General features: G+C 40.8%; 3 protein-coding genes and 1 non-coding gene across 5 annotated transcripts; 3 read left to right on the top strand and 1 right to left on the bottom strand.

Moving 5' to 3' along the window:
• Positions 1 to 75,996: 75,996 nt before the first annotated feature.
• Positions 75,997 to 192,815, top strand: LDAH (lipid droplet associated hydrolase). Of its 2 annotated transcripts, XM_064650628.1 has the most exons (7): positions 75,997 to 76,103; positions 89,335 to 89,493; positions 107,698 to 107,832; positions 127,570 to 127,739; positions 152,529 to 152,769; positions 176,770 to 176,852; positions 189,642 to 192,815. In XM_064650628.1, the coding sequence occupies exons 2-7, from the start codon at positions 89,340 to 89,342 to the stop codon at positions 189,831 to 189,833; spliced, it is 975 nt and encodes a 324-aa protein (XP_064506698.1). In that variant the 5' UTR covers positions 75,997 to 76,103; positions 89,335 to 89,339; the 3' UTR covers positions 189,834 to 192,815. The 2 variants fall into 2 exon arrangements, with proteins under 2 accessions (XP_064506698.1, XP_064506696.1); XM_064650626.1 differs by lacking the exon at positions 107,698 to 107,832.
• Positions 192,816 to 196,613: 3,798 nt separating this feature from the next.
• On the bottom strand, positions 196,614 to 208,739 carry GDF7 (growth differentiation factor 7). The gene is made up of 2 exons (XM_064650625.1): positions 208,297 to 208,739; positions 196,614 to 205,861 (listed from the first exon to the last, which is right to left on the bottom strand). Exons 1-2 carry the CDS (start codon positions 208,625 to 208,627, stop codon positions 204,939 to 204,941), a joined length of 1,254 nt encoding a protein of 417 aa, XP_064506695.1. The 5' UTR covers positions 208,628 to 208,739; the 3' UTR covers positions 196,614 to 204,938.
• A 19,808-nt stretch (positions 208,740 to 228,547) lies between these two features.
• Positions 228,548 to 279,637, top strand: HS1BP3 (HCLS1 binding protein 3). Its single transcript, XM_064650624.1, has 7 exons — positions 228,548 to 228,828; positions 233,557 to 233,722; positions 242,930 to 243,137; positions 245,291 to 245,513; positions 267,307 to 267,458; positions 267,959 to 268,094; positions 277,884 to 279,637. Exons 1-7 carry the CDS (start codon positions 228,785 to 228,787, stop codon positions 278,104 to 278,106), a joined length of 1,152 nt encoding a protein of 383 aa, XP_064506694.1. The 5' UTR covers positions 228,548 to 228,784; the 3' UTR covers positions 278,107 to 279,637.
• Positions 228,563 to 228,644, top strand: TRNAS-AGA (transfer RNA serine (anticodon AGA)). The gene has a single exon. It is a non-coding gene; the product is annotated as a tRNA-Ser (tRNA).
• Positions 279,638 to 288,358: the final 8,721 nt, after the last annotated feature.

Below are 288,358 nucleotides of genomic sequence, written 5' to 3'. Positions count from 1 at the left end.
ATATGCCTTGCTAGTTCACTGCCCATCTGTATTAACAAGCAGCATATGCTTTGCATTGTTACCAAAAGGAAATGACTTCTTAAGTGGTCCTAGTGAACACTGAAGGGTTAACCCTTCCCCCTCTCATGGGATGAAACTAACAGGTCTCCCCAAAGGGCTGCTATTCCCCAAGTAGTAAATAAGGAGACTGCTCTTGCTCACTTAACCATTCAACTTAACCATTCAACTCAACTTCCTCACTTAAACATTCAGCCAAGAAACTGGGCAAAATATCATATTGATCCAGGAACCTATAAGCCTAAATTATGCCACTCTAACTGCTTTACTGAGCCACCAACACCCAGGGCTCACTCTAGAGTGGGTGGCAAGTCAGAGGCATCTCTGGGCAGCAATTCAAATAGGTAAGGGTGGAATGCCTACAATTCCTCTTTGCATATTTCAGCAACTTTGGCACAAACCCCAATATTTTGAATACTACTCCTATGTATAGCTTTGAAATATCATGACACTGGATACTATGACTCCTTCTGTTTGTGGATCTGGTCCTGAGTATCCAATAGCAAGAAATCAAGTAATGAAATTTTATTACCAAATGGCATGCCTTGATCAGAAGCCCAATCAGAACAACTGACTGACTCCTTTCTCATGAATAGGAGCTAATTGAATTGATCATATAGGAAGTTAGGCCCATGTTCCTACACTCATCCAGTCTCTGAGGGGAAATGCTCAGGAAAGGAAAAGGTGCACATTGCCTTTTCTTCAAGTGTGACATATCATGGCAGACAGGGTGCACTGACTGGTAAAGCCTTAGGAGTTCATGGTTACAGTGTTATCCCTCAACACTTCATTCCTGATGATGTACGAGGCATGACGTAGCCCTCAGTGTGCTGTACTGTGCTGTGTTTCAGTAACGAGGAGAGACTGCATGTTTCAAGCCCTAGAGGTGATTGATACCTGTGTAAGCTTATACTGCTGCCAATAAAGCAAGCAAGTCCTGTGTCTGAAATAGGTTTCATATTAATTTGTACATGGCTACTGAGTCAGGAAACCATATCCAGAAAGGCTGGATAAATATTAAATTTTGAATGTTTCATGTTGTACATTAAAAAAAAAAATTGTCATTACAGAGGAAAAATGGTCTGATCTTCAAGAACTCATGGGGTTCTAAATGGACATAGCCTGTATCATTTATATGACAAATTACAGTGTGTTGAAACAGAAGAGAGACAGGTAAATTGATGCTGCAGGGTTTGCTGCAGGATTTGTTACAACAACCCTAAGGTTCTCATTTTCTCCTAGGAATTATTTCTCCCGTAAATTTGAAAAGATTCACTAAAACCCCAATTCAGAATAAAAACAATCAAAATAGTCAAATGAACTGAAACAAGACGCCTTAGGTTGAAAAAATTACACACTATAGCTTTTAATGCAGATTTCCTGATAACTCTTTAGTTAATTCCATTTCTCATAGTCTTCCACTATTATGTATATCTGAAGGTGTGAGCTTTGTGCAAAAAAAGCAACTCAGTGTTTATCTAATTTAAATCGGCTGTAATTTACCATCAGTATTTAAGAGTCTATATGCCTTGGTCAGGCATGAAATCCAAATTGCACTCACAGGCAGGTCAAAGAAAAATGTGGAGCTCTAAGGACTGATAAATTCCTGGAAGAAAAAAATTGAGCAGAGAAACCAAAGACTAAAGAAGAGGAAGCAGAATGGTTGTGTTTAAACATATAACGGTCATACAATAGGCATGACCCTCATCAGGAATCCTGGTCTTCCTTTTCTTTTTTAACCATCAGACAAGGAAGAACAACGAATACTTAATGAAAAGTTCAGATTCCTTCAGCTTTTGCATGGAAACCTCTCTAAGTCTACTGTTGCTAACAATCATTACATGAGACATCAGACTTTGAAGATGAACAAAATTTCTTTTAGTGTAATCCAAAAATAAATATGGGTATAGCCTCATGACAGCTTCATAATAGTCTACATACAATGAGACTGTTTGATCAGAAAGGGTTATTCAGTGTCTTATGCCTTTAAGATGTCTCAAAACCATCTCCATTAATAAGACTGTTTGCCTGGCAGTCATAACCCTGAGTGACTCAAAATATCATCTGCAGGATACCAGAATGATCTTTGTTCTTAAACATAAATTTTTTTCTGGGTCATCATGTGAAAATGTACAAAATAGACTCCAAGCATGCCTAACCCTGGATATCCTACCTTCTTTTGTTTTATTTTCCCCTTTAAGTAGTGATGCTGTGAGCTGATGCGAGATTTTGCATTTCCATTCACAGCAGAGGACTCCAGGGAGTGCTCTGATTTGTGACCCTTATCCTTGCCACACATCCTTGCTTAGGAGCATGATCACTTTGGACAGCCTGCTGTGCCCCACACTGGGATTTACAGTAGCATAGACTAAATATTATCCATTTAAACTCATACCTAGAGATCCCAAGCAAGCAAAGCTGGAGACATTTCCTTCTCAGCTCCTAATACCAGAATAAACTAACATGAACTTTAAAAAAAAAATAATATATATATATATATACATATATACACATTGTATTGTCGATCCCTCCTTTATGGGCTACACTGGTGGTGGTGTTTTCTGTTTCTAATCGCCATGGTCTTTATGATACTGTACTTAATGAATTATGCTCCTCAGGAGGAGGTCAGTGAAAGAATTAAGCTAAAAACCCCTAACAGTGTTGTTGGCCAGGGGCCAGCCCTTTCGAGGCTGTGTTTCTGCATGAGGTCTACCACAGCTGGAGCGAAACGACTTGCAGGTGGCTCAGTGGGCAACAGATCACACAGTACTGCTCTGTCCGCCCCTCGACAGCAAGGAGGGAGTCACCTATGCCTGCCGTTGGTGGCTGAAAATGAGCAGGAAACGTCTGACAATCTTGATTAAGAACTCCCAAGCATTGAACTTTCCATAAGGGAAAGGTGCACTCAGATTTCCCGGCTTTGACATTCCAACTTCCAATTTAAAAACTGCTTGAGGTCCAGGAGAAAATGCTAATGTTTATCCTTATAATGTTAGGTTATGGGTGCCTTAATAAAGATGATGCCCATGGCCCAGTTGGCAGACCAAAGCCTGGGTAATGAAGCAGGTATACTCCATTCCCCCCCCCCCCCAAGTTTCATTCAGAGAGAATTTATAAGTTTTATTTTAAAAGTAGCTGAAACATAATAAGTAATTTTCTGAAGTGTTTTTAAACTATTAATTTCTAAATTACATGAACAGATGCATATTCACACTGGAAAATAGCATCAAATAGCTTGAGGGAACAGAGGAGCTCAAAGATCTGGCCAAATAAAATTAGGTTCCACTAACAGCCCACTTGGACAACTCCTTTCACATCCCTGGGAACCCCACCACTCGACTGTTCAGCTTTGCTTTCTTGCAGATTAATCATTTGTGGTTTTGAAAATATATAAATCTTTAAGATCTGCAGAAATGAAGGAGCAGAAGGCTTTTCCACACCTCAGTTGACAAAAACTACTGTCCATTTGCTGCAGAACTCCTTTGAGGCTTCTTGGCAAAACAGACACAGTCCTGATGTTGTGGCAGCCGAGGATGAAGGGGTGAAATGCAGACTGGGAGCCAGCTGGGCTGTGGGGAAAAGACTGGGAAGCTTGGGGGTGGTGGTCATAATGAATACAAACATTCTCCATCAGTAGCCACTGAGGGTGTCACCACAGCAGAGCAGCTCTGCCTCTCCTGGGTATCTTGTAAGGCTCTTCATAAGTAAAAGCAGACGGCAAACAGAGCATATATCAGAACTGACTGCATTCTGCAGTGTAAGACCTCAGATTTACATATACTCATCAATTCTGCTGCTGCTGCTGCTGCTTTCAACAACTCAACTCTTTCCAAATTTTCTCAGCTGTCACCAATGAGAATTTTGTGTGGTTCTAGAAACAGTGGAGCTTAGAAGCAGCACCACGAGTGACCAGAAAGCTGGTGTTTTTCTCCAGAAAATACTAAGTCAATCCCGTTCTAGAATTCTGTGAAGGACAATACTGAGTCTTTTGTGTGGGGAGACCTTGGGTTTGGTGGGACAATAAGGCAGACCTCTAAATCTGGGGTCAGCAAAATGTTTTGCTGAGCTTCTATGACCATATTCAGGTTTGTGCTCCAGTTACAGTGATGTGGGTTGGAACTGATGCTGTGATCCAAAAAGAGGAAAGACCTTAGTGATTTCTGCCATATTTTCTAATTCTTAAAATGGCTGCTGCTCTTACTTTGAAAGTAAAAAGTGAATGGCTTGAACTGTGGCCTCCTGTTCTCTACCAGCTGTTCTTACTGATTAAATTTATCAAACCAGTAATAAGAAACAATATCATGTGACTTAGGTGACCATAAAATGATTTAAGAAAAACCAAAAATACACATAAAAAATGAACAGAGACTATAAGTATAAGAGTTGATATTTCATCACTGCGTATAACTACCAAATGAATTAAGAGATAACTAAGTCAGTGTGCAAAGAACTGCCTAAAAGTATATAGAAAATAACATACTTGGCCAAACTTTAATGAGCACCCTATTCAGGCTCCTGATTTCTCCACTAAGTCTCACAACATTTACAGTACAATTTTTTCCATTTCCTTCATGAAAAGCCATGCAAATTCACAGGGACCCAAACCAAAGTATCACACCTCCCAGAATTTTATTATGTTGTAGACATGCCCCCACAATCTGAAGAGAGTCACACAGAGCCAAAAGAAGCTAATGCTGATAGGTGTGTTCTTAATTATCTTCACACTCATCTCATACTGCAGTATTTGTAGTACTAATGGATAGGCCAGGCTATGACTAGAAAGAGTCAGTGGCACAGCGTGTACAGCAAAGCACCCTCAGCTCTTCCAATCTGGTCTCTAATCCTCATTCCTGCACCCTTGATCATTAAGTCTTAATTTACAGAAGTTTAAACAAAACAAAACGAAAAGTATAATGAGTAACATACAAGCTCATGCTCCTGGTAGCTTTCATTCCCTATAAAGTCCCACTATACCTAGGAAACTGTGGTTTGATTTTCTGTATTGCTAATTGGTGAGTGCAGCCAAAGAAATTCCTAGCAGGTTTTCATCTCTTGAATTTATTTACTACCATGGAAGGGAAAGGGGCTGTTCCTCTGGGAAAGAGGGAGAAACTGGAAGGATTACATTATTTTGACCTTACATTTGAGCTGACATCTAGCACGGTACTAAATCAGTGATTTGGCACAGGAGAGGGGATTAGCACGGGTGGGTTACAAGCAGTTTGCTTGTGTGCAGCTGTCTTGTGGCTACCAGTGGATGTCAGTAGAGGCTCCACTTGCAAAGAGCTAAATGGAAGGAGAGAAAGGAAAGAAAACCCCCCAAGTTCTCTTAATACACAGAGCACAATACACGAAGTGGCTTGTCTGTCTCAGTTTATGGTTTAGGACTACCAGTGATCAGTAGTACATTGAAGGATGTAGCAAAATTGATCGGGCTGCTTGTAATTCTTTATGCTTTCACCTTTTAAAAGCAATATTTTTCCAGTTAATTTAAAAACAATGAACAAAGTCTGGAGGCCCACTGTTGGAATAGTAGTGATGCTGGACAGCAGATTAAAAGAAGCAAAAGATATATCATCGGCTCCCTCTCTTCCAGCCGAGCAACCACTGCTCCAAGAACACTTAAATGCAACAATGAAAAGCAAAGCTCTCTAATTGTTACTTTGCAGGGTTTGGATTGCAACAATCCAGTAAACAATCCAGGGTTTTAGCTAAACTCTTAACAATTTTATCTAGAACAAACAAACAAACAAACAGCCAGCACACAAATGGAAAGGATTTCCTTTGTTAAAATATAGCCCATCACCTCTTACAAGCAAAAGCTGACCTCTCATCCCCAGTGTACATTCCTGGCAATGGAGCCACTGATAAGAGTGACTGAACTCCACAGTCAGGGACAGATTTTGATGCCATCACTTATGCAATGAGGTGCTACCAAGTAAGAAAAGAGGCATCTCAGGGGTTCAAAGAGATTTCATCCAAGAAAAGTGGTGGAAAAATCTCATCACTGTAAGACTTTTCGTCAAAGTAAATGTGGATTTTTCAGGGCTTTCTATCTTGAAGTAAGGCAAAATAAGTTCATTTATTGCATAGGAACCTGAAACTGTGTTCTGTTAGTGGATGAAAGCTTTCCTACTCCCAAATGAGCAGTATCCTGTGACATAAAGATTAAGAATCCTCTTAGTTATTCTAGCTTGGGTGGATGTTATTTGGTTTAACATTTTCTGCTCTTCAGTCTGCCCAGTCTGTAAATACAAATTATTACAGCTCATATGATCACTAGAGCTGGTCAAGTGTTTCAAGAAAATATTTTTTCATCGGAAAAATGCCAATCCTAGAAACTGACATGGGAATATGCAAGTTTTAACAAACTTTTGTTGGGAAAATTTTATAAGGTCCAGAATGGAATTTTTGGTCAAAACCATAGAGAGAGAGGAAGACAGATCTATATCACAATAACAAATACCACAGTGATGATCTTTCATCATAAATCAGTCCTTTGAGGCTTCTTACTATTTTTCAGCCTGATTTTCTACACAAATAAAAGTGACCTGATCACAGGATTTGTCTGTTTATCTCTCAGTCCTCTGTTAAAAACATTGGAAGCCATTGGCCAAATTGAGTATTTACAGAGGTTACTCTGCTCTGAACTGTTTAGGAGTTTTAGAGAAATCAGGGGCTGAGTAGAGGAGAGAGATGTGGCTACTCTGCCCACTGTGGAAAAGTCTTCAGCATGAGAAGGGACATGAATCTGTCTTGCTGGTTTGTGAAAAAGTCCAGCAGACGTGACATGGGGAATTGGAGATGCTTCAAAGACACTGAGAGGCGAGGCAGTCAGACACAAAGAAGGAAGAATCTGAGATAATTGCAGTGGATGGGTGATGAGAAGAAGAGGCAGGAAACTTGAACTCTCTATTGGTTTTTCCCAGAACCTTTTTCTGTAGGTTGTCAGCATTTTCCTTACAATACTGTTTTCAGACCTGAGCAGCATAGAGCAGAAAGCACAGAACTGTACAAAGATCTGCTACTTTTCTCTTTTTTGAGGGAAAAACTAATTTGCCGTATCTTTTAGAATTGCTTCTTCACAGGCATCCCTATCTGTCTGAGGCATTTTCCATTTCATTTTTCCCCCATGTCTTTTTGCTTGATTTTATATCATTGGCATTCAAGACTATATCTCAGGTGCCCTGAAAGCATTAGTTTCCGCTTTTCTTGTTCCTTTGATTTCATCTGAGAAGACTCTCATATCTGAACTGTGTTCCTTCTCAATAGTTTCCCTTTTCCCCTTCTGTAGCTGCAGGAATAGACTCACCATGGGTTACAAAGATACATTGGTAAGGGGTATGGCAGTCTTTTAGACAGGGGAAATAGGACTTCAGAGATCAGACAAGTCACACTGGAGGGAAAAAAGCAACAAGCTTTTGATTTACTGAAAATGAAGAAGATTCTGTGGAAAAATACCAGAGAAAGCTATTAAAAGTGAGCAGGTGTATTGCTGTGACTAAAGTTCTTTTGACACCAATTTAGCCACAGAAGAGGGAGATTTAATTTACTCTCTGAGAATTTATAGATTATGAACAGCTTTTGCAAAAGCAGGCTGAGCTTCACACAGCCACAGGATACACTCTCTTCAGAGTCTGAAAGAGCTTATTTAAAAGTATGATTGACATATATTGGCATCTTCAGAGAAACCCAAATAAATATAAAATAGCTCTATAGCCTACACCCTACTGGTTCATCTGAAAATATTTTATGATTGGAACAGGATTTTTTTCTTTTAGTCCCTTAGCACTAGAGCGGGTGCACTGTCTCTCTTAACAAAATTTATCAAAGGGATGTGCAAACCCAAAATAACAAGAAGAGAAAACCAGCATTGTTCATAATGAGTTATTTTATAGGGTGTTTCCCATTTTAGCTTCGGCGTTCTGGTAATTTAACACATGGAATAATACCAGCTAGCAATTTTGGCTTTGAATGTTGTTATTTTATGTCTTATGAGAAGTTAATTGCATCTTAGACACAGTCAGAAAGGAAAAAAAATCCCTGAGATATGGGGCAGGTTTCTTTATATCGCTGCTTTGTATTCATGCAGCACCAGTCCGTGCTAGACCAAGCAGAACCGAAAACGAGGAGGGAAAAAAGTGGACACAGCAGGTGTAACAGAGAGCTCAGACCACAAAAGGGTGCTATCATTTTATAACATGAGCAAGCCTTCCATAGCGACCTGCAAAGAATGTGGCCTTTGAAATAGCTTCACTAGAATTAGTAGCCTTTCAGGAAATATTACTATTGTTCTGAATTCCACTTGAAAATTTAATTTGCCCCCTGTTATTTTCAGGCAAATTCCAGCAGAGCTTTATTCTATGAAATCTGCGTAGGTGCATAAGAAACATCGTCTTGATTAAGGAAATTCATCTGCCTTTGTACGCAGAGCGATCTATTTATCATGAGTGTGCTTATCTGCTCACGAAGAGAGAGCTTGTGCATGTATAATTCACACCTAGGAGTGTGTGTGTGTTCTTTATTGAAATCATATGCATTCTATAACTATATTGTATATTATGAAATGCCTAATTAACTGTATTGAATTGTTAACCAGCAAGTATTAAAATGTTAACTGTTAAATGTTAAGTATTAAAATGTGAAAATTCATAGTTTGGTCTTAAAAACATGCATAACACTACAGTATAGAAAAAAACATGATGTGATGCAGCTTTCATACAAACAATATGCCAGAAAAGCAACTGCCTACTAACTAGATTCAGACTTCAATTCTGAACACTCTTACTTTGAGGAGTGTAGATCAGGTAGCTCTGAGCTGAATCCCTCTGTGGTTATCAAAGGCAGACAGACGTGATACAAAGTGACTCAGTTGTCTTGCCATCATTATGCCAGGGAGGAGGGAGGTCTAGTTGGTTAAGTCAGTGTGACAGTCAGGTATGGTTGGCCTCCAGAGACCTCCTCAAGCTTATTTTAACACATCTAGCAAGGTACCCATGCTGATGGGGCTGCAGTTGCACCAGTGGAGTGCAAGAAGCAGGGGCAGCCAGAGCCCAGTGTCCCCCCTCTGGCAACACAGGCACATCCCTGTGAGGTGGGATCATACCTCCAAGCTGCATTGAAGACAAGGATGAGATCTCAAAGCCAGATGCTGTAATGAATCCAAATGACTGGATTGCACATGCGTTGTTAATTTGAAGAAGCTCCTGTTGCAGATAACACAGCCTTTTACAAATTTTACCCCAGTTTTTAGGGAAAAAACCTCATCTAGATTTGTAAGCCATTAGCAACCATCTCTTAAAAGTATTTATTTAACTTATGAATCTAACCTCTTTTAATAATATGACAAATTTGAGGTGTAGGATAAAATATGGGAAAGAAATTAATAAATTGCCATATTTCTGCATTGAAGGATGCCAAAGTTAGTTAAATATGTCAATGAAAATGACTGTAATTGTCCAGCTCATCTGAGTAATTCTGAAACTTACTACTTTATAAACACAAAACTGATTTTGAATTGGATTTTGCTGAGATAGCTAAGCAGTCAAATTTGTCATTGCAGTTAAACATAAATGTGAACATAACTTTCAGTTATTCTGCTTTGATATAGTATTACTGTACATTACTTTAGAGAAATGTTCAGCAATATCACTTTGGTCAAAGTCATGTGTAATAAGATTACAGGATTTGTATCTTTGTGTCATGCTAACTTTACTTTTTGCTATGAAGCAATCTCCAAATGAAAACGTGGAAGCCTCTTCCTCCCAGTTGTACAGCGTTTCAAGTTATAACTGGCTACTGGCTGTCACACTGTGTTATTTCATACTACCATGTCTGAAAAGATGTAACAAAATGTGGTAGAACACAAGACACATTTGAAATTCAGGAGTTGAAATATACATTTGGGGGGAAAAAAAAAAGAGAGAGAGAGAATAAAATAAAATAAAATATTACCAGCTCTCCGCAAAATCCAACCAAGTAGCAAATATGTGACCAAGTAGCTGACGGCCAATTTGGAAAGGAACCTATACCACTTCCTTCCTTCTATACAATTAGTGGGTGAGAGGAGTCTGTCAGCAGGGCAAGAAAAATATGAAACTAAGGGCAAGAAAGTCCACGAGAGCTGTCTACATGGCCTCCACTTTGTTTTGGGTTTTGGTTTTCTTTATTTTCTTTTTTCTCCACTAAGTAGATAAATTAATAGCTCATGGCATTTTCTTTTTTTTTTTTCCTGTGGAAAATGTGGGTTCAGACAGACCAGACATTTTAAGACTTTTAATCAATTCCAACAAATTGTTCATTAACAGAAAAGAACTGGAAAACACCCTAGAAGTTGAAAGATTTCTGGTTTCCCATTTGAAGTGACTTTTAGCTTTGAAATGTATTTCAAATGTATTTTTTCAAATGTCAAAAAGTAAAATGCTTTAGGAATCAAAATAATTCATTTTAAGTGAAACAAAGCATTTTTTTACTCAAAATATTTTCAATTTTTTCTGTCTGAATGAAAATCAAAATAATTTAAACTGCCTTGACTGACAATTATTTCCCCTCCATGTTTTCTGAACTGCCAAGCTACAACAACATTTATTACTTTCACCGCAATATACTAAAATACGCATAAATCTACCTAGCTTTATGTTGGATGTCAGTCAGGAAAAGCAGGTGGAAATTCAAACTCAATCTGTACATGAGGAAAAAAAATGAGATAGAGGCTAACCAATAATCTGTTATAGATAATGTACGCTAATTTTTGGGAAGTGTAACTTGAAAACAGCTCTTTCTCAAAAGAGCTTGGTAGAATCATTGATAACAACGCTAAAAAAGAGAATACCTAGGAAGTTTCTATGACTTGAATTTAAATGAAAACACAGTGCGATAAAAAGCATCAGATATACATACTTGTATTTTAATTACACTCTAGTTTCAACCTTTGCTATGAAGTTTTGCTGCAGCACAAGCAAAGGGCACATTTCCAGACACCTGGGGAGCCATGCTCAGCCCTGCTCCCTCTCTCCTGTAATGAGGGCATTACTCACTCATCACTCCAATAATGCTCCTATAACTGCAATAAACCTTGGAATAATCAGGGTAGATAAAAAACAAAAGGTAATTTTTAATATCCTAAATCATATTTTCTTTTTCTTCACTGGATACAGAAGACATTTATGAGCTTACCAACGGTTCAATCTCCTGCCTAAAGCGGCCTGCTTTAACCTGGCAAAACTTTGAAGGACTTTTAATAGTGGAACTGCCTCTTTCCAGTTTCTGACATTTGTGTGTCTGGTCAATTTTCATTCTTACGTATGTGGCAGAATATGTGTAGTGTGCACACGTACAGCCTGACTGTAATAACTTTGATGATAAATAGTCCATGTAACAGCTGGGCTTTTAGGATCTGTTTACCACTGACTTTGGGATTCGTGCTAACCTTAGAACACATCTTCCTTGTGCAGTGGAGTGCAAGGCAGAAATCTCCTGATAGGTTCAGAATCAGCACCACCTTAGCAGTGTCAGGACAGGGAGATGGACAAGAAGATAAGCCCAGCTTCTCAGCAGCAGGGACACACACAGCTCTAAGGCAACTGACCTAGCTTCTCACAGGGCCAGGCTGTGCAATGCTTCTATCCTGATGGTGTTGGAGCCAGTTCAGGTGCCTCTGAACATTAATCCAATGCTTTTACACATGTCCTGTGTGAGAACTTCTGTTCCTGTGTCTGAGCTTCCTCTTCTTGTAGGCTTTGCTCATCATCTTAAAGGAGCACCTTTTAACTCAGTAGTGTTTGTTTCTGAGACACAGCAGTTAATGCCAACCCAAAAGGCTTCATGTAGCACTTAGGAGCTCATTGTTAAAAGCAGTTGGGCTGTACCAGCACAGCTCCCTGTGTGAGCTACTAAGGTCTCCCTCTGCACAACATACATTAACTCAGCTGTAGCACCAGAGTGTTGTGACAAGTGCTGCTTTCAAGTTGGACCAACACAAAACTGTGGCAGAGGCCCTCAAACACTTTGCTGGAACAGAGGCAGGATCCAGTTCTCAAAAATATCCCTTGGCACTGACTCGCTTACTAGCATAGGCATAGCCGTGGAATTCTACTTGCTGTAGCCTTGCTGCACTGATACAGCTGATCTTGCCTATCTAATCCTTTAGACAAACGTGAAGTCAATTTGTACATCTGCAGTGGCCATTTGCTCAAGATATCTGAGCACAGGGCAGCTTCACTGGAGCTATTGAGCTTCTCCAACAAGCCTGCCAATTGCCTGGAATTCTTAGACTCGTGGCCAAAAAAGCAGCAGGACAGTAGATGATGTATAAAGATTTGCTGCCAAATATGGTGGAGTTGGCACCTGTGACTTTGGCTCAGCACTGAAGTTCCCACTGTGAAGATCAGTGATTATTGCTTTAATAAGCAGTTCTTAGGTGAGGTACCTGATATCTGTTGTTGCAAGAGAAGGAGTGCCAAAGGCACAAAAGATGGGGAAGTTATAAAAAAACATAATCCTTGGGGCTCACCATTCAACCTACCTTGCATTTCATTATTCTGGAAAAAAAATTCTTTGAGTTATTTCACCAAAAAAAAGTACACACAGAGATTTCTCAGTGGGTTGCTTATTAGTTGAGGTTTTACAAGTTGCCAAGAGTGTCCAGATTTCTGAGTCCTGTTTTACAAGAATCAGAACTGCAGAAAACTTGATACTAACCTGTTTGCAATAGCACAGCATTATTCTCCAATGGAAGACATCACCATGAAGTTGGTTCATAACTCACTGAAGCCAGCAGGACTCTGAAAAGATTCTTGTTCAAAAAACTTCCATTAAACCTTGTGTTTCTTTGAACATCAGAGGTGGACACACATTTATGTAAACATATTATAGGTAGGTCAGTTCTGTCAAGCATATGTTTAGGTTCACTACATTACATTGACATTAAAAGAAAAAGTGAAGGCAAGGTGATTGATGTTCAATAACAGGTTAGTTGCTGTTTTATCTTTAGAATGGAAACATTAAAAGTACAGTCTGAGACTGGGAAATAATTAACCCAGATGTAAAGAAAGAACCTTTATCTTTGAATCTCTGTGTTGTGCTTTTGAATAAATGTACATTATTGAACTATTCTATGTATTAGTCATAGTGTCATAATTGGTCACATATTCTTCAGTTTTATGTCATTAATACATCTGTTCTAGAACAAGTAGCAGTCACAAGTATTGAGGCCATGTTGCTGAGAACACATCTGCATTGGGCAGGAGACATCTCAAGGATGAAGGACCACCACCTCCCTAAGATCCTGCTCTATGGTGAACTTGTCACCGGCTGTCGCAAGAGAGGAGCCCTGAAGAAAAGATACAAGGACTCCCTGAAACAACATCTTAGCCTTGGCCATATTGATCAACATAACTGGTCTACTCTGGCCTCCAATCGGGAGGTCTGGAGACACACCATCTATAACGCTGCCGTTTCCTTTGAGAACGCACGCAGGATCGCTCTCGAGGAGAAAAGACAACCCAGAAAGAATCGTGTCTTGCAGAATTTACCACCTAAGGAGTCTTTCTGCTGTACCTTTTGCAATCGGACATGTCTATCTCGTATTGGTCATTTTAGCCACCAGCGTGCTTGTAACAAACGTGGATAGAGCCTTTCCCAAATTTTCTTTCGCAAACCCTAGCCATGATTCTTCAGTTATTATAGATACAATTAGGACATCACGCTTGGAGAAAAGGGTAAAAGGTCAGTGTTGTAAAAATCCTTGTATTTAAAACCAGAGGTTGGATCTCTTAAGATTACCCCAAATAATGTCTCTCTGAAGCACAGAGGCTCGCTTTCTGTAGTCAAGTAAAATCTCAGAACGACGTGACTTGTGGCGCTTGAAACTATTAATCCCAGAACCTATGCAAAAGTTTCAGAAGATTGTTTCCACCACTAAATGAGGAACAGCAACTTATCAAAGGTAGGTCCGTCCCAGGCTTACCAGCAGGTGGAGTTGGAACCAGTGTCTTGATATACATCATCATTAGCATGAATAAGGTTCTTTTCTGGATAGCACCAGATAGCACAGCTGGTGTAGTAGTGACACCTCAAATTATAACAGAACAAGTGCACAAGATAAAAGTGGAAAGAGATTTTTATTCAAATCCAAGTGAGAAAACACATTTGAGAAGCTTGGAATCTGTGCTGCAATGTCTAACACAATTTGGTAAAGGTAGAGAAAAAGGACAAATATGGCTTTTTCCATTCACAAGCAACTGACTGGGTTATGAAAGTGACATGTGAGGCTTTAAACCCCTTCCAGAAAAAGTAAGATTATGACAAAAAAAGCACTGTGCCAAGGAATACACTGCTACAGATCCTCTTTACATACAGCTAATTACTATGGTGAGTTTCTCTCTGATTTATCTACATTAATAAATCCAATGACAAAAATGTTACTTGGACAGTTTGAGACTGAAAACTTTTAGAAGCTATTAGATGAAATCAAGAAGTTAGGAAGAGATGAATAAAACCCTTGCCTTTCCCCTCATTCCAACTCAGTTGATGTAGGAACAGATGCTTCTCACCTAAAATAATAATGGAACAAAGATGTTAATTGCTTCCACTTCCATGAAACATATGAAACAAGACTCACCCTCTGACTATGGTGTTTTGGTATGAGGACATTCCATGAGTCTTTACATTGGAAGAAGCTGTTCTGATTGCAGACCACGAACTTCTCGTTAAAATTCTTGGACCAGAAACTGATTATCTGGCTGATACATTACAGAAGTGGACATTAAGGCAAAGTTCTTATCATTATGATATCATGGCTAAGTTATCTGAAAAACAAAGTAAAACTGTACTTTTCCTGTTGACTATTAGAGATGAAAAGGTTGCTGCAAGTAATTCTTCCATGTACTACTCCTGCCTTTCTCCCTTTTTGGGGAAGTGGGACCATGTACCTTGAAATGAGTCACAGCAGAAATGGATAAAATCCCTCAATAGGATTTCCTGCTGCCTTTCAGCTTGTGCAGGCTTTAAAACCTGGGCAAAGTAGGTGAGCAGTGTTGCCATCTAGACTGGCAGTTTTTTACATTCACTCTGTACAGGTGCAAACGGCTACAAGGTGTCAGACAGTGAAGGAGCAAGAACATGCAGTTCAGAAAGATTTGGGAATTTGAGTACAAATCAGTCAGCCATCCTGCTTACCAGCAGCCTCTGGATGAACTCTGTCAGAGCCACTGCAGCACTGTCTCCATCCAGATGTTCTGGTAAATTGGTAGGAGCAGAGTCAGGGACAAACACATAAGTCAGCTAATTCTCAGATTTTGATGTCAGGGTGACTGGAACTGCTGCTATGAAGGCAAAAAGTCTTTAATTTGAACACTAAGAGGCTTAACCACACCAAAAAGGAAACCTGTGTGATCACCTAAAAGTTTCCCAAATGCTTTACCTGACCACAGAGAATGTACCCAGGAACACATGGTCACTAGGTGGAATAGGGACCTCTAATAATTTAAAAAATATAAACCTCGTCATTTTCACTTTCTACTTCTAATCTGGTATTCCTCTTTAAGGACAAAGCCTGGAGTGAAAGGTTAGTTTGTCCTTTGTGATCAAACATCACCAATGCACATACACACCTACAACACTTGCTTTGAGCACTGGGGCCTTCTTAGCTGCTCTTTAACCCCAGCAATGCTAAGCAGTGCTCCTTCCAGCTTGCCAATCATCCAGCTCCTTGCCTTGAGGGACAAGAATATAGCTGACTGTCTCACATCTCTGCTCAAATGTGTTTCATAGACTTGATACCTCCCAGGTACATTTACCTGCAGCGTTTATTCTAGGAAGAACCTATTTATGATACTGTATATGTATATTAAAAATAGGTATAAAATGTACATATACTAGTGTATAAATATACTAGTACCATAAGCAGCAGCAGCAGCACACTGGCATATGTTACAGCATTCAATAAACTACTCTGTGAACTTAATAGAGTACTTTCTGGCACACCCATATCCCAGGTCAACTAGCACTCTCCTAAATTTCTGGGCACAGTCAGGAAGTTACTAAAAGCCAAGAAACATTCCCAATAGACTGTTTGGATCTGAATCCCCTGTTCAGTAGGAAGACACGGCCAGACTGCCAGCCCCTGCACTCTTACTTTTACAAGCTGAGGTGTAAGCTCAGAGCTCACCTACAAGAAAGGAACCCAGAAAAAAAGCTACAGACCAAAACCTTTCCTGAAAGAGACAAAGAGGAAGAACTTTTGTTCTACTCGATTGTTCAGTGGCAGAAGCTCTAAATCAGAGAAGGGGAAATGATCCTTGGGTATCCTCACTCACCTATAGTCAACTGTAGGGAACCACTACTCACTCATGGTCCTTAGTATAAGAAAGTGTGAGATCATGTATGCAAAGTGATTTAAATTCAATCATCTCCACTGTAGAATTGCATAGCATCTGATTTTTTTAGGTCACTTCTCAGTGGAGGAGAAAGGACTTGAATTCTTGTACATCTCCAACACTGCAGGGTCCTAATCTGCTGCAGGAAGGAGGGGACTTTACACCACCCCACTTCAAGAGCAGAAAACCCTTCTAACTTATCACTAAAAAAGGAGAGAGCATCATTTTAAAAACAGACAACCAAATAACATATCCTGAGGGATTTATTTTACTAATTTCAGAAATATATCTGAAGTGTTCATCATTTGGCAAAGGTAGCTCAGAGGGTCACATATCAGTGACCCTCATATGCTCACTCCTGAGCATCTCTCTGCAGAGTACCCTGGCACCTTCTCAAGGCTCTGGAGTCCAGTCAAGAGACCAGGCTCCTTCAGGTGCCTTAAGGGCAGCAAGACAGGGACAATTTTCAGTGGATCTTAGGCTTATCTGGGATCCACTGTTTTCTGCAAAGACCTCTTATAAGCTCACTTGGATACCTTGCAGCTCCACATATTTCCATAATACATGCTTTAAAAAATGAAGGTCCTACTTCTTTTCTCATTTATGTGTATGTAAATTCAGTGCAACTCCATTGAAACCAATGACCGAAACCGGTGAAGAAAAAGCGAACATAAGCTATAGGGAAAATCAGACTCTGCATTTCTTAGTTGCAATTCTCATATACGACAAATGATTTTGGGGCCCTATTTTGGATGTATCTAACTTAAAACAGCTTTTCAAACCAGAGTACTTAATACTGTCTAACAATCAGTCTTCTGCAGGGCACCCAAAAGTGAAGTTTCAGTATTGCAAGTCATTCTTAAAAATCTTGGCCATTTTTTCAAAGGATGTGTCAGTATCTCAAATAGATGCAAAAGCAATGACCACTCAAATAGTTTGGTGTTTACAGGTTCATCAATCAAAAGGAAACACTTTGATCACCTGACATGATTCAAACAACATACTTGATATCTGACACCAGACCAAGATCATACAGATCTAATAAACTTTTGGCTCCTGCAAATTTCTTTTAAAAAATATAAAAGAGGATCAGTTATAGAGAAGTTGATTAATATGCACTCTGTTCAAACAGTCTTGAACATCTGTGTATTAAATTCATTTATTAAATTATACCAATCTGTATTTTAATGAGTAAAAGATACTTATTCTGCCATCCATCAAAATAAACTCAGGAAATACTTAACATTATAATCATTTTTCTTGTTTGAACATGAGTTATGAAATATGAATCCCACACTAAGAATGCTGTACTTGCCATTATGATCAAATGTGTTTTTACAGGTGCACCAAATATTCTGTTTTCATTTCATTCTCAAACTGTTGAAAATATAAACCATGTTTTATATTTCTTTGGTAGGTAATATTGCCTTTTTCCCCCCACATGGCACCCATTATTAGTGAATTATTACCATGCCTTTTTTTCAAACACACACTACATATCCTAAAGTTGCTTAGTAATGAAAATACAAATTTACGTAACATCTAGTATCAAATAACACTTAGGGCACACTTTGGCACTGAAAGGTTTGGGGCACTAATAACTTTCAAATGCATGTTAATATTGCCAGATAAGGTGTATACAACCTGTTGGGTCAAGTTCAGCCTTTTACCACTTCGATCTTTTTGCCTGAGGAAAGTTCAATTTTAGGTACAACAGGGTTTAATATATGCATGCATAGAATTTTTGTTTCTTATTGTTCTGATAATTGTGATTTTTATTTCCATTTTCTTGGTCTCCTTTTATTAAAAAAAAAAAAAAAAAAGAAAATTAAAAAAGTCCTGGCAGACAGACAGACAGCCCAGCTGGGACAGCAGGTGAGCTCTAAACTGTAGATTTCTTCCCGGTATCGATTTGACACTATATCAAACACTAAGTATAGTCATTAAAAAAATTCCTTCCCTCTATTTGGACAGTTAAAGACAGAGCTTAGTGCTGGAAACCATATTCTCAAAGAAAATAATATTTGGGAGACCGTAGTGAGGAAAAGCAAGATATGACTCTAAGGCACAAAGCAGCTCAGCTGGTATTGAATCCACACACCTCTGGGACTTGGTGGAGCTACAAGGCCAATACAGAGGTTTGGCACTGGGACTGCAATAAACAGGTAAAACTCACCCAATTAGTAACTGAGGCTACAATACTACTTTCCGTAAAGAAGTGGGAACTTCTCCATTGATTTCAATGGGAGTAGGTTCAAACCATGAAAGATCATATCAACAGTAGAGCCAGCACTCTAGAAAAAGAAACAGTCACATGCCAGAAAGCCATTGTAACCACATGATAATCTGGGGTTTTTTTGTAAAACAAATCAAGAGAGTAAAAAATAATTGGGATTTTATTGGCAAAGGCGGAAACCCTTTCAAGGAAGCCATCACTTCATACAGGTGCAACCACAGCATAAGTTACCACCATGCCAAAATTACAGGCGAGGCAACGTCAGTCCTTTTCACGGGTACCTGGAAAACAGCTGATATGAGGAAGTTCCATGGTGAGTGAAAGAGAGTAGTAATTGTCATAGCTGATTATGTTCAAACATGGCACTAGGAATGGGAAAATTTACCATTTCTAACTTAAACACAGTTTCAAAAAAAATAATTTTCTTAAAAGACATCTCATAATTGTCACTGCATTTATGATTTTTACTCCCTATCTAATTAGTTCATTATCATAGATAACTTTCTAAATAATTTCTTATTGAAAAACCCATCATTTTTGTCCTGTACCAACAGTTCATGTAGGTCTAGAAAGTGAAGAAAAGCCACTGGTCTGAACTCTCAAGGTGTACAGGCCCAATAACTAGTACATTGTATTCTTAACTACTGTCTGCCTTGAACTTCTCTTCCTTAGAAAGCCATTTAGTCTTGACTGAAAGACTTACAATGATGCAAAAAAGCTACCAGATCCTAATCTGCATTATTACAAATATTATTTATGGGTATTGAAGAATTTGTCGCTTTATTTTTAAGCACAATTAACATAGAATTATATCCTATATATCGAATTCCATTGAGCACAGTTATGCACCAGTCTTCAAAGATTAAAAAAAAAGTAAAATACATCTGACAGAAGACCATAACCACTACTTGGTCTACCAGAAGCATCTCGAAATCTAGCAAGTTCCTATCTATTCCACATCTACTTAAAATAAAAAAAAAAAAAAGTTGACAAATCCCTCCAGCTGGCGAAGCTTAATTTTTTTTTTTTATTTTTCAGTACTATACAGAATAAAATATGGGCATATATGCATGTGTAAAAACCCACAAAGAACAGATATTTTAACCAGATAAGCATTTTTACTGACTTCTTGATTTTATTATCTGAAAAGCACCATTTGAAATGCCACATTTATTGTCTATTTGGGATGATTAACAGAGATACATGATTGAATGTAAATAAATTATTGATGGTATTTTCTCTCCATTTTACCATTTCTAATCAATACATCAAGAGGAAAAACTTCAGCTTGAGTTGGTGGAATGATTTCTGCTTCTCGTAAGTCCAATGATTCTAGGAGGAATCCCTATCAATATAGAAATCCACCTTTGTCAGCTACAAACAGGGCTTTAACAGTCATGATTCTTATAAACTCTTCAACAATAAACATCTAAAAAAAGAAATCTGCGTTAAGTGGCAACCCCACACCAGTGTAGATTGGTCACATATCAGAGACAATACTTAGTCCCAAACACTTCAACACATTATCTCTACCCAAGAATAATACTAGCAGTCTTCAGAACAAAAATCCATGTTTTTATATTGGTAAGCCTTTTCCTTTGCACCTTGTGAGGATGAGTATCTGTGAGATATTCTCCATTTTGGTGCCTAGTGGTCGGGAAGAAAATGAGAGTTTTGAGTAGAGACAAAACAAGAGCTAAATCTCTTAAATGAACTGTCTGCTACAGAACTATTACATATATTGGGGTGTGCATTTTTAATATTTTTTCTTTTCAGATTGATGCTCCTAATTCTTTCTTTGTCAAGAGGAGAATTGAACTGTCCTGTGCCCTAACATATATTCCATCAGATTTCCATTCTTCACATACCTGTTTTAAACTGCCATCTGAGACCTTTGGCAGGTGATATATTACCCAACATTTCTAATCTGATACTAAACAATATGTTTTTCAAGACCCTCTGAATACACATAATGAACACAAGTGTTGAAAATCAAAAACATGCTAGCGGATAAAAGAATATTATTTAATCTGAAAAAAACTCAAGTCTCTTAGACCAAACAATGGAGCAGAGCAGAAACACTTAGTTCACATTGTAGAAAATACCCAGCAAGTAGTAATGTTGGAAAAACTTCGGTATAAGATGCAAATGCAAATTCAGTGCAAGTTTAAAAAGTGAAATGGTTGGTTTAGAGGCAAATATATCTCTGAACTACATATACAGGAAAAGGAATGTTCTTTTTTCTTTTACCTCCTGGAGTTTTTCATGGTCCTACTCACCTCAGTGCTTGGAAGTTGTTGACAAATTGGAGGGAATTCACAGGAAAGTGCATAAATTGTCCAAACTTTCATAGCAGTTGATTTAAAATGAATGTGTGAACATCAGAAGGTTAAGTGCTAAAGCAGAGAACATAACAACAGCAGACATACATTTGAAAGTCCTAAACACTGAAGTGTTTAACTATTTTGGCTGGGTAAGTTACAACTTCTTTTGCCAACATTTGGAGACACATATGCTTCACCACAAAAAACTCAGTTCACATGTTCAGTATCTATATGTGTATAGATGTAGAGTTCCCAGACAGCAGTAAAGGTACTGCACATTAGTGAATCAGCTGAACTGCATGTGCGTTGCTTTCACATACCTGAATCCAGAATTCCTGCTGGTCTTGGAACCAGTACACTTACTGTATGAACATCACCTGACATAAGTTGACCCGGAAGTTTCCGGGAGTTTTTAGTTGGCTGCTAAAGATGGTGTCTGAGAACAGGCTCCTTCTGCTGTTAACAGTTGGACAGATTACTCCTGGTTGCCTTTTCCCTCCCAAGGTGATATGGTTTGAAGCTGGCTCTCTGCCAAGTCTCCAAACCTTACCACAAGAAGTCCTCTGTCCCCCCCCCCCAAAAAAAAACCCAGGGAGAAGAGGGAGAAAAACAACCAAGAAAACCCAAAACGAGAGAGAGAGAGCTAAAGCAATATATATATAAATATATTTACACTTATGTTACAGTTATATACAATTGAAATATATATACAATTTCACAAGGGAACGGGAAGGGGGAAGGGGGAAGGGAAAAGGAACAAAACCAAAATAAAATATATCCCAATTAGTAGCCCAATATCTAACAACTAAAAGAGTTAGCAAAGAAATATCTCACTACTCTCCTTGGGACAACCGAAAGTTGCTCTGGAACAATCGCCGGCAACCTCCGCCTCCCAAGGTTGACAAGGCCTAACCAGGCCTCGCTCCCCAACACGGGAGCTCCCAACAGCAGGGAACCTGCACCGCCAAGCTGCCGGAAGGAAAGAGAGCGAAGGCCTTTCCTCCTTTCTTCTTATAGCCTGGCTTACTTAAAAATCGTAGGGAATACTGGGTAAATCTGGACCCTTCCTTGGCCACAAACTGGTCACTAAGGAAGGCCCAGACCAAACTACCACACAAGGCAACTTGGGGGTACATATGCTTTGCAGGTGGTGTCAACTACTTTCTAGCCACCATCGTTCCTCAAGAAAGACCTCCCAGCTCTAATAAGAGAAACATTACCATTGCTGCAGTAGATCAGTTGAAATGTTTATTTTTGTTTGTGATGTCTATAAAATTTACATATCTCTCTCAGAAGCCATATCTTGTTAAATCTGTCTGCTAATGAGACTATTGTTTATTTCCTGTATACTGTCTTTTTTATATACTACACTGAGAAAAGCAATTGGCCAAGAGCAGATGCAACAAAGATAATGCAACTGTAGACAAGATAACCATAATTGAAAGCTATTACTTACCAATTTACCATAAAAAATCTTTTAAGTGAAACACATCAACTGAAATTTTGTCTTGGAGATAGCTGAAAATAGCCCCTTAAGACAAAAGAGTAAGAGATTGTTTATAAGAGCTGGTTCTCAGCAGAGGTTTTGGGAAGGAAATAAGCATTCTTCACCAGTTGCACAGTATATTGCCTTAGGCAGAGTACATTGATACTAAAACAGTTTGCCTTATTATTCATCTCTCTTCATTTCTGCTGTTGGTTTTGGTGTTGACATAAAAATAAATGAATAACAGAGTATCTAAACAAATGTTTTGTCTAATGGAGATCTCATAAATGACATGCCAGTTACATAAAATGTTAGATTCTTTTCTGTCGCCGTGTTTCGCATCAAAACAAAATATGTGATTTATGAGAAAAACAATTAAATACAACCAAAAGTGCATGGAAGGACTCTCTCTAAATTCCACAGAGCTTCAAAATGGATTTTTTAAAGAAGAAATAAAAGTTACTGACAAAAAAAATTTTAACCTCAGAGGGCCCACGGGAATATTAAGAAACTTACACTACTCTGAAAAGAAAGACCAAGTGGAAGCTCCACAAAGCACTTACAAGAAGGGGATGGCAAAGCAACAAAACCTAAAAAAAGACACACAGAGCAGATGGAGATTGGATTACACTAATGTAATCTGTTAATATTTTGTACACAAGACTGCAACTCCCCCAAACACAGAATTACAGATATGAAAAGTTTTAAAAGTGGCCAGTACTTCTATCACCTAACTTGCATATTTATTATGGCATCAACAGAAAGAAAGAAAGAAAGAAAGAGAGAGAGAAAGCCTACCCTAAAGAATGAGTAAAAGCATCTAAGTGAAGCTTCTGCCCTGGAGAGGCACTCCCTGGAGTGGAGTCTAGAGAAATACTTGCAGGAGCATGGATTTGCAATGCCTAGTCCCATGTATCTCTCCTCTTGCTACAGCTGCGAGAGTAAGAATCCATGACTTTTCATTTAGGGTCCTAAACCCTTTGTGGAATGCTTTTATCTTCAAATATCCATCAGACTTGAAATGAAATGGTATAACTCCCTGCACTATTTCTTGTTGACTGCTCTTCCCAGGTCTTCATTTCTGACCGGTCTCCAGCTGCTCTTACCCACTATTGAGTATGAATATTACTGATACTCCCAGAATCCTACTCCATTGTGATAGCCCATGGTGCAAGGTATCCACTGATTAATCACTGCTTCAGAGTGCATTTCTCATTTCTCCTCTCTTCTGGGGACTGATGCTTGCCCATACACTCGAATATGCTGCACACTGCATGTGTTACAAAAACTGTCACAAAATTTGGTGCCTATAGTTAGCTGCCCTGAATTCATGCTGTGAGAACATAAGGGATAAAATTTTGTTGGACAAAATTGTGATGGTACCTACAGATCCATTTGGTTTGTGCCACTTAATGCAAAGCATGCATTTTATTCTGATAAGTTCCTCTCAGATTCTTTAAAGGAAGTGGACAAGTAGACCACTGGACCAAGTCAGGAAAACACTCGGGACCGAGTTGGGAAATGGGGTAAAGAGACTTTTTGGTGTCAGGGCCTTGACTGGCCTCACTTGGGGCTGTGGCCTTTGTCTCCTGTCCATAGGCTCTGCAGCCCCAGCTCAGGCTGATGCCTTCAGTTCCTCCATGAGCTGTATCACAGCTGTACCTGTCTCCACCTCTGACCATGGACCCTGTTGATTTGGACTCAGACCAGTGGACCCAGATCCTGGTTTAATCTTGCACCAGCTGGGGATCACCAGATCAACTGTCTCCAATCCTAGTCATCATTGCCAAACCTGATCCTGACCCTGTCTTTACCTGGCCTCCCTTGTCACCATAGACTAGCATGAGGATCTGGACTCTTGGCCAATCCCAGCTGCCATTCCTAGGCCTACCTTGCTTCCTGCTTGGCAGAAGTGGGATGGGGCTGACAAGGCCCTTGCCCTGCTGGCCATGGCTCCAAGCTACCCAGCCCTTACAGAGCACTTGACCCTTGCTTGTACCGTGTTACCCAACCTTGAAAGAGCGATCCCATCTTCCCAGCATAAATGTCTAAATTCTGCTTGGTTCAACCTCTGCCCAAGGTGCTAAAAGCAAGGCACTCTTTATACAATTAGTCAATGTAGCTGTATCATTCTCCCCTGTGCCTTTACACCTGCTAGCCATACATAGAATTGCCTTCTGGAGGAAAAAAAAATACCCCCATGTTAAACGTGAGGGGGCTTGATGCCTCATCTTGTGTGTTTCAACTCTCCTTAAGCAGATTGTTCAAAATTTTCCATGTCAGCCTTGGAGCTAAGTCAATGTGCAAGGAGGAATGCAAAATCACAAGACCAGAAGGGTAGAGGAGAGGGTGAGCTGTAATCCCTTTGGAAGGGGCACATGTGGGATCTTAGACCCAATTCCATAGAACAAGCTCTGCATAAAGGAATTAAAGAAAGAGAAGTGGTCTGCAGATCCAACATCATTTGTGCTCCCTTTTCCACTCATAGTCTAATATCTAGATGAAGATGAACCTTGCCTTTGCCTTTTCTCTTTCTTTTCCAAGACAGCTGCATTCATAACCACACATCCAACCAGTTTCAAATGAGTTCGACCTCAAGAGGTGAGTTACCCAAGCAGTAGAAGAGTCTGAAGGAGACTCTGGTGACTTGGGTAGAGTTTGAGTGCCTCTGTTCTAGGAAGGGTTCATGTTTGCTTTAAGACAGATGCTATTTGGAAACTGCAGAGATGAATTATAATTAATTTATAGGTAACAGGTTAATGTAATAAACTGAACAACTGGGGGAAAATGAGCACAGGAAATGCCTTACACATTTCAAATGGTGATTTTTTAAACTCCAAACTGTGCTTTCATTCAAAGACATGACAAAAACTGTATCACACAAATACAAGGTAAAGCTCCTCCACACACTTGTAGTCATCCGAACTGCTTCTCGAAGGAAAAAGAATCTTGAAGGGTATGTAAGAGGGGTATGTGTTATAAACCTATGCATTTCAAGCTGTTTTAAAATTTCATCAAATGAAAAAAAAGTTATACCAAATTAAATTTGAGTAAATTGTTATCAGTTTAACCCACTAGTGAGTTAAACCAAAGCCAAATTGACAAGAATTTTTCATCACAAAGTCAAAGAAAGGATTGGCTTACCTGGGGAAATTGAGGTATATTTTAATATAACCACTCAGCAATAATGATATCTATGCAGTTTTTAGAAACATGGTGGGTTTATTAAGTAATTTGTAAGAAGATTCATTTATTCTAGAATCATATTGACCAGAGAGGTTTAATTGAATTTTTACTGAGCAGCTATAAAATACTAAATACAAAATAATTATGCTGTATATACCAACAACTAGATCTTAGAATAACTGTGGTATTTTGTGTTTACTGGAAGAAAACAAAACAAAACATGGCTGTATATTATTACAATGTAAGAATGTATATTTAAGCTGATTTAAGTAGGTTAAATTCCTAATGTTCAATAATAATACTTTACTTTGATGGAACTATTTATGAGATCATTGATCGTCCCATAAATCCTAAGCACAGTAAAGACCTGCTCACAAGCTATATAAAAATCTGGATGTAAGAGGCCAGATTTCAAGTTTCATTTTACTTCAGAATTCTATAGAAACAGAATAATACACTGTTGAGCCCAAATGTTTCAAGCAACTTGATTTACTAAACAATGACATAAAGAATTGCTTTTATTTAACTGAAACTCTGCTTCGAATTCAGAGAGCTCCACATTTCTTAAGTTGCAAAGCAAGTAAAAATTCACTCAATTCATAATAAACGTTATGGGTAATTGCCTAATTAAAATCCCTGAACCAGTATGGGTGTATTTGTATTTGTACCATATTTATCCTAATATTTGCCCATTGTACACGTGTACATCAATCATCTTTTATTTGATTCTACAGTTTCTCTCTTTTTGTTGATTATATATTAAAGAAATAATATTGTTAGTGCTCCTTTATATTATCAGAATATACTGTATTCCCATGATTTGTGCATTTCTCTTCTCTAGCTTGATAAGATTCTTAAAATTTGAGGCCAGCACATGGCATGATGATTGGTGAAGGGTGTTTTCTGAAGGACTGTGCTGGTTAGAACTGAAATTACCATTTGTTTTAAAATGTTCCAAGGAATGATTGCCCACTGAGATAATGTAAGTTAAGTAAAGAAAACATCAAACGGAGCTTAATGATGAAGTTGTATTGTGTATTTAAGGGAAATTCAATGTATTTAATACAGCGTCCTGTTTTGCAGAGTGCAATACTAGACTCTTTAAAAACCTTTCTCCCTTATTTTTCTAACTACCATAAAAAAATCAGCTACGATTCATCATTCAAAACAGTCAAGCCTAGCATTTTATAGAAACACAAGTAATTGTAAGGAAAGGATATGTTATAGAAATAATAAAATCCCAGTATAAAGGTCAAGCTATGTGAAGTAAAAAGCTTTTATTAAAGAACCTCTCGTTCTGACCTAGAGACTCTAGAAATCATTATGATCGCGTCCACCTCTGTTAAAATTAAATGGTTAGGTCAAGAAATATATTTTAATATCTTCAGCATGACTTTTACTTAAAATGCACTCTTGAAAGATCAAATCATAGCAGTATCATGGGGATATTTGTATGGAATATCAGTATTTATGACTAGAAACAGACCCAATCTATCTTTTACATTATTTTACTCTTCCTTGTGCTTCTGGTTCTTTACTTTTAAGAATGATTTGAGGCAATATTTACCTTAGTCTTAGTCTAAAAATTATTGAAATAAATTCATTCTGGAATAATACTTTATATACTGTTAAAGCAGCTATAAGTTCGAACTTTGTCAAACTGAATATTATAAAATCTGGTAAATCCCACAATAACAGTACCAAAGAGCACCCATCTTAGACAGCAGGTGGTCAGTTAATGAGCCTAAAAGGCAGAGAGCATAAAATAATAGTGAGATAATTTGGACAGCAATTGCTCAGTGACCATTCTTGACTGATCTGTGAAACAGCATGTGACCAAAAATAAAAAGGGATATAAATGTGTATTTGAAAAGAACAAAAATTAGAGTTCTCTGACTTCAAAGGACAACTCATTGACAGTTCAGTGTGATATATTCTACGTGATTTTGCTGTCTTCCAATGTCAACTCCCATGTAAAGTATTTTCAGACATTTTTCTCAGCTATTATTTTAGCTTTACTTTTTTCACAGTAGAAGGCAATATAAACTATAAAATCTAAGACACTTGTTACAAAAAAGTGCCATTCAAACATGATGGAAGATGCTGAATGAGATGGCAATGTGGATAAGTGAAGAACTGTGAACTTGTAGTCACTTTTATCTAAGCTCCTGGAAAAACTATATTGTTTGGAAAATCAGCTGGATGTCAATGAAGCACACACTGATCTGTAATGGATGTGGAAAATTCAAAGGCTGGGATTTTTTGAACATTGACTAAAAGGTTCAAAAGTTGATAAAATCAATGGGAAATCCACATCTCATTTTCAGAAGTGAATTTGAAAAGCATTAAGTGCACTTTTCAACTGGAAATACAAAGCATTTATATGATGAAGAAATGAAGTCTTCCTGTGTCTTCCTACACATATCCCAGGCAAAGAGGAGAACATCCTTCCCTATTCTCCCCTTGTCTGCATCCACTTCATTCTTCTTCTCCATTCATAGGCCTTTTTTTCTATTTTTTATCTCTATTGCTTATTGTGTTTGTTAACAGGTGAGCATATATTTTTGTTGAACATGCATGTATACAAATAACATAAAAAAAAAACATTTTAAAGTTATATGCAAAAGTGAGACTGTGGCAGAGATAAGCTTACCCATGAAATCTCAACTGATTTATTTTGAGAATATGCATTTTGATACAGGCTTTAATTACATATTCATTAACTTTTTGCTATAGCACCCCAGCCATTTCAGTGCTCCAAGTGAATGGTGTTTACTTAATGAACAGCTGTTCAATATTTACTTCATTGTTCAATACATGGCCCCATTGTTCAGTGGATGGCCTCATGCCATCTTTGTTGCACGCTGTTCAAACTATTCTCTAAAAAATATTAATTAACCTCCCCGTGAGTTTTCTTTTATGATGCTGATCAGTGTAATTTTGAAACCTTCACAAATATTAATTATATCCACAATATCCATGTGAGTTTTATGCACATCCTACAAATACAGGACTGAAGCAGGGACACTACAGTTACTAGTATCCATGAATTTTGAGTATCCAGTTTGACACACCCTGGGTGTGATTTACAGATCCAACTGATCTAAGCTACACTTGGGAGTCTTCAGCTCTTCTTCCAATATTTGTCCACAATCTGAGTCTGGGTACCAAGAAAATGAAATACATTCTGTTAGCAGCAATCTATTGAAAGTTTGGTTTACGTTACCTCCTCAGTATCACATATCTAGAGTCAAGATGGGAATTCAGTTGTCTAGACTAGCATCCACATCTTCGTAATGAGGCTCTCTCTTTCTCTTGCTGAAATCTCTTGCTACAGCTTTACATTCCTTCCCAGTTCTGCAACAAATGGATGATAGAGGTAACCTTATCTGTGATATGAACTACAGAAAGATCCTTTCCATCCTCTCATGGGGACAGAGTGCCCAGACGTAAAAACATATGGATGTCAAACTAAAAGTTGTACCACAATATATAGACAAACCTTTAAAGTAGAATTCCCTACTTTTTGATACCTAGAATTTTCAATGCTCATAATGTCCCATCTTGCACTTCCAGTTTTCCCTATTACTGACTCTTTGCCCAGGTAATCACCCAGCTGAGAAGGACTTGGGGGTTCTGGTGGGTGAGAGACTGGGCATGAGCCAGCAATGTGAGCCTGCAGTCCAGAAAGCCAATCTGGGCTTCATCCAGAGCAGTGTGGGCAGCAAGTCAAGGGTGGTGATTTTGCCCCTCTGCTCTGTCCTAGTGAGACCCCACCTGCAGTGCTGTCTCCAGCTCTGGGGTCTCCAGCAGAGAAGGACATTGACCTGTTGGAGAGAGTCCAGAGGAGGCCACCAAGTTGATCAGAGGGATGGAGCACCTCTACCATGAGGAAAGGCTGAGAGAATTGGGATTGTTCAGCCTGGAAAACAGAAGGCTCTGGAGTGACCTAATTGTGGCCCTCCAGTGCCTGAGGGGAGCCTACAGGAAAGATGGGGCAAGACTATTTATAGAGCATCTGGTGACAGGACAAGGGGGAATGGGTTCAAACTGAAAGAGAGTAGGTTTAGATTAGATATTAGGAAAAAATTCTTTACTATGAGGGTGGTGAGACACTGGAACAGGTTGTCCAGGGAAGTTGTGGATGCCATCCCTAGAGATGTTCAAGGCCAGGTTGGATGAGGCTTTGGGCAACCTGGTCTAGTGGAAGGTGTCCCTGCCCATGGCAGGGGGTTTGGAACTAGATGATCTTCAAGGTCCCCTTCCAACCCAAATCATCTGTGATCTTAAAATTCTCTAAATTTCCTCTCTAGATTCCTTTGTTTTCTGTTAGTTCTCCCTTACATCTCTGAGGCCTTGTTTCTTAGATTTATTGTTTCATTCCAGCCCTCTTCTTTCTCAAATTTAGCTTTTGTTTCTGTTTTAATAGAGTATGTGATTTCTTCTTTACCTCTTTGTGACAGAAGAAGGGTTATAGCTGAGAAGAGATAATCATCATAAAGAATATCATGCTCTCATTTTAGTGTCCATATAAGCCAGAAAAAAAAAAAAAAAAACTTGACGGTTTTTACCTCCATCTTCATTGAAGTAGCAAAATAATCACTGAGGACATACCTTTTCTTGGCAAACTGGCCCCCTGAACATTTTAATTTTTATTTCTCTGCGTTAAGGGGCACTTCAAAGCCTATATTTCACAGACTTCAGGGACTTGGGAAAAAATACATATTTTTTCCTTGCATCATTCCTAGAAATGGCAGACCTGTTTTGGCTGGAGCTTTTCAGAAGAGTACAGCCTGGGACAGCTACTTGCCATGGAAAACTTTAGTCAAAGCAGTTACAGTTTGGCACTATTTTAAGTAGACAAAATCAAAGTTTCATAATAGGAAGTATTAGGTAATTTTAATAATAGGCAGTTCTATCACCTATAAAACCTTTAAACATAACAAAATATTATGTGTGTAAAAAAATATCAAGAAAAGTCCTTTTAAAAAGTGTCCTGGTTAAATGAAAAGGAGAAAAAACAAACATGCAAAAATGTGAAATAGCACATCCTGGCTCTGAAAAATAAAGACACATATACTTCTCCACCTTAACACAGCATGTGTCTTGAGCTTTCTTCACCTCAGTCCAAAAACAGAAGAACAAAAAATATAACTTTAATCTGCCAGAAAAAAAAGAAAAAAAAAAGTAAATATTAAGTTAGAGTCCTTGAGCTTCCTTGTTTCCCTGTATTAAAGCATGGCTTGTCTAGGGCCTAACCTCTGACACCCTTCTGGCTACTTTAATGCAGCTTAGTGAATCTCCAGATAATGCATTTTCATTTTCTCTGCGTATTGCAATCTGGTGAAGCCTCTTTTTTCATCTCTCTCTCATTTTTCCATTCTATCAATACCCAAAATATCGAAGAGCACCTGATTGCCCTGGATTCCAGTCTTATGGGCCAGGATTTACTTCAAAACTTTAAAACATCTTTCACTGACTTTTGAACAATATTATTACAAAACACTGTCCTGGAATGAAATACGGTAGTGATATTCAAGGAATATCAGTTTGGAGTGCTTAAGACAGTTAAAAATCACATTTATTCAATAGTTCCTATTTCTTAAAGTCAAAGAGTGTTTTATGACTATCTAATCTGTCTTGCATAGCATACTATAAATCTCCCACAAAAATTTCCACATTGTTCACATAATTTTTTTATTTGCTAGAGAACATGTTTCAGATTCATATTCACTGTGGATTTAAAATCTCCATGCAACGGCAAATATGCCTCATCTTTGCAATGGTGTATTTAGTCATGAAAAACAGACAATCCAGCACTAGCCCTACATTGAAAGAAAACCCACGAAGTCTGTTCTGTTGTACTGAGGGCAGCAAAAGATTGACTAGAGTAAAACTGATCACAGGCAATGTTGATAGTTCAGAATTCATATCAACCAGGAGAAAATCCCCAGGATAAAAAGAGTTATCTAAATTAAAGGGTTATATAGATATATATGATATAATATAACTTGTAAATATTGCTTCTATTGTTTACCATAATCCTAGGCAGTAAACCTTGCTGTTTTAAATAAAATGCAAGAAAGAACTGACTGAAGGATACATTTTAATAGCCCTCTGTCAGGGAGAGTGAACACACTTGCACTTCTAACAACAGCATTTTTATTAAATCTTTATTATGTTGTATTAAAAAAAGTCCCCTTAGCCCTCAGGTAGTTGGTCAATGCTGAGTTTTCAAATGAAATATTTATGAAGTTCTTTGTTTAGAAGTTTAATTGTATCTTTAAATGACTTTCATATGTTTATATGCTTTACCCTCCAATATAAATGCCATATGATGCTCTATCATACTGTCCGGAACAGTCATTATGCATTTCACCATCACAACTGTTACATAACAATAAGCAGAAAAAAAGGACAAAAGGATAACTAAGTTAAACCAGATCTTATACATACTTATTTTGTTGGTAACACAGATCATATCTCGAGCAAAACATGTTTCTAATCATGTAACATAGCATAGTGCCATAATACTTTCCATATTTAAACTTTTTGGTCAATGTATAATACTATAAAAGTTACTAAAATGTACTCTGCACTGACCTTTCTATTTCTCTACCATGAGCAGGGGGAAGGAGAAGACTCTTATGGATAAAGAGCAAGGGTGGAATGAGTAGACCTAAGGTAGACTCCTTAAATGAAATTCAGTTTTGCTTTTATAAGGGCTGTGGAGATCTCTCACTCTTGTGGTACAATATTTAAAGGAAAAGCAGGGCTTAGAAGATTTATTATCATTCCAAGTAATGAATGATAATTTTAAAAACACTTTCTTGATTTATGAACTAAAGGGACGTACTAAAATGAAAACACTTCAGAGATCCATGTCACTTCATGTGAAAGCAATGCTGCAATTAAATCTGACCCCACTGTCAGGTGTCTCCTGTAAAGCAGATTTTGGATGCCAGTCTCTATCATTAGTATTCAAGAGGTTTAGGCCAGCTAGATGACACGATGGGAGAGCCCAAATAAAGTTGTCCACAGCTTTACACATGGAAGGCATTCACCCATGCACCCGTGAAGCCCTTTTCTGACCGACAGCTAGAGAGTGAGATCATGAGACCATCTCAACTGATTTGGGAAAACTGACACCCCTCTCCGTGCCCTGGGTAGGCTACAGAGTCAGTACAGGCAGAAAGTAGGGGAAAGAAAAAGATGTGAAACAAATCTGAATGAATAAAGAAAATCATAGATTCACTAGATGAGATGCTTGCTTGTTAGTTGTCAGAAGGGATGGATATGGTAGCTGTGGTTTATAGGTTTATACTAATCGTACATTACTGTTATGCAATTAGTACAGTATATTAGCTCACAGTGCTACTTGAATACACCCTGAAGGTTTCACATTCATTGTTCAAATACTACATTAAAATCCTCTGAGGAGAGTATCAGTTCACAGCTCATGAAAGACTAATTTTGCAACGCTGGCATAAAAAAAACAGAGAACTGTCAGTGTACGACAGAACAACACTTCCCATCTCTCTAAAATAGCAAATACTGTCTTCCTAAATTTGTCCTCTTGATGACAATTTTCATTATAACAAATGGTCCCCAAGATCTCTCTTTCCCATATAAGGAACCTCCTCCAGTTATTATAATAACAGCCAACAACATCTGAGAAATAATCTCACTTATCATTTAAGGTAGAAAACAGTATTTTCCTATATATACATTAGAATATACATTTCCTATGTAATACATTAGAATGAATTCTGTAGGAAACAGGAAAAGCTTTGGAAAGTACCTATAGGGACACTGGTTTCAGAAGCAACGTTAACAAGGGTTAATTCTTTTTTTAAAGCTGCTGCTAGTCTATAGCAAAGTCCACCTGCAAGAACTGACAATTTCGCAAGTTTTTATATAACTGCTCCAGCAATCATGCATGCAGCTTTCAAGTCCTGCATGTTAGTTGCATTAGCTGAAAATTGATGGAACTCTCCTCATTAACATGGCTATCTTGGAAAGACAAAGTTTTAGCAAGACGTAATCAAACATGGTAACCTTTTCTGTCACACCAAAAAAACCTAACTACAAGGTTTTCTTACAGTGTCAACAGCATTTTATGCTATAATTTTACATCCAATTGACAAAAGTATTTCACCGATTTCAGTAACTAGTTAGTTAAACGTACAACACATAAAAGAAATCTTTTTTTCCCCTATTTTGTTCTCATACAAAGGCTGGATTTTATTCTAGTCTCCTTGATATAATTCTATTTACTTCACAGTCATTACTTATTAACACCAATGGGAAGAGAAACAGAGCCATTAAATCAGAGTTTCCTCTTTTTTCCTTGATGCAACCTGATGCTTTTTGGTTTACCATGGAATGGTTGCATGGTGAGAGAGACAGATTTGCTTGTGTTTTTAATAATGTGTTCTCTTCAGAGACAGTCGATATTTCCCCTTCCCAGTTTGGCTGGCTTTGCTTTAAAAATCCTTATTTCTGCTCTAAAAAGGTTGGAGGTGGTAAAGAACACAACCATTAGGACTTGCTGTCATTTAGGACATGTGACTGAGAGGAACATCCATTTTTGTCAGAGGGAATTATATTATGCAATTTCTTTTGTGAACTGAACAATTTCTGCCTGAAAACTAAACAAAGCCCTTTACATCCACTGAAATGTTATCCAAGAACATGATGCTTAAACCCCTTCAATTCTCCATGTCAGACTTCATGACCACTTTACCTCAGTTTGCTCTTGGGCCCGCACTGTGCAAGAGTGGTTCCTTCTGTGTATTCACCCCTCTCTGATACACTGCTTGACTGCAAGTGTGCACCCCCTGCCCTTGTTTCATGTGCTGAACAAGCTTGGTACTCCATCACATCTGATAAGGACTTAATTCCCCTTATTGTGCTGGACATTTCTGCTTTCTTGAAAATGCTTACCAGAACAGTACACACTATTCCAGATAAGGTCTTATCAGAGAGCTGAATCAGGACAAATAGCCTATCTTTATGGAAGAACTGTTTTGGAAGTATTTCAATTGAAATTTAATGGAAATACCATTAAGCTTTGTTTGGCTTTGTAAAAGGTGATACAAAATACTCTGAATCAGTGCAGCTGAAAAAATACAGTCCTCGCTGATGCTCACTGAGAAAGAAATTTTCCCTTTTGAGAGTACTTGGTTAATTATTTTGCTTATTTGTGACCCAAATTGAAAAGCAAAGCAAAAAGCTCTGTCATTACTCATTATGTATGCAATTTATCACAGAACACAGTTCTGTTCCTCTGCTTATTAAGCCTTTCCCAGACATTCTTTTGTGTTCTAGGCTTCTGAAAAAGCCTAAAGTAAAACTGATGCTACCTAACTGAATCACTGCAGTCTTCTGCAAAACTCTAAGCTCACTGCTGCTTTCTCACCAGCACATCAAAGCTGATTTAGGATTTTAAATCTTTCATGATCTGCATGAAACTTGACCATTCATGCATCACATAGGTTACTCTCTTTTTTATGATGAAAAAAAACCAAAACAATTTTACCTTTTTGTTGCATTTCATTGTGCTCAGACAGGAGTCCACCCTGCTGACCCCTCCAGTGCAACTTCTGCTAGTGAGTTAATATACATGGCAGGAAAGGATGAGAAAATGTGTCACACGATAATGTCAAAGATCACTTTGCCTTTTATGTCTTTCTCCTTCTCTGACTGATCTCTCTTTGAGGAGCTCTTGTGGGCATTTGTCAGTGCAGTTGCAGTCCTCTGCTGACCCAATAGGTGTAGGACTGTCAAAAAGATCGTAGTGCATTGTGCTGATATTAGCTCAAGAGACAAAGGCTAATTGCTCAGTGATCCTTGGAAACAATCTGGAGGGAGTCAGCTCCAGCAGTTAGCCAGGAGTGGTGGACAAGAACAGCCTGCAAGTGTTTCTCAAAAGACAGATCAGTCAGAGAAGGAGCCTGCAGCTGTAGAGCAGGGAGGTGCTCTGTTTTTGCTCTTGTTATTTCTCTTTTTCTTTTTTTTGTTTAAATAAAGTAGATTATTATTCCTTTAAGTAAGTCAGGTTCACCCATTTCAGCCTTTGGTTGAGCTTTGAGTGTGCAGTTGGAGCACTGTGTTGAAAATAAGGCTGAGATTTTCAAGAAGCTGAAGGATTTGGGGCAGACAGAACTCAATTAAAGCTGGGATATTTTATATTTGCATCTTTTGAGTGATTTTCACAATGGTGCAGATGTAACCCAATCTGAGTTTCCAGAGAAACATACTCAATAACTGAACCATATTCCTATTCCTCTAGGCTGCTGCTTCTACCAGAGAACAAATAAAAGGGAAGGATCAGGCTGTGCTGTATCAGATAATGTCCTTTACACTCTTCCTTCTCCATCTGTTTCTCCTGTGCCATCGCAAGAGTGAGAGGGAATGTATTCCCAGCACCATGTCCAGGCTGAAACAGTCACAACCCAGTTGTTGCCCATTGCAAACAGGAAATGTTCAGTGATAAATCACGGAGTCACAGGCTGAGATCACTCCTGTGGGCACATTTAAGAGGGCTTATGGGCTTTCCTCCCCCCAGAGTCCCTGGCCATGCCCTACCACCCCAGGCAAGTCTTGATCAACAGCTCAACCCCACCAAGCTGCACTGCTCTGATGCACAACATCTGTTGGACTGTATTTCCTCAGAAAGAGTTTTGCATGAACAGACGCTGCAATCTGAACCTGGACTAGCACCAGACAGTAGTGATATTGGATATTGGTAAACTGCTATCAGTAATAATAAATAAAATGTACATATAGGTAGCGTGACTTTAGTCAGTGCCTCTGCCCGTTGTAAGAACTTCTGAGTATAGGTGTATGGATGGCACCACAGGCTCTCCCATGGGAGGTGGCACTAACAGCCAGCAATAGCTATTCAATTTCTAGTTTTTTAGCAAAAAGGCAACGAACTTTCCTAGCTAAATGTTTCCCATCATTTTGGCAAGCCCCAAAGCCCTTCTCTGCCCCCAAAACCCTAATCTTTTTATCTGGGAGAGAAAAAAAAGAAATAGAGACGAAAAAGTTTTTTCTGATGGGCTTGTACAGCTAAAAATCATAAACAATAAAGAAATCTACATGCTGAGGTTCCAACAGAAACAGAGACTTGGCTGACTTCCGTCATCTGAACTGTGCATTAATTAAGTGTTTTGAATTTGATTAGAATAAACTAGCCATCTCTTCTGGTCCAGCATTTGCCCCTTTCCAGACGTTTTAAAAACCATACCCAAAATAATCCAGGATTCTAACCAGAGGAATGAGAAGGGAAAGAGGAGGATGGGGATTTGAGGGTAGAAAGATAAGCAGGGAACAGACAGAAAAAACAGTTGTCATCTGCCTAGTATTTGCATTTGGATTATGTATCTGACTTACCTTGTGAGACCTGCACTGATGACACTTTTATATTAATCCTGAATTCACATATTTTATACATGTATTTTTTCATTGGAACATAATTATTTTCTGAAACTAAGAAACATGAAATAAACATGGTAACAATTATTGGTGCTTTGTTCTTGCTTTTGTTGGAACTTGGAGAGGCACTTGACAACTCAGACCAGGGCTACTTTGACAATGTTTGAAGAACCAGTTCAGCCATAGGTTGATGTCAACTGCACTAATCAGAATTCTATCAGTGGATAACTGTATTCATATGTTGCAGTACACTACTCAGATATGTGTGGCAAGCTCCACAGGACACACAGGCTACTCGACATGGATTTTCTTTCCTAGAAAATTTATCTTGAAACTATTAATTCAGCTGTGGTGTCACTGATTTTTCCTTTAAATACACATTCACCCATTCCTGAAAACACACATGGAAGCGTGACTATCCAGATGCCTTCTGGATGCCATCCAGAGGGACCTGACAGGGTTGAGAAGGGGCCTGTTCAACCCTCGTATTCATCAAAGCCAAGTGCAAGGTCCTGCATGTGGGTCAAGGCAACTCCAAGCACAAATACTGGCTGGGCAGAGAATGGATTGAAAGCAGCCCTGAGAAGAAGCTCTTCAGGGTGCTGGTGGATGAGAAGCACAACATGACCCAGCAAAGTTCACTTGCAGCCCAAAAAGCCAAACACGTCCTGCGCTGCATCAAAAGAAGCATTGAGGGAGGTGATTCTGCCCCTCTACTCTTCTCTCATGAGACCTCACTTGTAGTACTACATCCAGCTCTGGGGTTGCCAGCACAGGAAGGACATGGACCCAACTGTGCAACTCCAGAGGAGGTGCTCAGAGGGCTGGAGCCCCTCTGCTATGAAGACAGGCTGAAGTTCAGCCTGGGGAAAAGAAGGCTCTGGGGAGACCTTACAGCACCTTCCAGTACCTAAAGGAGAGGGACTTTACACAAGAACACAAAGTGATAGGACAAGGGGGAACAGCTTCAAACTGAAAGAGGGTAGGTTTAGATTAGATGTTAGGAACAAATTCTTCACTCATAAGGTGGTTAGACACTGGAACAGGTTGTACAGAGACGTTGTAGGTGTCCCATCCCTGGAAGTGTTCAAGGCCAGGTTGGATGGGGCTTTGAGCAAGTTGGTCTAGTGGAAGGTGTCCCAGCCCAGGGCAGGGGCTAGAAACTAGATGACCTTTAAGGTCCATTCCAACCCAAACCATTCTATGCCTGCTTCACTCAGTGTGAAACCTTGGAGAAGTGTTCATTGTTACACCACCGCAGCCTTGCAAGGAGAAGAGAAGGAACTGACCTGAAGTTAAATTCTCCATCCTCTCAGGATTCAGCCTGAATCCTCAGCTCCTATTTCCCAGTGCTCTGGACAGCAGGCTGTGCACCACAGTTTGTTTATGCAAACATGTGAGCATGTACACAGAAAAAGGAAGGGGAGAAGGTGTTGAAATCTCTTCTGTGCCACAGCCAAGAATTCAAGATTCATGGGGCCAGACAGACACTTAACTAAGCTGATTGTGTAATCTGCTTGGCGACCCACAGTCCTGGGAAGTAGAAGCAGTAGCTGCTAATTTGAATCCCCCATTTTTTCCCTTGATTTTGTATTTTAAGTGTAGCTGTGACTGTTATGCTCCATGTTGGATTTAACATTGCCTATGCATCAGGCAGCTCAGGCGCCATGTGTTGCTTTCTTGTGTAAACGCTATACAGCCTTCTGAGGACATGGTTTCAAAACATTCAGCTGCCACAAAAGGTGCCTTAAAACACATGCTACAGCCGAACTGTAGAAACTTTAGGCTTTTACCAGAATATTTTAGACCTTATAACAATCCCGGTTATTATTCTTGGATTTAGGCGTTTCACATCACTTGTGTTCTGGGCAACTTTGTATTATTCTGGATCTCATCTTAGACATCCACAACATAACAGACCTTTAGCTCCTGCTGTTAACTCCTACAGCACCCCAGTGCCTCAGGTTTTCTATTAAGTTGAGCAGAGACATGTCTGAACTGAACCCAGTAGTTTCATTACTGTATCACTTAGGACGTACGTGTTCCTGTTCAGGAATTTAAACACTGATAGAAAAATTGGTTATGTTGAAATATTTCCCTGTTCTTTTGATCATCTAGAATATTTTTCCAAGTGCTATATGTAGTTTGAAGAGCAATTTTATGCTAAAAATTGCTGGGTTTTGTCATTATTCAATCTCGGTCGGCAACTAAGCACCATGCAGCTGCTTGCTCACCGCTCCTGCCACATCAAGATGAATTGGAAAAGAGGTGAAACCTGTGGGGTGAGAACAGTTTAATAACTGAAATAAAATATGCTATAACAATAATAAAAGCAACAAATAATAACTGCAATTAAAAGAGAGAGAACAAAAAAGAGGGAGAGAAATAAAACCCACCGACTGATGCCCATCCCATCCCCAAGCAACGATTGGTGCCTCCCGGGCAGCTCCCCACAGTGTATACACTGGGCATGATGTTCTACAGTATGGACTATCCCTCTGGCCAGTTGACACCAGTTTTGGAACAGTTGTCCTGGCCATGGTCCCTCTGACTTCTTGTGCACCTCCTCACTGGCAGAGCATGAGATGCTGAAAAGTTCTTGACTTTGCATATGCACTACTTAGCAACAACTACAACATCAGTCTGTTGTCAACTTTATTCTCATACTAAATCCAAGAAACATAGTACCGTACTGGCTACTAGGAAGAAAATTAACTCTATCCCAGCCAAAACCTGGACACCTTTTTAATGCAGAAGTGAAACAGAGAGCCTGCAAACAATTTCCATTTCAAATAAATGGTGAAAGGGTGTGTTGTCAGGTAAAAATTGCTATTCAGTTGGATTAGGATCTTAGTCACAGAGTTTTCTCAGTTGAAGACTCATCTCATGGTAACTGCAAAACCCATGTAAGCCTGAGAAATAGAGTATGCTGAGCAGAAACCAGTAATAACATTTTTGTTTGTCCAGCAAGTTGCCACCTTGACCCCTTCTATATGGTTGTGAGAGCTGCAGAAGAAGCAAGGTTCCTTCTAGGTTTCTCACTCAGCCATATCTCTTTCCCCTCTGTGTGGTCCTGGATCCTGCAGCCAAAGTTCATGGTCCCAGGCATTTCAAAGAATATATGACGTTTAGTTTCTACAAAATTATAACACCCTGCTTATGACATGCCATGGTCCTAACTACAGATCTTGTCCTGGCCCAAGGCTCACATCAGTAAAGTAAAGCTCTATCTTGCTCAGTAGGCCTTGCTCTGGTATACCTCATTTGGAATTTTTTGTTTGCAAGACAAAGCTCACCACCCCAGTTCTTTACTTACCTCTATTAAGTTACTCATCCTGTTACTACACAATGAGGAAAGTTGGTATCAGTCAATTTTAAATGGATTGCTTTACAATTGTAACAGACCACAGAAAAATTTATGAACACTCTGTTTATAAAAACTAACAGGAGTTTTGTTTCCACCCATTATTTTCCATGATGTCTGCAAAACACTTAACACTAGTGAGAATGCTAGAGTGCTGAGATCACTGTTTGTCATGATGATCAAAATTATTTTACAGTTTCCCCATGCTCCCTGTTCTCCTATAGCTATCTGTTGTCTCTTGTCTTATAACCACACTGTAAATTCCTCTAGGTTTCTTTTCCTTTGTTTTTAGAACACTTAGCACAACAGGATCACAAGGATCTGAATTTCAATAACAATGAAATCTTTGTTTAGTTCAGTGTGGTTTAGTTGCACATCTGTAAGGATAGGGAAAGAAAAGAGTTACCTTTACAGTTCATTTTTTTCACCTCCTTTCAATAATCTTCACACAATTTGTATTACTAGGGTTGGGTTGACTATGTGGTCAGTCCAGCAGTACAGTTCCCCCAGCTAAGTTCTTTGTCTGCTGTACAAAGCTAAGCTCAATGGGCATTGTTATCAAGAAGGACATGGAACATGGTTCTCTACTTACGTTTGTACTTTTTTCTTTTATTTATTTAGTTGAGAATACCCACTCACTAAAAATCAACTCCAAGCCACTCCTAAAGATCCTCTTCAGTACCAGAAGTGTGAGATTACATCCCTCTGACTAAAAAGAAGACATCCCCTAAGCAGAAGCAGATTTCCTCATGGAGTACCCACAAAAGAAGCAAAGTGACTCCCTCTCTTCTACTACAGAGGAAATGTCTCACTTCCAAGACATCAAGTGACCAATGCCTGAGAACTGAGAATCTAGAAAAGTTCTAAGTTACATCTGAGAAGGAATAAAAGGCAGAGACAACATTTGTGCAATATTGCCACACCACTCTCTCTCTCTCACTGCTCATATTAGACAAAAAGTTTATTGGAAAATGTATTTGGAGTGGCTGCTGTGAAGAAAAAGGAGAAGAAATCAGGGATGATGTAATATTTCTGCAATTGGATGAAGAGACAGGAATGGGTTTTGAAGTCATAATGAAGAAAGTAAAGACAATAATCAGAAGAGAATTTAAAAAATAAGAATATGATTCATTGCATGAATACAGACATCAGAGAGCAGGTGCTATCGTGGATGCTGATAGGTGGGAAGGGTTATCATGCTTTGGTTGATCCTGCTGTGAGGATGAAATGATTCACTGCACGTGTGAAAAACCAAAGTGGGCCAAAGAGAGGAGATGGCCAAGGAAGAAGATCTGCGGTGCAACCTGGAGAGCCAGGAGGCAGAACAAGGGAAGGAAGTGAGGAGAGAGGAAGGGGAAATGGAAGGGGAAGGGAAGGGCAAAGGGGAGGAAGAAAGGGAAGAGGAGGGAAAGAGAAAACGAAAATAGAGAGAATAGAGAGAGAGATGAGCAACCAGCACACCAATCAGTAACATCAGTTGTCTAAGGAACTCGCTATTAAAAATCATTCCTACAGATGGAAAGAACTGAAGAAAAAACTCAAAGCACTTCTCATTTTAAGTTTGCTTCCTTATATTTGTCAGACTTTTTTCTTATATTTTTTCCATATGCCCAAAGTGAGCTTCTTAAATTACTCTGTTTAGAAATAAACACATGGAAACAATAAACATCTAGAACATTAGCTTGCATATTTCCTTAATGTATGCATATTTCTCTCCAATTTTCCACATGAAATGAGACTAATTCACTTAAATTTCTTGGGATACACCCTCTGTCAAAGTTTCCATGATTTCAGGGTTAGTGCAGTAGTTGATTAATACCTTTGAGAGTGTGGACTTATAAATTTTAAGTCAGCTGCTCAGTTTGTGCATAGCAGAATATTTACACCAAATTCAAGTGACCTCTGTCAATTTACACAGATGAGAAAATGCCTATTATTTCTTTTTCTTTTCATAAAAAAATAAGCAGAATGTTATGCATATGAAAGTCTCTCCTTCTGAAGGAATACATTCAAGGTTTTTGCAAAGGTTTTTCTACTTAGGGATAGTTTGTGCCACATTTTTTAAAATATTCTTTGAAATTTCAATGTTCTGGCTTATATTCCACAGCTATTTGCAAATGTAAAATTAATTCACTTCCACTCATGTTCACAGTCTTCCCCTGGATTAATACTGAAAGCAGAATTTTGTTCAATAAGAACATTTTCTGGCATTTCTGGAGCAAAGAACTTGTCTCCAGATCATCTAATCTTGCTGTCCCCCATAGTGGCAAAAAGAGAAGCACATGACAGCACATGATTGTGCCTACTTTTTGCAGCACATGCCCTTCATAAACTCCCATACCCCACAGCCATCACATGAGGGATGCCAGGGAATACATACCTGTTTGGTCCTTCTCGTATCAGTCAATGGGCTGTTGTCCATTAATTTGGCTAATTCTGTTTTGAACATGCTGACACTGCCTCCACGACATCCCGTGATAGCACAGTGCAGAGTTTCATTACCCCTTTTATAAAGAATAACATTTTCTCCTTGTCTGTTTTCCCTTTTTTCATTATTATGACCTATGATAGTTCAGATTCTCTATAGGTGTCTCATGCCAAAATCTCACTGTCTACTGTTATGAATTATCTGCTCCAATTCAACCGAGAGATACCATGGCCTGTTTTGCTTTTAATTTTGTAGTGACAACAAATTCCCTGGCTGAAAGGAGAGCATGACCCAATTTGCAAGAAGAGGTAAAAGGGAGAGGATGTAAGAACACCAGAACGCATTCCAGGCACCATGAACTAAGAGGGCAGGTCATGGGCAGGTGAGGAGATATATTCATGTATTAAAATATTCTCAAGGGCTAGTTTAATGTATGGTTGATGTCAAGAAAGACAAAAAAAACTCCTCTGAATTTGAGAGTCCTACCCCTGCCACTTATACTTTCACAGAGTTCTTGATGTTATCACTAAATATTTTATGCTGTTTTAACCCAGTGGTTCCCAACTACTACCAGTTCATATGCTGCAACATTGGTTAGAAACTACCTCTGGGTACAAAATCTTTTGGACTTTGTGTTTGATTCAAAATGACTCAATGACCTGCAAACATGAACAATATTGAAATACAAAGCATCCATCATCTTCCAGTGCATAGTATTAAGATTTTGTCTATTCAATAGCACTAGTCAAATACCTTATGCCAAGTACTACAGAGAACTAGAGCTAATTTATCAAGTCCCGTGGTTTATCAACTGACATGCTAGAGTCTATCTGATAGAAAGACTTGCGTTAGTTATTTATTGTACTTGATGTCAAACCCAATTTTGTCCTCACTGTACAACACTCACTGTGAACTGCACCACTGTGAAAATCAAGCTGCATAATTCTATTCTTTCCTGGTCTTCAGATTCTATGCTATTATATTCTGTCATCTCTTTTCTTTATTACATTGAAAAATGCTGGAATATTAATTGTTTTGTTCTCTGTGCACATGGATGTATTTTAACAAATCTCTTCATTCAGTTTATATGTCACTGAACTCTGTTATGCTTTATTTTCCAAATTGTGAACCATTCTTTTGCTTCTTCTGAGACTTTTTACTTTTATAAAACATGGACACAGGGAACGGACAGAGCTTGCCGGAAGTGGCTGCATTAAGTGAATAACTCATATGAGTGATATAAAAGACATCATAATACTGTCCTCACTTCTGCTCTCTATTTGCCAGTCCCCATGTCACTTAAGGGGGTGCAACTCTGCACTTCGATCGCCCCTGGATAACTTACTGCTTGTTGCTATGGATTCATCATTATGTGTACAACTACTTTAGCAGTGATTTTCATGTAGGAGATTCCCATTGATGTTTATTTTTAGGCATCCAGTTTATTTTCTTCCATTTAAACGAACATTTTCTTTATACGATACCTTCTTTTTCTGTGATCAACTGCCAGTGGTCCTCCCATAGAATCTTATCTCTCCACTCCACCATACCCTTAAAGGTTGTTTCATGTAAAGGCTATAAAAATGTCAACATGGATTAGCTACATTCATATTTTTAATTATCCAATCATTTGTGAAGGACCTGCTTTCAACTGCTTCATTCCCTTCACTCATTGCTTTTATTAAACCCGACACACTGTACGGCCTCTTTGACAGCCACACAGGAATCACACAAACAGGAGACAAAGAGCTGACAGAGTTCCACACAGGTGCTTTGACATCATCCCATCATATGCTCCTCTCTGGAATATAGTTATGACTTTCAGGCCTACTGCAGGATAATCAAGTCTGTCAGATGATGTTGTTTTTCCTGCTGCTGCCTACACTCTCATAAATGGAAAAGAGATTTGCTCTATTTGAGATTTACCAAGTGAATTTTAATTTGGGCAGATAATAACTTTCTATAACTGAGCTAGCTACAGCTGAACTTATGAGAAAGATCCCACTATATGAGTTTTATAACTTTTATAATTTTTATTTTATTAGATATCATTGTCAATGTCTCAAAATTTAATATTTAAAAAGTTGTCAAGTCCAAAGTCTAAAAGTAGCACTCGAAACTTTTAATAGGCAAGCTCTTGTTTGACAACCTGCACATAAGTATAAGCTTAAGACAGAAAATTCAAAGTAGGAAAAAACCCTCATTTCTAAAAGTATTCACTAGAAAAAATACACAGTGATATAATATCTGGTTTTCCTCTTAGTATCTTCAGATCAAGACTCTTTCTGCAACTACAAGTTAACCAACCACAAGGTATCACACACAAGAAGCAGTAATTGTTTGAAATTTACAATATATAGACTCCATAATAAAATTATATGGATTGATATAGCATTATTTTGGCCATGAACTCCATGAACTTCATAGAATGCACTTATTGCAGTCTATGCTGATACCAATTCTTTTATTTTGAAATTCATATATCATTTCGATGCAGTAAAATATTTTAGGAAGTCAAGTCTAGAAAATCTTGATCTTCAAATTATTGGGAAAAAAAATCTTGCACAAAAAGTTGAACATCTTGACACAGTCCGACAATGTTCTGCCAAGATGTTAAGGTAAAAAAATATTCAGCTGGGCAGTGATGCATTAAACATTCTCAGGAGAAAACTTGCTTGTATGACAGTAAAAGGATTAATCAGTTCCACATTTTAAACCTATAAAAATGAAACTTTCCCAATTTTTTTCTAAACTTTTGAAAATCCATTGAATATAGCTTTTATTTTCTTGCCCAACCAGTTTTACCTATCTGCCCATTTTCCAACCAGCATTTGTCTCTGCTCAGATTGCTTAACTGCTCAACTGTACCTCAGGGAAGCTGGAATGGGATACCACAGCCTTCCCCATGGACTCCTGTGGGTTGATGGATAGGATGTAGAATGTAGATGGTTGATAAAGGTAGGTCTGTTTTACTGGATGGTCAGACAGAAAACAGGACTTCTTTTACTCTTGCAGCATTCATGTTTCTCCAGTTTGCAGGAACAGGTCCTGTTTGCAGTCAATAGGTGTGGTTATACGGAAATAGCAATCCCCTCCTGACCCGTGAGTGAAGAAGCGAGTTCCCAACTCTCATCACATTTTAAGCTCTGCAGACTCCAGGCTGCAGTATGGTAAGAGGCTCATTGTAATTGCTCCTCTTAAGAGCTTTGGTTTCTTTTATGAGATGAAACATTTATTTTGTGGATGTCAAGCTGGAGGGGATGGTTTGTTAACAGACTTGCTGTAAGGTATGCAAGTTGAACCTCAGCTGAGGAGAAGCAAAGGCTGGAGGCAATAATGGCTGCATTCTTATGTACATCTCAAGGGAACTGCAAACAATACTTACAAAGGTCTGATAAATCTCAAAGAGCCAGGGAACAGAAAATGAATGATTTTTTACCGCCTTTCACTTAACACAAGTATGTCCTGTTCTACAATCACTGACTTGAAACCAAGCCAGACCAGTGGCTGTGAAGGTACATGCAACAAGACACGGTCAACTCATGCTGTGAGGAAGGTGCACATGATGTGCCATTATCTTTCCCTCTCAATTGTAGCTGGATGTTTCTTTAACCATTAGCACATCAAGTCTTCTTTTGTTTCTCTTTTGACTATTTTTATCGTGAAAACGTGTGGATATTTCCCCTGAAATGGAAGCTGGAAATCAATTTGAGATATGTTGAGGTGAGTGTTTTTTAGCAGTTGATTGCTCCCAGCCCTTTCACATACTCAAAGTAAATGCTGAAGTTGGAGTGGAATACTTCAGTCCCACAGGTTCAATGCAAAACAGATTTTAATCTACAGTTTGTATTTTTGCTGGTAACACACATTAAGATACTTGATATCTTAACGAGTTGCCATATTCAAAGCACTGAATCAGGAGAAATAGATTTCAGATGGAAGCTAAGCCCCCTGTAAGCATCCCAAAGCACAATATCTGTTCAAACTCTGCATTTTCCCTTTCAGAGAGGCACACATGCAAGTGGATCATTTAGGGCCTCCTCTGAGGCAGCACATACCTCAGGAACTTCAGTCGTGCCTCTCTGCAGAAAGCAACTTAATGACCCCATTTACAGCAGTAATGAAAACGAACCAGGACTTATGCTCTGCTCAGCTGACACGGGGCAGCAGTTTCATCCATACAACTGAATTGTCTTACTCCCCAAACCAGTGGTACCTCCAAACTGTTTTCTGGGAACAGCCTCTGGTATGTGCCACCCTTTGGTCTCTGTTCTGTCACCTGGGACACAGCTTTTTGGCACAAACGAAATGCACGCCTGAGACCGTGTGCTAACAAACAATATGGACAACATGTGGCCATGTCTGGACCCACACCAGCAGTGGTTATTTTATTAGAAGAGGTGGAGTCAGTGCATCTAGCTCTAATTTTTTGATGTCAAAGTGCTAAGTAGACATGAGATTCCAGGGTGGGATACCCTCAGGACTGCTTTTGGGTGCCTTATCCTCTGAGCCTCTGAACAGAAACACTGCAACGAACACATATGCAATGTCTAGGACGGTGCTCGTTTATCAGGATGAATGGCCAGGGAAGCTACGCTTCCAGTAGTTTTTGTTGTCATAAGTAAACCCAGTGGAGCTGTATTGGTCAAACTCAGACCATCCATCCACTCTGCTGTAGTAAAAAGAGGCTGAGATCTCTTTTGTCTCTGGCAGTAATTCTTCCATAGTAATACAATGCAGTTGAATGGGTGATTTCCAAACACAGTCTACACTATTCTCACAAGCCTGGAGAACTTTTATTTATCTGTGCACAATGTTTGTTTTTTAATTGAACATTATGGAAACTTTGACAGAAATGTAAAAGATGATTAGCAATAAAACAAAATATAAACCAATGGCTTCTAAATTTAATAATAGGCTAAATGTCTACATTCAGACATGGTTAATCAAAACCAGTTTGTAAACTTCATTTTATTCAGGTCAGCCAGTCAACAGTACATGTAATGCATACTATAAAACTGATTTAGGGCTTTTGGACACCCAAGCATCTACATAAACCAAGCAAGTATTAAGTAGGTCTGTCTACACATAAATTACAGCACATTGTTTTTAAGTGACCAGGATAAAAAGCAACATGCCGTGAAACATCTACATCATGTTTTTTTCTCCTTTGACCAATTTCCCAGTTACTCTCTCAAATTATCACTCCAGTCCCTTCTTTGTTCATCCCTGTATTGTTTCCATATAACTGTCCAAACCCGCCTGCAAGGAAACTAATCAAAAAAGGCTGAAGCACAAGAACATTGACCACTTGATAGTTTGCCCAGCTTATTAAAAATATGAGTTTGACATCCTGCAGCATCTTTTAACAATTGGTTAGCAAATTACAGCATGGCTAAATACAATTAAATTCATTCCATTGTACACAATAACTATTTAACATATGCTGTGAATCTTGTACACAGATCAGGACTCTGCACTGTTTTCCTGCAGCTGTTAGTCAAGTCTTGTTGCCTCGTGCTACAGATCCACTAGTTCTTGTAACATAAACAGGCTTAGGCTGGGTCACAGCTTGGTTGCCATTTTAACAAAACAAAACAAAGCAAAACCTCAAAACCCCACTCAGATGGTTTTTAGAAGCAGTGGTCGTTTTCCATAAGCAAAATTATTCACTTCTCTCTACTCACTGCAAACCAATACTGGGTTTACTCACTGTTGTGCTTATAGAGGTGAACCATATCTAACAACTGGACCAGTACCTTAATTCTTTATCTCAAATACCCAAACACAGACAGAGCTGAAAACACTTACTGCTTATTCCAAAAGCAGGTTTTGCATAAATTTATCCACTTTTCCTCCCTCTTCAGAGGCTGAACCTGCAGAGCATATATTTTATCTAGTACAATATATGCGATAATATATTGGCTCACATGAACTAACATGATACAGTATCTATCCCACAGTATGCACCAGATCCAAGAAGCACATGATATGCAACTCTCAGGGGATATGAAACACATGTGGGTCTGATTCGCCACTTTGTTATTCGAACTGCACACCGTTGCAACTCTAATGAAGTTACACCAGTGTAAAACTGTTGTACTGAAGTGGAGGATTAAACCCATATGTCTTTATATGAGCCAAATTTACAGGACAAAGTTTTTCAAACAAATTCAGTAAACAATCAGACTTCTTCAGAGTTCTATACCTTTTTAGTCCTCAGACAGTAATTTTCCTGCTTCAGGAAAAGCTTTACCTTAATGACAGCAACTGTTATTATTTAAAAGGCTGTCAGTAAGAATTTGAGTTATCAAAAAAAAAAAAAAAAGGCAAAAAGATTGAGAATATTTGTGACCTACAAAACATTTAAAACAAGACTGTATTTCCTCAAACTCACTCACCCATGATTAAAACCCTTTTTGCCTGCTTCGATGCAAAACTTTTTGTAGAATTAAAAGCACAAGCCATCACCATTTGCAAATTCTTATGATTTCACTGTGCAACTTTTCAACTGTTTTTCCTGGCCTCTTTCCAGACAGTACACCTGCATATTAGTTTAGCAACATTTTACTGTGATAGAAAATTAACTAATTTTGTTTGATTTGGATTTGAATTTGTATATAATTCTGAAAACTTATAAGGTATATGCTTATATACTAAGTAGCTACGTTTATCTGCTGCCAGATGAAAAGACATTTATTAAACAAATATCTGACTGATTCTCATAAAGTGTCATTTAGAAGTAGGAATCTGTGCTAGTGCTCTGTGGGTTACTAGTTTAGTTCAATGGATAAGTCAAAAAATTCAGATTAGCTCTATATATATTTCTTCAGAATATTTCACTGTATTCAAAAACTTGAAATTTCCTTCTGGTTGTAGAAAAATGATTGAATCAGGGTAAAGAATCCCAATAGCAGCTTTTGATGCTACACAAAAAATACTGAGGAAATGTAATAATGACCATGATAATACAATAATACAAATAATGATAGAATACAACTAGTAGTAGTAGTAATACCCCTTTCTGTGGAAGACATGATTAAAAGAGTGGTATTTTTTGTGTTTCAAAGTTATTTCTACAATTCACCAAATATACACTTTCAAGAAGTTTCAGTCACTCAAATTCTATATTTGCAGAAAGAAAAGCCTTTTGTGTGAAAATAAATAAATAAATAAATAAATAAATAAATAAAAATCCAGCCCCAGTCCCACTATGTTAATTTCCAGTGCTACTGAACTCAATTTGATTACTTAATGAGTAATTTTTATATCATACACAGTGACTGCAAGATCACTTTTTATACCATCTTCTGGGAAGTTTTACTATTAAAAACATTCAGCAATATTCAAGTGTCAACCAAAATAATTCTAAAATAATATGATAAAAAAATTCCTTATGTATTTTACTTTCAAACAGTTATAGTTTAATTCTGACTATATGATATGAATTCTTTTCTCCCTGGAAGTGTTTTTGATAAAGGCAGTGGTTTATTTGTTTTGTTAAGTGTTTAAAAACTATTTTATACCTCCCTTCTTGTACCTGTAATACAATTAGATATAGCTGGCAACCAATAAATAAGCTCTGTGAACACTTCTATATTTAGTTATGATAGTATTATATACTAATACACTTAATAACATGGTAACCAAGAAACAGTAGTGAGTTCAGTTATTGAATACCATAAATAATATCTCATACAAATATTCTTCATAAAGTAATTATGCTAGAGTCAGAAGGGCATATCTAAATACCAAAAGCTCTGTGATATAAATACCTTTTTGTTTTTAAATAATTATGTCTAGACATTTATTTAGGCTGTGATTCCTCTCACCGAATTCTAATACTAATGAATGTAAGGGAATTGTTCAGTTATCTAAATTTAGGTGTTGTATACTTGGATGAAGGTGCTGAATGCATAAGGTACAGTAAGAGGTCCGATGCATCCACAGAGCTTGAAGCTCTGATGTACCATCACCACTTTTCTGGAGCAGACACTGGAGGTCAGTTGGGAAACAACAATATTCCCACTATAATCTGAATTTCTAGTTTAAGCAGTACAGTCAGTGGCACTGAAACAGCAATTCAACTCACCTGGAACACGAAGGGTGGGATTCAGTTACCTAAACAGAGGTATCTGCTGCTGCTGGGAAGCAGGAAATTCCTCTGGGAGTAACATCCACTCATCCCACTCTAACAGAGATATGTAAAATAGGAGAGAGGAAGTAACCATTCCTCTTCATTGAGAATAAAGAGATTGTCGTAAAGATGAATTACATGGCCACCCCTGGGGTTCCACTCATTTGCCTACATTTAGGTGTCTAGTGTCACATTCCTTGCTGTGTCTGAGATGACCACACGGTGATGGACATTGGGCAGCCTTCTTCAGGCCTACTGCAGCAGCTGCAGCTAAAGACCTTCTGGTGAGATCCAGACACCAGAAGCCCTTTTATATGCCATTTTAGATATCTGAACCTTCTGACAGTTATTAAACAGAACCTACAGAAGAGCCACATCTTTCATCAACTAAAAGTCAGGTGGGATCTCACATATGATGCCTCATGAATCCCATTTATGCAGTTTATTCCCATTGTTCCAGCCCTGCTCTGGAATTTGATCCATAGATCAAAGCTTCTAGCAAGGGAGAAATTCCTGGTCCACTTGTCGGCAGGAGCTCAGCTGTATGGGAATTTACTAAATTGCCTTTTCACCTCCTCCTTAGTCTCGTCTGTGCTCTCTCTGGGATCATTCCTATTTCTAGCACAACTTCCCCCCCAACTTTCTGGAAGATGACTGGTCACTGCTTCCCAGAACATCAGTCTCATTAGATGATATTCTGCAGTATTGTCCTCTCATGGACAAGATTCTTACAAGTAATGCTGCTAGAAATACATTAATTTTGTGTGGTTTCACCTCTAAATTCTATAAACATTGAGACCAGCATTTGGATTTTTGTCTTTTCTCTACATTTTTGAGGCTTCAACATTTGTATATAAGACAATTATGCACCATTCAAAGCCTAAAATGTCACAGAAATGGGTAAAGATGGCAAACTTTTGGGTTTATCCCAGACAGGAAAACAGCAGGAAATACTATAACCCTTCTCTCACATATCTGAATATGTATCTAACATCTGAATCAAAATAATTTATACGTAGAGAAGAATTACATTACAGGTACTTTTAATAATACTGCTTACAACATCAGACATCACAAAATAAAAAAAACCTTCATGATGCTTTGGAAAACCAACTGGAATTTAAATGAGATGCAAACCAGGCATCTTCTAATCCTTCTTCAAATATTCTTCCTTCTTTTCTAGTTGTTCACAACATGACTCCAAGGGGCAGATCCTACCTGATATAAAACAGTCAGTCCAAAGTCAAAGAAGTTACAGTCACACGAAAGGAAAACCTGGCACGGTGCATCTAAACTGCAGATAGAGCATTAACTGTGGCTAATTGTGAATGTTGTAGATGTTTCTTCCTACATAGAGTTATGTCTTTACCTGAACATCTTTCTGCTTTTTATTACTAGGCCCAAATAGGACATCAAAGGTTATTTTTTTTTAAATCCCTGTGGAAAAATGTCTCTCACTTCCATGCAACTCTCTAAACTTCTCCTCCTTACTTTAATTTGCTTCTGAGGACTTCAAAACATCTTATTGTCTGCAGTAGAAGAAACATCTGTTGAAGTCATACATAGTTTATGGATGGAATTGGTGATAAAAGACAGCATAGAGACTTACCAAAACATTTCCTTGCTCTCAATGTAAAACAAAATATTACAAAAACCAAGCTCTTTTTTTTTTTTAACAAGAGAAATGCGGGGAAAATTTTGCAAGCCAAATAGACAAGAAAACTGTGATTTTAATTCATCAAGCCTCACATGACTAGACTTTCGTATCCCAGCCAGCTGAGGCCTAACCACGCTATAAAAGACATTTTTTAATTAGCTAAGAAAGAGAAACAATTTATGAACAATGGTACTTCTCTCCACAGGATTTCCTGTTTGGAGGAATTGCTTTCCACACTAAAATTGATTTTTGCTCTTTCTACCTACTGATCTGTTTTACCACTTGCCCAGAGCAGCCTGATATTAATTACTACTCTTTTTTTTTTTTTTTTTTCTTTTGGCATTAAACACCAACAAGGCCCCAACATCACATTTCAGATCTAAGCCAGCCTCCTAGGAGGTGAAGTGGGAAGTATATGCAATGAAATTAGAACTGCCATATTTTTTCCCTTTTTTAATAGTCTCGTCCAATTCATCAATTCTCTGCATCAGACACAGAGAAATCAAGAAAGAAGACCACCTGGCAAGCTTACAGAAACCTGACTGTCTTACTGGCATGACAGTGCAAAGGCAAATAATGTAGATAAAGCTTCTGGTAATGAGGAGGAAGAATTACAAGGTGGTACATTGCAAACTTCATTTCATAAAGTATACTTCTTTTGAAAGAGCAAGGGAGTCTGCATCATCCAAAAGAACTGATACTTAGCAAGTGTGGTCCCCTTCAGATACTTTGGCAATTTGATACACTTGTCTATTCAGCTTCCATCTACTTGCAAGTCTTTAAGCAGGTTCTACTTCTAGTATTTTTAGTCGATTATTGTTTGCTCCTCTGTATTTTGCTATTCCATTTCCTTTTTGATGGCATCCTATTTACTTTTTGCTTAATGTTTTGAGTTGGTTTTTTTTCTCCCTTACACCCTAGAAAATTAAAATTTGCCCATTTTATCAGTAACTAGGTTCATTTTTTCCTTTTGCAGATTCTCTCTCCTTTCCATCATCTTCCTTACCCTTACACATGTGATTAATCTTCTCTCTCTTCTGATTCTTACTTTTCTTCCTTTCCTATTAGTGTTATCTATTCAATTTTCTGGTTTTTTTCATATTCACTTTCATCTAGTTTCTCTTATTTTCCATTTCCTTTTCTGCCCTTTTTTTTTCAGGTTCTCCCTTGTACCTCACTTTCTGTTGTACACACACACTGGCATTAGAGGGCAGGAAATAAGGCAAAAAATAAAACAAAGGCAGCTGGGGAAACCATCAGCGATGTCACTGTCTCTTACACACTTCTTTTCTGCATTTTCTCCATTTGCCTCCAGCTTGATGACTGTTTTATTCCTCAATGTGCTTCACACTTTTCCAATAACATCAGGTTTTTTTGCTTGAGGTAAGTACTGTTTATTCAACAGAAAGTATTTTGCTTCTGCATATATAATTGCAAAAAAGGCGTAACTATTAACTATGGATGAACAGATAGGTTTTGCCTTTTTTTTGAGCCAGATTTCCTAATTCCAAGGTCTAGAGGTTTATGACTTGTTTCTTGTAGTTCCACATCTGCGGTCAGGATGCCCTAGCATTCAGCTGGAAGCATCTATGGCTTCTTTAAATATTTCTTGTATTTTGTTATTTCAGACAACTCTGTAACTTCTATGTCAAGCATCAATATTTTAATAAACCCATACTATCCATAAAACCTTTTTCCCTACAGCAGGTAAGCATTCTGTCTCCTTTAAGGAAGCTGTAGAGTATCAGAAGGATATTAAATATATTGGGATAAGTCAATGTTAATGATTGAGAGTGGATCATTATAAAATATAGTTTAACAAGGTAAGAAGTAATACTTTATAGATACCTACAAAGTAAAAAGAAGACTGAGTAGTGCAATCAATGCTACTTGTTTCTACTCAGGAAAGTTTGTTTCTGTACTTGGTTGCCTTTAGAGATGCTAGAAGCAGCACAAAGCTGTTTTGTTTCCATACCTGATTTTCCAATCTCTTCCCATAAGTCGTGGAAAAGGAAAAAAAAAGCCTTAGGATACTACAGATTTAAACATAACAAGATTGTGTTCCTCCTCAAAGACACATGCTTTGATGGATCTTGGGGTTTAAGATGCTTATGGATTCTTCTGGACTATATAACGAGCAGAACTACCAAGATTCATGTATTGTAACCCTACACTGAGTTCTTTGAAGACACACTATTGTGTTTTCTTTTCTAAATAAAAGCAGTAAAGCTTGGCATAATAACCAGTCTAACATATTTTCCAGTTCCACTTGTTGAATTTCTGTAGATGTACTACCTAGAGCTGTACTTGCTACACTGAGCAGGCACACAATCTTGTTTCTATGACCTTAGTTCCCAAGAATACAGACCTACTATATTTATGGCTGTTATGGTGATTATCAAGCACACAATGAGTAACAACAGATAGATTGGGTCAGCAGTAAAAAGGTAATCTAAGGCAACCCACCCACTTGCTGCTGCAACAGAGAAATATTTTTGCTGAAGAGATCAAATCCTGAAGGGATGTATAAACATAACAGTAATGGGAGGAGTTATTAAAAAAAAGCCAATATATAATTAAATGCGACATTCTTTTTAAAAAGAAATCCCCGCACAGAATCATTTCACCAGAGCTAAGGATACCTGACAATGTAAACTAACTAATTTTTGGCTGCTAGTTATTACCATTTGACAGTTTTTCTATCACCTGTGTAAAATGGAAAGGTAGTCTTAGCCATCTCCTTATGACTGCAGGCCATAATAACTCCTTTTGTGCTAAATACTCTTTCCATAGGGACTAGAAGTGTGATTTGTCCCACCTAGCTTTATGGCTCCATGGCTCCATGGCAGTTGTCAATACAAATATGCCATTTCATATGTCTTAAAGAATCTTTTCTGGCCTCCAGATAGGTCTGTTGTACATTGCATGCTCCAGATGAACATCTCAGGTACCCCATGTCACAGGCACCAGGAACCTATATTTATGCAACTGAACAGTTGCCTACATCTGCAGTAAGGGAATCTTAGATACCCAGCTCACACGTAGATGCATAAATACAGACAGCCATTTAAGTTTAGACTCTGAATTTGAAATACATTCTGAATTAAAAGCTGAATTCTAACCCTCAAATTACAGAGGATTAATCCTACCCTTCATGTTATCCCCCACTGTTTACATCGCACAGCTGGCTGTCACAAATCAACTCCTTGATTTCCCTTTGCCTTAGCATAGTTTTCAGGAGGATCTGCTCCATGACCTTGCCAGGCACAGAGGTGAGACTGACTGGCCTGTAGTTCCCAGGTCTTCTTTTTTTCCCTTTTTAAAAATGGGAGTTATGTTTCACCTTTTCCAATCAGAGGGAACTTTGCCATAACGCCCTGACTTCTCAAATATGATGGGTCATGGCTTAGCAACTTCATCTGCCAGTTGCTGATGCATTTTATTATGCATTTCATGAGTCCCATGAACCTGTGCACCTCAGGTTCCTTAGATGTTCTTAAATCTGACTGTCTCCTACAGCGGGTGGTTCTTCATTCTCCCAGTCCCTGCCTTTGCCTTCTACAACTTAGGCAGTGTAGATGGAACATTTGTCAGTGAAGACCAAGGCAAAGAAAGCATTGAGTATCAACCTTCTCCATCTCTTCCTTTTATCACTGAGGTACCTATAGAAACTTTGCTTGTTGCCCTCAATGTCCTTGGGCAGGTTTAATTCTATCAGGGCTTTCAGCTTTCCTAATCTGATCCCTGGTTGCTCAGACGATTTCTCTGTATTCCTCCCAGCCTGCCTGTCCTTGCTTCCACTTTCTTGTAGTCTTTCTTTTTGTGTTTCAGTTTTTCCAGGAACTCCTTGTTCATTTTTGCAGGAGTTTTTGCCTGACGTCCACCTTGCTGGAATGCATTGCTCCTGAGCTTGGAGGAGGTGATCCTTGAACATTAACCAGCTTCCTTGTGCCCCTCTTCCCGCCATGGCTATATTCCATGGTGCACTGAGAAGCAGATCCCTGAAGAGGCAAAGTCTGCCCCCCTGAAGTTTAGGGTAGCAAGCTTGCTGTGTGCCCTCCTTGCCACCCTAAGGATCTCCAACTCCTGTGGTAGGGAAGCTGAACCCCTGGCTGTGGCTCCACTCCTCTAACCATTTGTTGACTGGCCAGATTTGACTGGCCCTTCTAGACCCCTTCACTTTGACTGGGAGGATTGACGAAAAAACCAATGGCACTCCAAAGTCCCTCACTGCTGCTCCCAGAGCTCTGTAATCCTTCTTGATCCTCCTCAGACTGCTCCTGGCTGTGTCACTGGTGCCATGAGAAACAACAGCAGCAGATAATGCTCAGTGGACTGTACAAGGCTTGGTAGTCTCTTGGTGACACCTCTGATACCAGCCCCAGTAACTATCACACCTCTCTAGAGAGCACATCAGGCCAGCAAGTGGGTGCTCCTGTGCTTCTCAGAAGAGAGTCTCTTACTACTGTTACCCATTGCCTTTTCTTAGTTGCACCGGTTGTTATACAGGGAACGAATCTATGTTTCATTGCATCACACAATACTTGATCAAAGAATTAATAATGGTGTGTTTGATGCAGAGATGGCAGGTAAAAGGAAGACTTACTTATGTTATGCTCTTAAGCTAAAGTCTCACCAGACTGAAATTTTTAAGTTATTTAAATTGTTTAAATTATTCAAATTGTTTAAAATATTTGGGTTATTTAAATTATTTAAATTAAATTATTTAAATTATCAAATTATTCAAATTAATAAATTATTGGCTCCTCTGGGGTCAGAATTATGTCTCTGCTCATGAAGATTTACTATCAATGTTTCCTTGATTACTGATGGTTGCCTGCAATTACTGAAACATCACAAGTAGAGTAGTTATTTCTGCATTTAAAGAAGTCAACAATTCCAGTGCCTTATCTAATACCATGTAAAAATGTCCTAATATTTGGCTTTTCTAGTAATCACTGAATTCAGGAAAGTCAAAGAATTATATATATTCTTATTATTTTTGGCTTCTCAATGTATATTTACTTCATATAAGGAATACTAATTAAGTGAGTGAGGCTTATCTATCAAGTGTCTCAGTATTCATTAACCTCATAAATAACCACTGCAATATTCAGAGCTGAGTATACAGGATACATATTTAATTCACTGAGTTTACCCCTCTGCTTTGGTCAGTCTGGATCTGCTTTAAAGACTATTCTGAACTGATCAGTCACGTTATCAGTATTACTTGCTCTCTGGAAATGTTGAAGAGATCAATGAGGACTGAAATCCCCCTGCAGCAAGCACTGTGCCTCCTTTCCTTTAACAGCTGATCTCTGCAGCAGTGCTTCCAGACTTCAAAGGCAAGATCAGCTAAGTCATCTTGTAAAATAGGCCAAAGTCTACCCAGAGAGTGCAAAAATGTGTAAAATTGGATACAAACTGACAAGGTCTTCAGATGTACTGTAGGTAGTGAAAGAACTCTGAAAACATGAAATATGTGACTTGAGGCTGGAGCCTATAAAATTGCTGCAGTTTTGCCAACGTAACATTCTCCTACAGACTTGGAAACATATAAGAAATTTAAACATTATAGAAAAAAGATGGATAAAATGAACAAAAAGAAATCAGGATTTTATGCATTTTATGGTGAACTATATTTTTAGGATCAATACAAATGATAAATTTCCTAAATTATACAATGAAGGGGTTCCTACTTAATTCAAGTACTTAATCAGCTTGACAATAGCAAGCAGCCAAACATCCACATTCACTCCTCTTTCCTGTGGGATAAGGAGAAAGTAGAAGGAAGGTGAGAAGACTCACAGACTGAGATGATGACAGTTTAAGAGAAAAACAAAAGTTGCATGTGCAAGAAAAAAAAAAAAAGTAATTAATTCACTATTTCCCATTGGCCAGCAGATGTCCAGACTCTTCCTGGGCAGCAGGGCCTCTGCACACACAATGGTTACTTGGGAAGACAAATGCTGTGGGAGACCAAACATGTGATCAAGCTGGAGAGCCAGAGGCAGTTCCTCAGCGAGAGGCCTCAAAATGCTGTAACATCCCCTCTTCCTTCTTCTTTCCCCCAGCTTTTATTGCTGAGCACAACGACATGCAGTTCAGGATATCCCTCCAGCCAGTGGGGATCAGCTGTCCCAGTGGGTTCTCCCTGCAACCCACCCCAGACTACTCACTGTGGGTAGGGAAGGGGGAGAGAGCTTCAATGCTGAGCAAGCACTGCTCAGCAAGAGCCAAAACACTGATGTGTTATCAACACTGTTTCAGCCACAAATCCAGAGCATAGAAACAGAGGCTGATGTGATGAAAATTAACTCCATCCCAAGCAGAGCCAAAGGGAAATTAGAATTTGTCTGAGTGGCTGGATAGTAAATACATAATAAAGACTAATTCAAGTATAACTGGGTTGACGAATTGTGGTCAGAAGATGCATCTAGAAGAGTCACAAACTAACAGTAAATAGTGACTTAACTGAGGATTCCATTGTCCAAAAACCCACATAGAATCATAGAAAGGCTTGGGTTGGAAGGGATCTTAAAGGTTATCTAGTTCCAACCCTGCCATCGAGCCGTCCACTGGATGAGGTTGCTCAGGGCTCCATCCAACCTGGGCTTGAACAGATTGCAAGAGTTTCAGTGATCCCACAAGAAGGGAGGAGAGGAGAAAGTAAAGTATTTCATGAAGGTGAAGGACCTCATCCTCATGCGATATTACAGAATTGGCAACTACACCCATTCTGTGGTGAGAAAAGGAGGGGTTGTAAGGCAAAAAGGGTAATCAGAAAATTAGAAAAAGTCTTAATAATTTTTTTTCTTGAAAATATTGCAATGTGAACAGTACCTGTAAACTCTTTCTTCTGATGAAGAGGGGTTATCAAGCCAGCAAATCAGGTAAATTATTTAAAGTTCTTACAGCTTTGAGCAGCTTCCATATATCTGAGCACACTCCCTGCACTCTTCTATGAGAGAAGGTGGGGATTTTTTTACATTAGCATTTCCCCCAAACCCAACCACAAGTGAGCTCACTCAGCTGCTTGTGCAAATTGAACTGGGTTTTCAAATCTGATGTTCTATAGAAAAAAAGTTTTGGAACTCTACTTTGGCCTAGAATCCATTCAATGAGGAAAAACACTATTAAAAAAAAAAACAAAAACAAAAATCATTTTTTCTTTGACACTCTGTACTTCAGATCATTCTCTTCAAGAACTTGGCTTATCCTGTTGTCAATGCACATTGTTTGGTCACTGTTTTGGATTTCTTGCTATGCACAAGAAGTTTTCTCACTATTTTTGGTAAACTCTTCCAAGAATTAATCTGGCAGGGTGCTGACCATTCTGGCCTGATCCAGAAAAACACTTAAGGCTGTCTTTAAGCACCCGAGTAGTTCTAACCAGATTGAGCTCATAATACTATTGTTTTACAAGATGGTGAAATATCTGTTTACTCATTAAAGTCTGAATATTAAGATTCAAGATTGCTCGTTCTATCCATTACAGATGTTTTCTCCTCATAAACGACAATCAGAATTTCATTTGTTTGATGTTTAAATCTTTGTTCAGTTTTCTACTCTATTGGATAACTCACAGTGAAAAATTCCAGGCTCTTCTTGAACAATTTATTGTTCTTTTCCTTTTCTTCATTATTATTAATGGGAAATTCCAAACTTTGCAGATAAGATTTATATAGACTTTCAAATAGGTCAGAACAAGAGAATATCAGAAATGTTTAAAAAGCCTGTTTTGCAATTTATGGCTTTATTAAAACAAAAGAATTAAAAAAAAAACAAAACCAAAACAAAAAAAATGCCCAACCAAACAAAAAACCCCAAAAGCTTCAATTGCTTTAAAAAGTACAAAATTGCCAAAACCTCTGAGATTTATGAACCACAAAAGGATCTGTCTTGCAAACATTTATATGCTGAATTAATTTTAAGCACATGAGTAGCACACCACACCGTATACTTTCATTAATGATCTAAATAATGGGAGACAGAACATGACTATTATGCTTTCAGATGACACCATGAGAGGAGAAATAACAATGTCATGTTGCAAAAGAGCTAGGCTTTATATTTGCTACATAATAATAAAGTCATTTCAGTTTTCAAGGGGATTTTTCTTCTTTTAAATTAAATGTAAATAAACCGGCATTCAGAATGATCTTTCAATATGAAAAACCTCAGTTTTAATATTTTTTAAGAGCTCAGCACTGCATTTAGAAAAATCTATTAACCTCAGAAATCTTGCCCAGCTCTAATCTTTGATGACTATCATTTCTTGCAGCAAAGCAGTTACCTCTACATCTTTAATCCTTCTCAGGATCAAAGCCTGTGAGGTCCTGACTGATACAATTGATGATAGCAATAAACTCTTTCTGCCTTTTGAAAGACTTTTCCAATTATTTATCTGAATTCAGGATTATTCATGTTTATTCATAATTTCTCAACTACAAATTAAATTGCTGTTTCTTACTAGAAGAGCACTTTCAAGTTCAAGTCCTATGTCATGAAGTCATCCCACACCTTTTGAGTTTTCAGGGCTAGAAAAACACTTTGACTAACCCCATGCCGTCACTTGCTGACACAGGTTGCATATCACAAATTCCATCTGTAAACTTTTTAAAATCTGTAACAGAAAGTCTACATGCATTCGCAGCCTTGCAGGCTGCTCTCATTTCTTGACTCTTGCAAAGGCCACGGGTCTCTTTGTAATGCCCTACCTAAACTGGTCATGCCTTGTTTACCTTGTCTATACCCAGCTGTGCTTATGCTGTTCTTTAGTTTACTTAGCTCTTTTCCCTCTTTAGTGGTCACTGTTTTGATACAGCCAGAAATAACAATTATGCCCTTTCCCAAACAATCTATTTAGATGCTCCTGCAATTGATCACCTTCTCCTCTTATTACCATGAGTGTGTTCCAGATTGTGCTTAAATCTCTTAAACATACATAACTGCATAGTGTTTCAAGCAAATTAAGCATTTTCTTTCTCGTATGACATTCTGATTCTCCCTCTCCTGGGGATACTTATGAGCTTTGTGTCTGAATATTACTGGAAATGTCCATATATTTCTTCTGTACTTCTGAGTATGTTTTGCCTTGGAGAGTCCATTTAGTCAAGGGAAAACTCTTTCAAGCATTTTTCCTGGGTCCTCAGGTTTATTTTTTTGTCCCTGAAAAGAACTGAAGGTACTGGCTTCTAGATATAAAACCCACTATGACTTTGATCATATAAAATTGATAGATACCATCTCTCTGTATAGTGCATTATAACAGTGCAGCTTACTTGCATAGCCTGACATTAGAGCATAAAGATTAAAGCATGAAATTCTGTTAATGGTGTGGTATCCTCAGTGATGCTTTTTGTCCTAGGATTCTTCATCTTTTTTTACTCACTTTTGGGACAAGGTATGGCTTTTCATCAGATTTTGCTCAAGATTTTTCTCAAGCTTTTGACTGTGCCTTTTTGAAAAGACGAGTGTTTGTATTTGAGCAGAACTACAATACTTTTTAATAAACTTAGTATCTAAGTGTGCTATACAGTCTATAGTACTAAAAGCTTCCTACATTTACTAGCTCAATGAATTCAAATGGGAAGGGATGAAAAAAATGGAGCCAGACTCTTCCTAGTGTCACCCAGTGACAGCATGAGAGGAACTGAAATAAGAAATTTCATTTCAGAAAAAGAATTTTTTCTTTTGTTTTTACTGAGAATGTGATCAAACACTGGAACAGGTGGTCCAGAAAACTTGCAGAGACTTCATCCTTGTGGATGTTCAAAATCCAACTGGACACAAAGCTCTGTGCAAGTGGATCTAATTGACCCTGTTTTGAGCAGGGAGATTGGACTAAGGAACCTCCAGACAGCCTCAGCTGTACTGTGAGTCAGTGATTCTATGAAACCTGACTCTTCATTGCTGATGTTGAAATGCTCATCTAGGGTGTGGACAACTGTCTTTCAAAAACTGCAGCAGTAGAACATCTGGTCATCATAAAAAGTGAAGCCACACTAACAAGAAAGATTGATAAGGAAACCCAAAAGCAAAGAGAAAAGAGCACTCTGCTGGGATGAATAGATGCCGACTCTAGGGCTGTTGTTTATGTTAGACAGTCACTGGACAATGTAAAACCAGTTTCCATATTCCGTAGCAGTGAGAACTGAGTAAACTCCAAAATCAGGGTTCCTGGTGCTTCCTCTCCCTCCAGCCACATTACTTTCTCATTCACAAGTGCACAATGTTTTGGCTTCAACAACAGAGATAAAATATGAACTATTTTACTTCTTCCTTCTCTCTTCAGCTGACAGACATCTTTATGGTTAGCAAACTTCCTTAGACTACCAGATAACTTTCCAGTCCCCATCCTATTTGTTAGGTACATACCTTAACTGTGAAACTGTGAAACTTCTATACAAAAGACATTGCTGCTGCTCCGGGGGTTGATGTATAGAGGCTTAAGATACTAAAATCCAAGTGCATGCTGACTAAGGAAGTCTTTATTCAACCATGACTACATGTTTAATATCATAGCCAAGTGCTCTCAAGCTTTGTTCGGAGTGATAAGCATAAAAGCTTATAAATCAGTTAAGGCTGGGGTTTTTTTAAACTATTCTTTACTAAGTGCACATAATACAGCAAAGAAACTAGGAGTTCAAACACCAGTCATAAGTAAATGAGATATAGGAGATATGCATATATATAATTATAGTTTATGTCTTGTAAAGATAATCTTTCTTATGGAACAGTGAAAACAAACATAGAATCAAACTCACAAAAAATAGGAAAGAAAGGGCAGAGAGGAAAAGATAACAAGTACGATTAATGTAATCTGCAGCATATTAGTCTGCTATCTGATACTCAACCTGAGAGTGAGCTTTGTAACACTGAACTATGACTTGACTGATCTGATTGGAACAAATGAGTCAGCCAGTCAGTCTGTGACCAAAAGTGCAGGTCTCATACATTCAACTCATTTACACTAGGCAGGTCTTCTTTTGTACAAAGATTCTAAGTACTGGTAGAAAATATTAACACCGCACCATTAAAAAGTTCTTAATAATAATAAAGGATATTATTTTGATCATATTTGCATAGTACACTTAATATTGTTTACAAACAGGAAAGTAAAACAAAAAAATATTCAATTTCTCAATTTCTATTCTGCAGGAATCACTAAGATTCTTGTAGCATAACATTTTGGAGAAAATATTGATCTTTTTCAGTTGTCAACTCTGCCTTACTCAAGAATATTTGTCAAAATATGCCTGGCTAAAGTCACAAGACCGTGAGTATCAGTTTTCAGAAGGGCTGTGCTGTACAGGCCTGCCAGCTTTTTTGGAAACTACTCAAGAATCTCTAATAGGGCACTGCATAACAATGACAAAAACCTCAACCTAAAAGCGCTATGTCACCTTTGAAAATAGGACTAAACTCACTTGGCTTGTGCCACTAGAGCCTCTAGTGGATTTTTTTCTACATTGCAAAATTGTAGTGCTGACAGCAAATTCTGTGGTCGATAGACCTGTTATTCTGTTGAAGAAACTGCGACATTTCACAGCTTCCAATACAACTGTCACAGTCTAAATAGTATCATCATGACATGCTCTCCTGAGTACCTCAAATGTATTTCCCTATATGCAGACTCTTCACTACCTACTTAGAAGAAACTTTTCACACTATGCTCAGGTTTTGAAGGAAGACTCTATGTCTTTCTCTGGAAACTAGAAGTGCTTTGATGACAAATATGTATCTTTATTATAAATATAAGGAGCTGTACTTGGCTGCACATGCATAAGCCCCTCATGTCATTTTAGACAGGGGATTTACAGTCTAGCATGTAGTTGCTACTTGAGTAAGGCAGTTTTTCCCTACACTGCCTGTCTCGCCTGCCAGCCAAAGGCAGATGCGACAGATATTGCAAAGCATCTCAAACAGCTATGATACATCTGCAGGCAACTGAATGGAGCCCAAGCAGTGGAATTCAGATTCAGCCATCTGGACTGGGATGTCTACCCTATAAGTGCCTACAGGTGAGCTAGATGTGTGAGCTCCTGTTGTAGCCAGTGGAGATCTGCTCAGTACAATCACTGGACAGTAGACAGACACCTTGGGCAGTTGCTTATGTACAGGCTTCATGTGTGATGCCCAGGGTGTTCCACCTGCCTCCTGCCACTTTCCCAAAAGGTCAAGGAGCTCCCACAGATCCTCCATCACATCTGCCAGTCAGAAGCAGTTGTCTCAAATGCCCAAGGGCATCTCAGGTGGCAGCAGACACTCAAATGCCAACAACTGAATCAATTGTTTACTTATCTAGGTCATACATAGGTGGCTGTACTGTAGGCATCTCAATTTAAATGCCTGCATCTGAATCTGAATCTAAATCCCAAAAGGAGTTTTGACTTGGCATCTAAATATTAAGCATAAATTTCCATAGCTGAAAAGAAAGTATTTTCTAAGCCAGTACATTAACCAGACCTCTATTACAGAAAGCTTAAAGGGAATCAGAGGTAAAATCCCTAGATTTTTAACTATATACATAGAACTAGACATTTAGGAGCTTTGCAAATTCCAGTGCTGCATATCTATGCACTTCAGTATATTAATTGATGACATCAAATGAACTAATATGTGTCTGCAAGCACAGGACTCCAAAAAATCTTCTACATTCTTCTGAGTAAAATGCATTTTACAGTGAAGTAAATACATTAGCCAGAGTAGATGATTTTGGTGAAACACTTCAGAATTTATAAGCAAGAACAGTGACATGATGATTGCACTGTACCATTACAACACTGCAATTACATGCAAAATGGGGTTTGTGCATCTCAGTCACTATATTAAATTGGCACATTTCTCCTTAGATTGATTTAAACTGTTTTTAAAAATTTATTAACTTTCTTATAGCACATCAACTTATCCCAGAAAATGCATATTCACATTTGGAAGCATCGAATTTATTTTGAAAAATTGCTTTCACATTTTAAGAAAATATTTCATTTTTCTTATTGCATTTTAGAGAAATACATTGCAATAAGGAGAAAACTTGGATTTTTCTTCACATGTGAGTGTCTCGCTACATTTTTAGTTTTTAAAGCAGAAAAGCTCTAATTAAGAAACAACTGTGCACTTGAAAATGACAGACAAAAGCTTGCAAGAAAACTGAAAAGGCAGCCCATTGGTTTTCTTGGATTTTTCTTAGCAGATTTCTTTGAGGGTTTTTTATTTTGGAAGTTCATCACTTAAGTGGTTTTTTCATTGTACATACTTTAAAGAAAATCACCATGAATTTCAACAGTCTATTTATTGTGCTACACATCACAATTAATAATTTAGAAAAATTAAGTTTCTCTAGAACACATTATCAAAGAACACATACAACTCTTATTTACCAGAAGGATTTTTTCTCCCACAAAATCCACTGATGCACATCCAAGAAACCCCTGGATAGAGCCTGCTGAAGATCTTTTTCACTTCATGTATAAGACCATTCAATTCAAATAACGTGTGTAACGCTGAACCTAGGAGACATTAATGCCAGAAACAACAACTGCACTATATCAAGCCCAGGAAAAAGTAATGGGACTAGAAAGGGAGATTTTCCAAAAATCAGAGTTTTTATTTCATCTGTAATATCGTTGATAAATGGAAACGCTACCATGCAAAATCTCAGCACTTTTTTGGCTGGAAAGGAACTCATGCTAATATAATGAGTCTGGATTACAGAGGTTTGCCAAGCTTAGATCATGTATAGATTAATAATGATGTCTTTTAATGTCTTAATGATCTCTTAATGAAATACATTTATAATGCTACAATTTGGTGAGGACTCACTAACATTTTTCATATCAGAACACGATGTTCAAAGCTAGGTTCTTAATAATAATTAACACATGTATTGTACTTTTTCTCTTCAAAGTGCTCTAGGAATATTAGTAATTAGTTAAAAACCCATGTGCTGGGTGTATGCTATCTGTTTAGGCTCTAAGAGGCCCACAACAATCAAACTGGAGCTAGCCAGGAAAGTCCAAGCAGAAAATAGTCATTTCTTCTGTGTTCTGAAGAATTTTATATCAAGGCAGGAAAGAGATGTCACAAGATAAATTAAATGCAGGTGGTGGCCACTTCATACAAATACTATTAGACAAATAATATAAACATAGACTACACTTTAAAAAAAAGGTACCCAGAATATTAAAGCTTAATTAAATTTTTCTTAAAAGCAGTGGAAGAAAAGGCAACCTCTGAAACAGAAGACTCCCCTAAACCCATCTAAAAGCTTATTTTTCTGATTTCTGTTCTGTTCTGAAGTGAAGATTTTAGCATAAGCAATCGGAGGCTCATGGTGCTGATTCAAAACTTGCTAATACTCAGTATCTGCCAGCTTTAACAAACCCCATATAAACCCTACCCATTTGCTCCTGCAATTGGTACCTGGCAGCACAGGGGTTAACAGAACAAAGAAGGGACTGGATAAGTTGCTGGGGTTCATCATCTGCCACACGAGTAAAGACAGAAAAAGAAATCAGAGAGAGCTGCAGCCAAGCAAGACTTGGCCTGAGTACCCAGAGAACATGGGAGCTTGGGAAGAGTGGCCTCTCTTCTCAGATTCACAATAATATGTCTCCTAAACCAGGGAAAACTTTATTCTGAGAAATTATCCTCAGTGCTAACAGAAAGGAATTGTTTCATATCATTTTACTGGTTTGGATGGAAGAATTAACTAACTTGTGATAACGTGAATTCAGTTTTGTTTTATATCTGGGAATGTTATAGAATTTTGATTTTCACAAATAATTCAAACACACCTTTGAAAACTCATGCAAGAGGCCAGCTCTATATAAAAATCTGTTGTTCTAGTCAGGCTAAATTTTAAAATTGTTTCAGTATCTAGTGCAACTGATGTGTTTGTTTTCTAAGGAGAAACAACAGCAATTCCTACATTTACAGGGATATTGTGAAGATAAACACATAAAAGATTCATCAGTAATAGCAATCTGTGCTTAAAATAAATCTGTAACTAGACAGTTGAAATTGTGAAAGATTTGGTTGTCTTCTTACGGTCTCAGTTTCAAGGGGGAAAAAATCTCTAAATGTTTATATTCAATTGAATTTAAATTTCAGCAGCCAAAACAAGTGTTAATTTTTATAACTTCTAATTTCCCTTGCCATTTTTTAGCAAAGTAACATTTAAAATAGAGATACTGCAATGTTAATTAGTATGAAGCTGTATGAAAAAAATCTAATATTAAATCTGGTATGTTTTAGCAAATCACACATTTTTTTACTATTTTATTTGAGAAAGGAAGAATTTGTTGATCAAAAGAATGGCATGAGATATTAAAATAATAAAGAATTGGTTGTAACAAACACCTTTAGTAAAGGGCAGAAGCTAAAAATCTGATTATTTACACATTGCACTCACTTGGATTTCTTCCAGCCATATACTGGAATTTCACTTTATCTTATGTTAATTTTTTGGCAAATGGCAGCGTGATGCTTGTGAGGTCTTCGGAAATATGACCTAAAAAAAGCTGATAACAAATTCTTGAACACTCTTGTTCTATTTAAATTATACAGACGGCACAAGAGAAATAGAAAGGGAGGGAGAAGGTTCAAAAATGCCGAGCTCAAGCTGCTGACTTCTGAGTCTGAAGAAAGAACTGACCAATTCCTATTCTTTTTCTTGGAAGCTGCAACGAGGCCAAGTTTCATGAAGCAAGCCTTGCCCTACCATAGCCACCTCCCTCCTGCCTGCTGAAGAGTCAGTCTCTCAGTAAGGCAAGCAATTCCAATAGACCTCTGAAATCTAAGGCAGGAAATTCCTTTCAGCACAGCTTTCAGCAATGAAACGGACTGTCAAAACACCTTCCCAGAGGATTACAGGGCTCCTGCCCAGGAATTAGTGGAGAAAGTTCGGCACTTACATGAGTACAATGCCCCCAGCTCCAGTTCATGTGTAACAAGAGCAGCTTTAATGCACATTTATGCTGAGGCTAGTTAACACTTTCAAACTCAGTGCAAGAATGCCACTTCTGTAACAAAGGCTGTTAACATTCTAAAAATACACCAAATGTAAGAAAATGCTGCTTCTTCTCTAAAACACAATCTAGTGCATGTCCTTCCCAGCTTGCAAATCAGTTTTGTTTTCTTCAGTAAATACACAGACTTCTTTATTTCACACCCGTGTCTTGCGTCCGTGTCTTGCGTGTCTTATTAAAGACCTTTTTATAGTCTTCCCAAGGATCCCAACCCCAGGCATATGCAATCACATTCCACACGTACAGCTGTCAGTATGCATATACGTTTCTTCTGCCCTCTTTCAGACATAGTAACTCAATGAATTTATTGGCAAATTTGAAAATGTTAGTTTTAGAGGCTTTTTAAATTCAATTGATAAGGTGGTGCTGCTCACTGGAATTCAGGATGGCTGAGTGCTGGAATAGGATTCAGTTGCAGAAACATGCAGGAAAGTCCAAGCCAACATGTCCTAGTGTGCGTTGCTGTGTCCTGAGATGTCTGGACACCAGCTGCCAGACCAGAAAGTGCCTTATAGGTCCTGTCTCATCTGTGCCATACCCTTGCAGATGTCTTAGGGGAACAAGGACATCTTAAAAAGCACTGGATTGCTACGTTTAGACACCTGAATCCAGTTTCCAACCACCTTACAAATAGAGTCAACAGCATAACTGGCCACAACAGCAAAACAGCTGAGAGCTCAGTAGCTGTGGTAACAGCCTAACCCAACTTCTGTGCTATTCAAAAATAATTGTACTGGAAATAGCAACTTCTTGAAATTTAACCCCCCCAGAAAAACACAATCCAAAAAGCCCCCTAAAACCAAAACAACAGGTTCTCTAAGACTATAAAGGAAAATACCATAGAACATTATAGAGTATTGCTGAAATGGAATTGTCTGGTTTTATTATTTCCACATACCTTGTAACTTAACAGGAGTTTGTTGTCAGTCATAGAATCATCGAATCATAGAGCAGTTTGGTTGGAAGGGACTTTTAAAAGTCATCTAGTTTGACTCTCATGCAATCAATGGGGACATCTTCAACTATATCAGGTTACTCTGAGCCCTGTCCAGCCTGACCTGAACTGTTTCCAGGGATGGGGCATCCACCACCTCTTTGGGCAACCTGCTCCAGTGTTTTACCAATCTCAATAATTTCCTCCTTAAATGTAATCTACCCTCCTTTTTTGTCATGTGCCAGCAACCCACAGACTAACATTTGTATCATTGCCATATTTTTTATTTTTAAATAGGTAAGTATGGCAATGCAACAAACAAAGACCACAATCCCTGGTGTCCTCCCCTCCCTTTCCCCAAATTACATAGTAACTGCACCTGCCTTGGACCCGAATGATAAAAACAGAAACTTGAGGGATGTGTCTGTCTATAAGCCAAAAGGAAAGTCTGCCATCTTTTAGAAGCTTGCAGGGAAAAAAATAGAGTAATGCTACAGAAATGGAGACTCTCTGCAAAGTCTGTGCCCAGGGAGCATTCTGGAGGGAGGCATACAGGAAAAGCTTCTCCACTATTGCTAACTGACTGAAAATAGAAATTAGCCAGAATGGGCTTCCCGTCTTCTGTACAGGGGAAAAAAAATGTCCTGTGAAGTCAGAAACACAAGTAAGGTAGAAGAATTAATCACAGAATAATGGATGAGCCATCCTAGGCACTTTCATGCAAAATGTGAGAAAATCTGATGGATTCCAAATTGGGAAACTGCCAGAAACCATGGCAAAATATCAACAACTGCTGGGTTCAAAGGCCTGTGATCAGTGGCACCAAGTTCAGTTGAAGGCCACTCTCTAATAGTGCACTCAGGGGTTGATACTGGGACCAGTACAATCCAACCACAGCACTCATGAGCTGGGCAACAGGGCAGACCCTCAGCAAAACTGGGAGGAGTGGGGTGGAGGTGCTGCTATTCAAAGGAACCTTGATGAGTTGCAGAAGTGGGCACAGAGGAATGTTACACAGTTCCACAATGAAAAATATGAATCACTGCACCAGGATAATCCCACGTGTCTGTGCATGTTGGGGACCAATCTGCTGGAAAGCAGCTCTGCAGAGAAGGACCTGGGGGTCCTGGTGGACAACAATTTTACTGTAAGCCAGCAATGCGCCCTTGCAACAAAGAAAGGTCAACAGTGTCCCGAGGCTGTGCTAGGAAAAGCATTGCTAGGAGGTCAACAGCATTGATCCCTGTCTTTGACACAGCAGTGGTAAGGCCACATCTGGAATGCCGTGGGCTCCCATTGCAAGACAGACATGGACTTACATGGGCAAGTCTAGCAAAGGGCCATAGAGAGGACTGAGGGATAGATGCCAGGGAAGGCTGTGAGAGCTGGGATTGTTTAACCTGGAGAAATCTCAGGGAGCTCCTATCAACAGGTATAACTGATGTAGGGGAGTAAAGAAGCTGGAGCCAGTGACATGATAAGAGGAAGTGGGCACAACCAGAAATACAAGAAATAAAATATAAAATTAAAATATCCCGAACCAACTTTTTTACGGTGAGACGGGTCAAACTCTGCAAGAGGTTGCCCAGAAAATCTGTGGAGTCTCTGTTCCTGGAAAGATTCAAACTCAGCTAGTCACAAAGCCCTGAGCAACCTGCTGCAGCTGATCCTGCTTTGAGAAGGGGGATCAGTCTAGACCATCTTCTAGACCTTCCAATGTCATCCTTCCGTGAGTCTCTGAATCTGTAAGTGAAATTTAAAAGTACAGGTGAAAAGCAGAAAAATAAGTATTTTGTTTTTTCTGTCCTATGCTTTACTTCTAGAGTAAAATTATATCTATGTACCTACACTTATCCATGTACTCTATTCCCCATTTGTGCTACACTCAGGAGCAGACAGGTTGACCTCTCTTTCTTTTGATGTCTAAACTTCATGTTTGTTTTGGAACTACATCTCTTTACAAAATTACACAACCAAACAGAAAATCAAAGTCACCTACTCTGCCCTGAAAAGTACTGCACCAATATAATGGTAGCAGGGAGGGGAGAACAAGGGTTTGAAAATGTAAAACTTTTTTTCATGTAATGCTGACATACATTAAGTGAAAGTTATAAGACATTATTAAAACAAATAAGACAAATAAGACAAATTAAAAGTCAGTCACAGATTTTATTTCACCAACAATAGAGTTTTAGAATATGAAGAATATTGTGTTATTATCAAAGATACAGTCACAACATACATGACTTTTTAGGGGATTTAGTGTACCTAAACTTATGCAAAACCTGTTGTAAAGAAGAATAATTAAATATCTTTAAAATGGCTGAAGCAGAAATAATTTTAATTTACTATCTGCATAGGGACTAAAACACAAACATTACCACAACAGGTTTTTGCTGCATATTGACCTCCAGGGTAAAGTAGTTGGTCTCATCAATAACAAGAATGAAAAAGTGTAGAAAAGTGTCTGGAATGTTCAACACTTTCCAGTGGTTTGTATTTCATTGTCTCCCTCTAACTGTGCATATGGTTCTGTGATTGTTTAAACAGAAACCACATATGAGGAACCATAAATAGCAGTTCAGAATAAAATACACTATTCTGCAAAGACTAAGCAAAAATGTGATCCATGGGGTTTAGGCAACAGTTAGGGCTGGAGCTGACTTTTTACAAGAGACTAAATTCTGCACCTGAGCTGAAGCCTGCACCCTCTGAAACATCAGAAAATCTCTGGCCAAACACTGGTGTGACTCACGACTTACAGTTCTCATGGTCAGTTTTAGACAGCAACAGGGGAAGGCAAAGGGAAAAAGAAACAATGAATTATTCGACTAGTTCTCAAATGTACTTATAAACGGAATTTACTTTCATGAAATTCAATGTTTTATTTCATATTACAGTTTGCAGCTATTAAATATGAGGCAGTTGCTGTGTGAGTTGTTCCAGTACACACAGCTGCATTAACAGCTAACTACAAGTACATTTTACACTAGTGGGTACTTTCAAGAACCAAATGCCTCTTCAGGAAGTTTTACCAGCAACTTTTTTTCATGTATTTACGCACTTTCAGCGAACTCTGTATATATATGCACTTTTTTATGTCTCTGCTGCATGAAAACTAATTTCCACTCATCTGTGGGGCAACACTAACAAAGACACTTCCATCTGTTCCTTGACAGGATTTGCTATCCTGTAACTGCTGACATGTAAAGGGCACTTTATATTTTGATTGGACATTAATTGTGCTTTCTTTGGATTAAGTATTTTAAACTGAACTATGAAAATAGCCTTAAATATATAGGTCATAGCAATTATTGCATTATTTACATTACTAAACAAGTCCACAGCAGATGGCCTCCAGGGCCCTGGCCAGAAGAACCTATCTCCTGCAGATTTATTTGGTGCTTGGAGATACTACCAACTAAACTTCTCAAAGCTGTTTGAATGCTGTTGTGCCTCTCATTTGATGCCAGCAAAAATATTCCAGGCTTGTTTGTTTCAACATCAATACTCCTCAAGGCCTGGTACCTGACTATATAAAACATTCCTAGTTGGGCCTTGTCAGAGGCCCTGACCCTGCAGTTAAATGAAACAACACCAGGAACCCTTAACCAGCCAAGGGGCCACAGCCTGGCCACATCTACACTTGTTAGTACTTGGCCCGAGTCTTCTTTTGGACACGGGTGGTACCACTGTGGCCATTAGACAAAATTGTTATATTGTGTAGAGGTATTTTCATTTATAAGTGCCTGAAAAATGTAAAGACTATTGCTAAATCCACTGTGATTTCTCCATTTCACAAAACCTAGACTGTATGCAGTGTGAGAGTATGTGATGGGTGAGAGTGCAAAGGCTGCTAGGACAGCTCTGAAGGACACTCACCGGTCCTGTTTTATGTAGCAGTAAAAACGTAACCAGGGAAGTAATGCAAAATACTCATGAAAATTTGACCTTATAAAGCGTTACCCCAAGCTTCATAACATAAATTCTACTTTTTACCTATCCCTGAATTAAACTAGCACTTAAATGTACTTATTCTATTTCACCCTGATACAGCAAAATTTTTATGTGCGTAAGCCACCTTAAGCTCACTGTTTTCAAGGGTGCTGTTTCTTTAAGCAAAGCTTATGCATGTCCAGAAACTCTGGGACCAGTGCTCGATATTAGACCATTCCCATGCTCAAAGTTTTGTGTTTGCTGGTCTGATTTGATATATTTAAAAAAAAAAAATCACATGAGAGCAATACTATATATATGATACCTAAAATAAACAATCTCCAATCAACTTCCATTTCCAAAAGATTGCAGTTGGCTTTTTCAGTCTTATAATACACACTAAAACACTATTGCTGCCATTTACGCTAGGAACAAACTCAAAGGCATATCACAATATCCACATGTACCGACACAAAAGGGCACAATGAGACAACCAACACTATGTCAAGTTAATTTTTTTCCACAGAGATGTGGAACAATGACCTTTTCCTACTTAAGTTTCCTTTTGCCCACAGACCAGGGTAAAGTACCTCTTCTACAAAGTGAAAAAGAGTATTTTCTGTGACTTCACTATGGGAACTTGTGAACTTCCTATCAAATTAGATACACACAGTCATTATTTTAATTTCACCCATGAGCTTACCTGCTGCTGACAATCAAATTTCATAAAGAGTTTAATAAAATGTTGCAGTCTGATCAACAGTGTCTCAAGCTCCTAGATGATTCTTCGATATATTAAATGTACATTAGACAAACTGAGTTCTGGAATAACAAATGACCTGCAGGGCTTGATGTGAATGTTGTTGCAAATAGGAACATGGAAACTGTATTAGATCAAGCTAACAGTCCATTCCGTCTTTGGCAGCATCCAACAGTTGTGGTAAGGAAAAGGCAAGCACGTTGGGCTACTTCCCTGCTACAATCTCCAGAAGAATGACAGCTCTCAGGGCTTCCTTTAAGCCTACTAAGCAGTATTCTCATGTTTAATAATCCCTGATGGATTTCCTTTTCATAAACCTGCCTTATCTTTTTGCAAATTCCTGTGAAATTTTAGGAATCTGTGACATTTCCAATGAGGTTTAAGACTACATTAAAGTACTTTTTGTTTTGAAACTTCTGCCTATGAGTTTAATTTTTTTTACCACAGTTTTTGCATTAGAAATTGCAATGAGGAATCACTGTCCATTCAACTTGTTTTCACAAACTACTGTCATTATTTCCCCAAGTTCTTTCTCTCATCAGCTTGTCTTCCAACTTCCATTTTATTTAGTGCTCCCTATGTGGAAGAATTTCACATCTGTGAAAAACTTTGGTACACTTTCTAGATCTTTTGTAGTTTTACTGTACCCCTTCTTAGAGGTGAGAATTACCGAAGCTGCAGACTCCAGAAAAGCAGTGAGCACATCACCATCACACAGAGTGACAATCATGGCATTCATTTCCAAATGGCTACTAAGTCTTGATTTTTGACTAAGCCTTGATTTTGACCACACAAGGAACCAACATTTCATAGAGCATCTGTTCTGACTCCAAGGCCTCACAGGTGTGTCCAGTGAAGGGCAACAAGGGTCGAGAAAGGTCTAGAAACCTGTTTCATGAGGAATGGCTGAAGGAGCTGGGTTTAGTCTCAAGAAGGTTCTGGGAGACATTATTGCACTCCACAACTACCTGACAGGAGGTTGTAATGAGGTGGAAGTGGTCTCTCACCACTTTCAAAAAGAGGACAAGAGGAAATGGCCTTTATTTGAGAGAGGGGAGATTTGGATTAGATATTAGAAAAAAAAAATGTTCACTGGTAGTGTGGTCAGGCACTGGAATAGGTTGCCTAGGGAGGTGGTGGAGTCACCACCCCTGGAGGTCTGAGTGATGTGGTTCAGTGTTTCAAGGGTTCCAGTTGTTGGGCTGACGGTTGGCCTGGACGATCTTGGAGGTCTCTCCCAACCTTGATCATTCCATGATTCTGTGATTCTATCCTTCAAACACGTTGAGGGATGAATACGAATGGATGATGCCATTTCTTAGGAAGCCCGGCTTATTCTGCTCTTCCAAAAGCATCTTTTTTTTTTTTTTTCTTTGCCAGAATTCCCAAAGAAAAAGCGAGGTTTGGGCAAGCGTGAACGACAGGCTGAAGGACCCCCACCCCCCCCCGTCAAGACATGCGTCCCGGGGGATCTTCGCTCGTGGTCCCGCCGTTCTCAAGCGGGTGATGGGTGACGGGTAGCACCAGGCCCGGGAAGGGAAGAGCTTCCCCTTCCCTGCCGGGGGTCGCAGCCACCGCCCTCACGGAGCAGCGAGAGGCGGGTCGGACCCGCCCTCGGCGCTCCCGCGCGGCCCCGGCGGAAGGAGCGGCCCCGCCGCCCCCGCCCCTCCTCGCCGGCTGCTTCCGCCCGGCCTCGGCAGAGACAGCGCCGGCCGCCGCCGTGCCGAGTGCCTGCGGACGGGGAAGGTACGTGTCGCAGGGCCCGACCCTGCCGTCCCCTGCCCCTGTGCCGGCTCCCAGAGCTTCCCTGAGCCGGCGGCCGGTCATCCCCCGCCGCTGCACGGGGCTGACCCGGAGCCTCGCCCGGCGGGGAGGTGCCCCCATCCCTCCTGTGTCGGGTGTCAGGTCTGTAGAGCCCTGTTCCGCCAAATAGCGCTGGTGATCTCCAGGCGTGCGGTTGAGGATGGAGTAACGCACCCCGTGCAGTAAGCAGAGCTTCGTACGTGCTTCGTACTTGTTTTGTCATGGATTGGGAGGAGACTTCAGGAAACGAGTCCTTAAGCGGTGTCTCCTTTTCCAGAAAATAACTGAGGTGATGCTGCTGTAGGGTTTTTTTCTATATGTCAGCACGTGTTTCTGTGAAGCATCTGTCGGAGCCTGACTGGTGCTTGTTATCTAAGTGGCAGGTTATAAAACAAGAAATGAAGGAAAAGTCTGTGACCTGAAGGGCCTGTAAGTAGGAAAAGAGGAAAATAAGGTTATAAATTTTTAGGAGTTAGAAGTGAGATGAGATTTTTTAGATGGAAAGAAGCGTCTTTTAGTAGAGGAGCTGTTGGTTTGGAAAAGCAGCAAGGCTGGCAGGCGCGTACGCCCTTCAGGAACCCGCTGTCTGTCAGGGTGGTTCTCAGGACTGGTCCCAGAGCATCACCACTGTTAGCACCTGCCTTCAAGCCCGCGTTTATTACAGAAGAGGAAAAACGCCTGTGCCAGACAGGTGAGCAGCAGGTTCAGGGAAGCAGTGTAAATGCTGGTATGGAAATGTGTTGTTAAGGAAATTAAGCTAATGATCAAGTGCTGTTGAGATGTGACAGTTGTTGGGAGCTTTCTTACCAGTAGGTTTTTTGTTGTGTTGCAAAAATGATGAGACAGCTTCTTTTCCTGCAACTGAAGTATAATGATAAAGCCTTATCATGAGAAGACTTCAATGGCTTGGATGATGCAGATGCTTATTTTTTAGGTGTTGTATACTCCTGGCCCTCTGGGACTTTGTGATGTCCAGTTAAATGTGAGAGTCCGTCTGCATGGGCCTGTGACAGAATCTGGATATGAATCTGTAGTCTTTGTGTCTCAGAGACAATTATTCAATTATTAATTGGGATTATTGCAGTTACCTATTTTCTTGTGGCACTTGCTTATATGATGTCACTGAGGGAAGTGGTCACACGTTTACAGAACTGGGTAAGCAACAGCACTGAGAATATTTTTCATCATGGAATTACTACAAGAATATAAAAGCAATTGAAGTCAGTGATTTTTTTTCAAGGGTCTTTGACAATGTCCTAAGCAGATGCCTGTGAAAAAGGCAAGCATACTTCACCTAGTTCCACTCTGTAAATATCCACTCAGCTTTCAACAAACTGCAGCCCAGGAACTTTCTGGAACAGATGTATTGAGGTCTTTAAGATCCACAGTGAATTTATCCATCAACTCATCCTTGCCTTTGACCCTTGTGGAACTCTAGTTTTCCCAACATCCAGCCTCAAGTGGGTCAAATATCCACTAACTCAGGGGGCACCTCCGTTGGTTTTCAGTATGCTTTCTGCTACTTCTATTTCGTATTTCCTACTTTTTAAATTAGAGTAGACACTGATGGGTCATTACCTATTTATCTGCATCATTTGATTCACCAAAGCAATTACAATAAATTGTGTATGGGTAATGGTAAAACAAAATTACCAATATGACTGCCAAGTCAAAAAACTTACCAGTAAATTTGACAAGATTTGCTCTAAAGCTTCCTAATTGCACTCTTCTCACTATTTTGGGGGTTTTTTTTTTGATAGCTCGAATTTCTTTTAAATTACACTGTTTTTTCTATTATTGTGATTTATTATAATTAAGGCACCTTTTCTGGAAAAAGGGATGATCCCCATTTTGGATAATGTCTAGGTTATTTTTACCAAATATTAGAAGCAGAATTTCAAGGTTTCAGCTTTAGTGGTGCTGTGCATGCATTTGTACACAAAACATATTTACAGGATATAGAGGAGAGGTAGTTTTCTCTTATTTAAATCAGGCATGCTCCTAATAGCAATATAAGTATGTTTTTTCTGCTCTTGACAAACTATAGTGTAACACTTTGAATTTTCAGTGAAATGTTTGACAGAATTGGATTCCCGCTTACACTTAGAGTGACGACATTTAGATGTCTGGTAAGGTTTGTGAGCAGGTTATACTAAGAGAAGTAAATTATTCCGATGAAAGAATATTCATAATAGGAAAAAAAATGTAATATGAAAGGTCTGAGCTTAATGGAGAATTAAGATCGAAACAAATCTGACTTTTCTCATGAATACCAGCCTGAGTACCTAGTCAGTAGTGAAATGAATGAGAGAACTGTTTGTTTATCTAGCTGGAATTGCACAACCACCCACACAGCCGTGCACTGTGTGGTAAGTGCCCTGTTACCATATGTTAGGTAATCCTGATGTGCCAGAACAACTCTAACCAACGATGCTCCAACTTCAAGTTTGGCAAGGTTTCTTTCATCAGTATCCTTGTTTCTTTCCTCAGTGTCCTTGCTTCCTTCTTCAGCTACCAGGAACCATGGTGTTCATTTGGTTCTTTTTCCATCTCATCTCCTGCTTCTGTTTAGATCCCATTCCCACTGTCCTTTGTTTTGACTGATTCTTTACTCAAATTTTTTGAGGGCTTTTTTTTTAAGGAATATACAAACTTTCTGTGGAAGTCTGGCTCCTCAAATTTTACCTCCTGAAAGAAATTGTAGCACCAATTGGGAATAAAATGAGTATCACATTATAACTGGATTCTTGTTTGCACCTGTGGTGAGCACAAGCTTTGTTCGTGTATGTATTCATACGTAGTCATGTGTTGTCAGGCTTTATCTTGATGGGAGGAGCTGGGACCTTGTGCAAAATGCTGTAATAGAGTAATTACCAGAGTTACTGGTGTTGTGAGGAGCACACTGGAGTGTTCCCAAAATGGCTTGGATACTCTTGTGACCAGAACTGTAGGTCTGTATGTCAGAGCACTGGCACGTGCAGGCCTTCCTGCAACACTGGTTCTAAGAGAAACCTTTTGGCTGCAGCACCACTGTGTCCAGCCTGACTGTTCAACTCCCTGTCCTGTCCCGCTGATCAGCAGAATGAGGAACATCACCAGTGCTTCTTACTGGGAAAGACTTAGACTCCAGGCCTCATATTAGTACAGGCAGTTACATTGCTGTAGTGACTCAGAAAGGGATCTAATGCTACCCGTTTTTATTCGTGTCTCCTGTTCACTGGTTCTCCTGTTTGATTTCCTTTGTCCTTTGCACAGAGCTGCCTACAGTCTGTTTCTGTTTGTTCCCATGTCTCTGCTCACAGTGCCTTCCTGACCTGTTTAGGTGGGTAAATTAATATCAGAATGTACAGCTGCTGCAGTAAATGTAAGGAGGAGCTGGTAACACAGGTTGAGAGATTACTGGAGAATGCTGTTGTGACTAGTAAGTTGGTCTACTGTGAGTAGATGAGATTTTGACTAATTCTTTTATGTCCTTGTTAGAAAGCAGGAAAACGGGCAACAGCTGGAGAGCTAAGTTGAAGGTGGGATACACAGTTGATGTAAGAACACATGAAAATATAAAATTATTGAAATGATAAAATGAGAAGAAAAAAGTGTTTTGAATTCAAAGCATGTTTTAGGTTAAAGGAGAATAACTAACATGAAAAAATTGAAGAAACAAAGAAATAAGAGTTAGTTCTATAGAGAGATTTATACTGAACAGTAGAGGAGAGGATGGGGGAAGCCAAATCAAGGGCAGCATGATGCTAATTGTACTGGTGTATGTTTTTTGATTTTTTTATTTGATTCCTGCCTCTTATTAGTATTCATTATGCTCTTTGAACTTTGCATTTCTTAACAAGAAAAAAGAGTGCTCTCCATGGAGCAGTGAATCTTATTCTGATAGGAGGTGGAAAAAGAGTTATTGAACATAAGATGAAATAACAATTGCTTTTCACTGCTTTTGCCTGTTATTGCTGCTGCTGAAAGATGGAAGTTTCTTCAAGTGCTTAACTTCTGGATGCTGTGGTTTAAGTGAATATGTAGGTTGCCATTACCTGAAATTATTGCATTTTTGTTTTCATTGAATGTTGTCCAGATTACCTGTATGACTTAAACAACTGTCCAACAGAAATGTGGGGCTTGTAGTTTTTTTGTAGTAGGAGAAAAAATAAGAATATAGAACATATGGTTGCAAAGCCAAATAATTCTTTGCCTTTTTTTTCTTTAGAAATGTTGCAAAATTCTCATTTTCCCTGGAGATAATAGGAACCAAATGGCAAAGAAGCATCATCTTTGTTTCGTGAGCAAAGATTCTCTTGACATGAGTCTGCTGTGCCTTTGAAATTTGTTGATCAGAAGAGACCTGGCATAGTTTTTCTCTTCGGGAAACCTTTCTTACCACATAGATGTTGTACTTCAGCAGCAGCTTTTTAGGTTCTTTCACATAGATATTTTGTCTTTATTTGACCAAGGTTTTCCTAGCATTGCAGTTTAATCTCAGAACATATATTTAAAGTATATTTATTATACCCACATGTTATTCATACTCACCACCTTCTGTTTATCCCTCTGTGAGGTTTCAGTTTTAAAATCCCCAAGTTTTTTCTCTGCATCCAATACTTTAAAGCAGTATTTGGAGGGAAAGCTGTCCTTGAAAGTTACTTGATTTCTCCAGTAGATCTCAATTCTATGTGCAAATGAACAACTTTTTTTTCCTTTGGCACTAAAAAGTTTCCCAAAATCCCACTTTCTGTTCTGGAAAATACCTCATATTACATCAAATTAAACCATCCTATTTGCTTTCATGCAAATGAAACTGTCATTACTTCCCTGAGTTCATTTTTTTCTTTAAGCAACAACTTGCATGCTATTTCTTTTTTAGGTCATGGACATTCTTCGCTTTATCATCAGGCCTGCATATTGACTGGGAAATTGGGAATTTCCTGGGAGCATACCTACCACTTTCTTGTAATCCATGGGGTTCCCAACCTAATTATGCTTATGAAGTTCCTTGGAGAAAAAACAAACCAAGACAAACTTGAACTCTTGGGGTAATTTTCATGTTGGTAGCTCGAACAGTTCACAACCAGTTTGAGATGCTTTAGCTCTTTTGAGAAAGTAAAAGTGACCATCTGGGTATGATTCAGGACCTTGTGTGTAGGACCTCTTCCACCGTAGCCTGAAATGTGTTTGATAAAATGTATTCTGCTTTTAGAATGTCATGTCTTTGTTCTTTGGATACATTTATAGTTGCTGGTGTTGTATGAAGCCTCAGGGACCGTCAGCCACACCAGGGTGACTTCTCAGGGTTTGCTTATTTTTGCTCTGACTCCAGTGCTCCATGTTTCTAATTGAGTGTCAAATTACAATGGCAAATGGAGGAGCTTTGATCTACCTGGTAACAAAGGGGCATGGACTGTGCTCTTTGAGCACTGGAGAAGCATAACTGGGGTTTTGAGACCTTTGTTAAACTGAGGTCTGTGATTACCAAAGGAGAAAGAGAGACCAGACATCAAACTTAGTGCCTTGTTGCCAGAACTGCAGTGAATGTTGTTGACTGTTGAGTGCTGTAGACCAACAGCTGATGCTTTCAGACTGCTTTCATAGAGGTTGCCATTGCGCCTGATCCCCATGGAAGTCTTTCATTTGCTGTGTCATCCTCTTGAGATTAGTGTGGAAATGGAGACTGAGTGCTGTAATAGTTCTATTATGATAATTTACAAGAGCTCCTTTTTTTTTTGTAGTCATTAGTACATGCTGAACTTCTTAAATCCAAAATGTCAGTGAGATATAAATATTGGTTAAAAGTTATGGTGTACCCTCCTAATCCGTTACCCCAGGGTTTTAATCACCCTCTCTGTTGAATAATTTTGTACCAGGCCAATGTAGACGTGATTAATTGTGTAATCTGAACATATTTTCTGATTTCGTGATTCCTTACCCCCAAAACACCTTTGAAATTGTTCATATCAGACCAAAGCACCATGTTGGAATAAGGTTGGTGGAGGATCCATCTATTCTTGGTTTGAATCCACAAATGGGCCTTCCCAAGCTAATAGTTTTTTGATTTGTGAGTCCTATGCTGCTTTGCTGAAAAGCTGTCTCAATAACTGGTTCCATGTTTGGCACTGACAAGGGACCACTTGTCCTGTACAAAATTGATACCCAGAAATCATTTTCCCTGCTCCCCTTCTATGAGGACAGTATGCACTTCCTTGATCATTGCTACAAGGTTATTAGTGGTAATAAAATGCAAATTTTATGTCTTGCAGGTAGGTGCAGTTCTTAAAACTAGGTTTCTCTCTCCTTAGGTCTGTGCAGAGTCCCCTGTATGTTGTCTCTGAACAAGGTGCAGAAATGAAAACCGTTTCCCGTTTTCATTCTGCGCTTTAGGTTTTTATCACTGCAGCCCAAAGTTTCAGTAAGCTATACCCTATTTCCACATGTTTCACTGATATTTTTGCACAGTCATCAGTGAAATTCCTTCAGCTGTTTTACTGCTTGAGGGAGGGGCGTGTGGATAATGATACAGGAACAAAACAAATGAAGACATTGGATCGCTAGGTATTGAGCGATCCCTAAAAACAAAGCTGTCTAATTACTTCACTTGTTCTAGAGAAAAGCAGTCTGCTGCTTTGAACTGCCCCATGTAGACATGTTTGAGGTTTATTGGGTTCTATTGTATTACTACATTGCTTCATTTAAGATGTTAACTTTTTAGCTTTGCTCATTTTTACAAATAACACCTGGCATAATTCAGAGCTAGTGCAAAAGGAATTAGTATATAACTTTGACAGAGAATTGTACTACAAAGTACAATGAAGAAATGTTTCATTTTTATGTGCTACTGGCTGCTGCTACTGCTTTACTTATACAGAATTAGTCAAGATTTGTGACTAGTGTCACAACAGGTTGCAAAGTCTTTGCCTGTATTTGTTGTGTTCCCTTAGACAATCTGGCATCCATTGTTTGTAGTTTGTCTGAATAAATCCGTGATGAGAGCTAGGCATCCTGTGTCGTGCTGTCCCTCATCTGACACATCATGTCGTCCCCCCCTTCCCTTGTTCCTCTTTGCAGTGTTTTTACCAGGTCAGTCAGTCTGTCGCTTCTGTTTCTAGGTCTCAGCTATAAGCGTCTAAGTTCCAGTCTGCAAATCAAGGAGTGTACATCAGATCTGGAGGGTTCTCTTCTGACGGTATTGTTGCAGAAATTGTCAGAGCCTTAGCATAGCAGGCAGCTGAAGGAATCTCACTATTTTTCCAGCTATTCTTTTCCATTGTGATGTTGAATTCAATCATGTAAGATCATCTGTTAGGGCAGGGTTTCTTTTTTTATTTAAGTGGTACAGCTAATCCTCAGAGTACATCTACTTCAGTTTCCTATGTTTTTGGAGGACTAGGCTAGTTTAGATTCCTTTTCTCTGACCTATATACTTAATTATTGTCATGTACTGTATGCATGATACTCTGCATTTACTCAGGTACTAGAATTGGCTGAGATCCTTGTTGTACCTCACACGCTTTATTCTTTCTGATGTTTTAGGGCCACAAGGTTTGTACACTGTTGATTTCTAGAAAACTCTGTAGAAAATTTAGTCCATCCTTCAGATGAAAATTACTGTTTTGTCCAGCTGAGTCTTAACAACCTCCAGCAAGAGAGGTTCTGCCACCTTCCTAGCAATCTTCCATTGTCTCCTTAGCAACTCATTTTTTTATGGTGCATTGAACTGTCAAGACACAACTTGTGGCTGTTGCCTCTTGTTTTACAATCTGCCATTGCAAGGCAAAGTTGGACTGTGCTGCTTTTCCAGGTCTCTTTCAAATGGCTCTAGGTTGCTATTTGATTAGATGTTGGCAGACTGAAAAAGCACAATTCATAAAGCTTTTCCTTAAACCTCTGGCCTGGAAATTTACTTGACCCTCCAAAGTTTCCCTGTGTTCTTAACCTGGTGGGGTGAACACAGGTGAGCTCAGCGTTGCGGGTATGTCCTCATTACCTGTTGAATAGAAGGGAAGAGTAACTTCCATGCAACTACTGGCCTTGCTTTTGAAATTTCAATCTGATACATAGTTTGCCTTGCTGTGTGCATTGTTGCCTTTGTTTGTCATCCATCATGACAAACATCTTTCCCAGCAAGGCTGTTGCTCAGCCAGTTACTTCTGAGCTCCTTCTGAAGCATGGCTGCTCCAAGTGCAGATCTCTGTGCTTTCTGCTGTTGAGCTTCATAAGGGATCTGTTACCCCAGTCCTTAAGGTTCTCAAGGAAACAACCCTCTGAACTGAAGCTCTACTCCAGCTGTCTCCACCATTTCAGATGATTTAGCACTGTTTGCTCTTTATGTCTCACCATCCAGGTTCCTGATGAAAATGTTGGGCTTTGTAGGCTCCAGTACTGACCCAAGATTACTTGACATTCAGCTGACTGTCTTTTCAGCTTATTTGGTTAGTTTTCAAACTATGTAAGTCAGTTTATTGAGCCTGCATTTCCTAGGCCTAGAAAGGAGAATGCAGTGGGAGATGGTGCCAAAATTCTTACTAGACAATGTGCATTACATCTACATATTTTCTTTCATTCTTGTAGCCAACTATTTTATCACTGAAGCAATTGTGTTGCTTGATCACGATTTGCCATTGGCAAATTGGTCTCTTATTCAAGAATAACCTTTTTATATGATTAGAAGAACATACAGAATACATACTCCTGTGATTTTTCTGTGGTCTCAGCTGAGCCAGATCAGCCTACAGTGCCTTGGGTGCTCCTTCTTACTTTTTTTGATGGCAAATGGTTATAATTTTAGATACTTTTTTTCCCTCGCCTTTTTTTTTTCTTCCTAGCAATAAGATCTCCCCTGATTTACAGTGGTTTTTGATAAGCAGCAGCCTTGCAATTGGATCAACCAATTATTTTGGCAATTTAAGGTGTACCTAAGTTCATTCTCAGGAATTTTCATACATCCAACTTCTGTACATTATCCCTAAGCTGTAGTCCAGCTCCTTTCTTGAAAAGGGCAAAGTAGGTCAGGTTGCTGAAAGCATTTTCCAGCTGGAGATTCCACAGCCTCTCTGTGCAATTTCTTTCATTATTTAATAATCCTCAGTGTGTATGTGGGGAAACCTTTGTAATTGAAATTACCTTCATTGCAACTTTTGACTGTTTTTCCTTGTCCTTTGGATGTACATCACATGCTTCAGGTCCATATCATCTAGTTGAGTCTCTCCAGTATATTGATGTTGTGCTTGTATGAGGAGTCCAAAAGTGGACACAGTACTCCAGTCTTTCCAATGCCAAACAGGAGAAGATAATCACATCCCAAAACTTGCTGGTTACTCCTTTTTATGCAGTCTTGTATACACATGGTTGCAAGGGCACCCTACTGACTCATTTCCAGCTTGTTAATCACTAGTGTGTTTTTTGGAAAGCCGCTTCTTAGCCTTTGAGCCCCCAGCGCATCTTGCTACATGGGGTTACTGAGCTCTGGGTGCAAGAACTTTCCATTTGTCTTGGGCTTTCATGTAGTTCCCGTTTTTCCAGCTGCCTATTTGGATAGCAGCCCTACCCTCCAGCGTCTTCCTCCCTTGATATTACTCACAAACCTGCTGAGAGGGCCTCCTGTCCCATTGTGTAGGTGTTCAATGAAGACACTGAACATTGTTGCCCAACACTTATCCTTGAAAGACATTGCTGGCAAGTTAATGGCTGTTTCATGTGCTTGAGTACAACTTTGGGAGTGATTTTGTTTGATAACTTTCTGTGAACTGAGGCTGACTAGCCCAGAACTCCCTGCACACTCCAACATGGGCATGGTGGTTGCCTTCTTTGCAGTTTTCAGGCATGTCTCACAATCATAGAATCATTAAGGTTGGAAAAGAGCTCTAAGTCAGACTCAAGTATAACTGTTAACTGCCGTGTTCACCACTAAACCATGTCCCCAGGTGCCACATCCAGACACTTTTGAATGCTTCCAGAAGTAGTGATTCCACCGTTTTCCTGCGTACCTTGTTCCAATGTTATTGTGACTTACCAGAAAGCATAGAGAGTGGTCTCAGAGTAATCCTGGCCATGGAAACCCTGGGATGTATTTCTTATGCTTTTTTGTAATCACATATGTTAAATCTGCGTCAATAGTCCTTTCTCCTTTGTTTTGGTTTCATCATTGATTTATGCAGCTCTACCCTTGTGGTTACCATTCTGTCTCTTGCTTCAGGTACACCAGCCTGCTTGTCTTGTCTTGTTATTGGATAGTTTATATGCCAACTATCAACTGACTCTAATTACATTGGGTGCTGCTAGTCTCAGTTTATGACAATTCTGTCACTAAACATTCTTTTGAATGCAAATCACAAATTTTGTTATTTCCAAGCTATCTTTTAAATAAAATGCCAAGTCCAAGTAATAATGTATGATGGAGCAGTTAAAACATGCTATCAGGAGAGTTGCATAAATAATTAGCACAATGTGTGCAAAGGAAACTTTGTTTTGCAATCAGCATTTTACTTTGGGGTCAGTTGAACCAAAGATGAAGAGACTTAGTCATATGGCAGAAGTAATGTGCTGTTTGTGGATAACTCCGTTTTCAAATATTCCTATCTGAAAAAAATGACTGTAGGTGGCATCCAGATCAGTAGTAAAACACCTAAATATATGTGTTGGTTTGCAAGTGCAAGTGTGTGTCTCAGTTTTCGTTATAGTCTTTGCAAACCAGGGGAGGATTTGTGTCATCCTGAGATGAAAACCAAGAGGATAATTGTTTCCTGATCAGGCCATACACTGACACCTAAATCTTTGTATCCTGTAATAGGAGTTTGCATTCAGGTAGACACCTACATTAAGGGTGTGTTAATCTAGTGCTAAAGCCCTGTCAGTCAAAGCCCATATTTCTGTATTCTAACCAAAGTTTTGTAACAAGAGTAAGTACTGTTGATAGAAGCTGCATTTCTTGTAATACTTTTCCCACATATGTTTAGAGAATTCATGAAGAGGGGTTGAAGAGAAGGAAAAAAAAACTGCATGGGACGTAAAAAGGCCTGATTTCCTAAGTGGTTGCATCTCTTTGACTCTGTGATGATTCATATGAAACTCCTACTGGTCAAGTTTGTGGTTCTGTTTTCTCCTCAGCATTCTTGAAATTGCTACTGGGGCACAAACTGTGCCCAGTCTACCACCTGACGGAGCTGATAGGAACCTCATCTCTTGAGACTTCTGCCTGTTACATCTGTTTGGAAATTGATAGGCCATCTTAAGATATTTCTAGGGGAAATGCAGGCAATTCATGCCAAAGATAGATGCCTGTAATGGAAAAACTGTTCTTCAAAGCTTCATTTAAGAAGAGGGAAGGAAATCCAGAGGCATTTTTGGGTATTACTCATTTGATCTTAAAACAGGCCTGAGCAGTATGCTAGGAGCACATCCACTATCTTTTCTCTGTTTTTGTCTTCTGTCCATCTCTATTACCAAAGGCCATAGAGTCACAAATTAAAAACCCAACAGTAAGTAAATAAATAAAAAATCCCTCGGATATTACATAGAGTTAGTACTAGGAAACTGTTTGGGATTGTCTCAGATGGGCAGTTTTTTAGAGAACCATTTCTTCTCCAGTGTGCAGTCTTCCTTTCAGGTACTGCAACACTGTGTGTATTTAAAATTAGAAGTTAAAAACTTGACCAAAGCTAGTACAAGAAGTCTGTGTGAACCTGAAAATGCTGCCACTCCAGTCCAGAATACATTGCTGAGTTTTCTTCATTGCTTAACTTCTGACTTACGTTGCAAATACTTCTTGTGAATGAAGAGTTGTCAGTGGGATTTCCATTTGGAGTTGTTCCATGAAATCAAGTCAAAATGAAACTTTGCAACAGATTTCATGATCAGAAACTTTGTATGGAACCTACTTTATTGGGTAAGGACTGGTTACTTTTGCTTCTTGAATTGTAAACACCTCAGAAAAGGAGTGAGAAGCTTAACGTTTACTGTGGTTGTTGGAGTAACTGGGTTTCTCTGTCAGAACTGGTTTTAGCTTCTTTCAGCTTCAAATAATAAAGAAATAAAAGCAGGAATAATGCATTAAGAATACACCTTTTTATAGTTTGACAAAATTCACTTTACTTGCGTTTTAGTTGCTCAAAGACAACAACATGGCAAATAATGAAGTAGTAAAAATGTCTCCTTTGTCATTAAAAAACCTTCTTTTTGGGGGGGAGTGGGGTGAAATAAGGAGGTAGGGGGAAAAGTTTAATCCAGAGAGCTGTACTGTAATTGAAAGTATCAAAGAACTCTTCTCCCTTCTCTCTAGAAGTGTTTTTTGTTTGTACTAAATTTTTTTCAAGGTAGTACTTGCTAATTCAAACCAACATTGTCTTTTCTGCATTGGGTATTCTTTACCTTAAATAATTCAAAACTTCAGATTAAAACTGGAGGAAGTGAAGAAATGTTATTTCTTCAAGTATACTTTTTTAATGTTGTCGAGTGTCATTACTTAAAATTTCACTTAGATCTGTTCCTGTCCTGGTGTGTAGTACAGGGAATTTTCCAGTGACTGTTTATGAAGGTAGTGCCTAAATAGACTTGCAAACTTTATATATCTTTTTAGGCTTTGGTTTACATGCCTAAAACTTCACAAACTGACTAGGAAATAGAATTTGTATTGTTGTGCTGAAAAATGAATGGTCCTTTTTCACTAAACAAAAATAGTTGAAAGACCTAAGATTATCCTTAATTAGATGCTTTTGATGGTTTAAAGGTCATGGTGGTATGCAACAATATCCAGATTTATTATGAGGCACACAGAACTTGTAAAGACAGTCATGCAGTAGTTCAGTGTGTTTGGTGTTTTTTCTTTTGTTTGCCTTTGGGTGGGTTTCAGATAAATCTTTTCACTGGATGGCATAAATTAAGAAATTTAAAATTATTTGCTTTTAAGGTAGAATAGATCTTATTGTCCAGTTCATTGCCATGTATTCCTGTGACAAAACTGAAAGGTGCCTTCATACAGTAGTAGTATGTATCCCCTTCTACACTCTCTTCAAACATCAGATACTGAATTGGACCTCAGTTTACTGGATATGAGAGCTGTTCAGGGGAGGGGGGGTGGTTTGGGTGGGGTTTTTTGCAATTATTCTGTGGGAAGGTACAATAGCAAAGAGCCAACCATGTAAATGTTTGTTGACCTGTTATAACAGTACCTTGTTCTGCCTCACAGCAAACATGAGGTCGCCATCAGAAGAGTCAGTCCCATTACATGAAGAATTTATCTACTGTTGTGGAGCTGCTACCCATGTCTTAAAGTGTGGGCCCTGGAAAGACCTCTCAAAAGATGAAAGTAAAAATCTACCCCGGCTCTTATTCATGATTATTCCCGGTAAGGGTCTTTTTGTGTTTAAGTCCAGAAGTATGTTGATGTTCAGGTTCAGTATGAAATATCTCACTATTTTAAGTGGTAAATTTTGGCTCATGTGTATCACTAAGATTGCAATGGTGACTTTTTTTGTTACATTCAATTACTACTGTTACTACTGGTACTTGTAACTGTGCCATAAGGTAGTACTGAGAAATTAGGATGTCTCACTCATTTTCTCAGTGGTGGTGGTTGGCTGGGAGCATTGCAGTTTTTAGTTTGTTTCTTTCCATTGCTCTTCTTCCATTTATATCTTGCATGTTGAAGCGTTACTGCAATGTCAGCTGTGTGCCAACTGAAAAAGGAAAGTTACAGTATTAGAGGAAAAATTCTGGATCCAGTAGTTTTTTATAAGTTGGGTTTTTTTAATAGTGAATGGTTTTTAACTTAGATTTTTGCACTTGAATTTTTATGCTGAGCCACATGAACTCAATGAGCATTGTACAGTTCTATTTAAATGTGGCCATCCTAAAGTGAGAGGTCTAAACTTTTATTTAACATATGGTAAAATTAATGGAGAAGTCCTAAATTCATTGAGGTCTGCCAGTGAACTGTATGAATTCTGCCTTTAGCAAAAGTAGAGCTCAAGCCTACTCAAGCTCAGATATTGTGACTCCTTCACTGCCTTAGAGTTTGCAGATTTCTAATACTTCCTATGATTTATTTGAATGTATTGGATACTCTGGTTACTTCCCACAGAATGAGTGATGCCAATAATGACTTTGTTTGATTGTCCACAACATTGACTCACTGTTGTGGACCCTGTTGCTTTTTATGGGACAGTGTATGGCTTGATCTTTACTTAGTGGTGAAAGTGAGCACGGGTTCAATTTTTCAGGGTTTTTTTTGCAAGGCTTTGGAAGGCCCATGGAATATTTTATGTTAGTTTCTTTGGGCACAATGATTTTATGCACCCTGCCTTCTGAGTTGAATAATAGTGTAACTTCTAACCCAGTGACAGTGAAATTTAAATTCTCTCCTTAACTGAAAAGAAGAAATAAGCCTCCTATGATTACCTCTTGTTCCTGTTTTGTTGGAATAACCTTTTAAACCACATACTGCATAGTGTAATTCTTTGGTAAAAGACTATTTGTAAAAATCCAAATCACCAAACAGTTTTCTGGAGGTACAAGCCTAATTTAATGCTTTTGAATTGCTGCTTTCTTACACTTAGGGCATTTCTGGAAGGCTTAGTTGAACAGCTAAGTTCCTTTTTCCCCCAGGTTCTGGACCTTTCACCTGTCTTCAGGTTGTGGTACTCTTGTGTTTAGGTTGGTATTAGAGGATGTAACAAGGATAAATCTGTAAAGCTAACTTACATCAGTAGAAAGATATGTGGGTGAAGAGCATCCAAGACAAGGTAGCTCTACAGGGCATGTAAATTATTCTGCTCAAAATATACCAATACACACACACTGTATGGTCTCCATATTCATAATAGGAAACTTTTCATGCGAGAAAATGTAGTGGCAGGGCTACATGGAGCTTATTTCCTGCAGAACAGTTCTGTGAAGACTGCTTAATAACATCCTATATTAACGACGTAGGTATCCAGAAACAGACGTCAGTGAAATATTCAGTGTGCTTTTGTCATGGTCTGCAAGCTTTTGCAAGCAGCTGATTTATGGTTTTGCTCTTATTTCAGAATTATCTTGGTAACAAACTGGAAGTTCTGTCACAATTTAAAACCACAGCAACCACAATAATGCTATCTTCACTTCAGATGCCCAAATTCAGTAGTGAATCAAGTTACTTGAGCTTCTTGCTGTGGTTGGCAGGGAGCTGACTAGAACCTGGCATTACAAAGTCCAGTTTTGCTTCGCATAAATCAAATGTTTGGGTTTTTTCTCTGCCGGTATATGCCTCATTTTTAGCCTTCAAGGAAAGGCTTATCTGCCAACACAAAAAACACAGCCTTAGGAGAACTCCTGACATTGGGTCATCTGGCAACGTGTTTGTGTACCTAAACAGTTAGGGTTCGATAGCATTCCCCTTCGTAGCTTCCCAAATATGCATTGTGGAGCCCTTCTGGAGTCCAGCAATTTTCACACTCGAAAGGCGTGTATCCCTGGTTGAGACTCTCTATGGAATGAAGGAAAGAGGGGCAAAGGGACAGCTTGGGACAAGTCAAGGGAAGAAACATCCAGACAGGGGCAACTCTGACTCAGAAAAGGAGAGTATGCACAGCCAAGCGTTGAGTGATCTGAACTGAAGGTGGTTAGTTCTGCTGCATGTGTTATCCTGTTCTGCATATTAAACTGCTCTGGTACAGACTTTTCCAGTCTTAACGAAATTCATGCATATGATTTTGTTAATATGTAGTCAAACAAAACTGGGTTGTTTGGGGGCTACTGAAAAGAAAGATGATAAAATTCTCGGCTTCTGCTGGAATCGAATTGTTGCCAGACATTTTAGAATAAATGCTGTATATTTATTTTCTTTCTGTGTTTTAGTCATGTTCGTTGGAACGGGGAGGATTTCTCTCTGGTTTGACTTACTTTTTTAAAAAAGAGGGGAGAGAGAGAAAGCTAACTCCAAACATTTTTCTACTCAGAAATCAATGGCAAAATTCCCATTGACTTTAATGAGGCAGGATTCTGTCTCCTGAGGACTGACAGCTTGCTGTGCTTGAAGGGGTTGGAATACAGAACATGCAGCAGAGTTCAATCTCATTTAACTGCAACAAGCTAATGTTGTTTTATTAATGGCAGTCTGTGTGAACTTAAAATTTAAATAAAGTTTTACTTTATTAATTGAAACGTTTAATATGCCCTTTTTTGTTCTATCACATTTTTTCCTTATGTAAGCAAAACCTCTGTATAGGAGTAATAATGTGTCCACTAAAGTAATTACTGTGTGTAAGGTCCAAATTTTCCTCAGTCCAGAATATGTGTACACTTGTTTGCCTTTCTTATTATGAATTCTTCTCTATTAAAATTGATGAGATTTATTCATGAGAGTAACATTAAATGTAACATTTAATGAGCGTAACATTAAAGGATCAGGTCCATCGTTTTCTGGAAATGTAGGCGTTATGGAAAGGACAGAAATTAACTGTTTTTCCTCTTGTGTCCTAAAGGTCTGTTTTCCCCCTTGCAGTGTTTGTTTAGTGTAAAATTAGCAGTGAAGTACAAAATCTACTACAGCAATATTTAACATTGCTTGTGTTTATTGAAAACCAGAATCCACAAAGTGTAATGGAATATTTTGTTACTGTTTTAAGAGTATCTGTCTATTTATGTCTGTATATTTATGAAACATTTAACCTTGTAAATAAATACTGTACAAATTTTAAAACCACTGTGCTGTTTAGTTCATGATGTTTTGCTTTTCATCAAAGTTTTTCTTGCATTTCATTGCAGGAGTGCATTGGAATACCTTCATTCCAGACTTCCTAATTTGTGTTACCATTGCTGTAAAAACAAAGCAATTTTGCTATTTTCACTCTTGTGCTTGGGAAGCTTAGTTCACAGTTGATAATGTATAATGTAAATAACATTCTTTGTGGTAAAGCATGTGACACAAGTTTCATTCATTAATATACAGAAATAATTTCAGAATCTGGTTCTTTGGCCTGCATGCAGGGTATTCCCTATGCTTGCCAAGTCTCTTGATCTGCCTGCTTTCAGTTGGATTGCTGCTGGGTTATTGGATCATCTTATTGTTTTATCAATTCATGTGGTGACTTAGTGACGTTTAAGGGCTATGAGGACTTAACCCAACATTTTTGTTAAAATATAAAAATTTTATCTCCTGAGTCAAGAATTGCTTATACACAACAGAAGGTGAGGACTTGGATGCTCATCTTTTCATCTTCTCCTAGGAGTAGTTACATCAACTTACATCAACAACACTGTTTCACTTGAGGACTACTTAGCTATTTTTCAGCAGTGAAAACAGTGCAAACAATTTGCTTGGATTATGACAAGCCTTTAATGTGTTCTCCCTTGAGATGAGACATCCTGATAGATTTAAAGTCTTTGAAGTTCTATTTTTGACTGTAATACAGGGACTCTGAAAAGCTTTCAGTACATTATCTGGCTTTGTCTTCACCTGCTGTTTTGTTATTTAACAGTCATCACCCTCAATATTTGCATAAGAAAAGTTAGAATCACTATATAATAATACTTTACAATAAAACTAATTGTATATAGCCCTAAAGCTTAGTTCCTTTGTGTTTTGTTTTTTTGGCTCCCACTAAACCAGCTTTTTGAAAGTTATTAATCATTTACTCTGCTCAGCAGTTACTAGAATGAATGGTTCTTCAGAGGTCTTCTGTCACCACTGAGACCAAGGGGTTTGCTTAATATTAAAAGAATCTGTTTCCTCTTTCTACAAACTGTGTAAAGTATGTTTACTCCAATTTCTCTTCAGTTTTGTTTTACAATGGGCTTCGATTTATACAAAATTCATGTGATTAAATGGGCTTGTTGGTATGTAATCTGTGTGTTATAACTGTTTGTCTGCAACTGAGTTGGACTTTCGATATCAGCAGATGAGTTTGCAGTGTGTAGCTTCTGGCAACCTTAGCCAGGATGTAATCCAGAATCCTATATGGAATCTTGGCTTTTACCGTGGATGGATCAGAACTGTTTATGTGAAGCAAAATCTGGTTTTGGAGTCAAGACCACTGAGTTACTCAAGGAAGATACTTTATCTTCTCAGACACTGCTTTCTAAGTTGGCAGCCAGGGTCTCCTCTGTCAGGACACAGCAGTGTTCAGAATTTGCCTTTGAAACTGGAGGAAAGGGGAATGTTGCTGGCAATGGACAGCCAGGTTAAGAGGAAAGATGACTTCTCACCTCCTGGGCAAGGGGACTTCTTAGTTCTGGGTCATGTATGCTTTGTGTTTACAGTCATTGAACGAGCTCCAGCGACAACTCTGTGAACAAAGTTGAGAACCTGTTCTGTCTGAATGCATTAGGCAGTAAAAGTTGCTTTTTTCCTCCTTTGGTTTTGTGATTTGAGTTTTTCTTGAATGAATAGTACCAGAGCATCAACAGTAGGAAAAAATGTCTGTCCTCATCTGTTACCTCTGCAGTTTTGTCACTGTCATCATGATTATGAGAGCTTTCATGTGGTTTGGGTTTTTTGGGGGTTTTTTTGGGTTTTTTGTTTGTTTGTTTGCTTGCTTTTTTGCTTGGTGTTTCATTGGTGTGGTTTTTTTGGGGGGTCAGGCTGAACCCTTGTCACTTGGTGCAGAAAGGGACTCTAAGGCCTGATTTTACCCAGCCTAATAGTGAACACCTAATTAAGATGATAAAGTGAGTAGTATAAATTTCTGGGTAGTTTGTAGAAACAGTAGGTAGGGATGGGTACAGCCATGAGCATTTCTGCCTGCTGAGGGTTTGAGTTGCCCTGGGATGTTGTGAAGTCTCCAGCTCTGGAGATAATCAAAACTTGACTGTGTGCAAACCTGGGCAACCTGCTTTGACTCTGTGTGAGCAGGGGTTGGGCTACAAGATCTTGGGTGATCCCTTCCAAATGCAGTGATCCTGCAAACGTGACCCGTGGAGTCGCCATCCAAGCTCCTTGTCCATGTGTTGGATCTGATCTGGATTGATTTGGGGTACCTTCAAAAGGCAGTAAAGATAGGTCTATGGATAATCTTATATAAGTACTTGATTAGAATTAGCTGCCCTTTCAAAAGCTGTAGATTGCCTTCACAGCCACACTGCACAGTGAGGGTCTTAATGCTGAAATTGGGTTTGTTAAGTGCTAAGAATCAAATTAAAAATTGTAAGGAACAAAGTATGGTACTTAAACACAGTATGGACAGAGTATGCCAGAAGAGGGAGCTGTTTTAAAGATTAGAAAAATAGTGGGTTTTGGCAAGCTTATTTCCATAATAGCCGGTTATACCATGTAAGTACAGGTTTCAGGCTCTCATCTCAATGCACAAGTAAGCACTGACTGTTTCTCTACTTTGTGTATCAGAAAAAAAATTAGTACTTTAATTAGACTGTGTGACAGTGATTAATCAGTTATGTTGGTTGTTGAGGATCATAAAAATGCCTTTTACTTGCATTAGGAGGAGTGAGATAAAGGAAGTCCAATTTGAGCGGAGAATATAAGAACTGGGAGTGCTGGGGCTTCTGTTCCCAGCTTTTTCACTGGATTGCTTTTCAGTGGATAGTCATCCTCACAAATTGTGTCCCAAACGACCAAACAAATCTTCATTCACGTTTGCAACATTTGTAATTATACAGTTGCCCAAGGTAGCATTCACTTACAATCAGCTAACACTAAGTAAATAAATTAATAGTAAAGCACAGCTACATAGAGTGAGGCAACAAATACTTCCTCTCTTGAAATGTTTAAATCATTGGCCAGCTCCATGGGCAGCTCCACTCTTACTTACTGTGAGAAATTCTTGTGCCAGGGCATATATCACCTTCTAGTGTACAGCACTAAATACCCAAAGGACATTAAGGAAAATAACTCATCACATAAAAATACTTCTTGTTTTAAAGGAATCATTCATTTAACTTTGGATTTTGGAGGTTTGAATGCTTCTAAGTGAAAGTCATAAAGTGTAACTGCTTTAGTTACAGTAAGTGTAGTACTAATGTTGAAATGAGCTATATAAGACCCCTTTTTTCACACTGACTTACACTTTATTTTGCTTAATCCTGTATCACATAGTTCTGATGACCTAAAGCTGAGGCTGAAAAGCTTTTTCCTATGTGGGTGTATATTTTCCATCATATTAACATTGTGCAATGTGTGTTTATCTTCACATACCTCTACTAGTGTGAGATACAAGAAGTTTCATGAGTTCTACTATGTTTGCATACTTTGACCATATCATCCCAAGGGGAGCAGTGCTACTATTGTCCATCCTCAGCTGAAGCAATGGAGCAGAGAAAAAGGGAAATTTGGGTGCTCAAAAGTAGAGATGGTGTTATTTAACACACTTGGTCCAGGGAATCAACTTATAAATCTTGTTTGATTGGAGTCTTGGCTCTTTTGACAAGGCATGTGGAGGATTATGGAGCTCAGAATGGCATCTAGTCCAGCTGGCACACTTGAGTCACATGTGGCTAATCAGCAGGAACCAAAAAAAGTCTAAATTTTGCACCTAAAATTCTGTCCTGGTTATATGCTGTTCATATCCAAACAGCTAAGCAGAATTCCTTCTGTGTGCACAGATACTCACTCTATTTATTTAAGAAAGATTTCTCTTTTACGTATTGGATTAGCAGCAGCATTCATCTGTTCTGTGGGACTTCCAGTGCTTGAAATTAAACTGATGATACTATACTTGAGCAGAGTATTCACTGTAAAACATCCTACCTGACTTCATGGAGAGGATGGCAGTGAATCTGCAGCCTTTTCCTTGAGAGAGGAAGAGAAATGCTGTGCTCTTTATCATGGCCTCACCTGCAGCACAGGAATTGAAGCAACCTGGGGCTTTGAATGTATTACTTGCCTGCTGGGCTGCTCAGGAAAGCTAGCTGCTGTTCCTAAAACTTTCAAGGGTGTATTTCACTGTATCCCACCTGTCTGTGTTACGACTGTATGGGATCAGCATCACGTAATAGCAGTTTTCCTGGAAAGTCTCTACCATTCCCTGTTTTTTTATTTACTTAAGTAGTTGAACCTCTGTTTGGGTGTGGGCAAAGGGACTGGGTAGCAGGATTGGGCCATTCATAGAGCTCTTGCCTTCAGACAGCTCTTAGAACCGTGAAGTTGGGTATAAAGCAGATGGTCCGGAGTCTGAAGTAGTGTGGAAGTTAGAAACTGTTTCTAGAGTGTATATTAAGAGTGACTAGATATTGAAAATCTAAGAGATTAGTGCTTGAAGCACTTAAAAAACTTCCTAAGGCCATTATTTCACAATCCAAACTGTTTGTCAACAATGCTGGCATAAGGTATTCCTGTTCCCAGCACACTGTGCCATTCCACCCCTCAGTTATGCCAGAACAATAGCTTGAGAGATCATGCTGTGAATTAAATAAATACATAAATTTATTTCTGGGGTCTTTCTACAGCTGGAACAGTTTCCTGGAGCAGGGCCCCACAGAGTTGTGCCAGAGTAATTCAGGGGCTGGTGAGCCGTGGTGGGAGGGTGGGAACGACAGTCAAGGGAGAAGGTGGGAGTTCCTTCAGCTGGACTTGCCACAGAACTTTCTGTTGATAAATTATGGTGTCAGTCCACAACATGAAGCGTGTACACGTGGGTTCACATGCTCTGTTTGAAGACTGCTCTGAAAGGAGCTGGTACCCCACCAGCCTCACCAGGTGGTAGTGATTCGCTGAGAATGCCTCTCCCTCGGGGCTTCTGCTTTTGTTTACACTGCAGCTCCAGATGAAGCTGCCAACTCTTGCATTTGACCCCGACTTCTCAGATTCTGACATGGAGAATTTGTATTTTACATTTCTTTGTTTTTATTTTTTTCCTGAATAAAAAAGATTTGGCAATGGGAAAGGAGCTTTCCTACTCTCCAGTAACTGGTATATGTTATACAAAAGCAATCAATGAGAACGGACTGTGCTGTAGAGTTAAAAGTTTGTGTAGCATAGCAAAGCAGGTAGAAAGGTTTATGTAGAGTAAAATAACATGTTTTCCCCTTTCCCTATACAGGTAGTCTTACCAGCAGATAAGGAAGTAAGAGCACAGTTTTGATTTCAGTGAGACAAACACAGCAGAACATTTTATTCTTATGCTTGCATGGGATGTGTATCACCATATTTTGTATATTCACACTTTGAACAGGAGCAAAAGCATATATACACACACAAAAAAATACCCCAAACACAAAAACTACCCAACTCTATCTTCCTGATATTCCCAAATAGTCATCAGCTATATTTCTGCTTCTGTCAGCTTTTCTAGCCATTTCTTTAGTACCAATATTCATAACTTGATTATGAGATCAGTCTTGTGTTCAGCTGACCATATATTTTCTGAGATGGCAATGTGTATAAGGCACTGTAAGCTGGTGGAGCTCAGTGACTAGCAATACTTTAACTTTCATGCATAGATTACTTGGTCTATTTCTTATTTATAAAATGGGAATAAATACAAAATGGCCCTCCCCTTTATTTACTGAGCTAAATAGTTTGACTTCCTGAGAACATTATTTGCAGATAAAACTAATTTGTCTGTACCTATTTGATTTCTACTTTTAACCCCCTTAAAACTTGGAATACCTCAGTCAATTTTCTCCAATTTTTTTTCTGAGACACATGGGACTCAAAACGATACCAAAATGCGTTTGACTGGAAAACATATATGCTGGTAAAGTACCCCCTGAAGGAAAGGTGTGTGTCATACCCCCTATTATATATTAAAAAATTCAATTCTTAGGACACTGTTCTCCATTATTTTTGTTGCTTATGGACTACTTGTTTGTGGCTAATATTTTAAAATATGCTGACAGTTGAGCTTTGTTTACTGGGTCAGCCCACCAGCTTCCATTGTCTTTAGAGAAGAAAAAAACATAATCTTTCATTAAAAATAAAAACTTCCTCATGCAAAGAGGGGCCTGTTTGTCAGATCTAGGCTTGAAATGTGCCACTTTTGTTAATTTCCCAGCGCTCCAGAAGTACCTCTGATGGGGGCTTGGCACAGTTGAGCTTGTTAAGCTTGAGAAGGCAGAGTAATGACAGGATGGTTGAACATCCAGCTGTGCTTGACAGTGTTTCCCTCCACTAAATCTGGGTGGCAGATGTGACTTACTGAAGTGACTTACTGAAATTTCTCAATCCACAGTCTTCTCCCAGTGTCCTCTCCCTGCTAATGAGGCGTTTTCAGCATGGATCCTTCCTGCCTGGCTGGAAGCAACATCAGAGGAGGAAGTGATCCTTCTCCTGCAGCATGCAGTGGCTTGAGTTGGCCAGAGTTATGGGAAAGTTGTGTTCTAGGGTATTTTGCTTGATTTGACAATTTAAAAAAGGATCTGTTTCTCTTCATGGGGTGTCTGAGGCAGAAGGGAAGAAGAAATTACTTACTGAGGACCTACCTATGAAGGAAATCCTGTGTTTCCATGTGCATCATGTACAAATAATGCAGTTAAAATGTTTAAAGCTATAGCAGCAGTGTATACTGTGCTTCCTTTCTGGGAGCTGCTACCATAAATACCTGAGCTGATATGGATTTGCCTTGATATTAAACATTTTGACTTAGTTATATCTGATAATAATGAAAAATAAAAATTCTCTTCAAGTTAACAGAAGGCCTCATTTCTGTCCTGCTGGTAAATCTTATCGATCACTGAATCTGTATTAGAAATAAATATGACCCATTATGTTCAATATCTGGATTACAGAAAACAGTAGAACCAAAAATTAAGTCGTAGCTCTTGCTCTTGTTTTCCTGTTATGGGCATGATGGAAAAATTTTGATCATTGTCCTGATTTCCATTTTTGAAAACAATTCTTGGTTATTCATGATGGATTTAAAATCTCCCATAGGAATAAGTAAATGTATAGTGATACATACATACTGCCCTTCACCTTTAAATTTTAGATATTTTTTATCTCGTTTCACAGCTTTCTCTTAAGAGGCAGAAACTCTTCATAATAGACCTCAAATGACTAAACAAATATGCTTGGGAAGTGACTTGTGTTTTGTGCTTTCCTGAATAAAGTGTTTCAGTTGAAGTTTCCATGGAGCATCTACTTGGGACTAGTACTAATACCCCAACTACAAGGCTTTTTTCTTCAATCAGAAATGCAGTGGTGTCAGTGCAAAGAATTTTTTCCTAAGGATGTGGATTGGTAAATGTTAGTTTATCCATCTGCAGAACAGTCTGTTCTTTTATCTTGCATTTCTGAAGACTGACAAAAATGCAAATGCAAAATTAATTTGCAAAATCACCTTAGACTGTTGTATTTAAGTGTGATGTTCTCTTCACTTTTGATACACAAAAAACGCAGAAACACATTTTCAGTCTTCTTTTCTAAAATTAGCTGTCTTGGTGTTCTGTGTTGATATTTGTTTCCTATCTGTTGCTATCTTTATAAAACAAACCAAACAAACCCCAAAGCCCTCAAACCTATGCTTTTTTTTTTGTAATTATTATCAGTGGTACAGCATAGGAAAATCTCTGATATATATTTGAAAATATTCTTTCTGTTGCCTTTTGAGTGTATTGTTTGCTTCCTCCTTGCATATTATTCAAAAGTGATCAAATCTGCAGAGCTGTGTATCGACACAAAACAAATAATTTGTGGTTATCTTGGGTTTGAATTATTTATTTTTCTTTCCTTTGTCTTTTTCCTGCCGCTGTTGTCTCATCAGGGTTGTGTTATTCAGATGTTTCATAGGCGTTCCTGTGAACCCATTTGACATCAAGTCTCGTGTTCCTCTTTGTGCACTTCCTTTGTGCTCCCTCTTTCTTTCAGAAGGAGGTTTGCTTTCTACTGGTCCTGTTCTGCTTCAGTCCATGAAGCTGGCTGAAAAATTCCCACTGGGAATTCTAGACCCAGTGTAGAACTTGCAGTAGCCTCTCTGCCAGCATCAGTTGGTTCTAGGATGGATTGGATCAGACCAGCCATCTCTGGGGTGTTAAAAGTACTTATATCTGTCTTCATCTGCCTACGGAGATGTTTAAGAGACTGTGTATGTGTAGGTGTGTACTAGGAGGTCTAATTAAATGTTTTAATTTTTCTTTTGCTGGGGACAAAGTAGAACAAAAATTATTTAGTTGTAAGCACTAGAAAATCGTGGATTCTACCTTTGAATAATGTGAAAAAATGGCTATTGTATTAGGAACTCAATTATTTTAGTTTTGTATCTTGATCTTAACTTCCTTCCAAGAAATATTAGTTTACAAACATATAAAAAAATAAAATCTAGGCTTTTTTTTTTTTTTTGTATTTATGTACCTACTTTGCTTGAGGCATTAGAGGTAACTATTGAAATACATCTGTGAACTTTATAGCCTGTGCAATATTGCTTAATCACAAAGTCCAGTAGGTTTGCAGTGGGTGAAATCAATATTTTGGACTTCATGTTTTGTCTGCCTGGATACATGCTGTTAATCATTCCTGTGAGAAAACAAGCATGTACTGTCACAGTTTTTAGCTGGGAATTCTTATTCTCAGGCTTCAGGCACAATTGTCACTTGGGCAAAACCAGCTGTGTTAGGTTAATTCAGGTTTATCAGACTGTCTGTGGGATTTCTTTAGAGGTAAATGAACCCACATTTATCCTAAAGGTGGAACAGCATTAGAGAACAGCAGGAAAGCTTATTGGCTTTGCAAAATGTGTATAAAGAATGTGTATTATAAAATCCTATATGTAATATAGGATTTATAGCTATATGAAACTAATAAAAGTATGTGTTATATATGTATATATAGGGAAAAAATGTGAAATGTTCTTGAAAAACCTTTCTAATAAGCTGTGTTACAAACAGCTGGCTGAATCCTTCTGAGATTCCCTATTTTCATAATCCAAGCAAATATATTAAGGTGCTTTCCAGCCACATTCACAATTCCAGAGTTAAGAGAGGATCAAACAGAGCTTTCACATGTGTTTCTGTACAACATCCTTGCAATTGTTTGCTCCTTGGCTGATGCTGCTCCTCTAGTGTAGGGACTATTAGTGGATGCAGGACCAAGAATGCCAGTCCCCTAGACGTGCAAACAGGTGAAAGCTTAATTGCTGTGAGTTTATGATGGTCATTCAGATGTTATTTGACAGGTTTTATTTGGAATCCCTTGACCCTGCATGTCAGGGAAACCTGTGTGTTGCCTTTTAAGGGCTGATCATCAGCCACGGTGTCAGATTCTGCTGTTTTCTCCCAAGTGTGAGAACATCATTGTGTTTTTTACATGCTCCATTTAAATCCTTCTGACATCTGTATGGGCTGCTTTCCATTCATTAACATAGGGGAGTTGCATCTTCTTCCATGGTGGCTGGTCAGACGCCAAAGGCAGATTAAGTTTCCTTGAGCAAGGAACTTGTCATTTAGGCTCTTCGAGCTGGAGCTGGGAGCTTTGGCAGCTCTGAGAAGAGGCAGTGAGAATCATTGCCACAAAAATGATTTTTGTGTGGTCCTGCTGTGCACCCCTGGATTTCAAGTTTGATTTATGGCTGCTCTTTTTTTTTCTTTTTAAAAGTCTGCATTCATTTTTTCTTGCAGGACATTATAATGTAAATACTGCATCATACACATTTAACTCTGAAACTGTGCATTATTTCTAAAATTAAACACATGGTAATTGCTGGCATATTTTCCAATTCCTCAGAGTTCTCTGTAAACCCACTGCTGGCTGTGTATTTCCCTTCTTGTATTCATGTAGCTGCCTTTATTCTTTATGGTCCTGTTGAGGTCCCAGAGCAGGCAGAAAGCAACTGCTGGAAAGCATATAAAGCACCACGGCTGAATGCCAGCTAGTGCTCCCACAGGTGGCCAGGCTTCTGGAGACACAACTGGAAACACTGGGGAACATCTCACAGGACAGTGCATGGAACCCAATAGCTTGTTTCCAAACAAGGTTTGAGATGGCTTAGCTACACGTAAATTTCTTCTCCTTCACTCCCCTCCACTCTTGCCTTTTACTGTACACTACTCAAATAAATCTTTTTCAATTCAGCTATCCCTTCCAGAACTGCTAAGAATTATTTTAACTTTATGTTTTAGTCTAAATTTCTTTTCAGTAAGCTGTATATATTTTTGACCTATGCCTTTCTGGACAGAAGACTTTTCTGTCATGTTTTGGTGTATATCGGAAACATTTTTGCATGTAGTGTTCTCTTAATTATAATTTTCCTTTTACATGAATATTTTCTGTTGCTGAAGAATTAAAAATGCTTGAAAATTTGTAAGCTGTCATAAACAGTCATTGCTTATGAGCAGTAGCTGTAGTCTGTGACTTTTTAAATGGACATGTTTGCCATTCAGAATTAAGCTGATTGAATTGCAGTGATGGCATACCATATATAACTTTGAACTTACCAAGTCTGAGTAACTTCTTTTTTGGAAGTGCAGCATCTCAAATATTAGTATGTATTTCATTTAAAACAGGCCAAGTTTGACTTTATGATGTGTTATATAGGAAATCCTGTGAAATCAGGATAAAGGTTATTCTTTTGCAGTGATACCCTGGGGTAGATACTCAGTTTGTACAAGTTGTTCTTTCTCTGCTTCTAGCTGTCTTCATAAGAAGGAAGCAGATGGCATTTAAAATCCTGATTTGATGGAAAAAGTATTAACAAGAATGTGTGTGAAAGTGAAGGGTAGGAAAATGCATATTTATAAGTAATATTCATATTTTTAATTACATGGATAATTAAAGAATAGTAGTTCCAGTTTTTGAAAGCTTATATCTGCAGTATATAAAAGTGGACAATATTTACCTTTTACTATAGCTCAAGGTTAAACCTCTGCACTCAGTTGTTCTGTGTTAGCTTGGGTGAAACAGATTGGAAAAGGAACAAATAGATTCCTGTCTTCAAATTAAAAATGGAAAGACTGAGCTTAGTGTAGAATAACTGGGTGACATGTTGTGTGCTACAGAGAGAAACAGGCAGGAGTTCCTTGGCTATTGCACCTTTTGAGTACACCAAATAAAGTGCCCCCACTGTTCTGATTCACTGTATAAATTGTCCATTTGACGTACTCTTCCCATGAAATGCTTATAAATATTCTGCAAATTAAGCAAATGCTCAGTGTATTGTAGTTTTGTGTCTTCTGTTAGGGTCGCCATTTACAGCTGTTGTTTAAAAGACTCCTGAAACAACATAAATGCAGTTGAAAATTAAGCACAGTTGAGAGTAACTGCTTACAATGTGCTTCTTGGTTCAGATGACTGCAACTTGAGATCTGCTGGCGTGCATGAATGATTCAGCTGCCCTGAGGTGCCTAGGGATTGATGTGGTATTCAAATAACTGGAGTAACCTTCAAATCATGGAGGTTAACACTGAATTTACTTATGGTTTCCATTTTTTGACACTTGGTTGCTGAGTGATAGAGCATAGGCAGTTTTGGTTTGATGTACTGGGAAATACGTAAAATGCTCAAATGAGCACTGTGTTGCCTGGGCACCTTTGTGATTAACCTTGTCTATAAAATAAAATAATTTAATTGAGCACATTTCAGTCGCAGTAGATGAGCCCAAAATATTATTGATCACAGACTGTTGTGCATATGGAACCCCAGTTATTTCCATGAGCTCTTACTATTACTCCGTTGTATGAAAAGAATCTTTATCTGTTCAGGGGTTTTTTGTTTGTTCCCCTTTAAAGTATTTTGACAGATAGCAGCTCAAGTAAAAACATATAAAATTACTTTACAGAAATGTGAGATAAACATTCTCCACTTACAAATATTGTAGATGCCAGCTTTCAAAAGCAAGGGCTGTTGATCTGCATTTACTTAAGTTAGTGCAAGTCTGCAATAACTCCACTGGAATTGCAACTTCAATAAAGAATAAATTTATAGCTGCTTTACATGTGGTGATTTCTCTATAGAAATCTTTGCTGTTAAAATTCATGTTGATTTTCCTTTCTGCTTATGCCAGCAGCTCTCATTCATACCTCTTCAAGGCATTTTAAAGTGCCAGTAGCAATTCTAACATCTCAGACCTCTCAGAATGTCTTTTACCATGAGCAGATGATCATGAGGAGTGCAGAAATGGCATTTCTTTTGCATTTATGGATTTTTGTTTTTACCTGCCTAAAATACACATTATATTTATCACAGGATAAAAATCCCCTTTCCCTCAAAGAAATATTAGTGTCTTGAGCTTTGTATAGTATTTGGTGCAGAGCCTCACTGTCCTTAAGCAGTTCTTACTTGATTGCTCCTCAGTTGGTGGCCAAATCCTGAGATTTTATGCATTAGGTTCTCCTGGCTGATGATGGGAAAGAGCAACAAAATGTCTAAGACAGCTGCTGTTGTTTCTTCTCCTTTCCTTGTTCTGCATTATTAAAGGAGAGAAAAATGTAAAGGAAAAAGGCTGTGATAGAGAATAATGTTGTGACTCCTTGATCTCAAAATTCCTAATTGCATTATATTTCAGGACAAAGCATAGTGCCAAAATATTGTGATCATTTGTACTACAAAAGACACAATTTATTTTGGAGTGTTGCTACTTTTATCTTCAGCCTTGCTGAAAGACGTATGTCCTCTGTGTAACATCAATCCAAGGAACTTGACAGATGATGTCTAGATTTTATTTTACTCTCTCTGGAGCCCTCTATGTTATATATTTTTACGTATGAAAACGTGATACAGTTGTATGGATGTGTGACCCTTGTGGATTTTAAGTTGTTTTTCTGGAAATCAGATTACAAAAATTAGATCATGCATTCTGGAGTTTATATAATACAACAATTATTTTTTTTTAATTCTCCTTTAATGTCAAGCTTGCAAATAGATGCTTAGAAATATGTAGTAACTGATACTGGGGTTTGGGTGTTTCTTTTCTCCCTCCAAAGCTGTGTACGCCAGTAAAAACAACGTTGTTGTAAGATGGGTAGTTTTACTAAGGTTTAAAAACCATCAGAGACACTTTTTACATGTAAGTGAGGGGTGAAGCATGTGAGATACACGACCTAGAGTGGAAGGCTTCCCTCCTGTGCCCATCCATGATCCCCGATCATGGCATCACTTCCTACACATGTCTGTGCTGCAAGTGGCTGTGGGTTCCTGGGACACTCCTGCTCAGTGGTGAACAGGCTGCTCTGGAAGGCCTGGGCTGAGGGAATGCCTCTTGGGAGAGCGATGAACTCACTGTGTCCTGCCTGAAGAACAAAAGGGTGGAAGTGAAAGAAGAAAATATGAAAATACCCACTACAGAAAGAGAAGAATTGGAATAAACCCCATTTTTATCTCCACGCACCTTTTCCGCAAGTACTAATTTGATTGTGTCTTTGTTTCTTCTTCTCTGTCATATCAATACTTAGACAGCTCAGCCTCTGTTATTGCAATCAGACTGATATAAAGGGGTTGACAAAATTTTAATGAAGGATTTTTTGTTTTGCAATACATTGGTGTTATTTTGGAATGTCTTCGTCTTAAAAAATGGCAGCCTTTTTATACACAATAGTGCTCTTGTTGCATTTTGCTGTTGATGATATCCAAACTAAGAATTGCCTGACGTGGGAGTGAAAGAAATGTAAATGAAAAATCCTAACTATGATGGTGGGCTTGCCCAATGTCTAAATGATAACAAGAAATCAGTGGAACTCCTCTGGAAAATCAGTAAATATATAGCAATTGTATGTTTTTATGTCTATGTGGAATTTTTATGGCTAATTAGGAAACCTCTGCTTCATCTTCATATGGCTTTACTCTCCAACTTATGTCACTACTGATAACCAAAAAAGAAAGAAAGAAAGGAGGAACAGATATTAGAGTTTTGTTTGGCAGTCCTGAAATCCCTCCCAGATACATATTTTTGTCTTTGAGACAGTATTTCAGTTTCCACTTCAGCAATGGTACCTGACTGTTGATATTGGCACTGTTAAACTGGATTTTAGAGCAAGGTGGTCTGCTCTCCTGGGGCAAGCCATGTTCGTTCAGACACCAGCATCTTCAAAGAAGTCCTCTGTAAAGCTGATGGGGTACAGGAGAGAGCACAGCTTCTCCTGTGGTTCTAGAGCATGAAGGTTGAAAAGGAAAGAGCTTCTCCAGTGGAAGAGGACAGAGAGAATATGAAGTTGCAAGCAGGGCGAAATAAGTTTATTCCAATGAGTTTAAAGTAAAATCAACCTTTCTTTCAGGGTCAGGGCAGCCCTTTGTATAGTCAGAATGACTAGTGGTAACACTGAGATATTTGGAAGTGGTAACACTGAGGTATTTGAAGGGCAGACATCTGGATCAAGTGACATATGCAGTAGTCTTTGTGATATTTTCACTTTGTGTTTCTGTAGCTTGATGGGATGGATAGATAGATGGATAGACAGATAGAGCAAGCTGTTAGACCTCTGATGGAAAAAGAGATTTTCTCTTGTGTTGGACTTCAGTTTTAGGTTTTACCATTTCAGTGTAATCTGTAAAATGCTTCCCATGAATGCCATTGATCAATGGAATTAAACCAGTTGAATAGCATAGCCTCTGACTTTGGTAAAACAAAAATTGGAAATGCACTAGAGAAAATAAATTAACAAATTGCTGTATAATCCTGTTTAGTTTGCTTTGAAGCAGAATGCTTGCTGTAGGAAGGTTAATATTGACTGTGCTTGTATGTTTTTTGTTTTTTGGCAGGTAACCCTGGACTGGCAGGTTATTACAGGACCTTTATACAGGCCTTATATTGTGGACTGAACCAGCAGTATCCCGTGTGGGTTGTGAGCCATGCCGGACATTGTAAACCTCCCAGTGGGATGGAAATGATAGAAGGTACAATATTGCAACTTGTGCATACAAATGTTTGTACCCCTCCCATTTCACTACCAGAACATGGCCTGTTAGAAGGATGTGAGTTTTAAGTGTCTCCATTGTATTTCCACAGAACAGTTGTATGAGGATTTACTGAGGGATAAAAAAGTATTTTTAGGTAAATTAGATTTGCCAGACAAATAAGTGCTATTAAGAGAATAAGAATTTGCTGTTGGCAGTCGTTCGAGACAAGTTACAGTGAAGAGGTTCTAGAATGTGTCTGTGTTGAGAAGAGTAGATTAGAAAAGTACGTTTTTAAATTAAATGTCCAATTCAAAGATTGAGTACGTTAGGAGAGATTTAATTATCTCTGAATTTAATAATAGCTGTACTAAATTACTGAATTTCCTAGAAGCAATTACATCTTTCTGAGTCTGGGGTGTGGGGTGTTTGGAGGGGAGAGATTGTTTGTGTATCTCTTACAAGTTTTTTGACATGCAGATCTCCAGCAAGATGTAGTAGCCAACTTGAACAGACACTGTTAATGTAGAACATTGTAAAACGGGGGGAGCCAGCAGCAAATCCTGTCCTAAAAGCTGCTTATTGTCAGAATACCTCTGGACTTGGTCAGGCTGCAGTGATGTAGCAGTAAATCAGTATGATTCCTTAGGTCCAAAAGGTTCAGCAATGTAAATTAACCTGAAAATTTTGAAGAAACCATTTTAGCTGTTTAGCATAACTTTCCCTCACTAACCTTTGCACCTGAGCTTCTAAGCCTTTTTATTGGTTTATTTAATCTCAGGTTTGAAAGTTAAATATGAAACTTGTATTTCTTTGGTAAAATTCCTGCCAGTCATTATGTTCAAGCATCAAGCTACTGGCTACTAGCATTTTTTCCTGACAGGTGAGAAATCTTTAGCTTTATAATTTCTGGAACAGCAGTAGCCACAGGGAACAGGTAGAAGTTTGGCAACAGAGTGGAGCTGAGTTTATTGCAGGGAACATTTGAAGGTCTGCACTGGGATCATGTCTATAAGTGTGTAGTTAGTAAAAAGAACCTTTGATAGTGAGAGATGTGTTTGGTGACTTGAAATGGCTGAGCAAATTGAAAGGGGGGAAGGATTTTAGATTGAGTCAGTAGGGGCATTGTCCCATTTCCACTTGTGACAGTCCCTGTACTACTAAAGAGTGTAAATCTGGGTGGAGGACAGCATCCAGTAGGTAAAAGCAGCTGATAGATCTAAGTTGAAAGCTGACTTCACTGTATCCTTTTGCACTGACAATGCTTCTCTGAGAGGGGGAATTTTCAAGAATGTGGTAGCTTTTTAAGATGGACAGGTCAGAACTGAAGTACCATGATGGTGTTGTGTCAGTTGTGTTATTCAATATATTCACCCATGACCTGCAGAATGAGAGTAAACAAAGAAATTTCTCAGTTTGTGAATGGCACTTCATAGCATTTAATTACTGAGAAGACATTAGATGTGAGGGAACTGTGTAAACATCTCACAAAATTTAATGGTTGGGCAAAAAGATGGTAGAGAAGTTTCAGGATAGATAAATATGAATTAATGCATCTGACAAAAAAGATCTTCTTTAACTCTGCCTAGGCAATCTTGAACTTTGAGTACATTTATAAAACTCAGGAAAGATACTAGTGTCATCACTGACCGTTCTGTAATATTAATCATCTCTCATTGCACAGTGGCAGACAAAAATTTAAGACAACAAAGCACTGGCCATGAGGAGTGTTACATACAAGGCAGGAGGCATTGGTTTGTTAGTGTATGTGACCATAGTGGACCCACACCTTGATTATTAGAGTGCAGTTCTGATGGGCATCTCAGTGACAGCTTTTCAAGAGTGAAGTTGGTGAGTGAATGCAGAAAGACAACTAAAACAACACGCAGAAAGACAACTAAAACAACACACAGAAAGCAGCTTTCTTGTTATGAGACATTACATGACTCTTTGATTTGGGGAGCATAATGCTTCTCAGGAGCATGACTGAGTGTCTGGACATGAGCCAGCAGTGTGCCCACATGGACAAAGAAGGCCAGTGGCATCCTGGCCTGGATCAGGAACAGTGTGGCCAGCAGGACCAGGAGAGTGATTCTTCCTGTGTACTCAGCACTGGTGAGGCCACACCTGGAGTGCTGTGTCCAGTTCTGGGCCCCTCAGTTCAGGAAGGATATTGAGGTGCTGGAGCAGGTCCAGAGGAGGGCAACGAGGCTGGTGAAGGGACTTGAGCACAAGTCCTATGAGGAGAGGCTGAGGGAGCTGGGGTTGTTCAGCCTGGAGAAGAGGAGGCTCAGGGGAGACCTCATCACTCTCTACAACTCCCGGAAAGGAGGTTGTAGCCAGGTGGGGGTTGGTCTCTTCTCCCAAGCAGCTATCATCAAGACAAGAGGGCATGGTCTCAAGTTGTGCCAGGGGAGGTTTAGGTTAGATATTAGAAAGAAATTCTTTACAGAAAGGGTAATCAGGCATTGGAATGGGCTGCCCAGGGAAATGGTGGATTCTCTGTCCCTGGAGGTTTTTAAGATGAGACTGGATGTGGTACTTAGTGCCATAATCTAGTAACCGTGGTGGTAGTGGATCAAGAGCTGGACTTGATGATCTCAGAGGTCTGTTCCAACCTGTCTGATTCTATGATTCTATGCAAAATCATGACAGTAAATAAGGTAAATGCAGGATGAAATATACCAGATTCAATAGTGGAACTAACCATCACTTAACAAGCTGATTTAAAACAGGTGAGAGAAAGTATTTATTTATTTATGCATCAGGTAAAAAGTTTAGGGAATTAGCAGCCAAAGCACTATATTGTGGGCAAATTGTATGAGCAGACCTAAAAGGATAAAACAACCTGATGGACAGGTGGTTCATAAACAGCTGCTGAAAGAGTGAAGTTCTCTAATGTGCAGGTGCACTCCTGTCCTTGCGTTGGACACCGACCTTCACACTTCTGTGCTGCTCCTGGTCCCAGTGCCATCCTGTGGCAGGGTTGTGAGCCTGAAAGAATCACCACAAGGGGAAGGGAGGCAGAAAGTGTCCAGGCTTGGTGATGCCTGAATAGCATCTTCTCTTGCCACTGCTGACCTTGGGGGATTGACATGCTTGACCCAGTAAAGTATTTTTTAAAAATTAAGGTGTACTGTAAAAATTCCATGTGTTCCTATGTCCTTCCTATAGACATTTCATAAAGCTTGATCTAAAATAGCCGCATGCAGATCCTCTGAGAAAGTTCAGTATTTCTTGATAACAAAGGTGAGGGCATAAATTTATGCAGAAAACGTTTGAATCTCTGACACCATTGATTATTGAGATTTTTCAGATTGTAATCTAGCAAATAAAAGTGGGGGAAGAGGGGGAGCTAGCAGAAAAGAACAAATCATACTGATGCATTTACAACAGTGGTCTACAAAGTTTTTTGCTCCTGCACTGCTGTCAGTAAAAAGAATTTGGGGCACACACCCTCAACATATCATTTTTAAAAATTTTAATTACATACATGTTCCTCTACATTTCTGGTACTTCTTTCCTATACCCCTCTGTGCATACACCTCATTTCAGAGACTACTGATTTAAAGTGTGCATGCCTTTAAATAGTGCACTTAACTTGTAAATGATGATGCTGTAAAGGGGTCTAAAATTAAGCCAACTGTGTGGAAGTATTATGTCTGGTTATATGTAGATCAGGTAAATTTTGAAAGTCTCAGAAAGACTAAAACAAGTTTTCCAACAGCAGACATCAATCATAGACTACTCCCTATTTGACTGGAGACACTTAGCAGTTTGGAAACCAAACAAAGCTACACCCTTCATTTTTACTTCTCTATGATATCCTTCTATTTAGAGAGTTCTTGCAGGCTCTGCTCCGCAGAGACACACACCATTAATTGAACATTTCATTGCTGTAATTCTGTTTCCAGCAATCAGTCCACTGTGAAAAATAATTTGAAACTTATTTTTACTCAGTGAACACAATGAAAAATTATACCTCAATTTCAACGTCCTTATCCTCCTCCTCAGCTTTTAAAAAAACAGTTGTTTTGAACACTGCTGTGGCTCCAAACAGGCCCACATCAATCCTTAGGTGTAGGCAAAATTACAAAAAGGAGAACAGTTTTCTAACTTTTTCTTATTCTGTTTTAAATTGGCACTAAAAATGCATAGACAGCCTGTGTACATACATAGCCATGTCTTAAAGTGGTCTAATTCTGTGGACATCTGCTGTGGCTTGACAAGAAATAGGAAATAAGAGATCTCAGATGAAAGTAAGAGTAGAATCATAGACTCATTAAGGTTGGGAAGGATCATCAAGTGCAACCTTTGACTGAATGCTGCCATGCCCACTAAACCAAATCACAAAATGCCACCTCCACTCGTTTTTTGGACACTTCCAGGGATGGTGACTCCACCACTTCCCTGGGGAACCTGTTCCAATGTTTAACCACTGTTTCAGTGAAGAAATTTTTCTATATATCCAACCTGAACCTCCCTTGGCACAATTGAGGCCGTTTCCCCTTGTCCTATTGCTTGTTACCTGGGAGAGGCCGACCACCACCTTGTGTAGCCACCTGGCTACACCCTCCTTTCAGGGAGTTGTAGAGAGCAAGAACATCCCCCCTGAGCCTCCTTTTCTGTGGGCTGAGCCCCCCTAGATCCCTCAGCAGCTTCTCATAAGACTTATGCTCCAGCGCTACAGGCTGGGGACAGAGTGACTGGAGAGCAACCAGGCAGAAAGGGACCTGGGAGTTTGGATTGACAAGAAGCTGAACAGGAGCCAGCAGTGTGCCCAGGGGGACAAGAAGGTCATTGGCATCCTGGACTGTATCAGGAACAGTGTGGCCAACAGGTCCAAGGAAGTGATTCTTCCCCTGTACTCAGCGCTGGTGAGGCCACACCTGAAGTGCTGTGTCCAGTTCTGGGCCCCTCAGTTCAGGAAGGATATTGAGGTGCTGGAGCAGGTCCAGAGGAGGGCAACGAGGCTGGTGAAGGGACTTGAGCACAAGTCCTATGAGGAGAGGCTGAGGGAGCTGGGGTTGTTTAGTCTGGAGAAGAGGAGGCTCAGGGGAGACCTCATCACTCTCTACAACTCCCGGAAAGGAGGTTGTAGCCAGGTGGGGGTTGGTCTCTTCTCCCAGGCAACTATCATCAAGACAAGAGGGCATGGTCTCAAGTTGTGCCAGGAGAAGTTTAGGTTAGATATTAGAAATAATTTCTTTAAAGAGAGGGTGGTCAGACATTGGAATGGGTTGCTCAGGGAAGTAGTGGATTCTTCGTCCCTGGAGATTTTTAAAAAGAGACTGGATGTGGCACTTAGTGCCATGGTCTAGTAACCGCAGCGGTAGTGGATCAAGGGTTGGACTTGATGATCTTGGAGGTCCCTTCCAACCCGGCTGATTCTATGATTCTATGACCCGTTGTTGCCTTTCTCTGGACACACTCCAGCACCTCAGTGTCCTTCAAGAAAAAGGACACAGGTTTGGTTTGGTTTGGTTTGGTTTGTCCTTAGGACTGCCAAGATACTATTTTTGGTAGTGAAGTAAGATTGAGAGTAAAGAAAAATTAAATCAAAGTCAATTTGTTTATTTATTTGTTATAATAGTCTTTGTATGCCAAGCACTACAGAAATATGGAATCGTGTGATTCTTAATTGATTAGAGACACAACTGATGCATTAAAATATATACCTAACAAATAGCTAGTCATCAGTCATCTCTTAATGATACAGTATTGGATATATCTGTCTCGTATTGGCCTCATAAGTCACCAACATGCCTGTAACAAATGTGGATAGAGCCTTCCCAAATCTTTGTTCGCGAAGCCCAGCCATGATGGAGTCATCTCTTAATGATACAATATTTGGTCAAGTAATAAATTATATTAAAGATAAATCTCTTGAACTTTCTAAACTGTACGGATGAGTATTGGGCTATACAAAGTCAAATTACAAACACTTTTTATAGTGTCAGCAAGGCATATTTTCTCTTTGGTATACAGATTGTCTACTGAATGTTGCTTTGCATCTGAATCACTATTAACTTCCTTTTGAATGAAATGCCATTCTTAATAGTCAAGTTAAAAGATAAAATTGTAGTTTGATCTTTTATGTTCTATGGACTGTAGAAGATAATAGTATGTCCTTAAAATCTGTTAAGCTAGCCTTAGTTCATAGTTCTTGACAAAAAGAGGTAGGTAATGATTGATTTCTAGTCCATCAAAAGAATATTTCCATTGCTTTCTCTTTACACATGGAGTGTAGGGCCTTTAGGCCATTTTGAAACTGCATTACATCCTTAAGAAAGAATATGGAAAAAGCACAAAAGTGGTGAAGGGATAATAAATTATCTGTGAAGACATTGATTATGTGATCCCAGAATGTTAATGTACCATCAGTGTGAAGTTTTGAAGTGAAATTAAGTTGTGTATAAAAAAAAAAAATAAATTCTAGTGTTACATGAAAATTTGGAAGCCGTGTGGAGCTTGAATTTATTTGATATATTGCTTCTTGGCTGTTGTTACAATTCATCTGAATGGAGTTTGCTTTTGCAGCCCTCCGGCTTCTAATGAAACTGCAGAATTGACTATGAGTGAGAGTCTGCCTCTAGCTCAAGTGATATAAATCTACAAAAAATGACTGAAATTATTTGGGTCAAACTGAATTTTTACTTTAGCAAATTAATAATCTTGTTAATTGCTAGGTAGTTGTCCACCAAATGTCAGATATAAGTGTGGGCATGGTTAGCAGATTTGAACCATAAGTTTCTACCATCATGATATGCTGTACTGGCAGGAAAAAGTCTAAAATAGTAGCCTGAGCAAGACAAGGAGCATGGTGTTCTATAATAAGAGGGTTATGAGTTATTTGAGACAGTGATTCCCAAGCTGTGATCTGTGGGACACTGGTGGTTCCCAGGACACTTGCTTGTGGTTCATGAAGAGCTGGCTGATCAGATGAAGTTGGCATTCTGGCCCCTTTCCACTTGCTAAGCAGAATGAATAGTAACTAAGAATACTTTTCCAATAACACTTCTTTTGTGTAAGCATTTGCTGCGGTGCCCTTAGAGATGTTGTGCCACCACAGATGTGTGGTGAGGGTGAGCAGTGGGATTGTGGTCTGTACTGCTGCAAACAGGAGAGGAGGAGGTCATGAAAGTTGGGTGTTCCAAGAACTGGGCTCCTAAAAATAGGGACTCATCCTTGTTGTTGTGTATCATAGAATCATAGAATAGCCTGGGTTGGAAGGGACCTTTAAGACCATTTAGTTCCAACCCCCTTACCATGGACACAGACACCTTTCACTAGAGTGGGTTGCTCAGAGCTCCATCCAACCTGGTCTTAAACGTTTCCAGGGAGAGAAGTTACACAGGCGCAGGGATTCCATATGTATTTGGTAGTTTTCACTGGCTTGTGAATCATGTATTTTAAGTAGAATAGATATTTTTAGTGATTGCTGATGGTGGAGAATACCTACACTGCTGAATCAGGTGAATCAGAGCTACTGGCAATCTGTTCGGTCAGTACAAAAACACCTCAGAATTAGTCTCTGTAGTACTTAGAAATTTTTTTGACCAGCAAATCATTATCTATGCTTCAGCACTGTTTGGTCAGTAATAACAGCAGAGATGTGGCCACGCTGAGGTACACAGTGATAGCTGGGTTTAAAAGGCATTTGTGTCTTGCATATTTATATGTACATATATATAGGGAGACAAGCAGTAGGTAGGCAGCTGGGCTGGCATCTCACATGCATACTTTAAGCTTATGCATACACACATTTAATTCACATTACACACATTTAATTCACATTAATTTCTATTTCAGTAACATTTTCTGCTTCCTAGGCATATAAATTAAAATACCTGAGAATCAATGAAAGATGGATTATCTCTAATGTAAGTTCTTTTGAGGTTTAGTCAGTTATGTGTATATATTACAGACCCAGAGAACTCTGTAGTCATGTTTATGTCCCAGACCACATTCAAATTCTGCTTAATTTTAATGCAGAATTATTTCTCCCAGCCTAGGGGTATCGCAGTGTAGATGCATTAAAACCCCCAAGTATCAGACATGCCATTCGGGTAGAATTTTTCTAGTTTCATAACTATTTCATAGCCAAGAGTAATTTTTTTAATGTATAGAGAGGAGAAGCTTCCTGTTTACGGAGCTGGCCTTGGCGCTGATTAATCACATTGAGCTCCTCACATGGTGTTCGTCAACAGCAAGGGATCCCACATCGGGGTGTGCACAGAGGAACTGGTTGTTTTTACAGGATGGGACAGGAACTGTCAGCTCAGTGCAGTGCAGTGCTCCTGCCCCTCCTGATCCAGCAACTGCTGTTGCCCAGAAACCCTATTCCTTCCTTGTCTTGGAAAAGGCAGCCGAAGGAAGGAAGTGTGTGTGCACATGTAAAAGTTATTATGAGGCATTTAAATGTTGAGGTTTTTGTCTTTGCCTGGTAAGATCTGAATTTTACTGTATGGTTTTAGTGCTAGGTGTCTATTTTAAGGAAACAAACGGTCATTTCATGTTATGAACCCACTGGAATGTTTGAAATCTAAATGTGTGAAAAGTAAGCAGCCCTAGGGATGCTGCAGTACTCCATTTACTTCTTTCCTTTTAGCCACATTCAGTTAATTATTCATGGAGGTCCCATAATCATGTCCATAATTATGCAAATACATCCTTAGAGTGAAATCTTGGCATTTGGCATTGACTTTATCAGTCTTGCTTAATTTTCAGCATGTGTTTAAAGGTCCTGTTCTGTTTAAAATCAAAACTAAGAAAATGAAATTTTGCCATATGTGAAGTATTTCTAAGTTGCTCTGTTGTTTTCTTTTCTGGCCATCCAAAATGATAACAATTTTAACTGCTCATACCTTAGCAGCCATGTATTTATTTGTAATGATCACTTAAACACTATTAAGCTCATTTTAGTACCACTTAATGCATAGCTCTATGTTCCATTGACTTCAATGAAGTCGTGACTAATTTTTGTTGACATTACTAAGAATAGAACTTTGTCTTTACATTTCTTATGGTTGCATGAAAAATAGGTTCTCTGTATTCTCTGATTCTTTCAAGGTTTTCCCCTCAGTCTGTCAGCAGAATACCTGTTGGCATATTTTTTGAAAAATGTCCATAAGAGCTTTCTAATCCAATTCTAGTACTTTATTCAACTAATTCCTCAGTTAAAAGAAGCAGAAATTTTCATCCATATCTACAAATAAGAGTAATATAATTCTGTTTCTGAAGATGGGTTTGACTTGATGATCATTGTGAGTCCCTTCCAAATTGGCATATTCTGTGATTCTGTAATGGCTTTTGAAACCTGATGCAATCTTCTGGATCTTTATCCAGAAAACAAGATGTTAAAAAAAAAAAAAAAGACATCAAGACATCCATCCGTTGGAGAGTACAATGTCTTTACTGCATTCCAGGAAACTTTGGATGTAGGTTTTGAAATTGTTTATGGGTCATATTCTGCCTTTCACCCCATGACACAGATATGTTCTCCAACTGGTACCATCATTTCTGATTACATACAGATGGCTGTTGGGGGGTGGGGAAAGTGTTCAGGAATGTGAACCCTATGAAGAGGTAACAGTTGTATCTTCTGGTGTCCTGCTTTGCAAGAGAGGACCAGCACTGTCATGTTTCAGAGTAACTTATTTAAATGTATACCATACTATTATAGGGAAAGTAAAACCCTAACATCATTCAATAAACACAATATTGAGATGATTCAGATTATTTTCCCTGGGGGGTATACTTAAGAATCTTTTAACCCAACTCACTTTGAAAGATATATTTATGGCTGCTAACAGAATGAAAACAAAGTATCCCCATAGCAGAGAATAATTCCTTGTATCTGAAGGTGTAACAGGTCTGGATTTTTTTTTTATACTTGAGTCAAAAAAGTTTATTTTCTTCATAGGTTAGCTGTAGGAAGAAAGCTGATCAATACTTTTATTTACTAATAAGAGTTTCTACTTTATGATAGAGATCTTTGATTTAATTTGATATCCACAAAGCTTGCAACAAATGGTGCAGATCTTGATGGGATCCAATGTTTGGTGGCATTTTTATTTTTAATTGACAGTGATCTTCAACTGTAAGACTGAGGAATCGGCACAACATAATTCCAGATTCTAAAATCAATCAGGTTTGGAACATGGGCCCCTTCTTGTTTTGTTTTGGTTTTAGGAGTTTCCTTTTCTTTAAGGAGCAATGAAGGCATTTCAGGGAAATACAGGAAACTGTAAGGCAGAGTGTGCAGGAAGAAGTAACTGCAAATGGTCTCATTCTGAAATAATCAGTAGTGAATTACTCATACCTCCCATGTATCTACCTAAATCTCTCAGTAAGATCTGAGTAGAGGATGAGTGCTTAGAGAAATTATAAAGAAAATTATATGGTACTGTGGACTCAGGTTGAATGAGGGGGTCCCAAAGCTGCTTGCTGGGTGAAGGAGTTTTTGTTTTTTCCTAGTTTTGATACCACGTGGCACTGCTCTCTTTCTTTAAGCCAGACATTCGTACCTTCCTAAAGGCTGGATTAGTGGATTCATACATCTATTAAAATTATCTAATTTAGCTATCAAATTACTGGTGTGGTCAGGTGACTACTTAGTTTTCAAATTATTCCCCATTGGTTAAATGTTATAGCAGATAATTAAAATTCTCAGGGGTTGCCATTGTAGTGTCATTTTTTTCCGAACAGTATTATGTTTTCAAACATATTACTAATGAGTCTTTGCTGTCAGACACTCCACTGACTTCTGTACTGGTGTTTACATGATTTAGAGGCAGAACTTTTATTCTTCAATTAATCATGAAGAGAACAATTTCAGTATTTCTGAATTCACTTTATTATAAAACTCTACTTGATCATATTTGGATCTGTTTATATCTAGAGTGCAGGTCAAACTCAGTTGCTGTCTTTTTATATAAATTATACTGCAAAGCTGCAGGCAGTTTCAAAGCATTTGTATTTAGCTGTTACTTTAGTATCTGCTAATGTAAATGAGTGAGAAAACCAAACTTTGTCCAACTGTGACTCTAGAACTGCTTGTGGTTAATTGGTTTACTTTCCATGTAGGACCTCTCACCTGTGCAAAATGAAGACCAAAAAATCTCTTATTCATCTGTAGTGACAGATCTTGGAATAGTTTGGGTTGGAAGGGATCATCTAGTTCCAACTTCCCTGCCATAGAAGCAAGTTGCTCAAAGCCCCATCTAACCTGATCTTGAACACTTCCAGGGATGAGGCATCTACAGCTTCTCTGAGGAATGTGTTCCAGCGCCTCACCACTCTCATAGTGAAGAATTTCTTCCTTTAGTCTAATCTAAACCTGCCCTCTTCCAGTTTAAAGCCATTCCCCTTTGTCCTATCACTCCATGCCCTTGTAGAAGTTCCTATCCAGCTTTCTTGTTAGGACTCAGTTTTGTAGTGGTGTCACTTAAGTCTCCATTTCAGCTGTCAGGTAAAATGAAGCCATCACATTACCTTGGGCATGTTGCCATAGTTGCCATGCTGGGCAGTTCAGGCCAGTGACTAAGAATGAAACCTTCAGCATTTTCTTCAGGAAGGTTAAAAAGGAAATTGCTATCTTGGTAATAGAGAATTAATTTTTAAACAATGTAACAGAACACTGGAGAAGAAGAGATATAAATCAGAATTTGAAGTGGTCATTTGGCAAAACTGTGTTTCCTCCTGAAACATACAAAACTTGCACTGCACAGCACGTGCAAGTGCTAATTTAAAGCATCAGCAACTGATAAAGAAACTTGCTAAATTTATATAAAGTAGAAAGTGAAATGATTTTCATAAATTCAGGCTTTTACATATACTGTTTTGTCCATTTCTCTTTTGCCAGCAGGGATCAGTGCTGGTAGTCACTGAGCCGTGGCGGGTTCCCTTTGCTGTCAGCTCACACTCCTTGTGCAAAGAGGAGCCCACACAGAGATTACAGGGCTTTTCAAGCCAGGTAGCAGTTTAGGAGCATGGATTGAGTGCTGTGAGGTAGCACTGCATGGCAGAATATTTTGCATATGTGCTGTGCTACAGCCCTCGGCACTGGTAGCAGGGGGTCGGTCGTGTTCTCTGCTGGAATAAACTGACGTAGTTCTTTTCAGTCAGCACTGTGGCACCAGTTTACAGCATCAGGGAATATGAGATAACAATTTTGAAAGCCTCTTATAATCTATAAATAAATTTTGAAGGATGAAAGATGGAAAAATGTTATATTTGCCTAAGTGGATCATTTACTGCTTAAAACAGATGCAGATGGTATTGTTACATAATTTGAACTTGAATATTAAATTTAATGTTTCCATGGACAAATGAACATAGAAACCTACACTTTGCTTTATATTTCTGTTGAAATAGTATCATCCAAGATGAATACACACAAAAGTAAAGAAAAAGGACTAAGTTTACTCAATGCCATCCTATAGGAGCTAGTGAGGCAGGAAGTGCATTAGTGTTATTTTAGTGTTATTCTCAAGATAAGTTTTATTTTGGTATTATTTTGAAGAGTCATAATTAGTTGAATGTTTCAGTCTTGGTCTCTATTGCAGTTCTGAATAAAATTTTGAGAGGGATTTTCAAGAAAAATTGGGATTAGCCTAACAAAAGTTATAGGTTGAATTCAGTAGAAGGATCAAACACTTCATAAAATGTCACCCATCAATGTGTATGGTCACTGTGAGGTAAAAATTCTTATTGTTAATCCATAACGGCCCCTCTCAGCTCCTTGCTTTTTCCCTTTTCCTTCTCTTGACATTGTAGTGTGCTCCTTCTCATTTTCTCTTACTTTGGAAATAATTCTTTTTATTTCCTGTCTGTGAAATAACATGGGTTGTCTTCCTTGGCCAGCTGTCTTACTCTGCTCCAAACTTCGGCTCTCCCTTGTTTGCTCTCAGTACTTCTTTCTCTATTTGTATCTGTTTAAACTTCCCAAAGTTTTGAAGTGCTGTTTTCAATAGGTGTGACTGTTGGACTTGCCTACTGCAGCACAGCACCTCATTTGTCATACACCAGAGGAATCAATGCCTGTGAAGTGATATTCATCTATTTTTGTTTCCTTCAAGACTCACAGAATTTCCGCTGTCCTTTCTTTGCCATCTATGCTATATCTACCCAATCTTGGTGATGTGCAGAACATCGTTATTCTTGTTTTCTTTCATTGTTAAACTGTATAAAAGCAAGTTTTGTTGAAGTGTGAAGTTCTGTTTGTGTGGGCAAGTGGAAGGCATTCACAGAGCCTTGCACTTGGCTTCAGTGTGTCCAGAAAACAAGAAAACGTAACATGGACAATCAGTTTTCCATGGGCTCAGACCTCTTTGTTTTTGCTCCTTGACATCACTTCATGTTGGAAATTCAGATCTCCTCCTATGGAGTGGTGGTTCTCTAACCTCTCCCTTGCTAATGGGTTGTTTTTTAATTTTTGTTTTACTATTTGTTTTCTCTCTTTATAGTATGATGCTGAAAATTCTAACAGATTGTACTTTCTGCAGTTGTTCAGCTTAGTGAATGACTGCAAAATGCAGTCATTCAAATACAGAAAACTTTTCCATCTATGTTATGTAAAACACCTATGTTATATTTGCTTCATGCATGTTAGAGTGGTTGGAATGGAGACATTGATTGGTGTAAAACTGTGTAATAAAACACTCTTTAATGGTGTTTCCCTTGCCAAAATTGGAGACAAAGTTTGTGCTGTTACCTCATCATACCTTGGTAATAGTTACCCTAATCAGAGGGAAGCAAGACTGTGAATGCAAAATAAAATAAGTTTCTAACAGATTTCTAAATTTAATAAGTTCAATATGCTCCTGTATGCTTTTAATAAAAATTTGTGGTTTAGTGTTTGTCATGTTTATTAGTTCATTCTGTCACACTGTGCTTGTACTAATTTAATTATAATACAACTTCCTTTGAAAAACAGATTAGGTGTTAAACAAGTGTCCCAGCAATACGTATGCAGATAGCAAAGGAAATCAGTAGTTTAGTTTGTAAAATAAGGTCTTGTTATTTTTCTAGTAAAGAAAATAATACATACGACCACTTCAGTATCTTAAGTAAATGGTAATTTATTTGTGGAGGATACCTTTACAAAAAGTAATTGCTCCAATAAACACTAATGAGTGGTGTGTTTATCTTAAAAGTTGCATGAACAGTTCCTGAGGGTGCTAGGGACAGCCTAAGGTCTAAAGGTTAATCTAAAACACAATGCTTTAAGACCTGGTTCCTGGTGTCAGGAGAAGTTCTTCAGTATTTATTGAACATTCTTTCACGGTTTCCATCCCATTTCTTTGGCATTTTATTGCTTGCTCATACAAATTATCCAGGGTTCACTAATCAAATGAAAGATTGGGTGAAACATTCAGGTTTTAAGCAATATGTCTTTAGGGGATGCCCGTAGTAGACTCACCTTAAGTCTCAATTTTTAACCTTACAGTTCTATCTAAACAGTTTCAAGTGGCATCATTCAGTTGTAAGAAATTATTGTCTTTTGCTATAAGAACAAAAGCAGTCAAATTATTTATTTAATTTCCAGAATTAGACTCCTGATTATGCACACCATTTTAACAGCTAATCCTTCTGAGTAATTAAGTTGTGGGGTTGCTCTCTCCCTGTCATAAGATAAAACTTCCCAGGGGTTGCTTCATCTGAACAGAAGTTACTCAGTCACAACTGCTCCTCCTCCCACCAGGCAGTGTGTATGTTTGCAGTGGAAAAAGGATGTGATGTGTACAGTGTAAAACACTTGGCCCAATATCCTGATTGTACTTAGGGTATTTGGTGGAGATGCAGTGGACTTAACATGACCCTGAGCTAACTCTCCTGAACCATGTGGTTGGCTGTACTTGATGCTTTGTGCCTTTTCATAAGCTTTGATGTCATCACTGACCTGTCAGTATTTTCTCCCGCTTTGCTTTGCTTCCTCTTGATACTTTCTTGTTACTGCATTTTCATGTGTTTAAAAACTTGTTGTTTCTCCTTACTGCTAACATTAAGCTGCATGATGATGTGTCACACAGCTGAAATGAGCACCATCTTCAGAGGAAGAGGTGAATTTTTTTCTAGCCCCCTGGTTCAGTCTCCAGATACTTACTTGTCCTTATCCTGCAAAAGGTCCAGTTCTGAAAATTCTTGACCAGAAGATTTTAGACAAGGGGTTCATTAGAGATTTTTCTTAGATATCCTGCTACCACCTCCTAGAGTAAATGGTCCAGGGAAGAAGACACAGTGCAGGTAGACCAGTGGTTTTTACCTCCCATTCCTTCATGACATATAATCACAAGTTACCTTTTCACATAGTTCCTTGCTTGTTCATGAGTAATTTGGAGGCCTTCTGTATGAGCAGATCTTGGGACAAACTTCAAAGTCACTCCCTGACAAGTGAACAAGTGTATGTACTGAGCTCAAATACTCAGTCACCTGTTGTGACCAGAGCAGTTTGGAGTTTGGACATGTAAGCCTTTGCTTTTGAAATTCGGAAAGTACAAAAGCATGCAGACATTTGAGGGTACTGTTGGAAAATCTGTCCTCTAGTATCTTTTTGAATCATCCAGTAAAAAGAAGTCTATGATTTTTGGAGACTCTTTAATGATGGGCTACATTTTGTGAATTGCCAGCCTAAAGTCTGCTTGTATAACTGCTGTGCTTTTTTTTTCTGCTTAAGAATTTCCCTTGTATACACAGCAGAAAAAACAAGCAAACACAATTCTCTGTTATTTCCCTGAAAACCAAAGTCCTCTTTCCTAGCAAGATTAACTTGTCGACTAATCTTAGAGCAAACACTTTATTTTAATCTGTCATTGTTTTCTGCCTGTGGTTTTAGCAGAGGTCAGAAAAAGAGATTCATTAAAGTGATGGTGCATTTGTTTTTCCAAAAGCACATCAGAAGATTAATGCTTTGCCAAAGAAAATAAAGAAATACAGTATTTCTTTTAATACACTTCAGCTAAATAAAGTCTTAAAATCACATGTCTTGGCGCAGATGGGGTGTTTGCAGCGTAAGGTACAAGTTTTATAATTTCTACTATCTGAAAACTGCTTAAATGATCTGTCCTTCAGCCATGGCATGTATTCCACACCTGAGGTGAAGTCACTCTGGTCCCTTCTCTGATGTAGAGCCATTGGAGAGCTGACTGCCAGTGTGTTTGTGCAAGTCTGTTTGCTTATACAAAGAACCCATTTAAGCTTCTCCACCCAAGAAATTCATGTTGATTTTGGATGGGTGATTTTATTCTGTAAAATAAAGAAATAAATCTTCCAAACTTGTGATGCAACCCGGCTCTCACATATTTTGGACTATGAGAAGTGTAGCATTTGTGTTGGGGAAACCTGAAGTGACATGAGGCGTGGGCAACTTTATATTTGTCCAGATGCAAAATAGGATACGTATTTCAATATAGGGTTACTGGAGTTTCACCTGACGAGAGCGGGGTCAGTCCGTGATGAGAGCTTTGCATGCGGATCACCAAACCCCACACTGCACACTCATCCTCCAGTGTGGCTCTCCAGGAATAGTGCCAAGGTGATTGGGTTTGGCAACAAACCAGTATTTTGGAAGGAAAGGAAAGGTTATATTAAACAGCTGAAATATTTCTCTCGGGTCAGCCTTGGCTGTCAGGACTCGCAGCCTCAGAGGGATTGTATGTGTGTGTGACACAGACCAGTAGCCGTGGGAATTGGAGCATCTTTGCTCTGAGTGGTGTGAAATGCGCTGTGCTGAGGATGATTCAGCCCAGTGCAGTAGAACGGGTGTCCATGGTCATCATCGATCACAACTAACCCATCCAGTTAAAAATTGCTTCTTCAGTCTCTGCTTTCCCCAGCTCCCATAAGGAAACACTAGTGCACAGGCTTGAGCTGAGTATGCTCAAGTCCTAAACTGAAGTGTGGGCAAATGCAAGGAGGAAAAGCCCTTCTTTTTACTGTACTCTTAATCCCAACCATATCCTTCCTCTTCGGCAACGCAACTGGTTCTGAACAGGCACATCTCTGCTGAAGTCAGTAATAGCTATGAATATGTTGGCCAGAATCTCTACACTGCTCTTTATTAGATAACTAAATAATAAATTAGATATCCAATGTCTTCATAAATAATAATACAATAAATAATAAAATAAGTAACTGTATTCATCTGACATAGTTATCTAAACTTGGAAAATGTTGAGATGGGGCTAGACTGTCTCTGCTGTACATGGCAGCAATGTTCAGCAACTGTTTTAGCAGATACAGAATTCATATAGTGAAAAGAAGCCATTAACCTCATGAGACTGAATAATGCAAATAAAAATTTGTTTTCTTTCCTAGTTGGTTTCTGGGTTCTTGTGAACCATGAGAATTCTCTAGAAGATTTATATGTCTACTTTACCTCCTTTTCCCTTGTTCTAACTGGCAAATAAGCTGAAATTCTTGTAAAAAACCTTATCTTCAAGAATTGAAATGAAATGTCAAACATTATAAGATGTGCTGATAAGTTACTGAGTTGACAGTGCCTGACTAAAACAGTATGGAAATGATAGCAAAATGACCTGCACAACCCAACACATGGTTATATGCATATACTCAATAGAACTTATTCTGTCACTTGTTTCTGTATCCAGTGGCCTCTTGTATTTCAAGTATTCTGGGGGTTTTGTGTTATGTATACCTGTAATTAGACTTGTGATATAGACAACCTGTTCCTTCATGAGACTGAGCTGCTGTGTAATTAAATATATATAAAAATTTAAATAAAATGTAGGCCTAATAAACAAAATATTACTTCTCATCTAATTTTACATTCCTTGAGTGTGTTTTAGTAAACCTTTTTTTCTTTTTGAAAGTTATGCTGGGATATGACCATCAGTAGTTTTAGTAGAAATATTAGTTTAACTGAAGAACTTCTTTGTTGTCATCTTTGAGCTAATACTTTAAACTCAGAAAAGAGCCATCAGAACATGTTCTCGAGCAATTATTTTGCTTCTAAAGGTTATGTTTCATGCAGATAATCAAAAAGGTGTTATAGTGCCAGCCCACTTGGGCTACTAATTTGTACTGTCACTGTCAGCCTTCTAATAGCTTCAGTAGGGTAACATTGGTAATTTTTGGTATTTGAGGTTACTGTCCAATTGCCATCAAACTTACTACATACGTATTAAAGTCCCGTCAGCCTTTGTGATTTGATAAACGCTGTTCACAGTCCTAGGCAGTTCACCCATAGTTGTCGCTTTCTCCAAGCAGATGCAAAACCAACTCCCATCTGAAATGGATCTGTGATACTATCTGACTTTCTCTTACAGTAGTTTTTCAGTGCATTTCAGTCTTTTTAATGTATTTATAGTATCGATGGATGCTTTCTTCCGCATTTATTTTTCACACAGCAAACTGTTGCAGAGCACATCAAAAGAAACCAAGTGGGAAGTCACACCTAATACTTGGTTAGGACTGTGGGTGCACTATCTCTGTCAGCTACTCCTGAAAAGGTGTGTGACATTTGCCAGGAACCTAGATGCCATCTCTAGGACCATGGATCAGTGATGAGCCAGTCCCCATCATGTGTCTGAACCATGCTGCCAGGAGATTTAGCTTATTTCAGACTAAAGCTGCATCCAAAGTCAGCCTGCAAGGAGTATAAAAATCAGAGTTTTAAATTGGAGTATGAAATTGAATCCTGAGATAATAGTATGGATTTAAGACATTAAATGATATTAATGCCACTACATCTCCTTTAGGTAAGGTAGAGGCATACATTCCTTCATGCTTTCTGCCTCTTTTCTTTCATTCTTATTTTAGTATTTTTTCTTACAGTCTTTTCAGTGGAGTAGTCCAGCTTAGAGTGGTATATCCTCAACGTAGCATTTAGTTTAGTGAGTAGAGCACTTTTCTAGCAGATGAAGGAGCTGTGAACCCCTTTAGATTGTGGAACTTGAGATCCATGTCACCCACCTCATGAGCAAGAGTTAAAGATGCCGGAATTGCTGTATATTCTTACTGACACTGGTTCAACTTTGTCTTGTTGACTGGCCAGGAAGCAATGATCCAAATTCTCATAAGGGATTGCTCAAGCTCCCTTAAGAGGTCCCTGGCAAAGCAGTGATCAAATTGCACAGTAATCTAGAAGCATGAAGCTCTAACTTGATCTTCTTTGTGGCTGAATTGACAGTGATAAGAACCTGCATAAATAGGGGTAGTTTGTGTAGGTGCTAGTGCTCCGTGTTGACACATAGGCATTTCTGTTTTTCCTCATGACATGGGATATTTTTGTGCATCTTTGTTTAAAGACAGGAGATTCTGAATATCTGAAAGTTTTAGTGCATGATGACATACATGATAGTTTGTCTTCTGTGAGGAGGGACTCTTATTCCTGGGCAGTATTGCTGTTGTAGGTCCTGATTGCTCACTGTGAAGTTGGATTGATTTAAGCTGATCCAATGCTCTGAGTTTGGTCTTGTCCTTAATGAAGGAGACCACAATACTGGATGCTGTGCCATGAAGCTCCATGTTTTCTTATCCTTCACTGGTTCCCAAGCTACACATAAGGCTTCATATCCTGTGAATGTGATTCATCAGTCTATATTTGCCAGTGGTGGTGACTTTAAATTATTATGTCTGGTGGTTTGAGTTGGTTTTTTTTTTAAATTAATATGTGTATTTATTTCAGTGTTTTATGAAGAAGTGAGGTGGGGGGCGAGAGATACTTGAGATTTCTATCATTGAACCAAAGGACTTCTTTTTTTTATGTTTCAGACACAGATATTAAGGAGCTAGAGGATGTTTTTGGACTTAACGGCCAAGTAGAGCATAAGCTGAACTTCCTCAAAAAGAATGTATCAAAAGATATAAAGCTGGTACTGATTGCTCATTCTATTGGTTGCTACATCACCCTGGAGATGATGAAGCGAGCATCAGAACTTCAGGTACCTCAACCTTCTCAAATAAGTGTTACATTTTTAGCAAAGCAGGGCATGTGCTTAGCCTGTGGGTAATGCCAAGGATTTCCCGTGGAAGCTCTGTTCTGCTATACACAAACTTTCAATTAACGTGAAACAAAAAGTTAATGGCTAATCCTACTAACATATAATATAGTAGTTTGATGTAAAAATAAGTTCTGAGTCTGAATTTGGGCCTTTAATGCCCTCGGAATATAAAGAATTAATAACAGTGATAAATATATTTAAGACTTTCTTGTTCTCATCTTTAAGTAATTTTTAAGTAGATCACTAGATATTTGACAATTACATTATGTATTAGACCAAAAATTAAGACTGGTTATGGTTTTAATAGTGATTTCTTATCTCAAGGCGACCAGATTGCTGGCTGGACATGGGGAAATGTGTGGAAATAACTAGTAATATAAATTGTGATGAGTACTATGAAAGATGTTTTTAAAATTTAATACATATGCAAATATCATTGCTTATGCAACTCAGTCTTGGTTTGTGTAACTCAATGAGAGCTGTTACTGCATGTTCTGTGTATCTGAACATTTCCCTTTGTCACTGTGAAGCAATAAGAAGGCTGAGGCAGGACCATGTCCTTGCCCCTCTGGAGATGGTAAACTGTTAGTGCTCAGTAATAACTCACTCTAGAAGTGGATGATGAATGAAGAATGCAGAATTTTTATTCTTAAATATTCACTCTTACTAAATCATTTTCTCTTTCTTTACATTATAAAATCCTCAGTGGAAGGAAGTGCCGTGTTAGCATAAAGTCTGTGGTTAATATATGCATGTGGTTAATATATGCATATCCACTTCTTCATAACCATTTCCACTGCACATCTAGCTCTTTTTTTCCTTTAAAGGAAAGAGCAACTAAAAATGTTAAACATGAGGATATATTTCCACAGGCATATTTCACTTTACGATTATAAACAAGGGCATTTTTTGAGAGAACTTTTATTACTGTTTTATCTTTTCTGGAAGGAGTATCCTAGAAAATACCGTATGCAGTAATTTGTCCAAAAATACCAACTTTGGTCAAAATGTGTACAGTATTTATTGCTCAAATGATTTTATCTGGTTTCAGTTAAACTATAAATTGTTGAGTAACTGTTTTACACCTGGTTCATTGGACTCTGGCAGCTTACTATTCATCAGTGTTTTGAAACGTAGGGATCTTTGGGACACTCTTAGGCTGCATGGTGCACTGTGTGCATAAAGTTAATATATGACAAGCTACATTTAAGATGCATTTAACAATAGAAAATATTTGTGTAAGCCGGAGTATTGTGCAACCTTTGTCCCTTTGCCAAAAATAAGTTAACTCTTAGGTTTTGTAACATATGAAGTGTGATAATAAGAAACTTGTGTTTCCATCTCTCCCTTTATTTTTACTGGAATATTTGATTCCCACAAGATTTTGAGCACATATGTGTATTTTAGTAGCTAGATCATTTGATTTTATTTTTGTGTAGTTCTTATGTGATATTCTTTCATTACATGAATTTTCGTTTAGGTCTTAAATTCACTGCTTTAAGAGTCTTTCATAGCTTACAGTTTATTATTCTGAGCTAGAGGTTAATGTGTTGTATTTATTGTTCAAATAATCCAGTAAACATTTATATTTAGTATGTATGTTTAGCAGATTTGATTTTTAGAATCATAGAGTCATACAATCGTTAACTTTGGGAAAGACCTCTGAGGTCATTGGATCCAACTGTTGACCCAGCACTGCCATGTTCACCACTAAACCCTGTCCCCACAGTACCGTATCCACATGTTTTTTGAGCACTTCCAGGGGTTAGTGATTCCAGCAGTTCCCTGGGCAGTCTGCTCCAATGCCTGACCCCCTTTCTGTAAAGAAATTTTATTGAACAATTTAAAGCTCTGCCATGGTCTAGCCAAATACAGACTAGATTGCTCCTCTCACTAGATTGTTCAGCTGTTGGTTGGAATCATCAAGGTTGGAAGAGACCTTCCAAGATCACTGAGTCCAGTCATCAACCCAGCACCACCATAAACACCCCTAAACCATATCCCCAGGTGCTGCATCCAGATCCAGAGACCGTGACTCCCCCGTCTCCCTGGGCAACTTATTCTAATGCTTAATCACTGTTTCAATGAAAAAGGTTTTTTAATATCTAATCTGAAACTCCCTTCAGGCCATTTCCTCTCATGCTTTGACTTGAGACAAGGCAGAAGAGACCGACCTCCACCTCCCTGCCGCCTCCTTTAAGGCAGCAGAGAGCAATGAGGTCCCCTTTGAACCTCCTCTCCTCTCCTCCAAACTGAAAAACCCAACTCTCTCAGCTGCTCCTCGTCAGGCTTGTTTTCTGGCTTTTCTAGCTTGTTTACCAGCTTCATTGCCCTTTGGACACGAATGCTGCTGGCTTCTTGGGCCTCTGTGCTCTGCAGGTTAATGGGGTACTGCATTGTTTCTCTAAAACTTCTGTGAAATTATGCTTTCTTATTTCATTACGAGAAATTAAACAGGAATTGCCAGTTTACTCCAGCATAAATTCAGTTTTGGACCCCATCCATATTTTCCTATTGACTCTCAGGGAGTTCTGTTAAGAACTCTTTCAGAAGACCCATTAGCACAAACTTAGTCTTAGCTTGATGCCTTTGAGTAAGTCTGATTAGTAGAGAAAGGGCACACAGGTTACATCCACACTTGTAATTATGTGGGGCTACTGCACACATTTGAGTACTGGTCTAGTGATGTTTTTAAAGTTGTCTTTAAGTGACTTTTCAGCCCAAAGGAGCCAGCAACTCCCAGAAACAACCTGGAATGGTTCTGGGCTTGGCAGAGGCCCAGGACCATTCTCAGGAGTTAGTTTGGATGAAGACATCCTGTTTGGAGGCAGGAGTTGATTCAGCCCTGCGGGCACAGACCATCCCATGCCCTCCTGTTTAGTGACAGGGCCAGGGAATGGTTCCTGGCCAATCTGTTTTCTGGTTCACATGCAACCACAAACACTTTTTAGATGCCATGGTGGGTTTTGAATCTTGACAATATTCAATTTTGTGGCATCCAGATTTTGCCGAACTGCTAAAAAATTTTGACACTGGGAAGGAAAAAGATCAGCCTCACTTTGTCAAGATGGAAAACTGCAATAATGTACAGCTTTCTTGATACTTGCTCTTAACCTCATAATCTTTGCTCTTCATTCAGATAGTAGAACTGAAAAATGAGACTGAGTGACAAAATGATTTTATCAGTTGTTGGAACATGAGCCTGACTCATAAATATGCTCCAAGCTCTGGGCATTCTCTTCTAAAATGCAGATCCTTACTTGGAGGATTTCCTTGTGCTTTGCTGGCAGCACTACTGAGCATTTCCTAAAACACCTCTTTTGATCATTAATTTAGTCAAAGATTGACATGTTTCCTTGTTAATGAAATTCGATCTGTTACAGCATTAGTCTTTCATTTGCAGTGATGCTTTTGAAATGGCAGCACCTTTGTGGTAATAAATTAACACTTATTAATGGGTACAAAGTAAGTATTGCTCTTCCTGTGAAACTCATTAGTGAGAAAGAGCTTGAAACCTCCGAGTATGTATTAGTTTAAGCAAATAAAATTTCTGTGATATGTAATTCAAACCCATGCATTGCTACTATGTCTCAGTGAAGTGAAAGAATATTGGGTATTGCTAGAACTTGGTTGATTTCACAAATAATAGCTAAAACCCCATAACTTGGAATAGTTGTGTATAAAACAAATTCATAGGTCACATCATTTCTGTATACAAGTTAATTGTTTAGTTCAACACTTGATTATGAGTTTGGGAAGCACTTTCGTAATGTTAGGAAAGAGAAACCTCACCATGTTTTTAAATATGGGTATTTCTACAGGAAAACAAGTGTCTTTACTATGGAATTACTGGAGATCCACAGGATCTGTGAGACTGGATTTGTGAGGGAGATTTTTTTAACAGTACAGGAACTAGTAAGCATTTCTGACGTTTGAGATAATAGGGAATCTTTTCAGCTGCGTGAATGGAAGAGGGAAGGAACATATGAAGGAAATTACATTTGTTCAGTTTCTATTTTGCTGAGTTTAGAACCTGTTTATGTGATCCAAGACTAGTGGTGTTACCATTACAGAAAACATCTTCTGAAAGGATGGTAATGTAGCAGGCTCTGATGTTCTAGTGCATTTTGGAAGTAGAAAGAAGATGAAAAAGTAAAAAAGAATATAAATTTCTGTTGCATTTTTGAAAGTTTTATTTAATATACTGGTATCTAATTCCGGTGTTGATCACCTAACGTAGATGTCGCAGTACTTTTAAACAAAGTCAGTTTACATAGCTGTTGTCTCGGTAAATAAATTTCTGGTGATCTCACTGATTATAAAGTTTAAAATATACTTAGCAAAGAAATATATTTTTTACCACCTTGAATGCTCTCTTACAAAAGTAAGCTTATCTCAGATATTTTGAAGAGTACAGTGAGACTGCATAAAATAGAAAAATATTATAGAAATATATGTTTCTATAGAGAGAGAGTAATAAATATATATTTTTATATATTCTTTTCTTATATAGAGAAATACAGAAAAACAGCCAGAAGATTTCTGAAGAGAGAAGATATCTTCTCTCTATACTTTGTGTACCTGTGTGCCAGGGTGCAATGTAACCAACAGCATGGTAGAAGCATAAATAAATATCCTTGGTTTGTGCAGCTTGTTTGGATTTGTCCTTGCTGAGAACTGTTTGCTCTTGGTTCCTGAAGGGGTTGGAGTGATAGGTGGCATATGGATATGTGGTTATGTCTAGCAGTAGGGATCATGATCGGGAGAAACAATATGGAGAAACACTATTTTTATATGAATTTCTTGTTTGTAGCAGGCTTAAATGAAAAGTGCAAAAAATCACCATAAAAAGTGGTTAAAAGACTTACAGTAACACCAACCCAATGACAACATTTTCAAAATTATTATGCAGGAGAAAAGCAGATGGCTCTGCTTAGCAGACCTCGCAAGGGAATTGGTGCACATTTTAGATAAATGCATATATTGTGAAGAGAGCTATGAATTTCTAGGCCATGATATAAAACTAAACCAAGTCTGGTATATTTTTCTTCTTCTTCAGTCCATCCATCCAGATAAATGGACTACATATTAAAAACCGAAGCAAACAGCATTGGGCTTATATAAACCCACCCTTCATCTCCCTTTAAGTGTTGAGGAAGCAAAAAAAGACAGACTAACACAATTTTGCACAGATTTAAACATGAACCTAAGTTCAGCTGTCTTCAGTGAGGTGCGTGTGTGTTAATTTAACTTTATTAACTTTATGGATGTTTTAAGTTGGTCACTGAGTTGGACTATTTCTATTATATATATATAATTTTTTTTGGCAATTCTCTCTATCAGTTCTTGATATATCAAGTCTTTGGGAGTATGTACAATGAAGCCCAGGTGGTCCAAGGCAACAATTAGGCAAAAATTTGCTTTAGTTGACAGCATGCACATTGCAGAGTCTGAAAAATCCACCTTGCAACTCTCAATGACGCTTCAGGCAATATCAGTAAGTCTGATACTGTCTGGAACAGCCAGCAAAGCAACAATATGAACTTGGGGCACATGCAAACATTCACAACTCACTTACTTGGAAAAAGAGAGAAGTAATGCAGGTGATTTATTAAATCTAACCAAATAAAATAAATAAAATACTGTGTCTTTGAAGCATCGAAGTTTCTGTGAAGATTTGTGGAGAGGTTTGTTGGTTTTTTTAAAAAAGGAAAAAATCGAAAGCAATTTTCATATGAAAACCTAAGACAAACATAAAACGTTCTCTCTTTAGGGTGGGAGGCTGCAAAGCGAAGAGCAACAGTTGGTGAGTTCGTGGCAAAGACCTGTTAGAGAGATCCTGGCTTTTTTACTGAGACACCTATAAAAAGCCACCAGCCTGAATTTAAAAGCTCAACAAACCTTGGGAACACCATTGGTGAAAGGCTGATAACTGCAGAATGGGGTTGAGAGTGTCAGCTCACCCAAGAGACTGCCAGCAACCATTATTTTCACTGGCTTGATGACAGACCCTAATCCTTAGGGCCCCAGTCATATTCTCTTCTACCTCTCCTCACCACTGCTGAGAGGAATATAGAAACAATATGAAAAGTGAGATTTTAGTCAGTGTAATTCGAAGTAGGAAAACATAAGAACAATAATTTTCAAGAGGCTTGGGGTTTTTTAGTAACATTGTGTTTCACTACTAATGACACATCTGATTGCAGATGTATGTAGTCAAAATTCAGATAAACCTATAAAAATTATTTTTTTCTAGGAAGTAAAAAGACATTGAGGTCGCCAAATGTACAAACATAAAAGGAAGAAAAATAAACTGAAAAGCAGAATCTGTGATCATTCATCAAGAATCCAAAGGAAAACATCAGAATGAAGAGGAAATTAAGGAGTAAAAATAAAAAGATGACTAAAATAGTAAATGGCAGAATAACAGGATTTGTTAAGTGCTGGGAATTTTTACAGGTTTGTTCATAAAATTTTGTTTTTTGAATCTCCAGAAATTTAGGTTTGTATTGTAATAACTGATTTGATAGAAATGAGAGAATCATAAACATACAACAAGAAATGAGTTTCAAAAACAATGAGGATTTATGGCATATGTTTTAAAAAGAGCTCAACACCATTTCAAAAGCCACACTTCTCAAAGAACTTTTAATGCTGGGTGGTGAGATCTTTCGAAATCCTGTCTACAGATGTGTGTGCATAGCACTTGAAAATGAGAGTCTCATCTCTTCAGAGAGTTGGACCAAACGATTGGAATTCAGTATATGTTGCACATAGCTTGAATTTTTTGTTTGGGTTTTTTTTTAGTGTAGTTAATGCGCTTTTACAGAAGAAAACAGAGCCAGAAATCTGCAGTTTTCATGCTGTTTTAATATTAAGTAGAGGAAAGGAGAAAGGAGTCAGTTAGGACATTGAATACTTGTTCATGAAGGGAGCAGCTGAAGGGATATTGTGGAGCTTTTGAACATAGACTTTGCAAAGATGTAGTTAAACTTTAAGCATGGCTTTAATAAACAATATCTGTTCCTAGAAGCTCTATATTAAAATAGATGGGTTTTGTCAATCTTGAGTCCTCAGCAAAGAAGTTGAGCTGCTTTGTCAGCTCCTGCCTGTGTTGTATGTGATAGTTACTCAGGAAGCGGGGAAGGACTTGTCTTGGATCTTTTAGTTAGAAGAGGTTACTTAGAAAAGAACAGTCTTTTAATTGCAATATTCCTACTCTGCCATATTATTAATTTGTTCGTTCCCCATGATTTATATTGAAGTCTAGGGCTGCTTCTGCTGCACTGCCTTCTATCCCGAGAATGGTGTGTCCTGTTTGAAGAGTTCATTGGAGGAGTGAAAGGAATCGGAAAAAGACACAAACTTTATAGAAAACAGTTATGATATCTCAGAGCTTGGACAGTGCAGTCACTGCATTTAGGGCATTTCTAATACACCATAAAATTAAGTTCAGGCAAATACTGGAGAACTTTTTCCTGTATCTTTTTATTATTTCTGTGATTGCTGATTATTTAGGGAGTTTTTGCCAATGCCACTGTGGATCTTTTCAGATACCTGAGGATGTGTTCAGTGACTGTAAGTCTGTATTTAGGGAACTAAATCAAGCCCTAGATTTCTTCTTAAGAATCCCCCTCTGTACTCTTATGACCGAGATTATCTTCAAAATTAAATGTAATAGAAGTCTGCTTCCTTTTCTATTTATTTCAATGTGTAAATATTTTAAATAGTTGATTTCTACTGTTTGGATGTAAGTGTATATAACTGTGGCATTTTGTAAAAAAAAATCATTGGAGTTTGCTCTTTCATGTGGAATTCAGTGTTAAGTATACATATGAGCACAAGTCCAGGAACAAAAATGTATTTAATAAACTTATTAACTTTGGAGTCCTGTAAGAAATTTCAATTGATGTTAATGAAAACATGCTTCTAATAACTTTGTTACAACATTTCTAGTCACTGGAAAATTTTAAGAACATTCCGCTCCATTTAAAATTCCAAAACAAAGCATAGTTCTGTTTAAGGAGCAGAATTCACTGAGTCCTGATTGTTCTTGAAAATATTGAATTTCTGCTTCTCTATTTTAGAACAGTAGTATGACTACTGTAAGTATATTTTACTGAGATGAAAGGTACAAACCCCCAGTTCTCAATAAATATAATTTAAATTGTGACCTTTAATGGCAGCTGGCAGAGTTTAGACTTTTTACCTGGCATGGGCAATTGAAAGATATTCTACAAATTCTTGTTCTCAGTTAAACTAAAGCCCTTACTACCTGATGACCAGTTTTATTTGTGTAATAAATTAGATATGATAATTTCGCTCTCTTAGCAGATTCCTGCCTATATTCCATTTGTCATAGTAATTAAAGCTAGCAGCACTCTGTAGTATTGTTGAAGGAAGGAATTTTTTATTTTCCCCTTCTTATTTAAAATACTTACAGTTCTGGAAAGGTCAAAGCAAGGATGGAAAAATGAGCTGACTGAGAGAACTCCCCACTCCCTCCTCTCTCTTATTCTCTTCTTCTGATATCCTGACAAGACTTTGGGATATAAGTTCTATCTTGAACCTCAAATACTCCTGATTTCCTTCCTTTCTTTGACAAAAATGCAAAGTTCTGCTCAGTGTATACTTCCTGACAGTCATTCTGTTCTTCACTGATACCACAAGGCAGAACCTGACTTTCTTCTTCCTCCAGAGCACATCATTAACTAAGCGACTTTAGTTGGTTAAAATGGTAGTGGAATGAACTCCTTCCAATATTCAATGCCCACTCAGCTTTCCTTGTCTGACTACTAACCCTTTGAGCCAAGAAGGGTTATGGACTTGGGTTCACTGGATGCCTTTTTGAGGCAGTGAGTGCTAAAATACATCTCTTCCAAATGTCTTGAGTGGAGCACTAAAAAAATAGAAGTCCAAGGATCTCAAGGCACTGATGGAAAATTATGGCCTTTCCTTTTCATCGGCAAAATGAGATTATAATTGTAAGGCTGGTTTCTCATTTACCTTGTTCAGCCACACTTCCTTAAACTGAGTGGATTGTCATTGAGATTTATTAGTAGTTATGACTGTACATTGATGACTGTGAAGGCAGTTGATTCAAGGCAACACAAAATCTGATTCTTAATGCTTTGTGTAGGTTGAGCCACCTCTCCAGTTTAAAGACATATTGCTGGTTCATCCTAAGTGGTGAATGTCCCAGAACATGTCTACAAGGATCACATTTACCGGTCCGTGTGCTGTAAGGGTACCTGCAGATGCAATGCAGTGATCTCATGGGAGTGCTACACTGAAAAAAAAACAACTCCCTGTACTTCCAAAATGAAAAAGGAAAGAATTTCTCCTGGAAAGTGGCAGCTGTGTTCTGACATTCATGTAATGGGAGCAACTGAAAGCTTTATGGTGTGTAACTGTGACACTGCATTCCAACATAAGCTTCTCCCAGCCCTTCTTCCAACCAATAAACTATTCTTCCTCTCTTTTCACTCTCACCCCTCCTAATCTTCTTCTGTTTATATGCTTTAATCATAATAGCAACAAATCCATCCCTGCTGGTATTATCACACCGTTGCAAATTTTGGCCGTCTCCTTTGGCACTTCCCTTGTAGATGGAATGACATTGCCCACTTTGATGGGGCTTAATTCTCTATGTAAAATACTGCCCTGTCAATGAATATTTTCTCTATTAAACTATTTTCAGTCCAACAATAAGATACAGATTTTTGGGAGAACAGTTTTCTCATTATTACCTTAACCCATAAAAAGGCTTTTTCTTTTTTTTTTTTAATTCAAATATTTTGGGCAAGTTTTCAGTTACCCAAATATTTGTAGTACAGAGTAATTTGCATTTCAACCCTGTGAGACTTGTAAATGTAATGAACAGTCTGTGTGTTTAATATTTTTTATATTTTTAATAATTTGCAAATAGTTCAGTATGTAGAGCTGACCTGTTGAAAAATAGTTTGCAGTGTCTGTAGAGAACACTTCTGAGTCTTTTGTGTATTTAGCAGAATTCTGGGCTTCAGCTGGAAAAATTCTAGGAGTATTTCTTACTGGAAAATATTTCAAGTAATGTGAAACAGCAGATAATTTTTTCCTGTGCTGTGACCCACTTGTAAGGTGAGGTATGGAAGGTCCCTCTCCCATTACTATCAAACAGATTTCAGCATTGGAAGTCAGGTACAGGGAAAATACTGACAGCTTTTGAAAGGTGTGATTGAAAGCATATTGATTTCAAAGGGAATTGTGAAAAGTATCCATCTACTTGTCATTCCGAGAGGTTAATCCCTAACTATCATGATCAGTGTTTTATGGCAACCATGGTCTTCATCTGGCTGTCCAAGAATAGATAAGAGTCCTGGTTTATAGAGCTGGGAAAATTTGGTGAGATCTACAATGACTGTAGACTGTCACATTTAATAACTGAAAAATAAATCCTTAAATCAGAATTTATTCATGGGGCAGAAGTAAGATGTATTAAATTGATGAAAATTTTGCCACTGGTTTCAACAGGAGCAAGATTACACCCCCACCGTGCAGTAGGTGGAATCACAGAGGACCAGAAGTATTCAGTAGGGTACTGGACACGGTGAAGTCTCATTAGGGGTCTGCCTTTTTGATTACTCTGCTTGTGACCACTGTTGAAAAAGCTGATTTCTTACTGTTAGCAGCTGAAGTTGGATACTACCAAGATTTCCATGCTTCTCACTTTCTTGCTATGGAAAGATATGTCCTCGATTGGTTTCGTCCCATTTTAGTTCTTTTGTAATTAAACTCTGAAGGGCAACTTCTAGTATTCTCCTAATAATACAGCACAAAAGTTAATACTGTAGAAGCCTGATTGTGATTCATGTTTTAACAGGACTCTTCATATGGCTGGTCCAATGAGTTTGGATGGAGGACTGCAACCTATAAGGCAGAGAATCAAATTTATGCTAAGTCAGTGGAAAGTGGCCTTAAAGTAGACATAAATTTAGTCACACCTCACCTTGGTGCAAATGACACTCAGGTCTATATACCTAAGGATGTAATCACTGTATTTGTCGTTACACTGGAGATTACAGTTTGAAATACAAATACATTAGCAAAAATGCTGGTCCTTGAATTTTGTTTCCATCCAAGTGGAACTGCCAGGAAGCACTGGAGGCTTGGGGTCTTAAAGATGTACTTCAAATAAAATTGGATCATATATGTTAAATAAAGAAGGTGCCAGGACGTGGAAAAACCATGTGATCACTGTAGAGTATTTTAAACAGATGAGAATATTGCCTGCTATTTATATCATCAGGTAGACACTGAAAGAAAATAGTAAAAAAATAAGCTGAGGTTTTAATCTATTTGAAGAGTGTGGGGTTTATATGTATTTGAACATAGTGGGTCAAATTCAGATGTTGAAGGAAGTGTCATTTATATAATAATACTGGATATATTGAATGGAAGTAACTATAAGTTAAATAACTTATAAGATTAAAATTCAGTTTGTTGTGATTCATTGTATTACAATTGACAACTTCAAAAGGGTTATACAAGAAAACTGATGGTTGAGAAATACAAACCAGCTTACACAAAAAGGGAGTTTTCCCTTAGATTTCATTACCTGTTGCTTGGCTTACATATATTTATGTTCCATTTTCAAATAGTGACTTTTTCTGATATCACTGAGGACAGCATTGTCCATACAACTTTAATATTCCCTTAAAAAAAATAAATCTTAGTATGACCTTACATTTTGCAACAGTTGGTACCACGGTAGAACACTGAAGTTGTGAAGATTGTGCACAACTTTACAAGATGAGTCTCAGTGTGCCCTGTATCTTTCATTACCCTGTATCTTGAATGAAGTTAATACTGTTGAAATGTTTGGAAACAATCCATTTCTGAGGTGTTCAGGAAGATTTGTATGTATGTTGTTTCTTAGAGAAACCTTCCAGGAAGTATATATTTAGGTACACTGTTTCCTGAAGAACTGATACAGCTGATGCTTTCTGTATAATTCCATATAGGAATAGCTAAAAACGTGGGATACGTGGTTGTTTGAATTTATGTTACCCTGCAGCCAGCCTGTTGGAGGCTCTGAAGTTCTCTCTTTTGTAATTCAGAGTGATGGAGACCTATCTAAGTTGACCAGCTCCCCTAAGGTCAGTGAATAGTGAAGTTTTTTGGAGGTGAGAAAGGGCTGTGTGGGTTGTCCCTGTGGTCACAGAGAAAGGAGAGTGGTCTCTTCCTCACACTGAATTGAATGTCCCAGTCTAATAGAGTATGCTATAAGTAATTTTATCTGTAAAAACATAAAGTTAAGTATGAACAAAGAAGAATACACCAGATACCAAGAGGCAGAGACATCCCTGACATCAAAGATAAACGGAAAACAGCATTCAGACAGGAGACAGGCCTTGTCACACAGCCAAGCTGAGCTTAGGATCTGATGCAGCACAATAGTAAGGCAACAGTGTTTTGTTAAAAGTATGTTATGAATTTCTAGCTGCTTTACAGATCTCTAGAGGAGACATTGATTAGAGGTTGGCTACCACTTCTCCCATGCCTCAGCTGTTGCTGACTGTGGTCTAGTTTGACCTTTGAGTGACAATCAGGCCAAGGAGCACGAGTGAGAGTGTTGAGAAGACATCTGCATCAGCAAAGCACTTCAAGGAGACAGCCTTGTCTGCTGTACACATATTGTAAGAATTACACACCCAAGTCTGGGTGTGAAGGAATGGGACTAAAAAGTGTTTTCTTCATATACTCTCCACTTACTGTTTCTTATACATCTCATAAGTCGTATTTGTACAGGTAAGGTTTAAGAGGAGCCGGTTTTTCCCACTGCCTGTGTGGAGTAATAAATAAAGGACTAGGGGTCTCCATCAGTGCTCTTGGGAAGATGAATGATACATGTCACATTTTAGTCCAGTGTAATATAGTTTATAGGACAGAAAAGCGTAAATAGTGTCATACAAGGTCATTTCCAGCCAGCTGTATTGAAGAACAAGGAATTCAGGCTGAAATAAGTAGAGGGAAACAAGGAAAGCCTAGGAAGATAATAAGGAACCTAAATTATGGGAGGAGCTCAGGGTATCTTGGCTTGTTTTACCTCATTATGTGTATATGAGTGCCTTCTATAAACACTGATAGGAATAAATACAGAGAAAAATAAAATCGTTATGTGATTATCTATTGTGTTATATTACAGTACAATATATATAGAGGATCACAGATATAAATAAATTCAGAAATTTGAAATGGATTTCTGGACATGAAAATATTAAATCTGAAGTAACCATCCAAATAAGTAACAGATAAGGAAACTATATTGTTTTTAGTGAATGTGAGTAGTTAATGGAGTATAAAAAAAGCTAAGAGAGTACATTTGTTGTGGTGGCTGTCGTTTTTGCACATATATTGTAAATGTTATTCATATATATATATGTGTATGAAATTCAATCATTAGTATAAAGTATGCATAATATTTCAGTACCTAAACTCCTGTTTATGGACTTTCCCATAGTTGTCCAGCAAATATTTTTTGCCCTGACTTGAGGTATAGCTTCTGTGCCCTCATTCGCCTTCCTCGGAAGTGGTAAAGATTGACCACAGGTAGACAGTATATACAGTGTTCCCCATAACACTGAAAACCTTGTTTACATGCTCACAGTAAAATTCATCAAAGATTTGAAATCACAAAAGTATTCTCCATTTTAATTTCATGAGTTCCATATCAGAAAAGGGGGCCCAAGACGTGGTAGTGCTGTGAGTCTGCTGTCTTATCATCCTGTGCTGGATCATCAGTTTGGGGGATTTGGATCTTTTTCCAAAGCATCATAAAATTTAGCATTGGGTGCTGGAAGATTTCTTACAGCTTGATGGAAAGGAAATGCAGAACAGTTTTGGACTGGGTTTAATGATCAGTCTTGTGCTTGAGTGTTGAAAAGCTCATCTTATTAACAGAATTCTTTGAATTAGAGAGAAATATTTTTTCCATAGAGTTCTCTACTTCAGTTTTTTTTCTGATTTTTTTTTTTCGGAGGAGTGGTAAAACCGTCAACATAATGTTTGATTGGTTTTCTCCTCCCTAAAGGATATATTTCTTTCCTGGACATAGCCACTCTGCAAATATTCTGCCAGCTTGCTATATAGCTGAAACATGCTTTAAATTATTAATTTTTGAATGTGGTTAACATTCACACAAAACAAAGGATAGAAGGAACCCACGTTTTGAGTCAATGCATTTGTTTTTCATTCTTCCTGGGTCATTGGTTTAGTCAGTGTATGTAATATGCCATAGTAGCAGGACAACATAGTTGCATGAGAGAAGTTGAATATATAAATAAGATTATCAGGCCTTATGTTGATTATTTTTTTACATCTCCTGACACAATATTGCAGTTTGGGAAATCAAGGCTGTCTGTCACATCCATGTAAGGTGGCATTGCTCTCTCTTGCACCATCCCTGTTGGTAATGGTTCTACAGCTGGGACCCGATAGCTTGGTGCAGCATAAAAATTTGTGTCAATACAGACTTCTGATACCTGCTTTAGCATTTCAATTTTTTCATTTCTTTCTGTCACAATCTACTTATGTCACTCGTTCCACCCAAAATATTATTTCACATCCTTTGCATTTATAGCCCTTAAAAATTTGCGTAGTTACAATTTTCCACGTCATTACCTTTTTGCTCCCATTTTGCCAAGCTATTCATAGTTTTTCTCTATAAATATTTCCTTCAAAGATTTTATCATCCAATCCCCTTGTTAATTTTAGGCTGTATTTGCGACTGGCTTTTGGCTGAAATCTTTCCCTTTAACATGTAGAGCACAAAATGCAATCTCCATTGTCTCCCAGAGGCAGAGCTTCCTCTGGCATTTGTGTTGTGTTTCCTCACTGTGTGTAACAAACATGAAGTTGCAGAACTTCTCTCTCATTTGCTTTCTGCACCATATCATGTTGCACACTTGCATATCACCATCTCCCACATGTCCTTGCAGCTGAATTACTTGCCAGGTTTTTTCCTACTCATTCATGCTTTAGATTATTTTTCCTGGGCATATTTAAAGATAGTAGTAGGTTCCGAGTTGGTTCAGTGAGATGAATTTTTAAAATGCCAAATTTAACTTAACAGAACCTCATCATTATACCATCTCTTTCCAGTTCGAGGTGTGGGGTGAAGGTGGGTGTTGTTTTGGGCGTTTTGTTTGTAAGTGGGATTTTTTCTGTACTTCTGCTTGGAAAAATTGCCTTAAGCATCATACAGCAGATACCCAAGTTGGATCTCAGAAAGGTAGTTTGGTATGTACTGTAGCACTATGTCCAAGGAAACTGCAGTCTAGCTACAAAAGAGGTCGTGACAATCAGTATGAAATACCTCTAGCTTCTTCTCTTACACTGCCTGTCTGTAATTTGAAAATCAGATCTTGAGACATTGACCAGATATTGGAATTACTGCATATCTTCTGCTTTTACAGAACTAAATACTAAATTCTGGTCTTTTTACATTGCCATGTTAAGGGGTACCAATATATTTACATAGTGGTTTTGGTGCTGGAGCTAATACACTGCTATGAATGGACCTCTTTAGAGAACACTTGCTCAGATACTGCTTAATAGTAGTGTTTGTTTCCCTCAAAGTATTTATTTGAAAGTGTGCTCTGCTACTTCTCCCATGGAGGAAGAGTCTCATTTTGTTCTATATTATGAAGCTCCTAAGTAGAAGTCTTAGGTCCTCTGTAGTTAGTGGGAAGCAGAAGATTCTATTAGAAAGTGGTTTTAATTCATTTGCCATCTGAGGATCTGTCCATGACTAACTTCAGTTGGGAACCTTGGGGTGATTTAATTCCTAACTCGGGCGCCTCAGCTAAGAACCAGTAGTGAACTTGGATAACAGTAAGCCAAAATGAACTCTGAAAAATACAAAGGTTTATTCTCAGTTATTTTCCCACCGTTTCATGGTGCAATTTCAGCAGATGCCATTAACACCTCTGTATGTAAAGACATATGGAGTTAGTGACTGGCTGTTGTTTCCTTGCTGAGCATCTGATGAATGATCTCTTGATAACAGAGGGAGGATCTGTATGTAGTTGCCAAGGATGACACACAGTGTATTTAGAATGTCATGTAGGCAAATTTGATTATTAAATCTCTCTGAACAATTCAAGGTATTTCTGATTGAATGAGGTAGATGTGCTAAAGCTAGTGTTTAAATTATTTTTCTGTATAAAACAAACCAGGGCCCATCCTGTAGCTCTTGACAGCAAGTGGCAAAGTACAGCTTAGATTCCAACAGTGAAACTTTCTCCTTTTCTCCTAGCTCCAAACATGATCACTTCATTCACATTCTGTATTTGGGAGAGTCCTTGGTCTGTGCTATTTTCTAACCTGTGCCCAGATGTCAATCTCAGGACATCTGGCTTTGGTCAAAATCATGGCAGAGAACATACTAAAAGGTTTTGGTCCTGGAGCTTAGTCCTAGCCCAGTTCCACTTACCAGTACTGAGGCTACAATGCGAATTGGTAGACACAATTTTTATCACATTTTAGGTGATAAAAATTTTCTGCTAGTTTCACCTTTTTCTATTTACAGAAGGCATACAAGGGGGAAAAAAAAACCATGCAGGATTATCAAAAATCAGTGCCTTTAATGTGATAAAGCTTAGATTATTGCTGCACTGACAAAGAGAACTGTTTGCCGTACTGCTGTTCTGGCGTAGCTCAGCTCTGTGCATATATGCATACTTTACTCTATTTATGAATTTGCTCTTTTAGTGTAAGATGTCATTAATATTCATGTAGCCAGAGTGCTGGATGGAGATCCCTAGGTATTGCTGTATTTATTCAGTGAAGAATTATAAGCATGTACCTGGTCGTTATGTGCACGTGTGCGTGTGCATGTGTGCATATGTTGGACTTGGCACGTGCCCAAGGCAGAACCGAGGCCCAGCACCTTAAAGGGAATGGCATTGATGTTGTCAAGCAAAATTCAGTCCAAGGTTTATTTGGTAAATGGATCTATGGACTGCTTGCACATTTTCTTGCTCAGTCTTTAAAAGTGCATTCAGTGTTTATATACTTGTGTTTCGTGTCTTCGGTGCTACTGTTTGGATGCATTTGTGCCTATATAAAAGGAAAACCATGTCCTGGCTGTAAATCGTGATCATCTTTAAGCACATTGCTCTCTGGTTTTGTCCTGTTGCATTTACACTACTGTGCTCTCACCTACATGAGAAAGCTGACTGGGTCATTGCATGTTTAAAGATGGCATTAAGTAGTTCTGCTCAACTGAACCATAATTTCTTCAGATACTGTGAGAGCAATTCTGCCTTCACAGCCCTGCATGTGTTGATTCCCCTAGAGAACTTGATCCCTAGCTAGATCCTCAGTATGCCTGTGAAAATTCTACCAAAAGGTCCTGTGATCACTCCTTGATCCTAGATCCAATCTGTTCTCCAACTGAAAATTCAAATACCCCTTAGTGAATCTGAGCTGACAAACATCACCACGATGCTGTTAGTGGCACTCAAAAAGTTTGCTTTTCTTAGGGAGCAAGAATTCATTCAGCCCGTCAGAGAAAATTTAAGTGTATTAGAGTTTTAACAGCAGGTTCACAGAGTTGCATACACTAACTGTGCTTTTGTTTGTAAAACAAACTCAGCTCTGCAGGGAGCAAATTACGCTCTTCATATACAAAGGCTTTTCATAGAAAATTAAAAAATCCTTCCTTCTGTCACATACTCTCGCAGATTATACATAATAAAATGAGAAGTCTGGAATGAAAGTAATAGAAAAAATTAAATTCATCTGATGCCAAAGGGAAAATTTGGGAACTAAGAAATAGGAAATGTAGAAATATTAGGTTGAAAGTGTGAAATCAGATGTACATGCCCCTGCCCTGTTCTATAGCACCCTGTATGTTGAGAGCAGGCTACAGAAGATGATAACAGAATATTCGCTTTCACTAAAGCAGCTACTAAGGAACTAAACCACCATGACACTTGTTGTAATAAAAAAATACAACATTTTCTGCAAAATGTTGCTTATTTGCATATTTTACTGCTTTGTTTTATGGAAACAGTTTGATTACCCAGAAGAGTAAGCTTTGGTTAGAGCAGAGTATTGTGAATTACCACAAAGTCGTTTTAAATATTCCTGCTTTTACAGTTTATATTTTTATGTGGAGTCATCTAACTCCAGTTTATTTGTCAATAAAAAGCTTAGTTCTTATAAAGCACTTTGAAATCATTGGTTATAAGGTTCTCTATTAACTGTGTTTGAGATACTTGTTACCTATTTAATATGTCCAAATATTTGTTTAGAATCACAGGAGATCCATAAAGTAGAATAGAAGAAAGTGCACACAGTATGGTCTGACTTCACACCAGGAGAAAAACAATTTTTTGTCACTTGTGATCATTCTTTGGTTCTTTTGGTGTCATGAAATCCTGTGGGTTTGTTGATATCGAGCTGTGACATGGCATCTTGAACAGCTGAAGAAGAAATTATTCAAGATTTTAAAATAGAACTCTGTATTATATATATTTTATTGTATTATATTATATTTATATACTACATAATATTCTACTATATTATATATAGTAGAATATTTATTATATTATATTGCATATAATTCATGACTGACCACAGTGAAGGGGCAAGCCCAGCAAGTCCTGCTCTAGTGAGAGGACAGCCGAAGCCAACACTGTCTGGTTTGTCCTGTGTGTTTTCTTGGAAATCTGCTCGGCACAGCTGTGGCAATAAAGCAGGGAGTACTTCCCTGATCCTCGTTGTTTTGCCTGCAGATTTCTGCATACTGAGTAGAAGAAATTGTGATTAATGTGGCATTCCGTGTCAAGGGTAGACTGTAGATTACCACTAAGTGCATCATTATGTTATCTTTGAAAAATTTACTAGGTTTCACCTGACAGATAATAGCTTTTCCTCTGCCAACACAGCAGAGGAATAACAAACTAATACATTTGATGAACTAATATATATCAAAAGAAGTGCTGCTTTCGACAGAGAAGCAGCTTTTGCTTTTCTCAGGGTTTTGAAGGAATTTTAAATAAAACTTCCCAGCCCTGTGATTTGAAGCCATGCACACAGTGGTGCTGTGGCTGTGGGGCTGCGGGTGAGCCGCAGAGCTGTGCTTGAGTGCTTTGTTACTGAGCATCGGGCCGTGCGATGGGTCCGTCCCCGCGCAAATCCAGTGTGAGCCCCCAGCCACTGCTGCTTCTGCCATTAAAACAAAGTGAATCAGTGGGTTATTTCTGAGAAAGTTTCACTTTCTGGTATTTTGTTCGGTGTGTCAGGGTCTTGTTATTTTACAACTCTGGTAGAGATATCTGAGCATACCTGTGGGCTGTCATGGGCAGGGGTGGTCTCTCCGTTGAGAGCCAAAGGACTGAGAAAGCCTGGCTGTTAATTAATGAATTCATTGTCTGCCTTCTCACATTCTCCCTGCTTTTCTCTCCCATTTTACTTCTCTTATCAAAACGTCTCTCTGTATTAAGAGCAGGTGGCACAGGCTATGTGAGCTCAGGAAGGCACACACCTTGGGTGCCTGAGTCTCTAACCAGCATTTCTTGTGTAATCAAAACTGACTGATTTCAAAAGTACCAAGCTCCTCTTGTGGTCGTCAAAGGACTTAGCTGATCTGAAAATCGAGTCACTTTTTTGGTATACTGGTTGTGAATGGCATCTAGTTTTTAAGTATGGTTTTGCTTCCTCAGCACTCTCATTTACCAGGCCCTGTACAATTAATATTACCCACTCAAACTTTAAATTGTAGCTGATTAATATATTTCAACCCTTTCAGTAGAGGGCACTTATGAAAAATATTACTGTGTGGGGTTTTTTTAGCTTTATATGATTTGCATACTTTTAGTGTTCTTGTAAGGAAACCATTTAAACACTTCACAGAAATCCTTTGATGGTGTAATGGAGACTATTAAATTGTGCAGTGATAAACATCAACTTACTGTAAATTTAGTTGTTAGGCTTTTTGTACTATGTTCTCATTTTAATCAAAACAAAAAAACTTCCAACTATTTCTGTAAATCCAAAACCATGTTGACATAACTATTATCCAGTGAAGTCTGAAGGTACTTAGTTGTCATCTTGTCATCTTGTTTTAGATAGGTTAAAAGCTGAATACAAAGCCCAGATGTACAGGAACGTATGTGTTCTTTACTTAGGTAGTTTTGAGGAAGCCTTTGTTCTATTTTTAATATTTATATGAAGGAGTAATCACATGGAAGTGAATCACATTCATTTAGGGATCCTTCCTAAACAAAGCACCTTGCCATGCTTTCAGGGGATGGATATTTAATAATCTTTGCTTTGAAAGCTCACTTTTCCCATAAATAAATAGTTTCTCTTCCCTCTGTGTTCTAAAATTTACTGTGCAGGTCATACATTCTTGAAGTTGATGGACTGATTGCTCTAAATACTGAAGTATATAAACAGTGACAGGAGGGAAATTCTTGAAGTCCATACACCTTCTACTGTGGTATGTGTTGAAGAAATAAAGGGCAGAACATTCTATTCTAGGCTGTTAGGGCAGTTTGTTCTCTGGACACATGCTCAGGCCATGCACCACTTCGTTTTCGCAGTTTCATATATATATATATATATATATATATATATATATATATACATTGCTTGACTAGGGACTAGGAGCTGCCATGGCAGCCACAGGAATTATGTGAAGAGTTTGCAGGTTAGCTTTTGGTTCTTAACAAGATGTAGAACTTCTGAGACACTGAATCGTATTATAGATGCTTGAACCATTCAGGTCTTGAGCCCTGTGAAATTTAGAGTTAAAAATTAATGATGAAATAGAAGCAGCTGTTTAGTGACTAACCCAAAGAGCATCTATGCTTGAACATTGAACTTTGATATATGCGTCATCCTGAGTGTTGAAATCTTGCAGCTTAATAGCATGATAAATAAATAACTAGTAAATAAATTGAGTGACAGATTTACAAATACTGTTTATTGTCACAACAATCAACAGTGGCAATTCCAGTATAACTTCATAGTACATGTACTATTTTTAGTGGGTAGACCAAAGCACAGCAGAGGTAGGTGATACAACCCACAGCTCTCAGCAACTCCTGGACAGAGGGTGTTTGCCTTCAGTAGATTCCCCAGCCAACTTTCTGTGGTCCCAAGATCCACTTGAATCTCTGTGACCTGTGTTTCTGTTCACCCAGCTCTCTGCTTTTCCATGTGATTAACACATAAAAATCACTGGACATTGAATTGAGGGTAGTTTAAACGAGGTGAATCTGGATTTCTCTCTCTAATTATATTTTCACTGGTCTTATAATAATTCTGAAAGTTTTAACTTGAATATAATTCTGTGCCATCTACTTGATTTCAGCTGGTGTTAATTCATATAGATAAGATCCAGCCATTTGAAAAATAAAAAAAACTATTAACTGATGTTGACCATTTGCATCTTAATAATTTCCCTCATTTTACCTGAATATTTCTGCTTCACTTATTTCAAGAAACAAATATGACATTTTTTTTATGGTCACATGCATCATTATAATGAAATGGGTTAAATCTGTTGTATCTGCAGTTCTTTTGCAGAGAAGTCGAACTACATCTTTAAGCAATTCTACAGTGAAATGCACATTTCAAAATCCTGGCTTGAGAATGTAGCAGGAAAGTAAGAAATAGTTGATAAGTGTTTGAAAAATACAAATTTTACATTTCTCTATTAAGAGAAAAATATTTTAAAAAAAAAATTAAATTATCCTCCATCTTACCACCATCTTTTAAATAAGTGTGCAATTACAAAATGCAGGAATGCATAGGACATTGGAACAACTTTCTTGGTTTGTCCTTTTCCTGCAAGGTTTAGCAGCTTCCCCAGTGGTTAGTGCAGCCCTCCAAGCAACTAATCCTATATCTATAAACTGCAATGTTAAAGGATTAAAGTGTGCCTGGGAACGCAGGTCAAATCTGCTTTAGATCACAACAGTTTGAGTTCAGCTCCTAGCTGAAGTATCACAAAACTACCATATAATTTAGTACAAGTTTTGCATTCCTATACTTCAGCTGCTGGTTGCCTTTAATAAAAAGAGGCCTGGGATTGATTTCCCTGAGAAGGTATTTTTCTTTGTCTCAAACCAAAGTAGGATCAACTGGAAAGTAGAAGGATTTCTTAAAATAATTCTTTATTTTATATAAATAGATCTTTAAAAGTCTGCTTTTAAAATAGTGTAAAAAGTACAGCATGGCAAGTTTCCAATGATGGATGCATGACATGGAGAATTCCCTGCCCTCTCTCTGCCTGGCTGAACACAGTGACTTAAGGGACAGGGCAATGGCAGCAAGTTCCTGCCTGGCACAGCTGGTGTGTCTCCTCTGAGACTGCCCCACCTCTCCAGGTGCTGTAGAACAACAGATGTGAGGCTCTGCAAGTACAGTAATCAGGATAATGGTTCACCTGGCTTGGAGGTGTCGCTGAGGTTGTCATCCTGCACCCCTCATCAAAACTGCTTCTGTAAGAAAAAAGATGGTTCATTTTCATAGGAGACTCCTCCTGAAGGGAACAGAACGACCCACTTCTTACAGAAACCTGCTGCCTCCCTGGGTCCCAGGTTAAAGATGTGAAGAGAAAGCTTTCCACCCTGGTATGGCTCTTGGATTATTATCCGCTATTGATTTTTCACCTAGGCAGCAATGAAGTTGCAACAAGCAGTCTGAGGGAAACCAAGAGAGACTTCAGGGCCATGGGACAACTGGTTAGGGAATCAGGAGCACAAGTAGTGTTCTCCTCTGTCTTCCAGCTGCAGGGAATCATGAGGGAAGAAACAGGAAGAGCCAGCAGATCAATACCTTGCTCTGACCAGTTGTTCTCCAGGTATCCAGGCCCCTGAGCTGGAAGACAGGGAGGGTAAGCAGACTGAAGCTGCAGTAATCTGAGAGGAATTGGTTGGTGATCTGCTACACAACTTAGACACACAGATGTGTGTAGACAGCAGGACGAGGGCAGTGATTGTCCCCTGTACTTGGCACTGATGAGGCCACACCTGGAATCCTGTGTTCAGTTTTGGGCCTCTTACTACAAGAAAGACATTGAGGTACTGGAGGATGTCCAAGGAAGGGCAACGGAGCTGGTGAAGGGTCTGGAGTGCAAGTCTGATAAGAAGCAGCTGAGGGAGCTGAGTGGAGAAAAGGAGGTTCAGGGGGACCTTATTGCTCTCTAAAAATATCTAAAAGGAGATTGTAACCAGGTGGGAGTCAGTCTCTTTTCCCAAGGAACAAGTTATAGGACAAGAGGAAATGGCTTGAAGTTGTGCCAGGGAAGGTTTAGATTGGATATTGGGAAAAATTCCTTCATGGAAAGGGTTATCAAGCACTGGAACAGGCTGCCCCAGGAAGTGGTTGATTCACCATCCCTGGAGGTATTTAAATGATGTGTAGATGAGGCACTTGATTTAGGTGGATGTGGCAGTGCCAGGTTAACAGTTGGACTTGATGATCTTAAGGGCCTTCTCCAACCCAAAGGATGCTGTGATTTTATCATATTTCCTGAATGTTTGCTATGTTACAATGCCCAGATCTTGTAAGCATCTCTTAGTGACATGCCCTCTCTTCCATTGGAGAGCCACTGAGACCAGGGGTGCTGCACACAGGTGTAGTGGCATACATTAGCTGTCTCATCTGAAAGTAAAGACAATTATTTTTAAATATTTTTTATAAAAATATTAATCTAATTTGCACAATGTATAGAATGACATGTGCAGTAGAGCAGGCATATGTAACTACATCAGTTTTATTTATCTTGAGTCACCAAGAAAGCCCAGCTGTTTATACCTAATTATCTGCAAATGCAATATCCAGAATATCTCTTACTTTACTTTGTTGATATTTCTGTTAGGTACTGTGTGTGTCTTTGATGGTTATTCCTCTGTGAATTATTACAATATATTTTTACTTCCGGAAAAACGTTGCAGTTATCCTTTTAGAATATTTGCTTGATCTTAACATTGCAATATAGCTGAGAGTAGGTATATTAATTCATTTTTTATTAGTGTGGACGGGTTTTTAATTGATTTCTTTGTATTTTAAGGCTACAGTGTATTCTATTATCACCATATAAGCCGATTACCAGCTATAGAATATGTCTATTTCATTATAACATACAAAAAGCAACATTATGTGTCAGTGTATGCACCACAGTGAAAGGGCTGTGCGCTTTTATGCTTGTACTGACCGAGTTTACCTATATTGAACTGCAAATTGAAAACCCTGTGTGTTGTCAAACTGTAACACAGCCATCACAGTGGCTGACGCATTTTAATTTGGTTGGTTTACTTGGAGAAAATAGTTTACCAGAAATAAAAAGCAATGTACTTTTCCTGGCATGTAAAGCCCGCCGGGACTGAGCGGAGGGCTCCTGCCTGCTGCCCTCTGCTGGGGTTACTCCTGCTGGAACCAGCATTGCTGGTGCTTCCAGGTACATCATGATCCCCAAAGGACTCACCTCTGAAGTTCTTTGCCGTCTTATCATAAAACTGAGCATTTCATAACCATATACTTGTTTGCTTCATCTTTTAAAAAATTTAACATGGACACTCCACAAATCCTGGCTGCGTGTCTGAGGTGCAACGTGCCTGGAAACCCCATTTCATTTCAAGTGGGGGACTCGTTTCCAAATTCATCCTCCCGGGCTGGGCTGTGGTGCTGCAGGACTCCTCTGACAGTGGTTTTCTCGTGTCCTGGCAGGTTCTTCGCTCCGTGCTGCTGTTCCCGACGATCGAGCGCATGGCTCAGTCCCCGCAGGGGAAGCTCATGACCCCGCTGCTGTGCAAGCTCCGCTATGCTCTGTACATGCCTGTCTACCTGCTGTCCTTCCTGCCTGAGGGCGTCAAGGCCTCCCTGGTGCGGTTCGCACTGCGAGGAATGAAGACCTGTGATGAATCTTCCATAACAACCTCCATAAATCTCTTCAGCGTCGACTGCATCGGTGAGCACCTTTTCTGTGTTAAAACTATCTTTTGTACTTTTCCTTGTTTAGCAAATGTTGATTTAGTTTTATGGACCAAAAGCTTAATATTAAAGCACAAGTTTTTTAAGAATAACAGGTCTGATCTTTTCTGAAATTAAGACCGTGGGTACAGGAAAATCTCAAATGAGTCAATTAAAAAAAAATCATAGGGGGAAATTAACAAAATATTTTCCCAAAGGATATATATTTCTTAAGAAAACTGACCTGTGCTACTAACGTGATTTCTCATGTGATTGAAACACTCTTTTTACAATCTAGTTAATGTGACTTATGTCTGCCTACTTTCTGCATTTCATTCGTACTGGATGGCGAATATAAATCAGTAATCAGTTTCACAAAGGGTTCTTTGCATCTGTTTTTTTAAAGCTATGATTTAGCCAGCCGAATTGGAATATTGGTAAATTCAGAAAAGAGTCTTCAGCCTACAACGACATATAGAAGTTACTTTATGCAAAGAATTTCAGCACTTTTTTGGGCATAAAGAGAAAGATTAATGTTCCACTAGTGCATATTGTATGCGTATTTTGCACATTCTAGAAAGAGAAACAAATTTAAGAAGGGGAGTAATTTCAGTTAAATTATGTTAAGTTTAGAATGAAAACCAGAACGTGAATTGTGCTATACTCCAGGTATTTTGGTAAGTTAGCAGTTCAAAACAATTTGGAATAGAAGTGACATGCTAACGCAGTAATAATAGCAAGAAGGAAGTTTTGATTGCATTAATAGTAATAAAAACACATTCCTACATTTCCAGTTGGGCTCTGTCTTCTATCAGTTAAACTTTACTTACTAATTGTCTGAACAGATGTGCCAAAGTAACTGGGTTTGCAGCGAGGTCCTGTACCTTTTGTGGATCTCTGGATGTGTTGGTCTGTGTGGGAGGCTCTCTGTAGGACGGTACAGAGCCTGGAAGAAGGATGGGAAGGGAGGGTTCTTAGTGCCAACCCAGACAGTCCCATTTATGTTGTACAAACTGAACATAATGACAGTCACTCCAGTGCAGTACCCCGTGCCTGACACAATCAATCTCCTGATTGATAATGTGGATTTCTGATAGAAGTCCTATAGTTTGTTGCTTGAGTTCCTATTAATTTATGTCAGTTTCCTGGTGGCAAAGGAGAAAGCAAGCACACAGTTATACCTACACTAGATGTTCAAGCATCTTCCTTTGGTAATTGTGTCTCAGAGAAAAGGTATGTGGCGGACTGTGGGGTCACATTTCCACAAGCCAGGAATCCTTCTCTGGTCCTCACAGATAAACTTTTACCTCTAAAAAGCAGGTTATACACAGCCAGGGTTGTATTGGAAATGGTCCTTGGCCTGCATTAACCTCCAAAAAGGCATGGCCAGCCATTGTTTGTATGTGTTGTTTGGCCCAGACCACAGCCAGTGGCAGGAATAATTGAACAGAACAGATTTTGGATGCTGCTGTTGGAGCCTGACTCCCTGAGCCCTTCAGTCCCCAGGTGAATGAGCCCAGTTGATGTGTGCCTGTCAGCCTGTTGTAATTTCCTGTGTGCACAAGTGTCTGACCTGTGTCTGAGCTGTAAGGTAAATTGAGGCAAGAAACAAGGCTGAAGGTCCTTCACTCCTAGGATGTGATCTCTCCCTATGGTCAGTTTGTTGGCTGCATTAATTATACCAGAATGAAAACCCCTGGGAGCCAATGTCTTGTAAAACTTGCATAAATAGGCCTTATTGATGCAAGTAGTTCCTTTGGGCTTGTGATATCATCTCTCTCAAGCAGAATTCCGCTTTGGTTTCATCTTTGGAAACTGATGATGTTTTATAGCCCAGTGACTCAGGACCACATGTGTGGATTAATAATCTTTGGGCTTTCCGGATATTGCCTGTTAACCTTCTCTTTCATTGTTTGAGGACAATAGAAAATGTTACCATTCAGCAAAAATTTGCTAAAACCTAGCACAACAACTGAGTCTGTCTTATGGGACTGCTCATCTCTGAGTTGCTGAAGCCTCTGAATTTATGGTGGATGCTTTTTTGAACATTTCCTTGTCCCTTAATAAATAATTCTGAACCCTTAATGGTTCAGAAATGAAGTTGTTTCTCCTCTGCAGGAAGTTTGCATGTCAACTCATTAAAAATACCCATATTGCCTTTGGCCTGTACCTCTGTTGCATTACTGTAATTGTAATAAAAGCTGTGATTAAGAGCAGAAAAGATGGTAAAAGTTTCCTTAAAACTAGTACGTCCGTTAAAACAAACCAACCTGCCAGGGATTTGTTACTACATCCAAAGCTTAGTCACAACAATGTTTTCTCTGCTCTGAAAGGAAATGAGATTTGAAAAGTTAATTAGAGCGAAACTCTGAGACCAAGTGCTTCTCTCGTTGACACCGAGAGTGAAAAGCTCCATTCAGTGGCAGCAGGATCAGGCCCTTGGTTGAAAGAGTCTGTGAAGGAAGAATTGTTTTACCTATTTGTCCCACTGTTCCAAATTATGTTTGCTCCTGCTTCTTATCCAGGAATCTCTTTCTGTTGTCCTAACTTCATAGTTGATGGCACGTAGAAGCCCCAGTCACACAGCAGGAGGAATTGCGATGACAACTGCAGACAGGGAACATAATATAATGTCTTGTCCCAAAGGGGAAACAGTACAGAAAGAGGAGAGACAGCAGCAACTGTAAAGAAAATGGATTGTAAGGAAGGATGGGTGTATAAATAATAAAGGACCTATAAGAAATAAGCAAAAGGGGCTGAAGGGGCTTTGCTTACCTGGGTAGTAAAGATACCTTAGGGTAGAAAAAGCATTACAATGAATAAACAAGCATTTGGGTACTTGTGTTCCTGAACCTAGGAGATGAATAGACAGAAAAATTGAACATTAGTGACCCTGAGTTATCTGAAACATTGCCACTCTGTTTATTCAGGCTAGCAAAACAAGGCTACCCATATCTAGCACAGTGGTGTTGGTTCTACAAATCATGTACAGTCCTGCTGTGCTGGAATACTTTGGCACTCTGGTGCCCTGAAATTTGTAAACATTTCTTTGGTGACAGATGCCAGTAGCAGACTTACAGTGACAGTAAACCATTCTATCTACAGGGGACAGGATTTATTGTCCAGCCATTTGACTGGCAAACTTCCTCCGTTTGTTTCTGTAGAATTTCCACAGAAGCACAGACATTACATAATGGGTAAACACCGCGCGGCTTTTTCGAGAAGCGGGCTCATGGGTCAGGGGTTAACGTCTGGATGACAGGGAAGATACAGATAAGCACAATAGCAAGAAAAAGCTCCAACTGGCCCAAACGAGGTGGGTCCTTTGTGATCTTGAACCTGTGACTTCCCTGGAGGAATCTGCCTGTTTGTTTAACCTGGTCGGGGAACAGGGCAGCACCACAGGCTGGGGCAGGGGGAGGTCTGGTTTCTGCTGTTGGGGCAGGTTGGGGAGGAGGGGACTCAGAAACCTGAAATGAGGCTTTCAGATGAGTTTAGGCTGTCACATGAGTGAGGACTGGAAACAGTAGATTCCTAGTTTAATTGAAGCACCCAAGAGATGTTGTAAGGCAAAGAACTAAGATTAAACTCCGGAGTTTGGATTCAGATCTTATCTCAAGTGTGAAGACATTCAGATTTCATGTGGAGTGTTTACATTTCCCTCATTTTACAGAGGAAAATGGGTAAGACAGTTTCAGGCACTCCACTTCTACGCCCACGGGACTGTATAGGAAGTGAAAATCCCAACTGAGGTATTGAGGCTTGTCTCCCAGCAGTAGCTGCTTCTCTCTGTTGGATGTACAGGATGGCAAAATTACATCCCTGAAGTGCCATAGAGTAAAAGTTTTCTTATAGGATAAATTTTACAGATCTATCAAATAGCATCTGGGAGATAAATTTACATCAAAAACCAGTGAAACATAAGCTTCCAGATGCCATGAAAATGGAATAGGAAGTTTTTATAATGATTAAGTTATTTTAAAATTGTATCTCCAGGGACCCAACTGGAAAATTGCATTGTGGATTTGAATTCTCCCAACCTTGGGAGTTATCGTGGCTTGAGGTTTCTATTCTGGTTCTTTCTTATTTAGCAGAGAGAGATTTTAAATTCAACATTATGAGTGGTCTTCTTCTGACCACTATGGACATTATGCTGTCCAAATAGTTGGCATCTAAAGCAGGACAGGGGAATCACACCTTGTAATTGACTGCTGCACTTTACTGACCACAAAAGGGACTCTCTCTTCACTAGAAATCTAAAAGTAGAGGAGATAAATCCCATTCAGTGTCTACCGACTGTTCATTTTGCTTCAGCTATCAGAAAACAGTGTGATCTGAATTGTCCACGCAGCCTTTACCGCTGCTGCCAGGGCAGTCAGATATCTCATGCTTTGGCTGCGTTACAATTTACAGCTGCCGGTTTCTAGTGAGAGTCCTGTTGTTTGTTTCCTGCCTTCTTTGAAAACTGATTTTACATTTCCACCTCCATTTCCTAACAAGCAAGATGGGAGTTTTTTGGAGAGTTCTTTTTTTGGGTCTAAAATGCTATGGAAATGCCCATCTAACCAAAATACTTGGGTAAAGACAGTGCATGGTGTTGTGCTTGTGGAACTCAATAGCACCTCCACCTATCCTGCTTATATTTTTCAGAGTTAAAAAACTGGTGTTTAAAGTATTAGGTAAGCTCTTGAGAAATGAATTCACTTGAAATGGTGAAATAAGTTTTTGCCCTCAAAAGAGTATTTTTAAAAACTGTATAATTACATAGCTAAAATTTAGTTTACTTTCCTTTCTTTGCTTTGAAATGAAAGGGATGTTCTTTTCTTGCATTGAAACTAAAACTGAACTCGTAAAAGTGACAAAATTTGTGATAAGCAAGACTAAATTCAGCACAGAAGGCATAGTTCTTTTGATTTTTATTATGTTTTATAAAACGAAATCAAAAGAGCTTTGCCTTCCATGCTGAATGGAATGAAACCTGTCCGCTGAGGCCTGCATGGCCAAGGGGGAGATGTCTATTATATTCTCATCTAGGTTTTATTATTTCAAATGCTGTACCAGTATGTTGAAAACGAAACCCAATGTTCAAGACGGGCCATGAGCTATTGGCCAGCATCAGATAGCTGGTCAGCAGCAGAACTGTATCTAGACCTACATCCCAGGACAACAATTGATGTACTGAACCTTCCTAGCCATTAGTTTAACTTTATAAATATATATTGCAACCAGACTTGTCTATCTCGCGTTGGCCTCTTTAGCCACCAGCGCGCTTGTAGCGAACGCGGGTAGAGTCCTTCCCAAATCTGCTCACGAAGCCCAGCCATGATGATGATAAATATATATATGTATGTTACTCATGAGCAGCTTTCCCAAACCACACTGGCTAGACAGGCTGGTGTGCATGCAGTGCATTTGGAAATAGAGACAGAAACTGATACTACCAGATTTCAGGTAGCACCTTGCAATCTCACACCTACATTTTTCATAGTGCGCAGGAGAATAAGAGCTTTCCCTACCCCCTCACCACTGGGCAACTGTGCAGATCTTTGAACCCAAACCAGGACATTTTGAAGTTGGTTTTCCAGGCTGACTGAAATCAAAGCCCTGGTAGTAAAAAGTGATTTCTTTGTTTCTTCTGATGAATGTAAGTTTTAGATAACTTCTGGCTATAATGCAGAAATAATTTCAAGGATATTTTCCTACTTTTATATTTAAATATGTATAGAATTTCAGACATGATGGATAGCTAGACAAAATTTCGTGGCATACAGAAATTACCGACATGGTACGTAAATTACATCCACATAACCTAAATAATGGTACATCTGTGCAGCGCAGGGCAGTATATCACTGGTGAGCTAAAAGGATGGAGCTCAGCACGTCGCCTCTCTTCTTCCTATGTGCATTCTTTGATGCCTAGTGAGATAGAAGGAGGACAAAAATGATCCAGTAGATAATGTCCCTTCCTCTCATTATCATCTAACTGATTAGGATTCAAGAGAAGTCTGTCCTGAAATCAGGTAACTCTACAGCTGTCTCCAGCAAGTTGTTTTTTGCCTCTCTCTGAATTTGCTGCTGCCAGGAGACTGCTTTAGGTAGCCCAGCAGCCTGGCCTGGTGTGCTAAATCCTCTGCTCCTGCAGAGTTTCTCGGCAGGCTCCTGTGTGCTGTCACAGTTGAGTCCTATCCACTTCTGACATTTTAAGTGATGATCGTAATATGTATTTCTGCAAAGTGTTTAAGAGCGTGTTTCCTTACCTGTGGAAACACAGTAATATTTTATCACCTGCTTCGCAGGAAAAGGGGCCAAAGAATAACAGTCTTTAATATTTTCATGTTTCCTCTGCTACTGTTTATTTTCCTGTGTGATGCCTGACTAAAATGTTTGTTTAATGTAGTCGGACAACTCACCTTACCAAGACGGCACTTAAGCTGACGGAAAAACCTCACATCTGCTTTATTCTCTCTGTGAGTGAACTAAGCTTTTCCTTATTTTAGAGTAGGATGCTCATATTAAATTACTGGAGGAAGGCAATGACTTTTATGTATTTATAGTCCTATTTATTTTTTAAAGTCAATCTGCTTCATAATTTACCCCATTTCCAAAAGAAAGAAAGAAAGATGTTTAATGAGGACTTTTATTACTTGAAAAAGCTTTTACTTTCCTGTGAAAGCCTTATGAAAATAATAGTAATAATGTGGAAATTTCTCATTGGGTTTATTTCTGTTAATTATTCCTCTTTTTCTTCTTGGGGGGAAAACCCAACATAGAAAGCTCCCATCATAAATATTACTCATAAGGCGTGAATGTTTTGATAGCAGAACTGCTGATCATTTCCATGAAATGTGAGGCACAGTTGGGATTTGGTTGGGGAAGGGGAGATTGTTTATTCACCCCTGGTGAGGTTTCATCCCCAGGGACATGATTTACTCCCACAAATTCACAGCAAGTCTAATGATGTGTTGCAAATGGCATAAAAATGGAAGAGGTAACATCAACAAAGAGAAAGGATGTTAAAAATAAGTATATGCCAGTTAAGTGCTACCAGCTATAGTTGCTTTGTGTTAGCCTGTGCCAAGCAGTCATCTGCAAATTGGCACTTTATTTTCCCTGAGCCCAAGACAAAGCCCCCTGAATTCAGGGGAAGGACTCCCTCCTGCAGTAGGCTCATGCCTTTTGTCTCAGAGTTATCTATCTAAATTCCCCCAGGAAATATCTGGAGTAGAGCTCCTGACTCTTTCATGACTTGTGTTTACTGCTTGGGAATCTAGCTTGATTCATCGAAGTCCTTCATCGAAGTCCTTCATCGTGCAATACCAGCAAAGCACTTAAACATATGCCAAAACCATACCCATGGGTAAACTCTAGACATTTGTGTCTTGGAATAAGGTTTTTTTTTGGAAAGTGACATTTACAAACCTGCTAACTAATGCAGCCCCTGCCATTCCATGTGCCTGAAGGGGACACTGGTTTGCGTGTAATTGTTACAGTAGCTGCTGCTTCTTGTCATGAGAATGTCCACCAGCACTCACTAATTCTTTAATGTGACAATATTGACAAGGAGAAAATGCCTACAGCAAACCCAGTGGCTCAGGAGATGGCTTGCTGATTAGTGTAGTGGTTAGGTGTATTTAAAATGAGCTTTACAAACAGTGGTTTATGTTTAATGAAGTATAAAGTTCACCTTTCATACCGATCAAAGCCATTCCAGTTGAGAGGAAGTTCACCTTGTTCAAAAGATGGGTGAGGTTGCTGAATTTCCTGAGGCTTCCTCAAGATAGAGTCAGTGTCAGGTCCCACTCCAGAAGAGCACTTAAACTGACCTACATGTAGCTACTCACCTGCATAAACCCTTGTCTAGTAGAGCAAAGTGATCCCAGTGGAGCTTAGGCAGGAACCACAGTGTGGAGGTGCTGAATTGCTACAATGCCCACCATGACCATCCCCTGTGGACTGAGCTCCACCTACACCAGGCCCTTCTGTGCCCCTCCTGCAGTGTGAAAGCAGACATTTTCCATGACCAGAAGTCCCTGCCCTGGTAGAAATCCTATCAGCACAGCCATCTGCCACAGTTTGTGAGAGCTTAAATTGGAGATGAATTTTTCTACCTAAGGGATAGTTCTGTCATTTGAAGATGATGGGAGTTGTTCCAAAGTAACTTAGATCAGGATTAAGTCCACAGACATTTCAGTTTCCATCACACACCCCACTTCACCTGCACATGCTTCATCACACAAAGTAAATGAGTGTTTTTCACACTCCTCAACAAAGCATCTATTGTTTGTAAAGCACCTGGATGTAATTGTTGGATAACTTTTTATTTTTGCCTTTAGCCTCCACTGTGTTTTCTCAAGCACAGCTGACTGATTTTCGTCTATAGTTCTATCTTCCAGCAACTGTAGTACCAAGCAGATTGGAGAACCCCATCTGTAACAATTGCAGCTATTTCTGCCTGTTGCTGTTGATCATGGTTATACATTAACTGGTATGTTTTCATTCTAAATTCAAGTATAAACTTAAACAGACCCCAAAGTCAATGTTTGCATCTCGTAAACCTCTAAACATCAACATTTTATCTAATGTGTGTGTGCATGTGTGGAAGCACATGTTCCTGCATTAGTCATCCTTGGTACAAAGCAGTTCCTTCTGTTTGATGTTTTAAACAATAAGTTATACGATATTTCCAAGATTGCTGTTGGCAATAATTACCGGTAGAAAATATGTTTTCCCCATAGGAAATTACAGTGCTGTTTGGTATTATTAGTTCTTGCCACTGTTTTCTGACTCTTTCTGAGGAATGACAGAGATTGCTTCCTCAAGAGCAAAGGATAAACTAGAAAGAAAACTAATGTTATACTCCACTGAAGAACTTCAAAATAAGACAGGGCAACTTACCAGGAAAAAAGCGACCAGATAGTAGTACATTTCCTGATGGAAACTTATTTTCAAAAGTTCAATCTACTTTTTGTAGGGCGTTTCAATTCAAATGAAGAATTTATTCTTCACTTTGCAATTTAAGCAACTTTGCTTTAGAGCTTAGAGGAATTTTGAGAGAGTTGTATTGGAGCATGTCAAAGTACAGATGAGCTCTGCTACACACGGAAATCATGGAGTCACAGAATGGTTTGGGTTGGAAAGGACCTTAAAGATTATCTTATTACAACCCCCTCCCATGGGCAGGGACACCTTCCACTAGACCAGGGTGCTCAAAGCCCTATCCAACCTGGCCTTCAACCCTTCCAGGGATAGGACATCCACCACTTCTCTTGGCAACCTGTTCCAGTGTCTCACCACCCTCACAGTAAAGAATTTTTTCCTAATATACAACCTAATCCTGCCCTCATTTAGTTTAAAGCTATTCCCCCTTATCCTATCACTACATGCCCTTGTAAGATGTCCCTCTCCAGCTCTCTTGTAGCCTCTTTAGCCACTGGAAAGTGCTATAAGGTCTCCCTGGAGCCTTCTCTTCTCCAGGCTGAACAGCTCCAACACTCTCAGCCTGTCTTCATAGGAGAGTCTTTGGAAATTATCATCCTATTGTAGTCCCTCAGAAGGATAAGCAAAACTCTGTGTTCATATCTGCAACTCAATGTTGAGCAGTCATGGATTTAGAAATAAACTGTAAAATCAGTGGAATAGAAATTATGTTTTTTCTGGTGGCCTGAATAGCCTCTGAAGCCAACTCTTGACTGGGACCTTTAGCACTCCCACACAGCATAACTCATTCTTAGAGGCAAAAAAATCCAATCTGTCACTCAGTTAGGACTCTTCCCTATGGCTGCAATTACCAGCAAACAATTAACTTAAATTGTATATTGTCCAGTTTACCTTTACAGAGGCCAGGAATGGGGCTTTAGATTTGACAATGTTTTGCATATTTTAAAATACTTCTCAAGCATTTTGTAATAACAGGTTATTGTGAAATTATCCTGCTGCCAGGATTTACTAAGGGAGGCATAAGTGAAGTGTTCTGGAAGAAGGAGACTAAGAATTTGTGGAGGCTCTGTGGGATACCCTTGTGTGACAGAAGAAAGGATCACTTCAGGCTTTTCTGTGTGCAGTACTGCTGGTACCTCACAAAATGTGTCCCCAGTCTCTACTGCAGTCCTTAGCCAACACAAGCAAGAGTCTAAAGTAATAGCAGTAATAGCAATTAAATGGCAAATGGTGAAAAAGCAGAGGAGTTCTGTGAAAAATTTGACAGTAAATTATAGTTTTTAAGGCAGAGCATCAGAACTGTCCTGGGAAGCTGCAGTGTCAACACAGGAAAGAAAGATGTATGGAAATAGAGAGAGTGAGAAACTAATGACAGGGTAATGAGGCTGCTTGTTTTTCACAGAACATAAGACATGGCTGTTAAAACCACTGTTTTAGGTTCCTCAAAAGAATATTTGCAAGTAAGCACAGGTGTACAGAAGTTGGAGCACTTTCAATCAAGACCAATGTCATGGGAGCTTGGGCTTCCTTAACCATGAAAAAGTGATTAACATTGAAACATTTGGTAAAGAAGGCTTGATGATGAGTTTAAGGGGACAGATAAAAAAGTCCTCTATATCACTGTGGCCAAATTTGCACTCATGAAGGGTCTAAAATTAAAGTAGAGAAAGAAATTCATTAGAGACCAAGGACTACTGGCAGGAAGATGGTAGATGAGGTAGGTGATGTGCAGATAATATAAATTTCAAAAGTATGGAAAATAAAGTTCTGTTACAAGCCTTTAAAAATCATCACAATTATAAGTTAATTGTCTTAACAGACACAGGTGAAAGAACTGAGAAAAAACGGAATATGTATATGAATATGAAGGGACATAACAAGCTTGGGAAAGAAGAGCAGGGAGACCTATTGAATATTATGTCCATCAAAAATTCTGAGCTATCCAAAGTGCAGTATGTAGTGTACTTGATGCTTGTAGAGGAAGGAATCCAGCAACATACAGACTGTTCAGCTAGTTCTCAGAATGTATTGAATAAAGCAGAGAATTGGCAGAGAGCATGTGGCAGTTTGATACAAAGAATTTGAAGATGGAAGGCATATTGGCTGCATATTTTCACAAAAGGGTGACACCTGTGCTAGAACAGAAATACTTAACATGTTTACAGCATAGAGCTCTATTCATTCACTAATCCCCTTAAAATCCTGTCATAGTCAGTGGAGAAATATATAGGTAACAGTTATCTAATCTGTCTAGGTCAATACTTTAGGATGAGATGAACTGTGTACTTTTTACTGACTGTGAAGGAAGAAGAATTAAGCTTTAGATATCCACATTTAATCAGGTGAATCCTATGACAGATATGAAGAAATTATGAACTTCAAGGCAAAAAAATAAATAAAATACAGTTATTTAGACTGAACAAGGGACAACTGGAGGACATGGTAAAAATTTTCAAGTAAAGGACAATAATTTAATCCATGTGTCCATGGTAGATAAGGTAAGGTGTAATGGAGTACATTGCAACAAAAATGATTCAGATTAAATTTTAGTTAATGTTGCAAGTGGAACTCTAGATGGCATTCCCTATGAAGAAAATGAACCTTTCATCATCTGTGCTTCCCAATGACAGGCTGCATAAGTATATGCTGAAAATAACATGGTATCATTGATTGTCCTTAAGACAAAAAGACCAATGGAGATCCCTTCCAGCCCTGTAATTTCGTACACACTAATTAAAGATACCCTGAATTTCAGAACTCTAATGAGGGACACTTTACTGTAGAAGAACCAAAGAAAACAGATAAACAGGAGCAACACAGAATGATTGAGGAATCCAAAATATAGGCAAAAAATGTCAGACATTAGTTAAAAGCAAATCTGAAAATGTGGTCTGACTGAATGTCTGAATGAACCTGAATTCTGCAAGTTGAATGCAGGATATAGAAATGTTATAGTAGGACCTGCAAAGAATGATAGGTTACCTCTAGAAATCAACTGAATGAATATAGGACTTGTGGTAGCACTGAAGTATGATATCCACACTGTTTAATCATTAATGAATTTTCTGGTATGGTTTTAGCCTTCTCCACTTAGCACTCTCCTAGTATTCAGGCATGGTTCAGGAGTTGGCACTGCCATGCATCTTCCCCATAAGCACTTTGAGTAGAGGAAAAATCTAATTTTGTGAAAACAAGTCATTGTATTCCAGTTGGCCTTGGGGCCACAGAAGAGTTCCTGTTTTCATTTCCTACAATGGTGCAGATATAACCTGTATTTATACCTGCAAAAGCAGCAACAGTTTGATTGTTGGAGAGCAATTGTGAGGAAACAAGATGGTGGAAATTTGACTTCACAGTTGTCAAAGCAGAAGCTGAGAAACTGATAAGTCAAAGCAAAAGATGGTGCATTTAATGTTGGAAAGGGTGTAAGATAGACTGGGAAATACCTTTTTACAAAGGTATTGATCAGTGAAGAGACGAAAGGCCTTCAAAAGCAGGCCAGTGTGGAAACGTGTGTGGCAGTTATGGAACAAGAGCAGATTGTTCCATAACCAATGAATACTTGATGATGATACAGTGAAAGGCACCATCATTTTCCAAACCATCAAGCAAACCATCAAGGCAATCATTTGCCAAACCGTCAGTCCATGTCAGGAAAAGCTATACTATGCCCTGGCTTTGAAAGCAAACCTTTAAGTCTCTAATGTCAGAGAAGGAAAACTAATAAAGAGCTTTGCTCAGACTTTTATGTAAGAAATGTGGAATAAATAAGCAAGTTGTAGCCACTCTTCAGGTTTTTTTACCTGAGTCTAGTAGAACTTGTGACTCTTAATACAGTCCTAATCAAGCAGGTTATTTTCTTAGAGATGGTGGCAAATATTGCTGAAAAATTACTTCAAAAGTGGATGAATGTGATCATTATCATACTGAGAAATACTATTGACTCACACAGGGGCTAATATCTGGAAATGAGATCCAAAGTCAATCTTGTCCAATCTCTCTTTTCCAACAATAGTCAGAACAAAATGCTTCCAAGAAATAGGCAAAAACACTGCAATAGAAAAGTCTACCAGTTAGTAAAAAGACATGGTTCTTAGAGGTAAAGGTTTAAAGGCCTGAGGTTTTTACAGTGCTGTGTAGCTCTAAATTGCAGTTGTAGTTTGTTAAGAGAATTTTAAATGTTTCTTGACTTCCAGTGTCTTTGTCTGCACTTGCTAATTTCTTGACCCTGAGAGACCCTTACTATCATGGGCTGTATCCTATGTGGTGTAAAATTAAACTCCTTTTACAAGTTGTGATTAGTTCTACCTCTTAATATTCCTCTGTATTACAAATTATTTGCAAAAAATTTTAAATACTAAAGGGATCTCTTCTGGGCCTGGTTGCATTTCAGATTTTTGTTTTTTAATCATAGTGAGCTGTGTTTTATTAAAAGCCTCAAACACAAGGGAGGACAGAGACCAGATGGAAAATGTTGTTTGAAAAATAGATGAATTAACTAAGTAACATTAAACCTGTAAAAATAAAGCTGATGGAATACATAAGAATTTTAAAAAAAGGTATCTAAAGCAGAGGTTCTGTACAGGTGGGGAAGAGAATCAAGGGAGCCAGAAGAAGCAGATGAGTGAGGGTGGCCAGGAGGGGTGATAAAATTTACCCTGCTGCAGGGTCTCAGAATACCCTAGAGAAGTACAGAGAATGCCCACAGCCTGCACCACAGTCACCAGGGGATCACTGCTCTCTTACAAACCCCCTCCAGTTTTAGCTAAAGAAAGTTTATTCATTTCTTGGAAAAAAGGACAATACCTTAGTACGTGTGACCTTTGTCAAACAGCTGAGAAGTTTCTCCACCCTCTATTCGTCTGCCCAAGGGGTTGGTTGGTATGACTGGCAGCAACAGCCTTGCATTTGGGAAACATGATGAAGTCAGGGCCGTGGTCGTCTTCTTTTCCTCTGAATTTGTTCACTCTAGTAACTCTTATAGTATGTTCTTCCAAGGCTGATGCTGCTGAAACTGTATTATCTGGACCTTGAAGTAAAAATTTGGCTTTGTGTTTCTCCCTGTACCCATTCCAGAGCATAGCTCCTACTAACTTACAAGATAGAACAATATTTTGATGCGTGGGACTCAATAAATTTACACCTACAGCCACAATCTTGTTGACAGAGTCAACATAATCTGACGCCAACAGCAGTGGGGAAATGAAGTGAGTTCGGGTAACCCTTTGTAGCCTTATGTTTATTTTAGTCTGGTGAACAAGCTATTAAAGAATGTGCTTGTGCATCCATTAACGTGTCTAGATTGTGGCTATCTTCACAACCACTCATTTTTGTTGGAAAAGGAACTATTCTGATGATTTCCTGAAATTCATTAGCCAATGAAGTCGAAAAGGTTTTTTTTTCCTTTGTTATTGTCTCTTGTTTCATTAGTATGGCATCTCTTTCTGTCTATTCTTTCTATCACAGTAACTTCATCTCCTTAGGCCAGCAAAGAACACAGTATCATTTTTATGTAATTAAGATACAGACTGCAGAGGAAACCCACACAGAATGAGCTTCAGTCATGGCACCACAACACAGAGCTGATTTTCAAATTGATCAAGGGCATGTATATCTCTCAAAGTTTATCAGGGTTAAGTCAGAAATACATAACTTTCTTTTATATTTTACAGATATATGCACCATATGTAAGTAATTTTTTTCAAGATTTCATTACATACAGACAAAATTCCAACTCATTTTGGCTTTTCACAGACAACATAATGTGATCCTTCAGTTTTTAGTGTGAGTTTACAATTAATCTAGCCCTAATCTAATCTTTTTCTTGAAAATAAGAAACAAGTCATCTTTGGATATTCAAGCAAGAAATTTAAAGACTTGAAGAAAAACACATATTTAAGTCCAAGTACAGGAAACCTCTTTATTGCTTCAAGCATCAAGTATAAAGTTTATCTGTCCTGAGTTAGAAATATGTTTCTTCCCTGAAATCTGCACAGCTTTCCAAGTTCCATCATAGATCTGTTGATGTCCATGGAATAAAATGACAACATTCTGGTTTAGAATATAGTTCTAAAATCTTTAGAAAAATAATAATTATAACGCTAGACGTGTATTTCTTCAAAATCAGGAAATTTTCTGTTTCACACATTATTTGCTTGGCTGCATTGTGGCTGTATCACTGTGTTTGAAGTTCAGCTCAATAGATACAGGTATTCATCTAACAACTGGCTGCTTGAATTGGTGGTTAAATAACCCTAAGCACTGAAAAGCTTGATTGATTTCAGTCATTATTGTTTGTGAAAACTAATAATTTAGCTGAAGGATATTAAGTCCTTGCTGTGACACTTTGGGTTAAAGAGCTACCAATGATATAAAGCAGCCTTTTCTTTTCTGGATCCTTGATTTGAGCCCAATCGGGGTTCCTCTATCACAAAACCCCCACAAATAAATCTATCACATTTTGGCACAGTTTGTCGTCTCTGCTTAGCAAATATATGAGACTAAACTGACACTGATCCTTAATCACCTTTAATCCATGGAAAGGGAATGATCCTACCGGGGCAGGAAAAAGGTCATTGCCAGGATCATGGGGAGAAGCTAAGTTGGCAGTAAATTTCATAAGCCTGACCTGGGAATAAATGAGGGGCTTCTATATTCAAGGTAACCTGTATGTGAAAGATCTGCATATAAAAAGTTATGATATTTTATGAAGATATTTATATGTTTAAGGCACAATAAGCATAGAATTTGTCTTTTTAAACTTTGATTTCACTTTTAAGCTCTAAGGCCTAATTGTTTATGATACTTATATAATTAACTATAGATTTTTTTTGTTATTAAACTGTGATGACCTGGTTATGAATTACAAAGGGTATCAGCAAAACTTGAGATGGAATAGGACGTAATAAAAACGCTTTGGGGTTTTACAGCTGTCACGAGGTACATTGACCAGTTTCTGTAGGTTTGCAACCACTTTTTTTTGTTCCCTTGTTTTTTGAGAAATGCTTTTCCTTTCCTAGTTGTTGTGTGAAAAACCTACATGAAGGAATAGTTACAAAGGCCATGACACTGGAAAGATTCGTGTTATAAGCTTCATTTTCTGTACTTTGGATTATCCCACTGACTCAGGCTGACTCATAATGCATCAGTCCAGCATATGCATAAATACAGATTTGAAGAAATGGATTTACACCATGAAAATTAACAGTCTAAAGCCAGTTTCAGTGGTCTTTGTTCTTAAACCAGATAAACAAATTGAATAAGTGAATATATGTTTACAGGGAAAGCTGAAGAGCTTCTGTGTGTTCCTTTCCTAGAAATTCTAGGCTGGTTCAAGACCAGATCTTTAGGAGCCTGTTTCCTAGATGGGAATTGAGTGCACAGATGTACTGGGCTTTTGCATTACAAGGAAAGGATGAGAAAAAAAAATAAACTTTCTTCCTTTCTTCCACAGTCTTTTCAGGAGATAACTGCATTTTATATACCTTCAGTGGGTAGAGATGGCTTCATTATTCAAATCTCGGTGAGGCAGGATTTAGGATTCAGCTCCAGACTTGATATTGCAAACTGTCCTTGCTAAGTAAAGTGCTCTCAAGCCACTGTGGGTCTCCAGCTGGAGTTCTGAAGCACTCACATTCATGTCCATGAGAACTCCTTTCTCATTTTGGGGTCTGAACATCCAAGTTACCTAAAGTATGTGGTGTTCATCTCATTCACACATCCCATTATAACTGTGCTGTGGTGGGGTTCTTCAGACACTGAATGTCGTCATGATTTCTCGCTGGTTAAGTCCCTCCTTTGGCAAACAGGTAGAACTGACTTGGTTTCAGTAGGAAGCTGTACCAAGTGCACAACTTTTTATAAAGCTCATGCAACCTATGGCAGGAGCAACTCATTTCAGTTGAACCAATTACCACTTAGGGACTGATGGAAGACACACCTATTTCAAACTACAGGACAGTTCTGATCCTTCAAATATTTAACACTGTCACTTCAAGCATTCCTGCTGAAAGCAAAGAGGCAGCACATCATATAAGGGGGTGTGTGCGCAGTATTGTGTCCTCCAAGCATTTTGTGTTGGCTTCACTAAGCCAGTTCAGAGAAAAATTTTAAATTCAACAAGCACAGTATTCTCACAGTCATGTCTTGATTTTAGGTACTTACAGGTACTTACAGTCTACAAAACACACTTTTTTGACAAAGCAGCCTGAAGCATGTTTTTAAAATGAGGAAACTGAGACAGAGATTTTGTAATTTACACAGGGTCTCAGAGGATTTCAGTGATAGTTCAGAAAAATTCCAGACCTCCTGACCCTTCATCCCACAGTCTTACCTTTCACATGTAATGATTTTCCAGAATACTAATTTCAGTCTCCTTTTGCCTTTACTAAACCCCAGATATTTCTCTCTTCAATGAGTAGTGAGATACACTGGTGAATGCCAAACAGATTAAAGCTACATCTCACCCTAAGTCAGTGTGGACACTGAGGTCACAACTCTAATACAGCTTCCACACAGCCTATTGTTTGCATTCCCAATGTTTGCATTTTGAGCCAGGGTCCTGCAGATTTCTGGATGTGCTTTATTTTGTGCAGTGACTAGTTCTGCAGATTTCGGTGAGACAACTTCATTACTCAGGAAGTTCAGCACGTGGACTCTAAGTTGCATTTTATATTCTACTTGAAATCATGACAACACCACCTAATAAATATTTTTCCAGGACTCTTGATAATGATTCTCAGAATCTTTAGAGATTTTCAGCTAAACCAGGCATTGGCATGGGTTGGAAATCTTTCCAGAGATTGTAACACCAGGTAGCAAGCACTGAGAAGGTGATCTCACAGGACAAAGCCTAGGGAAAGATCTCAGAGGTCATTCATTATCTAAGTCTTAGCTTCTGGTTGTACCCAGTTCACAGCCTGATTTTCAGAGCTGCTGAAATGCTCAAAGTAACAGTCCCTGAGAGCCTTTGAGATGACTTTCTAATTGCGCACAGAAAAAGTAAGTAAATTCTTCTGAGTTATTTCCTTAGAAAAAGCAGCTTGGTATTCATGAAATAGGGAAACAGAACAAGGTTTTTTGAAAAGGAAAGAACTAAATATTCAAAAAATGCCAAGGTTAGCAGAGTATAGCATTAGGAAATAGCAGAGAGATTTCTCCCTGAACTTGTGACTTAGCTTTTGAGAAAAATAGCTTTTCTGAAGAAGCCCAGATTGGCATTCCACAGCAGCAAGAGAGAAGGTTACTGTTCCTGCTTTATAATGGTATCTCTTTCAATATAGCTTTCCATAGACATTAAACTTCTTACAGTATAATGTGGATTAGAGGGAAGCAGTGGATTTAGGCTATTTTGACCTTAATAAAGATTTTTACAGTGTCTCTCCCTATTATGTTCTTATAACAAAGTTTGGGAAATATGACATACCTGCAACAACTACTAGACAGATGTGTGACTGCAGAAAATGGGATTCAGGAGGATTTTTGAAATTTGAAAGATGTAGCTAGAAGAGTTTTGTAACAGTTTTATCTTCAGTTCTTTAGTATTCAGCAGTTGTGTTAGGGATGTGACTGGTGGAACACAGCATGTGTTTGCGGAGGTTACAGATGGCACTGTGCTAGAAGGTGCTGCAGATATGCTGGAGAGGAACAGGATCAAAGTGACCTTCACAAGCTAAGAGAAGTGTTTGGGGGGCAAGGAGAGGAGAATGCTGTCATTCCTTAAAGAGACAAGTTGTTCTGTACATAAATTACGTACAAGAATGGTAAATTACTGGTTAAGCAATAGTTCTGCAGGAAAAAGTCCTGGGAATATCATGGCTCACAAGTTGATATGGGTTAACCTGTCATGCTGTAAAGTGAGATGATTTTCATACCTATGAAGAGGTCCTAACATTAATTATAGTAACTGCATTTGCAATTAGAGGAGCTCAAGGCAACATGCTTAATGTGAATGCATCAAATACATATGTGCATCAGTTTCCTGTGGCAGCAAGGTTCGTAGTTAATTGCATATGACATTAAAAAGTACTTCCTTTTATTGTTTCGTATTTAAATATATTGTGCTGTAAGAGAGGGAAAACCAGTGCATCCTGAAGTATCACAAACGTGATGACAACGACACATCTTTAATTGTACTTCTTTGATTGTTTTCACCACCATTCTCGGTTTTGCAGTGTCCTACAGAGGTTGTGACTCTCAGCACACAGCATATATAGCTCTTCAGGTGTGGGCATGTTGTGTGATTTCTATACTGGTACTACAGAATTCTCCTTCTACTATATATGAATATAATAAATGCTTTGATTCGAATATTGAGTTAATGTGGACAGTGAACAGAAGTCATCTTAAGGGTCTCTGGTTTCTGATTCCATTCTTTACGTTAAGCTTGTAATGGAAAAAAATGCTCTGATTTTTTTTTTCTGCCTGTATCTTGCTTACCTTTTCTATAATTTAAATTTCTTTTACTAGTGCATTGATTTTTTTCTCTCTCCTCTTGGGGTCTCTCACATTCTCCCTGCTGGTTCCTCACAAACTGACTAGTATTGTGTCCTGTGCAAATGCTATCAATAAAACACTTATCCATTGACAAGATCATTAAGAAAAAAGTTACCAATTATTTAATTATGAAGCTGGACTAGAATTTTAAGCCAGGATTTATTCCACCTGCATTTTTAGGCACTTAAGTTTAAGTCTAAAGGTCTTATCACTAAAAAGAGAGTTTTCTTGAGAGGTGATTTAATCCATCCCAAAAATGATCAGTTTGCCAGGTGTGTTCAATAATTATTAGATATTTTAAAATAAAAATTTAAATGTTATTATTTTATTATTATTTATTTATCTTTTATTACTATAAATTGGGAGGGGTATAAAATTGTGATGAATCTAGACCTTATTCTTTGCTGTTATAAAAACCAGATTATCTATTCTAATCCTAATCTTTTTTCTTTGCTTCCAGACTCCTTCTTAACACATTGCAACCTTTCATTTTACAGCTGTTTAGTTCCAGCCAAAGTTTATTGTGTGATGTGTAAGAGAGAGCTTTTAGATGACCTGTAATTTTTGTCATCTGGTTGTGCTTACTGAAGAACTTATAGATCATTAAAATGTTATTTTCCTTTATAAAATCAGTAGCAATTAGACAGGACAGTATTTTCTACTCCCCAAGCCACAGGACAGGGTGATTCTTGCATAGCAAGATAGTTACCAACTCAGTAATTCTCTATTTAAGGTTCTTAATACTCCTAAATATACCCTGATATGTTCTATATTCTCCACTGATGCTGCTTCTTGATACCTCACTATTCAAATAGAAATTGTTATTGCCAGAAAAAGAATATAGAGAGCAGAAATCTCCTGAATGTATTGAATAAGAAAGTTGGGTGCCATAGAGGAAAGTAATTTACCTTCCAAACAGCGTAATTATCTTCTTTGGCTTCTTCTTTAGCTGTACAAATTCTGTTGTAGGGCTCTTGTTTCTGATATACCTAAGGAATATTTTATTGTTTATTTTTAAATCTTTTAATGTTTGTTCTTGGAAACCTACTTTTGCTCTTTGCAATTTCCTCTTACTTAACGCCTGCTGAAGTTTAAGTTCTTGTTTATTGGTTTCCCTAGGATCACGTTTCCAAAATTTGAAGGATTTTTTTTTTGGTTGAAATAGACTCTTGAACCTTCCCATTCATCTGGTTTAGCTTAATCCTGTCTTCCTGGTTCCCTCTCTTGCACAGTACCCAAGCCTTCAAAGTACTGCCCTTATTGCCTTTGCTGTCTTATTCGTTTACTATTAGGATCTCTGTGACTAATCTAAGTTTACTAAGTGTGTGAATTCCACTTCATTTCTTATTGTTTACTGAAAAAAAGCACAAGCACCTCAGAAATATGAGCAAACCCCACCAAGAACAGGAGATAGGACAGAGGAACCAGTAAGATGGGAGAAAGGGAGCAGGGGAGTACTTACTATTCCCACTGTATGACTGAACTGGGAGTGGAGAGCTGCCTGCAGAATTCCAGTGGTGTTGAATGAACTGGTATGTGTCAGGTTCTCCACTGATGACCACCAGTATTTTCATCCCTGCCAACCATCCACTGTTGGTGCTGCAAGATAATGCAGAATTTCTGACTGCAGGTGCAGTAAAAAATAGTGACCTACTAACAACAACCTTATTCTGGACTGGAAAGTAAAAAACTTGACATACTAAAATCCCCATATAAGGGGTTTTGTACAAGTCCTATTGCCAAATCCAGGCTTGTGCACTTAGTGCTTTGTGAAATCTTGTAAATCCATAGTGAGCCACATGCACCTGAAGGATCAGCACCTCAGGTAAAAAGGGCTGCTCTCCATGTCCTGCCTTCTGATACAGAGCAGGGCTTTTGATAGACAGATCAGACAGATTCAGTTATAAGTAGGACTTTTGAGCACTAAAGTCATGTTTATAACATTAGAAACAGGAATCAATCTGAAATCAATTAAATACCTATGGACTTTCTTGTAGAATTACAGAGTGATTTGGATTGGAAGGGATCTTAAAGATCATCCAGCTCCAGCCTCCCTGCCATGAGCAGGGACACCTTCCACTAGACCAAGTTGCTCAAAGCCCCATCCAACTTGGCCTGGAACACTTCCAGGGTTTGGGCATCTACGGCTTCTCTGTGCAACCTGTGCCAGTGCCTTACCACCTTCACAGTAAAGAATTACTTCCTTCCTTATATCTAGTATAAACCTGCCCTCTTTCAGCCTAAGGCCATTCCCCTGTGTCCTATCCCTCCATGCACTTTTGAAAAGTCCCTCTGCAGCTTTCTTGTAGCCCCTTTAGGTACTGAAAGGTTCTGTAAGGTCTCCCTGAATCCTTCTCTTCTCCAGGCTGAACAGCCTCAACTCTCTCAGCCTGTCTTCATAGAAGTGCTCCAACCCTTTGATCAGTTTAGTGACTCTCCTGTGGACTTGTGCCAGTTGCCTTTCATCTCTCTCAATTAAGGTTTTCCTAGACAATTTTTGAAGGTGCATTCTAAAATGTGTGTATAATGCACCAGTGTTTGGGACTGAATTAAGAAGACAACCACCAATCAGGGTATGAACTCAACAATGCTGTAGATGCAGACTTTTGCCAGCTCCACCAAGGGATTAGATGATCAGGTTGCTAGACACAAAACTGCACAGAGAACCCTTTGCCCAGCAGAGTAGGATAGGACCAGTAAATTTTCTGGATTGTCTATGTGATGTCACATCTGCATCCCTTTCATCTTGCCTAGGAAAGGAAAAACTTGAATTAGCTGTGTTCAATGTTTAATTGAAGAAGACAGAGCTCTGCAGGTATAGAACTGAATTACATCTTCTTTGGCTGGCTCAGAAGTAGATACTACTTTCTAGGAATTTTTTTTTTACTTGAGAGCACTGGCTTTGTCTGTTAACATTCGATCTCCAGTGCCATCACTCATCTCTCCGGTGGCATTCTGCTTCCTTAGAGTAGTGCTGGAATTCAGCCAACTCCATGTTTTGGTCGTGACCAAAGACCTGTGTGATTACCATTTCCTCCCCTATCTCACAGTGTGAGAATGTATTACTCCTGTCTCAAAGCAGCATCGGATCCAACACTGTCATTAACTACTTGTGCACAAAACTCCTTTGCTTCAGATTTTAAAAACAGCCAGTCTTTCCATTTTCTCTTGTATTTCAAGACAAGATTTAGTGTTTTAAAATACTTTCAGTCATTCTAGGACCTGGAAATTGAAATACTTTAAGGTAATTTAGCCACTCAGTGTCTTCCATTGGTTTTGCAAACTGCTGAGAAAGAAGGTTATTGTAATTCATTTTCATTTCACATACAGGTTATGTCTCTGTGATCCATAAGCACAGAGGCTTCATATTGTGAGGTCAGGAGAGGCTTGGCTATATTATTAGCCCTGTAAGCTCACTGAGCAGAAAAAAAGGGTAAATGAATTGTTAATTCTTTGACTAGCTTCACATTTCTTCAGTACAGCACTGATGTCAGAAATGGATAGCCCTTATTAAAACACCCTTTGGAGATGCAACACTGATGGTCGTGTAGCAGCTCGGGGTTCTGCAGTTGAATACATGAGGTTTGTTCTACAGCAGAACTCATAATCTAACAGTGCTTGTTCAAAGCCAGGTCTTGCAGTGTACATTCAGCTTCTGCAGGTTCTGTTGTAACAGAAGCCAGGCAAGGTGGACACGGGGTGATCCTTCTGTGTCAAAATGTTTAAATTTCTGAATATTTAGGCATCCAGACAAACCAACCCACTTTTCAGAGGTGCTAAGTTCCTATTGCTGTCTAATGTACATGAGACATGCCAGAACTCAACACCTCATAAAATGAATTAGGTGTCCAAATGTTAGACTTAATTATTTATGTCTCTGAGATAGTATCTTGCAGACCAACTCACAATAAATTGCACTGAGCCATTTTTAATACTTTACATTCCAGAAAGGTAAGACTTAGACATTTGGTGTCCAGTCTTACCTCAGTAGGTACCTTCAGTATTATGCAGGACTGCAGTTTCCAATGATATTTGTAGTTGCCATTGTTTTTATTATATGTTACGTTGAATATTTGAATGACTTGCATGTTGAGATGTCAATAATGTAATCATCTATTGATTAGTAATGCCTTTTATTGTATGCTTTGTATTTAAAAGCCCACTTTTGTAAACACTTCATGGATGATTTATCATGCTTACCTTTACCTTTCTAGAAGCATGTAGGGAAAGCTAGTCATCAGAGATCCTTCTGTGGTTAGGAGAGAGAGTCATCACCATTGGCTGATTCATAAGTCTGTAAGGGTAGAGTTATATTCCAAAGATGTCTCCCTTTCCATTAATTATGGAATTAATTAATAAGAGGTGACTTAATTTAGTCTGTATGGCTTTTTACTTACTTGGTTAGGTGAAATAATTCTGCTCTTTCTGTCAGGGGGATTCTTTTCCATGGGATTGTAGAAACAGTGACTGCTCTGGTTGCTCTGCCTTTTTTCAGGGTTGGGCCCATCTTGTTTTTCCTAAAAGATTTGCAGTATACTTACACTATTGCATGTTTCTTTTTCTACAGCCAACATCTTGTACATGGCAAGCCAAGAAATGATGAAGGTGGTGGAGAGAGACAGTACAACCATAAAGCAAAATTTAAAGAAGGTAACTATTTAATCCTCAGAGTTTTCACAGGAAGCCCACAGGCATGAGGAGATGATACATCCAGTTATATTTGTGCAAAGCCAGAATTTCTGGAGGCTTGATTCTGCCTTTTTGGGAGTATCATTCCATTTACTTTGGAGAAGGGGTCACTGGTCCTTAAAATGTCTTGATCCACACCTTTGTAATTGTAGCCTTCACCACTATCAGATGTTCCAAACCATCTGGTATGTTTGCCTTTGTGGAGGACAAACAGCCTGTGTTCTGGTTGAGCCTGAGATGTGGTTCCCAGTGAGGCCTGGGTTCTGATCAGACAGGCAGATGGCCAGCCAGGAAATGAGTGCAGGCTGATGGACCAAATCCCTTGACTTTGCTGCTGAACAGGTCAAGAAGAACATCTCTGTTGTGGGGTGTCAGTTAATACCACAGGGTTCTGCAGGCTCAGTTTTTCCATGGCATCAAAAGATAATAGAGTGGAGTCAGCAAAATTATGGCTCCACAGTTTCAGCCATTGAACTGCAGAGTAAGAGGAATTCCTCAGAGGCCGGAGCTACTGCTCTACAGGTAAATTAATTCATTTCAGGGACCTGTCTCCTGCACTGAACTTTCTTGTCTGTATCAATTTATTGTTGAAAGAGATTTTGTAAAGTTTTTGTCTGGACTAACAGTATTTTCCCAGGCACTTCCCAGGCATGGTTCAGGAGTTGGCACAGGCCAGGAACTGTTCCTAATTGGAGTTCTGATGTGGTCACCCTGTTTTGGAGGCTGAGATAATTTAATAGTCTGGCCATGGTCAGACAATTCCAGATGGCTCATGAGCCAGAAAACTGTCACATTTAATAAACTTCTATTGGGGTAGCCTCTGTGTGAGTAGATAATCAGTATAACATATTATTCTACTGTGTCCCCTTCCTTCCCTCCATTTTTTTGTATCATCCCTGCCTTTTTACTGGAAGAATGATTCCACCACGTTGCACTGGCAGAGATTTTCGTCAGAGAATGGAATTTTCTGGGACAGAGGTCTTCTGTAAAATTACTTTGTGCCTTTTAAGTAGATATGGTACAAAGTTCATTTCATAAATCAGTCTTTCTTTTTTTGGCTAAAAATAGATTTATTTTTTTTTATTTAGCCCATTTGCCTTCTCTGCACTTTGAAAGGTATGTTCATATTTTAGAGGACTTGAAATAGCACACATGAACAAGGATCCCTACACTGCACCTGGAGTGTCTGGGCTTTCACATTTTTGCTGCAGAACACTCACAAAGTTCTCCTTTGAGTGAATAGGGAATCTCTGTGAAGAGACTGAGAGGCTAATCTTGCAGACTGCAAATATTCCCACTGTTTTAAACAGAACTCTTCGTGGCTTGATCCAAAGCCCAGTGAATTTAAGGAAAGTGATTGATTTTACTGACTGAATCACTGAGTGCCAGGGAGCTGGAGGGTCTGCCTGTTCCCTAAGGGAAGGGGAGCCACGGGTGACCCCACACAGGCAGGGCCCTCCCTCACCAAGCACGATCCAGTCCCACAGCACCTGAGGAGAGTACAGAAACAGGGTCCTTTGACTGTCCCAGACAAGGCAAAATAATGAACCAGGTCCAGTGTCTGTTCAGAGAATCCAGTCAGGATCAAAAGGGTACGGGGCCAGAGACAGGAGTGGAGACAAGACTACAACATGGGTCCAAAGTCCACCCAGGAGGGATTACCAAAGACATGAGGTAAGGCAAGGTGCAAGGTGGGAGCCATCTAGGCAACAAACTGTATAAGGTGGATCCACTGTCAGTCTATGACTCAGGGCGAGGGCTGGAGGCAGATACTCTACAGTGTAGCCTGAGAGACAGAGATTAAAGGTGAAGGACAGAGCTGGAGACCCCGGAGCCGTAGGCAGGGAGAATGGGTCAGGTGCCAGGCGAGGCTGGTAGGGTTGTTAGTGCCCTGAAGCTGAGGGTGAGACTGCAGGTCACCCTGTTAGCCAGGATGCAAAAGCAGAGTGTGCAGAAGCAGGACTTCAGGTGCTCGTGAAAATGTTAAATCACAAGCACACTTGTGATTGTTGTGCTTGAAGTTAAGCATAAAAGTTTCATTGGGTGGGGATGGCGGTGGTGGTGACAGTCAGCTGCAGCTCCAGTGACTTCAGGTAGTCTATCAGATGCCTCACATTACAAAAAATACTGATTTTGTGTGCTGAATGAAGGCCCATAGCCAACAGTAAGAGTTTGCAGGTGTCCAAGTCTGCTCCATCTGTGCTTTTGTTGACTCTGTCAATCTAAGCATGGCCTTGGCAGGCTGGAACTGTTTTAAACCTGTGTTAACTTTCTTTTATTGATTCTTCTATGTCCTCATACTTTTAAAGTGGCAAACATACTCAAGAAAACAAAAAGCTGAAGCGCGCTTATAAGAGTTGGCAAACTGAAGAAAAAGTAGGTCTAAAAATGCTTCTCTTTTTTCATCTCCTAGTAATTTCTGGGAATGTAAGAATTAAGGGAAAAATTTTGAATTGGCATCACGTTAAACTTGAAGAGTATTGACAATAAAAATGGGCTTAACTTATAAAGGTTGGAAGTTTATGAAAACAGGAACTATAGTCCAAGTTGCTATAGAACTGGCAAGCTGTTACTTCAAAAAAATTTATACTGTTTAGTAGTCACTGTGATCATATGGTAAAAGCCAATCTTAACACCTGACTTTGCCAGCTGCTGTGGAATAGAACAGTTATTTCTGGATCTTGTTTGCATTCTGTGATCTGAAGAAGGAGGAAGAAGAGACACAAAATTATTCCAATCTTTCCATACCAGGTTTAACTATAATTGTTACTAGTTAGGGACCAGGAGAAATTTTATCACCAGACCCCAGATTCTTAGTCTAACAATGCTAATTGCTTGGATTTATATTGAAAGAATGGGAGCTGGAATATTGTTTGGATAATGAAGTGAGGTTTTTCTCTTATAATCTTCTAAAGTCAGAAGTCGTGCACATTAAATAGCAGTGGAACTGTATGAGGAGGATGGAGACCTGTCTTCTAACAAAGTAATATATGATAGAGCCTTTAAAACCACTTGTCTGGATCAAGCAGTATGTGAATATACAGGAATTTGAGCTTCATATTTCAGTGACATGGGGGTTGTGATAAACCACAAAATCCAAACAAATAAGGTAGGGGATACTGATATAAGATTTGCTTGGCTTTGGTGGTTAATTATTAGCTATTAGATCGTGTCTAAGGCAGCTGAGCTATGTTCTTTCATTGTAATAACACCAACTCCCTTTCCTAACAGAAACTGGAGGCAAAGATACTACTGAACTAGAGGAAGTTTATTGTAATTCCTGCACAAAAGGAAGTGGGTGTAATTCTGTATTCTTAAAAGATGGATCAGCACTGAGCATCATGGAGCTCTTACAAATAGAATTAAAAAAAAAAAAACTTAAAAGGAACAGGAAAATGGATATGTTGGGCATTCACTAGTGTGCCTGGAATGGACAATATTTTCATATAGAGGCTCTCTATAGCACTTAACTTGTTATTGTCTGCATCGTGCCCCATTCATTGCTCTATTTTATGACAGCCTTATTGACTTTTTTTCTGTCAAATAAGCTTATAAACCTGTTATAATAAGTAAATCCTTGTATAAATCAGGAAGATATTGCATGAAGGGGTAAAACTAGGGTGCTTACAGAGGAAAGTCACTAAAAAATTACCCCTCAGAGTTTATATTTATTGAGATAATATCTGGTCCTTTACTCCATATGTAATACACAGTAGTCCTATTTTGAAGTGTAGAATCTGCTCCAAAGTCCACCTAAATCAATAGAAGAACTTCCACAGACTTCAGGAATTCTTAAATCAGTGAATTTTCTGCAGTGGATCATAATTTCTTAAGACAATAAACCATCTCCTCCAATTGAAAATCATGATTCTTTTGGTTAGCATCTTAAACCAAAAAAGGTTTATATGCTCCTTGAGTTTAGTTTTGCCAATGGTTTGGTGTAGAAGTTATATTGATTGGATAAGGAAAAAGACAGGAAACATCTGAAGGAGAGATACAAAGATCAAAAAAGAAAACCTTTTATCTCAGAAGAAATGTATAAACTGGAAGTTTATGGACACATTAACCTATTTTCACTAAGTTTGGGGAAGTCTGTATAGTGAGTGGCTTATAACCACCCATATATAGATGGTTAGATGGGGAAGAAATTCAGGTTTGTAAAAATTAAATGAACGAAATACATGTTTACTATTTCATGCTTATTTCAGTGATGTATTTAGAATTTGAAGTCATGCAAGTTTATATCACACCAGTAATTCCAAAGAAAATGTCTTCTCCAAGAGTATCAACTAAACACTGGCATGCAGAAATTTAGAATAAAAGCTGAAGAATTAAGTATTTCCTTTCCACAGAGAAGAGCTAGGTTTTTCTTTTGAAAAATTGTCTTTGCTAGAGAAATTTTTTAAAACTGAGCAACCAAGAACTATTTTGACCCCTAAGGCAGCTGTTTTGATGTTGCCCAGTTTTTGGGCAACAGTGTTTTTGTTTGAGTCTCTGTAGACATCCACGGGGGTTTAGTAATTATTCCCAGTGAGAGGAGCATGATCTGAAGATATGTGCTTAAAAGAATACTACAAATACTCTGCCTGCCCACAGTCTGAGTGAGGTGCTTGCCTACATTTGTGAAAAACTTTCCAAACGCTCTTTCTGAATAGGTACAAAGTGCTCTCTCAAGCCAAGAACACCTCTTTTTTTGTCTGATCTCACATCCAGTTTGGTTTGCGCTCCCTGGAGGTGCAGAGTTGAAGCCAGGGAAGCTGCACATGTGCTTGGGGATTTTGGTGCCCCTGTCATTTAATCACAAGAACAGCCTTCTCCTTGAAGTGCCCAAAATGCCTAATCAGGGACTGTCAGCTTCTCTCCTTGATGGAAAAGAATCCCAGTGAGCATTTAAAAGTCCAGTATACCACAGTGTACTTACCTGTGATATTTCACTTGTTCTGTAACTGATCTCCTGTTACCATCGTTCATGCTGTGTGGTGTTCTAGTAAAGAAGCAATGACATTTTTGAGGTGAGTATAAGGTGTGTGCTGCACACAGTAAGCACTGACAGCAATATTTCCCCAGCCTTCTGTAGAATATTTAAAAGTAGAATATTTACTACCCCATACTTACCTCCTACTGTGCACAGCAATGCACAGCATTGCGCTTGACAGCCAGATGCTGATGCTGCTGTTGCAAGAGAGATCTGACTGATTCACCTTAGATAAAGTCCCACTGAATGTAGATGGTGTCGGGCTGATACTCAGAGGGAAATACTGTTTGCAGTAAATATGGTTGGAAGAATCTAGCCCAGTAATAGTATTGCTTAAATAGTGGTTTCAGGTCTGTTTGTTTTTATTTTGGTATTTATACAGACTTGACTTCTGAAATATTCATGTCCCTGACACATCTAAATATATACCCTCGAAATGCTTTTAAGTCTTTAAAGTGACATAGATAATATAAATAAGTTAATCACCCTGATTTGTTGATAAATCCTGTGCATCCTTTTTTAAAAGCACAGTTTTACTTTGCATTGAGTTTGACCCATCATTGTCTGTGAGAAAGTGGAAATAAAAGTGGCCTCACATGATCTCATGGTTCTACATGCAGAGCAGCTGGTAGCATTGCTAACAAACTGCAGCAGAGTTAAAGAGAAACCCTTTTCCCTTTGCCAATTTACCAAGTTTCAACACTGACAAAGGCATGGAAACAGTACGTAGGACACCATGCCTGACACCAGGGAGAGGAGTAACACACCTTAAATCATATGTGAAGTACCCACTGCATCAGGCCATGTCTCAAGGTTTGCATCTTAATTTCTCCAATAGCAAAATGTTTCTCCACCCCATTTCTAGACAGGAAAGTGAGTTTTGTTTATTATTTGTGTTGGTTTAACAAAACTGACCACCATCCTTATGTTAAATAAAATCACCACAAATACTTGGACTACCCATTACACCTTTACTGCAAGCCCTACAGGGCAGTATTTAAAAAGAGCATTGTGTACCCCAGATTGTCAACTGCCTCTTCTCAGAACAGTCCAACTGAAAATGTTTGGTTTTGCACAGCCCTTGGAAAGTTATGAAAAACCAGTTCTGGTAAAACAAGCTGAGAAGCAAGTTCCCAAGACCTTGCCATCAAACTGGCTGATCTAAACCAGGATAGTGAGGGGAGAGAGATGGTGTCTTGAAGAGCAGATCCTAAAGCATTTAGGGCTTCCTAGGGCAATGCCAGCTCTTTGAATTCCCATTAGTAAAGCCAAAGTACAACTAAAGCAAATAATAAAAAAAAAAAGCGTGTCCCAAACCAGTGTGTTCCCATGTCGTTTATCCTATTCTTTTAGCAGGATAAGGTGGAGACACTTTCATAATTCCAGAGAAGCTAGGTCATTTTCTATAAACCCTGATTGAAACTAAAATTAATTCTGGGCTAATGCCTTTTAAACTAGTTTTCATCCAAGAACAAATGAATCTATTTGCTGGTTACTGTTGATAGATGTCACCCAGAGAGAAGCTGCTGTGGCAACCAGTGAATGCCTGTGGGAGTAATGCTGATAAAATGTCAGTGTATCAGAGACAAGGATTTCAGCAAGGACACTGGTGCAGTCCTGCTATTGCACCCGTGCTGCTCGTTTATATCCACAGAGATCAGACCTTCGCTCTTTGCCATCAGCTGGAGTGGTGCCTGGCCATGTAATAAGATCCTAAAGTTGTTGTAACATGTAACGAATTCCAGAGAGATAGAAGAAACTCAATATTTTTTAACTTTTTTGATTTCTTTTTCAGTGCTGCTCTATGACAGTTACAGAAGAGGCATAAAAGAAATCTCTCTGTAATTTATACTTTTGTGAACTGTCATACACACTATAACAAGTGCCAATGGAGTCAACTGCAGGAAATCTTTATTATTTTCTTAGAAACTCTTTAAAATGTAAACATCCTGTTGATACAAATCTCAGATTCTTCTGATGTTTACTTAGCAGCTGCCATCATTGTGCAGTGTCAGAGTACACACACCATATTACAGGGTACGAGGCTGAGCCCTACTCAGACGTGTTTTTTACAGAAGCTAAGGCTGAACATACTTCTGAGCCATTTAATGGAAATCAACTTACAACAATACTACTGTTATTTTAAAACTATTTGAAATTTAGAAATTGCACAACTATTTCAAACATGGTATTGAAATGACCAGCAAAGACAGCCCACATCCCCTTTACTCTGCTCTCATCAGATCCTGAAAGAGGACATGTTTCAGTCACTCACAGCAAGCAGGATATTGCATCAGGAATCATAAAGTCTTTCTCATGTCCAGTGGAAGCTGCCATTTCCCTTCTGAGTCAGGAATACCTGGAAGTCTCAGCATTCAATATTGCAAAAGAATAAAAATAATCCTCTCGCCCTCATGGCAGAAAAGTTAAAAAAATGCAAATATTGAGAAGTTTAAGCCCGTAAGAAAATAGAAAGAATCTTTTATTTATTGTTTTGCAAATCTGTTTATTTTTAAGCTAGTCTCATTATTTTGGGGGCCTGACTCACCATTTCTGAATGCTTAGATTGGCAGCAGCTTTCCATGGCTGGTGCATTGGTTGTGCTGACTCAGAATGTCTTTACAGCCATGCACCGTCCACAGGAAAATATGCACTTTATAGATCCATGCAAACCATACAGCGCATGCCAGTGTTCCCTACAATTGATAGAGATCCCATGTGCCTCTGGTTACACATGGTTCATTAATTATACCTGCCTGCCTGCTGCAATAGCAAAGCTCCTGATGTGCAAATGAAGATGAGAAGATTTAGATTCTGGAAACTTTTGTTTAAATATGTCTGAAATTATTCTGTCTTAATATATTAGGAAAGTTGGTGATATTCTAAAGTCTGTGTATTTCATGTCTGTGTCTGACACAGGCAAAGAGCAGACACATTTTGTCATTCAAAGGGAGACCCTCAACTCCACGAATGGCAGTCAAGTAGCTGTCAGGTTTCATAGGCCAACATCTGGATCACTGAAAATTTGAACCTTGATTGCAGTCCTGCTCTTTTGCATAAACCATTAATAAGGAAGCATTTTGAAAACTGTTCTGAATTCTATTGGCAGTTAAGAAGCACATTAAAGTTTTGGATGTGCAGGCATAGGCACACAGACAATGCCTGCACACCAACATCTGCACATGAAATGAACAGACAAAATGACTGTAACGTCAAATCAAGGCCCCCAGGTCTCCTGTTTTAAAACTGTTCTTACTTAGTTGGTCATAACATACCCAAACTTTAGTTGCATATATGACACAAGTGTCTATCCTACTTTGTCTGTTTTTATTTCAGTGGAAAGGATTCTACAATATCTACAAATAAGGCTCAGGGGAAAATGCATTCTTTTCTCATGTTAACAATTCCTGGCTTGGAGAAGGAGTCCAAGCATTAACTAACATGGCTAGATATTTATGTATGGGCACCTGAACTGTGCTTTATGAGTACACTTGTAGGAACCTAAAGGTGCAGCAAGCATTAGAGATGCAGGTGACCCCAGTAGAGTCAACAGAAATCCATTGAAGAAATCAAGGTGGAATGTGGTCCTTAAATGTAGACCTCTGGTTCAGTTTTGGGCACTGTGAAATATCCCCACCTGGCCTCCAGCTGTTTTGCCAAAAAGTTGTGAGTCTCTTATAAATTAACCTGTCATACCTGCCAGTCTCATGCAGGTGCCTCAGATATCTAGAGCACCTCACATGGCAGTAGGTACCCACACTTGGGCAATTGAGTTCTTAGTGGAGCCTGAGGTGCAGCTTCACTCACAATAAACACTTGCTGTGTCAGCTGAATAGCTTTCTAAGCACTGATGCCTTTATTGAGCCCATCTTTCCTGACTCTGTGATGGAAGTTTGGATGCCTGGTACACATGTGAACACCACAATACAGGTACTGTATTTAGATGTTTGAGGAGCAGCACTGGGAATAGAGGTTCTAGAAAAAGCAGCTAGGGTTGGAATTCAGACTCAGAATGGGATGGAGAAACCAGAAGACTAAAATTTGGACTTTGCATGGCAAGTGTGTGGGACTCGAATAAAAAGCAGAGTAGAAACTGGAAATGATGAGGTAAAGAGAATTGAGCTGGAATAATGAGCCAAAGGGGGTTTAGAGCAGTCTTGAGACCAGAAAAGGACAAGACAGAAGAAGTCAATTTGGAGAGAGTGGACAAACGACTGGACAGCAAGGCCAGTAGTTGGTAAATATTCTGCCCTTTTTTGCTGCTAATGGAACCTAAATTTCCAAAATCTTATTGCTTCTGTTCTCATCAAGTGCCATTGGCATTGTTTGCCCTAAGAATAGGAACAGCACAATAGAAGAGAACTGTAGAGATAAATAGTAACTAGTGATGACCCGATGTTCCCAGTGTAGGCATCTCAGAGCGTTATTACTTTACCCAGCATTTGTCTGGTCCCATGGACTGAATGTCCATTGGTGACTTGAGCTCATTAAGTTTGATCCTGCAGAGCATTTTTGCTTTAGTTTCAGTTGAAAGGAGTTCATACACTCTGAGACCCTCCACGATGTGAACCACAGTACTGTAAATCTGGAAAATCTTGGCATTTGCTTCAAAAACACATTACATATTCAAACTAGATGACTGATTTCTGTGCTGGACACCTCCAGTGTGACACCCAGCAGGAAAGTGTCCCATGTTCCTCTGGCCAGAAAGTGACAGTGCTATTTCTTTTAATTACACCATGACCTTAAGGGACAGAGGCCTAAAGCAGCAAATCTAGAGGTGCTGACACTGTTGACAAGACATGTAGGTGCCACATGGTAAATGCCTGGGTTTTGGTTTACCTCCTCGAAGCCTGGTAGTCTGTGTACACAAGCTTTGCTAAAACCAGTTGACATTGCATTACCAAGCATTTCACAGTTAGGGAGCACCAGTCTCATTTCAGATGCCTTCTCTGTATCCTTTCAGAGCTGCTTTCATTTTCCTTTTTCCTCTTTCATTAACCAAAGGAGCTGTGTAATGAAGAAGACAGGATGAAGAACTCCTACCTTATCTGTGGTGGAAGGGGTAAAATGCCTGTTGAAAAAAAAGAGGGAATTGTATGAAATGAAAGGGAATAACTTCATGGTAAAGGCATGTAAATTTCACATCCAAGAATGGGCTCTTGGTGAAGTCATTAATATTTTTCATAGATGGCCACAGTTTGTTCTCACTTTTCTGAGTATCTCATTTAAGACCTTGAAATGTGTATTGCAGACAGATAGACAGTGTTTCAGAGCACCTGCAAGTGCAGTCCAGGAGTGCTGTCCTTTGAGTATAGTCAATTCTGTGTAATGCTGCACACACTGGAAAACCAGCTTGAGGTGTTTCAGACTACACTACATGCTTTCAAATTAATATATGTAGTTTTACATTAATTTCTGTGCTCCTCACCTGCAAAATGGAGATAAAAATGGCCACTAAGGTGTTGCAAAACTAAATTAATAAATGTGAGCATGCAGATCCTGTAGTGAAGTGTGCCAGAGGAATGCAGAGCATAAAGAAAATAAATTCTGTCTGTAAACCATGAAATATGTAGTAAATAAATCCTCAGACCACACACAGAATTTAAAACGAAAAATACTATCAAATAGCAGCTCATCAGCTGAACATCATCCTGTCAGTGGATTGAACGAGTCAAGGATCCTTTGGATCATGTAGTGAAAGATTAAACTGTAATGCAAATATACCAGAGGCAAGCTAAGAATGCACATAAATCTTCTATTTAGCATTTCCAAATCTGTGAGTTCTCAAGTTTACAACCTTACCTGGAGAACAGCCCGTTTCACAGTCCATGCAGACTAAGCCAAGTATTTTATCCACCTTTGTAACTGTAAATAGCTTTTCATCTTTTTGTTAATGATCATTATGTAATGAGACTCTGCAACTGGCCTTTCAGAAAACCTAATGAATTCAAGAACTACTCAAACTGGAGTTGCTCCATTGCTTTTTTTCCCTCCGTTTCATAATCTTTATTTTTGTATCTGTTGGTAACAGAGCCCAGGGTTAAATGTAATTCAGTCAGATGGTTGGCTTCCAAAAGGCCTGAAAGCAGCTGGCCATTTTACATTGGCTTTTTTGAAGAGCTTTTGCTAGTGTGACATCCTGTGATGGATGAATGAAAGGCAAGATCAAAAGAAATTTTCTGCTAAAGCAAATGACACACCTTGTTTCCAGCAATTAGTGAGTGACAAAGGAAACCAATAATGTTTGCTGACATGGGATATGTAGAAGTTTAACTTGGGTTGGTGTCTGTGCAACTGAGATCTTTTGGATACAGCCCATAGTCAGTAATGTACAAGATTTGGGTAAGCTTCAACAAGAGAAAAGTAAGTTAGACAAAAACCTGTAATATTTTGTGAAATGCAGTCTGGGCTCTTAGCCTGCCTCTACCCCAGTGGGTCCCTTTATTTGTATTCCCCATACAAAAATTATGGAATTGAAGATTTTTGTGATGAAAGGAAAACCCCTAATTTATGTTAGTAATGCTCAATTTTTCACTGAAGTACAGAAATGAAATATGAAACAAATGAGAGTAATGGAATTGGGCCAAGCTGTGTGTGTGATGTGTTGAGCAATCAGCATCCTTCTGGTACCTGCATTCAAACATTTTAATATGAGGACTGCTTGTCATTAATCTTGTTCTTGTATAGTCTTAAATCCATAGTTTTTTACTCTCTCCCAGACAACCACTTTCCCCTCATATACTTTATGGAAATTGAAAAACATAGCTATAGCATGCAAAGTTGAGATGAAAATGGGGGGAAGTGGTGACTTGGGAAAATGTGACATTTAGTGTTTCTAACAGAGAGAAAAGACATTTCACTGAATATGATATTTGCCTGGAATTTATGAGTTTTGCATTTAGGTGGACCCTGTAGCCCCTGCTTCATGTATGTCATCCACCAAGGTTATTTGGGCAAGATGAAAACAAAATGGACTTTGGCAGAATTTTATTCACATTAGAACCCAAACTAAAGTTGCCCATCAATCTCTGGGAGCTGCCTTCACTCCACACAAGCAGCATTTCACAAAGACGGGACAGAAAGCTGGGGTTTTCAGCCTGGAAAAGAAACCTTAGAGCACTTTCCAGTACCTAAAGGGGGGCTGTAAGAAAAAGAGGACAAACTTTAGCAGGGCCTGTTGTGATAGGACAAGGGGCGATGATTTTAAACTGAAAGAGGATCAATTCAGACTAGACACAGGGAAGAAGTTTTTTACAATGAGGGTGATGAGACACTGGCACAGGTTGCCCAGAGAAGTTGAGGATACCCCATCCCTGGAAACAGTCAGGGTCAGGTTGCATGGGGCTTTGAGCAACGTGATAGAGGTGAAGATGTCCCTGGTCATTGCTTTTGGTTAAATAGTTAGAAAGCTAACACAGAAAGGAGCTAACAGCTTGGGAAAAACAGCAACTGGGCTGGTTAGGGGTGGACTCCATGGACAACTACATGTTTTGATCCATAATAAGAAATTTCTTAAGGCAGCCAGGCTTCCCTCAGCAGATCTCTGTTTTCAGAATTAAGTCTGTTCCATGTTCCCCAGTTTCACAGATGAGGAAACTGAGTCACAGGGCATTTAATTGTCTTCATTATAACTGCAGACTTGGAAGCAACCAAGAACTACCAATTTGCTATCCCTCATGGTATATCTTGGGACTTGAAGTATCACTTATTATCTGTTGGTTGCTCCACCAGTAACTTTGCAAATTAATTATTTGCTATGCTTTGATTTCTAGCTGATTTTTTACTATGGAACTGGAGACAGCTGGTGTCCACAGCACTACTACGATGAGATCAAAATGGATTTTCCAGATGGGGACATTCGGCTTTGTGAGAAGGGGCTCCGCCATGCCTTTGTGCTGGATGCCAGCAAGGAGATGGCTGCCATGATCACAGACTGGCTACAGGATGATCTGACCAAATTATAAGCATGGATTCAGTGATTAACAAGAAAACGATGTAATTATTTTGTGAACGTGTAATTTTTTTTGTGAGAGAGTCTGTCCTATTTTTTTTCAGTTTATTATAGATTATGGCTTGTTTTCTATTGAGATATTTTAGAGAAAGTTAAAGAGAAACTGGCTGGTCCAAAGTATAGTTTTATTGATTCGGTGCGGGTGTAGTTTTGTCCTGTGTCTTCAGGACTCTGCAGGACTTGGCAAAAGGTGGAATTTTTATTGTCTGCTAGGGCTCTAGACAACACTGGTACAATTGTACCTGAGTTACTACCACCTCATTCACCTGCTGGAGAACTGTCAGGGATGTGGAGGATTCTGACAATGGATCCTGGTATGCTGTGAAAGACCTGGCCCTCTCTATGTGTCTCATCCATCCGTGTAAACCAAGTAAGTGCATGACAGGCAGAACAGCCCAAGGTCCCTGGGCAACCCTGACATTGTCTCCTCAGGGTCAGATGGTGTTGGTGGTCAGTCCAAGGTCATGCTGAGTTCAGGATGAGTACAAAGGAGATGTGTAGAGGAGATGTGCAGTTTCTCCTATTTTCACAAGGGGTTTAGGTGCCTCCAGGACTCCACAGGGTATTAAAAATGCCATAAGGTAACTGTGGCTGCTCAGCCAGTGAATACACGAGGAGCTCTTGTCTGGAACATGGCCAAATGTTTCATTTTTCAATTGACTGTAGAGACTGGAAAGGACACTGATCAAAAGTGCCAGTATTAAAAGGTTAAAATGGATTGCAGAATCCATGTATAACAACTTCTAGGTGGCCTAGCTCTCCTAATGAAGTCCATGAGAACAGTGCTTGCTCAGCAACTTTAAAGAATTAAACCAGTTTTGCTGCATGTCTAAATTTCATTTTTTTGCTCTAAGGACTGAAGTATGAAATTTTCTGCCAAGCCACAAATTAGATAAATTCACCATCAGAAAATATCTGTTAGTGTGCCACGGCTGCACCCGTGACATGACATGAAATGTTAATGTTGAGAGCCAGACCCTTGCACATTGCTGACAAGTTCACTGTTCCTCACAGTTGTTCATCCCTCTCCTTTACAAATGGCAAAAAAATAGAAAAAAACATCGTACCAGTTGTGATAACAGAAGAAGTTACAGGCAACAGCTAGAAATTAAAACAATGCAAGTAAGGGGATCAGAGCCAAGTGTAATCAGGAAAAGCTTTCTAGCCATGAACCTGTGAAATAGTCTCCCTGCGGAGTTCACAGAGACATTTATAAATAAGCAAAACACTACAGAGTATAGTCAGGGGAGATCCTGCCCTTGCAAACAGATGAATTTAAATGATGCACTGGGTATCTACCTTACATGAGTTATTAACAGTTTTGATGTGGTACCGGTGAGAATGATTCTGGAGAATGTTCTCTGTGATGCAGAAAGATTGATTAGTCACTTACTTTTCTTACACAATTATGCACACACCTTACACTGCTCTCTAAACCCCCCCTGAACCTTTCACTGATATTTAGAGCAACCTATGATAGAGCTCAGTTTCTGGATATTTTGGACGAGTTTTCAAACCTGCAGACTGACAGTGGATTTAAGTGACCTTCTTTGTATCAGAAACTGGTTTAGCTTTTGGGACTAGCCACTGGATTTTCTGATTACACTGACACGTGATGAAATGGTACAGATAAGTGAGGCAGAAATGTTGAGACCACAGTTGCAGCAGCGTGAGGAAGAACTGGGCAGATTCAAAGTGAAGGGACTGTGCCCATGCAACTAGTTCTGTTTATTGGAGAGTCATGGACTTTCCTTCTTTCTACAGGTCCATTTTCAGTCATAATCCTTGTTCTCACTTTAGAAATCCATAGTTGTCTGTGTCTGTGTGTGTTTGAATAGCCCCCAGATGTTGGCATCATTCCTGTTGGACGGCCTTGGGGCAGATGCTCCATGCTTCTGTTGGCCAAGGTGCTCCCTGGGACAGAGCCAGGGGACACGTTCACATACGTGGAGATATATAAATGTACACACACACACATATATATACATGTGCACGTTTGTATGTCAGCAACATAGAAAACTACAGTTCACTTGGTTGTTTTGGTTTACACGTTGAGCTGGTTGAATAAAACGTGTTCTTCAAAGTGTATGGAATCAAGGAATCGAGCAAGGACTCGGTGGAAGTTCAGCTGTTGTAGTGGATCTCCTGAGACCAGACGAAATCTTGTATTAACCAAAGATGATAAGCAACTATTAAAGCCTGGGGACTGAAGCACCTACAAGAAGCAGTTGTTTACAGTGCATTATTCGTATACTTTGTATGAGGAATTAATTTAGCAATACTTGACTTGTGTATGCCTTTTATACAATTGTTAATCCATTATAATAAATCCTACTGACTGCATTAAGACCTAAACTGGGACTAGGTCTGGTCAATGATGACCAGATCTACTGCAGGAGAATGCCTTACAATTTTCTTAAATGAATTTTCTCTAATATTATCAAAACCATATTGATTCAATTGCTACCTTCCTCTTAGGAGCTGTTACTGTAAGGCTAAGATCTGAAAATTTGCTGCTCTATTCATTGCAAAAATGCATGGGTCTAGTTTCCACAGCTGTATTTCGTAAGAGAAGCAGATCCCACACAATGAGAATCCATCTTCTCTGAAGCCTGTGGTGTTCACCGTCACCCCAGGCAAAGAGTGTCAAAAGTGCTTGTGGTCCAAATGTGCCAACTTACCATGAAAACACAGTGTGGTCTTGCCTATTTTAGACTACTTAAGAGTTCTTGAGAAACCTATCACAAATATATTGACTGTATGCTGTAGCACCTAATCTCTGTCTTTCACATCTGTGCTTAATTCTCACCACACAAGTAACCCTTGCTAGTTCAATGACTTTGACTCATGTGCAAGTGTTTTGCTAGATCGATACCTTTTATTAAAAGTACACAACTCCAATAACAAAAATAAAGACATTTATGGTAAAATGTAACTTGATTCTTTGTTTTGATAACTTGTTTAGTCCTAGTTCACCTTCTCTATTACTTCATGCATACAAAATTTACAAAAATACTTTCCAAACCCCAGATTTCACATGCGATGCTGACATCTGCCAAGTGCACAGAAAATCCGTGGGTGGTAGGCACCTGACTCGCTTAAGCATTTTTATCCAGAGCCCCTCCAAAATAATCAACCAGTGTTTCCCCTTGCTTCCTCCAGCTCTGTGTTTGCTGCTTTGAATGAGCTATAGAGTGCATGGATCAGTGAGGTTTGTCCCTTCAGGAAGCTGGATGAGTGCTTGCCCAGTGTTTATGGTGAAGAATTTGGAGTTGGACTCCAAGCTAAACACCAGATTCTTGACTCATGGAGACAGATTGCATACATGAGCCACAGCAGATAATCTCTTCTCTGCAGTTGAGGTCATTTATGTATTTATTTTACAGAAAATGGGTTTATATGTACATCCACTCCCCATCCCTTTCTTTGGTCTAGCTAATTGCCAGCAAAGACTTTAAACAAGATGTTCAGTGTTATCATTAATAAAGTCACTCAAACTATTACTGAGTTTGGATAAACTTACTAGACCCAAGAGACTTGTTTTACTCTGTGTCACAGGTCATGCTCAGACTCCCAACTACAATAAGTTTCTAAGGCTCTTCACTTACAGGCAAATGTTCTCTCTCCTGGCACATTTACAAAATAAGAATCCAGAGAGCGTTTGTGAGTGACCAGGAATATTAAAACAGCATATATTTCTGGAACAGCTGATGGGGGTTGAGTACAAGCAGCAGATACAGCAGTAACAGCACAAGGCAGCTGCCAGGAGCAAGCACAGCTCTCAGTAGCGTCATGCAGAACTTATGGAACAGGCTCACGTGTGCTCAGATGGACCAGCAGGGAGAGGTTTGATTAAAAACTGTTTCAGAGTGCTTAAGCTGACAGTCAGTGGCCTAGGTCTTGCCTGTTGCAGGAACGTGCTTGCAGGAAAATAGCTGTGTTGTGGAAAGTAGTTTGCAGCAGCTGATAAAACACAGGATTTTGTTTAAAACATCTGACTGACTGTACCTGACTGCAGGGTTTGCCAGTCAGACACTTGAAGGAGATCTTTTGCCATCCTATTTAATGCAATTCACACTGAAAGAGGCAGTGGGGGGTGCCCCCAGACCTCTCAGTTTGTGAACATCTTCAACAAACTCATCTCAAAGCCCCCAAGCTCTGAAATACACTGTGCTTCATGCATTGGGACAAATCCATGAAGGTGAGGTGGCTTGGAATTGGAAAAAATTAGGCTTTCCCAGTGTCAGGACTCAGCTACTCCTTTTCCCTAACAGGCACCCTTGATAAGGATCCAGCTATTCCAATCTAACTCGCAGGATACAGGAATACCATTTACAGAATATAAATGCTTTGAATTGCTAACATCATCTGCTCTCATCATGCAGGGGGTACTGCAACTCATCTGTGTTTATTAGGAAATAACAGTATTCTCACCCACAAATAAACCCACAGGATGTTAATCATCCAGAGTGACCCAGCCCCAGTACTGCCTCAATAAAGTCAACAGGATTGCACATAGGCTTAGGGAGACCCAAGTGATTGATTGACTGAGACTCAGGCAACAGAGGGGCCATGACATGAACAAATTGCTTCAGTACAAAAATACTACGTGCAAGACATGAGTTTCCTTTTATCCTCGTATCCTTACTAGTTTGCACCAAAATAGGACAGTCCAGTGCAGATGGATTCCTATGGATTTGTTTTCATAGCAATGAAAACATGCCTGCCTAGTATCGGTTATTGAAAACAAGATGAAGTTCTCCTATTAGAATACTTTGGGACTGCACTTGAGCCTCACACCAGCACATGTCCCAGTGATCTCCCCAAGCACCTCTGGATTGGGCTGTGTTATGGAGAACAGTGTGGGATGGTACATGAGAGGCCTCAGTTAAGCCTGGTCCAAAACCTACTGAGGTTATTACAGACATTAAAACCAATTTCACTGGGCTTTGGATTAGTTGCTAAGAGGAAAACTGGTGCTCCAAGCAAAATTGAGCTTGGCAGTTCATAAAGCAGTGCTCCCAAACTGGATGTCTAAATTTCCTGTCTGGTCTAACTTAGATATCCAAATGTAGGGGGTACCAGATCTCTGTCTTGAGGTCCTGGAAGGCACCAACTTGTTTTTTTACTACCTGAGGGACTTAGGCATTTGCTTTAGGGTTAAAGTCACCAGGTGTCCAAGTCAGGCCATGTCCTGTTTTAACAATTGTCTGCATTTTCTTCCATTGTACCCTTTTGTGACCTTGAACATCTCCCTTGTCTTTGCTGTGCCTTTGATTTCTCTTCAGATATAAACTGACTAGTTTATGTTGTCAATTACATGAGTAGTCTGAAGTGCTGTGGACTAAAAACCTGTCTCCACTGAACGCAAACCCACCACTCCCACTGGTTTCAGTGAAGACATGGTGGGAAGTCTGTGAATAACCATTTGCTCTCATCCCTCAGTGTTCTGTTGAAAATAACTTGTTAAGATAACACATTCCTGTAAAACTGCTCATAGAGTGGACAGGGGCACATGGAGGCAAATGCCATCCTGCTTCCCTCTGCGTGCCTACTGGAGAACTTGTACTGAAAGATCCCCTCAGCCAGTGGGACCATAAATGGGCATGTGAGGATGCAGAAAACTGCCTAAAAATTGACTCATGCATGGTCTGTCATTCCACATGCCACTGGGAATAGAAATGACCATGCCTCACCCCAACTGAGCCATATATTTGTGGGTGTGCTTAAGAGGAAGGGACAGCCTAGAAAATATCAGTCTTGTAAGAATTAAGTCCTTCAGGCAAATGTCTCTTTTCAGTTCTCCATGTGTTTCCCTTGGGTCTTGAAAGCTGAGGTTGGCTCTGCTATGTCTAAAACACATAACCTGATGCCTTGAAGACTTCTTCCATTCTTCCAAATGTGCCTTGCTCCACACCTGCATCTTCTCAGTATCGTGTGCATAGGGATGTAGCAGAGGCAGTCACAACCCTATTTATTACCTTCACTCATTGTCTCCAAGGCATTTTGGTATGTCCACTGCAGGAGAATGTACTAAAGCAACTCTCCCTCAAACTTCTGGGTTTGCCACTGTAATGTCCCAGTGAAAGCAGGTGAGAAAAAGACCATGTCACTATGTGACAGCCCATTTCTCAACGTGCATGACACACTTATCTAATGTGATGGATTAAACTCATCTTGCAGATTCCCTGCTTTTTTGATAAAAGCAGAGAACTTCTGAAGTTCAACTACTATAAATGCAAAAGGATTTCATGTCACAGGGTGCTTTACAAAGCTATTAAAAAAATACTTTGAAACCAGGAATAATGGACTAATAAAAACCAATATTCAACGAAAAGCAAACTTTGATAAAGCATTTTCTGCCATGGTAATTAGCAGCCTAATCTCTCAGGTACATCAAGTGATGTATCGTGTACCAGTGATACCTAACAGGAAACTACCAGACCCACGGCAGTCAAGGCAATTGAACTGAATTCATGAACACAAGGAAGAAAGGGATGCACATTTTGATGATAAATACATCACAAACACTCACTGTGCTGTGAGTTTATTTATTGGAAAATAACTGTGGCTGCATAGGAAGACAGTTTAAAATGAATGGGTATTTCATTTTTGGTTTTAACACCTTAGATAGACCAGGGAGTAAAGATGACTTATGAAGGCTGTTCTGGTATCTGGTTTCAGGACACAGGCACAAGTCTCCAAAAGAAAAAAAAAACCTTGCAGAGGTCTATTTATCAATAAAATATTTAATAAACTTATCTGTACAAAATATTAAAAAGGTTATTGAAGAGTATACAAGAATACTTATTTAACAAATATATACTGCTATATAATATATTCAAGAAAATATAGATTGCTGTTTACAGTTCATTTACAATCCCATATGTACAATCTATTTAAACTTTAGATACATACAAACAATGCATTTACACCATCACGTACAGAGCTATCTTCTTTAGAGATATTTCACACACTCAGACCTGAAAAAGCTGAACAAATAAATGGATAGTTCAGAGGCACACACAGGGATATGAGTATTGCTTCAAAATTCATAACTACTAGAGATACAGCTATTGGAAACTCGAGTCCTTTTTCATTTTTTGATATTTTCCTTTCTAATCAAAGAAAAGAACATATAAATAAAACCATGACTGACCAGCAGAGAGGCTCGTTTTGTCAAAGGAACTCCAGATAGTGTTGACTTGGCTTGAGAAACAGAGCACATGGTGATGGGATATGGAGGGACTGAGCAAACTGGATCAACATTGCTCCTGCTGCATCCAAAACAGGGAGGACCAGGAGCAGAGCAGGTCTGTCCTGCACAGACATATGCCCAGTTCTTGTGAGCAGCATCTCCACCAGCTTTCCCAGTGGAGAGCCACAGTGCAAGACGGAGCTGGTGACTCCAGTTGGGCACAGCCCCCAACTGCTCCTCAGGCTGTCAGAGCTTGATCTGCAAAGGCACTGCACAAACATGGCTTCGTCTGAAGCACGTGCGAGCACTGGATGTTCAACACCTCAGGAACTCAGACTCTTCTTTAAAAGGTTCATTACTCACAGAGCGTGGGATGAATGCAACCAGAATGATCCCTCCCCTCCTTGAGCAAGGAGGGGATGAGCTGCCCCTACAAAGTGGCTCTTCCCCAGCTGATGACCACCTACACACCCACTTAACTCCAGCACCTCTTCAAGGACTACAGCCCAGTCCCTCCATGTCTGACCATCCCTTTTCCTGGCCTGTGGATGCTGCTTCATACTCTGCTACTAATGGCTGAGCTTCTGTGAGCCCCTTGGTACTCAGCAGTTCCCAGCACACAGCTGGCACACAGCTCCCTAGGATGACCAGCTTGGGACCAAAGCAGCCCCAACATTTGCCTCTTGTTTTTTCCCTACTGCTCCCCTCCTCTCTCTCCACCAAGGCATGATGGAGGAGATTCATGAAACACCACAGGGAACATTACGATCTCCCCAAAACCTGGGACCAACTGGATGCCACAGTTCCCAGGGAGGCCAGGCTTGGTCCAGTCTCTGCATCTCATTCCTGATGATGGAGACCAGGGTGGCACCAGCATAGGTTGACACTGTGGCAAAGAGCAAGGGAGGGGAGACCCAAACTCTCCCATGTACCATCAGCAAAGTACATGAGTGTGGGACCCATCATGAGCAAGTCCCCTCCTCCCACCGTTTTCAACCCTGCCAGACCCATCTTCTCACTGTCCCCTACTCGAGGGCACAGACTGACCCCCATCCTCCTGCTGCTGAGGCTCAGTCTTCCCTTCCCCCCCATCCCACCCTCACCAAACACCACAGCAAGTCTGCACTCCCCATCCTGAAAACCCAAAGCATGAACACCAGTACCAAAGCAGAAAAACGAGCTTACAAAATGTATGAATGCACTATTAAGTGGTGATGACAGAAAAACGAAGAGTAAAACTTGCTGAAAAAGCACTGAAAATGGGCAGGTTTTGTTTTCAGCCATTTCTGGGAATGAATCAAGTTTTGGTTTAAGATGTTTCAATACCAGCTCCATGAAAATGCTCTGCTGCCCAAGTTTCCTACCCTAGCCCATTCAGCCAGAGTTAAACAATGCATCTGCCAGCCTGCCCATGTGCTCCTTTCCATCACCACTGACATCAGGCTCCTCTCCAACATGGAAAATTCAGGGGCCGTTTGGGTACTGCTGCCAGGAAAAGGAAAAAGCAGCCACCTGGGCTACTTGTGTCTTGAGGTGCAAGGATGTAAAATATCCTTTCAGATGTAGAGTGGGCTCTGGCTCCTTGGTCAGTGGGTTACACCAGCAGGAGTTCCAAATTTTGGTCATTTTTCAAAGGCCCAGAACACTGACTGATAGGGTAAAAGTGATTTTCAGAGACATCTTTGCACCTCTGTGTATCTCACAACACTCTGTACTAGGAATAAGGAGCTTCAAAAAGCTGAATGCAGCTGGTTTTACCTTGGAAGACATAAACCAGTTTATGACAAAATTGAAAGGTGTCACACACACCAGCCTGGTGGAACACCTTGCTCTCTTACCAGTCATTAATTCAAAGATAAAACTCTCCCACCACCACACAAGGTCACAAGCTCCTGACCATCACCAACAACCCGTCCATGAACAGTTAGCCCCCAACTTGTTATGTTTTCAGGGAGGATGCACTCCCACAGTGAGCATACTGCTATACTCTGCTCCTGCCACTCAGCATCTCCATTCAGGCCCCACATAGCCATAAAGGGATCCCTGATGCCAGAGGAGCTGCTCTCATTCCAGTGAGACACACATAGTCTCTCCATCTGCTGGTCATGGTGACTTAAAAGAAGAACCACACTGCTCTCAAAGACCAGTGCTTGGTTTTGCCCACACAGGTTTTCCCACCCACTCACCTCCCAGAGTGTGATGTGAAGAGAGAAAAATTCACACCATAACTGCAGTTGCACACAGGACAGGGGACACAGCAAGCAACGTGGTGGGACCATCCAGCCAAGGTTCATGTGACAGCCTTTCAGTCTGACCATCTTTCAAACCCATTGGTACCACCCCATTTCAGGTGACAACCTCTGAAATACTCAGACTCTCATTGCCATTGCCCCACTTAGGTTTTTTTCTCCCTGGCACATGGCCCTGCTGTTCCAGCACAGACAAAAGAGAAGGCACTTGGATTTCAGAGCTCGCTACATGCTTGGCAGGAAACCTTGACATTTCCCACCAGGTTTGTTCCAATAAGAGTATGAGCTGGATTGGTATTTATGACGTATCTGTCACATTAACATAGGTCATGGGGGTTTTGATGTAACTGCAAATGCTGCTATCAAGACAAGCACAAAAAAATGAAGCTCATGGCAAAACTCCTGTTAAGTCTGGAGAGCAAAGCTGTGGCATCCCATCAGCACTCCAAGGTGCTCTGCTCCATTTGCCCTGCTGTGGCCCCCTAGGACCCACATCCCCCAGGGGTCCTAAGTGATGCCCCAGCCTCTCTGTCTCTCCCTGGAGAGGCAGTGCTGCCAACAGCAGAGCATGTGCCTGCTGTTACGTGGGGGCCAGCACAGGTGACTGTCCCTAAATACCACTTTTGGGTTTGTGGCATAAGGCTTAAAACTGTAAAAGGAGCTGCTTGTTTTGCAACAGGAGTGTGACCAATAAATCAATGCAGCATCGCCCAGTGACAGCTGTGTAACCACAACCTGAGTTAAAACCCACACGGTGCAAAAACACCCAGGAGTCACTGGCACTCGAACTTGAGCAGAGGGCTCAAGGCTTGGGCTTCACTTTTAATATCTTTGCAGTCTTTTCCTTATGAGTATGCCAAGCATCAGCCAACAGGCGAAGAAAACGTGGCTCTGTCTACCAGTGCTGACCAGATTCAACACAAATATGCCAGGGAGAAGATGCTACAAGCCTGAATCAAGCCCTTTTCCATATGAACACCCTTCCTTCTTCCAGAGGATAGTAATTTCCCTTCTATCATTGGATTTGAAATATGTTAAAAAAAATGGGGTGTGTGGTTAGACAAAAGCCCTGTTTTAAGAGAATTAAAAATTAATTATTCCTTAGAAGAAAAAAGGATGAAATCTGTGATTTTGGGGAATTATTTCTAGGCCAGAAGCACCCCTGGTCACTAGGCAGTTAAACTAGGCATAAAGCCATTTTGCTTTTGACTATTCCTGCAATGGAGCTCCACTGGACAGGGAGCTTCAGGACATAGCGCAGGCAATGGCTTAAGCACAGGCTTTAGTTTTACAGAGCTCAAGGCACACACACCAGTTCTGTCCCAACCAGGTGTGCTTCCCTGAATCACAGCCCCAGCACTTCCAAGTTAAATGGGATTGGTCCATGTTTCCCTGCTCCTCGCATGTCTGAGGGGAAGGAGCCAGTTAAGCATAGATACATAGTCTTTTTCAAATGCTTAATATTTCTAGTTTCACTGTAATTATATCCTGCAGATAAAAATGGTGCTCAAGGTCAAACAAATCCTCCAGGAGAATATACACTGCATGGAAACTGGTTTTTTTTAACTGGAAAGGTTGTATAAATACTGCAGAATAAGAACCTATAATTATCCATTAAAATCACTCTGAGCCTACTGAATTCATATTTGTCCACGTTCAACCTCTAGTCTCATAAAGTTTACATGTGGCCAAAATCAGCTCAGGCAAGAGGCAACTGATCAGAAATACATTTTTCCTGGACCGTTTCTATGGCCTTAGAGGGTGATGCTCAGCTGAGGACCAGCTTCAGAGATGAGGGCTGGGCTGGGTTGCCACCATCCTGCAGCCAGTGCCCCACTTACCTGCCTCCACAGGCAGGATTTACTGCTTCATGCCCTTTGTTGACATGTCCCTGTGTTGCTCCCCAACATGGCAGGGCTGCAACAACTCAGCTCAGGGAATCTCCCTGTCTGGAAAAGGCTTTCACACCCACCACTTCCATTGAGAGTCATAGAATCATTAAGGCTGGAAAAGACCATCAAGTCCTACTGTCAGCCCAGCACCACCACCATGTTCACCATGAAACTGTCTCCTCAAGTGCCTTATCCACACATTTTTCGAACACTTCAAGGGATGGCAACTCTGCTACCTCCCTGGGCAGTCTGTTCCAATGCTTTACAATCCTTTCCATGAAATTTTTTTCCTAATATCTAATCTAAACCTCTAAACATTTGCAATGGCTCTGATGGTTGTTGCCCAAGCCTCATTCCAGTGTTTGGGTGCAATCTCCAAATCTACCTGGGGATAGAGAGGCAGCCCTTACAGCTGGCATGCAGGGATCCCTAAAGGGAGAAGTAGTGCTTTTGCTCTGGAAACACTCCTCTAGGAGCAATAAGCAATGCAACAGCTGAGCACTGCAGCTGATACACTTCCCCGGGGGAGCAACACAGTTACTCACCAAGAGCCCCAGCCCCGCTCCCCTCCAGCCTTGCCCCACCCATACACATCACCTTGGAGCAGCCCCTGGCTGCCTTCCATCTCGTGAGGCAAACAGAAAGAGGGTCTGACTCCATCCTTTTCCCTCCTGTTGTCCTCCAGAGGTTGTCTGCCCAGGAAAGGAACAGGTGCTCCTTTAAAAGAGCAGCTGGCACAGCAGTGTCACCAGGGGTGCGAGCACAAAGGGCCCCACTGCTGCTGGGCTCACCTCAGGGGGCTGAAGTTTGCTGTCCCATCAAACATGCCCGTTCTGGAAGAGGTACCTGCAGCCAGGAGAGCCAGGACTGATTCCCACATGGGCAAAACCATGGATGGCATCACTGCCAGCAGCAGCCTCTGCGCTCTCACCAAATCCTTTCATTTACTGTAGCGATCCACGCTACAAAACTGCAGCAACTGAGCCACTGCTTTTCCCCCCAGGACCAGCAAAGCCACGGTGGGGTTCAGGACAGAGCCTCAGCAGAGCACAGCACACAGCACTGGGGTCGAGGTGAAGCACTGCAAGATCCAACCCATCGCCCTGCTCCCCGTCAGCCACCTCCAGGCCTGAGGTGCGTGACATCTGTTCCCTGCAGCTGTGGCTGAACAAAAGCCACAAGAACTGAGGGTCACTGGTATTAACACCCCCTTGGAATCGGTCCCACAGGAGCAGGTCTCAGGCCAACCTTTTGGCTGAGGCTCACAAGAGCCACCAGCCAGCAGGGGCTGCCAGGAGCTATATATATCTTGCCTGGATTTGAACTGCCCACAAACCTCCACCACAAATATTTGGAGGAAGGGGAGGGGGTAAAAGAAACAAAAACATTAAAAAATATTGTCTCAGCAGTGAGAAAAGCTATCAAACAACCCATGACAACTGAAAAATTAGGCACTTCAAAAGCTTGGTTACTTTATAAATGGTGCGGTGTTTCCAGAGCAAGCAACTCAGGCACTGCTGTGCCACTCTCCTTCCCAAACCATCTGTGCTAAAGCCAAAGGGCAGAGGAAAGACACCAGCCCTCCTTACGACCCCTCCTCACCCACTAGTTGCACCTCAGCCTCCCCAGACACCAGCAAGGAGAATACCCACCTGCATGGACCTGATTCTTCCTCTCCCCTACCAACCTCCATCTCTGAGCATCCCCCTGGGGACAGTTACATCATTAATATATATTTACATCTATGCTGAGGTAGGGAGATGGGTTTTCCTCTTGGTTACATGGATGTAAAGTCAGAGGAGCTCCACGGGAGTCAAGGGGGTTACACGAGATTCATGGGTACCACATTTGCTCTCCTGAGTTGCCACCAGCCACAGCCTGAGGATGCACAGCAAGCCTCTATGGATGAGGACAGAGGGAAGCTGAGGGGTGTTAGTCCAGTGGATCTATCACCATTATCAGTGTGCACAATTTACTCCCTGCTGATGCACTATTTTCTTGTGGGGAAGCGGCTGTTGGACCTCACCAAGGCTTTTCTGATCCTTGAAATCATTTGGATCTCAGTAGAGTTCTTTGAGGTGACCCCCTATCTGCCCCAGCCAGGCTCAGCCTTCCCAGAAGAACACCCCTACCATGGAGAACAACTCATTTTATATAGGGAAAACGCCACGTTTTCCAGCAGGGATTTATCTCCTCCAAAAGCAAACTACTGTCACTAATAAGCACTGATGTTTACACACCAACACTCTGACCATCAGTAAAAAAACAAACCATCAAAACACAAAGTCTGTGCAAATACATCTGTGGACTATGCCAACTCAGCCACGAAGCTGGAGTGTGGTTCTAAAAGCCACTGAGGTGCAGCAGAAACACTTCCCAGCATCCAAAACACACCCTGTCATGGATACGAGGTTTCTCTGATTTAAAGGCATAATTTATACTCAGCTCCTGAGTTACTAAAATCCTGCAGCCCTTTCAGCACAGGTCAAAGCACCCCATTTTATGTAGCAGTCCCCAAGGGTGACATTCAGCCCACAGCATGGGAAAGGTCTGTTCCTGGCGGATCCGGGCTCCCTTAATGGAGCAGGGAGAGGCCGGCGCACCAGGGAGGGATGGAGCTCACTGGGAAATCGATGCCAAAGGAAGACAGGGTGGAGCTTAGTGCTTTTATGGAGATTATTCGGAAAAAGAAGAACCCGAGCAAAATGGCTCTTCCCTGGGGAACTCAGGACCTTTGTTTCTCTCCAGACACACTGAGGACATCTGTGTGACTTGTGGGCCTGATGCCGGGTTCCCAGTATGCCTTGGAAATGGGGTTTTGTGCAGGAAAGGGAGGGGGACCCACCAGCCAATACCCCCTGCAGGACATCAACAACAGGGCCAGCACTTAGGACTACATGGAGCCAGGGTATCCCCAGCTAACACCTCCCAGGACCATTCCCATCTTTCTGACAGCACGAGCTCTCGAGCTCTACTTCAGACCTGACTATTGCTTTAGCCTCCAGTTACAAGGACCTTCTTTCCTGTCTCCACCAGCAGACTCACAAATCTCTCCCCACTACAAGCAGGCCTGGACCAAATGATTTCAACCCCCAGCAGCCACAGGTTCTCCACCCTCTGCCTTCCCCCAGGGATCCCTCGTTTTTCCACCAGAAAACCTGGGGTGGTGATTTGAAGGCAGACAAAAAAACTCCTTTAACTCAAATAAATGAGCATTCCCATCTCACCTCCATCCCACTGCCCCAGCCAGAAGGTGATGCTGACAAGATTCCTCTCCCACAGCCACCACTCTGTCTGCCCCCCAACCCCAGGTCATCATTCCCACCAAGACAATTTTGGCCAGACATTTTCCAAAACCTTTGGGAAAAAAAGTGTCAGCTCCACCTGGGAAAACCAAGCCTAGCAGGCAGAGCTCAGAGGCAGAACAGGCATTTCCTGGGGGCTCTGCCAGTCTGTGTACCCCCCCCTTCCTGCGGGAAGCAGGCAAGGCACAGAGATGGCATCAGCCTCACAGCCTCAGGGGGGCTCATGGCCAGGGTGGCCCAGGGAAGGCAAGGGACACCTGCTCTGAGCTTGGCTTTTGGAAAGGCACACACCAAAATGTGTATGTGTATATATATATATATTTTATATATATATCTATATTTATATATATAAAATGGGGCAAGGCTGCTGGGCAGGGCAGGGAGGGGTGGGGAGGAGGAGAGCTGCAGAAATTGCTACCTGCAGCCACATGTCTCCACGACCATGTCCTCATACTGTTTGTAAACCACATTGTTCCCAGAGTCTATGTAGAGGATGCTGATGGGGCTGAGCTTGGAGGGCACACAGCAGCTCGGGGGGGTGGACTCCGGGTCCATGGAGTTCATCAGGGTCTGAATAATGGCATGGTTGGTGGGCTCCAGGTGGGAGCGCAGGGGGAAGTCGCAGACCCCCTCACAGTGATACGCCTCGTAATCCAGGGGGGCGATTATCCAGTCATCCCAGCCCAGCTCCTTGAAGTTCACGTGCAGAGGCTTCCTGCTGCAGCGGGTCTTCGCCTTCTTCCCATGGCCTCTGCCCCCAGACCGGGCAGCAATCGTGGTCCTTCTCTTCCTCCGCTTGGGATACACCTCCTGGCCAGGATCAGGGGGCTCCAGGAATGGGGGGCTGCCCAGGGCCTTGATCTTATCCCGGATCTCTTTGAAGAGATTCTCCTTCCTCTGGGTGCGGGAGAAGGCCACGAGCAGGGCTCGCTCGTGGGGCTGGGGCTGGGGCTTGTTGAACCCCAGTTGTCGGGGGGGCAGGAGCTGCCCCGACTGATCCGAGACGATCCTCAGCAGGAAGCACAGCAGCTTGCCCGAGAGAGATCTCTCCCTCCGATCTCGCAAGGCTCCCCAGACATCAAAAACCTCCCATCTGGAGGAGCCTGCGTCCAAAATGTCTGCAGCCCTGGAGTCCAGCAGCCGGGGCTCCTGACCATCCTGGTTTGGGCAGGTGGAAAGGAGGAGGTGGTGGAAGGTGCCCTCGGGGGACAGGGCCAAGCTCCGGTTTTCAGGGAGGGCACGCAGGATCCGCAGCTCTGCGCCCGTCACCTCCTCTGCCTCAGGCAGGCTGGAGATGTCGAAGAGGTATCGCTGCTCGGAGGCGGATAGGGAGGCATCTGGAAGAGATAACACAGAAGGGAAAAAAAAAAGGAAAAAAAAATTAAAATCCCAGCAAGCTGAAGCCAAGCTCTCATTATGGAGGTGCAAGAGACACAGAACTAACAGGAAAGATCCTGCCGTGCAGCAAGGCTCGCCGAGCATCCCAGCAGGACACAGCCTGTGTGTCCTGCATCCAGGAGTGTCACTCTGGCTGGAGGCACCAAAAACTAACAAGGAGAAAGTACAGAGCGAGACAGGCATCAATTGAATCAAGTGGCTTCTCATCAGCACTCTTCCCCATGTCCCAAGGAGGCTTCTCTGCCTCCTCATAGGTGTTCCACTGACCCCAGTTGCATCATTATTCTGTTTTGGCATGGAAGCTCCATCTGAACCTGTGCCGCAGTCCCATCCCCAGTCAGGAGGTGGTCACCGATTTCTTCTGCCCTAAGTGTCACACACACACACATAGCCTCATCCATTCCAAGTAAAAAGCTGTGAAAAATTCCATTTTCCCCTCGCAGACACACGTCTGATAGAGGCACCACTAGAGGCTGAAAGCGAGCCCAGCTTCACTTTGTCACTATTTTTGGTGGATCCAAAGACCAAACACAGACTTGTGCAGTTTCTAGCACTGATTAAATATACTCAATGTGAATTAAAAAAAAAAAAAAAAAAAAAAACAAAACACCAAAGGAGGTGACACTGGGGAGAAGACATGACTGACTTCTGCGAGGGTTGTTTTTTATTTTCTCCCTCGTTAACGAGAGACCTGACCTGAGCATGCTGCAAACATCGCTGCTGTGCCCGAGCCTCTTGACCCGCTGCCGGCAGAGCCCTGCCCGACATCCCCACACCGCAGCCCCCGCCCCGCGCCAGCAGCGCCGCTGGGTGCAGTCTGCACCCCCCGCCAGGGGGGAAACAATCTTCTCCCTGTCATCTGCTGCTGCTGCTACTATTATTGTTATTATTATCCTTATTATTATTATTCATTATAGTCATTATTATAATTATTATTTTAAAAGCAGATCTAGCGTTCCTATGAGGAGCAGATAAGAGCAGATAAGGAGATCCCTTTGAAGAGTTCATCTGGTTTCGTTTTGCTCTGAAACTTCCCAGGACCTATGTGCAGTTTTCCCCCGGCTCTCCCAAGCCGGGCACTGCCCACCCTCCCACGGGATCATCTTCCCCGCGTCCCACCTCGCTCCCCTGACCTTGCCCCATCAGCTTTTAGCACCCCTTCCCCCCAAAGGCTGCCGGCAGGATACAGCCCGTTCTGGGTGTGAGGATGGGGCTTGGGGAGCTCCACACCACCAGCCGCCGCTCTCCCACCCCGGGGCAGCCGGTGATAGGCACCGCAGGGAGGCTGGAGGCTGCTTTTCAGTTTGTCTTTTAATTTTATTCGATCGGAAATTTATTATTTTTTTTTCCCCAGCCGAGCGAACTTCGGCGGCAGTGCGCGATGTACGCGTTAAAAACGTATCGTTAAATGCGTTTATGTGTTGTCATCATTAGATCCGCGGATATGAAGAGGGCAAAAGAGGAGGAAAAGAGAGAAGGGGAGCGCGATGCCGAGCTCAGCCGGCGGGTCGGCGGGAGCCGCTCTGGAGCGCTCCCCGGAGCACCGCGGCTGCGCTCCCTCCCCAGCCTCGCCCGGCCCGGCCCGGCCCGAGGCCCTGCGGAGTTTTTCGGGCTGCAAAGGCTCTGTCGGGTCTTCTCGCTCCCGGTCCCGGGGATGCCGCGCAGACAAGCTGCCTCAAAACTGCGCCGCAGCCGCCGGCCCCGCATCAGGTGGCGAGAGGTTCCGAGAGCCGCCGGCAGCCCTGCCTGTCCCGGCCCGGCTGGCTGCACCTCACACCCCGTCCCCAACCCCAGCCCCAGCCCCGAGCGTCATCTTTGACCGCGCAACCCCATCGCCACCCCCGACCTCACGCTCATCTCCATCGGCAATCCCTTTTTCCAGCTCCAGACACAAACCCTTTGCTGTCACTATCGTCGCCTCAGCTCACGCACAGCCCCACTCCCAGCACTGTCCTCGTCCCCATTCCCACGCTCGGTCTCGCGCACGGCTCCATTTCCGTTAAACAACCGGGATGCGCAGCCCCTATCCCGCGAAGCTCTATCCCGTGAGCTACCCCCAGCCCCTGCAACCACCCCGTGCTCAAACCAACGCACAACCTCGTTCCCCAACCAACGCACAACCCCATCCCAGGCATAGCCTCGCGTTTGGACCAACGCGCGAGGTCCCTCTCCGCGTTGCCACCACGTCCCCAAACTCACGCTCAAAGTGATGCGCAACCCCGCGTCCATCCCTGCTCCCACGCAGGAGCCCGATCCTCGCATCCACGCACAGCCCCGTCTCCGTTCCCAAACCCCATCCTCATCCTAAAGCCCGTTCCCAAGCCCAAGCATCCCCGACGGTGGGGTCCCGGGGGGACGCGCTCCCCGCACTCACCGCTGCGCGCCCGCTCCGCGAAGCCCGTGACGGTGTCGGCGCGGCCACCGGGGCCACGGCGGGCGGCCAGGCGCTGGTACAGGGCCACCATGTAGTGGTGCGGCACCACCGTGCCGTTGCGGAGAGCCCCGTCCCTCCGCGGCGGGGAGGAGAAGGGGGAGGCGGCGGCGGCGGCGGAGGAGGAGGAGGCGGAGGAAGGCGCGGCTGCCGAGGGTCGCTGGGGAGCGGCCGCCGACGGGCCGCGCACGGCGGCGGCCTCCAGCCCGCGGCGGAGGCGGCAGGCGCCCAGCAGGCAGAGGCAGAGGGCGGCGGCGGCGGCGCGGAGGCGCATGGCGGCGGCCCGGGGCTCGGCGCGGAGCTGCTGCCGCCGCCGCTCCCCGCCCGCTTTTGAACATCGTCTTCGCCGCCGCCGTCGCCGCCGCCGCCGCCGCTCCTCGTTCGCCCGCCGCCGCCGGGGCTCCCCCTGCCGGCCGCTCGCCCCTCCCCGCCCGAGCACCGCCCGCGCCCCGGGACCCGCCCCGCCTTCCCCGGCAGGTGGGACCCCCTCGGACACCTCCCTGGATCCCGCCCCTCCTCCCCCGGCAGACGGGACCCCCCCGGACACCCTCCTGGATGCCGCCCCGCCTTCCCTGGCAGGTGGGACACCCCGGATCCCTCCCGACCCCGCCCCGCCTCTACCTGCAGGTGGGAACCCCCGGACCGTCCCCTCGGACACCGCTCTGCCTCCCCCGGCAGGTGAGAGAAACCCCGTCCACGCTCCGCCTCCGCCTGCAGGTGAGACCCCACCCCGGACACTCCCTCCCCGGCCCCCTCCCCGCCTTCCCAGGCAGGTGAGACCCCCGCAGGCTCCGGCCCCGTCTAGTGGGAGGCACCTGCGCCCCCCGTGGGGGCACCCGTACCCCTCATTTGTCGGGGAGAGCTGCGTCCCACAGCCCCGTGCCGCGGCGTCACTCCAGCCTAATTAAGGGGGATGCGGATGGGAGGCGACCCTGTATTGGAGGGGGTCACCCGCCACCCCGTACTGGGGCGGGGGTCCCGGTCCCACACTGGACGTGGGGTAGACCCCGGCTCTGTTTCGGACTGAGGAACCGTCACCCCACATTTCGGGCTGACTTCTCACCCCCAGACTGGCCTGCGGGGGTGATGCTGGCTGCGGGGCCGGGCCGGGAGCGTCGAGGGAGCCGGAGCGACTGTCCCGGGCTGCCCCGCACCTCCATCGGCCCCGGCAATTCCGCCTCGGGAGCCCGACACCGGAGCAAAACAAAGCCCCGGCCGGGCTGCGGGCTGATGTTTTCCCTCGCACGGAGGGTTTCCTTGGTAAAATTCAGATGTTTCCTTGGGTCTCGATTAAAATAACAAAGTGGGGTATTTACTAGGATGTTATTTCAAGTCTCTTAAGTCCCTGGTTATGTCTGTTGCGATTTCTCCACAAATACAAAAACAAGGGCTGCGATGATTTATTTGAAGGAATGTAGGTGTTTTGCCAAAACAAACATGGCTTTTTTTTTTTCCCTTTCCCCCCCCAAACAATTGCTTCTCACGAGCATTTGTCACTGCAACCTCTCGGATTTCTTTCTGCTGTGATTTTACAGGTGCTTTGTCACAGTATCACGAGCGGGTTTCTAATGCCAACCAGCGGATTTGCTCGGTATGAACGCACACACTGTGCAGAGACACAGACACAGCTCCCATGACACCATCCCAAGAAATCCGCATCCCGAGAAATCCCTGTCTCTCGCAGTGCTGGATGGCCAGGCCCAAAGCCATTTGCACACTTTGCACACTTTGCCCAGCCTTTGCCCAGCCTTTGCCCAGCATTTGCACAGGGCTTGCACAGCCTTTACATAGAGTTTGTGTGGCTTGCACAGCATTTGCACACTCTGCACAGACCACAGGGCCTTGCACGCTGCCACTGGCACCACCCACCCAGCAGTTAGTGACCACCAGGAACCCTAACCCAGCTGGGGCAGGAGGCAGAGGAAGGGAAGGCAGAGGAAGGCTTTAGTAATTGTTATTCTTTTGTCAGTCCCTTATTAAATCCAGCCTGATGCTCTTCAGACACTAAAGGCCACCTTTAAAAGCACCTGACAAGACCTTCCAGCCCCTGAGGCCTCACTCCCCCTGGCCAGGGTGCTGAGATCCCACTTGAGTGCCCTCACAGAATGAGAGCAGGCGGTAGCAGGGCTGAATGTTGAGGGCAGTTCTTCCCAAAGATGGGAAGGCTGAAAAACACTGTCTAGCCCTGCCCCACTCAATCCCACCTCAACCAGCAGCTCCAGGGTCACAGACTGTGCTCCTGATGTTCCCACTGAAAGGTATGGCAGCGATCCCTTCCCAGTGCTGCCCAGAGAAGGGATCAAAGGGATCAGCAGAAGGATGGAAGGATGATGGGACAGGAAGGACTGTTGAATTCTAGAAAATGGGCAGACAAATCTATCCATAAACCTCTGGGCTTCTCGCAATGGTTTCTGGAGCCTGCTGCCTGGAATTGTTTTCACACAGTCAGTTTTATGTGAAACACTGAAAGATACAAAAATGGTGAATGTGGTCCATGCCCTGGGTCCCCTGAGACGTTACATCCTCCTGCATGTTGGGGTGCATGTACCTGCCAAACATGTGGAACCCCAGGCTTCACCCTGGGACTGGAAATGTCACTGCATTTTTTCTGTGTGTTTTTCAAAAATTAAAGTTACACTGATGCAACAGACAGCCAGGCTGTGCCTTCTGGTTTTTTTTTTTTATCACAGTTTTTTTTTTCCCTACAGACCAGTCCTCTTCTCAGCCCCCAGTGTGGGCAGCAGGGCCAAATCCCTGCCTGGTGCAAGTCAACAGAGCTGAGCAGTGGGTTCCTCTGCATCAGTTTGCACCACACCATCCTTGTTCCTGTGCACAGTTGTCCCCGTGACAGAGCTTTGTGCTGCTGGGTGATGAGAGCCAGATCCCTGTCCTCACCATCTGTATGGAGACCCAACACAGGCACACACATACCCACACCACCCCGAGCGACATGGACACACGTCTGCACACACCAGGCACACATGCCCACACCAAAGGCACACTCACACACACACACACACGCCACACACACATGGGTACACAGACCCAAGAGGCAAATCCTGCCCAGCCATGCCAGAGGGTAGATGTGAAATCCCACAGCTCATCCTCTCAACCCCATAGCATCTACTGAGGTGCACAGGCGCTAACTTTCCCATCTGTAATCCATTGCAACTTCACTTAAACCCTTCTGGGCTTTCTTGAATTTCCATCAGCCCAGCCCAGCCCAGCTGCAGGACCTTCCCAAGCCGCTCTAGCCCTGCTCAGCAGCTCCTGCCCCCAGTCCTTCCCTGCGCCGAGGACAGGCTCCCTCCTCTCCCACTGCAAACCTTTGCGCATAATTTCACACTGGCAAAGAGCCACCTTCTACCAGCCCCCTTCCAAAACCAAATTAGCACGCTGCTGCAGCAGCAGAAATTGGAGAGGAAGGACTGCAGTTTTATTTTACAACTCAATTAGCAAGTTTATACAGAAAAAAACACCCATATAACTGAGGGAGATTTTATGTCCGTTCGGCTTCACCAGTAAATAGACTTGTTCCTCTTGAGGGCACTCCCCACTGCTGTGGGTACAGCAATGTGCTCCTGCCCTTGGGGGCCCTTAACCAATGTGGTGATCCTGGCTCCAGACCTGCTCACTTGCTCCATCTCTCTTTGCTTTTACACTTACAAATCCTCTGGGTACCTCCATCACGGGTTGAAAAACAGTTCTGAGACTGTCCTGTCACCCTGTTCACCAAGTATTAAATCAGAAGTGTGCCAGAACCTCAGATGAAGATAAAGGGCCCCATTTGCCTCTAATTTTTCCCTAAGAACTAGTCCCAGACAACATGAAGCCAGTGGCTGTATGCCCAGGATGGATCCTGACTCCCATAACAGCTTGCACCTTGTCCCACTATGGTCTCTTTCTCCCTTCACCAATAGGTCAGGTTTTTGGAAAGAAGGGGGCAGTCAACTCACTAAGCCTGTTTTCTTATTGGAAACATTTTTTGGATGCTGATTCCTTCAGGATCAGGAAGGAATCATTTCTGCCTGGCTGATACTTAGACTAGTCCCTCTGCTCCCTCTCTTGGTCCCCAGCACTGCCCTGCTTGTCCTCCTGCATTGTCCATGGTGGTTGGGGACCTTTGTGTGTGGAGCACCGATTCATTTCCATGAGTCCTGGGCAGGGTGAACTCCCCTACCACATCTGCATCCTCTTGTGCAACTGTGGGCAAGGTCCCAGCCTGGCAGAGGGGCTGCCCTACAGATGCTCTTTGGCACAGGAAAGAACGGGGTATTCAATTTAACAGGAACCCACTAGTCACGGAAGACCACTTCTCAAAGGAGGAAACTGAGGCAGAAGGGAAATCCTCAAGGAATAATAACCACGTACCTCACATCACAGCCACATTCCCACAGCTCTGCACCTCCACCTCACGTTCCCTATCATCAGCCCTTTTTGATGGAATAAAACCAAACTGCAGTGACAAGCCCCCTCCACTCTTCAAAGCTGGAGTGGCTGTTTCTTTTAGCTAAGTCAGTGGGGCTCCATCAACTTTTCAAGTCTCGAGCAAGTTCAGAGCGATCAGAATGTTGATGCCAGTGGCTATTTGGAAGAGTGTGTTTTCATGCAGTGACCACACAAGAAGCCTCTTGAGGCTTCACTTAACAAATGTCTTCTAGTGAGATGGCTACAAGTGACAGCAAGGCCAGCTCAGCAAGTAACCAAGCAACGGCATCATTTTCTTTCCAAATCTCCCAGCAACTCCTTCCAAAACGTACTTAAACTCAAGCCAAGCTGAATTCTTTCTGGTTGTCTGCACGGGGATAGCCAGAGAAGATAAGACAAATCAAGGTACAAACTCCATGCATGAAACATCAGACAGATTCAAGGACCCCATGGGCTGCTTTGCTTCAGGCCCAGAGACCTGACATCACCACAGTCTGGATGCCTAAAGCTGTGCTTGTCTCACATCACTTTCTATTTGAACACTGTGCTCTAGCTAGAGGACAGGAGACTTATGGAAATGCTTTACTGAAAATTCAATCCTTCTGGAAACATAAAAGCTTCTTGAAACAGGCTTTCCAATCCCCTCAGGGAAAATTGTCCTATTCAGCATCTGGTTGACAGGATTGGGCATAAGCCACCTGAAAGTAGCGAGTCAAAGCACAGTTGAGCACTCAGTCGTGCTCAAAAAAAGAAAAAAAAAAAGCCCATTTGCTTTTTGAAGGGTGCAGAGTCAGCAGGTAATTTGTCTATGCACCAAGCCCAGATGCTGGACCATGGTGGCGACTCACTCAAGTGTCCTTATGGTGGTAGTCTAGGCTAGCATCTAGTTGGAAGGGGTGGGATTCACTTTACTTCATTCTGGTTTCTTCTCAGTCACCTTCCTCCCATCACTAGTTACTGCAGGGTGAGCTGTACCTCCAGAAAGCAGTTTTTACAGCATTAACACAGCTGGGACAGCTATTACAGAGGTGCAGAAAGCCCTCAGCTGCCTCCTACCCACCCCTGGCTGTCCATGTGAGAGGTCACCAGGGGAAGTGCTCTCCTACAGCCTTCCTCAAGCTCTGCTCCATGATTCTTTATTTTTACATATTTAATCCTTTGATCTCCACTCAGTCCTTTTTTCTCTCATCTGTTTTCCACATTATTGTGTTTCTCCCCAACTTCTTGTCCTCCAGCTCCCAGCCCCTTTGCAAAGGCCCCTCAGATGTGGGGGTATCAGGACCTGAAGGTGAGACCCGGCTGGAAGAGTAGAGTGGAGACCCAAGGGAGCACCAGAAAAGGAACACTGCTCACAGTAGCTCACCCACATCTTTCCAGTTCCCAATTATTCCTAGGAGAGTCCTCTGCCCTCTTCCTATCCCTCTCCAACAAGTGCTGCTCACCACTGTTGTCACTCTCATTTCTCTGCCACTTGAGACAGAATTTCTCCATATGAAGTCTTATGCTTTCTATCCCAACACAAAGTCTTACCCATAACTCCAGTTCTGTCTCACTCATAACTTTCTGCATGCAGATCTTCACCACTATGAACATGGAAGGAAGAATGGGGGGGTTTTCCCCTTTAAGTTATCTTCTCATCCTTTGGTATTGTTTGTTCCTTGTCAGGCACTCTTTTCTCTCTCATTTACTTCGGTGCTCTAATCCCATGGTTTTGTTTTCCTCTATAGACCAGACAAATGGAGATAAACTCTGAAGTTTTTAGGTCAGCCCAATAGTTCTCCACCAGTGATAGGGATCTGGCAAAGAAGGGCCTTTCCCCAAGAACTGATTTCCCTCCTTTTTGGGGATATCATCCTGATTAGGAATCAACAGGGGGATGGATCCTACCAAAGTACTGCTGGCAATGCAAGATATCTAGTTGGAGGTATCAACTTTGGTTTCCTGGACAGTTGCTCTGGGGACACCAACAAGCCATGGGTGTCAGCTGAGGTGTGCAGAGAGCCAGAGCAGACCTGCCAGTCCTCAACTGCAGCCCAGTCCTCCTCCCTTCACTCCTCTGTGCCAGCTGCTGTGCTGGGCTGTGAGAAGGAGGAGGAGGAGGAATGGAGGAAGGTGGGTGCCTGAGTGCGGAAAGGGATGTGGTCCAAAGTCCTGTTTGATTGCAACTTCTCATGGTCTGGATCACTTCTGTTGAAGATTCTGTCTGTCTGACCTTCCTGCCAGGGCAGCATGTCCTTTCATGATGAATGTAGGTGGTTTGGGCCAGGCACTCAGGAGAGATGCCCCTCACCCAAAAGGCCCCACAGAAACCAGCACAGACCATAATGCAAACTGAGCAGCTCATGAACTACTTACCACTTGTACCTTCTGGTCTCCTGTGCAGTTCTGCATTTTAACCCAACAATTTCTGCTTGCTTTTTCCATCTTGCCTTTTCCAACTTTTATTGGAAAACATTTCACGCCCTAGATCTCTTTCTCCTTCAGCTGCTGAGCAGCAAGAGAAGCTCAGAGGATAAGAACCATCGCGTCCCAGCCCAGCAGAAGGGTCGGGTGGCTGCGGTGGGATCGAGCATCATCCGGAAGCGCGCGGGCAGGGATCTCTCCCAGGGCTGGAGCACCATCTCCTGGAGAAGGGATTTATAGCACTGAGACTCTGCGTAAGGTGTTTCCTGTCGCACTTATGAAATGTGGAAGGCACTAGCAGTTTCGAAGGCACTCACTCTTGTTTCTCTCCCCTTAGGCTGTGAAACACATGCAAATCAACCCACTATGAGTGTGCCCTGTATACAAGAAAGAGAGATGGAAAACAGGAATATGTTATGTGAGCACATACCTTTTCCTTTGCGCTGTGCATTAGATGGACTTGAGTGTGAGGTGCAGGATCAGCTGTTACAGAGTTTTACTATGGGTGTATCAGGTGAAGATCCATCTTATTTTGTATTTCTCTTCTCAAAGCACCCTTGAGTTAATACAAAGAGCAAATCACACCTCACTTAAGGGTCCTTTGCATAGTATTACTATATAAGTCAGAACAAGCTTTCTGCCCACATATCTTTTCCTTAGTAGATGCATTTGAAGGAGATAAAAGCAATGTACTAAATCTTGCAGTCCTTGTACATTTATTTAGTGCTTTCACTAAAGTTAAAGCCATGCCTCTGGGCAGTGACAGCTGAACGGACAGAGTCACTGACACACATCACTGGGTGGGATGTCAAATACCCTATTAGCAATGAACTTGATTTCCTAATGCATTATAGTGGTGTGTCTTCACAACTTCCTAACTCAGCTCTTTTGCTCAACTCAACTCTCTTGCTCAACACTGCAAGTTGGTGTGGGCCGTGCTGACATCAGTATTTAGGTAACATCCATTTCTTCCTTAATGAGAAAGACACAGACCTGTTATCCAGAGCAGGTTACAGAGATGACCACAAGGGTGGGGCACCTCTCCTGTGGAGACAGGCAGTAGGGGTTTGTTAAGCCTGGAGAAGAAAAGGCTCCAGGAAGACCTCATTGCAGCCTTGCAGTACTCTAAAAGGGGCTTATAAGAGAGAGTCAAAGCAATTTTTTTACACGAGCAGATAGTGATAGGATGAGGGAGAAAATTTTTAAACTAAAAGAGGAGAGATTGAGATCAGATATTAAGAACAAATTCTTTACTGTGAGAGTGTCGAGGCACTGGAAGAGGTTGCCCAGAGAAGTTGTAGATGCCTCACACCTGGAAGTGTTCAAGTGTTCAGGAACAACCAGGTCTAGTGGGTGGCATCTTTGCCCATGGTGGGGAGGTTGGAACTAGATGATCTTTAAGGTCCCTTCCAACCCAACCCTTTCCATGGTTCTATAATTTATATTTGATGCAAGGAACATGTTTGCTTTGCTTTGCCAGCTTGTGTGTTCTTATACACCAAAACGCTCATGCACAGGTTCAGGCACCTGAGACCATCTCACATGCTTAAATGTGAGCATATGGTGCCACCTGAGACATCCAGACCTCCAGCTGCTGCCTCAGAAAAGGAGGCGATCCTACCCCTTCAGCCTCATTGACCAGCACCATGCCTACAGATCTTTTCAAATCTAAAAGATCCTATGACTCCATGTTAACATCTTGGGTGCCCTGCAATCTGAAGAGAGCCCCCAGGTGCCTCTTTTAGCACCCAAGCACCTGCTCTTCTGAGAAGATCATCAGAATTTAGTAGGAAAAAAATAAATGAGATGGGACTTTCTGATACTGAAGAAATCCTTGATGAGCACAGCACTGTGTGTGGGTCACTTCAGCAGTGTACAGGGAGCTCTGCCTATTTCTTTGGTTCACATACTGATCTCACGAGGTTCATAAGTCAAAATATGCCATTTTGGGCTCCTTGTTCTGTGTACAGAAGAAAAGTGCAGCTGAAAATTATTTAATATGACTGACTCCTGCATGAAAAAAAATGATGGTCCAGTGGTCACCTGTTGGTTTTCTAACAAGCACTTTGCACTTGGAACAAGGAGATGTTAAATTCTACCTCTGCAGGGGCTCATCCTGCAGTGCAGATTCTGTCTGGGCTGACAGTTTTTATAAGAACCAAAGGCACAAGGACTGTGAAAGATTGTCCTGGTCCTTGATGATTTAGCAATGTGGAAACTGCAAGTGAACCCAGTTCTGAATCTTCTCCATAGTTTTTTTCTCTAAATCTTCTCCATGTTTTTTTCCTCTGTACAGTGATGGCTTGCGGATACAGTATGTGTAAGACAGGTTGTGAATGTAAATACTCAATAATGATTGAATAACCATAGAATATCCAGAGTTGGAAGGGACCCACATGGATCATTGAGTCCAGCTCCTAATAACAACCACAATTATGGTCACCTTGTACCATAGTCTCTGAATTTAGGTATTTATTCCTCCACTATTCCAAGTTTTGCAGTTCCTCTGGCTTTTTCATGAAAAGCCACAATCCCAGGAGCAGAAATAGGGCTTGTGCTGGTAGTTCAGAGAAAAGAGTTGTGGTAGCTGAACAGTTTAAATTTTGGGGAAAATGTAGCACAGTGATCAGCCAGCTTCATCCCAGCGGGATCCCAAGCCCATGCCAGCCCCTGGCTGAGCCTCTCTGTCCTTCCCTCCCTCAGGCTGGAGCTATGCTCGGGATGCCAGCTTCTCGCAGAACCAAGTTCAGCTTTGATAAAAGCGAGTATTCCTTGTTTCTCCTCCTTCATTTCCAGTTCCTTCCCTTCCTTTCCCATTGCTGTTGGCTTGCTGGGTGCCCACAATCCATTTTCCATCAGCATTAAATATAGGAGGAAGGAGACCAGGGGGACACACAGGACAACAGAGCATGGCAGGGCTTTAGGCTCATCTTTTCACCTAAGGATGTTGCCAAGCCCCACAGCACAGGGGGGAAAAGTGCCATCTCCTCCCCTTCCCCAAATCATGTCCTACCTGTGCCATGGTGCTCCAGACTGGTTGGCATCTCTTGTGTGATGGGCTCATCCCAGAGCAGGCAGCTCATCCTCAGCTGACAGCAGGTGGCCTGGAAGCCACTGGTCACCCAGTGATCCTCACAGGGGCTGGCAGCTCCTTGTTTCATCACTCCAGGCTGAGCCCTATGAGCTCTCCAGGTAGATATAATTGTGCAACTAGAGCTAGATTCTTAGGCTGCATCTACACAGGTAAATTAAATGTTTGTAGGAACACTCAGTGGCTCCCTGGCATTATTTAATTTACTTGTGTAAATGGAACGCTGGAGACCCTGAAGACCAGGGCAAGTTACCTGATGGGCTTGTGTGTAGGAAACCTAGCTCATGGTCAAGATTGTCTGCAGCCTTGCCTTCTTTACTTCAAAAGCTTATTCCAGCATGTTTGGGGTGAACCTTAGCTAGCCAAGAAACAGTGGCTTTTCTTGAAGAAAGAAAGGTCCAGCCCTTTGGTATTTGGTGGGGAGCTGAGAATTTGGCAGCAAGAGCAATAAAGAGTGCTATCCTGGGGATAGACCTAAGCCAGCACTGGGTGGGAGTTTGGGACAGCCACAGTCCTTCACATCTTAGTTTTCCCCTCTCTGTAATAACAGGTCCCTGCCTGCTCTTGAGGGCAGTTTGGGAAAAGGATTAAGGAAATAGTAGAGGTGTATTTCCAACCTTGCACACGGATGTTCTTGATGGAGTCTCAGGAAGGAAAAGCACCTTCCCTGCAATTAGTTTTTCCACAAGTCCTGCATTTCCCATTCCCCTCCCCAGCTCATCACAGCCCAGACCAACTCCCCTGACTGCGTAATGTTTGGGTAGAAATTACCATTCTGGTTTTGTAATTGTAGATTTGAACGCCCGAGTGACTGATTTCAGCAGAGGCACCAGTCATATGAAGTGGGAATGGATACAGCTGGTTGTAGGACCAGACAGAAAAATGTGGTCTCCCAAGGAGATTTCATTTCCATTCTCCTCAGGCTGATTGTTTTTCTCACCAGGTGGTGGTTGCTTCTTCCTGCATTTTGGAAAGCCGAGAACTTGACTCATGAGAAAAATATCCAAAGTGTTGCTACACCATTGTACCATAAATGGCTACATCTGTCTCTAGGGATGTATTTTCCTCTGTCTTTCTGAAGGACAATCACTCATTTCTATAAAACCTCCAACACCCTTATAGTGCTATTTTAGTAGTTACTGTTTTGGAGGAGTGTGATAAGGAAGCATTTAGGGTGGATTCATTTCACTTGATCTAGAATGTGAAATTTGTTAGACATGCATCAGCTGTACCACTCTTTGGACTCCAAAGATTGCACTGAATTGATTTTCTGTTACTACAATATATATATATTTAATGCACATGACAGCACGAACACCTGCTTCTAAGGTCATGAATTTCAACCATTTAGGCCTCATTCTGTTTTCTACACATAGACACTGCAAACTGGGATGTAACAGAGATCCAAGACACCTCCCTGGACATGTAGAAATAGCACAAGACCAGCACAAGACCTGAAACCCTCTAGGGCAGCAGTTGGAGGCCATGCAGGATACACCAAGGTCTCTTCAAGGGCACTAAACCACAGCTGAACAGTTGCATTGAGACCTGAGCACCTAAGCTGGTTGTTACCATTCCCCTATAGCCACTGGAGAAAAAGTAAGCCCTTTTAGGGCACAAATCTTTAAGTGAGCACCTGAAGCAGATCCCAGTGCTCCCCGAAATTTTCCTCTTCTCCATTGACTACAAAGCCAGTCTACCAGACCGGCACAGAGCAAGACTTTGAGGAGGCCAAAAATCTAATTTTAAGCAAGAATGATATCTCTCTGTGAAGCTGGGTAGGCAAATTGTTACTGCTTTATAACATCTTTACAACTGCAATACTAATATCTTCATTAAAAAATATGGATGTAGAAACCTGTGTTCATGGCCTGGTGAAACCCAGAGTCTGACTGTCAGCCACTTTCTAAGTAAGAATCAGAGCATTTGACTTAAAATGCTTGTTGTAAAACGCCTGTGAGCAAAACTCTGCTACTGGAAGAAACAGCATTGACCTGGAAAGATATTCATCTTCCTACTACAGCTGTGTATGAATGATTGGTCGACGAGATGGGTTGTACTGGTTGTGCTATGAGACAGATGCACACTTACAGATCTCCCTGCACAACTGGGCAACTCTATCCTGGCTTGCTGTCACCAAGAAATGGTTGGGCGATTGCAATCTCTCTCATGGCACCTGCCAAATCAGTTATCTTGGACTGAAAAGAGTGCAGCAGAACTAATGCAACTCAGTTTACCAAAACCCCTGCATTTTACTTCCCTTTTATTTCCATCACACACTGGAGGTACACCAGAAGTGACTGGCTTACTGGTGAGCCAAATCAAACAGGTATCTGCTTAAGTCTATGCCTCAGCCTTTCCCTTAGAGGGACACAAATCCAGGCCTCTCACCTATTGAGCTGCCAGGTTTTTACAATAATTGGAGGAGCTGAAAGTTGTCCAACCATCTTCTTTTCTGTTGTATTTGATTAAAATTGGTCATTGGGTTGTTGCAACGTTATTAAGTGGGGAGCAGACAGCTAGACTGGCAGATACATGGAGCAACAGACAGAGCAATTGCATACACTTTCTATTTAGGAAGAGATGATGAAGAAAAACACCATCCCTCCTCCCAGTCCCTTCTGAGTTTTTTGCTAATTCAGAGAGTTGAAATTTTTCCATTTGAGAGAATTTCAGTCAGGTCCAGCATCACTCATAAAAATGGAAGAATTGTTCCAACAGTGTCCCAGAAAGGTTTCCTAATTTTATAAAGAAATCCAGGAAAAAAAATCTGGCCAGCTCTAACCTGACTGGCTCGCACTGTGCTGTGGTGGGTAGTTCAGCAGAGAAGTCTGGGTCTCCATGAGTCTCAGCCTTTACTCCTGCAGGCAGGAGGCTTCATAAAAGGAGTCATCTCTATGCTTCATGCATCTAATGAGGAACCAGGAGCCAGCACCAAAGCCAGGCAGGCCTTGGGCTCTTGCTCATCTCCAACCAAATAACTTAGTATGGACATGAACACCTCCAGAACTTATTTGGTGGGAGTGAGGGAAATCAAGGCAAAGTACTTGGACAACAGCTTTGGTCAGGCGTGTGGTGAAGATGGACTTGAAAAACTTGGCAGCATATTTGGGAGTCTACCTGGAAATTTGTTGACTGTTCCTTCACCTTTTCTGGATCTGGGGAAACACTTTTCATTGAACCTATGTAAAGAGTCAACTACCCAAAAACTATGTTTCCTTTGGGGGAAAAAAAGATTCTACTCTACCTATTTACTGTAGATGTGATTTTTGAATAATATAGACAATTTTCTGTACTTTAAGGCTTGGTTTTATTAAACTGGGGCAAACCAGGAAATCTCATCTTTTCTTCCTCACTGGCTACGATGAAATTCATCCACGATTTACCTAGGGTCCCCAAACTTAAGAGAGGTGGAATTTGAATTCCAGGGCTGCAGCAGGTCAAGAGCCAGGTTTATCTTTCAGCAGGGATTACCTATGGTTTCTACTAGATTATTCCTGACATGTGGCTCATCATATTACAGGTTAAATGTTTAAAGGGGGGAGGAAAGCATGAGGCATAATGAATAACAGCTATATAACTCTCCTTCCTTCTCCCCAGAATAAATCCATACTGAGTTTAGGAGGTGCGTAGATTAAAAGACTGTCCTGACAAGCTATCAACAAACTTACCACATCATATAACAAGAGTGAACTTTAAATCTACCATTTTGGCTACCTTTGAAACTCACTGAGAAGCCCAGTCCTAATATAAAATCTCCTAGTGGTTCACATCTGGGTTTTGTAATTGTCATCTGAAAAGAGTGTTAGGAGTGATAAGTGAGTGGTCATCTCCCTGGAATCCTAGTGCAGCCTTTTTCAGTAATGAAATGATATTGTATTTCTCCCCATATGAATCAAGGCTGAAAAAAGTTTCATGTTCAGCTTTTAAACTGTGTTTCCATAGCTGATTTATTTTGTTTTTAAATATGTTCCTCTGCCCTTGCTTTTCCCTTCTCATTTTATTTACTATACTCTAAGCAGGGCTCTGATTTCCCCTCATCCTGTCATGATTACAGGCAGAGTCCTCTGCCAGGGATTCAAAAATTGGTGGACAATACCCCCTGGGCTTATAAACTCACTGTTGTTCTCCTTCTGCTTTGGGGGAGATGAAAAGCGAATCCACGAGCTGCCAAGAATCACACCCAGGTAGGGACACAGTGCTGCAAGAGCTGGTCCCTGCTCAGTGTACAGGAGACAGACGTGACCCTGGGATGAGTTCATGGGGTCACACCTTGACCCTGATGGAGACCCCTCGTCCCCCCGTGCCCCTGTGAGGAACAGGGAGGGATTAAACTGCAGGGCTGCAGTCCGTTTGCATGGACGGAATGAACAGACCCCAGTCACAAATCACTCCATATTTTAACAGGCTTTGAGAGGTTCTCCTTCTTCACTTTAACCCTTTGTGGGACCTCAGTGCCTGCAGAAAATGGATGGTGGGCAGTCCTCCAGTACAGGTGGTGAAAGGCTACCTGGTGTAAACCTACTTTTTCCATGTCCCAGTCGGGGCTGAAGGAGAGGGAGGACCATCCCCTTTACCTCTCAGGTCTGGGATCTCCACTACAACTGCCTTCCAACACACTCCTCACTGACAGTGCTTCCCTTTGCCCGCTCACCAAACAGTTCCCCAATTTGACATCAAGCTGTTCCCTAAGGAGGCCAGGACCTGGTTGTCAGCTATTTCACAGGCATCAGAGCATAAGCCCTGCAGAGGACCTAGATACACAACAGCTGTCAGATCACAAGCTCTGCAGTCACCTGCCAGCCCCCAGACCTTCAGGCCTTGCCCCAGTCCTTGCAAAATCCTTTCACATGCTTTTTAGGTTGCCATAAGGAGGGCCAAGGGGAGAGCTTTTGAGCCACATCTGGTCTAGGAGAGCAAATGTGTTTGTGCCCCTTTCTGAGGAGGGGGTGGTTGCTGCATCTCCATCATGTCTATCTGTATTTTCTTGTCTGTCCTGCCACAGGCTGGTGGATGGAGAATTATCTACTCTCTGGCAGAAAAGTGCTGTGTTGATGCTGAGAGAGCTCACAGACAATAGGAGCTGTAGGCTGCTGACTTCCAATCTTTTTCATTTCTTTCTTCTCCCCCTTTTTCATTCTACTCCCACTTGGTCCCCTACAACCCTCTTCATGCTGAGGAAGGTGGTTGAGAAAACTTCTCTGAGCTATGTGTCAGTGAAAGTTTAGCTATTGGGCGTAAAACTGTATCAAAAATAAATACAAACATCAGTCTTGACTGAAAATGTGGTCATATCACTGACTGACTTCAGCTCTGTAGCAAATCCCAGCATATCTGGTCCCAGAGTCAGGTTTTGAGCATGAGCTGAGGGTTAGAATGGAATTAGTGGGATTGGGTGTGCAAGTGAACGGTGCCAGACAGGAGATGGGCATTGACTCCCAAAAGGTGAGTGTCATGGTTTTCTAGCTACTAGGAAGAAAATTAACTTTACCCCCGCCAAAACCAGCAGAGTGAGACACAGATGAGGACTGCAGTCAGCACCAGCAGCCCATCCCGGGTCTATAGGTTGTACTTGAGTGCTCTCTAGTGGACAGAAAAGCAAGTCCAGAGGTGAACACAGCTGATGAGGCTCTCTCTGAGCTTCAGTCACCCTCACCTGGGTGTCAGGCATTGGGTCTGTAATATCCGCACACCACAGGCCTGTGCTGAGTGTCTGGTGCAGGGTTTGGGAGGGCAGTTCAAAGCTGAGTCTTCCTGATCCGTGAGGCTGCAGGGCAGAGGTTTGATGCAGGAGCAGTGCAGGGTGGCAGAGGATACACACCTTGTCTGGTAAGAGCTGACTCACAGGTAACATCCCAGTCCCTTCCCATTTACGCAGCTTTTCAGTGCTTCTCCTTGTGTTGAAGGAAACACCTGAAGGACCTGTTCCTGCATGTGCAGTCAGTGGGTAGAAGAGCACAGAGATACTGTGGAAGGACAGTAGAAACACTGGTCGTGGGATTTTATAAGGAAGTGAGGGAAAATTATATCAACTCATTTACCAGCCACTGATGAGCCTCCAGGAGTCCTCTGCTCTGAGAGCCCTGCTAGTGCTGAACATAAACACTCTGAGGGAAAATAGCTCTTGTTTCATAGCACAAAGTGATAACCCACTGGATATAGCAGAAGCAAACTACTTCAGTGTGACAAGAAGGTCATTATGGAAGTCAGCTCAGGGGACAGACCATAAAGTGGTTATGTAGTGGGTGCTCCCAGATAAGCAGAACTATACTACTGAACCCAAATGTTCAAAAGGTGCTCGAAAATCATGAGATCTAAGTTTTGAATTCTGAGACTAACTCATCGCATTTTCCTTTTATTTCTGTGAAGTGACAGCTAAAAGATTTTTATGATGGTCATATTAAAACCAGAAACAGCCACTTGACTCATGAAATAGTTACGCCAGCTACAAAGGTTATATGCATCTCTCCTTAAACTCTTTAAAGTCTGACTTCTCCATTACCTCTGTGTTGTGGGAGCTATTATCTTAAGTTGCCAGGATGTCAGAAACTGAAATGGTTAATGCATTCTAGAGTTGCCAAGGGACTTTTGAGGCTTCTGCAGGACTTCTGCATTATACCTCTGATGGCCCATCAAAGCCCATCCCCCCCTCTGCCAGTCTTGAAAGGCGGGAACCAGGCCAGACACAGAAACTCTGCACAGGCCCAGGGAGAGGCTGGACGCTCGAGGTACAGCCCATGACAATAACCATGGGTATAATAACTCATAACTTCTTGGAGTGTGGGGGCTTCCCTCCTTCACCCCCAGCAGATCAAGGCCACCACTTCAACTGACAGACATGGAAGCTGCAACTACCAAGTGTCATCGCTGGACCCCGTGGGCGGTGACTATAGACATCTTTCCACTCTCAGCTTTTCTCTCTCTTACTCTCCCTTACCCTTATCCTGTCTTTCCTTTCTCTCCCTTATGAATTTTCCCCCCCAGAGGTTATCCCTATGCCATATTGCTATAGATGATATAGATGATAACACCCAAAATGCTAACATACCTGTTGAAACAAAATTGTTAAAATGAACCCTACCTATATATGTTTAAAATAAACCCTACCTATATATGTTTAAAATAAACCCTACCTATATATGTTTTCAAACACCGATTATTCAGTGTCATTTCACTGTAATCCACCCCAAGGGAATTATTGATAAGAACCTGGGTTACCCCCCTCCCCTTTTTCTGGGGCGGGTCATAACACAGGATGACACCGCCTTTCATCAAGAGCTCCTCTTATATGGACACTTCCCAATGCTCAGACATCCTGAACACAAATAAAATTCCTTCAACCTTTTATTAAGCTTAATTACTTGTCTCCTATTCATGCTTTCCCTTTACTTCCTAGAGGCCTTTGACTGAAAACCGACTGCCTCCTTTTCTTTGAGCATCTTCTTTCACTTGGAGCAGTCATCTTTGACCTTGCCTCATCTAGTCAGAAACCACTGAGGTTCTACCACAGTACCATACATACCTGCAGCAAAAGAACATGGGTTTGTATGTGGGCAGTTATTCCGTGCAAATTCATTAACAGTTTTGTTACAGAGCTGCTGCAGCTATGCATGTTAGGCTGCTGAATACTGACTGCACAAGTATGTTGATTCAGTTTGTTGAGGGTCCAGAAAGAAAGGGGGTGGGGAGGAGGGGGGAGAAAAAAAAAAAAGGAAAACGAATAAATAAAAATAAATGAAGCAACCTACCAAACCAGTCAGCACTGGAGAGTTAAGAGGAAGGAAAAAAGCAAAAAAATCCCAAAGAAAATAGCCCTGAAACTTCAGAGAGTTTATTCATCTTTCCTTCACTCATACACAACTAAACTGAGGCAAAGGAGACCCACGAAGGTGAGAGGAGCAGCTGATTTCCTACCAAGTATTGGTAGGAAATCATAACTCTATTAGTGATGACTTTCAGTGGTATTGCTTCTTAGATTCTCTGCACATTCTCCCATAAGCCTTCCCCTGCAGGTTTCCAGTTGACAACCAGCTACACTAAACAAGTCCCAGTGCCACCGTGACTGATGGCCAAGGTGTAGGGTCTGGCCAACGCTCATCGATGGGCTCATTTCTGCAACAAAAAAAAAAAGAAAAAATAGGGTTCAGTGGAAGAACTTTTGTCTGTTGCATCCAAAGTAACATGAGAATCAAACTGCAAGTATTCTGGGAAGTTGTTTCTGAAAAAAGGAAAGATTGTTGCTCAGCTCCAGCAGGCAGCTCTATCAGCTCATTACAGTCTTCTCCTGTCAGGTTTGATTTACGTGCACCTTTTATGCTGAGATTTACTCTTCACAGTCACCATCTGATGAGAGACCCTGCCCTAACCTCACAGGAAAGTCAGCTGATTATTTCCACAACCTCAGAGTTTAGCACCACTGAAGCATTTGTTTTATTCATTTATTACGATGATATGGGCTGTGGAGTTATAAAAATCCCATATAGGATAAGACTTCTTAGGAAATCAGATAAACAGGCAGCCCTTGGACTTCTTCATGAGTATACTGATATAGTGCACACAACCTCTCCAGAACAAAGAGGGGCAGCATACAGGGGCCAGGCAAACACTTCTGTTTAGGGAGAAAAGCCTCAGGTTTTGAAGCATCTTCACAGGCACTTGGCAATATTTGGAAGGACAGTGCTCAGTGAGCATGACAAGCCTCAGTGGGAACTCATGGCTCAGGTCCTGCTCTATTTTTGCTGTCTCAGGCAGCTAACTGCCAGCTGCTTACTCCTTGTTACTATCTGAATAAATTGGATTATCCAGGAAGCCAAATGGGGATAAAAATGCCATTAGAGAAGCAATTCATTTAGACATAAAACTATTCATGATATACCAGTGCTTTCAGGAGCTCCGGCCCAGAGCTGTTTAACCCATCAGAGGCCACATGAGAACAATTCACTTTCCAAAAACACTTTCTGGTGGCTTGTAGCACTTCTGGCAACCAAGTCTCCTGTGCCAGAAAGGCTGCAGCTGGGGGATGGTGTTTACACTCTGCTTAACAAAAGGTTTTTAGTGGCAGGGAGAGACAACAACTGGGATTTAAAAAAGAAGCTCACCTTTTTGTTTTGAGTTCCATGCTCCAGATTTTTTGTTTCACGACAAGCATCAAAAAAGACTGTTCTGTGTATGCCACTTTGGACCTCTCTTTATTTTTACAGATTTCCATCCCATCCTAAACTCCTCTAGCTGTTCCTTTCAGGGGTGAAAAGTCCTAATCCACTCACTCGGTCTTCTTTCAGATGCTGCTCCTCTCTGGGGACACCCCTGGACCATGTTGCACTGGTGTGCAGACCTCGTTTGGCTGCATCGATGCAGTCTCAGAGTCTGGTTTCTGTTGCTTTTCTAATAATCCCTTGCATATTAGTGGGAATCTTCTGTCCAGAGAAGGCAACGGAGCTGGTGAAGGGTCTGGAACACAGTGTGATGAGGAGCAGCGGGAGGTGTTTAGACCGGAGGTGGCTCAGGGGGAACCTTATCGACATTTGCAGGTCGGTCGCTTGTCCCAAGTGAAGGGAGAGGAAATGGCCTCGGATTGCACCAAGGGAGGTTTAGATTGAGTATTTTAAAAAATTTATTCACTAAAAGGGTAGTCAGGCATTGGAACAGGCTGCCCGGGAAGTGGTGGAATTGCTGTCCCTGAGGTGCTCAAAAAACCCGTGGATGTGGCACTTGGGGACACCGTGTAGTGGTGAGCATGGTGGCTGGGTCAAGGGTTGAATTCGATGATCTTAGAGGTCCGATCCAACCATAACGACTCTATAACTCATAACTGCAGAAAGCAGCCCCCGATGAGAAGCTTCCCCCCCTCCCCCCCCTCCTTCCCCGCTGCTTCCCTGCAGAAGCCCTGGGCACCAGTGCAGAGAAAGTGCTGGGATAACCGAGAGCTCAGAAACCTGCAAACCAACCGGGTCTGCCCAGACTGGCCGCGGGTGCCGTGAGGGGCAGCAGCGGGACCAGCTGCCTCTTTCTTCCTTCCCAAAATAAATTTCGGAGCACACAGCCGAGGTGTGTGGCCGTGTCCTGCTCCCGGCTGGCGCTGCCTCGGGATGGGGCTGGGTAAGGCCAGGGCTCTGGAGCAGTGCCGTGCCCATTGTTTTAAGGCAGAGACGCGCGCGAGCTGTTTCCAGTGAGGAGGAGGAGGAAGAGGAGAGCGCGTAGGTGCACCGAAGCTCGGGGGATGTTTTGGTCCCGTGGGGAAGAGGATGAGTTAGTGGGGTTTCCGTGGAAAACTTTCCGCCCGTCGGTGTAGTCGTGGCCGAGTGGTTAAGGCGATGGACTAGAAATCCATTGGGGTCTCCCCGCGCAGGTTCGAATCCTGCCGACTACGCACCAAGGCCGCTATTTTTTTCTCCGCGTTCCGGACATTTTCCTCCCTCCCCCCGCTCGATTTGCACCGGAGCCGCCGCCGCCGCCCGATATCCGGCAGGGCCGGCCCCGGGAAGGGAGGCGGGACCTCCTCCCGCGGCCATGGAGCAGCGCGGCCCGGCACCCGCCGTGCTGGTCACCACCAGGTACCGGGGACACCGGGCCCGCCACCCGGATCGGCCCCGGCGGGGCTGGGGATGCCCCTCCCGGGCCAGCTGTGCCTCGGCTGCGCTGGTGGCGGGAGCCGTCCCGGGAAAGCGAAGGGAGGGAGGGAAGGAAGGCAAGGAGCGCGGGGTGGCGGAGCTGAGGGGAAGCCGGGTGGCTGCTGCGTGGGTTTGCCCCGGGACGTTTGGGATACGTGCGGATCCTCGAGTTTTCTGGCGTTTCACAGCCGGGAGAGATCCCTCCCTGGCCCTTTCCTCCTGGGATAACTTGGGGTCGCTTCCCTTCCACGCTGACGCAGGCTGTGCTCCCGCCCTGCGGAAACGCCTTTTCCTTGTCGTGATTCTGAGGTGGGTCAGAAGGAATTAGAATTTATCCCGAAGCTTTGGCTTCATCAGTGGTTTGGCTGATGTCCATTCCCCGCTGCCGTGCCCTGCATCCCGATCCCCGTGCCCACCGGGAGCCCCTCTGGCTGGAAGCCCAGTGATGGGCTAAATGGATTTTTTCTCTTTTCCCACCTTCTTGTAAACCTGCCCCAGGTGGGTGCAGAGGCGCTGTTTTCCGTTGCATTAAACTTTTAAAACCTGGGTTTTCCTAGATGTGATAAAGGAACCCTCGCGAGAAATGCCTCAAGAAGAAAATGCTTCTGGCAATCTTTATAGAAAAATGATGGAGATCTCTCTCTTTTTTTTTCTTTTATCCCCACAAAATATTTGAAACCACATGAAAGCAGTTTCCTGTCAGATAAGTCATGAGAAGAAGTGTTGATTCAGCAAAGTCCTTATCTCTTAGGACATAAATAACAGTTATTTCAGTCTCATTAACTTCAAAGCTGTTATATTAATCCCTTAATATCTGGCTTCCTTTGGAGCAGTGGCCTTGAACCTTCAAATGTATCTGACTTGACTAATAGATATTTTGTAGGACTGACTTGATATTAGGTTTAGCCTTGGAAATGGAAATCTGAACACCTGGACTCGTTTTACAGTCTGTAGACTCATTGATTGAGTCTGTAGTCTCATTGATACTGGAATACTTTCAGTGATAAAATGAGATATATATGTATGTGTGGGATTAAGACTTTAGCAAATAAACATATTTTTTATCTTGTGAGGTAAAATAGGTCTACAGTTGTGACCTTTTCCACTCTTTATACATACTGGTTTTGAGAATGGGACTCCTAGTTGCTGTGGTAATAAAAATCATAGAATCTTAGAATATGCTGAGTTGGAAGAGACCCATCAGGATCATTGAATCCAACTCCTGGCTCTGTGCAGGACACCTCAAGAATCACACCATGTGCCTGAAAATGTCCAAACACTTCTTGAACTCAGACAGGCTTGGTGAACACTGCCTTGGGGAGCCTGTAATCTATATACTTGTACTTAGACTATACAGAGGAATAAAATGTTTGGGGGTAATTTGTGTCAGATATTTTGCCTTCACTTAATGAATGGACTAGCTGTACAAGTTTTTTTCCTTTTGTTATGACCTGGAACACCATGTTTTGGCCCCCTTAAGGCAGAGGTTGTTGGAGCTGGGTGCTGCTGGCAAGGCTGACTGTATCGAGGCAGCAGAGTCCACTCTCCTGGGTGCACAGACGTTGGAATAAAGTTTCTTTGGTCTTGACACTTTATCTTTTACTTTGCTTTCTTGCCTGCAGTGGGTATTCCCCACTCCCCATCTTAGCCTTTCAGCACAGAAAGGAGATTAATTAAAGTACAATTTAATTATTACATGCAAATCAAAAGACAGGAATGAAAAACTGTCTCTTCCATGAGCTGTGGAAGCTGCTCTGTTCAGCTGACCCTTACATAAGTTCCACTTCCTCTGTCCCTTGCCAGCCCCTCATGATCTGATTGTGCAAGCACAGTGTTACTGGTATGAATGGTCTCCTTGTATTCAGGTGAAGTGATTTCATCTTAGGAAGGTTAGCCATGTGCCCAGGTCTCCCCTGAACCATCCGTATTGTAGACAAAAGTGTAACTTGGGGATAAACAAGCTAGATTTAAATAAGGAGTAGAAGCAATAAACCTGTGTGTCCAATTTAAACAACCAGCTTTCTCCTTTTGTTGCTTTTTTTTAAAGGAACAAGTGTAAAAATAATTGTGTTTGATGTGAAAAATGCAATGAAACTATGTTCTCTGTTGGGATTTGCAGGTGCTGCTTCTGTTTGAACAATAATAGCACTATTTAATGAATTAAAACACTGAGGCTGCTTATTTTGAAATGAAGGCATTACAAAAACCAGTGAGCACTTTGGAGAGTACACTCTGTCACAGCCTCCCTGTTGATTTCTGTTTAGAATCATTTTTATATTTAAAAAAAATCCTGTTGCTGTTGAAGAGGTAATAGGGGTGGGTTTCCTGTAAGAGATGGTAATGAAAGTGATCATAAGGCCTAAAGCAAACAAACAAAAATGTAGCTATTGCCCCTCCCTCTAATTGCTTCCCATTACAGTCACTTTATGTCAGACTTTTAACAACTTTAAAAGAAAACCCCCAGGGTATAGATAAAGTACTTATTAGGTTTGTGACATTTTTAGGGCTCTCTGAGGCAACACCTCCTAAGGTGAAGTTGTTGTGTCATCTCAGAATATCTGTATGTTTTCAGCTGAGTGAGAACCACTCAGGGAGGATGGTTCACTGCTGTTTGTTTTATTTACATAAGGAGAAAAGCAGGTTAATTTGCTATTTTATACTCAGTGTTAACAGAAGTAGAATCACAGTCATTTAGTTTGGAAAAGACCTTTAGGATCAAGTCCATCCATTAACCCAGCACTGCCTCGTCCACTACTAAACCATGTCCCCAAGTGCCACATCTACATGACCTTTAAATATCTCCAGGACTGGTGACTCAAGCTCTTCCCTATGTTATTCCTGAGTACCAGCCGACAAACCCTTTTGCTGTCTAAGCTGCAGGCACAACTTCTGAGTGACTACACATCTGGAGAGCATTTCCTCTGCTGCAGGTCTATTCTAAAAAACTCCATATCCAGCTGATTTTACTGGCAGGTGCCCTTTGAGTCAGCATTTTGGCAGAAAATGAGAACAGAATCAGAGCAGACAGAATAGCATTGAGGTAAATACTATAAAATGTTGGCAATGGTAGACCTGTTGTTAAAGCCCTAATGTTTTAAACATGTCTTGCAGAGAGGATTGGGTACAAAATTTGGGACTGTACCCTTGTTGGTTGTTGTCCTATTTATCAAGAACTCTCAAGATACTCTCTTTAAAGTGCTTTTTATTAAAGTTTTGCATTGGAGATTCAGAGGTTGTCTTCTTGGGAAAGCTCAAGTTTCAAAAGAACTGGTCAAGTTTTAACATGATGAGAGGAGTTTTTTGAAACTTTATTTGAAACTAGATTGTTTTAACCTCTTGAAACTATATTTTAAGTTCTATGCATCATGCATCCTTAGGTGAAAGGTGCTTGTGTTAGGGAATCTAAACTTGCTAAAGAAAGAAGTAAATTCCATAAGACACCTCTGCAATCAGCAGAAGTCCATGGAAGATTTGACTTGATATTCCCCATGTAGTTAAGGTTAAAAAAGGCAGAAAAAATGTTTAATGATTCTAGTTTGTTTTTTTTTTAAATGATCCCTTCTGATTTCACTAAAAAGCATTCACACATGGGAAGCACTGTTTTGTGCCCCAACAGCAACTGCTTGGTCTTACTCCTGATGAGTGAGAAATATAATACAGTTCTGGCATTCCTCTTACAAAAATACCATAAATAATTCCTCAGATGGGCATCTAGGGAAAGGTGACACCCTGGTTCCGTGGGTCTGAAGCTGGCAGGAGAAGAAAATGCATTGAGTAAACTGCTGCAGCAGCTCCCCTGTTGCATTTTCCTCCCAAAAGGAGACGTTCTAACTTTCTGGGTGGTTCTGACTGTTGGCAACATTCAGAGGTTAATGCTATTTAACTGGGTATGAAAGGACAGGTAGTTTTGTTTCCAGTAAGATTTTCTGTGGGAAAGCTGAGATGTTTTAGCTGGTGCACCCTTAGGTGTTTGGCAGCTCCAAGGGATCATGTCCTCCTTTAATTTGATCAGTCCTGATAGATGTTTGTCTAATTTTCCTCAATGACCTTCGCAGATGGAAACTATGCTTGGCCCATCAGTCTGCTCCAGCAGCTTCCTTTGTGTTCCAGGCTTTTATCTAGTTCCCTTGTTGCCTCTTCACAAACCTCAAGTTGTTCCTGTGCTCCAGCAAGCTCCTTCTTCCTTTTGTGGCCCCTTTTAGCTTATTGTTGTTGCCATTCCTGGGAATGTCCTTAGACAGAGGAGAGTTGGATAGGGCTTGGCATGAGTTGTGATGAAGAGACCTTTGCCTCAAAACAAACTGTGATGAGAGATCATGGGATCTTCTTACCTGCTCTGCTGAGTAAGAGCATTTTCTACTCCTGTGAGTGAAGTCCTGTTCTGAAGAAATCCACATCTTCTCTTTGCAGAAATGCTGTGCTTCTGACATTTTGCCTGCAGTGGCCAGTGGCAGGTGCTTTGGGATGGAAAGTCATGGATAGGAAGCAAGCCATGTCTAAATTTGTCCTGATGCAGAGTAGGAGCAGTGTTGGGGCAGGGTCTGTCTGATGTCCTGTTGCAGTGGGAGTCTTTGCACTGACTTTCTTGTGCTTTGAACTGGATCCTTGGAGAGGGTCAGTTAAAAGTCTCTGTGCCAATGCCTGAACTCTGCATGTATTTTTTTCCCTTAGGCAAATTCAGAATACGCACACGGGGCTGGATTTGTCAGTGCCAGAATACCAGGAAATCCGTGGGAAGATGATGTCTGGCCATGTGGAGTATCACATCGTCGTCGTCACACGACTGGCTGCCTTCAAATCAGCAAAGCACAAGCCTGAAGATGTAGTTCAGTTTATGGTAAGTATTTAATCAGAGCTGTGTTGGTGACCACTTTCTTAATCAGCTTTGATTATTTTTGTCCTGATGTAGCAGATACTTTATCATCAATCACAGTCTCTCTGGGTCAAGGTCCTTGGTAGCACAACACAGTCTGTATTATTTCTGCAATAGGAGTATTCTACATGTATTAGTTGAACTCTTTATTCCAGGAGCTCAAAGCAATAATGACTGTTGTTGCCTTAAAGGCATTTGGCATTATGGGTCAACAAATAGAAACCAATTAAGCTTTTTATAAGTCCTGCTACAAAATTGTCTTCTTCCAAGCTCTTGGACTTGGTACATAAACTTGAAATAAATATATAATAGCTTATTTGAATGGATATATTAACCTTGGCATGGCTTTTAAAATCCTTAGTAAGAGAGTTTTACAAGGAAGCGTCCATATAAAACGTTATTGAGTTGGATTGTCTTTGTCATTATACCTGCAGAGTAGAGGTTTGAAAACACAGCACATGACTTAAATCAGGTGAAATTAATCTCATCTATAACATATGCACATCCACTTAAGCTGTTTCACCTGGGACTGTCTATTAAGTTGATGGAAAAAGGTGCATTTAGGGTATGTTTTATTTGATCTTCTTTAGCGGCCTGCTGAACCACTCCCAAGAAGTGCATTTCTCTGTCCATTAACTATAAAGGGACCCATTCTGCTGCATGCTGTGAACATGTGCTCTTTTCAGATGTTTTGGCAGTAACTGTAATGTCACAGTGATGTGAGTGTGTGGTTACCTGGTGGACCATTACCTGTAGTGTAACTCACACTCCATAGAAGATAGTTGATAAATGGTTATTTACACAGTATGATTTGCAGATAAACATCTGTCAGTGTTGTAAAGAGATGCATGATACGGAGAGTTCATTCATTTATTCCACACCTTATGCTATATATAACTTTATGGTAAGAGCAGCAGTGCTGGCGTAAGAGTCTGTTCTGTTCTCCCTCCTGGTCCCTGACTGCTTGTTCTCACTCCCTCAGTGTTTCCTTTTGTGTGCCAGTGTCATGTGGCTGTTTCATAACGTCAGCTGAGGAACTAGTCCTGGCTAAAAATGGGTGTTTGGGGGGTTGTTATTCAGTACAGAGTTACACATATTTCTTGAGCCTGTGAGTTGCACAGCCCCATTAAAGTTTGTTTTAAGACAGGGGAAGGGCCAGACATGGGCAGATGGGAGAAGGGGATGTGCAGTTGCTTTTTTTTATGCAGCAATACCTGTTTATGCTATGTAATATTCCCACACAGCTCTGTGCAAAAAAGGATCTGACTAATCCAGAGGTGTTAAACTGCGCTATTGTCATCTAAATTCATTTTGCTTAACTTAAGAATAAGTTGATAAAATCAGATTGTCTATAAAGAGGATAAACAAACTTTCTACTGTGGCCCCCCTGCTTGCTGGAATTGTCTGTTCCCATATCTGCTCTCTCTAGGAGGATTTTTAGCACTCAAGTGAAATGAACCTTCCTGATTTTTCCTCTGGTTAGACCTCCTGATATTTCATTCTTCGTGAAGAAGAAAACTGGTGGAACCTGGCAGGAATAACATTTATCTCACCAGTTACATTTTTTTCAGCTGACTGAATCTGATATATTATACAGTTTGTTTTGTGAGAGTAATTTAAAACCATGAGCTGGGAGGTTGGAGGATGGATGCTTTGCATCAATTCATTCCAATGAGTTTTGTCTGTATGTATTACTGGAAGGAACAGGGGGATTCACCTGTCCTAACTTATCTCTCTAAGTTGGATATTTTAATCTGAGACTGTCCTTGCTTCTATGGTCAGTGGGGAGAAGGGGAATGAGGTGACTCATCCTCTGGAAATGTCTCTCTTCTTTGACCATAAAGGGAAAGCATCTACATTTTAGACAGCTGCAGCAGGGGGCTTCAACTCCAGGCTGAAATGCTTAAGGGTCAGTAGAGTTGCACACAAATCATGTGTGCAGTCAAAGCTGCCCTGGGATTTTCCACCTGGACTTCAGAAGGTTGTGGGTCTCCCATAGATCTTGTGTGTTATTTGCCTGCCCCACACAAGCCCCTTGGATGCCATGGGATGCCTGTCTCTAGGCAGAAAAGTCTGCTCTCTGTGGTTAGGTGTCTGCATTTGGTGGATTTCTAAACTGCCATCCCAGTCAGGGCAGTGCTATTGGGAAGAATGTAACTGAGCATCTGTGGTGTGGAGGAACCCACTTTGCATAACATACACGGCTGGTACCATTTGAGAAACTCCAAATTATCTGAGGTATGTGCACAGGGCTGGCAGGTGTGACAGGGGGAATAAAGGCATTAGCACTGCCCTGGAACAGAGTGAGGTGAGATACAGGGCATCATCCAAGGTAACACTAGCTGCCTGTAATCAGGTGAGTTGAATTTCAGTGACATATTGCCAAAATGTAGGGACTCTATCTGTCTGTCATGAGGGCTGGGGCACCTCCTGCATGTAGGCAGTTTGCTTAAGCTGGAGACAAGTCTCAACCCTGTGCTTCCAGGAGAGGTGAGTTGCACCCACATTGTCTGCAGTGATTATCTGCTCTGCTGGATGCTGTACCGGGACAAACAAGAACCACCACCCTTTCCCAGGGACTTGCAGGTGAAGTGTAAGAGAACCAGGGGGCTGGAGAACAGTAGATAAGAATGAGGGTACACTGGGCAGCAGATCTAACATATCAAATTTATATCAGAAAGCAGAGTGAGATGAGACACCTGAAGGAGCAAAAAGAAACTACTGTGTGTGTGCTCTGGAGCAGGATGGGAGAGGTGACTTTTTTTTTTTTTGCTTTTGTTGAAGCTGCTAGATATGAAAGGTTAGAGGAAGGAGCCTCACAGTGCTGAGGTGGCAGGTAGGTTAGAGACGACAGGCAGGCGTGGTAGGATTTTCACTGGCTCTGCATACGTTAGTCCAATTTTGGTCACCTCGGGAGCCAGGTCTGTGTTTTGAGAGCTCCTCCTCCCCTTCTGCCTCCCCCTGAAGCATCAGGTGAGTGGATTTTCCCTGTCCGACCGTTCTCCCTTCCCTGTGGCAGTGCCGGCCTCGCTCCCTGTCCGGCACCAGGTGGCAGCAGCGAGGGGCGGACCCGCGTTTGCTGCTCCAAGAGCGCTTCTGTTTTCCCTGGAAAATGATGGTGAGCAAGGCACAAGCGCCCTCTAAGCTAGCTGTGGTCTGTGGTATGCTGTTTGGGCCACACTGGATCGAATCGCAGAATCATTTAGGCTGGAAAAGACCTCTAAGGTCATCGAGTCCAACCTTTGATAGTCACCACTTGGTCAGTAAGTGCCTCATCCAGTCATTTCTTGAACACCTCCAGGGATGGTGACTCCACCACCTCCCTGTGGACAGTCTATTCCAATGTTTAACAACCCTTTTCATAAAGAAATTCCTTCTGATGTGCAACCTGGACCTCCTCTGGTGCAGCTTGAAGCTATGTCCTCTCATCCTGTCAAGATCGAGATATATTAAGGGCCTGTGACTAAAACCAGATGAACATCAAATAGATATTCCAGATTTGACCTGTGGAGCCTTTACTAGACTTGTGGGTCTAAGCAATTCAGAGTTCCCTGTTCTCTAGCCTTTATGTGACTATGCAAAATCAGTACCATAGCATTTCTAATGGAAACGTTTGTGAAACATTAACAGAAGAAGAAATTAGCTTTTGTGATGACTTTACGATCTAAATTCTTAGAAACTGGAGAGATCTTTTAATTTTAAAGAATGCTAATTGTAAAATAGGGCAAATGAGTTGTAGAACTGCTTAACCTTGAGGTTATAATTGGTAATTGAAGGAAAAATCAGCTGCATTTCTTTCAAAGGTCAGAATACTCTTGCCCCATCAAAAGAGGGAAATTTGTTTTCTCTTTGGTACTGCTGCCAGGGTGATATTTAATTACTGCCTATGGATCTGCAGTTTTCTGTGAGAAGAAGAAAAGGTTTTGTTTTTCTTGCATACATTTCTTCTAGCCACATCTTACCTTTTTTAGCAATTAACTTCTGTTTTCCCAGCCTTATTAAATATCCACCCAGCCTTCAGTGCCTTCTCTTTCTATCTGCACCCAGTTTAATTGATGCTTTTTTACAAGTTATATTTGTTAGTCAAGTTCTTTCTTTTTCAAAGCTGAACAAATAACTACTGGTGTTTGACAGGCACAGCATAATTTAGGAAGGCATTTACTATAGAACTGTCTTTTTCTCATAAAATGAGGGAGTATAAGTATGTGGGTGTGTATTCATTTATGTTTTCATCATTGCCTGTTTGCATATGTTGGCCTTCTCTTTGTGGGCCTCAAAATCTGTGCATTGGAGTTGCTCTTTCCTGACCATACAGGTGTGTTGTGAAGATAAATTCCTTCACTTTATAATCTCTGTGATGTGAGAGGGGTTAAAAAAAAAAAATCAATGCTCAGCGTAGTGATGGGTTCAGGAGCCATTAAGAATTCATGTTGATTAAAAAGAAATATTTGAGTGCTTGCTCTTCTGCTGGGCAAAACAGATGGGGAGAACAGCATGTGGTCATGTAATTAAAATCTACCATAATGCATACCCATGGGGTCACCAAGCAACATTAATTCTGGTATGGCTTGAATTGGGAGTGTCCAAGTGAAAGCTTGGGTTGTGCTGTCTGGGAGAAGGGACGCTTTTGATTACTGTACCCAAAGCTAGTGGTTGTTTTAAAGGATAGTGTTGCTGGATCTCCATTTTCTGACAGTGTTAAGAAGTGGGCTTTGTAAAAAGAATGTCACAATAGTCATGTTTTTCATGAAATACCGTAAAATCAAGAGTGCTCTTGGCTGGGCTGCATTGGCTGGCAAAGGGTTCAAGTTAGCTCTGAAATCTCCGTTTTGTTGAAACTTTTGCAGTAGATACAAAGCATATGAAGAAAAGCTTGAGGTCAGAAATGGGGCATTAAAAGGAGCTTTGAAGGGAAAGGGCACATAAAATCCCATTAATACTGAGTGGGATCAAATTCTAGGCACAGCTGAGAGTCCTGGGCTCGTATCCTACAGGCGTTCCGGTGTGTGTACTTTCATGCATGAGGTTCTTGTGAAGAAGGGGGACAAGGCACATGCATGAGATTTGAGGGATTAGCAGCAAAATTCAGGCTTTCACTTTGAACTTCTTGGTGGTTTTCTTAACCTTCCAGCTATATTTGATCACATTCAACTTTATTTGTTCCTGGTAAAAAAAAAAAAAATTCAGCCCATCGCTGTCTCTCTTTAAGTTCCGTGTTGGGTGTTAATTGTTACAGGCAAATAGGGTCTTGACCTGGCAAATAGGCACATGCTTTGCTGTATTTGCATGATTAACTCTTTTGAAGTGAAGTAGATTGAGCCTTTGATACTGTGACTTGACAGAACTCCTTGAAGTGTATACATTCAGGCTGACTTACAGGTGGTGGAGGTTTAGCTCCACAGTGTTCACAGAGTTCAGTTAGAGGCATGGAGGGGGGGAGGATAACTGCAGGATCATAACCTGGAGGATTTACAGGCAACAGAAGGAAAATATTTTAATATTAATCAAATGGGACTTTGTTTACTTAATTGGATTGATAAAATGGGGTTTAGAGCAATGTTTATTTTTATCCTGACATTTTGGGCCATATGATCCATCAACTATTTTCAAAGGGTTGTGAGTGATAACCAGAAAAAGCAAGATTTGATTTTGTTTACGTGCTGATATGCCTTTCTCCTGTAACATTGGCAGAGGATGTCACATTCAAAGGGTACAAAATTGTCACGGCAGAGCAGTGGTGCCTGACTGGAAAGGTGTGAGAATGCTCTGGGTGATGTGTGGGACTTGACCTGAGAAAATACACCCCATGGAACTTGGCCAGCACTTCAGAAGGCCCCTGCATTGCCTCTGTGCTGCTGCATCTGGGCCTGGGGTCCTGAGGACAGCAAAGACCTGTTGGATCAGATCCAGAGGATGGTACGAAAGTGGTTGTAGGGCTGGGACACCTCTCTTGTGGACAGAGGCTGAGAGAGCTGGAATTGTTCAGCCTGGAGAAGGTTCTGGGGACACCTTAGAGCCCCTTCCAGTACCTAAGGGGGCTACAAGAGAGCTGGAGAGGGACTTCTGCAAGGGCTTGGAGTGATAGGACAAGGGGGAATGAACTTAAGCTGAAGGAGGGAAGGTTTAGATTAGATAAAAGGAAAAAAATCTTTACTGTGAAGGTGGTGAGGCACTGGGACAGGTTGCCCAGAGAAGCTGTGAATGCCCCATTTTTGGAAGTGTTCAAGGCCAGGCTGAATGGAGCTCTGAGCAACCTGGTCTAGTGGAAGGTGTCCCTGCCCATGGAACTAGATGATCTTTAGGACCCAAATTATTCTGTGATTCTAAATGCATCAGTCTGAGGTTGTTGGGCTCAGCCAGCCTTACTGCTGCATTTCCAGCACCAAACCCAAGGAAAAGCTGACAGCAGTGTTGAGCAAAGGTGTTGAGGAGCCAGTGGCTGCCGCAGTTTGAGGCACAGGAGCAGCGGGCAAGGAGCCTCAGTTGGCAGGGTTTGCAGGGGCCAGCACTGGCCTTAGGTAAGTGGGGAATGGTTTCGGCTGGAGTTTTGACATCTCACTGGTACTGTGGGTTATTCCAGCAGAGGGCATCCCGGCACTGCCGGATATTGGCCTGCATGGTGTGGTGCAGGCTTTGGGGAAGCACATTAGTATGCTTTGGATATAGTGCTGTCACACTTGGTATGCTGTGTCGTGTGTATGGTTGCTGGTGTTGTTCAAAGCCCACGCAGACCCACAAAGGCTCAATTAGGGTGTGCATTTGCTTTAGGTTCAGTGGTGTAATTAGACATAAATTGAGATTTATGAATAATTTACAGAGTTTAATAGAGAAGGAATGAAAATTAAGTGGGGAAAGAAATAAGTTTGTGTATCTCAGCTTAGTGCTAAGAGTATTTTAAAACTTTTGGCATAATCTTGATTGGCTGCTGTCTTGTAATACTTTCAGACATTAATTTGGTATTTATTATTGAAATTAATTAGACGTTAAATGTTTTTCACAAATCTGACTCAATTTTTTTTCCTGGGTGGAGGGTAATAGTGTTTATTCTTCTGAAAAAGTACTAGTAAATTCCTCACTGCCCTTACATTTGTGCTTATGTGGTATTGTTGGGAGAGGCTCTGCTGTCATACCCTCTTCAGAGTGCTACTGGGACCTAGCAAACTACAGCAGTTTAGAACTCTGGAATTGCTTTCCTCACTCTTTTTGGGGTATCTTTTGAAGGGAGGATTGCTGTATTCTGGAACATCCTCTACTGCCCTCGCTTTAGTGCTTGGCTGGTGAATTGTGTTTCAGATCCTGCATGTGGACCACAGTGGTACTGACACCTTCACTACTTTCAGGAGACAAGTCTAAAATACTTGTTTTTCATTCTCCTGAGGGCTCGAGTTGGGTTTTCTCCTTCAAGTCTTTGTTACAGGGCTGCCTGCCTTTGGTGGCTGGAGACTGAACCCACAGTGAACATTGTACAGCTGAAACACAAACGCTTTTCAAATCAGCCAGCTTGGTTGATAATTACTGTGAAAGGCAGGGAAGTGTGAAAGCTGAGGTGGTTATTGCTCTTTATGCCTAAATCTGATTTAGTAAACTAGTCGAGGTGTGTCTGGTAATGTCAGGGCCTGTTCTCTGGCCTGGAGGGCAGCTCTCACAGTCTGGCTCATCTGTGGTATGAAACTCTGACCCATCTGCAGGGGTTGTCAGTACCCAAACTGGCTCCTGTGGAGTCCCTGCACCAGGCCAAACCTCGGGCTGACAAGTTATCTGGGGGAGTGCTACCTTTAAACTATTCCAGGCGTTGTCAGGTTCCCGTAGGCACTATTAAGGTTTCTAGTAGACACTCTCAGGTTCCAGTGCCTGAGAATATGCCTGCTATTTAGTTTGCTGGCATAGATGCAGTTTAGGGATTCTGCATTAATCTATAATTAATTTCCCTTCTACTTTTGTGCTTTTTGTTAAGTTGACTTTCTTTTATCACTTTCTTTTATCATCTGGTGGAAGAACTCTGCCTTCTGCCATCCCAAAATGTGGTGCTTGAGTCTCTCTATATCCATCTCAGTATATGCAATACTGCACACATAGCAGTATTAATGAGGATTCACTTCACTAGAGTTCACCAATGTGTTACAGGAGAGTAAGAGCTGGGCCCTAGTAGAGGACCTGGGCTGTATGCACTCTACTAGCACTAGGTTTTTGGATTGTTTATTTTCATCTCTGTATTCATTAAAACACATTCATAGATTATGGGAGCATAGAAGGCCTTGATGAATATATTATTTGTGTAATACCACACAGCATGAGAGTCAGTCTCCTTTGCATCTGTAACATCACTTAAAGATAGTGTTTTGTTTGTGTGTGAGTTTTGTGTATTGTTTTTTTTAAGGTACTGAATTTAAAACCTAATGTGACATAGTAGCCACACCTTTTCTAACCCAACATTCCCATAGTTGTTGCTTTCCCTGTAGTATCTTGAGCCTTATTTCTCCTCAGGCTTCCTGTCTTTGTGTGCAGGAGGAATGACTCCATTCACTGTTGGCATCTTCTCCTTGTATGAGAACCTGTAGGCCGTGGCCAAGTTGTTGGGTTTTATTTTCTCATGGATAAACTGAATAGTCAGGGATCAGCTGAGGTCTTTGCCCTTAGGTTTCTGTGTTATGCACTCTGCAGGGCAGCAAATATGCCAGTTTTTTAGGCCTAAACAGCCAAAGGGCACTGTAGCCACAGGGAATGAGAAATGGGATGTCTGGCTTAATGGTGGAAAGGTTCAGGTAGCTTTCTCCATCACATACTTACCTGGCAGGGCTTTTCTTCCTATCTCTCAGGACTGAGCATCACTTTTAGTGGACAAGGATTTCTGATGGTAGAAAAGTATCTGGAGCAGTGACCCCTCCAGTATTTCATTGATGAGTCAGACAAATGGATGCTAGGTATCTGGCAATGAACTCCCATTCCATTAGGCAGTCGATTTTAATAACAGAACTAGAAGACCAGTAACAATGCTTGGGGATTCACTGGATACATAACAGGCTTTGACTGGGCTGTATGGAAAGCTCCTTGCTAATACATGTTTTTCCACTTCAGTTTCCATGGTTAATGTTTCACAGCACTCAAACTGCTGCTTTGCTGCTCCTGTCTCCCCTGTAAAGAAACATACCCAGGCAGCACATTTCATTGCAGGTTTCCAAGAAGTACAGCGAGATAGAGGAGCTCTACCAGAGGCTGACAGCACGATATCCACAGGCTTCTCTTCCACTCTTGCCTAGAAAAGTTCTCTTCGTGGGGGAATCTGACATCTGTGAACGAAGAGCTATGTTCAATGATATCATGAAATCCATCTCGAAAGACGCGGATCTAGCAACGAGTCCTGAGTTACTGGAATTTTTAGGTAACTAAAAGATGTGAGTGTCCCCTCTCCCATGAATGTGCTTGATGAAGGCATTTGTCTCAGGTAGTCAAAAACTAGAGAGTGCCAGAATAGAGACTGTCATGGAAAATATCCTCATGTGCATCATTTACAGTGCTGCATAGTTGTCTTTACCAGTGTTTTCCCCTCCTCTGTTTGGACACATGCCTCATTCTGAGGTGTTGATAGATACCTTCAAAGCAAGCACTGTGCTGTCCTGTCTCTGATTTCCTGCTGTGAATCAGAACATATAACTCTAGAAGGCTAAATAATCATATATTGTCAGTGGAGAGATGGACACTAAAGGGACAGGTCTCCCTTAGTGAGCAACTCTTTCATGTTTTTTCTGTTTTTCATGCAAATTATTGACTCTGAGAAAGATTTAAATAAAAGACAGATTCTTTATTAGCTAAACACGTTCTCTGGCCCTCCGTTGTTTTGGGGTTTTTTGTCTTGTTACCTTTTCCAGTCATTCATATAGTTTCTTTCTTATGTCCCTTGGGGACAGAAGGGAGTCACAGAATGAATGGAACATATGGGCTCTCTGCTTCTAATTCAGCTGAAAGCTGCTGAGCAGGGAATACTCCAGCCCAGTGCTGTGCAGGATTCTTTAAGGAAGTGAAATTGCAAGGTGCTAACAAGTGTGAACAACCCATTTTGCAAAAGTGTCAGGTGTGGCCTCATTAGAAGTTCTGTGAAACTGGCAGCTTCCTAAAGTCAAGGGGGGCAAAGCTGTGTAATACTGGGTAAAATCCTTTTACTAATAAGGTTTTGGTGTGGTTTTTGTTTGGGTTTGGTTATTTTCCTCTGGCAGTGTTCTTTTGAAAGTAGATCCCTTGCACAGAGAATTCGGAATTCATGTCGATTGATCTTGGCACGCTGATAACCTAACTGTGGTGCACATGTCTACAGGTAAACTGGGCTGGACTGTCTTTATATCTGGAGAGATTGGGTGCAGGTAATGTGACCCATTCATCGAACTCTGCCTTAGAATAGTCTAAGTGCCACCCTACCAAAGCAGGTGGAATTCAGTACGTACACTGCAGATCCTCAGGCTACTTGTGTACGCTTTTCTGGAGACTTGGTTGATATAGTCAGGGATATTTAGGGAAAATCAACATGGTAAAACACATAACTGTGGGGATAAGATAAGCAGCATCCTAACATTCACTGCCTACCCTGCCCAGTACTCTCTTGCCTATAAGGGGAGCATAAGGCCACATGATGAGCATGGACACCCACACTGAGTCAGTGAAGTCTGCCCTGGGTGATTTGGCAGATGCAGACATGAAAAGCTGGGTGAGATGAATTTCCCATGCCATGTTAGTTGAAAAGTCAAAAGGATGAAACCATTAACTTTATCCATCATAGTTTTCACTAGCCTTTTTTTTAACCTAGTTTCATTATTTTAAATTACTTCCTGGACATCCAGAGACTTGACAGCAAGGAACAGTTTTCTCCTCATTCTCCTGGGCTCTGCATATGACAAGTATGGTGAGAAGACTTAGTTTCATGTTTCAGTTGCATGAATTTGCTCAGTTGGATGGATCTTGCATTCTGAAGGGTGTTAGAACTTCAGGCGTCATTTTTGAGTGTAAATTGAAGAGCTGCTGTGGAAACTTTTTCATGCTGTCCACTACTCTAATTTTAGCCCAAATGAATTAAATAAATGTCAAAAAGTGGATTTCATCTCAACTAGCTATGTGGAAGTTGGTTATCTACATCTAAGCAGAGTATTTACAGCCCCTGTGTAGCCAGTGGAGAGAAAAAGGCACTTTAGAGAGAAACTTCTCGTAAGACTTTATTTGGATGGGATGAATAACCACATGGAAAATCTATTGTTTGTGTGGGATATAGAGGGAACATAAATAAGCAGATTTGACATGCACTGCTGTGTCTCAGATAAAGGTTCGTTTCCTCTGTCTTTATCTACTTAACTACTTTAAATCAGTAAACAGATCGGACACATGACACACAGTGGATAAAGGGAACAGTGGGAATGTTGAAAGAGTTTCACAAAAGCTGATCATGTCCTTCATTCCTCAAACAAAACCATCAAGAGCAGGTGCAAGGTATTAAATAAGCTAGTTGTTATCCTGTGTACTCAGTTTTACATCTGTTATTATGTCTTGCAGGAACAAAATCTTCCAGTGCCATTGACTTCAAGGGTAAAAACGTGCCTGATGACAAGGATAAAGAAGATGAAGAAAATGAGGTGATGGATTTTTTCAAAGAGGAGAAGACACCTGACTTAATCTCGCAGCTTTTATCAGTGCGGAATGTCAAAAAGGGGGAAGAAAAGGAAGAGGAAGAGGAAGAGGAGGAAGAAGAAGTTCTAGACCCGCTTGGTATAATCAGGTATGGCTGCTAGTGCCTTTTTTATTTAGATTTTAGCCTAGTTTTCTAAGTATGGCTGTTCTGTGTCACTGTCCCCTGATCCCAACATTTTATCACATTGACCACTTTCAGCTGAATTTCACAGAGGAGGAGAGGCCTCTGCAGTTTGCAAAGGAAGTGCCTTGGTAGAGGGAAGAGACTTTGTAATTGTTCTTCAGTGCATTCTTCAGGAAATCCCAGTGACTGGGACATTCTGAATGCCTTGATTACAATCTCAACTACAGGAGACACTTTACTGGGCACTGCAGGGCTCTACCACAAAGCATCAGTGCATCAGCATCCAGTGGATGTGCTGTTTTGGAGTACACTGGTGTTTACAGTGTCTGAAACTGCTTTTGAGCTCAGTTGTGTCTACAAGGAGGTAAAGTTAGAGCATCTTAAAGACCAAAAGACCTAACATTTCAGTAATAATATTCACAAATAGGCATTTCTTTCTTTATTCCCTTGTCTGAAGGTGTCACACTCTTAATGCCACTAAGGCATAAGCAATAACAGCTTAAGAAACAGTAATTGAATCAAAGCTTCCTGATATTAGTATCCGGGTTGGTTTACCTGTCCAGTAATTTTCAGACAGTTATTTTCTTCACTTCAAGATGGATTTTCTCACTGAATTCCTAAACCATTTCTACTGAAGCCTGGAAGCAAATTTAGTTTCTCAGCAGCTGGGATCATGAGTACTGACAACTTTTTTTAGGGTGCCTCAGGCTTTAGATGTCCAAGTAGAGAAGGCTTAGCTGTTCTTGATCTTCAGTAAGCACTGACTGACTCAACTGAACTGTTTCAGCCACGAGCCACTACTGAATGTTCTTTGTCTTGGATCCAGACAGTGCTGTCAAAGCGCTTCTTCATAGCAATAGGCAGTAATGATAATAACAAGCCAGAGCCCACTCTTGGTGTTTCCCAATTACATTGAATCATTTCCAGGGGATCATTCACTCTAGGCTCTAAGCCTTTTTACTTGAAGTATTTAGTAATTTACATATCACCAGAAAACTTCTAATATTATTCTTTTGACAAAATGTGCTTAATTACTCAGCATCAAAATCATTCTTTTGTTGAAGAAGAATTTAAAAATTTAAATAACTATTTACAGGGAGAAGTTAGATAAAGCAGTACTTCCCATAAAATGGTCCTTAGTTGGTAAGTTTACAAAAGAAGCTGTCCTTTTTTGGATAGGAAAATGATCTATTGGTTTAACAAATGCAATGTTGTATTTTCCAACTTAAAACAAGTAGAAGCTATAAAGAACTTGCTATGCCAAAACAAGCAAGAAGTTTGCTTTTCTGCTCTGAACAGTTTGACATACTATTTGAAAATCTTGATTATTTTGGTCTTTTAATGCATTGAAGGATGACAAGATCTGGTATTTAATCCTCATTTAGTTTATTGCTTCCATTCCTTTTGAGAACAGAATTCTTACTGAATCAAAATAACTTAATTTGTATAAGAAGTATGATCTTCACTGGGACAGAGCTGTAGCATGACATGTTCTGCAGTGAGATGTTTTTTACTCTGAACCACTGGTTGGCTATCTAGAAAAGAAATCTGCATATGTATTTATTATTATTTTTGTAAATCTCACATGTACAGTGTTGAGGCAGAAACGTGAAAGTGGAAATGAGAATCTTGGATCTGATCTTACATTGTCTCTGTTCTCATGTAGCTCACCCTGCTTCCATGGAAGTTATTTTCAGCTGACATCAATGGAGATCAGACTGTACATAAGCACTGTGTCCCAGCTCTGTGCCATCTAGCAGTAGGTGTCTAGGTAAGAGGCCAAAGGCAGGAGCTTAGTTGTCAGGGGATGGGCAGTTCTTGGAGGACCATTTTAGGCTGTGTTCTATGCCTGTTAAAGTGTTATGTGCTTACATGCTTTGAAGAGGGAGCTGCAGGCCTCACAGCTTGAGTGCTTCAGATGTGCTTGAAGTTACTTTGGGATGGAAATGAATAAAACAGGAGATGACACAGATTAATCTGTTTAGTAGTAAACTGCTCTCTAATGCCTATTAAATTCAGGATAAAAAGGAAAAAAAATCCATGGGCCTTTTCTCTCTGAAAACCTTTGAAAAGATGTAGAGTCAGCACTGAAACAAGCCAGTCCATCCCATACAGTATTGGTGGCCAGAGTGCTGTGAGCAGCAGAGCTCAGACCTAAATTGAATCATGTGTTTGGCATAATCTTATAGGTTTTTTGCTTTCTGGATGAGGATGAAACTGCTCCAGTAGCACAGGCTTCCATATGTTGTCAGCACGCTTCATTTGATAACAACTTCTCCTCCTGGGCCAGAAGGCTGTGACTTGGATTTAGCCCAGCGCTGCTGCTGTGCTGCTGAACCACCTGATATCCAGTTAAATATACTGGCCTTAGGGGTAAAATTCTAAGCTAGGGCCTTTATTTTCTGTTTTTGTATTGCTGGTGATCATCCAGGTGGAAGCTCATAATGGCCTGGTTCCTTTTGCCTGGAGGAGACATCCCAGTTGTGCTGATGCTCTGCCTTGCATTCAAGGCTGTCTGAGTTGCTCTTTGATGTCAGGTGGGCAACTCACTTGCCAGTTCAGCTGTTCAGCTTTTGTGGGTATTAATGATGATCTACAAACTTTGTATTTCTTTGCTCTATGATTCTCATTCCTCAAAGTTTTCTTTCTGTGTTAGCAAGGGGATCTTGGGATTCTTCACAACAGAAAGACTGGATTTTTTCTTGTCCAAATCAGGAACATATCAAAAACCATAATACATGCTTGTGGTTAAGTTTTCAGCTTTTAACACCCCTTCTCCTTAATATTTTTTATCCCGGGCCTAGTTCTTCTTAGAATAAAGGTTGCTCAAAATTATGTTACATTTGTGGGGTTCAGTGTTGAAAATCATTTGAAATATGTTTTCTCTTCTTCATCCTCTGACTTTCTTGATAGTTTGGAGTATTATCATTCCAATGTATTGTTGCCAGTTACTCTGCAAGTTCTCCTGGACCTTTGTAGAAAAGATCAGCTCTCATAGCAAACTTTTTTTTTTAAAGTGAGCATCTTTTTTTTTTCATTTTATTTTCTGGTAAATCACAAACATTATAATATTTCTGTTAAAATGTTCTAATTCTTTTTACAAGTAGGAAATCATATATATATTTAACTCCATATTGTAGGGACAATGTTAGGTATAGTGACTTAACTTTTTCACCACTCTTTATCACTCTTCTTTAAATCCATCTATCTCAACATTTGCATATACATATTTTTAAGTCCTTGGTAGGCTACCATGCTGCTTTGGCAATACATCTGGATTTTTAGAGGTGCACTGTCTTTTAACACTGCTGTGTTTTAAAAGATTTTCCTCATAAATTGCAAAGTAGTACTGCGAGTCTAGTCACAACTGCAGGGGGTTCTCCAACTGGAATGCCTTTAGGGATGAATGAAGCAAGAGCACTAGATCTAAAAGAGGCTAATGCTCTGAAGGGTAAGGCAAGGAAGACAGCCACAAGTTGGATGAGCTATTCACCTGCAGCCAGTGTGGTCCTGATGGTACTGCTGAAAATTCTGCAGTGGGAATAGGCGTAATTTGCCAGTGGTTTGAGGGGAGATTGGCAGGGAGTGAGGATTGCTGTGTGAAGCAGGAATCCAGAGCAGCACCAATGCTAAGTCAGCTCAGCTGTGCCAGGGTGCCCTGGCTGAGCCTGACTGAGCAGTGTCTGGCTGTGTCTATACCATTACATTCTCCTGTCCTCCAAATGTGGATTGCAGCATCCAGAATGCCCCACTGGAAATGGCTGCTGGCCTGTGCTGCCTCCTGGGCTGTGATTAGGATAGCTTAGGAGAAGACAGGTTGTCCCATACCAGGGTGGGTACCAAGAACTGAACAGCTGAACTCTTGAACTGAGCTCCCTATGCTCAGGCCCGGGGTGTGAAGGAATTACTAGAAAAGACTGTATGGCCTTGAGCTCCTCTGCCCACAGAGCTTTCTGCCTGCCACTGTGTTTGCCCCAGTCTGCCCTCAAGGTTCCCTAAAGTTTTGCTTTATGTAGGGCATTCAGGCATCCAGTTGTGGATTTTTTTACTTGATCCAAGCAGGATCAAGTTAGCATTTCTGGTCTGAATCTTAAAGCAATTTAAAAAACACGTCACAGCAGCTGAATTTGGTTTTGTCTTCTTCCACTGTGGATGAAATACAGAGTTTTATTGTTTATAGGTTGAAGCCAAGAGCTTTAGCTTTATCTCTCTTCTCTCACTATGTAGTTAAAACAACTCAACTTAGTATTTGTATTCAGTTTACTCCAATAAACCTCAGACAGCAGCTGATTAAAATGGCTGTGAACCAGCTCCTCTGGACAAAGCAGCAACAATTTTGCAGAAGGACTGTGACTACCTCATGGGTTAAAACGTGCAGCAGCCCTTTCAGTGCATGCATTTCTTCAGCTGCAATTAACTTCTGAGGTAATATTTGTTCACCATTTTGGGAGAATCCACCTTTTCCGGTGCTTTCCTTTCTTGTCTTCTTCAGCCCTCCAGAGCCCTTGCAGGAACCTCTCCTCCCCACATGGTTCCTCCCTTCCGTCCTTTTTCCTTTGCCTCTCTAAATCTTCCAGTGACAGCATATATTTCCTGAGCCTTAGGTTTTTCCTGGCAGACTGCACAGGGTCCAAAGGTGGGTATTCCCCAGGCAAGAGTTTTTCTGTCTCCTCATGAGTCTTGGGGAGTTTCTGTCTCGACTCTCTGCCTTTGCTATTGTTCAGAGGATTTCCCCTCATGGCTTCTCCCATCCAAATTTGTGCCTTTCCTGAGGAATACAGACAGACACGTGGGTGGGTTGAAGCTTTGCATCTGTTGTGTTTAAATGCAGATACAGCTAAGTCCTGACAATAGTTAGGAAAGGATGGGGCTGGTGAGGGCTGACCTTTTGGGGGCCTTCTGCCAAAGGTTTTTAAAAGCCTTGTAGCTGGTTGTAGCTGGGGTCAAGCTCAAGCACCTCCAGTGCCAGAGGTTTCCCGTTGCTGGGTTTAGTTGGTAAGGAGATTATTAAAGGACTCAGGGCCTTTTCTGGCTGCAGATGAAATTGGTGATGGCTTTGAGCAGCAGATTGGCAGGGAGTGAGCAGCCAGGAGCCAGCCCTGGCCTTGCCAGAGCCCTGCAGAGCCAGGCAAGCTGCAGGAGGAGGTGAGTTGGCACACAAGCCAGCAGTTGTTCCTGGTTGTATCCTATACCTTCGTGTTTCCCAGCCCCTTAATGGTAACCAGGCTATAGTTTGACCATTCATCCCAGTACTTCCTTCCCTTGCCTTTTCTTCCCTGTCATGGCAAAAGAGCCAAGATGGCCTCAGCCTTTTGTCTTTGGGGAAGAAACGAATGACAACATTTGATCTTGCTTCCTCTGCCAGAAGCCTTGGGCCACTGAGAGTGGCTGATGAAGAGGCAGAAATCAGCTTAAGGGGAGTCCTATGTTTAGCGTCTTTCCAAGGGGTTTTGTTGATGCAGTGCCCAAAGCTGTAATAGGTGAGGGCAATGTACTTGCTGGTGGATTTTCACCTCCAAGGCAGAGAATTTCTGCAGGCTGGAGTGGTGTCATGGCACAGCTGCTGTCTGCTGGACAGATGGTCTGGAGGAAACTTGTAAAAATGTGTGTTCAGCTGCTGTGCCTTCTGGTCCTTGGTTGGCAGGATTGTAGTTCTGCCACTCCTCAGGCATCCTCCTAGTCCTCAGCCACTCACAAATTCACAGCTGCCTTTTGGTCTAGCCAGGTATGTGTGTGACTTCCCCTCTGAATCCAGTAGGATTCATACACAGCAGTGGAAACGCTAGTCTGTCTAGATCAGCTGAGAGAGTGTGAAGGTGTCAAAACATCAGAGAAGAGAAAAGATACAGGTTATTTTTCTTTAATTCAGATCATTTAAACAACGAACGAGAGAATAAAGAGCTTTGTTTTCCTAGCAGTGTGTGTATGCGCGCTCACAGCTGTGAAGCCTTCAGAGATTTGAACAGGCAGATCTTTATTTTCTGTTGGTTGTTGGGTCACAAGCTTAGGTTGCAAGGCATGCTCAACCATCACTTTGCCAAGTGACACAAGTATTTGTCGCAATTCCAATCCAGCTGCTGTCAGATTGGCAACTCACAAAATCCCAGTAAACAACTCCGCTGGTCCTCTACTGCCATTTGAAATTCTTCTGAAAACCAAGGACATAGTCTAGTATGGTGTTCTTCCCTGTCAAAGTGAGGAGAAAGAAGAAAAGACAGCAAAGAAGTCTTTATTACTCTCCCAGTTAAAGGATAAGCCTCACTTATTTTTCATAAATTGCCTGCTCTCAACCCTTTTCAGGGGCAACCTTGTAGCCTCTTCTTGAAGGTGTTTTAACTGAGTGGCTAGAGAGTAAAGCAGGATGGCAGAGATGCGCTCCTTGCAGGAGTTCAGTCCCTCCAGTTTCTCTCTCCTGAACTTTTTTATGTTTATAGGTGCTTTGTGAGTGGTGTTTTCCCATGCAGTGGGTTTTCCTTTCTCTTGTGCTGCTAATCCCATCTCCTAAGCACAGCTTCCAGTGTGTTTCTTTAATGGAAATCTTGCTGTCACCTCACAGATGAAAGGTTGAGGGTGATTGAAAGAAAACATTGGAAAATGAAAGCATGTTTAGCTGCTGGATCTCACAGAATAATCCATATTCATACTGTGTTGTCTTCTGACTAGAATAAACCTGTTCTCTAGGAAGAACTTTACTAAGGCCTGTGTAACTGCAAGGGGTGGAACTGAGAACCTTTCCTAGCTGCACTTTCCAGCCATGTGAATCAAGTTGGATGTGTGAAGGACTTGATCCTCTTCTCTCATTGCTGTTCTTTGGGAGAACCAACTGAATGGAAGTGCAGTCAGGAAAACTGAGGTGTTCCTGGGTACTCCTGGGCTTGTAGTTGCCATGTGTTATATCCATAACCACTCCTTCAAGAGAGCGTATTGGACAGGTGATTGCTGTTATGTCTGCTTCTGGCTATCAGAAAGAACTGTACCTTGGATCAGAGCTAGGCAACTCACACTGTGGGAGAGGTTTGGAGAGGAGTGGATACATAAGTTAGAGATCTAAAGTTGTCTGCTCTGTGTTTTCTTGTATTCTGGAAATAGTATTTCCCTGACCTAAGGAAAACTTGTGAGAGTCCTTCCCTGTGCCAGCATTGTCCTTATCTACTTTCATATTTTCCTGTCTTGTGTTGGATTTTTGGTCCCATGAGATTATGCAGTCATTATTTCCCCAGGTTTTTAAGCAATTACCTGGCTTATACTTCAGTGGTAAGTTTCTGTCATGACTGGCTTGAGCGATTCCAGTACATACACAGCTGGAACACAAGGATCCTTTGGGAAGGAGTTTAAGTAATTATTTTAATGTGCTTCATTTTCTTTCTGATTAGAACACAGAATATACTTTAATGGGTTTTATAAATAGTTAATTTGTGTTTATGCCATCATCCTAAACCCAAAGGGCCGAAAATAGCTCTCCAATCTGTGTAGTGTTACAGCTGTGTATACCATCCGCTGGTGTTTTCAAGCAGAACACAAATGTAACTACACCTGGGGTAAAATGCAGCAAGGACCTAAAACTTAGTGCAACACTTCATTGCAGCATCAGACTGTGAGTGAAGAACACTTAATTCAACTGGGAACATAGAGGGAATTGCATCAACATAAATACCCAGTCTGGAATTTGACTAGATTGCTAAAGTAGATAGTCTGCTTTTAAGGAAGATTTCACAGAATTTTTAACAGACCTGGTTCATTGTTTACAATGTACTAAAGCAATAAAACCACACACTTTTATGTATATAGAAGAACTGTAGAGTGAAGTAATATCAGGGAACTGGAATGAAATACCATTGCCGCTAGCTGGCACCAGCTTTCAAATAATTCCCATAGTCCTCTGAGTGAACTCTCAGCTTTTGGTTTCCCCATCCTGTTTGACAGCGATGTGCAGGCATTTGTAGCAGAACTAAGCAGCACTGAAGGCACGCAGGAGCCGTTCTCCAGGCATATTCAGCAAGTCCTTACTTAACTGAGACAGGTTCGTAGGAGGCAGGAGATCCTTTAGAAGGGCCATAAGATAAATTTATGATTACACAGAATCAGAAGTGTGTCTTTTTTTACCTCTTTGGAAGAGGATTGTACATGATGTAATTGGGCAGATTTAAACATGTTTTGTTTCATGGACTTTACAATAATAGGATGACTCAAATCCTTAATTAGCATAGAAAAGCATTACCTCATCGATGAGCCTGCTCCTTTCACCAAGGCACCGAGGGGGAATCTTTAATCGACAGATGCAGGGAACTGCTCCTAGATGATGCAGACTGCTAATGAGGGATGGATTCAGAGCTGCCCTATTGCTTTTCTGTTCACCAAGTATAACAGAATTGTTTGCCATAGAAGAAGCTGTCTGTAGGGTGAATGTGTGCTCAGTTTAAATTGAGATGGGAGACTTGCTTTTCCTTTCATCTGATGCTGTCAGGTTCCTAATTCAGCAGACTTAATAAAATCATTGTTCCCCTTTCCCCATGGGTCTGCTGCAGACACTTCTGTCTTTGTTTCAAAGGATCAAAGAATCGGCTTTTGGAAAACCATTTTTGGAAGCAATCTGTAAAACTTTGCCAAAAATGCATGAATTAGCCATTGTAACTATAGACCAGTACTAATTGACACACCTGGGGATCACATTTCTTCCTACTGCCCTTGCAGCAGTTGGCCAGGTCTGTAGTCATCTGAAGTGCCAGTTAAAGGAGGAATGTCCCTAAGGACAGACACACATCTGGGACTCAGCAGCTCTTCATTTTGCACTTGAATTTCTTGGGTCATATCACAGTACTAAAAGGTTGGATCTCTCCATTATCCCTTTGGTAAAAGGAATAAAACTAATTTTGTAGATCTGCCTGGGGAAAAGAAATTCTTCATTTCTTTGCACAAAAATGTGGCATTCGGATAGCTGTTAATGACCATTGTCATTGAAGTGAAAGAAATGCTTTTCAGTACCTTCTATAAATTTTGGAAAGACTTGAAACCTTTCTTTCCATATTGCCTGAGATGCCCAGTTATGTCCAGATCATAAGGGGGCTAAGATTGTCATCACAGTAAAATACACAGCTGTGGTAGGTGATTTGACTGTGGCTAAACTAGTAAATAAAAGCACACAGGAACTGCAGTGTTGCTTTTGCCAACTAGAATAAAGTAGCTTCTGTCCAACAGCTAAATCCTTCTGCTCCTCAGAGTGAGTTGGCCATGTCCAAAACAGGAAAGGCCCTAAGCTTATAATGATCCCTAAACTATGTCCAGGCATCATTTGGGAAAGCAGTTATTAGCCTGGGCCAAGTTCATGCCAGGAAGCATGCTAGAAACTCACAGGGCAGTTACTGTGTGCCATCATCTCAGCACAACCTCTGACTAAATTTGTTTGCTGGTATACTTGTTGGCTTTTCGTTGCCAACAGGGCAGCCTGAAGAAAGTGCATGTTTAGGGGTCAGGATTGAAGCCACTGGGATCCTGTAATGAGGCTTTTCTTGGTGCAGGCAGTGATGAGTGTATGCCTGGCACTTGAGGATGCTCTGTGATCATAAACCACCAAGGGCATTTTGCAGCAAGAGTGGAGCTGGCTGCTGTGGTTCCTCTCAGCTGGCACTCTTTTGGATGATGGCACAGCTCAGGAGCTCACCCAGGACTGGATGGGTGCAGCCTGCCTCTTTTGAACTGTAACAGAGTTCAGCCATGAGGGTGTGAGCTGTGGTGGCTTGGAAAAGGTCTTGAGTTGGGTTTTTGCTAGTATAGGCTGTTTTCTGAGGTCTGCTCTCTGAACCACAATTTTCTGTAATAACTGCTACTTATTGGCACAAGGCACAGATGGATTGGAGTGGCTTGGATGGAAGACTTCCAAGCTTTCTTCTTCCTTTATTGCTTTTTGTCTGTGATAGTATCTGAGGCATACTTCAAGGTTTCATTAAACACAAAACATAGTGTCATGCTCTCAAAACCAACTTATAACATTATCTAGACCCATTTGCAACAGACATCTCATTTTTCATCTATGTGATGTGTTATCTGCCAGCATAGGCTGTTGTTGTGTATAATACTCTTGTCCTGGAAGCTTGTTCCCAAGTCATCCATCTTACTTTTCCCGGCTATGAATGACAGAGCCGTGGCCCCTACTGTCCTGTAATATGAAAAAATCCAAGTGCATTTTCAGGAGGCTCCTGAGGGCTAACCCTCTCTTCCTCCCTCAGGGGCTATTACTGCAAACCCTGACCTCACTTTTTGTTTATTCGTTTTTATTTGTTCAGTGGTGCTGCCAAGAGACAAGGGCAGTGCCACACAATGTGGGATGCTGAAATGGGAAGGAGAAGCATGTGGTCCAGAACTGCTGGCCAAGGCCTCAGAAGAATTAGTTTTCAATTCTTCATTTCAAAGACATCCTGCTTAGGCTGCAGATAGCTCACTTCTGGTTTTCAGGACCTCATTTTATTCCTGATCTGTAAAAGAACAGTACTGGCATGCCCTGACATGCAGAGGTGCAGAGAGAATGAATTCTGAAGGATTGTGAGGTGGTTAGGGTCTGCTGGCAAACATAGTGGTTTGTTGGCAATAAGCATTGTTTTAGTTGCCCTTGGGAGGTGGTGAGAGATGTTACCCAGCCTGTTGTATCCCTTACTCTCATGGAGGAACATCCTTGGTCTGCCAGGCATTTCCCAGCTGTTGGCAGCACAGCACCATTGCTCACAGGAGGGATGCAGTCATGGTGCTGTTCTGTGCTACTGATGAATACTGAAGGATGCCAAGGTGTCCTTAAACCCTGCAGCCAAATGGACAACATGGCAAAGGACAGTCTCCTTTCAGCTCTTTGCTTATCAGTTCTTCCTTGGAGGGGCCTCTCTCAAGGACCACTTCCAGAAGGTGACATAGAGAAGACTGCATCAAACTTGCCTCCATATACAGTCCTCTGGCAATATCTCACCAACCTTTGCTTCTTCAAACCACCCCCATGTGCCTTTGTTCTGTGCCCAAAGCATGTCATAAGCACTGTTTCGGGCTGTGACTTTGAAGAGCTCTAGCACAACCCTCATGTCATTCCAAGCACTTGAACTGAAAATCGGATACAGAATAAATAATAATTCGAGAACATCACATAGAGGAAGGGAAGACCAAGGCCAAGTGTTTTATAGTATGGATACAGTCCTGCCCCAGCTCTCTTGTTCAGCAGGAGGGGGGCTGTGCTACCTCCTGTGCTCATGGCACCTCTGCTGTGGAATTCTGCCAGTCGTGGGAAGGTGAGCAGCCTCAAAACCCTTCCCTTCCTTGGAGAGACCACAGGCAGGTGTAGTGGGTTAACCCTGGCTGGACACCAGCTGCCCACCAAAGCTGCTCTCTCACTGCCCTCCTCAGCTAGGCAGGGAAGAGAAATTATAATGAAAGACTCATGGGTCAAGATAAGGGCAGAGAGAGATCACTCACCAGTGACTGTCATGGGCAAAACAGACTCCACTTGGGGAAATGAATTGAATTTATTACCAATCAAATTAGAGTAGGATAATAAGAAATAAAATTGAATTATAAAACACCTTCCCCCCACCATTCCCTTCTTCCTGGGCTCAACTTCACTCTCCATTTTCTCTACCTCCTTCCCCTCAGCAGCACAGGGGGACATTATGACCACATTGACCCTGTAGTGTTGGTTCTCTGTCCTAGCTATGTGGCACGTGAAAGGTTGCTGTAGCATTCTGCCTTATGGATCCAAATCCTGAAGTGCCTGGGTCTGTTTTCTGTCTGAACTCATCATTCTTTCTCCAACGCTGCCATACCCACTGTAACACCAGGGAGTAAAAGCTTAAAACATCGTGCAGTTATTTGTAATTGTTACTCCCCTGCTGTCATCAGCATCATTTCAGCACTTTTCCACAAGTCCCTCTCCTGACGCAGATCAGTGATATGGTTTCTGCTCCCCCTTCTGTGTATTCAACCAAAGATCCCCCTTATCAAACCTCAGGTAATTTCTCGCGTGCCTCCAACTTACTAGATGGCACAAGACTCTTCACTGTTGTAAAATGGCATAACTTTAATGTTCTTTGAGTGCATTTAGGATTTTTGAGTCAGCAAACTGACCGAAAGGATCAAATTACTGGCTGAGGCTCACACTGTGAGTCAACAGCAGCTAAACCTGGAAGGAGCTCAAAGAGCACTGAACGCTTGGTGCTTTTTGCTGCCATGCAAGCCTGACTTCTCATGTCATCTGGTGTGCGATAACCTGAGATGTATACCAGCATTTCTACCACAGGCTATGTTCCCTGATCCATTTTCCCTGCAGCATCCCTTGCAGCACAGGAATTATCAGTATTTTTAATGGAGCCAGCCCCAAGGGGCCAGTGGGCAGTAGCAGATCATCAGGTGGCTGAGCAGGAGTGAGGAGGAGGGTCTGCAGTGAATCAGATGTGTGGATCTACAGGCTTGTGTCACTTATGTCTAGTCATAATTCTCTGGGGATATGAGATGCTAGTTGGAGGCCTTGCTGAGATCATCCATCTACCATCTCTTTAGAGTACTGTGGGAATAGCAAGTGTCACTCTGACTGAGCTGAGCTCTGAGGGGTTTTTTGCCAATAGGAGGGGTATGATTTTGGTTATGATTTTAGAATATTATCATGTCTGCCAAATAACACCTGCACTGCACTGGACCTCATGCACAAGGCAGAATACTTGTGTACTTGTGCACACTACTTATTTCTTCTTCTTTTAATCACGTGTTGTGGTTTGCTTGCATTTAGCAGGTTTCTGTAATTCAGTACCTGGCCCCACTGTGCTTCACAAAGGGCTCCTGGTGCTTCCCCAGCAGGACCTTCCCTTCATCCTGACAACCAGCTGTTGGACACCCTGAGCTCAGTGCTCAGCCCCTGAAATTACTTATGTTGCAGAAGCTTCTGAGCTGTGAAGTCAGGCCAGTTAGTGATAAAAACATAAACAGGAGTCCAAGTTAAAAAATGCAGAATTACGTCATCTGTTTTTCTGCTTGCAGCAGAAAAGCTGCCACTGCAGAGCCTCAGTGTCTTGCTTAGGAGGGAGAGTTTGTTGTCTGTGGTGCTCCCTGGTGTGGCTGTTCCTACAGTCTGACCTCCAGCAATGTCTGCAACATCACAAGTGGAGTTGCTTCGTGCAGTAGGTATATCCATGGCCTGGGGAATATTTCACCCAGAGCAATTTTATCTTACCTCTGTTTAAAAAACAAAATCAGCACATGAAACCTCTAGGCAGGAAAGCTGTGTTCTCTTTTTATGGAAGAGGATTTGATCTCATGATCATCAGGAGAGGCAGCAGCGGGAGCAGGGCGCTACGTCTGCAACAGCGGTGTCATTTAGCTCTGACAATGTCTCACTGTGTCCTTCTCTATTGTAGTTCCTGTAGAGCCATCTCTGAGTTGTGGTGGTAGGTTTGTTTTACCCATGACATAGTCAAGAGGAAAAAGTGACCTCTGTGAACAGCAAGATGTGAGTGAGGGAGCCAGGCTCAGCCCTATGGTCCCTCCTCAGGCAGTCAAGACCCTGTGCTTTGGAAGCAATCTGCCCCTACTTCCAAATCCTGCTTGGCTACTGCTGGAATCTGCTCACTGCCCTGGTAACCAGCCCTTCTCAGGCTTTTCATAAGCTCTCTAGATGTGGTGTGACAGGTATGTCAGGCAGAATTTTAGACTGGAACATCATGTGCAAGTTGCTAGGGGTTTTCTGTAGGTTGAGGGTCAATCTGTGCAGGTACCAGGCAAAAAAAAGGAAAGGCACCCTTCAGACTGAGTTTTATACAGAGTATCTGGCCAGACTATTTTGATGCAAGCATCCTTTCTTGTTCTGTTATCTCTTTGAGGCTTTTCTGTTCACAGACAGATGAAAATTAGAGTTGTGCCTGGGCTCCTGTACCCATTCTACTTTAGGATGCAGTGAGGAGGGAATTCAGGTGAGGCAGCACTGCAGGGGAAATGGTCTCCTCCTGAGGAGCACAACGTGAGGCCAAGGGGCTGTCAAACATAGGTGGCAGGAGATGCCACTGGCTATGATGGCATTCTGTTGTGAGGAGCTGAAGATTAGGTAACACAAAGTTAAAACTGTGTGAAGTAGATGTGGAACAGTCAGGCTGCCTGTCCTTGGGAGGAGGCACCAAACACTTGCAGGTCCTGCTGACTTGACTTTACCAAGGCCTGTAGTGAGAGGACAACTTTAAAACTTTCAATTCTAGTCTGAAAGAGGGTGGATTTAGATGAGATGTAAGTACAATAAGGGTGGTGAGACACTGGCACCGGTTGTCCAGAGAGGTTGTGGCTGCCCCATCCCTTGAAGTGTTCAAAGACAGGTTGGATGGGGCTCTGAGCGACCTGGTCTAGTGAAAAGTGTCGCTGCCCACAGCAGAGGGGTTGGACTAGGTGATCTTTAAGGCTTCTTCCAACCCAAGCCATTTTGTGACACTAGAGTTCTGTGACTCAGAGGTGCACCCAACACTTCTGAAAATGAGTCATCAGGTATTCTCATGTTCAGTAACAAGAAGGTGGTATGTTCACACGTATGTGTGGTTCAGTGTTGAACAAACCAATTGCTTCTCCAAAATGGTTGCTGTTTTTTGCTTTTACTTGGTTAGTTGTAAGAATTCTTACTACAACAGTGGATACTTTCAGTACCTTCGATTCCTTCTTTGTGAGGCCTTCTTTTTTTGAGTTTGGTCCTGAATCTGTTGTGCATGTGACAGTTAACATGCTCACTAGCCAGTTTTTTCACACCCTCTTTGTTTCAGCTTGGTTGACTTGGGTTGTGAAGCTGCTCAGGATGTTTTGTGAAGAATGTCTCATAAAGGCACGATGTTGGCAGGTTGATTTCATTACATTTAAATTCTTGTCATGTGGCACATTTTATTGCTGAATTATACTGCGTGTAGGCATCACTTTACAGGCATGAAACAGAGTACTCGCTATAGACGTTGTTGGTTTTGGAGCTACAGACCTGTAACAGTCAGTAATTAGTGTAAGAGAATGGATTTTCTTTCTTAGACTGTAATTTTTATAGGGTTAGAACATAAAGCTAGGGCCTATTCTTGAAAGTAACTCCATTAGTTTGAATAATGAGATTAAAGGAAATAAATTAAGGAATAATTTCTTGCAGAATTTTTTAGGTTCAAACTGTTCAGCATCATTTTTTTCGATAAAGCTTCCTTTCTCCAGAAAGATTTTGCATTTATTTAAGATTTGACATGAATTTTGTCTTTTTTTTTTTTTTTGAAAACTGACTAGTAAATGTTGTTTATTTTCAGTGGTTGGCGGTTATAGCTGGTTATTTTTTTTTATCAGTTTCAACCTCTTCCCTTTCTCTTGCTTTGCTAACTTGCCTACTGTTACCTCTGCTGATTTTATACTTTTTTTTTTTAACTTACCCTCCCATCTGCATTTTCCCACTTTCCCTTTGAAGCTTCTTGTTTCTCCTTCAGTTACTGCCTGTGGTCTTTTTCAAAAGCATAGTTTGACCATGATAGTAATCTTTAAGGTTAAAGCAGAAAGAGTCCAGAACAGAGGTCTAGAAGGTAAGAGGTGCATAATGTGAAGAAGAGCACTGAAGATGACAAGGAGGCCCAATTAGCAGTCTAGAGGATAAGGCAGCACTGCAGATTCTGGAGGTGGAGCAAGAAAATATCTGATGCTGGCCAGAAATTTGGGAAAATTATTGAGGAAGCATGAAAAGGAGAAATAGAGTGGAATTGGGCAGAATTGTAGCTCTTCTACTAATTCATAGACTGAACAGAAAGACAATATTTTCTCTTCCTTGTCCTACCAAATACATGACGAAAACCAAAAAAAGTGTTCTGGTTTCATCCCTTCTTCCTTGAGGCATGTGTGTGTCCAAGTTAATGCAGAGGTAGCTCAAGATCTCTCTGTAGAGAAGCAGATCCCTGCAATGCTGCAGTGAGATCCCTGCCTGCAGTACCTGGAGGATAGGAGCTTCCATCGTCCTGCTTCTGCTTTGGAAGAAAACAGTGGGAACTTCATGATTGCTGTGTCAGTCCTTGGGTAAGATGCCATTACTGTAGGCTCATGAAAAGAAAATAGCAGCATGATTCCAGCCAGATTTTAATAATGAATGCTCTTTTAATTACTTGCTGATTACATCTGATTATCTGACTTTCTATAATCTTACCACGCACCAAGGCAATGCTCACCAGCCTGTGCTTCTTTATTTTTCTGATTTTCTAACTTTTCTGATTTCTGAAATGGCTTCATTTTTATTCCTCTCTAACCTTCCTGGAGTTCTCAAATGTGTTGAGTTGTTATATCTAGGGTGGTCCAAGATACCTGACCAATTTTTTCTAAACACCTTAGTATGTGCTATCTGGTATTGCATATTTGAAAATGTGCATCATTACCATGAGTATTAGGATAAGAAAAAATTCACTGTTGCAGAAACCCTGAAAGTACCATTCTGCTGCTTTACAGATGAAACCCCAAATTCTAGTGAGCATTTTTGGCTCTTTCACATCATTATTGGCAACTTTATTATGCCTGTCTTGTTCTGGACCATTGTGGTTTCATTCAGACATGATTGTGTTTTGAAACTTGTCCTTTGTTGTCCTTATTTCAGCAAGTCTCATGTTCTGGTTTAGTCTAGAAAATCAGAGGAAAATTATAAATTTCCTTTATGTTAATTTTCTTTCTTTGCAATCTACTCTGTAACCCTAGTTCCCTTGCCAGCCATACGAGTGCCTGTGTGCTTTATTAGTTATTTAGTTGAAAACATTTTAGGAAATGTTTCTGTATTATGATTATTGCTAATGAGCTGTGTACTAAACAAAAGTCCATCTGTGGTCTTCTCATCTGTTTTCAAATTAAATTGAAAATTAATGTAATCAGAAAGCTTAAGGACAGATTACAAAACCAGCTTGGCTTCATTTAGGAAGGAGAGGTACTCTTCAGTGCTGAGCCCTTCAGAAAAATCTCTCTGCAAAAGCAGGTCCCTAGATGGGGCCTGAACTCTTGAAAATCTGTTCCTTCAGGCTTTCTTTCCATCTGTTGCTCTGCTGGAACAGTAGTCCAAGACTGACCTAATCTTGGGGCTGCAGCAGAGAAACTTTGCCTGCAACTGAATGCTTTTCTTCCAGATGATTTCTAATAGGAGATTTATCCCATCTATTATGCATTATCTTATTTTAGAATATGCCAGAGGCATTTAAAATACTGTATGTTACTGTGATGTCCACAAGAAAAGGATTACTGTGTGAGGTAAAGTATCCCTGTGGCCAACACTTGTCATGGTTGCTTAATGCTCAGCAGTCAGGCTGTGCTGAGCTGACGGGCTTAGAATTTCTATTGGGCATCCCTTGCCCAAAGTGGATGAGAATGACCCCTTTTGTCCTGTCTGTTATTATCAAGCAGCTTTGGAAAATGAGCACTGTTGAATGAAAAGAAAGCAGCAGATGACATTTTGTTTTCTGCAGGAACTAGTGTATAGGTTCTTTGTTTTTCAGACATGATTTTCAATAAGATGTGCTAGTACTGCTGCTATTTTAGCTGTAGTTCTTTTGTTCTTTTGTTCTGTAGATTTGTAGGAGTTGGGGTGTCCATTTATATTAGAGATCTCTTCCCGTGTAAAATCCCATGGATACTTAAAATAGGAGTATGTATGTTCTGAATAAGTCTTTTTTTTTATATATATATATATATTACTGTAACATTTCTTTCCTGGAGCATAATTTTATTTCTACAAAAAAGAGATGGTCACATTTTCAGAACAATAAATTCTGTAAATTTTTGTCAGTGTGCTGAGATTACACATACTCTGACAACAACACTCACTGTTTTAACCCAGCAGTGATCATAGGTTAGGGACTCCTCTGTAGAGAGCACAATACTCTGTGATTTAAGCCACGTGTCACCACGTGTTAGATCTGGAGATCCAATGTTTCATAATACAACCATCATACATACAGTTCTGGGAATCTTCTGACTTTGGAGTGTCTTAGTCATCCTCGTTGCTGTTTTCTGCAGCTGACCAGAAAGCATATTTGCATGATTGCAGTGCCAGTGAGACCTAGAGGCTGCCAAATGAGTGACCTACATTGTGTTTGGTAAACAATAACGAGAGAATTGTGCTCACAAAACAGGTTAGGTTTGAAAGTGTCTTTGCATGCAGGGTTTTGTTGGCATTTTCTTGGGTGATTTGAGAATCATTTGGGAGCCAGGAGTCTCAACTGGACTTTCAAGTGTGCCAGCAGACTGACTAGTTGGATTCATATACTCTAATTTTTGACCATCCAGTTTTGGTCCATGTCAGTTAGGAAGCCAGTGGAAGAGTCAGAGCAGGAGACAGCAGTGTTATTCCTGTGATTCTCACAGTTCTTTCAATTGGCTCAACTGGGTAAGTAGTTTCACTGAATAAAGGATACGTCTTCTTTAGGGCTGGTTTGGTGTTTGTTGATATTTTTAATAATTCACTAGAGTGATGTTCCAAAGGTTCACTTGTTTCAGCAACAAAAAAATAGCAGTGACACGAGTCATCTTCCACCAGCTGGATGCTGGTAGTTTCAAAATGTCAGATCCCAAGGTTGTGAGCGTGATGTATGAGGGAAGTTCTACTGAAGTGCAGGGCTTGAGTACAGTAATACTTTGGAAAACCAAATGTTACTTCATTTTTGTCATCCCAAAAGCCTCTGCATCCCTGCACAAGTTTACTGCAGCCTGGCACATCATGATCATCAAATTAAATGTCCTTGCAGGTTCTCCTCTGAAGGGCCACCAGCGTGTGGCTTCACAATCAGCTCAGCTCCAGCTAAGTCCCTGCTTATGGGGAGGTAGCAGGAATATGTAGAGGGGGGAATGAGAGGGCAGGCAGATGCACACTCAAGCCAGCTGCAGCTGATTCTGAAACCAGAACTCAGACAGGCTCTGAAACTTCTTAACACACCCATTCTCATCCACTGACCTCTGCTCAGCAGTGCACAGTCTGGACTGGCACAGCTAAATACAGAACCGTGGGAATCCTGTTTCCCAGTTAGAGCCTGACCTCAACAGAGTCCCTGTATGGATATGCTGGAATTACTTGGCAGTCCAGCTGTGACTTCCTTAGGAGGGTAGTGAGGGGAAACAACTTGAAGGCACAAAAACAACTTCCTTATGTTCCTACCAGTAGCAGGTCAAGCCCTGGGGTTTTGGCCCTGTGCCATTACTGCCGGTGGAGTCTCCTGGCAAAACAGAAAGTTAGCCCATGTCAGTGGGCTGGTTTGGTGGTTGGACTAAACAGAGGGTTGTTACTAGGACGTTTCAGTTCAATTATTTTTGTTTTACATGCTGTTCTTTATGACAGTCTTTATGGTTCTCTTCCCTTTCTTTGGTATTTCCCACCACACTGGTAAACTTTACTGCAAATACTTCAGCTGACTGCTAGTAAACTCCTTCTTAACTTCACTGGGGTGGAGTTGCTTGGAAATGTACTGCTCATGGATATAAGTATCTGTGGTGTAACAGGTTCTTATGCATCAAGGGAGCTATTGTAACCCTCTGAATGGACAAGGGATCTTGTCAAAGACTTTTGGCATTCTGTAGGTTGGCAAATCCACATTTATTTTGTCATTCACCTCTCAAAGACTACTCTATGAGGCTTGAATTATGCAAATAAAGGTTGCTTCTTCCCCGGTAGGTTGGATTTATTTGTTTCTAATAATTCTATTTTTAGTCAGTTTGTCAGCTCTGAAAGACTCAGTCTTACTGTTCTTCTGATTTTGTGGTTAAATATAATGGCTCTCATTTTTTACCTTTTACTTTAATACTAAGATTCATTTGAGTGATAGATTCCTTACCACAGTTAATAAAGCAAAGAATTTGAGTGCGTGTAGAAATCCTGGGTGAAAGCTGTCTGATTTGTACATATTATACCTTTAGATTTTGACAGGTTTTGGAAGAAGGGTCTTTTTCAAATGCTTCAGTCTGAAGCAGTTCCTTGGAGCTGAGCTTTCAAAAGTAGCTCAAATTCAGAAGTCTCTCAAGGCATATCCATAATGAATATGAATGCAAAATAAAAAGAAAAAACATGGAAGTTTCTTCTGCTTTAAAGTGAAGGTTTATGTCATAAATAGTACAGCAAACTAGTTGCTGACAACTGCAGATACCTTTACTATATCAAATAGGGTATATTTCCAAATAAAGCCATGTTTAAGTTCTCCATGGGGCCTGTTCTTGGGCCTCCAAAGTGCTGCATTTGCCATTGTTGAGACAAAGTGGTGGCAGCAAGGTAGTATCATCCATGAGTTCTTGTTGATAATAAACTTTTGAAAATAACTGAAAGTAACTGGACTCCACTCTTTTGTGTGCAGCTGTAATCGGAAGAGGATTTTACAAGATTCTTTAATGTAATTGGAATGTATGTGTAATCTTTTGACCTTGTTCTTAGTTTTTGATGACTGTGGCATGATAAGTGCTGATAATTGGATTTGCTTTAGGCTGAAACCTGACCTGCTCTACGCAAAGCAGAAGATCAGATCTTCTATTGTAAGAGGCCTCAAAGGGTCTACCTGAGAAATTGCAAGGCCAAGACTGCTGAGAGTAAGGTTCTGAGGGTCTCTGAAATGTGGCACTTAGGAAGGACATGCTGTCCTAAGGAATGCTTCTCTTTCAGCTTAGTTTGAATTGGACTTTTCACCCAAAGGTTTTGTCCCATTCTCTAAATTTTCTTTTTTACACCCTTGAGCATAAGGAGGGTGGGGGCTTAGGAACAGATTGTGGTTTGCTCATAGCTCAAGTTGCTTTCTTGTGAGAGTGGCCTTGTAGTTTCAGCCAGTGGAACATGAGTCCTGGGTGTGGAAGTAAGCAGCACGAACTTTTCACTCAGCTCTTGGAAGGGCATTCAACTCTCCTTGTTTAAGCCATGTGCAAATGAGGCCTTTTATCCAAACTAGGTTTTAGCTTCTTTCTCCAGAGTGTGGGGAGAGGAGGAGATCTTCAGAGATTTATTGTATCCAGATATCCAGTGTTAAAAATAGGTGGGATTCATTGCCCTATGGAGATGTGTGTCCACTGAGTAGAGAAGAAGCCTAAAAATTAACTTTGTCTCACTGTCAGATTTTTAGAGGACTAAATTTAGAGGAAGTTAATCCTGTCTTTGGTTCAAGAAAGTATGGGTGACATTTGTAAATTCTGCTAATAGCAGCCTGTCCACCAAGTCTCTTCCAGTTCCTGCTTGCTTTAGCTTAAAGGTGGTGTAGTCTGATAGTACATCTCCTGAGGGGATGAGGGGAGTGTCTAACACCTTTATGAAGGAAGTATGCAGCAATCAGAAACAGCAGCAGGAACTGGTGGGGAAATGGAGCCAAAATCCTGTCTAAAGGGATCATGCAATGGACCAACCTGCACTTTGTTTTTCAAGCCATCCCTTTCTGTCCATCTAGGACAGTGTTGCTGAAACTGGCCTTCTTTCTTATTTTAAGCTTTCTGTGTGGGAGGAGTATAACTGCTTAAAATAAATGGTTTTGAGTGGCAGTTTGCACAGTACAGCATTGTTAGCCCTGCTCTTCCCATTCCCACTGGGCTCCTTGACAGTTCTTAGGAATACACAACATAGGCATATGTACAGTACATCAGACAACAGTCCCTCCAGCTCAGTATCCCATTCCTGCCAGTGACTAAGAGATGTCTGTGCACCCTTCTATAGACCTTTCGTAGCCTCCTGCCATGTATTTTCAGCGGAGACTTTCTAAACATAAATCTTCCTTGTTAAATGAAGAATTGGAGCTGACTTCCTTTTCCTCTTGTGTTTTAGAACTAAAAAAGCAAAAAAGGCACCTGCTCCTCCAACCAAGGAAGAGAAACCCAAATTAACCCTTTTTGAAGAGGAAGTGGATCCAGATGAAGGACTTTTTGGTCCAGAAGAAGATTTCTCATCAGTTGGTCCCAGAAAGAAGATGAAAGAGAGTAAATCTGTTCTATATTTGTAAATACACAGATTATTTTATCTAAAAAATGTGCGTAATAGAGCTTTTAAATTATGGTGGTACAGAATATACAAGCTGAATAATGACTTGGGAATGTTAAGGTAAATCTTCAGCTGAGCAGAATCATTTAGAATCATTCAGATAGAATAAGACCTATACAGGTCCCATAGATGTTTACTGTAAACATTTTGAACTGGGATATTAAGGTCTGTGTAGGAGCTGTCTGTCCCACAGTCACTCATGCCACACTAACAAGAGTAATGTGACCTACTGCTGAGTGCAAGGAAAAAGCAGATTTACTACGTCCTGAGAGTGCAGAGTATCACTGCACTTTGTGGATTGGAAGTCTTTGTTAAAAACATAATTGTCTACATGATCTGTTTTTTTAGCCCAGTAGGCACATTTACTAGCTAGTGTTAGTGCAAGCATTGTGTTACATTGTGTGATCTAACTACAGCATTTTCTGGTTCCCCTTTCTAGATCTGAAATTATTTGAAGATCCAGACCTTGGTGGGGTGGTGAGACTGGGTGACTCACTGCTGCTGCCAGATGCCTGTGAGAACAGCAAGTATGTGCTGAGCAGGGGTCCCGAGGAGGACACTGAGGAACTGCTGAGGTACTCATCTTAAATCTGTCATGTGGGGTGAATGAGGGAAAAGCTTAAATACTTCAAATGCAAACTGTGAATCAATACTTGTACTGACAAGTGAAAGACGTGTGTCATGGAGTTTGGAAATCAAACACATTAAAAAGGAAAGTAGGAAGACTCTCTGAGAAAGGTAAGGTGCAAGGTATTATTCTCTGACTCCAAAGGAAATGACTTGAAGGCCCCAGGCATGCTATCTAGTTCTTGTTTTCTAACATGGCACTTCTGCTTTCTGCAAATGATCCACAGGGAACCTGACCTCCATTTTGAGAAGTGAGGAACAAAGCCCAGAGACAGAACAGTTCAGCTTCAGGGAGGTGAAATCAGGGGCTCTTGCCACAGGAGGAAGGGTTTTCTGCTGATGGTTCACAAACCTCTGTGCATGTTTCCAGGAGGAATCCTATTCATACCTCCACAGCAGTAAAGGACTCTCATTAAAATCTTTATCACCCTGCATTTAATTTTTAATCTAGTGGAAAGGACTGGAGCTCAGAATTATAGGAGGGAATAATGTATTGCTTCCCCCTTGATAGTGTAGCACTGGAACAGCACATAATGTGTTTTATCCCTGACATCTCTCTCACAAGACTAGTTTGCCTGCATTGATAATCCTCAAGAGATCAAGCAGGGAACGAATGCTTGGAGAGACCAGCATCACCAGGGAATCTGTGCTGCAGTAATGAGTCAAATTCATGCCTTCTGGATCTTAGGCTGGCATCTGAATGATGAGGCCAGCCTGCTTCCAGTGCTAATTCGTGCCAGCCAGCTCCTGTTAGGATGTATTACTTCCACAGCAGGTACTAAGCCCAGGAGAGAGAAGCTGTGTGTGGTTTCCAACCACTCCTGAAGCAGGTAATTTTGCAGCTGTTGCTTTCTGTGCATGCAGAAGTGCTGTCTGCCTTAACAGCAATACCTGGCTGACTTTAAACAAAGGTTAAATTGGGTTGAGTGCCATCTTGCATTACATTCTGACAGCCCACCTGATGTTTATAGAAGCTGATGGGGCAGGACATGACCTGATTTGGTGCAGTGGTATGTTGGGAGCAGACACATATGTGCTTGCTATATTTTCATGTTTGCTTTAGCAATCTCAGCACACAGCACTTGATCCAGAGTGTTCATACAGCTAGAAGTGCCTGTTCCAATGCGCTCCTTGCATTTTCATCCTCTAGAGAGAGCCTTTCCTTCTGTCATGTTAATGTGTTTTGGATTATGTATGTTCTTTTTCTCTGTGGCAGAGAAGGGTCTCTGAAGTCTGCTCTGAGACCAACAGACCATGGTTTTAAATCATTTTGGGTCATCAGTGACAGCAGCACACCCAGATGGGTATGGAAACCCATGGGAAAAGATTATATTTCTTTTAAATTCCAGTAGTTTTCTTTATCCTTGATTTGTCCCAGTGCTTTCAATAGTTGACAAGTCATCAAGATCCAATTGGAAATGAATGCACGTAATGAAGCAGAAAATCATGGCAGTGGTCCAATGGGAAAGTTGCTATGGGAATCCAGAGGCAACTCCTGGCTGCGCAAGAGGTACAGGCAGATAGGTCAGGATCTGTTTACCTGTTCAGGTGCCTAACACCCTCTGAAATTCCCCTAGTAACCCCAGTTCATGGTGTTATCTGCACATTATAGAGAGCTAGTGGTCTTAATGCAGGGCAGTTGGGGCTCAAGGAGAAACTACTGTTGATGGGGCGGGAGGAGTGGCAGTGCTCTTTTCACCTAACCAACACTTCACCTCGCCTCTATGTCAATTCTTTGCAGTCACCTGAAACCCCACATCTAAACTTTCTCAAGTGGTTGAGCACATTGCATTTTTTTTCTCTTCAGCCTCAGCAGAACTGTCAGGTCTCATAAATTTAGGGGAAGCATTTGAATTATCTCCCACATTCCCTTACCACTGGACTGGCGTTTACATATTCTTGCAGGGCAGTGCCACAGTCTCTTTTCCAGGCAGTGACCCTTTGTGGTGAAAGGAAATGTTCAACTTGAGCTGAACCCTGCAATCTCCCCAGCATGGGGGTTTGAGCATATTTTGAAGCCTAAGTCTTGCCTTTGCCCTGAAGGTCTTGACAAGTACTCTCCCAAAGAGGACTGAAGAAATGTCTCCCCAGCCCTCAGATCAAATTAGGAGCTGTGACAACCCATTCCTTCAGTGGGCTCGAGCTGTATGAGCTGCTAGAGGAAAACAGAAACGTCTGGGTCTGTTGGACATACTCTGTTATACCACACAGAAAGTTTGCCTGGACACATTTTGTTAAGATCCAAGACCATCCTGAGCTATGGTGCTCCAACAGGTCTGTCCAGGTCAGAAACCTGGACGTGTTCACCAGTGGATTAGCTGAATGATGCAGATGTGGGAGCTCCTCACTCATGTAGTGAACATTCACATGTACTACAGAGTCTGTTCATGTGCATGTGGTAGATCTGAGAAGTGTCTGACTCACTGTGAATCATGGGCAGAGTTAGGAGAGCACTGCCCAAGGCAGAGGAACGCAGAACCTTCTTCTTCCAAAGGGGAGATGGGAAAAAGATACAGAACACAGGAGCTGCCAAATCTTTCGTGATCTTTATGGTACCTGGGTGGTTGTAGCAGCAATAGCACCACAGCACTGTCAACGCAGCAGTGAATCCTCAGCAGTGACTGTAAATCTTGAGGCAGAGACTGTTAGGGAGACAAACGAGTCTGCAAAATGTACGTGGGCTGTACTTGTCACAACATGAGGGAGAAGAGAATATGATAAATATTCTCATTGCAAACTGAAGACTCTGCTCTCTCTAAATACCTGCTCATATGAAATGAGAACTACTGTTTTAAATAGAATCACCTAATTTACATTAACAAGCATAGAGAAGAACCAATTTCTCTGTAAATGTAATGGAGGGTTTCTTTTTATGGAAAAATACCCATGTCCGTTCAAACAAATATCTTCCCTCTTCCTGTCCATTGACCAGCCTTTTACTGGTTACTAATTTCTTGGCCTACTGACAGATATTAAGTGATGGTGATGGGAAATCTTGCTGAGCTACCTCACCCTAACCACTGGCTTAGTAGATGCAGGCACGGTTTCCTACCACTAGGTCTGCCATAATATATCAGTAAGGTGTCTGTCTATACTTCATGTCCTTCCAGAACCTGTGGAAAAGAGATAATTGCTGTGGTAGGAACCAGCAAGGTCAAGTCCCCTTGCGCTGCCTTCAGAAAAACAGGATCATGTCTTACTCTTCCTTCATAGGATGTGCTTTGAGAAAGAGAGGGGTAGGCAACCAGATGTTTTTGCCTGATTTCTCTTTGTTGGAGTGTGTTGCTCTGAGCTTGGAGAAGGTTATCCTTGAATATTAACCAGCTTTCTTGGGCCCCTCTTCCCTCCAGGGCTTTATCCCATGGTACTCTACTAAGCAGGTCCCTGAAGAGGCCTAAGACTGCTTTCCTGAAATCCAGGGTACTGAGCTTGCTGTGCACCCTCTTCACTGCCCTAAGAGACTTCACCATTTCATGGTCACTGCAGCCAAGGCTGCCCTTGAGCGTCATATTCTCCACCAGCCCCTCCTTGCTGGTGAGAATAAAGTCCAGCATAGCACCTCTCCTTGTTGGCTTCTCTATCACTTGGAGAAGTAATTTGGCCTCAACACATTCCAGGAACCTTCTAGATTGCTTATGGCCTGCTGGTTGTCCTTCCAACAAATATTGGGGTGGTTGAAGTCCTCTTTGAGGACCAAGGTTTGTGAACATGAGTCTGATGCTGTCTATAGAGGACCTTACCCCCTCAGTCTTCCTGACCAGGTGGCCTGTAGCAGACTCCCACTATAATGTCACCCGTCCCTGCCCTTGCTTTAATCCTGCCCCATAAGTTCCTAGATGGCTTCTCATCCATCCCCAGGCTGAGCTCCATGCACTCCAGGTAGTCATTGACATAGGGGATGACAGTCCCTCCTTGTGTCCCCTGCCTGTCCTTCTTAAAGAGCCTATATCCTTCCAATCCAACACTCCAGTCACAGGAGCCTTCCCACCATGTCTCCATTATGCCAGTGAGATCATAGCCCTGCAGGCATGCGCTCTTCTACCTCATTAATCTGAATCATGCCTGTCTGGTGTGATGGATCAGGTTTTTTTGGAAAACCAATGCTAGAATTGATCCTGTGAATGTTGCAGCAGCTCTGTGGGCCCACAGAATTACATAAATTATCGCACATCCTAGCCTGAAGTAATTATCGCAGTTGTCTGAGCAGCTTTTTAGGAGAGATTTAATTAGCTTCACCTTTGATAATGAATAGGGAGCTGAGATGGAAGGAAGCAGCTGTCAGCACAACATTTGTCTTTTTCCAGTGCTTAAAAACGTGTTAGCAGCAGGATCCCAGTTTTGCTGCCCTGAGATGGCAGGCCTGGTGTGTTCTTTCTTAAGACTAAACTGATGACCCTTTCAGGAGCATTGCAGTGTTAGAGGCTGAAGCTGTTTGTGAAACCACATCCTAACACTGCCTATTTCTAACCATTCCGTCCATACAAACCCTGAAGTTATCTCTGTTGATTAGAGCATAGTGTTAATAATGCCAAGGTCATGGGCTTGATTTCCATGTGGGCTGTTGACTGAAGATTTGGACTGGTGGTCCTTGTGGGTCCCTTCCAACTCAGAAGATTCTGTGATTGTGTGACTAGAGGTTTGTCAGCTTCTGGTTTAACAAGGAGCCATTGCCACCTCTGAGGCAGAAAAAAGTTTGTGTGATCATCTTTGAGCAGGCATTAGCAGATACTGAATTCAGAGAACAATACTTACATCTTCAGACTAGCCAGAAGTCATGTGGGGCACCATCTCCAGCACTTTTGCCTCGTTCTGGGGGTATGAGAACAGCACCATAGTTGGAAAAAGAGCTTTCAGAAACTCCAGAGGGTTTTAATATAGATCCTTTGGGCAGAGGGTTGTTTGGGCAATGGGCAGGTGGTAGAGGAGATTGCAGTAACTGAGTCAGAAAGCTCCTGACCACTCCAGGGCAGTTCTCTCGCTTGCTGTGACCTAACTGTGGGGAAAGGTCTTTGATTTAGGTTACAATAAACAAATACATTCTTCTGTGATGGTTTTCAAGCATTTACTTTCTTCATTTAATTCTTCATGTGATGTTTAGGGTTGCTATTTACAAACACTGGAACAGCTATAAAATAAACTTGGCTAACAGAATAAAAAGGCTTTTGCCAGATAGGAAACATTAATCCTTGCCCTACCCTTAGGAACATGTATAGGTTGTGCAGAATAATGCAGAGAGGTGGCCTGAAGTCCTGACCTCTCCTAGTGTAGCAAGAAATGTTTTTGCTGGACTTGAGACTCACCACATTTCAAGGATCTTGCCCCAGGCCGTTTGCATTTTTGACAGACGTCAGCTCAGGGGGCAAAAGCTGCCTGCTTTCCCATGCCCCAGCTGCACCTTTATCTGGTGATTAGGGAACTTTCTAGAGAAGCAGGAGACAGAGGTTTGAACTTCTTCAGACTGGAAAAATTGACTTGTCTCATTTCCTGGGTGAGTGATGTAACCAGCAGGCTGTTTTCCTCAGAGGGCTTGTGAGCATATATGTGTAGGACTTACCTGTGCTAATGAGCCCGTTCTCTGGCTCTTGGCCGGGCAGGGTCTGCATCCATGCTGTTGGGACTCTCTCCAGCTTCAGAACAAGGTGAGTGTATACAACTGCCTCCTGGGAATGGTCCCTGTCCTGCACCAGCTCCGAGTTGTGCTGGAGAGTTTTTTGGAGGAAGGCTGATCTGTCCCAGACTAAAGCTGTGCCAGTGGTTCTTGTAGCATTTCAGCAGTACAAATTCACACGTTCTAGTATCCAGACATATTTCCTGGTCCTGGTTAAAATACCACTATGAATTTACCTATAGTGGATTGCAGGGGAAAGCTGAAACAGAAAGGGAGATACCTCCTACATGGCCCCCAGTGCTTGGCATTCCTGTGGGTTTTCCTGTGTGTTCCTCCAGCCTGTGTGTTTCCCTGGGCCCTGCTAGAGACCACACTGTCTCCAGTGACCATGGTAGCAGTGATGGTTCAGAGATACTTTGAAGCCTCCTGCCTATTTTTGGGCCCAAATCTTTTCTAAAGTTATAGATGTGATATTACACCACTCCCCAAGGCTTCACTAAGGTATCTCTTGTGCGTGTAATTAACACCAGACAAAATAAAGATAATAAGATAGGGAAAGATAGAAGTCTGTTCTGCAAGAACTGCTATTAGTTGCACAACAGAGCTTCGAGCATGAGCCTTTTTGGATACTTTAGGAAATTATGGGAGTCTTTGTCTCTCGCTTTCATTACTGATTCTTCTCATTAGAGCATTCCCAGCAAGCAGAGTACACTGTTCCCATCATGCTGTACATGCACATAGTCATTCTTGTCCCAAAGATTTTGTCCAAAGAGACAGGACAGAGTTCAGAGAAGTGGCATCTAAAATGTTGATGTTTGGATGGCGACTGTGTCGTCTCCAAGTCAGAACTCGTTTGCTCTCCTGCAGACCACATACCATCAGTCATTTTGTAGGGCTTTGTGGCAGCCTTTCTTCAGTAAGGGTTTTGATTGCTTTCTGTGTCTGGAAACAAAGAGAATTTGCACCAATAGAGTCTGTGAATCAACACAACAGTATGGCAGGAATTTTAAACAATGTGGCACTGCTTTTCCATTACAGAAAATGAGAGAGACTAATTAAAGAATGATTAATTACACGGATTGTGTGCCTGGTGGTCTATAAAAAGATGGGAATGGGAAGGTTCTTCCTTTAATCTTGTTTCAGAATAGTTGCTTGATTTTTTTCTTCCTCCTCCTGGCCTGGAGTTAAATATGGTAGTAGTTATGCACTGTAACAACTCATTTGCTTCTCAAGAAATAGTAGTCCTTGTTTCTATCTCTGCCTGAGGCATTTTGCATTTTACCTCTTTAGTTTTGCAAAGACAGTTGTGTCTCACATGATCAAACAGCAGTGGATCAAACAGTTTGCCTGCCACTGCAGCACTGAAAAGCAGGTTTTGAGACAAAGACCACATATTATCTGTATTGTCTGTGAGAGACTTCTGTCTAACCCAAGTCTTGAAAAAATCCCGGACAAAGGAAATTACATGAACAGATTCCAGACTTTGAAAAATCATCCCCTGCAGAATCTTTGGCTTCAAAGCACTGTACCAACCCCCCCACTTCCCAAAAAACCCAACAACCTACTGGACTGGAGCTTTTGAGGGTACTTTTGGCTTGCTGAGTAGTTTTGTTGCTGTGGTTAGCACAGAAATTAGTATAGAGCCACACAGGAGTAGAGAATTCAGGAATCTGTACCATCTGATCAGGTAATGAGCTGGATTTACTGCTGCTCCTTCTGGGCAGTGCACCTACTTCAAAATCATGCTTCCTCCACAGGGTCTGTATGTATATTGTGTGTTGTTCTCTGGTTATTATGGTTTCTGTTATTTATGACCGGAACTTTGTGACATGGACACTGATTCATTCAGTATTTGTTTGTGCCAGGAAAGGAGGCATCAGATCAGTTAGTGAGACTGCAGAAATACCAGCCCTAACATGTTTTGTTTATTACAGACCAAAGAGAACAAGAACATGTCTTGGCAATGTGATCACAGGTATGATATCTCTGGGATATCAGAGTTTGCAGCAAACAGAAAGGCCTAGTCTTAAATGAAATTAATTTCTTCTACGTAGATGAGAAATTCAGAAATACATAGAGTGTGTTTTGTAAGTTAAGTGGGATGTATCACCCACAGGGAATCATGAAAACTAAAAGACATCAGAAATCTTATCTAAATAAAGGAAAATATAATCTCTAGAGTTATTTGGAGGATGAAATTTGAGGAGCTGCCTGCTGGAATATCACAGGTAGAGTTCAAGGTGCGGAGCTCTGGGGCAGTGGACTGCTCTGTCCATCAGTTGATCTGTTTAGATATTTCCCAGTTTTAGATATCAGTGTTCAGGCAATTAATTTTAAAAGAGTAGCCTTGGTTAAAACTGATTCTTTTTAGATTCCTTTTGGGAGTCACAGAAAGACCTGTCTGACTTCAGGAATGGCTTTTCCTTAAAAGGTTCTGAATGTCTGTACAGCAGAAAATTTGGGCTGAACTATGTTGACTTTATGGCCAATTCATGGTGAGTGTAGTTTGTCTCAGCCTGGGCAGAACAGTTGTAAGTTCCTCACAGCTTTTAATGAGAGTCAACACAAAAAAGAAACCCTTGAAATCATGCAGTTTGTCTTAGTAATAATTGGGTCTGGAGCTCTTGAAGTACCTGTGGTTTTTACATTCAAACAATATTCACTGGAGATGGAGGATAAAGTGTCTCTGTGAGGTTGCTTCTTCTGTTGATCATGTTCCTCATGGTCCTGGACAGTTGCCCTCATCAGTTGCTTCCCAAATTATGGAAAAGCTCAGCTTTGCTTTAATTGTCTGCAGAACACCCTACCAGTTGTTCTGCCATGTGGTAGAGGCATTTACAGTATTTCTCCTAAGACTACTGGCAAATAAAGAGAGAAAGGGAGGAATCAGTGTCCCATTTAATCAACAGAAGTTATCCCAGTGGTTTCACCGGGATATAGGTAATACCTCCCCTAAGATGACCTCATTGCCCGGTAGTGAGGAAGATATTAACTGGATATCAGGAAAAGGTTCTTCCCCTAGAGGGTGACTGAGCACTGGAACAGGCTCCCCAGGGCAGCTCCAAGCCTCATAGAGTTCAAGATGCGTTTTGGACAATGCTCTCAGGTACATGGTGTGACTATTGGGGTGTCCTGTGCAGGGCCAGGACTTGGACTCAGTGATCGTTGTGAGTCTCTTCTAACTCAGGATATTCTATGGTTCTATGATTCTAATTACAAAAGGCAAAGAGTGGAAGAACCAAAAAATACCTGACGTGAAATGACTCATTCATGCTCCAGGGACTGCCTACCTATGGGGCATGTGGAAGGGGAAATTAAAAGGCGTCTTCCTGAGACTCCTATATGTTATCCTGTTCCAGTGAGTGGAGCTGCTGGAGAGCAACCTTCTTTTCTTTTCCTCCACATATTCACTTTTCAAAGGCAGACAGCCCTTGGAGTAACAAGACAGTCTATTATAGGGGCTCTCTCAAAATCTTGAACAGCTCATGTGGGAACAGAGTTTGGCACACACAGCCTGCTGCATCTCTGATAAGGTCAAACAATGCAGGTAGAAAATATCCTGAACTGTTTGAAGTGCTCTGGGTTATTTCACTAGGAAATAGAGGGAAATTGTCACAAAAAAAGAGTTGTTGTATATGGTCACAGATTGCAAAACTTCTTCAGTTTCCCGGAAGCAAATGTGAACACGATATTTTTAAATCCATTAGCATTTCCAGTTTCTCATGATTGAGCACAGTCTCAGTTTTGGGTGATGGGAATGAAGAGGAATCAGAGCTGAATGTGAAAAATTTTAGTTTCCCATGAAAATGTATGGGAAGCAAATCATCCTGTCACAAATTAAAAACGTTTGTTTCCCAAACTAAAATAAAGTTCTTTTTCATTTGATAATTGCAAATTGCTTTTAATTTAGACATTTGAAAACATACTGTAAAATTAATTAACTTGTACAATGAACTGAGAAGCCACAGTATAAAAGACAGTTCTTATGGAAAGTTCTGTGGAAAGAGAAATTCATCAAAGTAGATTCTTTCCTGCAGAAAGTTATATTTTGAAAGATTACATTTTCTTACAAAACAAAAAGCAATTCAAAAATTCCCAAGATTTTAGTAATATTTTCTTTTCATTCCAGAGTTGCAGATGATTTTGAGAAACTCTTGGAAGTTACCTCTAAACCAAAACCCAAGGTACCACCAAAACCACCACTGTCTCAGAAGCCAGCAGTTGCCCCCAGGAACACCAATTCATCTTCACTGGCAAAGCCAAATGAAAGCAGGATTCAGACAATGAATGAAGTGGACATTCTCCAGTATATCCAGGAAAATATGAACAACGAAGATACCAGTCTTTTTTGAACATAGGTATTTTTAAAATGTAATGATGCCTTCTTGGCCCTAACTCATGGTGAGCTCTAGTGACAGAAGGAAAAGCTGACCAGGTGTTTTTACTGTCGCAGTGCTTACTTGTGTCCCAGGACATAGAGAGCAGCAAGTTTGAGTAGAAGAACCTCAACATGAGATTTTCAAAACAGTGCAGCTGTGGTATAATGTTGCCTTAGTTTTTCAAGGGTTTGCAGGGAATGTGGACAAGGAAGTAGCACTACAGATTGTCTACTGCTGTTTTAGTTTCAACATATTACAGTTTTGGCTGGTTGATTGAAAATGGTAAGAATGTTGTACATATGGCAGCTGTGAATAACGTCCAACAAATGGTCTGAAGCAGGATAGGATGCTGTTCCTGTAATTTTTAGACAGTGTATTTCAGCTCACTGGAAAGGCCATTTTTCTTTTCTCCAGTGCATTTTTGTAGCAGCCTTTTCTTGCCTGACTGGTATCTCAGTAATTTATAACAGGAACTGTTGAGTATAGGTAACAGTTCCTCAGTATTTCAGAGAAGCACTGAAATTCCAGCTAAGCCTGACTACCTGCTGCCTTAGTTGCTGCACAAATGCCAACTTGTAAGAGAACTTTAGGCCTGTGAACACCAGACTGTGCATCTCTGACTCCTGGGTAGAACTGCAAATGACTGAAGGTGGGTAAGAGCACAGCTCCAGACATATACAGAGTTTGCAGTACGTGGGGTGTTTGGATGCTGTAGGACTCCTGTGAACTCCAGATTCACAAGGGCTAATTTTTTCCAGCCAAGTCTTCCTGGGCTTACACTGTAGTTAGCGGAGAGACAGAGATTTCTCCAGGAAGTGATTCAGTGCAGGTGTCTTAATGGAAGAACTCTGAATTGCTCTCTGGAGTCACTGTTTCTCTCCTATTCCTTCAATTTACCCAGAACTTAAAGAACCAGCCCTGGTGCTTGATTCTACTAAGGTAAAATGAGTTTTTGTGATAAAACAGCAGTCCATTCCTTACTATGCAATGGATAAAAAGAGGGAGGACAAACTTGGGATTATCCAGAGGAAAAATAATGAAAAGAAAATATACTGAAGAACTTCTAATATGCAGGAAAAGAAAACCATGGTAGAATAGGCATCACAGACTACCCCTCTTCTTGTCTGGCTCAGCTGCTCTGGTTGAACATATTGAATTTGCATCTAATGTGGGTTGATATCTGCCATCATGCAGAAAGAGATTCCTGAACTTGCTCCATGTGTGGTCTAGCCAGAGGTGAAGACCAGCTTCCCAGAGGGAAAATTTTAATATGTTTAAGCCATATCACTATCCCAATATTTGCCTTTCTAATACAGAGCAGAATAAATAGAATTAATAATTATATATATTTTTAATAATGAAATTATTTCTATTAGTATTTCCTTTTTAAGCCAATGGAAAATATTATGAAGGTATTTTGGTTTGATGGGACAGATAAAATGTAACCATTGGCTTTTGTCTATGTCTATTATGTTTTACTATAATAAAGCATTTTGGTAACCCACAGGTGTTATTGTTGTTGTTCTCTCAGTTGTACATTAGCAACAAATCACAGTTAAAGGATGGATTGCATTTAACCCATGAGGAGTGTTACATGGTATTAAAGTGTAAATAGGTATGAAACCAAGAGTGTAGCTGCACTCACATTTCCTTTGAGAGCAGTTAAAAGTAGAACTATGTATGGGCAAAGGTAGTACCTGATCCTGTCTGTTCCCACAGTGTCCTGGTGCAATTAGGAATCCTATTTATCCTAGCCTGCAAAAGGGGAACAGAAGCAGTGGGAAGAAAATAAATGACTTGCCAGAGAGCAGGCAGGAAGCAGCAGGCAGGATAAATTAATTCAGGGCAGCCTTCCTGTTGCAGTACCTGCTGTCATGAACAGCCACTGTATATTTAACTGAGGGCTGAGGAATCATCATCTCCCTTTTATGGGGGGACACTGCTTGCATTCCTGTATTTTTGGCCTACAGCCCATCACACAGCCTGAACACTGCTAAAACCACCACACTGCAGGCCATTAATGATCAGTGACCTTGAGTGCAGATCTTCAGCCTCTGTGGGGGATCAACAAGGGAAAAGGATTAAGATTTCTTAACGTGCATTTGAGAAATCAATGAAGAACAGACCTGGCAGCACCCTGGGAGACGAGTTTGTCCACTATCCTGTCCTGAGTGGGAACATCTGTCCTGTGTCCTGCTGGTAGCAGGTCTTACTGGCTGGGATAATGTGTTTCTGATGTGAGGCCACAACTGGAAGAATAGGTAGGTGCCAGAGCAGGACATGGTGGCTGAGCACAGTTATGCTGGAGATATACCTGAACATGGGCACCAAATTATTCCTGCAGTGGCAGTAATTATGCTGGTACTATCTCTCATAGACATTTTTTTAACCTGCTCTTAAAAGTTTGCCTGTCTAGAGAGCAGCACTGGAGATGTCATAGCCTCCCTGGGTGTGCCATTACAGTTCTTTGCCATCCTATTAGAAATGGTTTGCTACTGTTTGACGTAATTGTTCCTTCCTGCAGCTAATCTTGTTACCTCTAATTCTCATCACCACAGAAAGAGAGAAAAGTATATTCCTTTCAGTCTCTTTTCCAGACTGAACAACTCTGTCCAGTGAGGGTGGCAGCAAGAGGGGTCAGGACATCACTGTGGTATCAGCTTCTCACGACCTGATGTGTCCTGGATGAATATTGTCCTCTTGCACTGGATTTCTCCTCTGTTTTTTGAAGAATTATTACATATCCACATACCAGTATACCAGGGGCAGTAAAGGATGCCGATATCCCACACACTGTCATTGAAACCGCTCAGTGCAGTGACACAAGGCACAGCCTTTGTTCCAGCTGGGACTGTTTTTCTTTCACTGTTTCACTCAGAGCAATGTCCTCTGTCTGCCTTCCACCACCTCTAAAGCTCCACTCTGAAATGGCTCATGCTTCTGCAGAGCAGTGGGAGGGTGTGTATTTTATATTACCCTCATAATCGTAGGAACATTCCTGGTAGTACTGATGTAACAGCCTTACAGTTGTATCCATTTTATATGGCCAAGGAATACTTTGCCACCAGGGCCTTCCTAAAATTTTCAAATTACCTAAACAGAGGGAAGGAAGAGCTGTTAATTGCTTCCTGTGCTAAATTTTTAAGATTATTTTAAGGTCAATGTTTTGCTTCCAAAAATCTATCATTCCTGTCAGGGAACTAATATAAAAGGATCCTTCATAAACCCTGGTGTTATGCATTTGTTTTACAATACAAATATCTAGCTGCAGTAATATTTGTGAGCACTTAGAGGTGAGTTACAATCCTTGAATAAATTATATATAATGAATCATTATTATACAAGAGAAGAATGTCAGACAAATGTAGCCCAGAGAAATTGAACATGTTATTTGAAATGCCATAGGGAAGCCATACAACATACTTTGCGTCCTACCAGACTAGAACTTTCTTTTTTTCTTTCTTTCATATATCACTTCTAGTAGCAGCTATTTGATTAGCCTGCTCTTGACAACTCTTGAAATTCAATTATGGTCTCTAATGTTGTTCTTGGCTGACAGGCATCACCTTCAAACATTAGTAATACAGCTCATCAGAAGATTTGAAAAGATGGGGGTTTTAGTGATTAGCACTCATAAGAGGTATCTCTATTGCTTTACAAGCAGCTTCTTGTTTTGCATAACCTTTGCTTGCTATGTGGTACAGCACTAACTGGCAAATAACACTGTATACTTCATTATTCAGGTCACAGTTAAACAAATTACTTCACCAAGCTGAGTATTTCACAGGTAGTTTGTGGGTCATCTGCTCAGGTCTGTTCAGTTGCTGAATTTTTAGGAAAGCTAATTCCCACGTAGCACCTAAGGCCTAGTTCTGTCAGTGACAATTTGGGTTGAGTTCTAAAAAATATATATTAATTGAAACTGATATTTATGCTAAGTTTTGCCCAGATGTTAGCTTCTGCAGAGAAGCTGAGCTTGCTACAGCAGAATACATAAGTCAGCCTGTGATTTAAGGTCATGAAAATCAAGCACGCTCATGGCATTACCTACCGCAAATGGGCAAACCCTGAGGTTTTTAGATTTGATATAGAGTACCAGAAAGCACTGATATTTCACTTAAAAACATGACTGTAACTAATGTCACCAAGGATTCTCAAATCTGTGTGTGTATGCATCAACCACATTTCATATCGATCAGTGTGATCACACATTTGTGAGTTTAAACCTTTGTAAGTCAAGAGGAGAGAAGGCTTTTACTGTGAGTTTTTATCTGTATTCTTCTTATATCTATATGATAACTTTTCATCTCAACATGAACAACAGGACTGAATAAAGTCACTCAGTTGCTTTCTGTAGTGCACCCATTCCTTCCTTGATTCATCTTTAAACCCTTCTGACCCAATTTTTTCAGGCCTCACCATATAACTGATCTTCCTTTATGGCCTCCTGCATACTGGTATTTCATGTCATGCATTGAACCTAATGAAGAATTCAAGTGATGGGAAAATCATGTGCACTGCTTTGAGTTAAAATACTAGCAGTGAAAGGTGGTAAATTAAATTAATAGTCAAATTAAGTGCTGCTGCGGGAGTTCAGAAGTCAATGAAGCTGCTTAAAGGATTGATTAGTCATAGATATTTAAGGACTAAGTTTTATTCATACCAAGATGTTATGGATACTTAATATTTATACAGACTCAAGGTTAGACTCATGGAAGAGAAATCAATCAGTGGTTATGCCACTTAGAGCTTGGGAAGTCCTTGAGCTTCAAGTTGCTGGGAACAAGGAGAATACTCAACAACTAAGTATTATGATATTTCTCTATAGTGATCTGCTTTGGGCTGTTGTGAGGAATTCTGTTCTGGGCTAACCCAAAGCTCACACCAATTGAGTTACTCAGGAAGAATTTGGTGACTGAAAGAACATCAGTGCTTTATCATCCTGCTTCCCGGCATCCTCCATAAGATCCTTGTAACAACAAAGCCGTTTCTCCTACTTACTCAGGAGGGATTCCTGAAGTCAGTGGAAATTTTGATTTGCAATATATACCTTTTTCAAAACTCACTTTTGACATGTAGTGAGCAGTAAAAGTCCTGATGATATCAGAGGGAGATTTCAACCATTCTTACATGCTCTTCCAGATCCAGATCCTCTGCTCTGAGACCCCACCTGGAATACTGCTTACAGTTGTGGTGTCCCCAACATAAGAAGTACATGGAACTGTTGGAGCAAGTCCAGAGGAGGCCATGAAGTTGATAAGAGGACTAGAGCACTTCTCCTATGAAGACAGGCTGAGAAAGTGGGGGCTGATCAACCCAAAGAAGAGAAGGTTGCGTGAAGACCTCATAGCAACATTCCAATATGCGAAGGAGGCCTACAAGGAAGCCAGAAAGGGGCTTGAGCTGTCGTGACAGGACAAGGGGAAATGGCTTCAAACTGAAAGAGAGTTGAGATTAGATATTAGGAAGAAATTCTTTACTGTGGGGGTGGTGAGGCACTGGAATAGGTTGCCCAGAGAAGCTGTGGATGCCCCATCCCTGGCAGTGTTCAAGGCTTTGAGCAACCGGGTCTAGTGGGAGGTGTCTCTGCCCATGTCAGGAAGGTTGGGACTAAATGATCTTTAGGGTCCCTTACAACCTAAACTATTGTGTGATTCTATGATCCCACCCTGAATGATAAGGTTAGTAGATACTGCAAATTGCCTAGGATGTCAGATGGAGGAGATTTACCAAAGGTAACAAATGGCATCATCACAACATCCAGCAAATTGCAGTGGAATAACCCCTAAACAGACCATCTGCTGCTACGTCATGATCTTTTTCAGTGAGGTGCTGAGAAGCCTCAGAGTTTGAAGTCATCACCAAATACAGAAAGACCTAACAGCCCACTGGCCGCTGCTGCATCAACAGGCACTGTAATTTGTTACCCAGATATATTGTTTTTATTAACCAGTGCCGAGGAATCATACTGTCGGATTTGGAGGTCTGGAGCTGTTAAAGCTGTGGGGAAGCATTGTGGTCAGTGTGGCCTCTCAATGGGGGACTTCCAGTCACCCTGACAAATCACAACCATGTATGAAAACCATCATTTTGTTGGGTTTTGGTAAAAAAAAAGGTGCAAACCAGTCTCTCTCTGAACTCATTAAGTACACTCAAAATATGATTTAGCTATTTTCTGCTGAGGACAATGTTTATATGCCATTGATGTCATTGAAGGGTTGTTTCCTGTGGCTGCTGGGAGGATCATGCAGTCAATCTAAGCTGTCAGAATCCGATGCAGATCAGTAGAAGCCTGGTGATGCTGATGCTGGAGAGAGAAGGCAAAGGAATAGGATGTGACACCACTGTCAAGCGTGATCAACTTGGAGAGCACCACTGAGAAACAGGAGTGACAGGACAGAATGAAAGAAGGCATCTGCCTGATTTATACACACAGCTCCAGAGCCTTTCACTTCCCCTGAAATATTACGACTGTGAGGCTGAAATCAACAATTGATTTAGTGGTTCTTTGGTGAGAGGAGTTCCAGGGGTTTTCAGGTGAACATATAAGCAAACAAAATAAAATTACAAAATTCCTGAGGTATTTACTGAGCACTTTTCTTACTTCTCTGCTAATTTATCTGCTTTTTAAGTTCACCCAGCGAATTTGTGTTAGAGATCACAAAATTCTCAGATTACTCTGTTGGCAATAATAATTTAAGGACACTGATTTTACCTCAGAAGAAATAGTCCGTTTGGTAATGTCTGGGGATGTTAACAAGTTCTTACTGTGAATAAAATCAAACATTTCTTTACCTTGAATGTTGAGAATCAAAGCTACCTAGTTCCCTGGTCAGCAGGTGCTGGAATGGGTTTTACAATACCCAGCCAGGTCCCCTTCCTGTAACAGCTTGATCTCTGCTCATCCATCTCTGCTCTCCAGGCTGTTCATAAGTTTTGTATTAAGCAAACGTTGGCTCAGCTAAAGGAAAAAAACTGTATTGTGTGGAGATGGCAGGAGACAAAACAAATTCCCACACCTCCTACTCCCAAGTAGATGTCCTACTTGCTATAAAATCCCTGTTTCTTCTTTTAGGAATCCCGTTTCTTTCCAGTTTTGGCTGGGAATGTAATGTATGATTTTGGCACTGTCTTGTTTCATATTTCCTGGAGAAATGGGAAATGGAGTTCTAAAGTCCCTGTGGCTGTGAAAGGCAAAAGGTTCACATTTCTCCCCTCCTGGGTGAGTACTTTGGGCACTGCATCAGGGAAAAAGTTAGAAGAAATAAAGATTTCCTTAAGACAGGAGACTCAATCCCAAGCCTGGTTCAAAAAAAGTAGTCACTGGGGGTCACTATGAGATGTTGTTGCTTTCTCCTGTTTCCAGCTGGCACCACAGAGCCAGGCTGGATGGGGTGTCAGGGGGTTGGGATGGCTCTGCCCAGAGGTGTGTTTTTGGCTGAGACTGACAAGCAAAGGCTGTCCTGAATAATGTTGCACTTGCTAGATATACCAGCTCCAGTCTGGTATTTGCAAGTTTGTGCATAAGGACTGGCTTTGTATAGTAGCCATGAGCTGACCTATTTCCGTTTATGCAGTAATTAGCAGATTGACTGCCTTCCCCTTCAAAGTACTGGCCTGCAGTGGCTCATCCTGTAATTACTGTGGATGAAATCTGTTGTGTCATCATTTACCACAGCTTTTTTCCATTTCAGTTGCTAATTTTTTTCTTTTCTTTTTTTTTTTTTAATTTTTCTTTTTCCAATTTGGCCTGCAGATTTACCAGCTTTGTAAAAGAAAATCATAGTGTTTCTATGGTTCAACCATATGATAAGAGGAAAAAGAGAAAAACTGAGAGTTTAGTGGGAAAAAAAAAGTTTTCCTTGAGCCGTGTTTCAATAATGAATTCCATTTAATTCTTCCAGAGATCCACACAGAGAGTTTCACAGGACAGCAGTAAGAGATCCAGTAAGAGATCCTGGGATAGTAGGTATCACTGTTGTCTGCTGTCTTGCCTTGCTGTGAAGACTGTGCTGTTTGGCAGGGACATTTCAAAAGACGCTGGGTAAGGGTGACCAAAGGGTGACAGAGGGAGCACAGTACCATGTTCCTGCCCAGGGGATACACTGTCTGCTGCCCTCCTTTTCTTTCCTGTGGCTATTTTAATAACAGCCATTTCATGAAAACAACATTCAGTTATTTTAGACACTTCAGTAGAGACTGGGATTTAAGACTTTGGAGTCATTTATAGGCTCCGTGTTTCTCTCTGTCTGATAATATGTATGTATATAGTACATATGAGAACATGGAAAAATCAGAGAGGTTCATTAATCTTCCCACAGTTAAAGAGGGACTTGTAGCAGAGCCAGCAAAAGTTTTGTCTGGTTTCCTATCTTGGCCATGAACCTCAAGGCTGAACTAAAAATATAAACCAAACAATCTTTTGGGTAAGGGATTTTCAGATTTGTTTTCGCATTTTTGTGATGTGCATAAGGATGACTCGAAATATTCTTCCTCTAAAAAATTTTTGCCTGCTTTTCCTGCTTTGTTAGAAAATCATGAAGATGCTTTGGCTGCTGGTTAGCCAGTAAGCTGGTGACTTTGCAACAGATGAAAGGGAGGAAAAACGATCTATTTTGGTATTACAAGTTTTAATTTCTTTTCCAGTTGAATTCCTGTTTCATTTCAAAATGACAAACAATATTTGAACAATATTTGAGATAAAAACAATGTTTGTTAGGTCTGCTAATGAGTTTTCCCAATACTAAGGGTGTGAGAATATGGGTTTCCTCCTATTTTTTCCTGATAAAATATAAGAAGGAAATGACTGACTTTTAAAAATAAAAGAGGAAAGGCCTAAGTGTTTTCTTTATTATGTCAACAAAATAGGCCCAAATTGGAAATTCCTTCAAAAATCACCCTTCTCTTCCCCTTCAGTCTCCAGTCACCGTTCAGTCACCACCAGACTGCTCAGAATTGGAGTGAATAAAGCATTTACTAGATTTGTGCCAGAACGCTGTGGGACAAAACTTTTTAGAGAAACTTCTTTTTAAATCATAGTCAACTTGTCACAGCAAAACCCACGCCTTGAGAGGCATAAACACTAGAAAACTGCCTCTGTGGCTTTCCCTAGGATTAAGCACTAGGACTATAGACTTTGTGGTTTCTTAGAAAAATAGGTACTGGATATAAATATGGGACAGGCCTTTTTTTTTTTTTTTTTTTTTTGAGGTTTTTCAGTTTCCCAGGCTGCTCTCTGAACAAAACAGAGAAAGGCTGCTGCCCCTCCAGCACAGGCAGGGGTGTAGCCATGCCTGAAATGGAAATGGCTGAGCGGAGTGTTCGGTTGTAGCCTGAAAGCACCACGCTGACGACAGCCCTGCTCCTTAGAAACACAGTTATGGAAATTCTCACAGCGTGAGGAAATGCTGACTAACGAGCCATTGCGTAGGAGTGTGACTGTGCACTTCTCTAAAAGGGAAAGCAAGGGTAGGGATTGAACCCAGAAGCTTTTGGGTCACTGTGACAGCAGGTTTTTCTGCCATCACTGCACCTTGTTACGTGTTGGGGGGGGCAGGGCGCTTGCAGGCAGAGTGAGAAGTGAGATTTTGGAGTATGAATAAAAGCATAGTTTCCTGGGATCTGAGTTGTTGCTAATCGTTGGTGACTTCCTGCTGTTCTTTCCCTATTGATTACAAATCGCAAATGAGACAATAATCCCATTTGGCACCTGGTTAAACCAATATGAACATGATGGTTATTAGTATTAAGTGGCAAGTTATTCCTGCTGCAGATAAATATGTCTAGCCATTTCCTTTATGTTTCTTTTTCCTGATTTTAGCTCCTTAAACTTTCCCAGGTTTTAATTGTACAGGATAACATTTCACATACTCCATTATTTGGCTCCTGCAGAGATACTAAGAAAGTTTCAGTTCAAACAGTTCAGTACTCTTTCGATGAAGAAGTTGTAGAAAGTTCTTTTAGCCTGTATATTTTTTCTCAAAACTGTGTGGATGAGAAGGCTTTATGGTCTCATATCTTGAAAGAAGCGTTTGGGAATCACTTGAATTTCAACAGTTGTGCCTTTTGTTTATTAATTATAAGCAGACAAATAAAGCCTAAACTTTCCCAAATTTATCTGTATGATAAAAGGAAAAAAGAAAGAAAAAACAATTTTTAAAAAAAAAAAACCCTGAATACTGGACATATGTCTCCTCCCAAAGCCCAGTGCAGGAGGAGGTTGAGC

This window comes from Pseudopipra pipra, chromosome 3 (genome assembly GCF_036250125.1).
Source record: "Pseudopipra pipra isolate bDixPip1 chromosome 3, bDixPip1.hap1, whole genome shotgun sequence".
Lineage (NCBI taxonomy): Eukaryota > Metazoa > Chordata > Aves > Passeriformes > Pipridae > Pseudopipra > Pseudopipra pipra.
This window is presented reverse-complemented; position numbering and strand designations above follow the sequence as displayed.

Bases quoted from the DNA above. Each gene is read 5' to 3' on its own strand.
- LDAH (XM_064650628.1), top strand. From the start codon at position 89,340: ATGAGGTCGCCATCAGAAGAGTCAGTCCCATTACATGAAGAATTTATC. The intron at 127,740-152,528 runs GTACCTCAACCT...GTGTCCTGGCAG, and splicing joins AGCGAGCATCAGAACTTCAG to GTTCTTCGCTCCGTGCTGCT. The intron at 152,770-176,769 runs GTGAGCACCTTT...CTTTTTCTACAG, and splicing joins CTTCAGCGTCGACTGCATCG to CCAACATCTTGTACATGGCA.
- GDF7 (XM_064650625.1), bottom strand. From the start codon at position 208,627: ATGCGCCTCCGCGCCGCCGCCGCCGCCCTCTGCCTCTGCCTGCTGGGC. The intron at 205,862-208,296 runs GTGAGTGCGGGG...TATCTCTTCCAG, and splicing joins CGCGGAGCGGGCGCGCAGCG to ATGCCTCCCTATCCGCCTCC.
- HS1BP3 (XM_064650624.1), top strand. From the start codon at position 228,785: ATGGAGCAGCGCGGCCCGGCACCCGCCGTGCTGGTCACCACCAG. The intron at 228,829-233,556 runs GTACCGGGGACA...TTTTTCCCTTAG, and splicing joins GCCGTGCTGGTCACCACCAG to GCAAATTCAGAATACGCACA. The intron at 233,723-242,929 runs GTAAGTATTTAA...ATTTCATTGCAG, and splicing joins AAGATGTAGTTCAGTTTATG to GTTTCCAAGAAGTACAGCGA.